General features: G+C 34.3%; 13 protein-coding genes and 1 long non-coding RNA gene across 26 annotated transcripts; 6 read left to right on the top strand and 8 right to left on the bottom strand.

Moving 5' to 3' along the window:
- Positions 1 to 40765: 40765 nt before the first annotated feature.
- Positions 40766 to 134712, top strand: LOC106664283 (protein sidekick). The gene is made up of 32 exons (XM_024229201.1): positions 40766 to 40786; positions 58982 to 59077; positions 116374 to 116550; positions 118916 to 119132; positions 122080 to 122253; positions 123149 to 123357; positions 123417 to 123573; positions 123641 to 123768; positions 124965 to 125084; positions 125145 to 125300; positions 125363 to 125489; positions 125547 to 125698; positions 125783 to 125920; positions 125979 to 126164; positions 126414 to 126592; positions 126652 to 126778; positions 126938 to 127249; positions 127311 to 127507; positions 127577 to 127786; positions 127871 to 128354; positions 128420 to 128722; positions 128780 to 128975; positions 129047 to 129262; positions 129369 to 129762; positions 129821 to 130060; positions 130122 to 130325; positions 131586 to 131727; positions 131793 to 132071; positions 133420 to 133577; positions 133641 to 133803; positions 133872 to 134137; positions 134338 to 134712. The coding sequence occupies exons 2-32, from the start codon at positions 59047 to 59049 to the stop codon at positions 134578 to 134580; spliced, it is 6285 nt and encodes a 2094-aa protein (XP_024084969.1). The 5' UTR covers positions 40766 to 40786; positions 58982 to 59046; the 3' UTR covers positions 134581 to 134712.
- Positions 134713 to 137560: 2848 nt separating this feature from the next.
- On the top strand, positions 137561 to 144938 carry LOC106664382 (myosin-8-like). 2 transcript variants are annotated; one of them, XM_014390060.2, is made up of 6 exons: positions 137561 to 138463; positions 138524 to 138853; positions 143223 to 143515; positions 143581 to 143730; positions 144208 to 144337; positions 144419 to 144938. In XM_014390060.2, exons 1-6 carry the CDS (start codon positions 138296 to 138298, stop codon positions 144623 to 144625), a joined length of 1278 nt encoding a protein of 425 aa, XP_014245546.1. In that variant the 5' UTR covers positions 137561 to 138295; the 3' UTR covers positions 144626 to 144938. The 2 variants fall into 2 exon arrangements, with proteins under 2 accessions (XP_014245546.1, XP_014245547.1); XM_014390061.2 differs by lacking the exons at positions 143223 to 143515; positions 143581 to 143730; positions 144208 to 144337; positions 144419 to 144938 and adding exons at positions 139992 to 140284; positions 142083 to 142232; positions 142290 to 142419; positions 142483 to 142934 and having other exon boundaries at positions 137814 to 138463.
- Positions 144939 to 145760: 822 nt separating this feature from the next.
- Positions 145761 to 163419, bottom strand: LOC106664354. Its single transcript, XM_014390023.2, has 3 exons — positions 163012 to 163419; positions 148857 to 149004; positions 145761 to 146618 (listed from the first exon to the last, which is right to left on the bottom strand). Exons 1-3 carry the CDS (start codon positions 163181 to 163183, stop codon positions 146180 to 146182), a joined length of 759 nt encoding a protein of 252 aa, XP_014245509.1. The 5' UTR covers positions 163184 to 163419; the 3' UTR covers positions 145761 to 146179.
- A 4551-nt stretch (positions 163420 to 167970) lies between these two features.
- LOC106664353 (aminoacyl tRNA synthase complex-interacting multifunctional protein 2) lies at positions 167971 to 177133 on the bottom strand. Its single transcript, XM_014390022.2, has 3 exons — positions 176414 to 177133; positions 168481 to 168706; positions 167971 to 168416 (listed from the first exon to the last, which is right to left on the bottom strand). Exons 1-3 carry the CDS (start codon positions 176705 to 176707, stop codon positions 168052 to 168054), a joined length of 885 nt encoding a protein of 294 aa, XP_014245508.1. The 5' UTR covers positions 176708 to 177133; the 3' UTR covers positions 167971 to 168051.
- Positions 177134 to 180244: 3111 nt separating this feature from the next.
- Positions 180245 to 198612, top strand: LOC106664254 (nucleosome-remodeling factor subunit NURF301). Of its 6 annotated transcripts, none has more exons than XM_014389813.2 (33): positions 180245 to 181600; positions 181661 to 181821; positions 183112 to 183233; positions 183304 to 183515; positions 183603 to 183685; positions 184144 to 184195; positions 184273 to 184362; positions 184430 to 184573; positions 184632 to 184814; positions 184898 to 185119; positions 185178 to 185326; positions 185397 to 185667; positions 185731 to 185912; positions 185976 to 186261; positions 186353 to 186824; positions 186884 to 187049; positions 187174 to 187518; positions 187588 to 187886; positions 188028 to 188434; positions 188507 to 188623; positions 188700 to 189076; positions 189147 to 189341; positions 189404 to 189637; positions 190776 to 190944; positions 191547 to 191749; positions 191822 to 191954; positions 192024 to 192279; positions 192347 to 192500; positions 194331 to 194584; positions 194674 to 194841; positions 194915 to 195110; positions 195188 to 195272; positions 197274 to 198612. In XM_014389813.2, exons 1-33 carry the CDS (start codon positions 180565 to 180567, stop codon positions 197474 to 197476), a joined length of 7626 nt encoding a protein of 2541 aa, XP_014245299.1. In that variant the 5' UTR covers positions 180245 to 180564; the 3' UTR covers positions 197477 to 198612. The 6 variants fall into 6 exon arrangements, with proteins under 6 accessions (XP_014245299.1, XP_014245298.1, XP_014245297.1 ...); XM_014389812.2 differs by having other exon boundaries at positions 192347 to 192512; XM_014389811.2 differs by having other exon boundaries at positions 183292 to 183515; positions 192347 to 192512.
- Positions 198613 to 202850: 4238 nt separating this feature from the next.
- LOC106664342 (4-aminobutyrate aminotransferase, mitochondrial) lies at positions 202851 to 210521 on the top strand. 2 transcript variants are annotated; one of them, XM_014390009.2, is made up of 11 exons: positions 202851 to 203250; positions 203321 to 203437; positions 203500 to 203612; positions 203674 to 203841; positions 208819 to 208899; positions 208967 to 209165; positions 209225 to 209397; positions 209467 to 209601; positions 209660 to 209817; positions 210051 to 210319; positions 210383 to 210521. In XM_014390009.2, exons 2-11 carry the CDS (start codon positions 203377 to 203379, stop codon positions 210502 to 210504), a joined length of 1479 nt encoding a protein of 492 aa, XP_014245495.1. In that variant the 5' UTR covers positions 202851 to 203250; positions 203321 to 203376; the 3' UTR covers positions 210505 to 210521. The 2 variants fall into 2 exon arrangements, with proteins under 2 accessions (XP_014245495.1, XP_014245494.1); XM_014390008.2 differs by having other exon boundaries at positions 202851 to 203437.
- LOC106664343 (ubiquitin-like-conjugating enzyme ATG10) lies at positions 204195 to 205495 on the bottom strand. The gene has a single exon (XM_014390010.2). It carries the CDS (start codon positions 205068 to 205070, stop codon positions 204591 to 204593), a length of 480 nt encoding a protein of 159 aa, XP_014245496.1. The 5' UTR covers positions 205071 to 205495; the 3' UTR covers positions 204195 to 204590.
- Positions 210522 to 212029: 1508 nt separating the features above from the next.
- Positions 212030 to 220474, bottom strand: LOC106664195 (mitochondrial Rho GTPase). Of its 3 annotated transcripts, XM_024229203.1 has the most exons (15): positions 220380 to 220474; positions 220207 to 220312; positions 218043 to 218556; positions 215019 to 215224; positions 214902 to 214952; positions 214742 to 214843; positions 214474 to 214684; positions 214286 to 214406; positions 213979 to 214171; positions 213760 to 213895; positions 213426 to 213556; positions 213156 to 213365; positions 212899 to 213095; positions 212775 to 212816; positions 212030 to 212380 (listed from the first exon to the last, which is right to left on the bottom strand). In XM_024229203.1, exons 3-15 carry the CDS (start codon positions 218236 to 218238, stop codon positions 212260 to 212262), a joined length of 1917 nt encoding a protein of 638 aa, XP_024084971.1. In that variant the 5' UTR covers positions 218239 to 218556; positions 220207 to 220312; positions 220380 to 220474; the 3' UTR covers positions 212030 to 212259. The 3 variants fall into 3 exon arrangements, with proteins under 3 accessions (XP_024084971.1, XP_024084972.1, XP_024084973.1); XM_024229204.1 differs by lacking the exons at positions 220207 to 220312; positions 220380 to 220474 and having other exon boundaries at positions 218043 to 218731; XM_024229205.1 differs by lacking the exons at positions 212775 to 212816; positions 220207 to 220312; positions 220380 to 220474 and having other exon boundaries at positions 212078 to 212380.
- LOC106664196 (FGGY carbohydrate kinase domain-containing protein) lies at positions 220260 to 223987 on the bottom strand. 2 transcript variants are annotated; one of them, XM_014389656.2, is made up of 10 exons: positions 223855 to 223987; positions 223481 to 223791; positions 222794 to 222905; positions 222500 to 222737; positions 222320 to 222447; positions 221798 to 221980; positions 221373 to 221728; positions 221231 to 221305; positions 220725 to 221002; positions 220260 to 220666 (listed from the first exon to the last, which is right to left on the bottom strand). In XM_014389656.2, the coding sequence occupies exons 2-10, from the start codon at positions 223661 to 223663 to the stop codon at positions 220585 to 220587; spliced, it is 1635 nt and encodes a 544-aa protein (XP_014245142.1). In that variant the 5' UTR covers positions 223664 to 223791; positions 223855 to 223987; the 3' UTR covers positions 220260 to 220584. The 2 variants fall into 2 exon arrangements, with proteins under 2 accessions (XP_014245142.1, XP_014245143.1); XM_014389657.2 differs by lacking the exon at positions 221231 to 221305.
- A 1560-nt stretch (positions 223988 to 225547) lies between these two features.
- On the bottom strand, positions 225548 to 236866 carry LOC106664194 (peroxisomal acyl-coenzyme A oxidase 3-like). The gene is made up of 15 exons (XM_014389654.2): positions 236784 to 236866; positions 230941 to 231085; positions 230726 to 230884; positions 230514 to 230669; positions 230287 to 230434; positions 230054 to 230225; positions 229867 to 229982; positions 229631 to 229794; positions 229437 to 229562; positions 229258 to 229378; positions 228968 to 229198; positions 228746 to 228900; positions 228538 to 228667; positions 227295 to 227449; positions 225548 to 225748 (listed from the first exon to the last, which is right to left on the bottom strand). The coding sequence occupies exons 2-15, from the start codon at positions 231073 to 231075 to the stop codon at positions 225647 to 225649; spliced, it is 2070 nt and encodes a 689-aa protein (XP_014245140.1). The 5' UTR covers positions 231076 to 231085; positions 236784 to 236866; the 3' UTR covers positions 225548 to 225646.
- LOC112127766 lies at positions 236132 to 243407 on the top strand. The gene is made up of 2 exons (XR_002910724.1): positions 236132 to 236837; positions 240852 to 243407. It is a non-coding gene; the product is annotated as an uncharacterized LOC112127766 (long non-coding RNA).
- Positions 241196 to 254748, bottom strand: LOC106664197 (ribosomal protein S6 kinase beta-1-like). 2 transcript variants are annotated; one of them, XM_014389659.2, is made up of 11 exons: positions 254304 to 254748; positions 253982 to 254022; positions 247423 to 247681; positions 247221 to 247354; positions 247087 to 247149; positions 246709 to 246837; positions 246563 to 246653; positions 246388 to 246504; positions 246188 to 246319; positions 246009 to 246116; positions 241196 to 244675 (listed from the first exon to the last, which is right to left on the bottom strand). In XM_014389659.2, the coding sequence occupies exons 1-11, from the start codon at positions 254385 to 254387 to the stop codon at positions 244448 to 244450; spliced, it is 1386 nt and encodes a 461-aa protein (XP_014245145.1). In that variant the 5' UTR covers positions 254388 to 254748; the 3' UTR covers positions 241196 to 244447. The 2 variants fall into 2 exon arrangements, with proteins under 2 accessions (XP_014245145.1, XP_014245146.1); XM_014389660.2 differs by lacking the exons at positions 253982 to 254022; positions 254304 to 254748 and adding an exon at positions 248141 to 248219.
- A 3625-nt stretch (positions 254749 to 258373) lies between these two features.
- On the top strand, positions 258374 to 263149 carry LOC106664198. Its single transcript, XM_014389661.2, has 4 exons — positions 258374 to 258654; positions 262092 to 262240; positions 262645 to 262688; positions 262753 to 263149. The coding sequence occupies exons 1-4, from the start codon at positions 258559 to 258561 to the stop codon at positions 263085 to 263087; spliced, it is 624 nt and encodes a 207-aa protein (XP_014245147.1). The 5' UTR covers positions 258374 to 258558; the 3' UTR covers positions 263088 to 263149.
- Positions 263150 to 264234: 1085 nt separating this feature from the next.
- Positions 264235 to 279052, bottom strand: LOC106664193 (MLX-interacting protein). 2 transcript variants are annotated; one of them, XM_024229202.1, is made up of 16 exons: positions 278372 to 279052; positions 274116 to 274222; positions 271354 to 271427; positions 271161 to 271286; positions 270452 to 270602; positions 270299 to 270391; positions 269892 to 270232; positions 269621 to 269828; positions 269408 to 269546; positions 269189 to 269324; positions 267288 to 267416; positions 267101 to 267217; positions 266918 to 267054; positions 266734 to 266857; positions 265357 to 265486; positions 264235 to 265021 (listed from the first exon to the last, which is right to left on the bottom strand). In XM_024229202.1, the coding sequence occupies exons 1-16, from the start codon at positions 278695 to 278697 to the stop codon at positions 264909 to 264911; spliced, it is 2451 nt and encodes an 816-aa protein (XP_024084970.1). In that variant the 5' UTR covers positions 278698 to 279052; the 3' UTR covers positions 264235 to 264908. The 2 variants fall into 2 exon arrangements, with proteins under 2 accessions (XP_024084970.1, XP_014245139.1); XM_014389653.2 differs by having other exon boundaries at positions 264238 to 265021; positions 266918 to 267045; positions 278372 to 279050.
- Between the last annotated feature and the right edge of the window lie 4263 nt (positions 279053 to 283315).

The raw sequence follows: 283315 nt of genomic DNA, 5'->3' as shown, positions 1-283315 counted from the left end.
ACAGTAGTTCCTTATCATCATGATATTCTTTTAATAATTCAATTATTTTAGTTTTTTCTTCTGAATTCATATGTTCAGTTCTAATTAAAGTAGGAATTTCTTCTCTTATTTCGTTTAGGACTGATTCACTCGACATTTCGGGACAATTGGTCATTACTATGTCGGGAACATCCGTGCAAATTTCTTGTGGTTCGTCGATATCCATCGGTTCGGGGCAAATGGCCATTACTTCATTGGATTCAATTTCACAAGTTATTTTATCATTAACAATGTTATACAAACCTTCTTTTATTACACATTTATCATTTAATTTGATATCCTCATTAATTAATCCACATTTTAAGTTATTCTTATTTTTATTCTTAACTGGTAACTCAATAAAATTAACTCCTTTTTCTAAGGTTATTACCTTTGAATTATTTTCAGGGGTGCTTTCTTCTAATTTCCGACCTGATTCAAAAAAATGGTCGAATTTTTCCGTGATTTTTTCTAGGGACGCTTCTAGACTAGACAATCGGTTTTCGAGGAAATTACTATTTTGTCTGTACTGGCCATAGTTTTCACAATGAGTGAGTTCGTAGGGGGATATGAAATCTTTCATCCGGGGTTTGCCTACTGACCTCATAAAGACGGTATTTTGAGAATTATTGTTAGGAGATATTCTATTACGATTGAATGGGTGATTGGGATCATTAGGATGAAAATTTGTTTGTTTGAAATTTGGTCTTTGTTGTTGATTGTAGGAGGTTTGCAATTTTTGAGAATAGTTGTAATTTGGAAAATTTTGTTGGTGATTGTGGTTGTAAAAACGATTTATGTTAGGATTGAAGAAGTGTGAGTGATCATTAAAATGATTCTGTTTTTTAAAAGGTGAGGTGTGTTTCTTAGGGTTTTGTGATACCTGCATGTTTGCTAATATAAAAGAACACTTGTTATAGATAATACTTCTTATTTCATCTAAAGTGTTAGGATTAAATATCATGATGTGGTTGCTAAGATTGGAGGGTAAGCATTTATAAACGTGATAAATTATTTCTTTATCTACGCGTGTTATTATCTGTTTTAAAGTTTCAGCTTTTAGACCGTCTAATTTGAGTCTAATATAAACTAAATTCCTCAACTCTTGCACTCTGTTTACAAAATCTATTGGTGACTCTCTAGGGTTTAACTTTGTTTGTAAAACTTCATCTTTTAATATTTCATATGATCTTGAATCAGCGAAACTCTCTTTTAAGTGTGTTAGTAATCCTAATAAATGTTCTATATTATTTGCAAGAAGTATATTTCTAGCTGGTCCTACTAGTCTACTCTTTACTTTAATAAGTAAAATGTTATGATTGTAATCCCTTTCAACTACATTCTCCGCACATAGTATGGCAAACGCGTTCTCTACTATGTCACAGAAAAAGGATAATTCAGACGGGTTACCGTCGAAGAACGGGATATGATCATAATCTTCTTTAGAAATGTTGTAATTTATTTTGGCCATTTTAGGAGTGTTGTTTGGAGGGATTATGAATTTAGGAGGTTTGAGTATTGATGAGTTACTTTCGCTAGCTGGTAGTTTATTCTGGCCTTCCAGGTTGATTTCTTGCAGGTGATGCAGTAGATGCTGTAGTTCGATCCGGGGTGTTGTAACCGCGAGTAAAGCACTGAATGCAAGCTAAATTCACTTTAAAGAAAACGGGACAAATGGTCACGATTTATGAATTTTAGCCCTTCGCGGTCCCTGTTCGGGCGCCAGTTATGTAATCCGTTATAATAAAAGTCAAAAAAAAAAAAACTTTATTTATAATAACGAATATAATTTTATACAACAAGTATACCGGCCAACAACTAGCATAACACTGCGTCTAGGATAAGACTAAGAGTAAGACTTAATAGAAGACTAACGGAAGACTGTTCGGCCCTAGCGCCTGAGCCCTATTTATATGGAAGTGAAGTTTGCTGACTCAGATGCTGTGGATTCTGGAAGACGGTACCATAACTTGCATACATTCTCTGTTACGAACGTAACAAAACTACATTAATGAGCATTGATCAGCTTTGTTTTACTCAACATTAAAAAAAATTATAATAAATTAGATTTGTTCAGTTTTAAAGCATAATAATTGCATCAAAATTATACTTCCGGCGTATTAAAATCCTGAGACAGAGGAATAAACCTGTATTAAAACATTAATATAATTTTCTTCTCCGTGGGAAAGCGAATAAAACGAACAAGCAACGCCTATAAAAATATATACGGCGCAGCTCTTGTGGAGGAAATACTTTTTTACGGCGGCATTTACGTTGCCTTAAGCTTATTCAGGGTCATAAAGCAGGGCCGAGCTTTTCAAAACTTTACAGCCTTGTCTACGGAGCGATTTGTTCCCCCGATACCTCGGCATTATAAAGAAATGCGTTCACCTCAGGAATTGATTTTTGACTAAAAAATAATAAGCTATTGAGCGAAAAAAATGAACAAACGTAAACATAATGAGTTTTCTTTGACTCTTGAGTCTTGACTAAATTCTTAAACAGTGTGTTTAGCTATTGATAAAATGTCGTTTCTGACTTTTCATGATCAAGGGTATATGCAGGGAGAGGCGCCTCCACCATTTTAAACCATGTGCTACTTATAAAAAGTTGTATTTAACTGCATTACGAATAGTGCTTTCAGGGGCGTCGGGCATCGCAACGATTTAGGCCTTGACACGGCGCTCATCACTGTAAGGTAAATGTCCCGAGTTCGAATCCAGCGGCCCTGCATTCGAACTCGACATATGTATTACAAATGGGCTTTTTCCAAATACACCGGCACCCTGAGGTTTTATATGAGATGAAATACCTAAACACGTCAACACGGCAAACGTCTTAACTTCAGGTTCATCATCCCGCATTTCTCGAGACTAAATCTCAGAATAGAGAAAACATATTTAACCATGTTACCAGGTTGATCCCACTTGGTAAAAAGGGGGGTGAGTCTTACGAAAAATTGCATGGTAACTACTTTTCATAGCTGCTGTGGTATAGGTGATGTACAAACATGTACAAAATAAAAAGTACTAATCATGTAATCTTTTATGACTAATTTTATTTATTATTTAATTGTTTTATTACTGGGAAGGTGGCAACTTTTGAAGGATTAGTCTCTTTTATTACTAGACATGTCTTTTTAATTGTACTTCCAATAACAAATAACTCGTTTTTCATGAGGTATTCTTCGTTGCAAGGGTGTATACTAAAATTCAGCTTTTTCGGTAAGGTTGCATGATTTAATCGAAGATGGAATGTTATCAATTTACAGACTGAAAATTTTCAGCGCATTTGGTTAAAAGGCCAAGGCTTGAGTTTTAATATGATGATAAGGGTCCGAAGAGAAAAAAAAATACATAAAAGGAACATCTTTCACGTCCCTTTTCGCAGTTAAACCCGCATATCATGTTTAGTTTATCTTGTGAAATGAAAGGAGTCACTCAAGGTGGTAAATGTCTTGTCAAGAATCGTACTTTCATCCGTGCAAAAGGTTCTTTGTGAGCGGGGACAGACAATAGGCAGTCCCGGGGGTTGAACCTTGGCGTTTTAGAACAACTCCACCCCCCTTTTCCGAAATTATTCATTCATTTAATTAGCGCTCCGTTGAAGACTAGAATTGGCTGTGAATCATTAGCACAATTCCACTCACTTTATACACCACAATGATGAATATTCGGCTTAAACTGAACTCGGAGATTTTATGACTTTTCCCATAGGTTTTGTTTCAAGATCTATTGTATGCACATGCATTCGTGTACTTCTGTCTTTAATTTTGGCCATCGTTTCTGTCTGTTTATATTCGTTTCATTCTTTGCCTGTCTTGTAACTTGGTTCTGTTATGCATCTAATGGCTAATGAAAATTTTTTAATTGATTTTTTTCGATGTAAATCGACCTGCTGAGTCGATCGGAAAAGGAATTAGGCTCGTAGGACACGAAGTTTTCAAGAAATAGCAAAAAACCTAAAAAATCGAACAAATGTTTATTGACTTTTTCGATGTAAATCGACCTGCTGAGTCGATTGGAATAGGAATTAGGCTCGTAGGACAAGTAGTTTTCGAGAAAAACACAAAAAAAATCTTTAAAAAAATTTATTGACTTTTTCGATGTATTTTAAATATTAAATGTGTATTTTAAATAATTTCAAACAAAGCACGAACTTTCCAGGATTGTTAACTAATTATAACCATTAGGTTTCGTGATCCAATTGACCAAACAAATTCTTTTCAATTTATTAATTTTTAAGTAAGGTATTGGTTGAGATAAAATCAAATCAAATAAAAAAAAAGTTTAACATGTACGCAACTAAAATCAACCATATCCTTAATTTATTAGAATTAATGTATCCAAATTTTGCAATGAAATGCTACCACATCTTCTCCGGAACGCAATTAAAAAAACGTAGCTTTAAAGCCAATTTATCCTCTAAACGATTTCTGGTTTTCGAAATAATCTGTCCAGCTTTGGAAAATAACCGTTCAGAGGGAACAGATGTGCCAATAAGGCGACAAATTGAACTCCTAACAGGTTCTGATAGGTCACCTTCATATCAGAAGAGAAACGGGTTCTCTATTCACAAAAGTGGAAATTAGGAAAAACTAAAAAAGTTTATAAAACATCCACAGCACACCATCAGTGGTCAAAAAACATCGATACAGTAACTTCGGTGTTGAAAACATCGACTATCGGTCGCCTACCATCGACGCTCATACGTACGTATGACAATCGACAGACCAGAAATCAAAACTGTGTTTATCAACCCGCTGACCTTTACAAGAAACAAACGTTTAACTTGGTTATTTTAGTAACTTCGCTGTAATCTTTCCACTGTGTTTGTTAAAAACTTCAAAAACGTTCAATACACCGTCAATTTCACTCGACCGGGTTGATAGGGGTCAACGGTTTAAATGAGCTAGCCATTTGCTCATCGTCGATCTCCGTTTGACTCCAACATGTCAAGCTACATGGATTTTTGTTTGTTACTTTTTGTATGTCCTATAGAACTCAATAATTTTTCAGAAAAGGTTTATAATGTATTTATAATAATAATATAATTATTGTAATTATAATAATCAATCCAACATAAAATGAGAAACAGTTGTTTCTACAAGCTGGCAGATTCTGAATATATGTGCTACTACCATTTATAATTGTGTAAAATGGTTTCGCATGTATTTTATGTACCAAGTTATACCAGAAAAAGTCAGCGATATTTCCCAACTTCTCCGCTTACATTACAACACAATTTCGTTATGCTAGCTTTAGTTGATGACAGTAGAATGATGGATGGCGAAGGTGCCTGCGGGATGGCTGCATCCGGCTGGGTGAAGTGAGTTTCGAGTGTCGCTTCCCGTCGAGACATCCGCATTGCCACACTTTCGTCCTATTTACTTTGAGTCAATTTAAATTGGGCTCGGACGATCTGTAAAATCGCCTTATCTGCTTTATTAGGGTTGTTCTTAGGGGCCAATTGTAGGGAGAAGTGGAACAAAAAACTTGGGTAACCAATGTTAAGATCAAGAACTGTGGTTGATTCTGTTAGTGTGTTGTTAACAAAAAAATTTAATATTATTAAACTTGATTATATAATAAATCAATTAGTTCTAGATTGTACATAATTTTTAATGGGGTTCGCAAAACAGAGGTCAACACATGGAATGCCGGTGTTTTTCAATTAGAAAACACCATTTGTAAATTGGAGTCAAACTCAGGGCCGCTGGATTCGAACCCGGAACCTTTACCTTATTGTGATTAGTCGCTATGTCAACGCCTTAGCCGTTGCGGTCACCGACCCCCCTTGTACTTATTATATCAGCCGGCCTACTGTCATTATTTGATTTTTGCATATTTATACATATACCTGTCTGCCATTTGATCATCTTTTTGTCTCGTTGTCTTGTAATTTTGTTTTATTTTTTACATTTATATCGGAAAACGTAAAAAACGTTTACAATGACAGTGTACAATCTTATGAGAGAGGCAAAATGATCATCAATCTGTTGTTATTAGCTTTTATTCAAGCAGGAAATTAAAAAAAAAAAGAAGTAAGTATAAGTATAAGTAAACAATAAGGGGACCCCACTTCTGATTTGTCACCGTTTGAGTTTTTCATTTTGTTCCGATATGAGAAAAGTTTAAATGAAATTGTCTTTATAGGAAGTAACCTGGAGCCGTCAGGGGCATTCCGTTTCTTTTCCGGCTGCAAATGAAATTAGTTTTATTCTAGAAATTTTTATCTGGAATTTTTCCACTGGTAGTACTTGTACGATTACTATGTTACAAATTTAGCCAATTATGGTTTTTTCTTTCTTTCTCAATCTTCCCTTTCGACAAACCTATTTTCAATTTTTCAACAGTACTTTGTTTATGATGTAATTATATATCTACAATATGTTAATATTTTTGTGTTTTTTCAGGTAAGCTGCTTTGAACAATTGAAATTAAATACTTTCCCGTTTACCAACGTTGTAAGTATATCCATTATATATTTCGTGGTCCGATGGACCAAATAACTTCTTTCGATTAATTGTTCTTTATGTAAGGTATTGGTTGAAATGAAAAAGTTAGCGGCATGAGCGGGATTCAAACCCACGCCCTTCGGCTACATACGCCGCTATTAGAAATAGCTCAAGTGGCAGAGCAGTGGCGTATTTAGCCGAAGGGCGTTGGTTCGAATCCCGCTCGTGACACTGACTTTTTAACTCAACCAAGGCCTTACTTAAAGATTAATTAATTGAAAAGAATTTATTTGGTCAATCGAACCAGGAAACCTAATAGAATTAATGAAATAATTTTTGGAGATCGTGAAACGCGGTCTTGCGTGATGTAGTTTTCGAAAAACATTTTCTTTATTGTACCACGTTTCGATCTTTATTTAGATTATCTTCAGCGCCTGGGATTTATAATCATTGTTTGCATTATACAAATGCAAGATGTAAAAATGAATTTATACAATGATTTACACAATACTGAAATTTTAGGTTTATTCAAAGTATTTGTACTCACTCAAAACGTAAGTTTTCTGTGAGAAAAACTCTGAACTTTTTCATTTCAACCAATATCTTTCATAAAAATTAATTATTTGAAACTTGTAAGTATAAATGATGAAATGATTTCGTTCTGTTAAAAAAATCTAATTATTTACTCTTCCACTGACGTTTCTTAATCATGAATTATGTTACTTTTCTCAACGATAGACTAATTTAACATCTGATATTGCTATTGTAACTCGTAGCGATTGTTTTTCAACAATTGGTTGCTACAAATCAAACGATGATTTTATCATCGATCAACGTCAACTCGGTGTCGTTTATCGTTTAAAACATTTGCGGTATTTGCTTCTATTCGACCATGTTTATTGAGTCATACATCGGCTTAGAATCATCCCGTGGAAAGACCAAAGAGAGTAAAATTTTCAACCCCTTTGTTAACCCCAGAAGTGCAAATCAATGATAGAATTTAACTGCATTACGAATAGCGCTTTCAGGGGCGTCGGTGGCCGCAACGGTTTAGGCGTTGACACGGCGCTCGTCACTGTAAGGTAAAGGTGCGGGGTTCAAATCCAGCGGCCCTGCATTCGAACTCGACATATGTACTTACAAATGGTTTTTTTTTCTAAAACACCGGCACCCTGAGGGTTTATACGACCTCTGCTGTTGCGAACCCTCGTAAAAAAAAATAAAATAAATAAATAGTGCTTCTCACAAGACAAACGGGGATTATTAACCATAGCTGAAAATTCTGTCCAATGACCTTAGAACTCATGATCGTGTACGTTTTTCATGTATAAAGTTTCAATAACTTGAATTGCTTGATACTAAATAAAATATTGAAAACTTTTATTAGCCCAAATTTTAAAATAGTTATCACTATGTTCGAAGGTTTTTTAAATTTCTATTTTATTAATGTTACTAAAACTCCCTTGCAACTTTTTCCGGGATATTTACGTTTAATTTGTAAACGTTCGTCTGCTCCACTTTGTGTGTTTCAAGATGTATTAAATTTATTTTTTGAACGGTTTAACTTATTAAAGGGAGAAATTAAGATAACAAAATACTTGTGCGTTCAAACCATTCCTCAAAAATAGAAAAACGTTGTAATTTTCTCAGGATTGCGTTATTAATAATGAAAATATCCTTGTACTGTTTATAAAACAACTTCATTTAATATTAAACAGTGTTTAAATAATCTCATGTAAGAAAACACGGTAGAAAGTACTTAATAAACTTTACAAAATATTGGAAAAGAAAGATTTTCAGACTTATAGAACCTATTTTCATACAAACAATTGAATGCACTTTTACCGTTTTTTTCTATGTAATATTCACACAGCTTGGCCCATAGGGTTGTGAACAATTGATATCTCTTGCATTGACACGTATGAAAGAAAGTATTTTTAAGTCAGGCCTCGGATTAATTAATTATTATTATCCGTAGTAATAAGTAATTATTATCTGTAGTAAATTTGGTAATCCATAGATAACATGAAACATGGTGGGAGATGGCCACCCACTGACACCGTCTCACTGCACCACACACACATCACTGGAGCAAATCTCTAGGCCATTGCCTCTTCAGCAACATTTCCAGAAAGGGTTAGTGTGGAAAGTTGTTAGACGAGGGGGTTTGGCTGTACAGAAAAGGTATTGGAATTTGTGATAACGTATTCACACCTTTACAAGGTCGAGAACGAACGGAATATGGGTTTCGGTGTGAATGGTTTTATCGGAGAAAAGAAGGCGAGAAGGGAGCATTAAGGACTAGGATTTTGGATAGGAGAACCTGGATATGGGATGAATTGGAATGTATGGTTGAGCCCCAATCTTCCACTCCATTTCCATAGGTCCTATAATGACGAATGAGAATTTTGCAAATGGTCAGTTTGTTGTTAGGCTTAGGTGAAATTGGTGGTCGAGTAGAATCAGTAGAGTGTGTAACGGTGGTTCATGTCTTATTTCAGCCGAGGTGGTAGATTCTACGTCAGTCTTTTTTTTGTTTTAATGTACGATCCCAGGTCTCGTACTATCTCATCAGTCGGAGGGCAAAGTGACTAGGGCATATTTGCTTTCGTTCGCTTTGATTCATTTGGCGAGGTGACTTGGTAGATAGGAGCTGGATTGGAGAGAAGAGAGGATATTCGAGCCGTGGGCAAACGTGAAGATGGCTGTGTTTGAAGAAGTAGGACTATCAGCAGTGTATATCGTAAAAAACGATCGGGCCAAGGATGCTTCCTGGGGGGCTCCATATTTTAAGGGAATATCAGTGGAGGAATCGGAATTTAGCTTTAAGCGGGGAACACACCCGATGCAACACTACCCGATGCTACCCGACGCCTTGTCAAGTTTCGGTAGGGTATGCACATCTATGCGACGTCAAGCGCACGCCACGTAGTCACACAGTGTATCACAATAATCACTATCACAATTTGTTGTTCCTAATGCATTATTTGGTTATTCAGATATCGTGAGATGCGGTCGGGTGTGATGTAGGTTTCAGAAAAACATTTTCTTTATCGTGCCAACGTTTCGATCTTTTATTGAGATCATCTTCAGGGCTCAAAGTGTTTGTCTTCTGTGTAATTGTGCCATCCTTGCGTGTGGTGTTGAGAGTGCAATAAAAGATCGAAACGTTGGCACGATAAAGAAAATGTTTTTCTGAAACCTACATCACACCCGACCTCATCTCACGATATCTGAATAACTATCGATTAACGGTCACTAATCTCTACACATTTCCAATGCATTATTTTGAGCAAAACTATGTAATAAATTGTTAGTAATAGAATGAATTTAACTAACAATTTATTACATGGATTTGCTCATAAAATTGAACAAAAATTTATTGCAAGATTTTGCTTATAAAATTTAACTAACAATTTATTTCATGGATTTGCTCATAAAATTGAACTATTTTCGTTGAGTAGCGTCAAAACTGGACACTCATATTTTTTGTAGTTTATTGGGAACTATTAATTACATATAATATTAAACGTATAACGTTGTACGTTATTTTAATTACAACATTCTTATTTTAATATAAACCAAAATTAAACGAGATCAAAAATTCATGAGGTTTTATAAAAATTATTTATTTATGGGGAGAAAATTATCAAAATACTGGAATAAATTTATTTAAAACAATTAACTTAAACAAAAAAAATTATTACATGGTTGTGCTCATAAAATTTAACTAACAATTTATTACATGGTTGTGCTCATAAAATTTAACTAACAATTTATTACATGGTTGTGCTCATAAAATTTAACTAACAATTTATTACATGGTTTTGCTCAAAGTAATGCATTAAGAACAAAACACTGGTTTGTGATACACGCTGTGTGACTACTTGACGTCGCATAGATGTGCAGACCCTACCAAAACTTGATAAGGCGTTGGGTAGCGTCGCAAAGCGTTGCATCGGTTAAGTGGGTTCCCCGCTTTATCTTTCCATTTTAGATGGTGGAATTCATTGTTCGATTTCGGTTTTACGGGCTGAAAAATGGCTAAGCCTTGTGTTTTTTATTTTTCCTTCACAAGCCCAATTGGATAGAGGGCCGACGGAAAGTGTAGTCAGTTGAGTGAAAAATATTTAATTTGTATCATGATGTGGATTGAAGGGAGCCGACAATGTTCACCCATTAGCTCCTCGGCCCGTTTCTCTTAGCGTCTTCAATTATTCATTTGTCTTAATCACTTCTCAATCGGTTTTTTCTCGTGCCAATAATCCATTCTCACTTGATTAGATCATTCGGTGGCTTAAAAGATCATCACCCAAGTCTAAAGTTATTAAGGCCCAAGTTTAAAGAAATTATTTGCAATAACGAACAAAAGTTCGTTCATGAACCTCTCATCCCAACATTTATAGTTTAAAAAAGTTTTAACACACATAAATGAAAAAAGAATTATGTACTTCTTTTCATTAAATTCATTCTTTAAACAAAGGACGAAGGAATTTAATGGGAGTTCATCAGTCCACTGGATCCTTCTTAGATTTTTTCTTTTTCATTTCCTGTGTTTGGTCCTTACGTGTCCTGCCGTCGGGATTGGTGGGGGTCGGTGAAGAATCCTTTGTCCGACCCACAGCATTTCTATTAAGGATTTCATTAGCATTAATACCTCAACCTTGGTTTAAAAATTTTTTTTTAAATTTCATACAACGATCGAACTTTGTAGTTTTTTTTATTTTGAGCCCAGTTATTTTCTTCTTGGCTGTTTCTTTCTTTACGTATGAACTATCAGAACTGGGCAGATTAGAAAAGCACCTGCTATGAAACAATGGACAGTTTTCACAATATTTTATTTAGGGAAAATATTTTAATGGGTACTAATGTTGTATTTGTACTATTTCTTTTTTTTTTCTTGAAATGTTTTCTGTGCCCTTTATTTTCATATTTTTTTCATATTTCTGGTGTTTCATTATGAAACATTAATTAAACATTAAAATAAAGGGACTTGATGAACTTGTGGTTGAAAATTTAGAAAAGTAGGCAAAAACAATCGGTGCCTGTTCTTCTTGATCTATGTTTCATAAATTCAGTTTAATAATGAATAAGACTATTTATTAAACTAACAGTATAATTACTTAATTATTTCAGTGATTTACTATGTTATGTTTGAAGTAAGAACATTTTCTTTTTTAGTGTTCTACTGATGTTGACATAGTCATTAACCACCCTTAAGAAATCCCCTTAAACCTTGAAGTACCCGAAGGAAAGCAGGGTAATCAATCAGACATCTTCAATTAACACACTTCTCCCGGTTTATCGAAGAAAAAGTAAATTAAAGCTTTTTCATTATAAAATAAACAAATTGATTTCTTTTAAGAATTAACTGAAATAAAAGAAATACGATCCAACCTTGCTAATAATTAATTATTTTTATTCAAATTACCGAATCGTTAACAACGTAATCTACTTGAATTAAGTAAAATATTATGAGATGAGATACGATCAGGACGGGCCGGGTTTACAATAGTATAGCCGAATTCCGATCATAAGATAACTTTGAAATCCGATGAAAAGAGGTGAATCGAACCATGGCAGAAAGAAACGGCGAAAAGGTGTACAAAAAATTATCCGACAGGACAAAATAGTACGACTACGGTGTATCTCTTATTCCTTCAATGTTCCATTCCGATTTCGAGCCGTACAAATGGATCGCTCAGGGGTACCACGGGACTAATGACCCTTTTATAAACGAGATCCTCACCCCCTTGGTTTTTATTTGTTTTTGTTTTGTTTTATTTGATTTATTTTGTTTTTACAAGCCCAAGTTTTTAACTCAAATTAGAGATATTACAAAAGTTAAGTTGCTTCTACTACAACAATAGTTTAGCTAAATCACTAAAACATTTTTCGTTAAATATTGGAAGTCCAGAGCAAGCTTAATACTTTTGTATACAATTGATTCTTAATGCTGCTTGTTGCTCAACCCTTACAAACCTTTATTAACGGCAGTGCCACAGTGTAATATATAACAACTATCGTGTATTAACGAAAACACACACACACAGAATTATATATCTTATTATTATTATAGATTATACATATATAAACATTAAACATTACAGAGTATATATTTGTATATTAAGACTCTGGACAAGAGTGAGAGTTTTGAGAGTACCGGCTTATTGAGTTTGATGAGATCGTTATTGTTGTGAAGGACAACTGATTGCTGATTGCTGATTAAGTGGGGAACACACCCGATGCAACGCTATGCGACGCTACCCGATGCATATCCAAAGTCCATTTTTCCATGTGATTCTATTACCCCCGTGCACATTTGCCTGCTGCTACACAACGCTACCCTACTCTACGCTCTGCTACGATCCCCACTGTCCACATTTTCGTCGCGTAGCATCGAGTACAGTCGAAGACAAAAGTACCGGACACTCATATTTTTATTCAAACTACATGTATTATTGTCGTTATATTAATTGCTACATATTTATTTTAATATAAACCAAATTAAAGGATATCCCAAATTCATTAGTTTTTATTTTAAACAATTAATTTTAATGGTTTGGTAGAAAATTGATCGAAACACCGAAATACCATTTTTTGATATTATGAATTTAACTAACAATTTATTACACGGTTTTGCTCATAAAATTTATCTATGAATTTATTTCATGGTTTTGCTCATAAAATTACACCATTTTCGTCGAGTAGCTTCAGAACAGGACACTCATAGATTTGTAGTTTATTTCAAACTAAGTATATGCAATTTTGTCGTTATATTAATTACAACATTTTTATTTTAATATAAACCAAATTAAATGAGATCGAAAATTCGTGAGTTTTTATAAAAATTATTTGATTGTGATGGTTAGGCAGAAAATTTATCAAAACACCGGAATAACTTTATTTAACACAATTAAATTGAACTAACAATTTATTACATGGTTTGGCTCAAAATAATGCATTAAGAACAAAAGAGGCGTTGCGATTGCGATACTGGTTTGTGATACACGCTGTGTGACTGTACGTGGCGTGTGCTTGACGTCGCGTAATTGTGCACACCCCACCAAAACGTGACAAGGCGTCGGGTAGCATCGAGTAGGGTCGCATAGCGTTGCATCGGTTAAGTGTGTTCCCCGCTTTAATTTTAAATTGCCTTCTTTATCCAGACAAAAACAGTGGTCAGCTGACCGGGAGTCAACAATTTGTTTGTTGACTTGATGTTCGTTTATTCCTGTTACACTGACTTGAAAATTTCGGCAGGTTTAGGAAACAAGATGTTCGAACTTATTGTAATATACGATGAAGATGGTTTAATGTTGATTCATGCTTCCAGTGGACGCGAGGCCCTAATCATTAGTTTTGCGGGTAAAAAGTTCATCTGAGTTAGCAGTTTAATAAAAAGTATATTTATTCAATCTTGGCAAGTGTTTTACGAGGAGAAATATTAATTGCGGATTACATAATTAAGTCGGTCTAACTGAATTTTGAATCGTTTACGTAAAAACAGCCGTCGCTTCCCAACTTTAAAGAGAGATTGCATCATGTATAGAGTAGGCAAGGAAATGATCACTCCGCCAGAGATCCCAATCTGACAGAAAGGGCCCTTTGTGCCTGGTGTCTGAAAGGAAAAGTTTTTTTTCTTTTTTGGGATGAAAATGATTGCAGTAATCCACATGTTGTAGACAAGTCGTCGCCTATTCCCGTCAAGCGACCGTGAAAATTCAAAAGGAATGAACACTTTCACGGCACGTTTTGCTACGGCCGTGTCATTCGAGAACCCTTCATCCCCGACGGAAATCCGCCCTCCTAAGAGGATCTATAAAAAATACGTGTAATTAATATTTCTGGCATAGCTGGTTGGGCCACTTGAAAAATAATGCATTGCATGAATTATTTACAAGAAGTAACTAAAATAAAAGTACAGGCTGCAGTCTGCACACAGTTTTAATTTTAATTGTTTAAAAAGCATGAATGAAGGAAAATACAAATAAAACACATTGTTCGGCCAGTTTTAAATTATTAATAAATTCTCCTTATAACAAATGGTAATTACGCAATTAATGTTACATTCTCACACTCACTCACCCAGTGTTTGTTAATTACAAAAACAATCCGTCCCGAGGAATATGGAGTACTATGGTGGCGAGAATGTGACCAGACCTAAGTTCATCGTGATATATATGTATTGTACGTTTTGTGTCTTTGCCGTAGCAGATGATGACGGCAGGTCCACCCAGTGGACCCACTGGGGCATAACGATGCAATGATAAGCGCCGTCACACTGAGCATGACCCTGGCACCATCCACGGTCACTATAGCGATACTATTGGGACCCAGAGGTAGAAATGATAGTTTCATCAACTTATTTTTCATGTAAACGCATAGAGATACAGCTACAGGTTGAACAAAATACGCGTGAAAGATCAGGAAAAGAAGTACAGACATGCAGGGGGTCGGTGATGACCTCAGCTGTTTTTGTCGGCCCATAAACTTCTCACATTATATATATATATATATNTATATATATATGGCGTCCCCTCGAAGAAATTTTACATTTAACCGGAGTCCAGGGCCAAACAGTGTCCGTATATGGACGCCGTTTCGCCGGGCTTTCAGCTCATCATCTTCAGAACAACACCAATTTTCGACGTCCAGATGCGCTTTGTGCCAATATGTGAATATTAATCGTTCACGCAAATTCAGGCTGAACTCCACCGTCGTTTTCGTATATTTTAAAGACTTTTAGTCTTACTCTTCCAGTGGTTTCGGCGTCCGATTTTACTATGGCGTATATTTTAATCGTTCACGTTTCAGTGGATTGAGCGTCCGATTTTACTACATTATTTTTTTACCTTTCGATTTGCACCTTTACAACATTTTTCAACACCTTTTGGAACCTGGTTTTGGTATTAGGCGCTTCAGAAATTTGCCCGAGTTTCATGATTTTTCTAATTATTGTTATGTTATTCTTCTCTCTATTGTGTTTGGTTTATATTGTAAATAACACAGTTTTTCAATCATTCATTCATTACATACTTTAGTTATTAGTAGTAGTTGATGTTATGTATTTTATATTATTTTGCTATTTATTTTTTTCCTTTTTGATTATAAAGAAATTTGTCTAATTCTAAAAATATTTTGTAAGGAATGCTGATGTTGGGCTTTACACCCCGAAATACCATTTTTAAATAAATAAATTACACGGAATTTCTGGTTTCTTCCAATCTTAATATTCTATCTAACCGTGGACTCAACTATGAATAAAAATCTTTCGTTTATTTAACACAATGTAATTAGCATTTTATTGGCATACTTGTCGTTCGGTCATGATTAGAAATGGATGCGTCTTGTCGAGTGCGCAGTAAGCTGACTAGTTTGATAAAATTGATGACAGCGTGTTAGTTACTGTGTTGGTTGGTGAGAGTAGATGATGAGCTCATGTGGGCTTACATGGTTGAACACCGTTAGTGGTCGCCTCTCGGTTTACGCCTACTCACGATGTTGACCATGCAGAAAATTATTAGTTAATACATTTCACGATTGACGGCATGGGTGCAATAGCTTAAAATACATTACTTTCCACTTGGAAAATTTGAAATTTATAGAAGGAAGTGTAGAAAAGCAACAATTTGACCTGCCATGAACTTGTCTATGTGAAAAATGTTGTCTACAATGATTCGTCGAACAAACATAATGTATCTAACTGGAGATTGCATTTGTATAGAAATTTAATTCAACATACTATATATCACCGACCTTTTATCGTATTTGTAAAGTTATTTATCTTTAATTAACGATCGTTATATAACGCTTTAGCCTTCCTTCAATAAAACTATGTTTCCTAGGCAACTTCCTTTACCAATCCATAAATTATCGTCGACCTCACAATATTTTCCAGCTAGTACAATTCAATTTTTTTATCCACGCTCTTAACAACCACTCATCTCCTATACCTTCCTGGTCATCATCGACATTCGAAACGATCCTTCCTAGCTCGAGCCTCAAATCTCTGGAATTTTCTTCCTTTGGCAATCCGTAAAGCCGCCTCCCTTACCTCTTTTAAATCCCTCCTGTACGAACATCTCATTTACTTCCAGAACCAACATACTCCACAATAGTATTATGTCCTTTTACTACATAAGAAAGCTTGTTTCCTTCCTTTTCTCAAATTTTAAGTGTACAGTTTGTATTATTTTCAGGGGGCTCTGGTCCCTCTGGTCCCTGACTAAGGGAGAATTCTCTAGATCACATACGCATTGTCTCATCAACAAATCCGTCTCTCTCTCTCTCTCTCTCTCTCTCTCTCTCTCTCTCTCTCTCTCTCTCTCTCTCTCTCTCTCTCTCTCTCACTCTCTCTCTCTCTCACGATCTCTCTCTCTCCCTCTCCCTCTCCCTCTCCCTCTCTCTCTTTCTCTCTAATTTTATTATCCCAGTCTGCCAACAATCCTCGCTGTTTGTTGGGGCACCTGTTCAATAAGCAAAACAACGTGTTTTTTTTTTGTGTTTTTTTGGCTCTGGAGGGTTTCTTCTCTAACCATATTCTGTTTTTTCCAAAGTGCTCTGATGAAAACTAATATCTGTAGACGTCCCTGATTATCTTGGTCTGCACAGTTCATATTTGATGTTGTGGAACGTAGCCAAATCGTTCTTTTTTGTGTTGTTTTTCCAAATTGTGAAAAGACAAAACAAAACATAACGACGTTAAAAAAAATTAACAAATCGAACTGTTATAACTAGCTTAAAATAATTCAATTTACAATCTTCACAGCTGTGCTCCCTCGATTTTTCTTTTTACTGATACTTTACATCCACCATAATGATGTTGATTTTTGTGTAACAATCCAAATATTTTCCATTTCTGTTTGATAAGCAAACCCCTCCATACCTAATATGTACTGTTTGGCATTACAAATACCGTCAAAATTGGCGGAGTATGTATTGATAAAACGAAAAAATATAGCATAACTTATGGTAGGTTTTATTGACCACGGAATTTTTAATTATTTGAGTGTAATTGAATTGGTCCGGCTTTGTAGAGGACTGTATGTTAAAATATTTCGAATGAAATTTAAAACAAAACACATACTCTCTGTTCCTTCGATTTCCTACGTTTACGAGGAATCCAGGGAAAAGATTGGAAAAACTGAAGGGAAAAGTTGGACGAAAAACCCTTACCTCCTGGTGGAGATTAACAACGATTTTCAGATGGTCCACTGTGACGAAACGAAGGATAAGTAATTTTCTCCTGAATAAGTGCTATTAAGATTCAGTAAGAATTGAACACAAATCGCGATGAGAATACGCGATCCGACCTGACACCGGCTCGACTCGCTCGGGGTAGTGGCAATGGTTGCGTAAATAGCCAAAACTCATAAAACAAACGTTCTGTTCAAAAGATTTAAGTTGAAATGGAAATACATTTTATATACATTTCAAAGCAGTCATTATATTAGATAGATAGATTAATACTGTATTTCAGCAATAGCTATTACAGGGGGTAGTCAAATGGCAAAATAAAGATATATACATCATTAAAGATATCTTCCAACTTAAATTGACATGACACTTACAAAAATAATTAATAATAATAATAAAAGGAGGCTTCGGTGGCCGCAAGGTTTAGTCGTTCACACGGCGCTCATCACTGTAAGGTAAAGGTCCAGGGTTCGAATCCAGCGGCCCTGCATTTGTAACCGACATACTTACAAATGGGCTTTTTTTTCAAAAACACCGGCACCCTGAGGGTTTTATGACCTCTGCTGTTGCGAACCCTCGTTAAAAAAAAAAAAAATTAAAAGAAACTAGTATCCATATATTTATTGTTGTTGTTGTTGGGTCGTGAACCTCATCATCATATTTTCTTTCGTTATTCTCTGCGATATGCCCAAAATTCAATTATATTAGAAAGACAGAAAGAGAATGCAAGAAATGAAGCTGGGGATTACATACAAAGGTACTTTTAAAAAAATATAAAAAAATAAAATGAAATAATAATAATAGCATGTAAGAACTAATAAAAAAAAATAAAAAAAAAAATTGAAATAATAATAGCATGTAAGAACTAATCAAAATACATCATCAAATAATGTCGCGTAACTTAAATTCAATAATTACATGACGCAACAATAAAACATTATTCATTGACAGTAAAAGCAATCAATTTAAGGGCTTCATAAATAAAATTAAACACATCAATTGCCTGGTTTTTTGCTTCAAATTTTAGCAAGAACTCAAGTTTGTCTAAGTTGTTATTATTTACACATGTATACAATATGTACTTCTTTAAATAAAAGGATCTTTGAGGTTGGTAAATTGGACAATTTAAAAATATATGTTCCAAGTTCTCCTCTTCAAACAATTAACACACAGAGCGCACTGGTTGTGTGTCAATTACACATTTGACCCATTTACAAACAATTTGATTTCCTTAGCACTAGCCAGCCTTAGTTGTATAAGTAATCTTTGCTTATTTATAGACAAATTTAGTTGTAAATAATTTTCCCATTTATACAAGGAGCTGATTTTTCAATAAACAGGGTTAAATTTTGAGTTTAGCACAAGGAGGCATATTCCCGCTTATTAAGGAGGCACATTCCCGCTTAATAAGGAGGCATATTCCAGATCTGGAATTCTCGAAAAGCCGAATAGGGGGAGCGTTCATTTATAACGTAAAAGTCGGTGGTCGTTCAAAAAACCGCACTCCACCGAAAGATTACCGCTGCTGGGTTGTCGTCTGGGGGTTGAAGGAAGAAACCCGCGATAGATTATCTCCGGGAATACGACCGATTCCCCAGAAATGAAGTTTTATGGGTGATTATCAGATAAAGCTGTGATTCAAAATCTACGGCAGACACATTTTCCATTCCTTACGGGCTCGGCAATTCGCAAATCAACCTCTAAACTTTATCATTATTCCATATATGTGTTTAGTAGTCATAATTCACCGAGTAATTATTTTAATTAATTGTACTTTTATGTAAGGTCTTGGTTGAGATGATAAAGCTAGTGTAATCAGCGGGATTCGAACCCACGACGTTCGGCTTAACATACCGCTGCTCTAACCACTTAGACAAGTTCTTGGGTTCGAATCCCGCTCTTGACACTAGCTTTTTCATCTCACCCAAGACCTCAGATAAAAAGTAAAATAGATATTATTACTGCCTTGGGAAATCAAAAATGAAATTTAAGGTTTAAACTAGAAACTTCCCTTGATGCACTATAACAAAAATTGTAATATTATAGTTCCTATAAATTTTAGAAAGATTATTTGCTCTTAAACCCTCAGATAAAGGAAAAACATAAACAGCGAGATGTTCAAGTGCAAATTTCACCGTGACAAATCACCTTTTACAAGACTTTAGCTAATTAGACTGACAATAAAATGCAAGCCACTTTTGAAATTTACGGTTGCATTTGGAAATTTAACAAAACCCGTAGAATACAAAGAAAAAACTACGACTGCAATCACAAACAAAACTGTTGCGCCATTTTTAAAATTGTCCATGTATATATCTAATCGTTTTGTTATTCCTATTTCCCTTATGTTGTTATAGTTTCTCAGTTGACAATAGGCAAAAATAACCAAAAAATAAGAGATAAAAAGTACTGCAAAGGCGATTGGGATTGAATATTCGAATGAAACTTACATGTGCCTATCCTATTTCGATTAGCTTGGATCGAAACTCGACTGTGCGTGTTTCGTGGATGGGGGACAAACTTAGTTATCCGACTTTTTGATGTAATGTTTGATATTATTTTACATGTCCATTTGTTCACGTCAAGCCGTAGAACGTTTTTCGAAATTTTAACTTACTACGAAGCATATTGTTTGATTTTTTCATATATTTTTTCTTCTATATGGTAAAACAAAAGGTATAGTGTGATGCAGACCCGTCCCACCCTCCAAATCGACCGTTTAAAAGATTAAAGTGGGGTCATCTTATTCCCCTTCTTCCACTTCATCTTTAACGACTTGGGCTTTTCTCAACAAACACGATCGATAGATGCCATAAAAATAACAAGAGATGAAACTCCATCCGGCTAAACGTTGAGCAGTTTAACTTTTTTAAATCAACTCTGCATCTATGGGATTAACTTGTTTCTTTTCCGTACATATTTTATGGCGGGGTACCGACTATGACTATGATCATATCAGACCAAATGCAGTGTGAGGGTCGATATACGCCGTCGGTTGTCTCACTTCACAATTCACACAAACAAACAAATACACTATAGAGCTAACAATAATTATAAATAATATTTACAATATTTACAAAAGGGGAAACACCCTCATTTCTCTTAAAAGTCGGTACATGGGACCTAACAACCCACTCTCGTGCCCAAGTATTGTTTTTATGTCGGATGCGATGTCTGTATAGCTGGGCGCACACTAGGTTATTTCCAACAAAAACTACTTTGTGTTGACCCGTTAACAAGCTACACTATTCTGAGGCAAATAACGTTGGACGCTATTTCAGATTGCGTCCGTTAATTCTGCGCATGTAAACTTCAGCCAATTTAGCGTTACCGTTGACGCTAACGTAATGCGACCTATTACATACGATATTTGCTTCTGCTGTAATGAGACTAATTCGAGGTGATAATGTAAAAAAATTACTACTTTTGCAAAGCTTTTTACCTATGAAAAAATTAGTTTTTGTACAAATTGGAGCGTAATCATGTCATTCCTACTGCAATTTGTAAAATCTTAAAACGAATGTGTTTTTAATTTATTTAGCGATGATAAGACTATGATAAGATATAAGTGGTACAATATATTAACTTTGCTTTATAATCTTTAAAATCGTTTTTCTTTTTTTTACTAACGTCTTATCGATCTGAAAATTTCAAGATAATCTGCATTGATCGAAACAGGGTCAATCTGATAAAACGTTTTCCGTGAATTTAGTGGGTGGATCTCTAAGTTTAACCATGTTTACCGTGTCACCAACGAAATATGAGTCCTTGCATTGTTAGTGAAGTAAACAACGTCATTTCTATTCAATAATGCAACCCTTTTACCCGATGGCTGCATTTAGTTAACCGAATCGGTAACAGCATTTGTTGAGATTGGAGCAGTTCGACCTCACGATGGAACTTTTATTAAATGGATTATACTTAAATCAACCATTAAAAGAGGTTCATTGGGATTTTCCTCCATAGCCGCCTAAATACAACCTATTGACTACTTTCCAGTTTGAAACCTTAGTATAATGATTAAACCAAATGCAATTCTCTTTTTTTCTTACATCTCTAATACTAGTTGGTACTTAACATTTTGCGGGTTTTGGCAATCGACGTTCGATGGAATTAGGCTAAATCCATGGGGATAATATTTTAAGGCAGCATCGGCCAACTCGATCGTTCATCTTGGTCCGCTCATTTTCGCTGTTCATTTAAGAACCTCACATAAAAAAGGAAGAATAGATTATTACAACAAATTAGGCCAATGATTAAGGTTAAATAGTTCGATTTTTTCGACTAATTTTAGTGGCCGTTATTTAATTATTTGGAGATCGTGAGATGCGGTCTGATGTGACGTAGGTTTTAGAAAAACATTATCTTTATTGAGATCATCTTCAGGCCTGGGATTTATAAAGATTGTTTACATTATACAATTACATGTAGGATGTGAAAAAGTGAATTTCTAGTGTATTATAAATTCATTTTTTTCACATTCATTTTCCTACATGTATTTGTATAATTTAAACAATCTTTATAAATCCCAGGCCTTGAAGATGATCTCAATAAAGATCGAAACGTTGACACGATAAAGAAAATGTTTTTCTAAAACCTACGTCATACCAGACGCATCTCACGATCTATAAATAATCACTAATTTTAGTGTCTCTCAATTAAAAGTAGTCATATAAAATGATGACATTGAAGTTAACGTACATGAGCATTGCGTCAACTTGGAAAATATAAATACTGTAAAATCTCATTTTGATTTTCGTTTTGTTAACGTTTTGCCTATTACGGAATGGGATGCTAAAAATCCGTTCAATTCGAATAAGTACCCCTTCAGGCCTATCACTTAGTAAGGCAGAGAAACGCTATCTCGACCCCAAAACACATCTTGGCTGGGTTTAGCATAACGTTGGCAATCTGATAAATGATTGGTGTTTCCTTTCGCGCCACCGTCTGCAAAAAAGAATCTTGGACAACGCTCATAACAAATCTTTCCGAAAGCGTATCCTTTGAGGATTAATTTTTCGGCCATAATTGCAATAAAATCTCTTTAGCGTTATTGTGAAAAATAGAAAATTCTAATTTCAGAAGAATTAATTCTTCAACCGAAATTTCAATTTTTTTGCAAGGGGTACTGCAGAAAGACTATAAATTGCATTTGTGTTCTATTTGTGCCATCTGATCTCCCATTTGTAGAATCCTCATTACTAGTCTTTTTTCTATATTTTATAAACTATTATGACTTTTATTAATTTTAAGTTATTGAATTGCAATTATAAACTATACACACATACATAACAGATTGGTGTAGACAATGGAAAATGATGATTTACATTCCAAAGCAAATCTCCTCCCACAATATACTACAGCAATATTCCTATCGCCAAATCTGACTACGATCGTCACCTTGGGTTCACACTTAACCTTTAATCAGCCATGATTGAACGACAAGACCTAAACAGACGCTACAGTCTAATGTACAAAGTACAAACTTATTGGATGACAGTCCAAGCTATCGACGACAACAAACTCTGTCTACAAAACGCTAATAAAATCGGGTTAGACCTACGGAATAGAACTGTGGGGAAACGCTAAACCTTCCAATATCCAACGTCTCCAATCTTTTCAGTCTAAAGTCCACAGATTATAAAATGATCCGTATTATCTCTCCATTACTACCCCCCACAACGACTTTAAAATTTCATTTATCCGAAAATTAATTCCTCAAAAATGTTCAAGTTCCACAATAAACTCTCCCATCACACATTTAAGCGGGGAGCACACTTACCGCTATGCGACGCTACCCGACGCCTTGTCACGTTTTGGTGGGGTGTGCACAATTACGCGACGTCAAGCACACGCCACGTACAGTCACACAGCGTGTTTCACAAACCAGTATCGCAATCGCAACGCCCCTTTTGTTCTTAATGCATTATTTTGAGCAAAACCATGTAATAAATTGTTAGTTAAATTTTATGAGCACAACCATGTAATAAATTGTTAGTTAAATTTTATGAGCACAACCATGTAATAAATTGTTAGTTAAATTTTATGAGCACAACCATGTAATAAATTGTTTGTTAAACTTAATTGTTTTAAATAAAGCTATTCCGATGTTTTGATAAATTATCTTCCTGACCATCATAATTAAATAATAAAAACTTATGAATTTTTGATCTCGTTTAATTTGGGCATAAAATTTATCTATGAATTTATTTCATGGTTTTGCTCATAAAATTACACCATTTTCGTCGAGTAGCTTCAGAACAGGACACTCATATGTTTTGTAGTTTATTGTTTGAAATAAACTACAAAAATATGAGTGTCCTGTTCTGATGCTACTCGACGAAAATGATATTCCGGTGTTTTGATCAATTTTCTGTCAAACTATTAAAATTATTATTATTATGTTTTTTTAATAAAAACTAATGAATTTTTGATCTCGGTAATTTGGTTTACATTAAAATATGAATGTTGTACATATACTTAGTTTGTAATAAATTACAAAAAATATGAGTGTCCTGTTCTGAAGCTACTCGACGAAAATGGTGTAATTTTATGAGCAAAACCATGAAATAAATTGTTAGTTAAATTTTATGAGTAAAACCGTGTAATAAATTATTAGTTAAATTCACTACATCAAAAAATGGTATTCCGGTGTTTTGATCAATTTTCTGTCAAACCATTAAAATTATTATTATTTTTTTTAAATAAAAACTAATGAATTTTTGATCTCGGTTAATTTGGTTTATATTAAAATAATTATGTTGTAATTAATAAAACGGCAATAATACATGTACTTTGAATAAAAGCATGAGTGTCCGGTTCTTTTGTCTCCGACTGTACTCGACGCTACCCGACGAAAATCTGGACAGTGGGGATCGCAGAGCGTAGAGTAGGGTAGCATTGCGTGGCATCGGGCAGTTGTGCACGGGGGTAATGCAATCTTATGGAAAATTGCACTTTGGATTTGCATCGGGTAGCGTCGCATAGCGTTACATCGGGTGTGTTCCCCGCTAATAGTCCCGCCCAAGCCTGGTTCAACCGAATCAATCCCTTCAATACCATAAGGTGACTCAAGAGGAAGTGGCCCCTGACCTCCTTTCTGAGGAATAGGCAGTGAAGTTTAATCAGTTAAGTGAAGTGGGGGAATAATATTGATTATTTGCTCCACTCAATGTAAATTTGTCAATAGTTGTAATTTATTTATGCATCTATAAACTATCTATTAATGTAAATGTAATAAATTATCTATGTATGTAAATTAGCTCTCTATCATCTTACATATTGTAATCAAAAATTGAAGATTATAAAGCAAAATTAGAAAATTACGTTTCATCTATTCTCATATTCCTGTTTCTTAAATGGATGTGACAATTTTTTTAAAAGAATAGTTGTAATAATTAAGTTTGTTTGATCAAGTGTTGTACTTTTAATTCGAAGAATAAAGCCCAAAGTATTGTTTAATTATTATGGCGTAAATAATAGTTTAATTGAAACTGCCATTGTATAAGCCAAATTTTATTAAACTTATTTATTCTTTATTAACTTATTAAATTTATTGTTATTGAAACATTCCTATGAGGTTGTAGGCAGTATGATGAATCCCCCCATTGATTTATATTAACCCTTTTAGATAACTTGTAAACGAAGTGATCTATTTGTCCCGGATGACAAAAAACGACCAGACTATCCGTCTTAATCGGGTTCGACGTGAGCATGGAATAAGCGCTATTTACGAGAGCCCTAAATGCGGACACTTATCGTTCATTCACGTCGTACGTCTCTTCTCTCGCCCTTGTGTTCGGATGACAGACAGTTGAATTATGGGGTTCTCCGGACCTGGAAGAGACCTGGACGGTGAATGATGATCCAGGCCGATTGGAAGCGGAAAGACCGTCCCGTGTCGATATGTCATTGACCAAAACCAGCTTCTGACATATCATCGATGGTTCATCTCGTTTATATCCACTTTTAAAAACTGTTGGGATTGCCTCGACCTTTTAATGTCAAAAATATGAATTTTGTAGGGGAAAATCGATTAAAAAAAAAAAAATGAAATCGCAAAGGATCGGATTGTCGAGTTCCTTCCCACGATTTTCGAACAATTTGACTATGAATTTGCATCAATAGTCCTCTAATTGGAAAGTTTTACTCTTGAATTTCGCAATATATCCAAGTGATTTGACAGTTCTAGTAATTTAAAAAATTAAACGCAGAAATTGTGTCTGATAAATATTGCAGTCTTCAGTAGTACCTGAAGCAAAACGTAAATGAGGCATATTGTTCAGACTTCACAGAATAAGAGAAAACCCATTTACACATACCATGTTACCATTTATTCATCTAACAGAGGGAACCTACAACCTACAAGTTCACATAGTCGGGTACTAATTACTGCTCTGGAAAGCCAACTCTGCATAATATTAAGAGGAGGACAATAGACACGAGAGTTGCGGAATAGATTTGCAACCGCCCTATTATCCATTTACCTAAATAGAATCGATCGTCTTAATCTAAATTAATTAATTAAGCAACAAGCCTGGAAAACAAATCATTTACTATCTAATTGTCAATAGAAATTTAATCTTTTTTAATAATCGATATTGCCCATTTCATAGGCACTGTAGGATTTCTTGGTATTATTGAACATTATTAAAAAATAATGTATAGTGATGACGTATTTTCTTTGGTGATTGATCAGCCTTCTCAGTTTAAATATTTTTCTTTCCAAAAGGTAGATTGGGGATGAGGCCAGGAAGACAGAAACAACATTTATTTTCTCGTCGAGCTTTCGTCAGAATATATCGCCTTCATCAGGACTTTGTATTAACAAATTAACATAAGTAAGTAACGAGCTGCCCGAGGGGATCGAAGTCCCGATAGCTCAAGTGGTACAGTAGCGGCGTATCAAGCCGAAGGTCGTGAGTTCGAATCCCGCTCGTGACACTGACTTTTTTATCTCAACTTAAAACCTTAATTAATTGAATGTTATTAATTGGTCAAGCGGACCACGAAAAATAGTGAATATTTATTACCTTTGTTTATCGAAGGTGGGTTCGACCGGCTCTCCGTTATCCACACATATACCTGTTCATATAGTATACTGATTTTTTCGAGTTAGTAATTAAGAAAAGTTTTAAAAATTGTATATTTGAAAATTTACAGACTCCTGAAGAAAGCGAAATATTCTGCCGAAAGCTCGACAAGAAAATAAATGTTGTTTCTGTCTTCCTGGCCTCTTACCCAATCTTCCTTTTGGAAAGGAAAATATTTATAGTGATGATGGTTCACTCAGAAGTTGGTCAAGGTGAGAAGAACAAACGTTTGTTCGGAATCTGAAAGACTTAAATATGTACCACACTGTCTCCTTTTTAAAATGAAATGTTACAAAATATTAATGACTGACGACCACTGTTTTAACCACTGCGTTAACTCACCTGAGGAAGGATTAAAATAAATCGGAATGTTGCGGATTGAAAGAAATTTTTTTTTTTGAGATGACCTATTATACCATCTTCGAGATGGAAAAATCATAAGTGATAGAAGTAATTTGGTCAACAGACCACTAAATATACTGGATTTTAAATAAAGTTGAAAACTATAAATGTGTAAGCTTTCGTTGATTTTGTGTAAACATCAATTTTAAAGAAAAGCCAAAACCTTTTTATGCATATAACAAGGAAACTTTCATTAGCACTAAATGTTTAATAAACTGATTTTCGGTTCATAAATATTTTTAAAAACCACGTTCAAGCCGAGTTAAAAACCTAAAAGAGGATTTCCGTGAACTGTTTACCGAATAGTTTCTTATCTTATATCGTACAGTATATCAATTTTTTGTTCAAAGCAGTCAATAACGATTCGTTCTTTTTATTCGATGTCCAAAAAGCAATTGTTACCCTGGAAATAGAGTAAAATGTCTCACAACCGGGATTTCTAAGTCGATGCGTTGAGAATTTCTTTAAGAAACTGATTTGTTGATGAATGAACAGATTTTTTAAAATCGAAATTGTTTCTAAATTGTTCGGTTAATTGGCTAAAGAATTGAACATTTTCAGACCAACCGTTGGACAAAATACCTGGACTAACCAACTATCTCTTTTCTTTATTATGTATATGCTAGCCGCTCTGTACCTCAGTGCCTCGTCAATTGTGAATAAAATGACCCAAAAATAGAAACAATATAAAAATGATATTCTGGTTAGCATTCACACTAATAAATTCTTTCACACATCAGATTTCGTTCCTACTCCTTCAGGGTATTCGATATTCTTCAGTGTAATTGAAAATGCCCCTCCATTTTCGCTAATAAATCATCACACTATACCATAGTGCATCTTTATTTTTTTTTTTTTTTTCACTTTAACAAAACAATTATATTAGCACTGGATGAGTTCTTCTAACATGTTTTTCATACACAATAAATACATCAATATTGTGTGTAAAATACATTACAGATGTAAAAAAAATTAATCTTATACTTTATGGTACTATGAAAGAAAAAACTAGTATTACAATAAACACATCTTCATTGAATATACATATTAAAAATCGAGGATAAGACCCATTTTAAAGAAAACTCACTTCTTTCGTCGATTTTTCCTTCATCAAAACTCTGAAATTATTATGAATAATTTGTAAGTTTTGCAAATACTAAAATCTTTTTAAAATATTCAAACTTACGGTTTAAAGCATAATTAAATTAAGAATTGAACTTACAGTGCTACAGATGGTTAGGTGATGTTTAACCGTGATAATAACCATAGGTAGGGGCATCGGTGGCCACTACGGTTTAGGCGTTGACACGGCGCTCATCTCTGTAAGGTAAAGGCCCCAGGTTCGAATCCAGCGGCCCTGAATTAAAACCCGACATATGTACTTACAAATGGGCTTTTTTCAAAAACTCCGGCGCCCTGAGGGTTAATATGACGTCTGCTGTTGCAAACCCTCATTAAAAAAATTAATTTATTTAAAAAAACTAATATATTTATTGTTGTTGTTTTGTCGTGAAACTCTTCGTCAGATTTTCTTTCTTTATTATCTGCGATATGCCCAAATTTTAAGTATATTACAAAGACAGAAAGAAAAGGCAAGAAATGAAGATGGGGATTAACAAAGCTACTTCACATTCTACAAAATGGCCATCATAAAAATATAAATTTTATTTCCGCCTTATTTTTATAGGGATCAATGAACTAAATAATCGTTAAGTGATGTCTCTATCGCCTAGGAACAAGGTTATCGTTTAGAAATGACACTTCTATCTTGAGTGATGTGAAAAAGAGTTTAAAAACACGAGTGATTTGTTACTATTTACGTGGTATATTTTCAACACTATTACATTTAAAAAAACGAGTAAAAGTGGAAAACAAAGGAAAATAACTTTCTTTGTATATCTCGGTGGTGATCTGGAGAAGGTTGTACGCTTTCAAGGAGTATAATTGTAAAACAAAAACCTTATCACTTCATGCTTATCTTGCCAGCGGGTTCCGTACGTGTATTCTTTAAAGTTGTTTTTCTCCCAATAAAACAATACTTCAATAGTATTTTTTTCGTACGCAGATTTAATTGGTAACAACAATATAATAAGAAATATATAGCAAACTATAAAAAGATAAAGAAAAACACAGAAGCATAAGTGACTGTTTATTGCCAACGCAAGATTTTTATAAGCCGAGAAAAAACTTCAAGGGAATAAAACGATCTGTCGGTTTGATATTTGCCAATTATCGCATTATAGAATTTGGTAACGATTGTTTTGGGACGATGTCACCATCCGGTCGTTACAGACATGTTTGCATCTGTCTCGATGCCGTTCAAGAACCGGTTGTCAATGGACTTTACAATCCCTCCAGCACTTCATTCATCTGTGGTAATAAACGCTGGAATTAATCAAGCTCGAATTTTCCGCATCGAGTCATCCTAAATCGATCAAAACACAAGTCAAAAGCATGAAATTAGCCCGTGCAAAAAAAGTGAGTTCGCGTTTGTTTTTGCCATTTTGTTTATTAATTATTCCCCCTTAATATTTAAATTTGAAGATAATTTGAAATATTTCGTTCGTGGTTGTCGAAATGTTTGTTAACTTGACTCTTAATACTTAATAGACTATAGTTAATTAATAAAATTTAAAATAAAAGTTACAACTCAGTGTTTCCTCTGCTCACGGTTCGACTAAAGCATGTAGCCTTATTTCATAACTTAGTCGTTGAAGACGTAGTGCAGGTCAATTAGCCAATAAAATCGAGGTGTACAAATTTTTTGCCGTTTTCTTCGTGCCTGGCCAGCTTGTTGTGCAGCATAAAAAAATATAAATGAAATGCTCAGGACTAAGGTCAAATGGACACAAGAGACATAAAAATGAGAAAATGCTACAATTTCAATTTGTGATTCTTGAAACCTAAATTTTATCCTGTGAGGCGGTAAAGAAATTGCGAAATTTTAATATAATTATTATGTATATGTATAATGTATTATAATATCTATGTAAAAGTGTAGGGATAAAAGCGGCGGCCGAAAGGCCTACTGCACCTCGACCTGAATTGATCTATTGTGCTCCTCTGTTATTTATTTCACTGGCCAGCTTCAGATTATAACCAGCCTCCACAGCTTTGCCAGCGGTTCCTTGGTGTAGGATCTTGCTTGTGGTTTTTCTTGTCCTAGTTGCAAGAACCTGCACCTACATAGATTTTCACAGTAACATAAAATGTGTTCTGCGGTCTCCTCCTCTTCCTAGCAGTATCTGCACAACGATTCTTCTGTCTGTACTCCTATCCGTTACATATGATTTCTTGAGTGGCAGTGCCCCGTCAGGAGTGGCGGGAACTTAGAGAATAGACTGTCTTCTACCTGTGACCTTCGCACTAAACTTGCGTATGACCACCCGGCCTCACGTGATACGGCGGATCGGACGGCAGCGTATAAGCGTAGAGGACGCTATGATTATGCTGAAAAGTCCCTCGAATGCGTGAGCAGTGGCGGAACGGGTAGTGAATCGGTTGCTCCTACTCGAGTATGCTTTGCACGTAGGTGTAGGATGAGCTCCATTGGCTTTTACCGTAGGCGGTACTCCTCTAGGAGGTGGTTAGCAATTCCACTTTAAACAAAACCGCGGCCGAAGCGGATCCGGTAGTTTCTACGCCAAAGAAGCCCCAATACTCTGGGAGATAGAGTGGCCTTCTCTATCTAGGGTGTGCGCGGGAGACCGGAATGATGTATTTCGGCTTAGGTAGCCCTTTGCGCGCGGCATACGGTCTGATGCTCAAAGCAGACCCGACCACTCGGAATGGGCAATCGGGGGTCGAGGTTGTCTTGGCCCTCCGGGGCTGAGCTGTCTCTACACCAACGCTGCGGCAGTAACACCATTCTGTCGTATGTGGAGGTGCGTCAGCTCTCATCTTGAGAATCAAAACGTCCGATAAGGCCGAATAGGCTAGGTGCGTTAATGATCCTCAGATTCCTTTTTAGGACGACCGAGTATACGGGAAAGACTGCCCCGTCAGGAGTCCAACCAGAATCCTGATTCGGTTGCGGTTGCCTTCCAGTAATTCTTTTGTAAGTTTTGCGGATGGTCCTTCTATGAATCTCTTCGCGTACCTCCTATCAGAGGTATTGTTTCACCAGGTTTTGGACTCATTAAGGATCCATTTTAAGGTGTATCCTCTTTTGTGGCAGGCTGTTAGGCCGCAGTAGGGTTCTGGGCTAAGAGAGCCCATGTTGGCTCCCTTTTTGGCCAACTTGACAACCTTTTCATTGCCTCTACGTCCCGAATGTCCAGGGACCCATGCCAGGATCAGGTCGTTAGTGTCGCTGACTTCCGTCAGGGCCTGCATGCAGTTCCAAACACTCTTTGCCTTCGCCCCGCAAGAGGTCTAGGGCCCTGAGTGTGGCCTGGCTGTCAGAGAAAATGGCTATCTTCCGGGAATGTATTCCTAGCCTTTTTATTTCTCTGACACATTGTTCAATTGCTAAATCTGGTTAACAGGTGATGGAAAAGAGAGGTGTTATCTATCAACCCCCATAAAACCATAATGATTCCATTCACAAGGAAGAGGACAACAGGAAGCTTAAAAACTCCGAGCCTAAACGGGACTCTGTTTCCATTTTCCAAGATTACATTAGATCAGCGGCTCACGTGGAACTCACATCTAACTAAAACTACCCAAAGAGCGAAAATTAGTAGAGTAGGGTAGAGTTGCATAGCATCGGGCAGATGTGCACGGGGGTAATACAATCTTATGGAAAAATGGACTTTGGATTTGCGTCGGGTAGCATCGGGGGCGTAGTATCGGGTGTGTTCCCGGCTTTAGTGTTAATGCTGTGACCGGGTGAAAACAAGTTTTATGATCACATTTGTAATATGTACAAATATATATAGGGTACAAATAAAATAATTTTAAAAAATAAATATTTCTACTCTTTATTCTAGGGATTGTAAATGCCATGTACAAACATTATTTGAAAATATAATAAGGAATATTAGACTAAGATTTTTAAAGTATATCGAAGCTACCATTTTGTAAATCTTGAAGTTCCATTTCGTGGTTTCATTAAATCCATTTTATGGAAGATCTCTCATCCGTTCCACCCGATTAGGGAGCCATCGGTCCGAACTAGTCCAAAGGGTATCATCTGTAAGACACTTCATTAACAACCTGGCTCCTAATTATCAAACGAAATTGTGCTTTAGGTCAAATTGATTGAAAATTCATTTCGTCTCTACTTGTTGTCGAAGACTAATTTCCGGTCCGACTAGTGCGTTTTGCCCTAAAATACATACATTACGTACAATGTCATCATATCAAGGGCCGTAAGAAGGGACCATCATTTCGAGATTTTTTGAACAAAAAGAAAAAACAGTTGGAACGGGATTTTATACGTATGCACTCCTTCACATCTTGTCATTACATAAACATCGTCAAAAGTTATTGCATTAAATTGTGAGATTTGTACGTCTGCGGGATATTGAGTGTATAATTTGATAGTTTCTGATCATTTTGGTTTGGCTATCTTCGCTAGGTTGAGAGATACCAATATTGAAGATACAGAAATGACGGAGCGCATCTGACTGACCAACTAGGCAAAGATGGAAAGAAATGATCGGAAACGGCCAAATTACAAATTTTTATGTTATTACGTTTCGATAATAATTTATAATCAGTTGATTTTTTATTGCCTTAAAATGCTAGCCTAATGCTGGGGAAAGGAAAAATCTCTGGAAATTATCGATTCATGACCTTATCTCCATTTCAATCTCGTCTTAATTGATTTGACATTGTTCCCTTTATCAACAGAAATCACCATTCACAAATATCTCCAGGTCCATCCTCATTCAAACAGGAATCCCAATTAATAAAATTAACAAAATCCCACCCACTACCTAAATAAATCAATGATTATGAGTTGGAAAATTGAAATTGAATAATTGTACAACCGCGGTCGGTATTGAAAGTTCATCGTATACATGTCGGTCTGCATAATGGAAAATGCAGGGTCTGTGTCTGCTGTTATCTAGAAACTTTTTTATAACTACACATTCTTCAAGATTATCGAAAGGTGCATTGTTTAAATTATTTCTATATAGAATAGGTGGACTCCTACAATCATGTATACATAGATGCATTTCGATTGTACATCAATTTTGTAAAATTTAAAGTTAATTGTTTAAAAGAAAGCAATCAATAGGTGGGGTTTTTGGAAAACAGTTGCGCTACTAGCGATGTTATGAATAAATATTTTAAAATGATTTAAAATAATTTAAAATACTTTTATACTTTAATTGTGATGGGTGGCTAGGTGATGAACCTTATATTTAATCCAATTAGTTAGTCTTTATGTTAATTATTGGTTGAAATGAAAAAGTCAGTGTCACGAGCGGGATTCGAACACACGACCTTCGGCTAAATACGCCGCTACTCTACCACTTGAGCTATCGTAACTTCGATCCACTCGGATTTGTTTGCAATTTTTGCCATTTTTCAGGTAATTGAAAGAAGTTATTTGGTCAATCGGACCACGAAATATAATGGACTTATATTAAATCGTCCGACCCCAAATCCTCGCCGATTTTGTCTTTCAGAGTATGTTGGCATTTAGTCACCTTCTGGGCCGGTCTCTCTCGAAATTCAGCCAAAACGTCGGTGGTAAAATTCTAAAGAAAACGGGTCTGCTGTCACTTGGAAACAGAGGAATTTATCTAGATATGTTATTTTTGTATAAATTAATAAATGGCATGATTGATAGTCTTAAACTGTTGAAATGTATAAACTTTAATGTTCCTAGACTCAATGTGAGAAATTGTAATACATTTTATACAAATATGGGCTATGACAAATTATGAAATGTATGAATCATAGCCCTTGGTAACAGTTTAATGACAGAAGGGAATTGTTTATAGTTAGTCGAAGATCGTGAGATGCGGTCTGGTGTGACGTCGGTTTTAGAAACACATTTTCTTTAACGTGCTACGTTCCGAGCTTTATTGAGATCATCTTCCGGGCTTAAACTGTTTGTTTTCCGTGTAGATGTGTCAATCTTGTCTGTCGCGTGAGCGGCACACCGAATAATTGACTAAACACCAAATATTGTTTATAGAAGCAACAATGTTACTTTGTTTTGTATATGTTATTTTCAATTCGTCTTAAATAATTTTTTTTTTTATTTTGCTCTTCAGGCATCCCTTTTCAGTTTTTTTTCGTTTACATACTCATTTATTTTGGTTAAATAAAAATCAATTAACTTGAGTGATTGTTTCGGTCGTCAGCCGTATCAGTTCATTCTTCTGTTGAAATAAATTGAACAAACAACCTTTTTCGGTTATTTTTAATATAATATGAGGTTTATAAACGTCCAGATATTTGAGATGAACTACGTTGGGAACTAAGTAAATGTTAATTTAATTTTACCCTTCAAAATTAGCCCGTGTCAGATATTCCCATTTATATTCCCAACGCCCCCCCCCCGTTCCCAGGAATTCATTTGCCCATTCATAGTAGCCTGGATTGTTTCAGCATCGGCAATATTTATTCTAGCATGTTTTCAGTGAACACGTTGGCCTGCTTGTGACGAAAATTTTGTTTTCTTGTATGAAATAAACGCTTTTTGTAAACCCTAATTTAATAAACATTGAATATTAACAAAGGTGGTGTTTTTCCGAAGTAAAACGCTTGCCCAATTGTCGAATTGGTTAATACAATTTGAAACAGTAATTCATGCCGATTCGCCTTTTTTTTTTGTCACTGTGATACTCGTTGGTCCGGATCACACTGAGCGTCCCGAGTCACCCGGCTGTCACCAATTTCCTCGCAATCAGTCAAAGTCTTTCCTCTCGATTTCCTTTCTTAATCTAGCCCAGATTTTTCACCTGGACGGTTTAATATTCGGGATACCTTTTCCGCGGTGTCTTTCACACCATTTTGACGACGTAATCGGCAAAAGTTCCCCTTTGTTGAAAAACAGAAACATTTAAGTTCAATAAATTATCCTGTAAAATGTAAAATTTCTTCCAATAATACTCTTTTTTGTAATTTTATTAGTATTTAATATATGAAAGTCCTGGTTTGTTTATAATGCTGAACTACACACTACCTCTTAAGAATAAGATTGCAATTAACACAAATTTTCATCCTAAAGCCGGGAACACTCTTACCCGATGCTACCCGCCGCAAATCCAAAGTCCATTTTTCCATAAGATTGTATTACCCCAGTGCACATCTGCCCGATGCTATGCTATGCTACCCTACTCTACGCTCTGCGATCCCCACTGTCCAGATTTTCGTCGGGTAGCATCGAGTACAGTCGGAGACAAAAGAACCGGACACTCATGCTTTTATTCAAAGTACATGTATTATTGCCGTTATATTAATTACCACACACTTATTTTAATATAAACCAAATTAACCGGGATCAAAAATTCATTAGTTTTTATTTAAAAATAATAATTTTAATGGTTCGGTAGAAAATAAATCAAACCACCGGAATACCATTTTTTGATATAATAAATTAAACTAACAATTTATTACACGGTTTTACTCATAAAATTTAACTAACAATTTATTTCATGGTTTTGCTCATAAAATTTAACTAAGAATGTATTTCTTGGTTTTGCTCATAAAATTTAACTAACAATTTATTTCATGGTTTTGCTCATAAAATTGCACCATTTTCGTCGAGTATCTTTAGAACAGGACACTCATATTTTTTTGTAGCTTATTACAAACTAAGTATATGTACAACATTCATATTTTAATGAAACCAAATTAAACGAGATTAAAAATGCATAAGTTTTTATAAAAATTATTTAATTATGATTGTTAGGAAGAAAAATTTTATCAAAACACCGGATAACTTTATTTAAAACAATTAGGTTTAACAAACGATTTATTACATGGTTGGGCTCATAAAATTTAACTAACAATTTATTACAAGGTTTTGCTAAAAATAAGGCATTAAGAACAAAAGAGGCGTTGCGATTGTGTTTTTTTTTTTTTTAACGTACACGATCATGAGTTCTAAGGTCATTGGACAGAATTTTCAGCTATGGTTAATAATCCCCGTTTGTCTTGTGAGAAAATGTACAAATGGGGTGAAAGCACTATTTATTTATTTATTTTTATTTATTTATTTATTTTTTTTAAAAGAGGGTTCGCAGCAGCAGAGTTCATATAAACCTTCAGGGTGCCGGTGTTTTTTAAAAAAAGCCCATTTGTAAGTATGTGGGGTTCGAATGCAGGGCCGCTGGATTCGAACCCGGGACCTTTACCTTACAGTGATGAGCGCCGTGTCAACGCCTAAACCGTAGCAGCCACCGATAGACGCTGCGTGACTGTACGTGGAGTGCGCTTGACGTCGCAAAGATTGTGCACATCCTACCAAAACGTGGCAAGGCGTCGGGTAGCGTAGCATGGCGTTGCATCGGGTAGTTGTGTTCCCGGCTTAAAGCTGAAAAAAAATCTCTTAATGCAAAAAATATTAAACTCGGTTGACAGATATTTGTGGAATGACATTCGGTTCAATGCAACACGAAAAGAAAGTTACTACGATATTTCTTGTGTTAGTTTTTCTTATCAACTGACAATGCGAGAAACATGTGTAATATATCTGTTTTGGGGCAATATCTTTGCTTATTTTGGTCTCAAGACTTTTAATGTCTTTTTCGAGGGGAAAATGGAAGTAAATCTCTTGGGGGCACAGCAGGGCGGTCAAATAGCTTACCCTTTTGATACAAACAGAGGGACAAGCCTGCCGTATTTTCAATTTGTCCTACTACGTTACAGTTTCCGAATTGGGTTTTGTTAAAAATGTCCGGTTTATTTTAATTTCCTTCGATCGTTCTAACGTGCATGTGCAGTTTTTATTGGAAAGACAAAGGGAGGAGGTTCGTTCAACACGTTTGAAAGGTGTAATCAGGCAGATTGCTGCCGGTGTCGGCCGCGGCCTCAGGTCACGCATCCTCGGCGGAATATTCTGAACGCCCTCGAGGAAACGGCGATGAACTCGTAAAGAATACGAAACGAACCTTGCCCGACAGTAAAACGTCTCCGCTGTGGTTAATAAACAAGTTTACTGTCCATGCAATCTCATCCGTCTAAGTAACTGAATCGGCCGAACGAGACTCCTGCAACGCACGGGTAGTTTGTAGAAAATCCGGGTCGACCTGTACTTAAATCGGCACTCGGTTTCGAACCCAACCAAATCTGGCTATTCCGAAAGGAAAGTTATACTTTATAACATATCAATGTTTCTATTGTTTACGTACCGAGTTGCAGTCAGAATCACAGGTGACATTTCTAAAGTGATAATGTCACATTAGCTACGATGCCTAGAGCTTATTTATAGTTTACGAATGCCAAAAACTCACCAGTTTACGTTGCATCTCACATTGGGACACATCAAATCACTTTATAATAATAATAATTTCTTTCAATTAATTAATCTTTATGTTAGGTGTTGGTTGAAATAAAACAGCTAGTATCACGAGCGGGATTCGAACCCACGACCTTCGGCCCAATACCCCGCTGCTCTAACCACTTGAGCTAAGCTGTGGTCATTGCCGACCCTCTGCGTGTTTTTATTTCCTTAACTGGTCTTTCACGCGTATTTGAGTGTCTCAATCTTTTACTGACTCTCTGCTTTTATTTATGTGAAAAGTAACAATATAGATGTTTCGACAATCTCCCAGAGTACTCGATACTCCTCGGGACGGCGTCGAACCCATTCTATTCTCGCTAATAAATTACTTTTATTCTCCAATGAATTTTATTCTCTAAATTACACTCGTTCCAATTAATTAAAATAAACACAACACAAACACACAAAATACATATTTGGTAAGGGTTTCCTGTTTTCCATTTTTACCTTTTCCTTCCTTTTACTGTATAGGATTTTATTCAATTTTCTTTCCAATAATCCATAGTCGTATATTTAAATAAAAGGTTACACAGCCCTAACCATCAGGTAAATTGAGCATTATGATGTGGATAATTCTGGTCCGCTTGTTTTTGTCTTCGGTGTCTGAAAGTAGTTTAATTTTAAAAAACGTTCGGTTTTACAAGTCTGTTTAACGCGTTCGACACGTGCCGCAGCGTTAAGCCGTAAATCCGCCTCCTCTCTACAATCCGACTTGGAATATTACGAAGTCCGAACAGTTTTCCCACATGTGTTAGTAATTTCTCTTTTACTCCAGGCATGACACGAACGGTGGTGCTAGGGGGAAGTTGTCACGAACCCCCGTTTGCTTTAACATGAAAACGTTAACCTGTTTGGTCAGCGACGTCCTGTTATAATTCCACGTTTATCTGGCCGGCCACATCGCCAAACACGTGGAATCGGCCTGGAATAATCAAGGAAAATATTTTCGTCTATATTTATCGTACGGGTATTTTTATCTGTAAGTAATAACACATCCTATAAATCGAAATTGTGGAAATGTTGTTTATAACTAGAAGACATATCACCTAGATAGAAAAAAACGTTGTACAAGAAGGGTTAACTATGAACCATCTTCAATGGAGGTTAATGATTGACTTGGAAATTGATAAAACATCAAACAAAAACATTGAGTAATAATAGGGTTACTCATAAAAAATAACCGTTTTTGTTCTTATTTAAAAATAATTTAATTTTGACACAATTGTTTTTAGTATTCAAAATATATACCATTGTGTTCTATGGTTTGCTACCATCTCGAGGCCAGGTGTTCATTTCTTCTCAGTTCCACTCTTTGTGTTTTGAACGAAAGAATTCTACACCAAGGAACCGCTGGCAAAGCTGTGGAGGCTGGTTAATAACCTGAAGCTGGCCAGTGAGCTTAAAAAACAGGGGACGAATAAATAAATTCTGGTCGAGGTGCAGTAGGCCTTGTGGCCGCCTCTTTTATCCCTATCCCTAACTTTCACGTATTTTTATTTTGTTTAATAAACATTTCATCAATAATGAAAGAAAGTCAAAACAAAATAATTAATTAGTAATAAAATTATTAATCAATTAAATTAGCGATTTTCTACGTCATGGTACTCTTGTAACAGACATATGTCAGTCTCCAGAGATAAATTCTAATTTCCTGGAAACTCGGTCTGAAATAGAAAGTCACGCATTTAGAATATCAAAACAGATTGAGCGCCCGCTGATCTGTTTGTTGAATTGCAAGTAATTTTTGAATTTGTTGATAAAGTACAAAGTATATTGTTAAAGGGTTATTTTTTCCATACTGTATCTACAAACTTTCCTTTATCGTATGTCGGGTTTCAACAATACCTTGGAAAACATTTAACCAATATAACTCTATGAACTAGATTATCGACCTGCTGGATACATGAAGTCTTTTCAGAGGATCTTCGGAAGAGGTCAAAACAGAGAAAACTTCCTTACGGTTTTCGCCGAGCTTTCGACAGTTTTATACTGTCATCTTCAGGGCCTGTTTTATTATCATATAAACAAACAATTAAAACATGAAAAAACAATAATTACAACAAAAATTGAATATCTTACTTTTATTCTCTATTAAGGTTTAAAGTAAGATATTCAATTTTTGTTGTAATTATTGTTTTTTCCTGTTTTAATTGTTTGTTTATATGATAATAAAACAGGCCCTGAAGATGACAGTATAAAACTGTCGAAAGCTCGGCGAAAACCGTAAGGAAGTTTTCTCTGTTTTGACCTCTTCCGAAGATCCTCTGAAAAGACTTCAATATAACTCTGTGAATTTAACATGTTGTAATTTTTTTTTAAATAGTTATTTATATACAGAACTGCACTGTGATATGATAGTATTACAAGTTGAAATTATAAATATATAAATATAGAAGATATCATTTATAAGCGTATTAAAAAATCTGACGATTTAGCTATCTCTTGGAAGATAAGAAGAGAGGAAGAGCTTATCGGATTCCAATAGCCATTGTTTTATTATAAGGTCGTTTTGTTATTGGCTGTAGTCCTTTATTTTTATTTTTGTAGTTCAATGGAAGAGAAAACTCCTGACTCAGTCCTGGCGAGACTTCCTTTCACCGAGAGAGCAATTATTTGAAAGAGCAGACCTCAAGAGGAATTCAGTTTCGTCTTTTGTTTAGAAGGCGAGTTTCTCAAGGCGGACATCCGGGGCTGGGAAATCACAGTTTTTCTGGAAAACGCAGAATTTGCCTTAGCAGATTTCTTATCCAAAACAGTAACTGGTACGGAATGTAAAATTAAATCGGACGGAATGACGGCATGGTAGACAATCAAACGCTTCGAACCAGTGTTAACACTGAAAATGGGGGGGCGTCGATGGCCGCAAAGGTTTAGGCGTTGACATGTCGCTCATCACTGTAAGGTAAAGATCCCGGGTTCGAATGCAGGGCCGCTGGATTTCATTTCTCCGCAAATGAAATTAGTTTTGTTCTAGAAATTTTTCTCAGGAATTTTTCTACTGGTTGTACTTGTACGATTACTATGTTACAAATTTAACCGATTTTTTTTTTCTGAATCTTCCCTTTCAACAAAAGTATTTTCAATTTTTCAACAGTACTTTGTTTATAATGTATATATCTATAATAGGTGAATTAATTTTTTGTTTTTTGTTTTCAGGTAAGCTGCTTTGAACACTGGAAACTAAATATTTTCCCGTTTACCAACGTGGTAAGTATAAATGATGGAAATGATTTCGTTCTGTTTAACAAATATCTTATGATTCATTCTTCCACTAACGTTTCTTAATCATGAATTGTTACTTTTTTCAAAGATAGACTAATTTAACATCTGATATTAACTCGTAGCGATTGTTTTTCAACAATTGGTTGCTACATATCAAACGATGATTTTGTCATCGCTCAACGTCAACTCGGTGTCGTTTATCGTTTAAAACATTTGCGGTAATTGTTTCTATTCTTATTCTACCATGTTTATTGAGTCATAAATCGGCTTAGAATCATCCTGTGGAAAGACGAAAGAGAGTAAAATTTTCCACCCCTTTGTTAACCCTCAGGAGAACAAATCAAGGCTAGAATTTAACTGCATTACGAATAGAGCTTTCAGGGGCGTCCGTGGCCGCAACGGTTTAGGCGTTGACACGGCGCTCATCACTGTAAGGTAAAAGTCGCGGGTTCGAATCCAGCAGCCCTGCATTCGAACTCGACATACTTGCAAATGGGCTTTTTTTTCAAAAACACCGACACCCTGAGAGTTTATATGACCTCTGCTGTTGCGAACCCTCGTAAAACAATATATAAAAAAACACTGAAAATGGCAAAATTCTAAAAGCAACGAAACTTATGCGGAACGAGAAGAGCCAAAATATGGACATTTTGGTCAAATTTTGCCCTTTTTAACCTAAGGAAATCCCACGTTACTTAAAATATTCAACCATTTTTCTCAAAGTTGTTTGCTCTTTATAAGAGAGATTAAGAGTTTAGGAGGAGGGTTCTGGTTTATTCAAAAATTACGTTTTTACTAACAGAAACGTAAATATACGTGTTATTTCTCACGTTTTTTTCCAAGTTACTACTTTCAATTAATTACTCTTTCTATGTAAGGTCTTGGTTGAGATAACAATGGCAAAAAAGAGGGAAAATTCGAACGGTTGTAGGTTGAGATGGAGAGTTGGTGCCCGAAAGGATCGAAGTCACGATAGCTCAAGTAGCGGCGTATTTAGCCGAAGGTCGTGGGGTTCGAATCCCGTTCGTAACACTGACTTTTTTATCTCAACCAAGACATTAGATAGAAAGAATAATTAATTGTAAATTTTCAGTGTTATTTTTTCATAAACTCTTTTCTCCAGAGCGTATCTCTAATGCGTTCGACTGTACATATGATACTGCTACAGACCCAAAAGTCTTTCGAAAAAGGTTCTTGTCGTTTTTTCATATTTAATCTTTGATGTATCTAGAGTTTAATAACATATCTGACCATTAAACAATATGTTGATGTTACTTTAGAAAAAGTTTTACTACTTAAGTTTCTAATCGATAGTTTCGAATTTTTTGAAGACCGACTCAGTCCCAACATTACCAAGGACTGTAAGATTATTACAGTGTAGATATATTTAAGATTGTTTTGCCCTAATGATGATCTTAAAATAAGTCGAAAACTTGTCAGTAATAATTGAATTTCTTTCTTCACCTAGGCCATACCAAGATCCAGATTATTCGTGAATTACCATTATATTTTCATTTTGTAGTAATTCTGTAAATTTCAAAGAAAACAAATTTAAAAAAAAATGTCGATTTTGCGAAATTTCCTGTTTTTATTAAAAACTATAAACATACATTCTCAGCCAAAGCTTTTTTTTATTGGTGCAACAGCCCGTCTCTGTTGCAGTTAGTTTGTTGTATTCGTGTCACCTTGACTCCGAAAGGAAATCGATCAGGATAGTCTACACTTAGCCCATTGTTCTCGGGTGTTCTGCCGGTGTTAAAAACCCCTTGAAAATTGTCTGTCGTCCGTTGATTTAATACAATCCGAGAATTAATTGTCCGATCCACTTGTCGACGATTCGCCAATAGAATCGGTTGGATAGGGTCATCACATCTAAAAATTGCTGGCAATATGTTTAAAACAAACGGCTATTAACAGGCTTATCGACAATCGTAGAAAATCCAAATTGAATCGTTTAATAGTTTCTCCTGATTATACCTGCAATAATGATAGCTTTCCTATTAGGACCAAAGACGTATAAATATATCACCTGGACAAAATTGATATAGTCGTATTAAATTTTAATTTATCTCTGTAACCATTGAAAAATTATAATCAATAATATTGAATGTTATTTAGTATTTAGAAAAAGTTGTACCCTCATCACTGTTTGATAAAGACACGTATTTGGAGAGAAAGGTAAAGAAGATGGGAGGCCAGGAAATGCATGCACAATCAACAACTTACATAACTATCTTTTAGTGAACATTTTCTTAAAGCATGGACAAAATAAAAAGGGAAAAAACTAATATAACTAACTGTAAAAACACATGTAAAAAAAATGAAAAACTTTTACTCGGCTTATTACATAACTTTATGCAATTTATGTTGTATCTTTTTACCTCTCACACACCGCTTCGCTCTCCCCTGTGGAAAGTTACTTACTCGATCATAATTGCTTTCAGTCTTAACCGCTCCTTAAAAAAACCGTACATATGAACATGTCCTAAACAAATCATCGTGAAACGATTACATTAAATAATAGATTTTTATTTAATAACCTAATTTTTTTAAATTGAACCTAATTTATTACAATTTTTTATAAATTAATTCTTTACAATATAATCAATGGGCGACTAAACTGTACTGACCTCATATCAATTATAACTATCAGTGCCCCAAAACATGATACCTTAACTCATCTATGTTTACTGTACACTTTAGTAAAAGAAATTTCATAGATTATTCTAGAAGAAATGGAATAATAAGATAAGAAAATAAGATATGTCCAAATATTGATTTTTTCAACTGACTTTAAATACATTTATACATAAATTGGAGGCAATAAGTCTATATATTATTTTGAAATAAATATAATTGTATTATATAAAATATATAAATATAGTTTATTGTTAATTATTAATCCATTTATGTTTAGTGGTCTAATTGACCAAATTACTTTTTTCAATTAATTATTCCCCGCCCCGAGGAATATCGAGTACTCTGGGGTGAGTGTGACGACTGAAATGTAAAAGTAACTTATTAGCGAGAGTGGAGTGGGTTCAACCCTGCCCCGACGAATATCGAGTACTCTGGGGGTGTGTATGACGTTAGGAAAGTAATTTATTAGCGTGAAAGGAAGGGGGTGCTTATAACCCCGCCCGAGAAATATCGACTACTCTGGGGGAGTGAATGTGACCAGACNCATACAAATGAGTAATCCTGTAAACGTAAACAGAATATTTTATATAGATTTTTTTTAATGAAAACTTAAAATCCTGCATTATTTTCCGGACAACCCAATATATATTTGAAATCAGAGAGTCAGTAACCAATCGAGACGCTCAAATGGCTACAGTTGCTACATGCGCGAAAGAAGAGAAAAAGAAGGAAAACACCCAGAGGGCCGGCGATGACTTCCCCATAAACTTCCCACTTTCTTATTATTCAATTAATTATTCTTTTTATGTAAGTTCTCGGTTTAGATGAAAAAGTTAGTCCCATGAGCGGGATTCGAACCCACCGGAGGTTGTGGGTTCGAATCCCGCTCGTGACACTAACTTTGTCATCTCAACCAAGACCTTACATAGAAAACATAATAATTATTATTAATATTTGTTGTTGTTTTGTTCTTGTTATTTTATCAACTTTGTTTATCTGCTATTTATGTATATATAAATAAACCGTACATTTACTATTTACTGGCACTCTCCATAGAAGGAACGAGCATTCCATGGAACCCGCCTGGCAGTGCCATCAAGTACTTGGGTGTGTACTTAGATAGGAAACTCACATGGAATTCTCAGATCAACAAGAAGCTATTGGAGGGGTACGCTCGATTGGGCATGGCTCTAATCCATGATAAACCGAAAGTCCAAACTATAGCCAGAAGTGGGACTGCTCTACAAGTCCCTAATAAGTCCTTTGGTGCTCTACGGTTGCGGGGTCTGGGGAGCGGTTTCCACTTCAAAACTAAAAAATTTCCAAACCCTGCAAAACAAAGTACTACGGATCGCTACGGATGCAGAGTTTGTCCGGAATGACCAGCTTCCCCGCGAGTTTCAACTGGAGAGCATCGAAGAACACATCAGGACGAGATTTAGGACGTTTCACACGAAGCTTCCCCAGGTGCAGAGAGCAGTCCACTTCAACCTAGGCAGCAGGGTGGCCTCCCGTCTAATACCAAAAACATTGCAAGACGTCTTGGAGTGATATGTGAAAATGTCTGTGATACGTGATATTTCCTGTGAAATGTGATATTTTCTGTGATATTTAAATTTATAATGTAAATAGTAGTATAAGTGTTTAAGCTGTTACAAAAGCTGCTAATGCAAATGGGCACCTGTGGAGCAATATCACTAACACATGCCATTATAAATTTCTTCGACCTATAATCTCTTCAATCTCAGAAGCACTAAGTAAAAAAAATGTAATTGTCGGCTGTAACTCGCCGAGATCAGTGTAAATTGTTAGCTCTTATGATTGATACATGATTGATATACGTGATCACAAGACGAAAACATTGAACAAAAACTTCGATTGTTTGACAATTGTCTATGATCCTCCAACCCTCCCTGAGGGGCGCGTGAATATGCAGACCAGAATGGTACGCAACTATCATACAGCAAGTTTATCATGCCGCAGACGACATCTCAGAAAAACTTTGATTTTGAAAAAGAAATAGACTAAAACTATCGATTATAGCAAAAATCTATTTTTATTAAGCATGGAATGAAAATATCAATACATTTTACAAAATACTGGAGATGGTATTTTCACTGTGTTGGGCAATTAAGTCAAGAAATGTATATATTGTCGTAGTAAGATTTAGTTTGCGAGAAGTGCTCAAAACAGCAGAAATTACACGTTTTGAATTTCCCTCCCGGTGCATATAAATAATTCGTTACCTTATGAAATTATGAAGGCGTTCTCTTGCCGCTAATGTGTCGGCCGTCGCATTTCTATAATTCCCGAGATTATTTATTTCTACAAAGTAGCTTGCCGAGTGACGTTAAATGTTAATAGATTGTCCGAAGCTCTTTGAAGCTGTAATTACGGAGAACTAAATTCTCCCCGGCGCAGGATAAGTATGAATAAAACAAGTTGAAATAAGCTTTTCTCCCGTTGAAAACAAACGCCTGGAATTACAGAAACCTCTCATTCTAGCTTAACATCGCAGAAAATCTTAATAGTCAACTTAATCGTTTTGTACGATTATCAGCCGACTATGGACGAAAATGCCTCTTTTTATTTCTATGAAATTCGTTTTTCTTAAAAAATCTGGTTAATATTGTAATAATTATAATTAATCCATTAATCTGGAGGTTTGTTTAATACATTCCTTGATCCTAAAGGCGATGGGTGCGTATTGTCAGCCCATTTCCATTATGCATATAAGCAATAACTGTCATAAAACGTTCGCATTGACATTAAATTTTATTGGGTCATAAGAATCCAGTGAGGAAAATCCACCTGTTTATTCACCCGTTGAATCCGGGCTTTAGATCAAACAATAAATTTATTTAGCGTGAAAGGAAGGTTAATTACTTTTTCGAGTAGTTGGAGAAACACTATCCTCTGAAAAAGTAATTAGAGAAGGAAAAAAGCAACGATTCATCTGCCTATAGCTTATGCTTACGAAAATTTATACCAAGACCTTTTCTTTTACTATTTCTCCTTGTTTCTTCCTATTCTTGTCCAATCCAATAATTATATTCCCATATGTATTGTCGAATCGCTGCCTTTTCGTAAGAAATAAGAACATCACAAATTCCTCAATGCCTCAGTACTAGAAGTTGAGCTTTTTTCGACGTTCGGCCCCTCTGTTTACAAATTGACAATTAAGAAAAATACAAAGCTAACAATATACAAGACTTTACTAAGACCAATTGGACCACTTTGGACATACAGAGTGGAACTGTGGGGTTCTGCCAAGCCTTCCAATATCCAGCGCATGCAGTCCTTCCAATCGAAAGTCCTTAGACAAATTGTCAAAGCACCTTATTATGCCACTAACCTCACTATCCACAGACGTCACATTCCTTTCGTCAACAACTAATCGACCACACCAACCTTTCGAACCATCCTATCCATACTGCTCGAGCCCTCTCCACTTAATCCCATCCTGACAACCCACCACGCACACACTGAGTACCAGCAATGGCTGGCTCCTCAAAGCATGTGTTCTACCGGTGCAGTGCTGGCATTAGTGCTAGTGTTGTGCTATGTGATTAATCATGTGTACATATTTGTAAGTATATTATCATGTACAGGTAACAAATAAATTTTATAAAAAAAGGATCAGCAGTGCCCCGGTTCAGTTAAATTAAATATGCCTGTGTTCAATATAAACTATATAAATGTACAAATAATTTTTTTTGTTAATTGTAAAATATTATGTTGTTAAAAAAGTATGACATACGATACTTTTCACTATAGTCTTTTCAAACAAGCTGTAATAACAAATACTAAAATAGCACGTATAATTTGAAACACAAACAGAAAATAATAAATACCAGAGCACCACCAAACAAAAACATCGATGTTGCTAAACCATCTAATAAAAACATTGAAAATAAAACACAGGGGCGTCGGTGGCCGCAAGGTTTAGGCGTTGACACGGCGCTCATCACTGTAAGGTAAAGGTCCGGGGTTCGAATCCAGCGGCCTTGCATTCAAACCCGATATACTTACAAATGGGCTTTTTTTCAAAAACACCGGCACCCCAAGGGTTGATATGATCTCTGCTTAGGGATGGTTAAGGTAAACACCGCTGATGGTAATAGTAAGAACACATGGAAGCTGAAAAAAAAAAAAAATAATACTGAAACAAAATCGGTCTAAAAATCGATGTATAGTATCGATGTGTATTTCTAGAGATGCATAAGATAATTTAATGCAGAAACCCGTCTTACAAAAGAACCAGTGGTAATTGGCTGATCGGGATAATCGAAGACGATCAAGCCACACTTTATCCAGTAACATTTAAAACTGCTGCACGAGCAGTTAAATCTGTCAGAGCTGGTATAATTTAAAAATCCTGTTCTCACCATTTAGTAATCAATATACTGTCAATTCAGCAATTGCTATGATATAAGGTTTGCGATAACTAACAGGGCAATAAGGGTGGTTTTTTGTTAACAAAGACAAAGTTTCAAAGTTTTTGTTCTGTTTTGTTGAATTCTTGTAGGCCGATTCGGGCCGCGTTTAAATACTATTAGCGTAATAGTCGGAGGATGAAACAAAGCCTGATTCGAAAAGTTAGAACGATGTTCGCGAAAGCTGGATGTAACAACTTCGCGGCGTAGAAACCAAAGAAACGGGGCTTAGCAATAACTTTATCAAAGGACCTAATCACATTTGCAACCCGCCCGGATTTATATTCGAACTTAATCGTTACAACCGTCTTGCAATTTCTTCTTCAATATCGCAAATGAAATCCTAAATCGAAACGACAATTATTTAATTTTCACCGGCGTGATAAATGTAAATTGCCAAAGATCTTTAGAAAAGACGTGGAACGCGACAATATCGCGTATAAAGAAAAACGATGCTAATAAAGGATCCAAACATCATGTGTAATCTATTATATTTCGTGGTCCGATTGGCCAAATAGCTTCTTTCAATTAATTCATTTTTTTCAATTATTTCAATTAATTGCAAAATGGCAAAAAGGAGGGAAAAATCGAAAGGTAGGATGGGTAGTTGGTGTCCGAGTGGATCGAAGTCATGATAGCTCAAGTGGTTAGAGCAGCGGCGTATTGAGCCGAAGGTCGTGGGTTCGAATCCCGCTCGTGACACTGACTTTATCATTTCAACCAATACCTTACATTAAAAAATCATATGTAAAGTTAAAACACCTAACATAAACATTATAAAGTACAAAAAACATATCAATGAATCCGTTGACAGAAAAATCGATCGACGTGCATGAAAAATTAATCTGTGTAAGTAATGTAGCAAATCGAACAATAATATCGGTAAAGCATCGATAGTAAAATCATATTAAAAAAAACGTCCGCCTAAAATGTCGATGTTGATAAAACATAACAAAAAGACATGTATCGACAAAAAAATTTCAAACCCAATACAAGGTGCCTGCAACCAGTGCAGCAAAAGCAGCGAGAATAAGCGAATATTATCCATTTAAAATTAATTTCACAACTTTCACTACACATAATATTAAAATTATTTACAATAATTTTCGGTTAGAAACAGAAGAATCTATCCAAAATTTCACGTAGTTGAATTCAGTGTATATTTATCGCATAGATGAAAGTAAATAGTTTTAGTACTATACCAAAAAAATTTAAATCTGAGCGTAAGTATTAATTAACACTTTTATTATTGTAATTAGTTTTTGAGTGAATGTATAAAAAGGAGCTGGAAAATCAGGTTCCATACCAAAAACAGCGAGAAGAAGCGGATTCCGAGCTGTCCAAGCGATTTGGCAAGAACAAATGCACTTCTAAGGATTAAGTGAATCCTGCAGTGAAATATTGGCCTTTGTTAGCCCTTAATGGAAATAAAGTGAGCGAACTGATGAAGTATTATGCACGGTTGCTTAATAAAGAGGGAAGGCAATTGCGAGTTAGGTCGTTAACGGTGATATCCTTCTTTATTTTAAATTATAGCCTAACCGGTCTGTTTAGCCTCATCTATCTACTTCTCAGCAGTTTTATAAGGAGGTATGCAAACATTTTAGGGTTTGAAATTGAAAAAGCGAAAAAAATGTTTATTTTTTTTCTAGTTTAATTGTGGTGTCAGATACGATTTGAATTGGAATATAATTAATAGAAACTTACTTTTTATACTTCTTTTCCAGAGTAGATAAAGCAGGTTTCGTTGTCACAATGTTAAAAAACAAATATTTAAAATAATAAAACGGTTTGTTATTAAAATTTTTATTCTTTCCCGAGCTTCCCAGCTCGTCGACCGAAAGTCTCTCGGGAATCTCTGACAGGATAAAAGGCGGTGCCTAGATGAACATGGCTGTTCACACGATTGTATTTAAAAAAGGGTTGTGGGAGCCTCATTAAGAGGGCACCCGGTGGAAAATTAACACCGGGCTTGCTTACACGGGCGATTTTACTTTACTGCACAATCCAACGTCTTACGTGCCGTGTACGAAACGAATTTGCATTTGGAAAAAAACCCTGGAGATAATTTTGTTTCGCACCCCCGTACCGGGTAGTTATCAGTGGGAGTTTCCACCCTTTTTTTGCAGGCTTTACCGTTAAGAATATGTTGCGGTATTCTCACCTTGTAGACATGATAAGAGAAGAAATATACTTATTACCACATCTGATAAATGTTAGGCTCATTATTATTTTCTAAAAGTCAAGATTGTCGATTTTGAATGACAACAAAAATGTACGAAATAGTAAATGCATGTGCATGTTATGTGCAAGGGGCATTGATGGCCGCAAAAGATTAGGCGTTGAAACGGCGCTCATCGCTGTAAGGTAAAGATCCCGGGTTCAAATCCAGCGGCCCTGCATTCGAAGCCGACATACTTACAAATGGGCTTTTTTTCAAAAACACCGCCACCCCGAGGGTTGATATAACCTCTAGTGTTGCGAACCCTCGTAAAGAAAAAAAAACTTTATTCGCAAGAATGTACATTACATATAAATTTATAACAAAAAATAATATTTTGGTACATCCCTGCCTGCTTTCAAAAAGCAAAGCTTGTACTAGACAGCAAGAGTTTTTGGAGATAATCAGAGAAATAAACAAAATTTATCTTTACAAAATGAAAAACAAACATATAAAAAATCATAATACAGAAAAAACTTCTAGCATGAAAAAACAACCAAATTAACTCTTGAGTTTAAAATATCTTAACTACAATTTAAAATTTTTGAAATTATAATTTTTTTGCCTTCTTTGTAGTTTTGGAAATTTTGAATAATAATCCTTTCTTTATTTAAAAAAAAGCGCCATATTTAATGAAAAGTTGTAATATTGCATAGTTTTTACATGGAAAAAATGTGAGTTAGCCAATGAATTATGTCTCGTGTTATATTCACTGATGTAAGTAGTTACAAGATTATTTTTACACAAACATGGTATAGATTCATTACTTTAAATTCACTGTATAATTTTTTCGTATTATATCTATACGGTTTTCGTAAAATAATTTTAAAAAGTGAGTTTATAGTTACATCCAGAGTCATGGTCTATCATTTATTAGTACTTCCCCAGGAAACAATACAATGGTTATATCAGTTGTGCAAGAGAAAAATACATTGCCCTTAAGAGATCAATTTTCATAAAGTTGCATAAAATTCTAAATTTATAAAAGAGCTTTCTCATACGGGAAACCAAAGAATCAATATGTAAATTAAATCTCAAATTCGAGTCCGATGTCACGCCAAGATATCTAACACTCTAAGAAAAAGGGATAGGCAAGCAAGGACATCATTATCATCACACGTATGAAAAGCAAATTTTAAATTATTAGTATTTATTTTCTTTTTCAATGAAAAGTGTTTAACCAAAAATTAATCATTTTCATATCATTATTTATATTTTTTGTAAAATTAATTAAATTATCACCTGAAAAAATGTTACAAGTATCATCTACATAAATAAATATTTTTCCAGAGAATTTAATTTTCAAAAAATTATTAATATATGAAAGAAACAAAATTGGGGCTAAAACTGTACCTTGTGGTACTCCCGATTCAACGCGGACAGGAGAGCTATTAACTGTTCCAACCTTTTTGACTAGAGTTCTGTCCGATAAATATGATTCAAGGAATTTAAGGTGAATATTAGAGATACCAGTACACTCAAGTTTTTTTTAGCATCACCTTATGATCAGCAGAGTCGAAAGCCTTTTTAATGTCCAGAAACAATCCAGAAACGAAATTATCTTTTTTAATTTCTTTTGAAATCAAATTAGTAACACCAAAAAAAGCTTGCTCATTGGATCTGCCAGGAAGAAAACCATATTGTTTTGGAGAAATTATTCTATTTTCAATAGAAAAGTCCAATAATTTATTTTTAATTGTTTTTTCTAGAATTTTGGATATGGATAAAGTTGATCAAATAGGCCTATTGTTATTAACCTCTAGCTTTTGAACCAGATTTAAATAATGGTATTACTAAGGATTTTTTAATAGCAGATGGATATTGACTGAATGAATACCAAAGGGGGAATTTTAAATTTAGAAATCTTTTTAAGAACAAGATTATTTAAAAAGTTATGATGAAAAGGATTATCTTTCAAGCTTTTAAAAAGGAGTTCAATTTTCGCACAGGTTACTGGTTTTAAAGTAAAAGGTGTTGTAGTAGTTTGTTCTCTCAAATTCAAAAATTAGATAGACTTAGATATAAGTGATAAATCAGTCATTAATCAGTGAAGCAACTCAAACCAGACATTTTTAACGGATTTTAAAGTGAAAGAGTTAAAATACAGGGAGAATGGACAGATGAAAATTAGAATAAAGTTTGCCTTTATATCGAGATCTCAAGACAGGATTGTCTGAAGTCATGAAACTTGATTCAAAATCGAAAGCGAACATTTTGTTCCAGATATTTTGGTTGGCCGAACATTTACTGTAATCGTCGGTATATTTGCAGTTCACATTGTGCCCCTTATCTAGAAGGTTTCCGTTTGAATCAACAACTCTTCTCGTGATATTAAATGATATTATTATAATTCGTGATGTACTATTTATAAGAAAGTTTAAGAAACTAAGAAAGGGTTCGATTCCCATCCTTGCTCATAGGATTTTCTCATTCCAAAATCACAATGTTCATAATGATGGATCTATAGCACAAGGGCGGATCCAGGTTTATCCTCGTGGGGGGTTAAAAATTTCGTTTTTTTTTTTTTTTTTTTTTTTTCACAGGGGACCTAAAAACGGGCAAATTGAGAGAAAACTCTACACATCTTTTTTTCGTCAGAACGCAATCTCCTCCTTCAAAGGGAAAAACTGGAAAAAAACTTAATCTAAATGTTTGAATAGTTTAATTTCAAAATGGCACGTAATTTTCATAAATTTCCAAAATATTTTTCCGTCATCGTCTGCACAGTAAATGTTTTTAGTCACCAACATTGACGAATATAAAAAATTTATCGCCAACTTAGACGTTATCACATCAAGAGATCGAATAAGAAGATTAGAGGCAGAAATCAGAAAAGCACCAGAAGGACATGTCTAATCACGAAAAAAATCATGATCTGCAATGTAATTTTTTAGCACAAAACATAAACGAACAAAAAAAACCCTCACAGCAATAAGGAGTGAGAGGTAGACTTTTTTCTTGTGCGGAATCAAAACAGCGGTGCTAAAAACTTGCTACTTTAAAAATTGTAGAATAATCTTTATATAAGACATTGGTTGAGATAAAAAAAGTCAGTGCCACGTGCGGGATTCGAACCCACGACCCTCGGCTAAATACGCCCCTGCTCTACACTTGAGCTATCGTGACTTCTATCCACTCGGCCACTAACTTCCCATCGCAACCCCACCTTACGAATTTTCCCTCCTTTTTGCCATTTTTCAAAGCTCAAGTGGTAGAGCAGCGGCGTATTTAACCGAGGGTCGTGGGTTCGAATCCCGCTCATGGCGCTGGCTTTTATATAATTTATGCCTTATATAAAGATTAATTAAATGAAAAATGTTATTCGGTCAATCGGACAACGAACTCTAATAAATTATAGAATAATTTTAAAACAATGGGTATATATTATTATCTAGATATTATATACAAAACGTGACATCATAAACATATTGCAATAGGATAAAAAATTAGTCAAATGTTTTTGTTTCTTATTAACAGCTGGCAATAAATTACATTAGATTCGAGGCCATTTTTTCCTAGACCCCTGAAAATAATGAAAATAAAATAATGGTTTACTAGTCAACTACCTAATTTGAAAATTTATTTAGCTATTTAATTAATTATTTTCTCGCGTTACTTCACTATTACTTTTTGGTAACAATGTCAGATTCACGGAAAAAGATGTGTGATGGCCACACCATATTTATTAATAATATACGCAATTTTAAGGACTTTTGCTTTTTACCGTGATTTCTCTGTTAATTTAAAAGAAACCTTGGCATATTTGGTAACAAAAAATTAAGAAACGCTTATGGTTTCGTTTTATTATAAAAAAAGTAATTAATTTGAGCGTTTAAACGAAATAAATTATGTTTAAAAGTACCGTATTTGAGAAAAAAATCCTGATTAAAAATGGGATTTAGTCAAATTATGTTAACTTTTAAAATACTGCGTAGATTTGAGCCAGCTTAAAAGTTACAGGAAAATCCAGCTTAAAAACGGTAGCAAAAATGCCAAAATCCAATAGTGAAGGGCGGAGCTAGAAGGGGGTGAAGTTAAACAAACCGAGCTGTTGTGCGCGAGAAAATTTTGCAAAAATTTTGAATGATTTTTTTTTATTTGAATCGCCTCTGAGGCCCCAGTCGTTTTGGCTGAAAAACAATCCCAGCCGTCCGTAGGATTCTTTACCACCCTGCCAAATTTCATTTGTATGCGATCAAAAATGCGACCGCTAGAGAGCACTAGATTTTTGAAAGAAATCTACCTAAAATTAAACAACATACAGGTTTCTTGATATCAAATCGATTGATCGAAGTATCGAACCGGGAGTCAAAAAAGCCAAAGCGTGACAAGTTAAGAGGAAATTGATTTAATTTAGGGAAGGTTTATCGGAAGTTTGATCAGATATGAAGGTTTATATAATCCTGAAATATAACCCCATTAGCAAATTAAGGCTAAACTAAAACATATTACATATAACATATAACGTCTTCACTTGGCTCAGGGGGGGGGGATTGTAACTACGAGGTTATATGAACCCTCGGGGTACCGATGTTTTTGAAAAAAAGCCCATTGTCGGGTTCGATTGCAGGGCCGCTGGATTCGAACCCGGGACCTTTACCTTACAGTGATGAGCGCCGTGTCAACGCGTAAACTGTTGCGGCCACCGATGCCCCTGCAATTCCTCTTTTGCACCCCGTTTGGATCCGCCACTGCTTTAGCGTTAATGAAAACTATAATAACTAAAGCAAAAGAGTATCTCAAATTATAAACAGGTCAAATTATTTAAGGCAGTCAATCATTTGGTGTTCAAAATAACTGATGTTAATGAAGCATGGGCAAACTACGTTTTCCTAAATGACTATCTAAACAAATAAACTACGACATCGACGGACAAAATAAACATCATAAACATTGACGTTGATGAATCATGTAACAAACATTTCGAAATATCCTGTAACTGCAGGTGTTTATGTTTGAACAAAATGACATTCAAAAAATATACATAAAGAATTTTCTTTTAAAGTATTTCTGTTTTGCTAAATCGAAATTCAATTTAAGTTTAATTAAAAAATAAAAAGGCAGAAGGACAATATCGGCGAGGTGCGTTACAATCTTCAAGAGGCCCCATTATTGTGAGTGCGCCGTTTATCTTTGACCCCCATGAATATTCCATTCTTTATAAGACACTGGCGAGGGTTGTTGTCACTTGTGCTCATCCAACGAACACCAAAGGCGGAATTTTCAGGAATAGAAAAGCAACATTTTTTTCATAACAACGGGTTTAAAAAAAAAAAAGCGGCTTTAACGCCAAACGAAAAATTTAAACGGTGAACAGCTCTTGAGAGAATTAAAGTTCACTGTAATTGATGTCTTCTGAAATAGCTTAAGAAGCTAAACACGTTGGGTTATGGGTCGTAGTCTAACTATTTTTAGGTGCGCTTTCTCGTTCCAAGATCGGTACTTATCAGGGGATGCTTCGCTTGTACGGACTCCCTTGTTCCATTAGTGACAAATCTCTTTAGCGCTCTTAATCTTTCTAAACGCCTGCAGCCTCTTTTCATTTTTACGCTTCTGCCCTCTTATCGTCTTAGAGTGCCTTTTAAACACCCCATTCCTGATCTGGAAACTTTCCATAAGCCGGAAGAAGACATAGTCCTACTCGATGTACTCAACCAATTAAAACAAACTGCCCCCTCTTTTTTTACGTTAATCTTTACCCTTCAATTTTTAGGGTTTGTGTTAATTTAGTAAAAACATGAAAGCGTTGCAGGATGTTTTTTGTCGCGACTTCTCTCGTGCAGGGTGCTGGCGAACCCTCCGTGACCTGACGAGAATTGCTGTAATTATTCTCGAATTATGGTGTGAATTCTTTTGAAGTTTCCGTCCAGCTGGCGAGAAGGGGCATCCGGTTAACAGACAAATTAGCGAGACCTACAAAGTTAACATTCCGCTCTTGTACTGGCCATATTCGTAACGTAACCTTCTGTATTTATTAAATATTAATCCATTTACGTTTTAGTGGTCAATTGACCAAGTCACTTCTTTCAATTAATTATTCTTTCTATGGAAGGTATTGGTTGAAATGTAAATGTTAGTGTCACGAGCGGGATTCGAACCCATGATCTTCGGCTAAATACGCCGCTGTTCTACCACTTGAGCTATCGTGACTTCGATCCCTCAGACACCAACTCTCCATCTCAACTTACTACTACTTACAACCTACAAACAATTCTGTATTTATTTGTACAACTTCTTTCGCTACTGTTAAGTCAGCCTTATGGCGTTTTCCTCATGAAAACGGTAATCCAAGCTAATGCAATTAAAAAGTTTTCGGTCATCTGCCGGCGTAATCCACCTTCAACTTAGGGTTTCTTTAGCATAGTCTAAAATACTACAGGTTATTGAACCGTATTTTATGAATTTAACATGAGCATAGAAAATTCTTCAAATTTTGCTCAATACTATTTCAGAATCGAACTGGTTACTATCTGGTATACTCAGGGGATATTTCGTTTTGCGTTATCTTTTGTATATTAAGTGTTAATATTTAGTCTGAAACGATGGTGGGATATTGAATTGCCCCAAAGGACCTCAATAAGAATAGTTATAAAATTATGTATTATGTGTAAATGGTAAGGGAGAAATACTACTTGGTATACATGTCTATCGGTTTGTGTTACCTTTTGTGTATACAGGGTGTTCGGCTACTCGTGTTACAATCTTTGCCAGTAGAATCAACATTCCAAAAGAAACCAAAAAGCCCTAATTAACTATGGTCCTAATCTCAACAGTTTCGGAGTTATTCACTTGTTCTTTTAAGTTTTTTAAGATTTCACGACCTTGCTTCAAATAAACAATGATAACTCCAAAATTAAAAGGTTATGGACAAATCCGTTGATACCATTGCAAACCACATTAAATTTCCAATAAGATGTGATCAATACAAAATTTGTAAACGTTGTGAAATAAGCATTTTAGTAGCGAGAACATTGAACATTTTCTTTTTCAAAATTGAAAATTTACTATTTGTATAATTTTTTTTTTAAATTAGTTTTTTCAAAGATGAACAAATTGATGAAGGAAAATAAAAAAGCATGGTTGAAGGATTGGTAAGGTGGAAAGATTAATGATAATAAAAAATAAAAAACTTAAGGACATTTTGAATGAATTTATTAAACTTAAAGTTAATTTTGTTGTTATTAAGTTTAATTTTGATTTGAAATGCTCTCCACCCTCAGCAATGTTATTTTCGACGGGCTGCCGTCACATTAAACCCGCAAAACCCGTACATAAGATGTATATCATCGTATTCTTCATTAGAAAAAATAGCCTCAGTGTGAAATTAGTGTCACATAGATAACTAAAAACGTTTTGAATCTTAAGATTCTTTTATTCCGGAAAATAATAATACAATAATTCTTTAATCAAAGTTGCAGTCGTGTTGGTAAATAAGTAAACACTTGTTACCTTAAAATATTTCGGTTTCGAACCCAAATTTAAATAAAGTTTAATAAATTCTTTCAACATTTTCTTAAGTTTTTTTTTTTAATTTTCCACCATACCAATCCTTCAACCATGGTTTTTTCCTTTCCTTCATCAATTTCTTCATCTTTGAAAAAGTAATTAAAAAAGGAATTGCACCACTAAAAAGGATAATAAATGGAGTACGTTTGTTGAAATTTCCTGGTCTCTAGGTTGGGAAATAGGAGTTACCATAGTAAGTTTTTCAATTTTGAAAAAAAAATTCAAAGTTCTCGCCACTAAAACGCTTATTTCACGAACGGTTATAAGTTTAGTATTGACCATATTTCATTGGAAATTTAACGTAGTTTTCAATGGTATCAACGGAAAACCTTTCAGTTTTGGAGTTATCATTGTTTATTTGAAGCAAGGTCGTGAAATCTTAAAAAATCATAAAAATTGGAACAACTCCGAAACTTCTGAGACTCGGACCATAGTTAATTAGGACTTTTTAATTCCATTTTGAATGTAGAATCTACTGGCGAAGTTTGTAACACGAGTAGCCGAACACCCTGTATAAGAGTGATTGTATTTATTAGAGTGAATGTGTAGTCAAGTGGATGAACCAGGATGAACCAAAGGTTAAAACTTAAACCTAAAAAGTTACACCTTTGACAGTTAGATTTCAATTTTCACGTATTCGAATGTTTGAAATTTAAATAAGATATTTCCATTCTGCATAAATTGCTTCAACTGGAGGTCTAGACAGACGAGATTCTCTTTGTGCCACTTTGTTAAATGTGATTTTCCTCCCAATAAATTCGACGGGATGGTGTTCGCATTGAGTTTCCGCAAGTCGGGAACAAAAAAAGGATCGAAGGAAAGGGGAATTGTCTGCGTATGGGGAGGATGCAACAGGTGGTAGAAAAGTGGAGAGACGAAAGGACGGGGGTCGGCCTCGCATTCTCCGCCCGACGACGGGGCCCCATGATTCCAGTAATCGGCAATAGCCCAAGGGGAAAAAATTATAAAATGGGATAAATCGTAAATACGGGGATAAGACCTTTTATTTCCTCGCCGATACTTCCAAAACAATTGCGTCTTCATAGGTTTGAAATCATTTATATCAGGCTACCCTTTGGGAAAACCAGACATATTTTGTTGTTTTAATAATCTCAACCTACAACCGTTCGAATTTGGCAGCGACTTATGAAGTGGCCATGGGGAGCTGTTAGTAAAGTGATACTTCTTTTACTTATTAAATATTAATCCATTTGTATTTTTTTAGTGGTCAATTGACCATTATTTAGCCGAAGGTCGTGGGTTCGAATCCCGCTCGTGACACTAACTTTTATCTCAACCAAGACCTTACATAAAACGAATAATGTATTGTCAACGTTCATTCAAAATTTAAGTAAAACTTACTCTTTTTTTTTTCAGAATCACTGCAACCGCCCAGGTTCATATCTCAGTCATCATCATCAGGAGGCTTTGTCAACAAAGGAATGTCAAAAATACTACAATGCCAGGCACTAGGTATGTTCATCTGATATTTCTTGTTTTCTGAGTTTTGCGTGAATGAGTTCGAAACTGTTGTTTTACTACATTTTTTGGCATTTTTTTTATATATTTGTGAACAGTTAAAACTGATGTTCATTTGAGATCAGTAATAACTAAACGTGATTTTTCTCGAAATGTCATCTTCTTAATGTTTTACACGTCGTTTAAAGTCTGCCCGAGCTGCAGATGTTTCAACTTGCTTCAAGCACGCATGCAGAACGGCAGAATTATTAAGTACTCGACAACCCAATTACAACTGCAATTTTGCTTCTGGCATATTGTATCAAAATTGCGTTTTGTAAAATGTAAGGAAAAAGACAAAGTGAACATGTAATGTGTAAAAATGTCTGAAGATCTATCCAGCTTATTATAAGTCACGATACATTTATACATTCGTAAAATAAACTTTGTCGATTGTTCATTTTGTTGCCTCTTATGTGCGTTTAAAGTCATTGAATGTTCCTAGGGCGATAAAGGGAATTTTGTCATTTTCAATGTTGCCAATTATAACGATTCATTACCTGCAATTATTATTAATTACTTCGGTTTTATATACAACTCGACGGCACCCCGGAATTCACAGGCTTTCTACCGTTCGGAAATTAAAAGAAAGTCATAATGGATATCCTTTGATTAATAAAATGACTGTGGGAATTGACTCATCTTTATAGATGTTTGCATTCTGTTGCGGAGTTTCTCTTCGAGTAGTTATACTTTCATAGGTGATTCCATATAATTTCAACAATCGGGCGAATTTGGCCGACGAGTTTTCATTACAGAAAATAAATTGGAATTTCTTAGCAGCCTTTGATCCAGACGATCCGACTGAGGAATGCTGCCGCCATCCCGATCTTTGCTGACGACGAGTTCGCGTCCGGTACTCAATCCTTTCAGAAATCGAGTATAAAAGATTCCTCTTCAATAATTTTATGCTCCCCGTCTCGACTTTCTTTTGAAACTTGAATATTACTTAATATAACAGCTTAAAACTCCCGTATAATAAAACGATCGGCTGAATAAAATGGCGTATTTGTCCATTTTACTTATTAAATTCATTAAAGTTCGTGGTCCGATTGACCGAATAACATTTTCAAATTAATTAATCTTTATAGAACGTATTGATTGAGATAAAAAGTGAAGTATATCCTCACCAAAGCTCTCCGTGGCCATTTCATTTGTCGCCGAGAATTGAATCCTGATTACACGACATTTGAAAAATGGCAAAAAGGAGGGAAAATTCGAAGGTAGGTTGAGATGGGAAGTTAGTGTTCCGATTGGATCGAAGTCATGATAGCTCGAGTGGTAGAGTAGCGGCGTTTTAGCCGAAGTCGTGGGTTCGAATCCCGCTCGTGACACTGGCTTTTTTATCTCAATCAATACGTTATATAAAGATTAATTAATTGAAAAACGTTATTCGGTCAATCGGAACAAACTCTAATGAATTTCATTTAAATGTGTTATCGAAGGAAATAAGTAATACCATGTTTTAGATTATTCAATTGTATTTTTTTTAATAAAAGCCCTGGTTTTGTGTTCTGTAAGTTATGTAAGAAGCAGACCAATCAGTAATATCCATTTTAATAAATTGACATTTCCCGCTTGAGAAAATCTCCTGGAAATTGGAATGTTCCTTAAAAATTAATCTGAATTTCTTTGGAATAACAAAAGATGGCCTGCACGAATTAAGAATTTTGATCAAATTCTATATTTCCTGTTTGTTATACCAATTATCGTAAGAACTATCCCAAAGATTTGTACAAAATCAACACGTGAACAGATAGCTAGTGGTTGGTTCATGGTAAACCGATACTTTTCTCTTCCATTTGCCTGGAGACCTCAGTTAGGCGGAACGCTTTGGCTGGGGAGAAGTTAAATAAAACCGACGGCCCTTTCCAATGTTCATTTGTAAACAATATCGTTACTTTTGTAGGCGGAAGGACGAACCTGAATACTGATGAGCCAGTGTAGTACCTAACAAAGATGGACAGCTTAAAAGTATAGAACAATTCTCCCTACCGCATTGAATACACGTCGGATATAAACGTGAAATATCAACGACATCAACTTTGAAAACTGTGCATTTTATTAATTTATAACCTAACTTTCACAAAATCTACGCGCACGATATGTTAATTTAGGAAGAGTCGGTTGAAAGTTTTAGACAATTTATGACGGATATATCGCTCTTTATATAATTATACACTTGGAAAATGCCTTGCTGTTATCCCATTACGCGTTAATCGTTAAGGGAAATATAAACAGTCATGGCCTAGATTATTTTACCAGGTTTTCTCAAGGAACCTGAGTCCTTTTTTTGTTATTCCTCTGAATATTCACGTACGTGAGAACGAAATTATCACTACACTTTCTTCTTGGCAATGGAGAAATCCAGAAGAATGTGACGATAAATGAAAACGTTTTCTACCATTAACAGCAACAAAGAGGCATAATATGTGGGAAGAGAAATATGTAAAAAAAGTACTTTTGCCGGGTGAGAATTGTAGCCGAATGGACATCAAATTGGATAGAGAGAGAGTTTTATACAGCTTTTTAGTCCACTAATTTTATCGATGACGCAAAGGAAAAACATTTATAATTAATTTTTATGCCAATAACCAATTTTCTAAAATAAAATCGAAATTGCAAAATTATAATTTGAAGTAGCATTTTTATTGAATAAGTGACTAAAGTGGGCAACACGTCAGACAAGAATGACACATCTACACGGAAAACAAACACCTTGAGCCCTGAAGATGATCTCAATAAAGGTCGAAACGTTGGCACGATAAAGCAAATGTTTTTTTAAACCTACGTCACACCAGGCCGCATCTCACGATCTCCGAATAATCTAAGTGACTAAGTTAAAAGTAAGGAACTACCTTCCTTCACCCGTTGAACGAACCTAGGACATAAACGTGAAATGTCGACATCTTCGAAAACTGTACACTTTAAGTTAAACTGTGTAAGTTAAAGTGACAATCAAGTTCCTTTCTGAGAATAAAATTTTACCAGTTTCTCCGAAGAAATCCGTGAAGATGAATCAGAATGACACGTAACCTAGATTTCTACATTCAACGGTATATCCTGTAAAAATTAAATCTATTGGGTTGTCCGGAAAATAATGCGGTTTATGGTTATAAAATAAAAACATAAAATAAATTATTTTCATTATGTTTTGAATTAAATTGATTACTGTCAACACACTTCTCCCTGTGATGGCAACTTTGCTGAATAGAATTTTGAGTCTTTTGATCACTCAAGAAGAATTTTTTGATCAATGAAATTTTTATGTCCAATATGTGTCTAAATGTCTAAAAAAAGGTAGTCGGTGGCGAGATGTCTGGAGAATAGGGAGGGCGAGGCAGAACCTCATAACCAGGATCCATCAGTTTTTCTGTTGTCATATGTGAGTCTGGAGCCGAGCATTGCCGTGTAACAGATCTGCCTTTTCCGATTGACCAAAGATGGCTTCCATAATGCCAATGTCTGGAGCATTGCCTCAATTTGAGAGCAATGCATTTCAGCATTGATTGGTGACAGGATACAAGAAGCTGTGGTAAATCAGCCCACATGAAGCCGATCAAAGAGTCATCATCACTTTTTTTTCATAATTTGGGGGGGGGCTTTGGAAAACTTTGTGCTTTTCCTTTGTCCAGCCACTGTCCAGAACGCCTCAGAAAAGTCGGTTTGTTAACCGAAAGATTATCTGCAAATTCTCGAACAGTTGTTCTTGCATGTTCTTCTACCTTCTTTGTTTTCAAGTCTAAAGTCTAACTCCCGAAATTTTTTAAACCATCCTTGAACGGTGTCTCACTCACACTGCCCCAGATTTCATTAATCTTTCTGGCCGTTTGGGCACCGCCCAGACCGAGTTAAATCTCGTAAAACTAAATTACGCGAAAATCACGTGGCCATTTTAGTAAAGACGAAGAATTATTCACAAGTAACGAAATGCTACTGAGTTAAAGAAATATTTGAGTTTGGAACAGGATTAAAAAGTATTTACATTCCAAAGGAATAATCCATCAAACAGTTTATTGGGATGGTTAGGGCGAATTCGACAGGGGTCAGAAAATTCCATGGGGAACATTTGATCAACCCCAGGATCTTTACTTTATTCAGTTAAGCAAAGTTGGATCATTCGAAACAAGTTTATTTGTTGATTTTGTGGGCTAAACTGCCAATTTTATGAGAAGTTTATCACACAGAAACCGTCGTCTCGCTCTAGATCACATATGCATTGTCTCATCAACAAATCCGTCTCTCTCTCTCTCTCTCTCTCTCTCTGTCTCTCTCTCTCTCTCTCTCTCTCTCTCTCTCTCTCTCTCTCTCCCTTCTTTCATCTCTATACATTTTTCTCTTTGTTCTTACATAAAGCTTCGAAGTTTCCCATAAGTCCAGCACCGATTGTTTCTCATTGCACCTTTAGCATTTCAATCGAACGTAGAAGAAGAATATCTGTTGATAGACGAAGACGGAATATTTTTCTAGCGGGTCATGAAAGAAAAGGAAGGGCTCGCGCAACAATGGGGCCGGGACGCTTGGAATTCTGAAGTGACGATGCTTAAAAGGAATAACAGGAACTGAACAAGCCTCAAGCGTTGAATGTTTGATTTTTCCTTATGCACTTTTTTTCTTTTTTCTTTTGTTTTTGATTGTTTCATCATATATAATTGGAGGAAGGGTTTCATGAAAAAAAGGTCTTGGTTGAGTCGAAAAAGCTAATGTCAGAGTGAGATTCCAACCCAGGTCCTTTTGCTAAATAGCTCACTTGAGCTATCGTGATCCTCTCGACACCAACTCCTCTTTTCAACCTACAACCTTTCGAATTTTCTCTCATTTTACAATATTTTCAAATATCGTGTAATCAGGATTCGATTCTCGACGACCTATGAAGTGGCTTTTAGCGAAGTAAGTACTTCTGTAATTAAGATATTAATTATTTTAGCCGTACTAATTATTTTAATTAATTACACTTTTTAACTAGGGTCTTGGTTGAGACGAATTGTTAAGACGTGGGTTCGAATAGGTTTTTTGTCACGAACAAGACCTTAGATAAGAAGTATAATTAATTAAAATAATTAATACGGTCAATTATGATTATTAAATACATATATAGATTATTTATTTATTTTATTGGATTTTCATTAATCGTTTTGTTCTATGAGGGTGTCTGTTATTCCCTTTCAATCAATTAATCTTTCAGTAAGGTATTGGTTGAAATAAAAAAGCTGTCTAAAAAAAGTGTCACGAGCTGTATTCGAACCTACGAACTTTAGCTAAATACGCCGCTGCTCTACCACCTGAGCTATCGTGACTTCGATCCACTCGGACACCAACTTCCCATCTCAACCTACCTTTCGAATTTCCCTCCTTTCTGCCATTTTTCAAATGCCGCGTAATCAGGATTCAATTCTCGGCGACAAATGAAATGGCCACGGAGAGCTTTGGTGAGGATATACTTCGTTTTACTTATTAAATCCATTGTATATCGTGGTCCGATTGACAAAATAACTTCTTTCAATTAATTAACCTTTATGTAAGGTATTGGTTGAAATAAAAAAGCTAGTGTCACGAGCGGGATTCGAACCTACGAACTTCGGCTAAATACGCCGCTGCTCTACCACGTGAGCTATCGTGACTTCGATCCACTCGGACACCAACTTCCCATCTCATGACAATGTCAACATGATATTTGAAATATGGCATAAAGAAGGGAAAATTCGAAAGGTAGGTTATTTGGTCAATCGGACCACGAAATATGATGGATTTATTATTATCTTTAACCGTGAATGCACACAAAAAATATGTTAAAATTAAAGTTTTTATATAGCTTTTTTGTATTGACTGGTATATTTACAGCATGATGTTAAAAGTAATTGTCATGAATACGTATTAAAATAATAATTGAAAATTCTAACCTTGAAATTTATTTTATTTTAATTTTTGAAATTTATTCGATCAAACATGTTGATCAATGTGGGCACAGAAATCCCCACTGCGATGTGGTTTTTTTTTTTTGCAAATACCACTTTCCAACCTCCAAGGTGTACGACCGACCATACTTAAAATTCTACTCGGTCTCGTTATCGGACGCGTTAGAATCCGCATAATTCTGTTCTCTCATACGGCATGGAAACGGCATTGGTCTTTGAAGATAAGACGTTTGCCCCGTGTTCATCGGAGCGCCTTTCAAGACAATGGGGAAGCGATCGAGCGAGAGGAGACGGATCCATGTGTAGGATAAGGACCAACCGCGCTCCACAATCCTCACTTGGCCATTTGCGAAAAGCAAAGACACAATATACAACGGCTTGTTTTACAAAGTTTCGCATGGCCATTAGTAAGTTTCAAAACTCTCGAGCCGCGCCACTCCTCAGCGCGAATTTTATCGCATCCTCGTGTCATGAGAGCCTACTTAGGAGTTTTAACAAGTCAAGTCTCTTTCTTCACATTTTACAACGGTCGTTAGAATGTAAACCGTGAAATATTTAATTATATCAAATATTGACGTTAATATGCTAAACAGTCGTTAAAATTTGTGTGAAAAAAACCAACGCTACAACCATATGATTTTCATTTCCAAAATAATTAATAATAATTAATTTTTATTTTTTTGCTTTATTGTTTGTATTGTAGGTTATTGAACTGCAGCATGGAATTTTATTTTTTTAACCTAACGTTTTCAACCTCATGAATGAGTCCTCATGTTTCACACATTGGTGAGAAGTCCACTGGATAGACAATTGTAAATTATACTGAAGAGGACTCATGTCAAGGTCGAAAATGTTATGTTACAAAATAAAATTCCAGGCTGCAGTGTACATTGAACAGCCTAAATGCAAATATATTCTTCATTTTGTTACCTCTCTCTAGAATCTTATAAAATATGGGCAACATAGTGAGTTTGATGAACAATTGATAAAATAATAATTTGACATTTTTGAAAAAAATTGTCTTAAGGGTTCATAAATCATCGAAAATAAATGTGCAAAATGGTTCAAATATACATTGAGATTAATTGGTAAAACTGAATGAAATTTAGTCACTCGAAATATAATTAATTATTAGCAAATGTTATTATTCCAATGAAACACTCCAAAATGATTTTACAGCTTTTATCACGACAATATTAGGATCGGCATAAATGTTTATCACAAAATTGGATAAAAATTTTAACCTTATGCATTTACTTAAAATTCTAAATCAAATAATAAAATAAAACATAAAATGTAATTAGAAAAAATGAAACACGTTCTTAGATGCTCTCGCCCAATGTTCAACTTAGTGTGAAAACTTAATCATCCTGGTCCGCCGTTTTTTGCTGTGTGTTTTCAGAATTAGGACTTGCATCCACCATTCTAATCTTAGAAGATAAAGAATTACGCCTGTTTTCGAAAGTAGTTCATTCTAAGACAATAAAACATAAATTTATAGATTTATTTTATATTTATATCATAAAAAAATTAGCTATATTGAATATTTCATTTGAAAACAGATAATTTTGATTAATTTAATCCTCATATTTAAAATTTTTTCGTTTCTTTTGAGTAATCCTCTTTTAGATTAAAAACAAATCTCAGTAGCCTTGCTGTTCTAGTCTTATTGTCAGTTAAAGTTAGGTTTGATGTTATGACGATCACCGCGTCCTTACAACAACTACAACTTAAAATAAACAAAAGGAAGAACGCGCGAGACAACGTACAGGCTTTCACCGATTTATTGTTTGGTAGTTACCGACTTCTGATCTGCCTATTCTTACTGATTTTTATTAATTTAATTAAATAATATGAACTAACAAAAATCAGTGAGGATAGGCAGACCAGGATCATCCTAACCTTCCCAGGATGGTAGATGACTATCAAACAATAGGTTTATCACCCTCAGGACACAGAAGGAAATCTCACAATCATCGTTTATTTCACGTTTTTGGAGTCTCAGAGCGAGCCATACGATTCCTATTTTCGTAATAAATTATTAACGATACACTGATATAAAGTAAACTCGGCTCTAAGAATAATAAACCATATCCACATCAAATTTTTGTTTTTCTTATCGGAAATCGAAGAATAACACAGATTGGAAAAATTTTCATCGTGTTATTCATTATTAGGACAATATATTTTAGTACCTTCTATATCAATAATCATGTTACGTTTAATATTTGTTGAACGTTCGTTCGTCGGCTTTTCCTCTCCTCTTTAGACATTGTATTATTGAATATTAAATTGAAATCAATTCCCAATAGTCTTCGGGTAATTTTGAGCCGAGATAGCTGTAAACGGAAACGTTTGGATTTAGGTCAATCCCCGGGAGTTTCTTAACGCGAGCGATCACTTCCAATAGAGGTCCATAAACCTTTAACAGACAGATAAAATGTCCTTAAACTTTTCACTACGAGTTTCAAAAGAAAGGAATACGTTGGCCCCTTGTTACAACAATTGACTCAACAGCTGGCACAATGGTGTGTGTCAGGCCACATCTATCCACGGTTAGATTCGTACAACAAAGAATTTATATCCACGAGTTCGTCGTTTCCGATGATTGATGCACTTTAGGCGTCGACGATCCAAAGATTAATTGTTAACATCTCTCTTCACACCATAACAATTTTTTTTTGTGTTTCTATTTATCAATTGTTCCCATTAAATCTGAAGAATTGAACATGTTTTATTGACGTTTACGTATACGTCTAGGAATAGTTTTTAACAATGTTTAAGCATTTTACGATATCGTCGCATCATTGATCAAAGCTGAGAATCAGTAACCAGATCAAGTCGCTGTAGTTTAAGACAAAATATTCGCTAAAGAGCAGAAAAAGGAAAACATGCAGATGGCCAGCGATGGCCTCAGCTTTTTGTCGGTGCATAAACTATGTTTGAAGTATGTTTTAATCCATTTACGTTTGATTGGTCAATTGACCAGGTTACTTCTTTCAATTAGCTATTCTTTCTATGTAAAGTCTTGGTTGAGATCAAAAAGTCAGTGTCACGAGCGTAATTCTAACCCACGCCGTTCTCAAGTGGCAGAGTAGCGGCGTATTTAGTCGAAGGTCGTGGGTTCGAATCTCGCTCGTAACGCTGACTTTTTATCACAACCAAGTCCTTACACAGAAGAATAATTAATTGAAAGAAGTAACTTGGTCAATTGACCACTAAAACGTAAATGGATTAATATTTAATATGTCAAAGAAATATCACTTCTCTAAACAACTCCCCGTGGCCACTTCATAAGTCGCTGAGAATCCAGCCCTGATTACACATTTGTCTGTAACCTTCAGTGTTTGGGTGATATCATACGTCATCATATATTATATACCATGAAATATCACCCGAACCCTGAGGATGGCGAAATGCCAAAACGCGTTTGAATTACCAAAAATCAGCGATTTTATCATCAGGCCAACGTATCTTCAGTCCTCCGACGTGGATTGGCAGGCAATGCTGTGGGTGACAATTCGGGGTTAAAGAGTAAGAGCCATCGGGTAATTTTGAATGCAAATGTTTTTTAATGCAATTTGGCAAGACGGATACAACTGGGATTTTGAAGTCGGTATGAATTGCATGGTTGAAAACATATAAGAGAGTTCGGAGGATTTTATGTTGAAGGGTTTGGAATCTGTCAAGATTGGAACGCTTAGCGGTTCTGTACAGTTCAAATCCGTAGTCCACCAGGCTGTTTAGCAGGCAGTAATCTTTTTATTATGTAAGTTTAGATCGTTTATCTAGTAGTATTTTAAGCAGTATGAATATTGTATTTAAATTTTTATGATGAAATCAAATGCCGTACTTACATTTTTTTTAAAGAAATGGCAGAACAAAAAATCCCACTTGTCGAAATACAGATTTCATTAAGATAATTTCATTAAGTTAATTTTGGCTTGGAATCGCTTTATGGTAACAGATTTAACATAATTAACTCATCTAGCTGGAAAATGTCACTAACTTTGTTATTTTAAATGAGAATTTCATATTTTTATTATCAATTTGATTCTACCGCTTATTTTATGCCACTTTTACTGAAAGGAAAATTTTGATAGGATCGACCCTTTCTGAGTTATGCCCGTCGGAAGACGCGTTAGGGGGGTATGCTTTTTGTAACAAGATGGCCTACCCCCTTTATTTCTTGGGGTTTGTATAAGACCAGTTTTGCTAAAGTTAATCGTTTCTGCATCAAATGGGTGGACAGTAGAAGTTGTACATACTGATACACTCTGTATAGGCACCTACACCCTTTATTTAACCTGGAAGCACAGGAAAATAAAACATATCCTAATGTAATAATATTAACTTTTATTAGCGTATTTATTTACTCATTTATTAACTTTTATTAACTGATTTATTGACTTAGTTATCAATTTATTTATTGTAAATATATATTTTTTGTAGTAAGTTGTTAAATAAGTTGTTGCTGTGGTTAATAATGAGGAATTTAATATTTATACCTATACTTTGTTATTGTTCATATGCCTAGTTTTGCTTTAAGCTCTTTATGATATTAATTAATTTGTCGTTTTTTTTTAATCGAAAACCTTTTTCTTTTTTTATCGATGTTTCAACCTTTATTCGGGTCATCTTCAGGGCCTGGGTGAATTACAAAACATACGTTGATTGGAAAAAAAACAAACAATGCAGATGTAAATTTTTTTTATTATTATTATTTGTAGCCTATACATACGTGTACATAATACAAATGTGATCACATTGTATATTGTTCACCGCTCGGTCACAGCACTAACACTGGTGCCAGCGCTGCACCCGGAGGACGCATGCCATGAGAAGCCAGCCAGTGCTGGCACTCATTTTAATGGATTAAGGGGCAAGGAGGTCTCGGGGCCACCGTCGTTTTAGGCGACGTGGTGGATTCTCGGGATGGGAATATGTTGAGAGGGCTCTAGCGATAGGGTTAGGATGGATCAATAGGATGGTATGAAATTTTTGGAATCGGGAATGGATCAGTTCGTTGACAAAAGGAACGTTGAGGTCTTTGTGGATAGTGAGGTTAGAGACGTAAAAAGGAGCTTTGACTATTTGTCTGAGGACTTTTGATTGGAAGGACTGGATACGCTGGATATTGAATGGTTTGGCGGAACCCCACAGTTCCACATCGTATGTTCAAAGTGGTCCCAGTAAAGTCTTGTATATGGTCAGTTTAGTGCTGATGGTCAACCCGGATTTTGGTCCAAGTAGTCTGCGTAATTGTCCAATTCTTCTGTCTTTTATTCTTGTGTGGGGATTCCACGTCAGTCTGCTGTCAAGGTATAGTCCTAGGTATTTGACTTGAGTGGAAGTCGGTATTTCTTCATTGTTGGTGTATAGTGGAGGGCAAGAATGTTTTTTCAAAGTGAACATACATTGGATGTACTTTTCTCCGTTTAATCTTGTCCTCCACTTTTTACACCTACCTTTGATGAGCTCAAGGTGTTCTTGGATATTAGAGGTAGCTTGGGTAGGATTCAAGTTAGAGGACAAAATTGCGGTATCGTCCGCGTAGGTGGTAATGATGGTATAGGGATGAGTAGGTAGGTCAGCAGTATAGATGGTATAAAAGATAGTACCAAGGATACTCCCTTGTGGGACACCGGTTTGTATTGGTCTGATTTCAGAGAACTCGTTACCGCACCTCACTCTGAAGCAGCGGTCTGTTAGGTAGGATTTCAGGATAAGGTAATAAGGAATGGGTAGGAAGCGTTTGAATTTATAAAGTATGCCCGAGTGCCACACCCTGTCAAAAGCTTGTGCTACGCAGATGTAAATATAAATTTGAACCAAGTATTTCAGACTCTTTCATTCATTCAGTATTCATACTTCATTCGAGTGTCAACATATATTTTGTAATTCACCCAGGCCCTGAAAATGGCCCGAATAAAGGTCGAAACGTCGGCAAAAAAATGAAAAACATGTGTTTCTAAACTACCTCATTCTTGACCGCTCCGCACGAATCCAACAAATTAGTAATTAATTTATTGATCGTTAATGAAGCACTTGACCTAAATTATCGCTAAAATTCTAAGTCAAATTAGTGATGTTCTCAAATGAAGTTGCATAATGAAATATTGCCCCGCCACTTCCCCTGCCTTTATACAACTTATGTATTTATATTACATTTATGTTTATTTTCTGTAAATAATAAACAAATACATTATAATATATTATATAATATTATATAATACAGTTACCTACGTTTCAATCTTGTATGAGGATTCCATGTAAGTCGTTTGTCAAGGTACTGTCCGAGGTACCGTACATGACATAGATTTTGAAAAAAAAAATGTTACTTTTGAATGTTTATATGGGTACATTGAACTAAAAAAACACTGAACAGTTGCACTAATTATTTTAAAGTTTATCTTAAAGCTTATTTTATTTATTCTGAGTTATATGTTTAAAAATACATATATGTGTGGTGTTTAGAGACCGTTACTTGATGATAATTTGTTGGTCGTGAGATGCGGTCTGGTGTGATGTAGGTTTTAGAAAAACATTTTCTTTATGCCAACGTTTCGATCTTTATTGAGCCTGTATATGATCTCAGTAAAGATCGAAACGTTGGCACGATAAAGAAAATATTTTTCTAAAACCTACGTCACACCAGACCGCATCTCACGACCTCCAAATAATCATTTAAAAATATAGTCTACTTTACCCAATTCTTAGATAATCAATAATCATCTGCAAGCTTTCTTCTCGCGGTTATCAGTATAATAATAATCTTAATAACAGACAGGGCAAAAATTCGCTATTTGCGTCTATTGATTAAATGAAATAGATTAAAATTACCTGATGCCAGGACCTGTTAGTCGATTTATCATTCGGTTCTACGCTTTAATTGGTTAATTGTGTTTGTGGTCAAGGGAAATGCCAGTCTACAAATCATTGGGCGTTATTCCATTCGAGAGCCCGTTGCCGAAGGGGTGTTGCAAGAAACTTTCAACAGCAGCGCATTCAATTTAGTGCCGTTTTAAAATTTTAGTCCATTTCAAAATAATAATAATAAAAGTGGAAGTTAATGGGCCGCCGGCCCTCTGCGTGTTTTCCTTCTTTTTCTCTTCTTTCGCGCGTATTTTCTCTTAAACTGCAGCCATTTGAGCGCCCCGATCTGGTTACTGACTTAGTTGACTACTGGGTTACTGACTCTGGTTATTTCAAATGTATACTACGTTGATATCCTAGCATGCTAGCCTCCCGTTTGTACCTCAGATTGTCAAATAGAGANATATATATATATATATACATCAAGCCTTCTATAATTGAAAAGGTGCTCGACCGTTATTCTATTCTTGCATAACGGGAAATTACGAGGTCGCTTTCTGGCCAGAAGTTCCCCGTGCGTTATTCTTGTATGACCTATGAGTAGTCTTGTCAGTTTGACCTTTTCCTTTTCGAACCGTTCTCCGTGGACCAGGGACCGACTTCTTTCTTAACCTGCCGCAGTTTAGCAGGGTTATTTCTATTTCTACGAGCCTAGAGGTTTTTCCATTCTCTTTTTACAGAATTTGTCGTGGAGCCTTCCAGCGGCTTCTTTGGCCGCCCTGTCTGCTTCTTCGTTCCCGGCTATCCCTATGTGGCCGGGAACCCATGCCAACACGACCTTCTTCCCAACTGCATCGATCCCTTTCAACTGTTCTTTCCATTTCAAAAAAAAATATATTAGTCACTCCCAATTTTCGGCCTATCACTCGCTTGGTGTTTTGTATGTACATTGAAATGTTGAACCGACAGGATTTTTAACTCGGAGATTTTTTTTTCATTTTTACCAACGTCATTTCCCCGTAGTTTATTATTTAGGTGGGGAAAAATGATTCGACGTCGGGTGAGGGCGGATTCGGAATATGGAAGGCGCGGTTTGTTGCCCGTCGAAGGGGAAAACTGAAAAGTGAGTTACGGACCTTTTCAATCCCCGGGGCCTGGAATGCTTAATGAAGGTTCGTTTTGCAACACGTTGCCTCCGACTATAAGACGTTACGTGCCGCGAATCGCTTCAATCCTCCAGTTTTTATATCCGATTCTTGGAATAGGATTTCTGCCCAGGATGATCACCGCGGTTTTCAGCTTTAATTTAAAAAAAAAAATCTATAATAACGATTGTTTGTTTGATATACAGCCTTTTCAAGAATTACTTGACTTAAATCGTATATATGAGAAATGTGGACCTGTGTTCGAGGGGGGTCATGTAAATTATGATTTCGTATAATGTATGTAGTTGTTTCTTTAACTCACACAATTTCGTTTGTCTCAACGTCAGATGAACCGCCAATTTTAACGAAATTTCTTGTTTATGCAACAATACTTGTAAATATTTTACATGAGGAAATGAATACACGATAACTGTCCATTAATTTCTATTCAGTACGTTTGTAACATAAAATAAAATAACGTACTTTTTTCAGCTCTCGTCTGTATTTGAAATATCACCCAACGATTTTTGTAAAATCCCTTTTTTCACGGTGTATATCATTTGTTTCTGCCCCCCCCCTCCGGTGTAAAACGGAAAAACTCAAGTTTTTGCCCGTGCATCTATGCTAATAACTCATAAAAACCGACCCGTCCATAAATTTAAATTGTTCAGGTAGAATCTGAGCGGTCGGGGGTAGACATTTTTTCGGTTGTCTTTCTCTTGACGAATCGTAGTCGTTGATAACGAATCGCTTGGGGAAAATCACTCATGCAAATCCGCCATGTTTATTGTTTTATGGTCTATTAAAGGAAATAGGGCCCAACTATACTAAGACTTTGTAAAACCTTGAATAAGGCAAACCATAAACCCGCACACTCTCACTAGTTTTCACAAATTACAATTAAATTTTATACATTTTTTTATGTTAAACATGCACTTCATTATGTCGTAAGGATATTTATTGGACTTTCACAGTTATCAGATAATTATTACCGTCCTATATATCAGGGATGACAGCCGTTTCGTGAGTTGACAGACTTCCTTACTCCGATATAATCAGATGGCGATAAAATTTCCCCTTTTCTACAAAGTATCCAACTTAAAAAGTTAAATTAAATATTTTAAGAGGTAAAACGTTCGACAACGTTTTCTGGACGACATTAAATGATATTTACCGATATATACCGTTCTCATATCAAAAGTTCAGCTAAATTTGCTATATTATTTTATTGAAAGAAAATATAAAACAACAACTTCAGAATTTAGTTCGAACTTTTTTATATAAATAAGCAAGCAGTAATGACAAGTTTTTAATCAATTCACGGTTCAATAGTTAACAATAAAAGAACATTATGTACAATCTTTCAATTAAATAATCTTTATGTAAGGTATTGGTTGAGATAAAAAAGTCAGCGTCACGAGCGGGATTCGAACCTACGACCATCGACTTAATACGCCGCTGCTCTACCACTTGAGCTGTCGTGACTTCGATCCACTCGGACACCAACTTTCCATCTCAACCCAACCTTTCGAATTTTTCCTCCTTTTTGCTATTTTTCATATAATTATCATTAATTGTTAAATAATGCAGTAGACTATGAATAATGCTGTTTGATTTTTACTACTTCGCCCAATCCGATCGATCATTAAAATCGCAATAAGAGAAAATAAAATTTATTTTTTAACTTGTTTTCAAAAGACAGGCACGAAGATTTTCAAAATGGATTTAAAGAGCAATAAAGTTGACTGGGCTGCAGATGGAACCACCTACTCTCTTAGTAAATTAATTCCTCTGGGCGAATAAATGTACATAAAACCTGGGGAGTGTTTGGAGAGGAAGGAACATTTAAAATACAAAGAAATTTTACCTCAAATCTACTTTTTCCCTCTGCTGTGTTAATTTGGCAAGAACAAATATACGGCTTCTAACCCTTTTTATAGTCTAAACTCTATATATAAACTTCCGTTTGAATAATTTGAATAACTTTCAAGAAACTAAGGGGTTTTACCGTTTTCGTTCAACAAAAACTTCACACCGGTCGAATCATTGAGAACGCTGATTGCCTAAATTTGGTTTTTGCCCCTTGCAATGTTGTCACACAAACAATACGCCATTTGCCTGATCAGCTATGGTTTGCTTTGGTAAGATGTGAACGAACGATTTTCTTCATAGTTTTCATAAGTGCTGAATTATCATCCGAGCCACCGTACAAATCTTTGCAATTTTGCGCGATTCACACTATTCTGCCTGGCCTACAAAATTTATTCTTTCGACAAACAGGGAGAAAAAAATGTATATTCCGTCGCAGGCATCGTGTAATAACGTGAAACGATAGACGAGCAATTTCCTCTTATTATTAGGTTATTACATTACCAATTCACTGGATATTGAAAAAGCTGGAACTGTCTCTGTAATAAATATCAGCAAAAACTATCAGTGATACAAGTTTGTTAGTTGCGCACTGTTACATTACAATTTTGATTTTAACAAAGTTATATAAATTATAAACGACTTATTTTTCTTGTGTATTGATGGAACAAGTATCAATGAAAATACTGATATATTCACATTCATTCATTCTTTTTTCTCTTTCTATCACAATCTCCCTCTCTCTCACTCTCTCCCTCTCTCTCACTCGCTCCCTCTCTCTCCCTCTCTCACACTCTCTCTCTTTTCCCCCTCTCTCTCGCTCTTTCCCCTCTCTCTCTTTCTCTCTCTCTCACTCTCTCTCCCTCTCTCTCACTCGCTCCCTCTCTCTCCCTCTCTCACACTCTCTCTCTTTTCCCCCTCTCTCTCGCTCTTTCCCCTCTCTCTCTTTCTCTCTCTCTCACTCACTCTCACTCACTCTCTTTCTTTCGTTTCACACTTCTCTCTGTCTCTCTCTCTCTCACTCTCTCTCACTCTCCCTTCCCTTCTCTCTCTTTCTCTTTCTCTCTGTCTCCCTCTTTCTCTCTCTCTTTCTTTCTCTTGCGTGTTCGAATACCGGCGTCTCTAATTTGAATTTAATAGTTTAAATTAATAATGGCAAGCTGGAGTATTAAAATAGCTAAATATTAGTTAGAAAAAAACGGCCCCGCTTATGTCAGGATTTACAGTGTAGAATTCGAGGTGAAGAAGGTCGGACTACAACTACGCCGAACACAGTAGTCCTTGCTGTTTGTGATTTTTTTGTATTTATGTTTTTATTAAGCATGTAATTCTTAAACTCCTGTATAACTTCTGCAATGTTGATACAGAGAAATTCCATGGTCTCTGTCCGAAGCATTCAGCCTTCTGGGAAATTCGCAACTCCAGCAGACCTCCCACGGATCCAATATTGTAATTGCCAATCAATTAATTATTGTTAAACATATCTAAAATTCCGTGGATGAAAACCCAATTCTGTATTACATATTTGTTATTCTAATAAACGATTTAACATTTCATACAATTTCATTTTCTTTAAAATTTATATGGAATAATTATTTTGAAAATGAATCACCCTTTTGTTTAAATTGCTTGTTTATTCATATTGCAAAATTTTATTTTGCTTTGCATTGGCTGCTATTTAGTTAACTATTGTCAATTAATCTGAACAGGTTATATAAATTATTTGAGTGAGGTTTATTTTAAATTTTTCAAACTTAACGATGTGTCTCTAGAAGACTGCAAAGCAAAGTTCATCGAAGATTCAGAAGAAAAACTAATTTTCTCTCAATTTTTTCCTCGACGCCTGATTAATCGACCCCTCCCCCGCCTGTAGGCAAGTAAAACCAACTCAGAATAATTATATCCATTGGCTCAGTTCAACAGTCCCATATTTGGGAACGACTTGAAAAACCACGAGACCGCCGTTCTACCCCCATATGAAATTAATGTTTCAAATTAAAAGGCCACTGTCGGCGAAGAAAGTTTCGACATTATTCATGGCGTCGCCTTGTACTCGCTCTTTCTTAGTAAAACCGCTGTTTTCCTTCTTATGGCGACTTCCTGTCTCCCGAGGGGTGAAAACTACACTAATTTCAACATATCGTTTCAACAGTTAAGTAACTAAGTAAATAAAATTTCAAATTTCTTTGGCATTTTTAAATAGCCCTTTTTCGACCGAACTCAAATTATTGTATGGACCTATGTTGTGTGTCTGGTAATTTATTGTTATTTGTAAGGCATTGTAGGAGGTTATTTACATTGTTTCAGAAGAAATATCGTGGTTTCATTGTGCTTTCCTGCTAACTAAAACATTTTCTGGGGTTTTCTTGATACGAAAATTTTCGCCTTGGAGTGAGAAGTATTCGACAAGGAATTGTGTTCCTTCTTTTACAGGAAACATTCATAATTAGTATTGTAGTACTAAACATTACCAAGCAGTATGAAAAAGTCTCAAAATACATTCAAACGAGATCAATTTAAAATCTCGAAGGGAAAATTATGACAAGAAATGAAAAAAAAAAATGCAAATTTACTTAGGACATAGGGGGGCGTTGGTGGTAGCAACGGTTTAGGCGTTAACTCGGCGTTCATCATTGTATGGTGAAGGTCTCGGGTTCAAATCCATACAGTTGCACAAATAAATACACTCAGACCTATTTACATTGCACTCATCCTGATTAGGCGGTGAAATACTTGATATCCTCCATCGACCTACACACAGTATTAATAATCCATTCCCTAATTAGAGGATAAAGTAGGTATAATTAGGAGAATAAATTAGGGTTGATGTTGTAATTTTATAAATATTTCACCATCGCCCCTCATCACTCACCTCTCACACTAACAAATATACGCACTCAAACAAAATATATTAATCAGAAAACACATACAACACACTATATACAATGAAAAACCCCATATCCTCCAAAAAGCGGAACAGAGGACCCAAAGAGGACTTTGCCCGAGTACCGTTCTTACATGCTCTCTGTGAGGAGCCAGGGCATGACATGTGTCCCACATAGTAGAACCTTTCTCTGGAAAAGAGGCATATCGGTTTTGGTCCAGGAGCAGGTGCCGCGGTTCTGGGGGGCCTCTACAGGTCGTTCTCTATTTTTATTATTAATAGTTTTCTTAATTAATTCAGTTTATTACTCTGTTAATTAAAAACCATTGTCACATGAAAGTAACGTTTATTAAATGATTTTTTTTATGAATGTATGTTTGCGACCTTTATGGTTTTCTTTAGCGTGACAAGATGTCTTTTAATAAGAAAAATGTGGAAATATCAAAGAGAGAATACAATTTTTAGAACGAATAGAAGTTCATTTTGATCATTGCAAAACTTCATTACTGGAGGTTCAACGATGTTCTAAATGCAAATGCCTTCGCCGACCGAAAACAGCAAACGTGCAAGAGTTGTTTTTTATATTCATAGTTTATTCTTCGAGACAATTTTAAGCCGATAGGGAGGAGATAGACGCTGAATAGCCGAGTTGTTCCTGACTTCACAATTCTCTTTGTCTCGTATAGGATTACCGGCAGTGCCGTCTTAAAAGAAAACCCCTGCCGAGAAAGAACACGATCATAACAATGTTTTGTTCCCAACGTCTACAGTTTCCCTACCTTCAACGAGGTTAACACACCTTTGTTTAACACTTAGGCTTACCTTTATAAAATCTCAATATTTTCTTTTTTCGCCGAGCGCCATTCCCCGCTTATCATCTCTCCTTCTTCTACTTTTCTTTTAAATCATTTCCATTCACGTACGGTTAACCCTCTTACTGATATGCAAATGGTGGAAAATGGAATCTCATGGTTATTATAATTAGTGCTTTAAAGCTTTGGAAATTGGACAAAATGCATTTTTAACCAGCACAGATGATAAATTTAAAAACATCGAATCTCACGTTGAAATTTTTGTCTTTCGAAATAGTAGACAAAACGGAATTTAATATTATTTTAATATTGTTTCAGAGTATAAAGAAACAATAATCAAATATTACCAATATACAGGGTGATTCACTACTCGTACGACAAAATTCCTCAGATGATTAATTAATCTTTTTATGTAAGGTTTTGGTTGAAATGAAAAAGTCAGTGTCACGAGCGGGATTTGATCCCACGACCTTCGGCTAAATACGCCGCTACCCTACCACATGAGCTATCGTGACTTCAATCCACTTGGACACCTACATACCATTTCAACCTACTTTCGAATTCTCCCTCCTTTTTGCCATTTTTCAAATATCGTGGAATCAGGATTCGATTCTCGGCGACATATGAAGTGGCCTCGGGAAGCTGTGAAGTTATACTTCGTTTTACTTATCAAATCCATTATATTTAGTGGTCTATTGATCAAATTACTTTTGTCAATTAATTTCTTTTTATGTAAGGTTTTGGTTTGTAAGGTCGTGGGTTCCAATCCCGCTCGTGACACTGACTTTTTCATTTCAACCAAAACCTTCTATAAAAAGATTAATTAATTGAAAAAAGTAATTTGGTCAATATACCACTAAATATAATGGATTAAATTCGTTAGAAGCTACCCCTCAAATACAACAAAAAAGTTCGTATAAAGCATGGTCCGATTCTTAGCCCTTTCGCAGATATGCAACATTTTATGTTTTTTCAACTATCTGCGGTTTTCATTAAAAATCTACTCGTAGCTCTTGAACTATTAATTTTTGGGGAAATTAAAAAAAAGAGAGATAAGAGTGTTCAATTTCTTTTAAGATGGCTCCCTTCAAGAACTTTAAATTTCATTTTTGGTTTTAAAAAAAACTAACAAAAAAAGTTTAAAAAGTACTAAAAAAAGTAAAATTCACTGTAACAATTGATTGTTCATTATGTTTATTACCTCTGTATTTATGTGTGTTGTTTTATTTTTTACGTTGAATTTTTCTTTTTTTGTGTGTTTTTTATTACGGTAAAGTTTGAATTTTACAAAATCCGTTTTTTTTACTGTGTTTAGTGTAAAAATTTTGGCCAATTTTTCTGCCTTGTTTGTTCGCTAAGTTTATCGTCGCCTTTTTATGTATTTCGTGTCTCATTTCTATTTCGTTTTGTTTGTTTTTATTAAGTTAAAATGGGGCAATAAAAATTTTACGCAGGGCAAAAAGTTTAATTACTAGAGTAACCCTACTCCTCGTTTTCAACACCGTCACAACGTTTTTCCAATTGGGCCTAATGCTTCTACGTTTGGTTCGATGCAATTAAAGAAAAGAATTTATCACTAGCAAGGTTATGTTAATAAATAAAGACATTATTAAATTTGCCAAGTTCTACCGTGAAATTTTCCAACGAGGCAAATTTACTTTTTTTTACAAATTGTACATTTAACAGTTTTTAAAATATTTTGGGTTTGTTTTTTGTCAAAAATTAAATTTCAATGGTTTTGTTGTTTTTTTAGATTTACCCAAACAAGAATAGTTCAAGAACTACGAGTATATTTATCTCTAAAACAGTAGATAGTTGGAAAAAATAAATAAAATGTGTGGTGTTTAGAGACCGTTAGCCAATGATTATTTGGAGATCGTGAGGTACGGTCGGTGTGACGTAGGTTTTAGAAAAACATTCATGCCAACGTTTCGATCTTTATTGAGATTATCTTCAGGGCTCAAAGAGTTTGTTTTCCGTGTAGATGTGACATTCTTGTGTGTCGTGTTGAGCCTGAAGATGATCTCAATAAAGATCGAAACATTGGCATGATAAAGAAAATGTTTTCTAAAATACGTCACACCAGACCGCATCTCACGCTCTCCAAATAATAAATTGAAATGTTGAGTATCTGAGAAAGGGTTGATAATGGAACTTTTTTAATAGAAATGATAAAGATTTTGATCTACCTCCCATTTTAAATATGTACATAAATAATATCAAACATCCACATAATTAATCTAATTATTTTAATTGTTATTATTTTTATAGTAATTTATAGTAATATTAAGTATTTATTATTCTAATATTTATTTGTGTTATAATTTCCGCGTTTCGCACGTTCAAATTGAGCGTCATTAAAAAAATCACCTGATAATTGGAACGTCGCGTTGGCGGGAGGTATCAGCGGTTCACTTTGGCAATTCATGTCGAGAGACGTGGTTGTAGAAGTCCTTCAACCTGATGATGAGCTAAAAGGCTCGAAATCCGGATCGTTGCAAAACAACTTACTGTGAGTAGGAACTATCCTTTTAAAAAGTATGGAACTTTTTTTGTTGCATTTGAGATGAAGCGCCTGAAGAACTTTGTCGTACGGGTAGTGTACATCGCAGGAGTACGTAAGAATGTCATATTAAAAAGAGAAGAGAAAAAAGTTTTCAATTTAAACTCTTAAAAGAGAAGAATTAATTGATTTCGAAACCTCAGTGATAAAAGTAAATTGGCCTGTTTTCTGCGGCTTAAAATAGAGCGAAGAAAAAGGTCAATTGGAAATGTCAAGCCTTTGATTGCTATAACGGACCTCCATGATAATTGGGAATATGGAAAAAGTGATCTGACGAGACGTGTATATTTAACAAAAAAAAAGGAATTATCCTTTTTTCCATTTTTTCCGTCATGGCTTAAATAATTATTCACCGGTAGACGTCCGTCGCGCTGTGACATCCGCGGAAAAAAGCGGTGATCTTGCAGCAAAACGGCCGAATCATTTGGAACAAAGCATTGATTTAAAGCGTTCCATGACAACGAACAATTCGGCCGTGTAACCCTCCGAAAACACATTTCGCCGATGACCTTTTTTATTATTTTGGTGAATACCTAAATAATTTCGGACGGCCGGTTCATTGTTGAGATTGATTTTGACTTTTCTACATTGTCTGCCGTTTCTCTGCTATTTGTCCCCAATATTGCAAAGGAAATGTTTTAAAACGACCAGCAAACAATTTATATGCGACAATCTGCCCGTCTAGATATTTAAGAAAACTAGTATTGCCCAATCATCGGTTCCACACTGTGATACACATTAATCTTTGGTTAAAAATTATCAGCTCATCCCTATACAATTGGATTTATACATACTACGTTTTTTATTACTTTTGCAAATTTTCATAATTAACCATTGATGTGCTAACCCGTTATCCAACTTTTGAAACAACGTGTGACCGTTAGTAAATGATTATTTTGAGATCATGGCATGCGGTCTTGGTGTTGTATGCATTTTATCAAAAAAGTTCTGTGATTTCGATGCTAGTTTCTTTTCTCTGTTGGTGATGTCCTTCAGAATCCTCTTTGCTTGGTGTCCATCTGTAGTTGAAATCCGTTCATGGAATCCCATCTTCTTCGTTCTTCTCGTGTAGAAATGTTTGGTGTTTATTGACCTTTGTCAATGATTATTCGGAGATCGTGAGATGGGGACTGGTGTAACGTAAGTTTTAGAAAAACATTTTCTTTATGGTGCCAACGTTTCGATCTTTATTGAGATCATCTTCAGTGCCTGGTGTTATCTGCATTTCAACAACAAAGTTCTGTGATTGATAGCCTCTGCAGGCTCTTCATTGTTGGCGATGTCCTTCAGAATCCTCTTTGCTTGGTTTCCATATGTAGTTGAAATCTGTTCATAGAATCCCATGTTCTTCGTTCTTCTCGTGTAGAAATGTGTGGTGTTTAATGACCTTTAGTTAATGATTATTTGGAAATCGTGAGATTAGGTCTGGTTTTTGAAACAATTATCGTTTCATGGCATAAAACAATGAAAACGCACTTGATAATCATAGAATAAAAATATAGAAATATTTTGGAAACGATAAGCCAAATTCTAGATTGTATAAACGTTCTAGATCAAGAAAATAATAGTAAAAACTTAGAATGATTGAAAACAACACACATTATTATATTTGACAAAAATAAATCTGCAAAAATATAAAGAAAAGATATGCAACCGATATCAGAATTTAAGTAGGATATGTAGATGCAGTAATTTAAAAAATGAATGGCCTCAATTTGAGAGAGTACCATCGAAACACGAATCCGGTCGTCTGTTGGCACTCAAAATGTAAAAAATTGAGTTGGTTTGTAATTAATTAAGCTAATTAATGTTTAAAAATCTATTTTATTATTGATGATTTATACAAATTTTAGAGATTTGTATTGAAGAGGAGGCGGAAAGCGCCTCGAAATGCATATACCTATAAAATAAAAAAACGGAATAAATTACGAAGTTTTTATAATCCAGATGAAAAATATCTAACAAAAAGGAAAGCAAGAAGTTACGACAAAATATTAAACGTTCGATCGAACTAAAATAAATTGACAAATGACGAATTTGCATTCATACATAAGAACAATTCATTAATTTCGAGGTCCGATTGACGAAATAACATCTTTCAATTAATTAATCTTTGTTTAAGGTATTGGTTGAGATAAAAAAAAAAAGAGTCGTGGTCCTGGGTTCGAATCCAGCTCGCGACATTGACTTTTTTATCTCAACCAATACCTTATACAACAACAATCTTAGAAATCATGTATTTCAAAATTGAAGTCCCCAGTACCGATTGAACTATGTAGTAATGTTGTCTACAAATCGCCTTGCAAGGACTGTGAAAGGGTATAAGGACAAACCAGTTACTCAAGGACAGATGTAGACAACATTAATATTATTGTAGGAACCAAGACAAACAGGGAACAGCTCTTTCCCAGCATTGTCACAAACTCAAATATAAATTTGATTTTGAGAATGTGGAAATTGTTGATAAGGAGCCAATGGAGGAGGTTAATTAAAGAAATGCTCTACATAAAAGCTGACAATAAAGCCTGTAATTTGAGAACAGATAACTCTAACTTGAGTATTATTGATAGTTCAATTAATTAAGGTTTTTAGTTTAGATAAAAAAGTCAGTGTCACGAGCGGGATTCGAACCCACGACCTTCGATTAGATATGCCGCTGCTCTACCATTTGAGCTATCTATATCACTCGGACACTAACTTCCCATCTAAACCCCACCTCTTTGAATTTTCCCTCCTTTTTGCCATTATGTTCAAAATAAAAAGGAATAGAGTGCATCGGCCTTATAGAAAATCTGTCTTTTTTTCAGATAGACTACAAAAACTGGATTTTCAAAACATTTATTGTACAGAGTTTGATAGTGATTGTACTAGATTTTCTTCATTTTTCTTTTTAGTTTGTCGTGTAAATTTGCTTAACTGAAAGTAGGATTATGAAGTTGTTTTTGAACAAAGCCCACTCGACGATAAATCATGTGCATATAAATGGGTTATTTGCCAGTTCCTAAGTGCAATATGTAATAATGAAAAGGAATTTTTGTCGAACAAATTGATTCAGATAAATTTCCTCCCCAGAATCGATGGATGACAACGAATACGTGCAAACGGCAAAACTAGGCAGTCTGAGATCATTTTAATCAAAACTCCTCCCAGGTCAATCGACCCGATTAAACAAATTTATTCATTCGTCCTTCTCAACATTTCTCAAGTAGATTCTGCTTTGCATTGCTTTAATTTAATACTGTTGTATTCAAATTCTTGGTAATAATTAACTAGTTCGTTATGTGAATGTCATACATATGCCGCGCCGCGCCGTATAGTAAACTGGGTCGTGTTAGATCAATCCTAGTTATAGCAATTGTTAAATTTAGTTTACTCTGCCGTTTTTGTTCGCAGCTAACTGTAATGTTAATCAGCATTCTGATTAAAACTGAACACGATCCGCCAGTTCTCGCTATAAAGTCAATACAAACAAAGTACGCCATTTTTATCCTTTCTATGTAAACATGTGGGCTTATATTTTGATATTTTACTTTCGTTCAAATGATCTCAATAAAGATCGCAACGTTGGCACGATAAAGAAAATATTTTCCTAAAACCTACATCACACCAGACCGCATCTCACGATCTCCGAATAATTTATTGACTAACGGTCACTAAACACCACATATTTCTTCTCATTGTTGGCGATGTCCTTCAGAATAATTTTTGTTTGATGTGCATATGTAGTTGAAATTTGTAGAAATTACACGAAGAACATGGGATTATACGAACAAATTTCAAGTTGCAAAGAAACTTGCATCGGCTAGCAATCAAAGAACTTTTTTGTTGAAAAGCAGACAACACGAGGCCCTGAAGATGATCTCAATACAGATCGAAACGTTGGCACGATAAAGAAAATGTTTTTCTAAAACCTACGTCACACCAGACCGCATCTCACGATCTCCGAATAATCATTCAACAAAAACTGTATTCCATTAACCCACAGGCTAAAGTTAAGTTTAAACCTTAAAATTAACTTAATTAATTATACTTTTTATCTAAGGTCTTGGTTGAGATGAAAAAGCTAGTGTCACGAGAGTAGGTTGAAATGCGGAGTTAGTTTCAGAAAGGATCGAAGGTCATGGTGAGAATACCGCTCGTAGCACTAGCTTTTTCATCTCACCCAAGTCCTTAGATAAAAAGTATAATTAATTAAACATAGTTAATTATCATTACTAAACAACGTTAAATCATAATCCAGTTTAAATTAATAGATCATAAACAGTATGATGAACTTTGGTTCGCCTATTAGAATTAAGTAAAGGATTTTAGCCCTACGTCATCTTCAGTTGAAACGCTCGGTGGGAAAAACGGTAGGCTCTTCTCGGCCATTAATCAAGATTAATAACAAAAGTAGACGGACCAGAAATGAAGTCTGATCAAAACTGTGTATTACAATCCATCACCTCGAAGGACAACCACCATAATAATAATAATTGGAATTGAAAAAAAAAGGAATGCTACAAAGTATAACAAACATGGTTAATTGCCGATTGCTAAGTCGGCATGGCACGCGACATAAAGACAGTCCTTAGGAACCACAGTCGTTGGTCTCCTGTTCCGATTATTAATGGAAACGGGGGTGTTTCAACATCAGAAAATATTGGAAATATCATATGTGCAGTTCTAGTGTGTACGTCGTATATTTGTTTGTTTGTGTACATAGTTGATCTTTTTTTGTGTATGTGAATGAGTAAGTGAGAGGGCCGATGGCGGAACATCGAGTACCCCATCGGCCTCAGAGTGCGTTGGAGACTGATATGACTTCATTGCCATATCTCTCCCGTTTAAAGTTTACAAAGTACAATAAGTATGGCTACTAACCGTCTATTGAGTTTAGTGCATAATAAAACTAATAAATATAGGTGGTATATTAGGAACAAAAGAAATCCAATGAGAAATTATATTATATATGGCGGGTTTTCGAATGGAAATTAAAATAAAATATGTAAAAGAATAGGAATTAAAAGAAAAATATTAAAATAGAAAGGTTAGTGTCGACTTTTATTGCACATCTGAAAGTCATTCCTATCTAACTCTCCAGGCGCGCCGAGTAAAGGATGTTAGCGCAGAAGGAAATTTTTTATTGGAAAGATATTCCAATATTCCAGTATATATTACTCGTAATTTTGAAAGTTGTGAGCAAACTCCAAGAAAGAGATATAAATCTTCCCGGGCATTACTGTTATAGAATGGTCAGATTTCATTGTATGGGTCATTTAGAACCCAGGGTATGAATTTCAAATATAACAATTCTCATCTTAATTTGAAAAGCCAACGAGAATCTCTAAGGTTAAGGTCCTGGGAAAGGCTGGGTTTATAGGACAATTAGTGCTGATCGAGAATTGCCTTATACAAGTAAAACCTCTCAGTATTTTTCGCCCTATTCACATCTTCTTCACGATTTTATTGGAAAGCTCTAAAAGATTAGAAAGAATCTCCTGAACATCGGAGTTTTGATTAGGACAGGATATTTTTGCGCTACAGATAGCTATTGACTGAACCAGGAGATATTCTTATTAATAATCCGTAGAGCAGTAATTGTGGGCAATCGATCATCTAGGAGGTTCAGTATTTTAGATATATATTCTAGGTGGCGGGAAAACATACGAAAATAAAGGAGACAAACAGGATTATAAGTGTAACATGTAATTTAGTGAAAAATTTGGTAAATTGAGAAGTTTCTTCACAAAATATTTTTGAAATTTTTCCAAAACGTCATATGACTGGAAGCCCCAGACTTGAGCGCCATAAGATAAAAATAACCCTCAAATATTTGTACCTGTTCACCACTTCGATTTTATTACCATGTGTGGTGATTAGTGACCGTTAATCGATAATTATTCAGAAATCGTGAGATGCTGTCTGGTGTGATGTAGGTTTCAGAAAAACATTTTCTTTGTCGTGCCAACGTTTCGATCTTTATTAAGATCATCTTCAGGGCCTGGGATTTACAAACATTGTTTACATTTAACAAATATATTTAGGATGTGGAAAAAAGTGAATTTATACAACGCAAAATATTTTTTTTTTTTTTTATATATTCAATCAAAGTATTTCTACTCACTCAAAATGTTTGTGAGTAGAAATACTTTGATTGAATATACAAAAAAATATATTTTGCATTGTACAAATTCACTTTTTTCCACATCCTAAATGTATTTGTTAAATGTAAACAACATTTGTAAATCCCAGGCCCTGATGATGATCTCAATAAAGATCAAACGTTGGCACGATAAAGAAAATGTTTTTCTAAAACCTACCATCAGACCGCATCTCACGATTTCTGAATAATTATTTATTACCATTATAAAACCTTTTTTCAGAGGCTGCTTGTTTTCCAGTTTTATTGAAACCAAAATATATATTTTTTTAAATTTACTGTTAGTACTGTTAATCAGTAAGTTCAAAGATCACAAAAGGACGTAAATTCTTATATTATTTTTCTAATTTGCCATACTCTCAGCAATAAGGCTATATAGTATAATAGTATTTTTATTTTCGTATTAGCAACAAGAATTCCTCCCGCTAGTAAACCTACGATATTATCCGCAAAAAGGGCGAATAACAGAGGACTAAGCACATACCCTTGTCTTACCCCTATGTTGAAGTATGTGGAAATTCCCTCTGAGGTCGGGACAGCTGATGCGCCCGAGGTATCCAAAGATTTAACTTACAAACTTAGACGAAATACCCATTTCTAAGAGCTTTAGGAATTACGATGAGTGTTCTATTAAGCTGCCTTTAAGAGTAACCTCTTCTGAACCCAGCTAAGCAAATCATTCTCTTTGGTATACTTTTCTAAAAGCTAGTGTAACATGGAAGCAAATATTTTGAAAATTGTATCTGTACAAGAGATGCCTCTGTAATGGGATTTATTGTTTACGCCACCATTTTTAAAGAAAGGAATAACAATTGATTTGCTAAACGAGGTTGGAAGTTGGTCTTTATCGAAAATATAGTTGAAGTCCAAAAGCCTCTCAGTAAGGGAGGCAAAAACTTCAAGGGTTATGCGATCAGGACCGGAGCTTTATTTAATTTGAGGTTGGCAATGACTTCATTGAGTTCCACGCAAGAGAAGGGGGCGTCTAAGAGACTAAATGCGTACTGGATGGGATTGGGTTGAGGGGAGTTAAGGAGAGCTTCGAAATGTGAAACCTATGCTTCTGGGGTTATACCAGAGCCACAGATAAACATTTTTTTAAGGAAGCTGTTAGCAAGTGACACAAATTGTTTGGCATCTGAGATATTCTTAAACCTATAACAAGTCGCTTCGAAGTAATTTTTCTTCAGTTCATTGCAGAGCCGGTTGTAGCTCGTGTTGGCGCCAAGATATGCATCGTAAACAATATTTGAATCAGTTTTGCTGAACAGATTTGGAAGTGCAAATACTTTTTTTTTACTGGCTTGCCAGCATTTGAAAATTAAACCATGGGCTTTTCTGTAGCATCTTAAAAGTTTAGATGAGTTCAGATTTCTCGCAGAACATGAAAGGATGTCAGTCAGATAATTGAGAATCTTTAGAAATTTTCCATTATTTTAAATATGTCTAAGTTTCATCTGTACGTAACTAAATCTGATTCTTTCCATAAAAGTTGAGGGAGAAGAGGGAGGGGTTTTACCTAATTACTGATGAACGAAGGGAAAGCGGAAGGCGGTCAGGGAATGGTTAACTACGAAGATAACCACCATAATTTACCAATTTTATCCGTTTTTACAAAACCAATATGAGTGGCAGTGGAATTTTTATTGTCTAATAAAAATACGATGGAATTCTGTACACGAGTCGGCTAGTTAGCTAAGGAGGCATCCATTAAAGTTCTCCCTCATATCAAAATTGATACGACACGGGCACAGCAGGGAAGTTCTACCGTTCATTATTCCCAACATTACAAAAGAAGCCGGGCTTTCAAGAAATAGAGTAAAAAAAAGCCTTCTTCTCAACAATTACACGAACCCGAACTGGCCATGGCATCTGCGGTTCATATTTTTACATGATCAACGGTAGAACATCGCCAAACGGCCGCAACGTGCGATGTAGAAGAGAGCCTTTTATCATAAACTACTACAATTCACATGAGGCCGAGCGAGAACAAATTCTGAAAGAAATGAATGGTAGCTAGTAAAGAAAAGACCACTAAACTTAAGCTCGCGGTTGGCAGAGGGTATCATGGAAGACGAGGTCGCTCTTTTCAAATACTTCAGCAACTGTGACATTAGTGTTTAAATCCATTATATTTCATGGTCCGATTGACCAAATAACTTATTTCAGTTAATTAATCTTGATGGAAGGTATTGGTTGAAATGAAAAAGCTAATGTGACGAGCGGGATTCGAACCCACGACCTTCGGCTAAATACGCCGCTGCTCTACCATTTGAGCTATCGTGAATTCGATCCAATCGGACACAAACCTCCCATCTCATTAATGTTTAAATGGTTTACCCGATTATTTATTTTTTTAATTATCTATTTATTGAAGCACTTAGACAGTTGATTACTTAGTTTGTTAGTTACTGGTACTCGAATGGATGTGGCTTAATATCCCTGATAAAGCAAATAAGACAAAATAATCAGTATTGCTCCTTTACCGAGTTTCCTCGATGTTTGGACACGACTGGAAGAAAATTATTATTTCTACACTTGAACAATTTCTATTAGAGGATTGAGGATAATCCGGGAAACGGGGTGGGGGGGGGGGTTCAGGGCGGATTCAACAGGCGGGCAATAAATTCGCATGACGAGGCGATTCGTTATGAGATAAAACGAGCGTCTCGTAATGGTTCATTATCGATAGCCGGATTTAGGCGATAGTAGGAGATGAGATTGGATTAATAAAGCCAGTCGGCGGTGGAGAAGCTTAAGGAGCTCATCCGGGAGAAACTTGCGGCCGTTAATCGCGATTTAACGGGCGTTCTGCGGCGCGGTGCGCGCGACTGGCGATAACCTGCTTAAAATTAAAACGTGAATTATTCAATTTACAAAGGCCGTCGGGCTCGGATTGCCAGGCTGTTGAATAATTCGCGGGTCGTCGGAAGCCGACGACGGTCGAAAAAGGGCCTCTATTTTAAAACACCCCTTCTATATTTCTGACTGTTTACGCTTCTGCAACTGCCACAATCTACAGACTGCCGCATAAATGATTCCAGCCGGGGCAGATTTCGGTCGGAACTGTGGTGGGAAAAAAGATTTCTCACAAACTTTACTGACTTGAGCGGCGGCTATGCATTGTCGACAAATTGTAACCAATAAACGTACAATGTCCTCTAAACAAGCTCAAAACAATCAAATAGAAATATAAAAAAGTGAATAAATTGTAAGACTATTTACACAAGCTTAGAAATGTAAATGGTGTAGTGAGTGTATTGTTCAATCCTTTTTAATAAGATAGTTCCTACTCACAGTTAGTTGGTTTCAGCGATCCGAATTTCAAGCTTATAATTAATCGTCATCATCATCATCATCATCATCATGTGTTATAATTTCCGCTTTTCGCACGTTGATTCTTACACTTGAACGTCGAGAGACGTAGTTGTGAACTCCTTCACCCTGATGATGAGCTATAAGCTTGAAATCCGGTCGTTGAAACCAGCTAACTGTGAATAGGAACTATCTTTTACAAAAAGACTACATAACCTTGGTCAACACCAGACGGTTTTCACAATGCTATTGCAACGTGTGCTTCCAACTGATGGCTTTTAATTTTACTAAATAAATGTTGTAATAAAAAAAAAATTTAACATTTTTGTTATTGGGTTGCCCGGAATAAGTTTACAAATTTCTTTCATTTACCCCTCTATGTAACAAAATTTTTACGTTTGATAGATTATTATTTTGTACGAATGTCAACACTTTTCTATCCTCTTCAAAACTAAACTTTTTTTACCTCAGTAGCATTTCGTTTCTTGAGAACAATTCTTTGTCTTTAGTAAGATGTCGACGCGTAATTTGGTTTTATGAATTAAACCCGGTCGGATCGGTGCCCGAACGGGCAGTAACATTAATGAAATCTTGGGCGATGGCAGTGTGAGCACGGTTTCAAAAATTTCAAGAGGGAAGCCTTTAGTCTTGAAGACAAAAAGATCATGGAAAAATTACTTCCCTAGATGATGATGTTCTGCGAGCTTTCGTCGAGAAAAATCCGAGAACATCTGTATGAGAGCATGCAGGGAATCTTTCAGTTAGCAAATCGGCGTCGCTGACAATCTTAAGGTAATTGGAAAGGTGAAAGAGCCTTTTCGGGTTGTGTTCCTAAGCATTAAACGATCGGTAAAAATTTCGTTATGATGTCTGGAAAGGATTGTTACTCGAGCTGATAAGCGGATTCTCTACGATAACAGCAGACGTCCTGGACTCGAGAAATGCTTCGAGCCACATTTTCCAAAGCCCCAACTCATCAAAAAAAGTTGATGGTGTCTCTTTGGTGGGCTTCATGTGGGTCGATACAGCTTCTTGAATCCTGGCAAAACAATCAATGCCGAAATGTATTGCCCTCAAATTGAAAAAATTGGCATTATTGAAGCCATCTTTGGTCAATCGGAAAAGGCCGATTCTGTTACAGGACAACGCTCGGCCCCATGTCTCGCATGTGACAACGTGGGTGATGGTGTGAAACTGTAAGAATTTGGTTATGAGATTCTGCCTCACCCTCTCTATTCTCCAGACCTTTTTTTCAGACACCTGGATAACGTTTTATAACCTAAAAGATTTATTGATCAAAAGTCGTTACAAAATGCGTTTACAAATATGTCAATAATAAAGACACAAAATTCTATTCAGAGGGTAGAGAGAAGCTGCCATCACGTTGGGAGAAGTATATTGAGAGTGATGGAGGATATTTAATTGATAAAAATTGATTTCTTTTGTTTTTTGGTTCATTTGCTAACTCCGCTCGTCCCATCGGATGAAATGCTTCTACTCCACTAAATAGAATGAATATAATTGAAATAGAATATAATTTGAGTTGAGAAATCAGCCTGGGTGAAGTGAGGTTTCATGAACTGTTGTCAGAAACTCATTTAAAAACCATATCTGGTCCATTTATTCTCTTAGTGGATGCAAAGCTCTGCCCACATTTCGAATCAAATTATAACATTAAGTTAGACTTTATCAGGAACGTTTATACTGGTATAATCCGACTAAATTAGTTAGAAGCTGCTAAATATAGCGGTTTTGCTTAGGCCGTTTTGTCGGAAACATAAGTATAAATGGTCCGCTCGTACACGCTGCAAACCGTGCCGAAAACACCTCTGGATGCATTTTGTTTGTATTTGATGTTAAAACCCTAAAATTTCACTGACTGATTTTGAGTCAAAGCTGGTCGGTCCGCTTATTTTGTTGACAGTGAACACAAAACGACCCTCTCTTTCAAAATCATCATTTAAGTGTTTGTATATGTTTATTTTTGTCTTTTATTTCCTTATTTTACAACTACATACAAAATGCAACAAGCAAAGATCATGTTATTCACAATGATATACATATACACATTATATGCACATTTATATGTCTGGCGTGACTGATTTGCTCTGGATCAAGGTTGGTCTTGAAGAAAAAAGCAAATTCAGTTGTTACTGCCAAGTTTCGACCTGCTTTAAGGTCATCATCATGGCAAAACAATCTTAACTATGTCTAAATTTTGACATGTTAAGTGTTTTACAGGGCATCTCAAATTTCCTTGAAGGCCGACTCACTACTACTAATACTATTACTACGGTCAAAAGCTTGGCAGTAAAAACCGAATTTGCTTTGTTCTTCAAGACCATACCTTGATCCAGAGTGTTCGTGAGTGAAAGAGTGGTCGATACTTCTAACGTTGAATACAGTGATTGATTTGAATTTCTACCATCCAGTGAATGCAGCCGTAATTGGCCATTATGGCGTGAAGTCAACAGCCGAAGTTACAAAATCAAATAGTACGATGCACCTGCGCTTCAGTCTTCTGTGAAGGTTGGAAAGAAGGGTTGAGTTGCACAGGTTGCAAATTAAAATTGGTTATGAGAGTTTGGAGTGAGATTTATTGTAGCCGGACTAGGCCAGATTTGGGACGTAAAGAACGGAGTGGATAGTATGGTTACATGGAATGGAGCATCAACTATTGTTCGAAGAATTGTAGATTGTAGGGATTGGATTTTGTTAAGATCGTAGGTCCAAAGTGAGGCGATTAGGTGTTCGCAGTGTTCAGCATTTATATCTAAGTTTACAGTTAATTCGTTTTAGTTGTGTGGGTATGTGCATTCCACGTAAGTATTTTTTCCAAGAAAAGTCCAAGATATCGTGTACTATTCGCTGGAAGAATTGGGGTACCGAATAAATAGACAGGTTGGAGGGTTTTTAGATTAAGAATGAAATGCATTGAGATTTTTGATTGTTTACCTTCATTCTCCACGGTTGAAGCCAGGATGCATATGGAATCGTGCATACGGAAGGTCGGACGAAGGAAGGTATAGCATGCGAGGATGCGAAAACTACACCTACAGAGTCCCTCGAATGCATACAGGGTTCCTTTTCCCTCGAGCTGGGGTAGTCGGGAGGGCGATCTTGTTTGGCGCCCGAACGATCATTCTCACCTCTTTTATCTACCCTGAGGGAACGTACCTCAATAATTGAGGATCACGGGAACAAAGAGTGGTACAATTCCTACAGTCCCCTCCCAACCCTTGGATGCAAGGGGGTTTCCAGGCACAAAATAATGGTGTAGTCCTGAGTGTGTGACGCACTCGCTAAAGCACAAGCTGTATCCGTGTTTCCATGCGCGCATGATCTCCGTAAGCACCCTTCGCGTGCATATGGAAGATCGGACAAAGTATACGTATAGCATACGAGGATGCACAGACTACGCCTACATAGTCCCTCGAATGAGTAAAGGTAGTTGTTGGTTTTTGAGTCAGCCGCGGACGGCGGGTGCCGGATCAGTGGCACAGAGAGGTTAGGGTACCAGATCCTGTCTGCAAAGAAGGGGCTGCATAACCAACTGAACAACGGTGTAGCGCAAGAGTGTTCCAAGTTCCAAGCCCACTAGCGCGCTACGTGGGAATAGAATCGTAGGTGGTCGTAGGTGAAACTGCTGGTGGGTATTAGAGAAGAGCAGTGCCTTCATAGGCTTCCCTTACCGAAGGCAGCGTTCCTCTAGGAGTTGGTTAAACATTCCACTATAAACAAAACGTGGCCGGAGTGGATCAGGTAGTTCTGACGCTCGTGGGGCTCCTTCACTCAGGAGTTGTCGTCTCTATCTAGTTAGTGTAGAACGGTTAATCAGCCGATGCATTTCAGCACCAAGTGAAAGGTTTTCCAATAGCTGCGCGGCACACGGTCGGTTATATAGATTGGACCCTTTCGACCGGGCAACCTGGAGAAGTCACAAAGTGTGTGTGATGCAGTGGCTTTTACACCAAACCTCACAGGAACACTGACCACTTGTGAGTGTCACTCCTATATTGAGAATCTAAACGTGTGATATGGCTATGTGCAGGTGCTCACGTTAAAGAACCTTATTGTCCTTCTGGTGGGGTTGCGACCCCCCCCCCCCCAATGGGAAACATAGGTCGAAGCCAGGATTCAAACATATGAAGATGGGGGAGGTTGCGGGTAGAAGAGAGGAGAAGATTACCGGGTCGTCGGCCTGTGTCGGAATGTAATGGAAGATGTGACTGTAAAGAGGAGGAAAGTAAAGGAGCAAGTGTGCTTCCCTGGGAAACGCTGGCTAAAATGGGAAAAATAGAAGTATATATACTATATGTTAAGAACTTTACGAAAAATCTATGTCTTTTTCTTTGTTAAAGCTATCGAAAAGATAGCACCGAAGAACTTTCAAAAATCGTCTATTTATTTAGTAACATCGCTTTCATATGTTTTTAAGAAGACTAAAATCTTCTTGCAATTTGAGTAAAACGGTTGTTCACTGACTGTCTATATCGCCCGGCCTTAATTCTCAAAAGTGAGACCAAAAATGGCCAATTGAGTATTGGTGTCGCCGTCACGTTCCCGCTCTGGATCCAACCCACTGCTATTAAATCTATAAACGGGGTGAGCCGAGGGTTTAAAAAGCACCGCCTGCCAATCCATGGTTGCGTTCTTTGCAAGTCCACTCCCGTACTGCTGTAGGTGAAAAACAACCCTATTCCATCGGATCGAAACAAATGTCATAAAAGTATAGAATCTAATGCAGAATTAATAAGAAACGTTCCGTAACACAGGGGACTTCCTGACAAACAACTTTTTCCTCTCAAACTACTTCCCTCTAGGGAAAATAGGCTCTTCTTTTTACCGCAATTATTTATATTGAAATGGCCACGGATGGCTGTGTTGTCTCATTTCCAATTAGTCAAATGGTTCGTTTTCCATTTTTGTCCGTATTTGTCGTGTTATTTCAAATCAAAGTCAAAAGTTTTACCTAAACTTGGCAAGCTTTAAAATTCAATATCTATTTTTTATGATCTCTTTTAAAAAATGTTAATGTTTCAATCTTAACGCTAAGTTCATAAATAAATGTTTAACTGCCTAAGAACGTTTTCAAGTTTTGCTATTAAACTAATGGAATTATGCATAGGAAAACTTCCCCTGTATTCTGTAAGATAACTTAAAAAAGTCAAAGCCTTTTTCAATAAATAAACGGTCTTTGCTTAATGGTTTAGACAAACCATTGTTGGTTAGACATTCCAAATTCTACTTAGAAATTATTGTTACATAGCATATTTATTAAATTCAATTAAAATTGGTTTATTTGCTATTGAGGATGTCAATTTAAATAAAAGGAGTCGAAACAAATATGTCTCTTTTATTCGTCCGTTAAAAGTAATTCAGCCGGAGGAATCGTAAGGTAAAAGGAGGTAAAAAGAAGCTGTACGTTTTCAATAATGGCTTATTGCACCCGGCATGATTCCTTTTGTCGTTTCCCTGCAGTCAAGTTGCCTCCCCCGAGAATGTTCCCATTCAAAGTCGTTTCAATGTTACATCAATCCGTGGACGCCTATTTCCAATAAGTATTTTAATTGATATCCAGGGTACTATAATACAGAAGTAATTCAAATCAAAATTGATTATTTGGTGATCGTGAGTTGCTCAAACACATTGAGCTCTGAAGATGATCTCAATAAAGATCGAAACGTTGGCACGATAAAGAAAATGTTTTTCTAAAACCTAAGTCACACCAGACCGCATCTCGCGATCTCCAAATAATCTTTGGTTAACGTTCACTGAACACCACATACTCAAACCAAAATCCGAGAGGTCTGCTCTTAGGAAATCATTTCACTGATTTATAATAACAATAAGTTATAATTTTTAAACTGCGGAGGAACTAAATGCTTAGGGACATAAGTTTCCATCGTTATAGCCTAATAGTCTGTTTTTAAAACGTTTTGTTTTTTGTTGAAAAAGATAATAAAGTAGGGTTTTCTACGATAAATATTTATTCCTTACTAGGTAAACACTAAGATGTTGACATGATCAATTCACATGTTTAACTTTGATAGAGTGTTCTTTTATATTTATTCTAATTTTATTTATCATTGTCGAGATTGTTGATTGACCTATAGCTTTTTTTCAAAACATTATTTTGTTTTTAATCTGTACCATTTTTATAGTGCCTGTCTGCCTCATTTTCGATTTTTAGGGTGGATCGATTTGGCAGTAATTCCATTAAAGATTTCACAATTGCTAATTGGATTGTTGTGCTATCCCCGTTTTGTGCCACAATGCCATTCTTTCACGGTTTGTTCTTCTTTTCTCACTTAAAAACAAAACAAACTGACTATTCTTTCCGAAGTCGGGCCGATTTTCGTTTAACCGAACGTCTTAGTGGATTCCGGCGTTTTAAAGGCTCCAGAAGCAATTTGATTTCACAATAGAAGATTTCCCACAATAGGAGTTGATTAAACCCAACTGACAGAGTTGCCAATACGGAGAGGCCTTATCGTTTTTGGATAGGGAGGGAGAAATCTCAAATGGAAATTGGTTCCATTACAAAAAAAGATGGTCAGATAGAACGGTCCAAATTACTCCTCCTGTAAAACAACTGTTTTCCACTTGACTAAAAGTATAAAATACTCTTTTTGCTGCTTTAATAACTCCGCAGTCTAACGCGTTTTAAGAACTTATTAAATCTGAGAAAAAAACGTGGTCCATGATCCGCTAATCAACCTGAACCGCGCTATTTTTACTTGTGTTTGTCATATTTTATCAAAAAATACATATAAGTAAAGACACACTCAAGTTAACATTTAAAAAATCGATGAAAAAATAAATTACATAAAAACAATGAATCGACTCTGGAAGATTATGGTCTCCAAGTGAAATAATGTCGATATACGTATGTATTCATTTACGTTTTAGTGGTCAATTGGCCAAGTTACATCTTTAAATTAATCATTTCTTTCCATGTAAGGTCTTGGTTGAGATAAAAAAGACAGTGTCATGAGCGGGATTCGAAAATGGCAAAATGGTGTCCGAGAGGATCGAACTCACGATAGTTCAAGTGGTAGAGTAGTCGTGGGTTCGAATCCCGCTCGTGACACTTAAAGAGATTAACATTTTTGTAAAGCAAAACCAAAACATTGTCACAAAGAACACATAACAAACGTGGATACTGAAAAAATATCAAATAGAAGCATGGAAAAGCATCTACATTAAACAAAACATTGATGAAAGTGACATCGAACAAAAACAACGTTTTCTAAAAAATTGTTATATAATGGGCATCAATGCTTGGCAAACGTCGATACCTAATACCATATATAATTATTGATTGTCTCCCCCCCCCAATGACGTGTTTTAAGGTATGTTTCCTATGAGCCAGGGTAAATGCCGATGATAATATTCGGGGTGTGTGATGTACTGCGACCTTTCGGAACTATTGTAACCCCTGTTTTGTACATATAGTATACCGGTGAGTCCTAGTTCATCAAGAAATTTGATTGGCTCGATTTCAGTGGTTGTATTTCTTCTACGGTTACATTGTATCCCGAAAAAACCGGCGCCTCAGTTAGTAGGCGTGTTGGCACCTCCTATGCTTCTTTCGGAACCTGTTTTGAAGTTTTTACTGTTTCCTTGATGCACTCTAACGTCTTTACTTCCAAAATTTGATCGAATGTTCTTGGAGTATTTATATCCAACGAATAAATTCCGCTCTTTCCTATAGTGATGATGTTCCATAAGGAATAAACTCGACTATAATATTTGAGTTACATTTACTGAAAATTCAATTTTCAGTTTACACACATATGCGGTCAATTGAAGACTAATTGCTTTTACCACGGAGGTTGTACTGATCATCAAATGTTATAATTGACAGTCTGCGCGATGGCCGGTACACCTCATTGATATTTTATCTTTATGTCTAAGATACTCATTGACTGTGTTGAATTTCAATGTCGTCAAAAGCTCAGGACCTATCAGGAATAGCCTTTTTCTTGCAAGGGCGTCCGCTCTGTCGTTGCCCTCTACTCCCACATGTCATGTGGCCCAGCAGAGGAAGACTTTATTTTGCATAATCTATTTAGTTTAGTTTTGCTAGTCAGCACCAAATTGTTAATTAAATTTTATGAGCACAACCATAAAAATATAGCCTTATAAAAACTAATGAATTTTTGATCTCGTTTAATTTGGTTTACATTAAAATAAGCATGTTGTAATTAATATAACGACAAAATTACATATACTTAGTTTGAAATAAACTAGAAAATATATGAGTGTCCGGTTCTTTTGTCTTCGACTGTACTGGATGCTACCCGACGAAAATCTGAACAGTGGGGATCGCATAGCGTATATCAGAGGAGCGTTGCATGGCATCGGGCAGATGGGCACGGGGGTAATTCAATCTTATGGAAAATTGGACTGGATCTGCGTCGGGTAGCATTGCATCGGGTAAGTGTGTTACCCGCTTAAATGTGGCGCCTTAGCCATTAGTTTGTTAGTAGGTGCGGTGCTCCTCTGCTTTTTTGCAGAATCTGCACTTGCCGTGATGGGTTATTCCAATCTTTTTCAGATGCCCCACTCAGTCTGCAGTGTCCTGTCTTGAATCCTGTCAGGATTCGTAGCTTTTTACAGCTTCCTTTGATCCATGATTTCTTTCCTTCCAAAATTTGCTAGAAAGTTGTTTATGTTCCATGAGTGAATTTTATTATTTATTTGTATAATTTATTTTCAATTTGTATGAGATACTCATTGATAATGTGAATTCCTATGCAACAGACTTAGGGTTTATGAGCAGTATATCAGCTCCTTTCCTTGCAAGAACGCTCTAATCCACATGTCCTGGACCCAGCAAAGGGTAACTTCATTTTGCAATTTAGTTTTCTAATTCAACACCAACTTTGAGCTAATGATGTTTAAACTTAATGCTTTAATGGCTGTTTGGCTATCCGACATGATAGCTATATTCTTGTTTTTGTACCCTTTGTTCCGATTGAACTGGGAACAACCTGAGTTAACTACGAGCGGTTAGCAAATTAAGAAACGAGGAGACATAGATTTTTTAATAAACTTATTATTACTAATAAATCGCCTTTTTGGGTCCTCGCTCGTTTATGCAGTACTACCAAGTAAAATAAATTTGTATATGTTATGTTCTGTAGTTTTGCAATTCAACACCACCTTTGAGCTAATGATGTTTAAACTGTTTAAGCTGCTTGGCTATCTGACATGATGGCTATAATCTTGTTTTTGAACCGTTTCTTCAAGTTAAACTGGATACATTGCATGGACTTCAACCTGGAAGATACTGGTGTATTATTCCAAAAATTCTTAGTATTTGGTTCTTCCCCTGCTCCCGTACCTTGCTGCGTAGATCCGTCAGTGTATAGCCAACGGTTCTCAACGTATAGGTTCTCATTCTTCTTTGATACTTAAATTTATTTGGAAATTTTGCTTGAACTCAAACATCCTGTTCATGTCGTCTCTTGGGGCTATGAGTATCGAATGTTCCTTCATTAGGCTGTTACTACCTTATGGCCCAGGTAAGGCTGATTTATGCCTATTATGTACCCAATTGTGTTAGTAGCATTGTTACATGTAAATTATACAAATTTTTTGTTCAAAAACTATTAAGCTGGGGAACATAAACTAACAATAATCCTTTTAGGCTAACCTGAGTGTAAAATCACTTCATTATGCCGATATAGCTTAAGAATGACATTAGCATATTCTATTCTTCCGAGTAATCTCATTAAAATACTTGTGGCTTTTGGAATGAAACAAAATATACAAGATGCGGATAAGTTATGCAAATGTCTCCTCACCCCGAGATGCCGCCGGACTTTTCGAGAGTGAAGTCTTTAGTTAAATTTTACCCCAATGACACGACGGCAATCGCTGACCCAAGGAATCTGTTGAGAATTTATTCATGAAGAGGCCTACATTAAGCAAACTCATGTAAAACTATGTACATATATAAAGTTTGAAAAATAACGTGACCGTTTATGGAAAAAATATACGCTAAGACCCATTCAAATTCATGTCTAATTTCTCCTCAAAAATACATTGTTGTTTTTCTTAAAATTATATAAACATTGAAAGGAAAAATGTTGGAGAAAACGAGGGTTGAAAAAAAAATTTTTTTAGTATGCTATATAAATTAGATAAGAAGAGGCGTAATATACCTTTTCAGATACCGGGACAGTTTATTATTGATTGCACTATCAAGGAGGTTAAAATCGCTGCAAATGATAAAAATATTTATTTTAAAAAATCTTTCTATTGTTAGTTTTATTGATAATTACGATCGCAAATAATTTGATTTTTACTGGTCTGATTAAATTCGCATTTTTATGGCTTGTAAAAACTGCTGACCAAGAAACATTAAATATGCTTAATTGCTTAATATTCAAAGCATACTCGACATATCATTGATACAGGAGAAGAAAAGGCAGATGATCACTAGAATAATTTGGTGTGTATTAGGGTTTAAGATGGTCATTTATGTTGACGGTTAAAAATTATCAAGGATGTTTATTAGGTTACAGATGATGAACTGATGAATAATATTATGTTAAGTGGTCTATTGACCAAATTACTTGTTCAATTAATTAATCTTTTTATGTAAGGTTTTGGTTGAGATAAAACACACTAGCCCGCAGGAGGAAGTGTTTTGGGATGTATAATGTGACCATAGAAGAGCTTCAACCACTGAAATCGGGCCTATTAATCAAGTTTCTTGATGAAATAGGACTCACCGATGTGCTTTTTTGCGTCACTTGTCATGAAGATTCTTAGGCTAAAGTGGTCTTTAGGTCACAGACTCAGTCAAGCTGACTGACCAACAGAGAAAAATGACTAACCTAAAACTAAAATGACTAAAATAAATGTTTTTATGAAACTGTTGATGAAAGTGGGACTCGCAGGTCGACACGGATAATGTTTTGAATTATATTATTAAGAGGACTTGTTTAATGCATTCGAAAAGTAACTCAATCTTGAATTACTGATATAGGCAGATTTGTTCTACTCACGTTGTATCACTGAAGAATCTATTTATTTATGCATTCCAAAATTGGGTTCGGTCATGTCAGGAATATATTAAGATTATTTATATATAACTGACTAAACTAATAAAACAAGAGGTACATAGAGATTAATGAGAACATGTGGTGAACACTCTTTCTGGCAAACGTTGGAACTTGGTATTCAACTGTGAAGTTTGTCGAAAGAGATTCTGACGGCTTTTTAAAATATTTGCTTCCAGTGAATCAACCGCCATGACAATACATCATCTCGAGTGGTCTTGTCCCCAGTTCACCGATGTGTAATCACCAAGACCCGGTCGTTCCGGCGGTGGCTGCTAATAACTGCGTGATAGACCGCGACGGGACGAAATATCAATCAAAGGCCGGGATTCTTCCTCTGAAAGCGAGAATCGGGGCAGAACCTGGAGGTTGAATTGATTACGGGGGGGATAATTTCCCGAACGTGATTTTCTATCAATTCACCCTCGGAAGGCACGTACGCTTAGAAATGAAAGGCGACTTTCATAAATAACCCTCCTTCTTACATTACTTCTTTCGGCTGTTCGACTTGTCGCCACATCTGACCCGAAAGGATTGTTTTTCGTCCTGGTCGATGAACTTGAACCGTCACTGAATATTAATGAAGAACAATTGCCCGTTAACGTCGTCCGAACTATGACCTCCAGTGCTAAATGACCCTTTCGTTAAGTTTTGTAATCAACGTACTATTGCATAACACTAAAACAGAAAGAAGGAAAACAGAGTTTAGTGTAACTTATTTGTACTATGTATTATTTTTCCTACAAAAAAATAAATTCAGAAGTTTCAGTGTCTGACTCACACTTTGAGATAGTGCTATCACCTCTCGTTTCGTTTGGTCATTTCCAATGTTAAAAATACAGATAAACACTAATAAAACACAAACCATTCATCACACATAAGAATTATCTTATCTTGAGAGATTTTATCACTTTACCGTATCCGACAAGCCAAATAAGTACGCAATCCGCTTAAATCTCAAATATTATATTGAAACAACGGTTTATTAATTAAAAGGTTATTCGGAATTGACATAACGCCCTGATGATCCGATAAATTTAACCTTCGCTGGTATAATAATGATGCGTGTATGGGCAATACTTTTTTCTCATTAACCCGAAAACCACAACAAAGTTTTTATTTTCTAGATATTTAATTGTGGCGCCTGTGATGCTAAAACTGAAAAATTTTTATAAGATGCTAGAATTCAAAAAGTAGGATAAACTTTTTGAAAGTTTGTATTTATTATTTTTCCTACAAAAAAATAAATTCAGAAGTTTCGGTGTGATTGTTTCGTTTGGTCATTTCCAACATTAATAAAATACAAACCTTTTACATTCATCTCATATACGAATTAATTAAAACTGAAAAATCTTTGTAAGATATTCAAAAAGTAGAATAAACTTGTTGAAAATTTTTAATATTTATTACGATTATTCAGAAATCGTGAGATGCGGTCTGGTGTGATGTAGGTTTCAGAAAAATATTTTCTTTATCGTGCCAGCGTTTCGATCTTTATTTAGATCATCTTCAGGGCCTGGGAATTACAAATATTGTTTAAATTTAACAAAAACATGTAGGATGTGGAAAAAAGTGAATTTATGCAATGCAAAAAAATATTTTTTATATTCAATCAAAGTATTTCTTTTCAGTGAGTAGAAATACTTGTAAATCCCAGACCCTGAAGATGATCTCATTAAAGATCGAAACGTTGGCACGATAAAGAAAATGTTTTTCTGAAACCTACATCACACCAGACCGCATCTCAGGATTTCTGAATAATCATCGACTAACGGTCACTAATCACCACACACTATGTATTATTTTTCCTACAAAATAATAAATTCAGAAGTTTCTGAGTCAGCTTTGAGATAGTGCTATCATCTCTTGTTTCGATTGGTCATTTCCAATGTAAAAAATACAGATCAACACTATATACATCGACCCTTAAATGTCTGAAGTAATTTAAACTGATATCATTCCTACATTGACAGGAAATGTGCCTGTCAAGGGGAATGCGGTGAAAACCAGATTGAACAAATTTATTATTATTAAGCAAAATACGCCTACATTCTCCAGGAAGCCAATGTAATTTACACCGGGCAACTTTTTTTAAATATATTTTCCAAGGTGTCTATTCTTGTTTTAACCGTGTTTGACACAATAGTTAATAAATATTTGCCTCGAAGCTTGTACAATCTGAACAACTATCACCTTATCCCCGGAGATAAATTTAACAAAAACTAAACTTAAATAAGAGTAATTGTTGTAAATGGTGATTTTTTGTTAAACAAAAGTGTGACGGCTAATTATCTATTTACCGACCCATGTGACTTGGGAACTTGTTTTCAAAAGTTAACTTCTAATTACTCAGAGTTTGCCAGTTAACGGTTCTTTCAGTACAAAACTGGAATTTATTGTACTGGGTGAATTTGTAACTGTTTAGGACAGGGAAAATTGGAGAGTTGATTTTCAGGACCACGATTTTCTTGGATAAAAATGGTAAATTAAAAGAATATGAAATAAAAATGGATGTGGTCGTTTAATTTGTAGGTTGGATTAATTAATTAACACACAAGTTATTTCTCGCCAAACCAATTAATTAGATATAGTAATTACAGTAATTAATTGGCATCATTGTTAAGATCTATACATGAGCACATATTTATTGAATTGATTTAATTGGTTATAGTATAATTTGCCTGGAGAAAATCGTGTCATCTGGAGGACTTCTATGTTTGGCTCAAATATTGTGTTTGCGTTAATTTATTATACTTAATGCGATTTGTTAACGTGAAAGGAAAGGGCTGTTTAACTCCGTGATTCTGGAGAGTAAAAGTTAGTTACTAGCGAGAATGGGTTCGACTCCGACCAAGGAATATCGAGTACTCTGGGGAGTAAATGTGACCAGACTTCTATGTTTGTGTAGATGTGTACATATATAAGGTTAGCATTTTAGAATATCGATTTGGTTTTCATATCAAAACAGAAACAGTAATAGATCGAGACGCTCAAATAGCTACAGGCTGAAAAATATATGTTAAACACCACAAAAAGAGAAAAAACACTCAAAGAGCCGGCGATAGCCTTAGCTGTTTGTCCACCTCTAAACCTTCCACATTGTTATTTAATGTTTATAATTTTCTTTTTTTTAATTTAATAAAACAACAAGACTCAAATGTTAAGTTGATCATTTTTGGAGATCGTGAGATGCGGTCTGGTGTGACGTAAGTTTTAGAAAAACATTTTCTTTAACGTGCCAACGTTTCAATCTTTATTGAGATCATCTTCAGGGCTCAAAGTGTTTGTTTTCTGGCACTCTCAACACGACCCACAAGAATGACACAATGACACATCTACACAGAAAACAAACACTTTGAGCCCTGAAGATGATCTCAACAAAGATCGAAACGTTGGCACGATAAAGAAAATGTTTTTCTAAAACCTACGTCCCACCAGATCGTATCTCACGATCTCCAAATAATCATTAACTAACTGTCACTTAACACAACACACAAGTTAAGTAAATCATTTCCAAAGTTGTCATAAGTACAGATTACCAGTACAGATTTAGTTGTGTGAAAAAACTTCGCAACGACAAAAACTTGTGTAGTTGCGGACTACATCATTATATCTTCGAACTAGCTGCAAATATCAGGTCTAAAAGACACAAACTATCCTTAGATCAAAGGCCATACAAGGTTCAAACACAATGATGTAGTAGATCGGCTTGCCAAAGATGCCACCACAAATGGCCATTCTCTGAAGACCTCTGTACCCAGAAAAAAAGATCAATATGCAATATTAAAAGTGCAGCTGCAGATAGAATATCTGTCAAATCATAAAGGCATGAGATACAAAAATATATTTCCATTGGTAGCAGTGGACCTTGGTCCGCCAAAGCAATTAATACAACCAAGGCCTTTGCAAAACAATAAGGCTAAGATCAAATCTGACTGTGCAAGGGATTAGCTCAACAGATTGAATGTAATCCGGTCACCAAACTGTGAGGCCTGCGGAACATCATCATCTACTACAAAAACAAAAGAACGCAGTGATATGTTCGATAGACTCGCAAATGTCAAAGAAACGACACTTCAACCACCCTTTGTATACAGAGATCTAATATATTGTACCGCAAATTATATGATTTAATTGGAAAGATCAACGTAAGATTGTAAATAATCCATTATATTTAGTGGTCCAGTGACCAAATTACTTTTTTCAATTAATTAATCTTTATGTAAGGTATTGGTTGAAATGAAAGACCGAGTGGATCGAAGTCAAGATAGCTCAAGTGGTAGAACAGCTGTGTATTTAGCCGAAGGTCGTGGGTTCGAATCCCTCTCATGGCACTAACTTTTTCATTTCAAACCAAAACCTTACATAAAAAGATTAATTAATTGAAAAATTTGTAAATAATGTTGTGTAAACTGTATGTTTTAATATTATAATAATTAGTTATTAGGAAATAGTTATACGTAATTATCATGAAGTAAAATATGATGGCTGTATAAATGTTTTGGAGTCAATAATAAAAAAACATACCTATTAAAAAAAGCTCAAATGTTAAGTTCATACATTGAGGTTCGTATATCCGAACTTTCACCTATTCACCCATTCGTAATTGTTAATTCAATGTTTCAACCCTTTCCTCCCTCCTCGTGTAGACGTTTTCAATGACCAGAATTGGTTCAAAATCGAACTAACTTTGTTACCATTTCATTTGAAAAGGCGTAGTTTTTCCGTTGTGAAGTCGGATCTCAGTCCAGTTTGAACGCTTACGTTGAACTTTTCCAATCGGGGAATGTTTCTAAATAATCTTCACCCTTTCTGGCTACTTTCCGTGATTGGGTTTCCGGTGGAAACTTGTAGATCGTGTTAAGGCTCGTGTCGGATAATGTTAATTTTATTAAGAGGGATCCGAAGTCGCTTTTTCAACCCCTTAAACCAAAATTATTCAGTGTAAATCAATTTATCATTTATATTTCTTGGGTTCCCTTTCAGGAACTAGACAACCATCAAACTCATTTTGTTTTCATCGATAGTTCCTGAAAAGAAACCCAAAAAATAAAAAAAGTCAACAACCGGAAATGAAGAGCAAAAAATTTATCGTTTTGTATCTGCGATCTCAGCTGTGACGCGATCCAATAGAAGACTTAACATGTGCGGTTTCCGATGAGGCTTCACTCGGACTTCGAAGACTTCCCTACTCGATTTCTTAATTATCGCTTACTCAGCCTTTCTCTGCCCTACAAGTTCGAAAGAAATTCAGTCCTTTTTACACTCTCGCTTCATTGATTTTTAACACAAACTTGTCTCAATAATATATTTTTATTTGGAACCATCCTCCAATAACTCCAATAAGCGTTCGCCCCTTTTGAGGATCAACCAACCAAATAATATGACTTATATTTCATTAATGTAATAATTGTTAATATATCTTTTTGTTCTTTATTTGACTATTAATAAAAAGAAAATCAATAAATTATATTTTTAAATAAACTACATTTTATATTAATACCAATATACATGTTGTATTAACTGCAACTAGGAACACTATATTTCGTACTTAGTAAATAACTTTTCTTATGCTTAAAACATGCTTTAAAAAATTTTTCAGCATCACGGTTTTAGTTCCAGAGGTTTTCATGTAAATGCCTTTAATTGGTTATTTTAATAGGTTTTAGATGGTCGTATTAACCAAAGCCGTGGGTTCAAGTCCTGCTCGAGATATTAATTTTTTATGTCAACCATCCTTTGCATAAAAAATAATAAATCAATTAAAATAAATTATTTGGTTTAATGTTTGTAATATCTATGATTTTGTTTGAGGAATATTGATGCAATATTGCGTTATTATTAATATTGATATGCTGCGATATGCTGCCTTTAATCAGTTCTGTAGGAATAGAAATGACTGTAAGTTTGCTATGCGATCAACCAGCCTTCAGTACGATGTTGATTAGGATTCGGGTTGTGGTCTCCAAACAAAGAATGTTATTATACCAACGCCCAAGCTTTCGACAAGTTTTATTGTCTTCTTCAGGTTTAAGTTGTGACTTCGTATCTATCCTATCTACATTATCAATGAGTATCTCATACAAATTGAAAATAAATTATACAAATAAATAATAAAATTCACTCATGGAACATAAACAACTTTCTAGCAAATTTTGGAAGGAAAGAAATCATGGATCAAAGGAAGCTGTAAAAAGCTACGAATCCTGACAGGATTCAAGACAGGACACTGCAGACTGAGTGGGGCATGTGAAAAAGATTGGAATAACCCATCACGGCAAGTGCAGATTCTGCAAAAAAGCAGAGGAGCACCGCACCTACTAACAAACTAATGGCTAAGGCGCCACATTTAAGCGGGTAACACACTTACCCGATGCAATGCTACGCGACGCTGTCCGATGCTACCCGACGCAGATCCAGTCCAATTTTCCATAAGATTGTATTACCCCCGTGCCCATCTACCCGATTCCATGCAACGCTCCTCTGATATACGCTATGCGATCCCCACTGTTCAGATTTTCGTCGGGTAGCATCCAGTACAGTCGAAGACAAAAGAACCGGACACTCATATATTTTCTAGTTTATTTCAAACTAAGTATATGTAATTTTGTCGTTATATTAATTACAACATGCTTATTTTAATGTAAACCAAATTAAACGAGATGAATTTTTGATATATATATTTTTATGGTTGTGCTCATAAAATTTAATTAACAATTTATTACAAGGTTTTGCTCAAAATGGTGCATTAAGAACAAAAGAGGCGTTGCGATTGCGATACTAATTTGTGATACACGCTGTGTGACGGAACGTGGCGTCGCATAGATGTGCACTCCCTACCAAAACGTGACAAGGCGTCGGGTAGCATCGGGTAAGTGTGTTCCCCGCTTTACCCGCAAGAGGAAGTGTTTTCGTATGAACAATGTAAACCGTAGAAAAAATACTACCAAACCGGGCCTACTAATCAAATTCCTAGATGAGGTAGAATTCGTCGTTCTGCTGTAAGTACAGAACGGGGGATACAATAGCTCTCAACAGGCGCAGTATATTACACATCCCGAACATTACAACTACACCTACATCTAAAGAGTTCCATCTAAGCAGATTGATCGATGATTGCTGTTAAGAGGTCCGATCTAAGATTATGTTATATTTCTAATATTGTTCTGAAATTAATGTTGGATTCGTTATGTTGAGCCAAATGTTCAATTTTATAAAAGCAAAATAAACAGATTGAAAGAGTTAAATAGTGTAGCACACGACTTGATAAAACACAACCTAAAATTATACTAAAGTTTTAACAAATTAGAAAGCCAATTCTTCAGTTCTGGTTAGGGAAAGGGAGCAGGTTCGGGAGTTATGAAATTTTGCCAAGCTCCGGGCCCGGATTAGTCTTACGTACGAAAACTCGTCCTCCTTAATTACTCTACAAAGGACTTTGATTGTAATGAATAAGTTATCTGGCGTTAGCAAGTTATAATGGGTACGTGTAATTCCGAGTTAGGGGATTCTCTGAAAACTTAATCGCCGGACAGGCTGTTGGATGTCGAGGTGACGGGGATCAGGAAATGACTCATTTTGATTTCAATCTTTCCCGAATCAATTAGGAACCCGAGAACGGCTCGATTAATTATTGCCGATATTGCCCGGACTTGCCGGGCCGAGTTTCGCCCCGGTGACAACTAACAGCGGATCAGGCCATTGTTCTTGATGTCAATTCGTGCATGAAAACAAACCGCTGACCCGTCTTTATAAGATTTGTCAAAATTTATTGTACTGCATCAACAACAGATAGTCAAACGTTGAAACTTTTTCTTCAGTCGATTGTAATGACCCATTCCAAAAATCAAACTATAAAAACACCAATGAAACTCTTTGAACTGCTGTCAGCATTATAAAACATTCACATAATGAATGTGAATTCCAATAAATCGCTACTCTGTGGAAACTGTGATGGGTATTTTCCATTATAGTTTGTCATATATCTAGCGAGATTAAGCAGGCCCGTCAAAACAAGGAAATTCGATTTGACTGATTTCACCAACATTCTCTGGCTTGCACTATTCAATATACATAATATCCATATATGCATTTAAGAGTCAAAATTGACCGTGTTAATAAAAAAGATGAATGGTGAAGTGAGTGTGATGTTCAATCTTTTTAAAAAGTTTCTACTCACATTAAGTTGTTTTTACGATCCGGAGCTCCTTGAATCTGATGATGAGCTGTAGGCTCGAAATCCGGATCGTTGTAAACAACTTAATGTAAGTAGGAACTATCTTTTTTAAAAAGATTGACCGTATTAATTATTTTAATTAATTACACTTTTAACCTAAAGTCTTAGTTGAGATGAAAAAGCAAGTGTCACGAGCGGGATTCGAACCCACGACCTTCGGGTCAATACGCTGCTCTAACCACTTTTGTAAATATGACAAAACGATAAATTCGAAAGGATGTAGGTTGAGATGAGAAGTTTATGTCAGGGTGGACCGAAGACACGATAGTTCAAGTGGTGAGAGCAGCGGCGTTTTGAGCCAAAGGTCGTGGATTCGAATCCCGCTCTTGACACTTGCTTTTCCATCTCAACCAAGACCTTCAATTAAAAGTATAATTAATTAAAATGCATAATATTATTGTCGTTATTCGCGAGCTTAAACCAGGAGTTGGCACACGTTAAAATAATAAAGAAGATCACACGTATGCTCAAACGCTCACATTGGGACGTTTTGTCAGATATCGTGTTAAAAGTGTGCAATGATCGTTTAGTTCGATCTCCCCGATCAACCTAGTCCGCCCTTTCTCGCTGGATTTACCGACCGGCATTTTGTCATCTTATTTTTGGGGTTGTACTTAGTTTGTTTGTCTTATTGATATGTACTGTAACTTCAGTTTTTGTTCTTGATCAATATCTATGTTTTATTCGATAATTTGCAGTAACAGCGTTTTTGTCCGAGTTTTTTTAAACCGATGATTTATTGAATTAAAATAATAATAACAATACTTGTTAATTTTGGTGTTTTTCTACGCTATTGATTTTGTCAGCATCATTATATCAATACTGAAGATGGATAAATGCCGGGAGGTAGATAGGCTGATCTAAGATGTTCGGAAATGCTCGATATACCTACTTATTTTTAACAGAATTTCAAAAAGGTGCAAGAAATTGTGTTTTAAAAGATCGAAGGTATAACATAATAAAAATAAAAGGAAGCAATCAATAAACGTTTTCTAGGCTGGAAGGAAAATCCTAAAAGCCTTAATAAAGCTAGTTTCTAAATCAAGCTGCTATAAAGACCTTTGCCTATTTATCAAGTCGGAACTAACGTAGAAGAATCTAAACCACATGAAAACAATAAAATCCATGTTATGCGGGTTATAAAGACACGAGTATTTAAAAGGAAACCAAGATGGCGATCGGTCCTACTTCTTAACTTTTCTTAGTCCACAAATTGGGAAAGGTTCCGATAATTGAATAACGGCGAGTTTTTACGGCTTGAATGTAAATGTAAAAGGCAAATACTTCCCAAAGTAAACGTGGTTTAAAAGTTCTGACAGGTTTTCGCGCAATTATCGTCTGAAAAACACGGGCAAAGCCAAGGAAGACACCGGTTGTTGAGCACATCCCGTACCTCGTGTCAAGATTTGGCCTGCAACTACAAACGACAGAGGTACTTGGGAAAAACTACTTATACCGTTGAATACAATGTAAAAAGAAACACATAAATGCATTCTGGTAGGAAGCAGGAATGCCAGGAGTCCTAACCGTAAAAATAAATTGTTACAATTTGTCAGCGGATTCTGACGGGCCCATGTCGTATGTGCACACATTTCTACCTGCCTTTTTATATTTTGAAATATTTTTCTTCATGATTGTGCCAATCTATTTAGGGCTAAATAAGGAATAAGTCTCTCTTTTTCTAAATAGTTGCAAGCCGGAAGTCGGCTTGTAACTGCCAGCGACTTGTAAAATATAGTACGACGCTTACAATTCTTTTCGTCACCCTACATAATAATTCTCGTAAAGAACGTAAAATAATTTCGTCTCCATAATTTAAAGTAAGGCGGAATTCGTTGCTTCCATTTGCCCAAATAACATAATAATGATGATTATAATGATTATTTGGAGGTCGTGAGATGCGGTCTGGTGTGTCGTAGGATTTAGAAAAACATTTTCTTTATCGTGCCAACGTTTCGATCTTTATTGAGATCATCTTCAGGGCCTGGGATTTAAAGCACTGTTTGAATTTTACAAATACATGTAGCATGTGAAAAAAATGATTTTATACAATGCTAGAAATTTTTAGATTAAAAAAATAGTATTTATACAGTGCTAGAAAATTTTAGATAAAAAAATGAATTTATACAATGCTAGAAAACCTAAGATTAAATTTAGATTAAAAACACCAGACCGCATTTCATGACCTCCAAATAATCATTACGTAACGGTCACTAAACACCACACAGATGTATATAATTTTGTCATTGTAAATTATCCTATTTTGTCAGACTTAATTAATTATCACGAACTTTAATAAAGTTTTAAGACCATACATACGAGGATAAAGGTTATGAGAATGCTTAATTAAGTGGAAATGTAGTGGTCACTGCATATCCTCTTAGTTGGAAATTTCATTGAATTTTATGTTCTATAATACAACTATGTAAATATATGTACAAAATATGTAAAAACTAAAAGAAATTTGTATCTTTTTTCTTATTAAAAAAACATTTAAAGTGTTGGGAAGTGTTTAATTTCTGATTTATTTTATTGCGCTACAACGCAATAAAGAAACTGCTAAACGCATGCATGTGGGTCTAAACACGCATAAAAAAATTGTTTGGCCCACATCCATAAAGCCGTCGTTGACGGTTTAGAAGGAAGAAGCTGGCCGTTTAATTGTAGGAAACATTAGTTTATGGTTCAAAGACTTCTTCAGTTTTTATTGAGGAAGAAAATTTGTCAAGAATACTCGTTCGGTCGCTAAAAGAAACCAAAAATTACTCGGTCGGATAATTTAATTGAGAGCTATGTCGCTTTTGGACAGGAAAGTCCACGTTTGCGTCGCCCACGCATCAATTAGCTAGCCGTTCTTTGAAAGCCTTATCCTTGGTACCTTCTAGACGTTTTAAAAATTATTCTGACATAATATGCACAATTTAGAACTGTGTCACCCTACAAATTACTAACACACACACACACATACACAACACACATATGACCTAACTTATTTAACTAGAGTTGATATGTCGATTTCCCCGATAATATTATTTTTATTCGTTGTTTAATCTTGATGCTTTAAAGCTTTGAAGTGAATGCTTACAAAAGGCAAAACGTTTTGTTCTATCGACGATCCAACAAAAATTAAACATGTTATTTTAAATAATTTGATTAAAGAGTCGTATCTTTGTATTTGTAATTCATTTAAAACAAATACTTGAAAAACTTACATATTTTTCTTATCTTGGTTTTCCCTTTTCTTTATTTATCTGTCTTGTGTTTTTACATTATTCTTTTTGTTTTTTTGCTTGGTTTGTTTTGTCTTACTTTCTATCTTCTTTTCCTTCTACCTTGAACCTTTCTGCTTTATTTATTGTATTTTTTTGCTTTCTCTGTTCTTTCTTTATGACTTTTCTTTATTTCTTTTTTTATTTTAACTTTCTTCGTTTCTTCCTCTCCGCCGCGTTTTTGTATTGTTTTTCCTTTCCTTCCGTAATAAGACCCAGAATAACCTATGGATCATTAATCTGGTGGAACAAAGCTCAACAAAAAGTAGCTACCCAAACATTAGGCAGCATAAAAAGACTAGCAAACCTATGTATCACAAAGGTTATTAGAACAACCCCTACAAATACATTAGAAACTGCTAAACCTACCGCCACTGGAAATATTTATACAAGGAGAGGTTAGGAAAAGCTCATTTAGGCTCCAGAAACAATCAAATTGAATAGGAACTAAACAATTCGGGCATACAACCATAATTAACAAAATCAGGCACTCATTCGTAGAAATGGGGACTGACTATGTGATCCGCAAACATACTTTACAACATCATATAAAGTCTCTACGGACTATAAAGAAAAGGAAGAACACAGGAGAGCATCAGATACAATGATATGGGTGGCTCCAAAACAAACGAAGGAACTGGATCGGGCGTTTTCTGTACAAGCCCAAAACATCATCAGGGAGCAATCAAACTCATTAGGGACATTTCAGTCTTTCGAACAGAATTACATGCATCAGTGCTTGTGCCCTGGAAAATCTTAAAAGAGGTTACACTGACAAAAAAAATCCTCATAAGATCTGACGGCCAAGCAGCCATTACAGAATTAGCATGTAAAAAAATCACATCAAAATTAGTCAGTGAATGCACTCAAAATCTCCAAAACCTGATGATATCTTTGGGTGCCAGAGCACAGAGGAATTTTGGGTAATGAGAAAGCAGACAGAGGAAGATCTGCAAGACCATGCATAGGCCCCGAACCTATACTTGGGATAACAAAACAAATATAGAATCCTCCAACGCAGAATGGATCTAAACAAAACAAAAGGAGAAGTGGATAAACTCTAGCGGCTCTAGACATAATAAACTTATGATGAAACAATCCTCACCAAGACCGGCAAAATCTCTGCTCCAAATAGAGAGGGCTAAACTCAGATAGGACTACTAAACCGGTCACTGGCATCTGAGAAAACATCTGCACAACTTGGGAATATACAACGATGATCCCATCTGCAGATTATGTAATAAGGAGGAGGAAACAGCCATCCATATCATCTTCGAATGCGAAGCAACAGCTCGATGGAGATTCAACCTAACATACGAAAAAAACTTAGGGAGTGAAATTGTAGCAGCGACAGTCAGGAGAAGGATTGAGTCTATTGCACTGAACTAAGGAACTAGGAAGATACAATAACCCAGAAGGCTGCAGTGCCTGGGGAGCACAAACCCCGCTTCCTAGCATCTTTATCACCATATCATACCATTCCCTTCCATCATTCTCTTTTTGTTTTTTATTCTTTCCGTCTTATCCCTTTCTCTCAGTATTCTCTCACTTCTTGTATTTAAGATGGAAGTGAAAGGATGAGATAATGAATGTGTACAGAGAAAATAGATCAACAAAAGTTTTAACAAACTGGTCCTCTTCCCTTTGCATCAGTTTTCTCATTTAATCTTATAGTATAAATATTATAATAAAAAGAAATTTTTAAAAAATCAATTTATAACATTTACCTATTTTTCGTAATATGCTCGTATTTCAATGAGTAAAATAAGAAGCTTTACCTAGTCCTTGTCATAATAAAAAAATAATCTTACAGCGCAATGTGATTGTCTGTTAGGAGATCTTTTTATTTTCTGTCTTCTATTATTGTTTCCCTCCTGTCTGACCGCATGTGGAAGAATTTCTAATCGACCGACCGAGGATGTAATGCCTCATGGAAATTTTCAGTACTTTCGTTTATAATGTTCGAATCTTGATATTAAGTCGAACCGATTTGGCTATAAGAGTTGTAATTTTATTTCCCAATTGAAAAATTAATGAGGTCGGAATAAGTAAATTTTCTTGTGGAAAGTCAAAGGCGATTCTCCACCCTCTCTCTTTTACGTACTCTTTTTTAAGTAAGGCAATTTAAAACTCCGTAAATAATGAATCCCGCCGCGTTAAATGCTGTTTCCCAGCGCAAATAAATTCATCCCTTTTTAAAGGGAAAACGGCCGAGAACAATAGATCTTTAATTGCTTTTTCTAATTGATTAATATATTCCTTTCAGTACATAAGGTAATTAAAACATCGAAGTCTCAACAAGAATAAATTCTCTCATTGGTTAAAGTTACTTTCATAAATTATAACAAATGATATATAAATTATGATAAATAAGTTCAATTTAACCTCATTTTATTGTATAATCAATTTCATTTGACATAGTTCTCATATTAAGCCTTTGACTTTAACAGTCCATAAATATTGCAAAGCTTATCCCAACGGAGTTCAATGGTACACTCAAACTGGCTGCGTAACGAGTGAATGGAAAAGTATGTAATTCTTGGTTTTCGATTTGTTATTTCGGCGTTTCGGCATTTACAGTAGTTGGTCAGGGTATATAAGTAGGGGGAGGCACATACTTCATTTTGGTATTTATGTTTACACTCCTGTACATCTTTCTCATTCCAGAGAGAGGAATTAGGGTGAATGGAGGGGACGCAGTGTCGTTGTGTCTTGCCTCGCCCTGCTTATTCCCTGACCTACAGAAAATGGCGAAATTGACGTAAAGCGTTTGACAAGCCAAAACAGATTTCCCGAAATAGTTCAAAAGCTAAAGTAGATTCATGACCGTAGATAGTTGAAAAAAACATAAAATGTTGAAAGGGTTGAGAATCGGACCATAGTTCATAAAAACCTTTGTGTTACGTTTGAGGTGTAAAAGTACCCGAACTTTGTCGTACGAGTAGTGAATCATTCCATTAGATCAAGTTTTTGCAAAACTTTTAAGGGAATTCGCAATAGCAGGTCATGTTACGGTATTTTTGAAAAAAGCCCTTTTGTAAGTAAGTTGGATTCGATTGCAGGGCTGTTGGTTCGAACCCGGGACATTAACTTACAATGCCGAGCGCCGTGTCAACGCCTAAACCGTTGCGGCCACCGAAAAATGTCAATAATGATTTATTGTAGTAAGGGTTAATGTAATTTAATAATTTCTAATTTTGTTTTCAGGATACCCACAACCGCAGTACAAATGGTTCAAAGACGGCGTGGAGCTGTCGGACTTCACGACGGAGCACTTTTACAAAATACTGAACACGCGTGAGGAAGACGGAGGGACTTACCAATGCTTGGCGAAAAACGACGTCGGCGCCATTCTGAGCGGAAAGTTAGAATTCACCGTGGCATGTAAGTGCTAACTACTTTCCGCGTATTTTCAATTTTCATAATTGAAATCAAAGGACAAAATTAAATTATATTTGGCCCATCTTTGGTTTTGTGCCCGATGGATTATAAGTAATCAATTTGCGAACAAGGCCCAAAAAGTTTGGTGAAATTTCTTTTAATACAATCCAGATTTGCTTAATTGGTCATTAAAACATGGATTTTTATTTATAAACACATTCACTCAAACGGAAACATTCAATAATTCAATTAATAATAATAACTCATTGATTCATAAATAATTAAATTATTTTGCAACATTACAAATGTATTGTTGTTTTAGTCGAATATATTTTCTTAATTTTCAATTAAAAACTATAGGGCGACAGCTGATGTATAGCATTATTAATCATCCCCTGTCCTTCTATTGTTGCTGTTTTTCTTTTAAAGACTAACGATTTACGGCATAAGAAGACTTAAATATACCTTTTTAAAAAATACATTAACCACAGTAATAATAATATCAGAAATAATCAAGTTTAGTAGTTAATTATGGAAATATTGTCGGAAATATGAACAATTTATGTACAGATAGAGATTTATAGTTAAATTGATTTTTCAAATTAAAATATTAGAACGACATTTGGTTTATTAATCAATTCTGATCCATTTTGGGTCGCTTGTTTTTATTGTACAAACGATATCGTCACACGAAGACCCCGTTATAATAAACCTTATGTAAGAATTTTAGGTTTAAGGTTAATAACAAAGAAGTCGGTAGAAAGTTAATAATGCATTGTAAAAACGTAAGTTGAAACTTAAAAATGGTACAACTTTTAAAAAATCAAACCACCGGAACGTTAGAAAGAAGCTTTACAGAAAAACCAGCAAAGTAGAGATTGACTATTAAAGATTTATTTACAAAATGCTAAAGCAAAGCCCCCCCTCCATTCACGCTAATAAATATATTTGGTTCAATAAATAACAAATATCACATACATGAAGGTACAAAAACGCCTCAAGGCCGTGCATAAGTCATTTTGGATGTATTTCTTTCTTTGTACTTTTTTTATGAGTGTATTTCAATTACGATATAAACATAAGAGGGAGATTTTATTTGTGTTTTATTTACCTCTAATCCTTTATAAAATGGACCGAATATTGTTTTAAGATAAAAAATGGAGGATTGTCTAAGAGTTAATTAAAAATATTAAGGGTGGTCACTTTTTGCCATATTAATGTCGATGGCCATCACCAGCTCTCTATTTCTTAGCTCTGTTCTTAGCTTTATTTCTATCATTTTCAGCCTAATAATTTCTTTTACTGTTTCTACAGCCAAGTTATCATATTTTATGATATAACGGTAACCAACTTTCTCTTTTCTAAATCCTACTGCTAGCCTACCTCAGGGCCTCGTCAACTGTAAATACACAAATACAGCAAGACAAATTAAAAACATTATAATCTGGTTGGCAATCATACAACCCCAGAGTACTCGGCATTCCTCGGAGTAATTGAGGGAATGTCCCTCCACTCACGCTAATAAACACATTTGGTCCAATAAATAACCAATATCGCATACATGAAGGTACAAAAATGCCTCAAGGCCGTGCTTAAGTCATTTTGGATGTATTTCTTTCTTTGTACTTTTTTGTGAGTGTATTTCAACTAAGATATATGCGTATTTGCAGACTTAGATCTTTGCAGTCTGTTATTATAATCTACCGTGATAAGCTCTCCACACAAACGGGCACCTACGTGATCTTACCCCCATTGGAAGGAGACCTTGTGTGATCTTGGTTGACCTACGCGCAAAAATCAATTAATTACTAATTACGATTAGTACAAAGTACAATTAATGTAATTACTAATCACAGGAATAATACGAGCAGATAGAATGATTATGTTCGGTATAATTATATTTATTTAATAAACTTTAAAAACATAGCCAATGAAATAAATGGCATAATAAAAAGTATATGTGTTATGGCTTAAAAAGAAAAGCAAAGTTTAGGATTAATTTTAAAAATGCATCACGTTGGAGATTTATAGATATTTTTTTCTTTTTATAGTCGTAAAAATCCGTGTGTACAATTCAATTTATTGATTTTAATATTTATAGGGTTAATTAAATGAAAATAAAAATTGGGTCTATTTTTACCATTTACACCGTTTGATAAATGTAAGAATATGTGGCTTTCTTCTTATTATTATTATGATTTATGGCCATTAGTAATTACCCGCGGTCCGTCTATTGTCGCTGTGATTTCGTTGTTAACCCTTTTTTACGCCTCAATGCTCTATCTTCCATTAAATTACAATTATGAATATGGAAATTAAGTAAACTAACATTAATGATCGAAACATTGTTTAATTCTTATTATCGCAGATATGGACGTGTTTCAAAACAACACTGAGAGGACTGTAAAGGTGCAGCAGGGAGCAGCAGCGATCCTCGACCTGCTGTCGATACCTAGTAACCCTCCACCTTTGGTCCAGTGGCAGACAGACGACGGTTCTAATCTGTACGACAGGGAATACGTCGTCTCCCCGACGAACCAGCTGATCATACTATCCGTTAATCCAACGCACCAGAAGGCTTACAGGTGAGTTCCAACCAATTCCTGTACAATTTACCGCCAATTGGCCTACTTTTGAGTTGGGCGCAGACATTTTACAGCGAAACAGAAAATATTGTTTATTACAAAATCTAGGGACAATGGTCTTTGTTGTTTAATTATAGACCGTCTGGGTTAAATAGCAGTAAATATAAATGATTCATCATTCAATTCATCCGCAAGGTACAAACAGAATAGTTAAATTTCCAATTGTGTTAATTATAAACCTTTATGAAAGGTTGAGATAAAAAAGTCAGTGTCACGAGCAGGATTCGAACCCACGAGCTTCGGTTAGATATGCCGCTACTCTACCACTTGAGTTATCGTGACTTCGATCCAATCGGACACCAACTTCCCACCTTAAACCACCTTTCGAAGTTTCCCTCCTTTTTGCCATTTTTCAAATGTGTCCGAGTGGATCGAAGTTACGATAGCTCAAGTGGTAGAGCAGCGGCGTATTTAGCCGAAGGTCGTGGGTTCGAATCCCGCTCGTGACGCTTGTTTATCTCAACCACTACCTTTCAAAAATATAATTAATTGAAAAGAAGTTATTTGGTCACTCAGACCACGAGCTCTAATGAAGTTAGTTATAAAAAAGACTTATTTAATATCAAGCAACATTTCCAAAGTTATGAGTACGATATGAACTTATGACTGACAACACCGTCAGTCAGGCTGTCGCTTCAACTCATTCAAGAATAAACTTTGAGAAACTTAACTAATGCTTGCAAGAAGTTTTCAGATGGTTTTTTAATTTATTTTGACGATTATATTTATTTCATTAATAACAACTTTATAAGTGGATTCATTTATATTATTAAATCCATTATATTTCGTGGCCCGATTGACCAAATAACTTCTTTCAATTAATTAATCTTTATGTAAGGAATTGGTTGAAATGAAAAAGCGGGATTCGAACCCACGACTTCGGTTCAATACGCCGCTGCTCTACCACTTGAGCTAGCAAATAAATCCCGCTCGTGTCACTAACGTTTTTATTTCAACCAATACCTTACATAAAGATTAATCTATTCGTGTTGTTTACATATTTATTCAACCTATTAAATGTTTTGTGTTTTTAATTAAATCGATACATTTTATTTTATCAGGGAGCATAAAACATGAAACATTACCAATTGAATCTAATACCATTTATTATATAAACAAAATAATTAAATAAACAATACGAATTTTTTGTTATACTAGACTAAAATTTAAACAAAAATTTACAACTTGCAAGTTTTGAAGTACTTCATTTACTTATACATATATTACATTGTCATTATCCCTGGAGTCAACTTAATAAATGCTGATGTAAACTATCAAACTAAGCATCAAGAACCCTCTTCTACTTCAGATCCACTCGGGACTCCGAACTAACAACATTTAATAGAACTCTTGTATTGAATGTTTAATAGTCAGTAAGTTTATATTAAATAAACATTTTTTAAAACTCGGTTTCGTCCATCGAAACCATAACAATATATATTTAAAAATAGTACTGTTTAATATCGTACAACATATTTTTTGGTCATTAAGAAGGCATTTGACCCCGTTGGCCATACAGTACTTATTCAAAATTAATCTAAAATTGGCACCAATGAATTGCTCTTAATATTTTAAAATCATATCTTTCTGACAAGGCTCAGAAAACTTGGTGTAGTACACTATTGCCAATTGAATACGGGGTGCCACAGGGTACAGTTGTATGTCCCATCTTTTTCCTTATTTACATTAAAGATTTCTTTCTGGAATAAGAAAAATCTTTAGTCACGCTACCTAAATTCAGCAAACATTTAAACAAAATTACTAACTTACTAACTAAATTGGCTTGATCAAAATTGTCGGCTTTTAAATTTAGAAAAAACTAACGTTATATATTTTTCATTAAAAAACATACCAGGTTTAAAAAACATAAAATTATTTTACATTCGAGTAGAAACATTTTAAAATTCTGCATACCTATTCCTTTTTTAACTTAAGTAAAATACTTTGGTCTATTACTGGATCAGTTTTACAGCTTAATTTTCAGAGAAAGATTTTTATAGAAGAATCAGAATTTTTTTACAAATTTCGAGTTCTTAAAAGCATTTTACCTTTATCTACTAATTTATTTTGCCTTAGTAAAATCCATATTATGTTAATTTATATTTTTATGTTTTTATTTTATTATTTATATGTTTTTATTTTATGTTTATATCAATATTATTATGAGATTACAATGTGGTGTGCACTAGTAAGAATATATTACGAGCCTAAAAGAAACTCAAAATTGTTTAACAAAAATAATTGTAAATAAACCACAAATATACAACACAAAGTTACTGCACGAGGAATTGAAAGTTTTAAGTTTAAAATAATTATTTTTAAAACGTCCATGTCGTCTTATGTTTAAATATACATTATTTCATAAATCCTTAAAATTATGTAACACAAGATTAAACTATTGCCATGATTTACCAAAAATAAATACCACTAAATACTATAATTTTTCTTATAGCAGGGTGCAAAAATATATTTATGAAAATAGAATTATCATCTTCAATTTCAGAACAAAAAATTTATATATTCATCTTGATTCAATAGATTGAGTTTCTCAGTCTTTTTTCTCAATTAATATTATTTTTTACTTACTTTATTATAATAAAAAAGACATTGTTAATTTTACAACTCCTGCAATTCGGCACAAATGTTTTTTTTATACTTACGGAAAGAATAACCAATTACATTTATAATTATGTGGTTTTTTTTTATTATTCGATTTCGAATACAAAAAAACTGTATTATCTTTCATATTTTCTATTAAGGCGAAACAAATATTCATTATTATTAAGCATCGGTAAACGGAAGCTACAAGAAATCCGTTGCCGAAACCTGTAGGACGTCCAAGTATTGTGGGCTTAGCCTATAATTTTATATGTATTTTTTACTTTAGGGCTAGGGCGACGAACACCCAGCTTGGAAAGGAGGAGAACAGTGCCTATATAAGACTGATTGTGGGTGGGCCGGAAGTCTCGGAAGTCGCCCCGGAGGTGATCGTCGGCCCGAATGATCTCCATATTGTCAAAGGACATCTTGAGACGAATCTCTATTGTATCGTCAATGCCAGGTAAATATGAGAAACGTTTTTAAATATATCACATTTATTACCATCCATACCGTTAAAAATATTTGGGATGGCATGAGGGTGGAACTTCTTTGAAAAGTTAGCCATTAATACTCACAATCAATTACTGTACATTATATTTCCTGGTCCGATTGAATATGAAATAACTTCTTTCAATTAATAGCGGGATTCAAAAAATGGCAAAAAGGAGGGAAAATTCAAAAGGTAGGTTGAGATGAAGAGTTGGTGTCCGAGTGGATCGAAGTCACAATAGCTCAACAGCGTATTCAGCCGAAGGTTGTGGGTTCAAATCCCGCACGTGACACTAACTTCTTCATTTCAACCAGCTAGTTTTGGATAGTGGCTATTAAAAAAATAATAAAAGAAAATAAAATTAAAAAAAGGACAACTGAGTTAGCAAAATATGGTTGTTAGGGTCAAACTGTTAAGCAACGCCACCCAATGCCAATCCAATGAAAATTTATACAAAAGATTGTGTTACCCCCATGCCCATTTGCCTGATGTGACGCAACGCCAATCAACTTTATACCAAGCTGAGCAACCAAGTTTTCCACTGTCCAGATTTTCATGGAGCAGCATCGAGCACACTGAAAGATAAAAGAACTGGAGCTTCTGAAGTTTTCATGAATATTTCTGTGACATACACTGTATGTCGCATGGCGTGTGCGTTTTGCCAAACCGATGAATACACCCCACCGGCATGTAACAAGGCATCTGGCATCAAATGTGTCCCACTCAAACTATTATTATTATATTTATATTATTATTATATTGTATATTATGTTAATTTATTTGCTTACTAAACTTGTCCATACTTTTTTATTTACTTTCTTATAAATTTTTATTTCATTCTCTTTATAATGAATTTTTTTTTAAGGCCATTATATGAATTAGAGACCGCATGGTACAAAGACGGAATACTTATTGAAAACACAGGGATAGCACATAGGTTCAATGATCCGTGGAATAGGACACTTTCTCTAGTCAGTGCTAACCTAACGCACACCGGTCAGTATACTTGCAAGGCATGGCTTAAGTCAGGAGGATATCCAGAAGTCACTGTGACAGCTATGGTCACAGTTATAGGTAAGGTTTGTAAATTTATTTAAAATATGCAAATTGTATCATCATTTTGTTTGTTTCAGAACCGCCTTCGTTTGTTATCGGGGCTTTGAGGTCAGAAACTCTAGGAGATTATGGCTCGATGGTGACATTACCTTGTGAAGTGATGGGCATCCCTCCTCCTAATATAACTTGGTATAGGAACGGTGTCAATTTAATGACACTTCGTCAAAAAGACCGGTAAATTTTAAAATTGTAAAAAAGATTTCAATTGATAGTTTTATTTAAATAAATAATTGTATTTCAGCTATGCATTCGAAGAAGATGGCTCATTGGTAATTAAAAAACTTAAAGCCGAAGATACAGGAATGCTTCAGTGTGTTGCTACAAATGAAGGCGGCTCTGATTCTATTGTCACATGGCTAAAAGTAAAAAGTGAGTTACATACCTTGAAATAAAATTATTAATTAAAAATGTTGTTTTTTTTGTTTTTGTTTTTTTGAACGAAATATTTTATGCTTTTTGTCATTCAATATTGTTTCACCTCACAGTTTTTTATACCATAATTTTAAACAAACAAAAATGTTGCAAAAGGATTAGAACTGTTATTTTACCATTTGTGCCAATGTAATATTTTGTGGCAGAGAGGAGGTTGCGAAGATGGGCTGAGAATGTTTTCCGCCTCCGTGGTGCTCACTTCCAAAGGCCACATAGTAAGAGCGAACAATGTCTGTTGTGTAAACTGCTTGCCACCCGAATAATTTTAGTAAATTTACTTTAATATTTATTTTTGAACACTTGAGTGATGCACTGCACGTTTTTGTGTGTGTTAGACAAGCAATATGCAGCTTTGTGAGCATATCTAACAAATAACATTTGATGGGTAAGCGTTTGTTTCCAAATACCCAGATCGTAATAGAAATACCTGTCAAGTAGCAAAAAATTAAAATGTGTACACTTATACACATTGGGGCAAACTGAAATTTGAATTCGTACATTTCTTAACCAACCTATGTGATAATTTTGCACACAATGCAAATTTATCTTTTACCATTACAATATTTTTTTTTTAATAGCAATTTTAACTTTATTTTATTTTATAACATACACATATTAAATTCCTGTCTAAAAACTTTTTTTTTATCAATGACAACACTTCGATGGGCAAGTCTTGAACAAAATATTTGTTGCTTTTTATCAATCAATATTGTTTCAACCTAAAATTTTGTAACTATTCTTAAAAAAAAGTTTGATGTGTTAAAACAAATTTCATAAAGTACTTTCTTTTTATATGCTCTAATCAAACTTTTATAAGTTAATTACTATAAAACTTAGTCCTAGGAAACTTAATAAGTGAATATTATTAAAAAATAGTAATGTTAAAGAAAGTATTGCTTGTAGATCTGTGTGACTAGATTTTTTTAAATCTTAGATTAGCTTATTTATATCTTTTGTTAGATTAGATTGTAATTGCCTGGTAGATTTTCAATGTGACAGTAGTTGTGAGTATTTTTTTTTTTTTTTTTAATATTAAATATGAAATTTTAGTCTTGTTTTCTCAGTGTAATCAACGACACAAGTTAGTTTAAAATTTTCTCAGTACCATATATTGACATATTGTCAAATTTCAGCTTCAGCACCTGTGATGGAGACACCACCCCAAAACACTACAGTGCTCGATGGAAAGGACATCACACTGCTGTGTCGTGTGGCCGGCTCTCCCGTCCCAAACACAACATGGATATATGGAAGTACGTTACTTTTCGCCCCTCATACTTGGCATTTTTAATATTTTTGAAAATTATTTTTAGACAACCAAGTAGTCGGTGTTACTGGTAGGATACAGATTCTAGAAAAAGGAGATCTTCTTATAGCTGCAGTGAAAGAATCTGAAGCAGGAAAGTACACTTGTGTTCGCTCGAATGAAGCAGGGAGAGTTGAAGCCTCTGGATACCTCAGTGTTTTAGGTAATGTTATTTTTAAATAAGCGACAATTCAAAATATGTTTACTTACAATAGTGTTTTATAGTCCGCACACAGATAATCCAGCCCCCTGTTGATACGAAAGTTCTTCTTGGAAATACAGCGACCCTTCAGTGCAAAGTATCCAGTGACCCTACGGTCCCTTACCAGATCGATTGGTTCCATAACAATTTGTAAGTACTTAAATCTATTTTTTTTTCAAAATACATCACTTACATACAATTTTTCAGACCTGTTGGAGTTGGAACCCAGAGGGTAAGAGTCGGAGGTGATGGTATGTTGACGATACAAGCTGTGAGGGCGGCTGATGTTGGGGACTACACATGCATGCTCAGTTCAGCCGGTGGAAATGAAACAAGAACTGCTCGTCTCAGTGTCATTGGTAAGTCCTCCATTTTAAAGGAACCTATAATATTTTAAATTAGTAGTTTGATTATGTAAATACACAAATATTACATTTTTCTAGAACTGCCTTATCCTGTAATGAATGTGAAAGCAACGAGATTTAACCAAAGAGTGGTAAATGTCACCTGGACACCAGCATTTGACGGAAATAGTCCAATAATCAAATATATTGTTCAGAGGAGAGAAGTATCAGATTATGGTAATTTCTTTTGGTTTATCATCTTTCTTATACGTAAATTACTCATTATATATTTTAGGTTTGATTGCTGATCCTTTGCTTAATTGGGTGACTGAGGATGCAAATGTCTCGGCAGACGCTCGTTGGGTTGTTTTGAGCAATTTAAAAGCCGCTGCTTCTTATCAATTTAGAATATCAGCAGTTAATAGTGTCGGTGAAGGATCGCCGTCAGACCCGAGTAATGTCGTTGCCCTGCCACAAGAGCGTAAGTTCTATTTTGCTATCACAACCACTTTCAAAAAAATAAAATAAAATCGTAGAAAGAAATAAAGAACATCATTTTGTTGCACCCAGGGATTAAACGTATGTACAAATTTGCACACTGAAAATTCCCGTTTTTTTATTTTATTTTAAAAAATCCGGGGAAAAATATGCATGGTGTTTTTATAAATACAATTAGATGAGTTTAAACTTCACTTGTTGAATAATAATATTGCATTATATCTGTTTTCAGCACCCTCTGGTCCGCCTCTCGGTTTTGCGGGTTCTGCAAGGTCTTCATCAGAAATAATAACTCAATGGCAGCCGCCGCTCGATGAACATAAAAATGGCCAAATTCTGGGATACATTATTCGTTACAGGCTGTTTGGATACAACCATAGCCCTTGGACCACTCACAACATAACCAATGAAGTATGTTGCCCCTCACTAAACATTATCAGACAAATTTTAAACATCCGGCATTGTTTCAGGCCCAGAGGAATTTCCTTATACAAGATCTCATCACATGGAAAGATTATATATTACAAATTGCTGCATACAACAACAAAGGAATTGGTGTTTTTAGCGATGGAATAAAAATAAAAACTAAAGAAGGAGGTAAGATAGTATAATTTATTTTTAAAATGTTATATTCAAGATAGGTAAAGATTGTTTACTGCTACTAATGTATGTTCAAGGTGTTAAATTTTTTGATTCTTTATTTCAAAGTCCAGGATGTATCTTCTTTTTTTTATTAATCGTAATAAATAATTATAGTTCCTGAGGCACCTCCTGGTAATGTAAGAGTATCAGCACTGAACTCAACTTCGGTCTTTGTCTCTTGGAAACCGCCAAATCCACAAAAAATAAACGGCATCAATCAAGGATACAAATTACAAGCGTACATAGGAGATAAGGTTGTCCATTCAGTCACAGTGCCCCCAAGTTTATTAGACCCATTGGAAGAACAGAAAACCATAATGACTGGACTTGATAAATATGTCGAGTACAACATTACCGTTTTGTGCTTTACCGATCCAGGGGATGGGGTTCAAAGTGAACCTATAACTGTCACAACACATGAAGACGGTAATTTATTGATTTATTCTGACGGTGTACTTTAAACTGACACTTAACGTTTTTATTACAGTGCCTGATGAAGTCAAGGGACTTCAGTTTGAAGATATATCTGACAGAGCTGTAAAAGTAGTTTGGAATCCACCTGTTAAATCCAATGGAATTCTTACTGGTTATGTTTTGACATACAGCATCAAAAACAAACCAAAAACTATGAAAACTGTTGAACTTCCTTCAAATACGACAAGTGTGCGGGTTGAACAACTCCAGGTAACCAAACTACAAACTAACAATGTTAATTTTTTGTACTAAATGAAATCTTATATTTATTTATTTTAGGCTACTACACATTATAAATTTTCCGTAAGTGCAAGGACAAATGTAGGCATAGGTCCTCCGAGAGAAGCTACAATCCAGTCAGGAGTTGAACCTGTTTTACCTTCCCCTCCGACAAAACTCGCTGTAACAAATATAGAACCTTTTTCGGTAGTTTTGCAATTTACGCCTGGTTTTGACGGAAACAGTTCAATAACAAAATGGATCATAGAGGTACTTTTCATCAATTTCATTCAATACTATCCTATTAGCTACAGGGTCTAAAAGTTTTTTTATTTTGTTTTTAATAATTTGTAGGCAAAAACAGCAAGAAATTCAAGTTGGTTTGCAATGAGGGAATTCTGTCAACCCGAAGGGAATACGGTGACAGTAGATGGCCTTACTCCATTCACGGTGTACATGCTTAGGATGATAGCGAGTAATGTAGTGGGTAACTCAGAGCCTTCTTTACCGACAAAAGAGTTCCAGACGATCCAGGCACCTCCAGCACATCCTCCCAGAAATGTCACTGTACGCGCAATGAGCGCAACAGAGTTGAGAGTGAGATGGATTCCATTGCAACAAGTCGAGTGGTTCGGCAATGCAAGAGGATACAACATAACATATTCTGAAATCGGGACAAACATTTTTAAAAGTATATCAATTGAAGATCACACTGCAAACTCACACATATTGAACAATCTCGAAGAATATACTCAATACCAAGTCACTATGAATGCTTTTAACGATGTAGGCACTTCGACCATGAGTCCTCCTGCCTTAGAAAGAACTAGAGAATCTGGTAGGTTATTAATTTTTCATATTTTTTCCACTGGATATAAAATGAATATATGTTTTTTTGTCTAGTTCCTTCATTTGGTCCAATGGATGTTGAAGCAAATACAACTTCATCCACAACGATTGTCGTAAAATGGGGAGATGTGCCTAGAGAACATAGAAATGGGCAAATTGAAGGTTTTAAAGTATTTTATGGAGGAGTGAGAAACCAGCCACCAAAGATCAAAGATATTCCAACAAATAAGACTTTCACTACTACATTAACTGAGCTGAGGAAATTCCAGGTCTATAGCATTCAAGTGTTGGCATATACGCGTTTAGGCGATGGTATATTAAGCACACCTCCTGTAAGGGTTCAAACCTTCGAAGATGGTATGTTTACAATTCTTAATATATATTTATACAGAACTAATGTGGTTGTTTTTGTAGTGCCTGGTGCTCCTTCAAATGTCTCATTTCCTGACGTATCACTTACAATGGCTAGGATCATTTGGGACGAACCGGATGAGCCTAATGGAGAAATCATTGCTTACCGTATCAATTACAGATTACAACATAATACATACGGTGTTCCATCAACATTTAATTTTTCTAGGGAGTTCCCTCCATCAGATCGGACATACAGGTTAGTATATTTTCATGGTAACTTAGACGGCTATTACAATGCAGATTACATACAAGTACGTTTGTTTACAGGGTAACTGAATTGGAACCAGAGCAATACTACATGTTCTCAGTCAGCGCGCAAACCAAACTCGGCTGGGGAAAGTCAGCCAGCGCTGTAGTTTACACCACAAATAACAGAGAGGCACCAGAACCACCTTCAAAACCACAATTATCAAGAAGTCAGTTACAAGCAACGCAAATCACATTTAGCTGGACTCCTGGACGTGATGGTTATGCTCCGCTAAGGTAATTAATCCATCTTAATTGAATTTTGTTGGGTTTTTTTAGACAGAATGTTTTCTGGCATAAGCTAATGAATTTTTTGTGATATTAATTACAATTGACACTTTAGGTACTACACAGTCGAAGTTTCTGAAGGTGTGGGTCCTTGGATGGGTCTCATGGAGCGACTCGATCCCCAGGTCACTTCATTTACCGCCACCAAGCTGAAGCCATTTACGCTCTACAGATTCAGAATTCAAGCCACAAATGACATTGGCCCGAGTGGTTGGAGTCCTGAAAGCGCCCAGGTCCGGACTTTACCCGCTGCACCAAGTAGGGCAGTTTCAGGTGTCAGAGTAGTTCCAATTACAACAAACAGCGTAGAAGTCAACTGGGCCCCCATACCCGCTGCTTTCTGGAGTGGGGATCAACAAACCGGTGGTTACAGGATCATGTTCCAGCCATTAACTGACTTTCCGACTTCACTTCAAGCCACTCCAAAACAAGAAGTCCAAGGAGTTGATGTAATTAATTTATATTAAACATTGTTAATGAAAAATGTTAAAACATGTCTTCTTTCAGTCAAGACAGGTGGTTTTAACCGACTTAATGAGAGATCACAATTATGAAATAGTAGTTGCTGCTTTCAACTCAGAAGGGGTAGGCCCATACAGCACCCCTGTTACAGTTTATGTTGGAGAAGCAGTCCCTACAGGTCAACCTCTTCGTGTGAATGCGACACCCATCTCTCCAACAGAAATCCGTGTCCGGTGGACTCCTCCACAAAGCAGCATGCAAAATGGAGATCTCCTAGGTTATAAAGTAAGGAATTGTACTGGCATGCTTTTTTAAATTGGTATGATTAATAATTTCTTTTTTTCAGATTTTTTATCTCATGGTCGAGTCACCTCAGGATTTAGGGCCTGATGAAAAAATAGAAGAGGAGACAGAAGTCGTCCCTGCGACATACAACTCTCACAGTTTAGTTTTTCTAGACAAATACACAAAGTACAAAATACAAATTTTGGCATTCAATCCAGCTGGCGATGGTCCAAGATCAACACCCATAACTGTCAGGACCCATCAGGTATAAAAAAAATTCCTTAAAAACCTATTATAATATGAACTAACGAAAATTCAAAGCACACGCACACGTACGCGTGCAGACACTCTCACACACACACACACGCGCGAGCGCACAGAGAGAGAGAGAGAGAGAGGAGAGAGTGCTGTGTCCGTAGAATTCAACGCCAGATGCTCCTTTGAATGATAAAAGGATTCCAAACGATTTCATTTGAGGTAGCATGCCTTATTGCAAGAATAATCCCAATAGATATCCAACTCAACAACATGGTGGAATATCATAACGCTAGGAATAAAAATCCCGCAATTAGACCAGAGTTTCCTAAATATGAGGAAAGACCACTGGAAACATAACTACATCCCCCCGTGAAACAAAGTGTTGCATGAAGACGAGATGCCCACAACAGTCAACATTTACACAGATGGCTGTCGTATCCAAGACCAAATTGGATGTGCCTTTGTGGTTGGACCAAAGGTCACATTGGAACACTGGGCAATGAGGAAGTTGGATGTGAAGACTAAATAAATAGAAAGAGACTTACAAATGGAACCAAAATTTAACCTCGTATCTTCCTCTTATAAACGTACCAAAACAGAGGGATGTGGACTGGCACAACACAGAAAATGGATCTTATACCAAAAAGTTCTCCTCAATCGTCAAATCCCATTTGGTGGTGGAATTGCCAATTAATTAAAAAGCTACCCAGGCTATAAGCAGACATGGCAAAAATGCGGCGTACTTGGCGAGGTCTCACATCCAAAAAAGCAATCATTGAAAATTTTTATCTGGGAACATATCATTCAGGATTGTACCATTTTCCAAACACAAAGGAGAAACATAAATGTAGTTTTTCTTCAGGGAGAAGCATGGCCAGCATCACTCGAAGTTTTAGTTAAACTTGAAGTAGTTTGAACTTAAACAATATAAACTTTAACTTAATTTGACACATTTCAATTCTGTTTACTTTGTTTCCTGTTTCTGAACAATTTCTAGGTTAGTTATTGTGCTGTCAGTTTATTGTGTAAAAATTATTACAGATTATTAGTTCTATAGGATGAAAATAATTTTGTTAATGATCTGTAATTACTTTATGGGAGCAAATCGAATAAATTCGGAATGTTGAGGAAAAAGCACACAAACACGCACACAAATAAACTATTATGTACTACTAAAAATGAAAATTGTTGTCACATTATTTTTTCACATTTTATGTTTATTACAACTGAATATTAAAATTAAACTGTGTGTTTTAAATTTTTTCAGGGTCTTCCTGGGCCTCCGAGAAATCTTGAATTTACTGAAATAACAATGACAAGTCTCATCGTTTCATGGGACCCTCCTAAGAAACGCAACGGTGAACTGATAGGTTATATAGTCACATATGAAACAGCAGAACAAAATGACCGTAAGTTATAAATTGAATTGAGGGAAGAACCGACCAAATGAAATAATTAAAATATATTATTTCAGGATTTAGCAAGCAAGTAAAGCAGAAGGTGTCCGAGCCAAAACTAGAAGTGCAGACGCTTGAAGAGGAAGTGTCCTACACGTTCACCGTACGCGCTGAAACAATTGATTACGGCCCTCCCATCAGAGCTAATGTGACGACCGGACCTCAAGAGGGATCTCCAAGCACACCCCGTGCATTTACTGTTGCCAAGACAGTCACAAATGTAGAAATGCACTGGTCAAACACTGCTTCTGGAAAAGGGCCTATTCTTGGATACTACATCCAAAGCAAAAGAAAAGGTAATATTTACCAACGTTGTATTACAATTATTTTTATTTTCTTTGTAATTTTTAAATGTTTCATTTTATTTCTTTTTTTCTTTTTTTATAACAAATTGATAATTTTTTAGGAGGTATAACTTGGAATTGGTGTAAGTTTTTCCTTTTTTTTTTTTTTTTTGCTGTTTGTAAATTGTCACAACTCAAATCATGTAATGTACTAACAATGTTCACAGTATGTTAATTTGAGCTAACAAATGGATTGGTTGTTAATATAATGTAATATATTGTTATTAAAAAGCTTTTTCATTAATTTGAACATTTTGTCAGTTGTTCATTGAATCATAAAGGTTTATAACTTTAAAAAATTAACATACTTATCGGATCGCCTAGAACAATCCTTTTATCAAAACGTCTAAATTTCTATATTAAATTTTCATTTTAGGCATTGTCTACAATAAAAAAAAATCATTAATAACAAAGCTATAAATGCTAGCGCTTTGTCATTGTTTTGATATTTCTTTCTTATATTGAAGATTACATATGATTCTTGACACATTTTCTTCTGTCGTTAAATTTCAACAACAAACATTAAATCATTTCATCTGACGAAATCATTTCAGAAACATTATCAGTTGTGAAACTAATTGCAAAATTATTAACTACGATCAACAGAGCATGGTGTTATCATTCAACTGTTGCTTCAAAATACAACATATATACAGTAAAACTAATTATACAAACTTTTATATGCACTTAGTTGTAAAACTAAGTATACAAACAAACGTTGACCTCCAGCACTGTGACAAAAAAAAAGTTAAAAGGAGTTTGGGAAATATTTTTAATTTAAAACTCAAAATTGGTTAGATCTGAGGACCGAATTCATTTCAACATGATTTTTATTATTTTAAGTAATTATTAAACAAATGTTTATTTCAATTTTTATAAGGGACTTGTATCATATTTTTTATTTGTTATTGTTGTAATATGAATTGTTTAATTACTGTTGTATATATTCGTGTGAGTAGAATTAACTTCAATATTTGTAGCTATGAGTAAATATAATTTGTTTTTAACACTTTGATACTCGATCACTTAGTATGTGTGTACTGCTTTTTTAAAGAAATGATATTTTGTATTTTGTAGTGTTAATAACGAGTGGAATTAGATATTTAGCTGTAAAATGGTGTTCATTTATAAACATAGACATGGGGGTCTTTGATTATAAACTGTTATCCTGATACTTTTTTTTAGAACTCTTATTGACCTCTAATTGTCACTGTTTCTGAACTTTGTTTAATGTGTATATAATATATTTTCGTCAATGACTTTTAATCAAACATTTTTTACCATAATTTAAATTTTACAGATGACACTAGGTGGACAACTGTGACAAGGACTGGAAATGGGCCACTGCAGGAATTTAGCGTCTCTTACCAAAATCTTTTACCATCAACATTTTACAATTTCCGTTTAATAGCTTACAACAAATTCGGCATCAGTTATCCAGCTTATTCTGATGACGCTGTAAGTACTTTATTTATTTACATATTTGATTTTTAAAATTTAAATCAATTGTTTTCCTCGTAGGTTTTAACTCCATCAAAGCTTTACCTCGAGTATGGCTACCTACAGATGAAGCCTTTTTACAGGCAGACGTGGTTTATGGTAGTTGTGGCAGCAAGCTCGATAATAATAATCATAATGGTCGTCGCCGTTCTCTGCGTAAAAAGCAAGAGTTATAAATACAAACGTAAGTGTTTCCTTGCATATCTTTAAATAGTACTATCTTAAAAGGTTGCTTTGTTCTGTTTTTTCCAGAAGAAGCACAGAAGACTCTTGAAGAATCCATGGCAATGGATATCAACGACAGACAAGAGCTAGCAATGGAAGTGTACCGGGGTAATAAGCGAAACGGCACCCTTGGCAGGTCCCAACCACCAATGCTTCCAAAACCCCCTCCTCGACCGTCTCCCGCTTCGGTTGCCTATCACAGTGATGATGAAAGTCTTAAAGCTTACGATGAAAACCCTGATGATAGCAGCCTGACGGAAAAACCATCTGAGATAAGTTCTACTGATTCACAGGTAAAATAATTTCATTTTTAACATTTTCCATTGCAAAATCTAATTATTTTTGGGCTGAATGAATTTTTATGTAATAATTTATATATTGTCCTGAGGGATAAAGTAGGAAATAATTAGAATTTTATTCAAATCAGTCGATATAAATTAACTAATTTTGTGTAATTTATTCCATTGTTTTAAAAGTTATATTTCAATTTCAGGGATCTGAAAGTGAAAATGAAAGTGTAAGGTCAGATCCTCATAGTTTCGTCAACCATTATGCGAACGTAAACGATTCGCTCAGGCAGTCCTGGAAGAGACAGAAACCCGTCAGGAATTACTCCAGCTACACAGACTCGGAGCCTGAGGGCAGTGCCGTTATGAGCTTAAATGGTGGACAAATCATCATGAACAACATGGCCAGGTCAAGAGCACCACTACCCGGCTTCTCGTCATTTGTATAATACCCACTCGGTAAGGTGGAAGAAGAAGAGCCAGAGAGTCAAGCTGACATCATCGACGACATCGGAAATGTCGGAACACGATTTTAAACATACGTGGCTCTTAATTTTTTCCACTTTACCATAAAATTGAAACAAAATCAAACCTGTGGACAGATATTTTCAAAATCAAGCAGTGAGAAATAGACTCATTACTATCAAAAAATAAAGGCAGCTAGAGTGCACATGGTTTATGAACTGACAATGTATTCCAATTTGCTGATTGGTGCAAAAATTATCAAAATAATCTTTCCACCTCCCAAAAAGAAATGGGCCAAATACTAATGTAATTTTGTTAATGTCAACATTTTTGTTGAATTAAATTAATATAAAATTATTTTTTAAGCAAGTACTGTGATAATGGTTTTATCTTGCTTTAAAGTTGACTGTTGTATTTATTATTTTAAGCGAATTAAAGACTTTGTTCAGACTTGTCTAAAGCTATCTCAAAAATAAAATAATTTAATAGATACATTGTTTAGAATATTTTATTAAAACACAAACTCTCATTTAGTTATAAATGTAAAGTTGTACTCAAAAATTCTGACTCTTTGAGTTACAATATTTAATCTACATTATAAAAAATAATAAAAAATATAAAACTACTTAAATGCCATGTTTATTTAATATTACTTTATTATTAGAAATGAATGTACAATCTTTAAATTGTAAATAAAATATTCATGTAGACGTTACTTGTACATATTACCATAATTAAAAATGTCTTGAATGTTTATAATTTTAAATATTAAAGTGTTATTTAGTTTAAAAATGTTTAGATATTAGATGAGACATTGTTCTCTACTTTTGGAATTTACTATTTGTAAATATAGTTTTTAAAAATCGAAACACAAATTCTGAAAAGAGTAGAGCCCTGTTACTGTCTTTCTTATTATATTTAAATTTTTTATTGTATAATAATGTTCACATTAAAGGATGGCTTATTATCCTGTTGTACTGATGAAACTTTGCAATTTATAATTTTCTGTACAAAAATAAATTAGAACAATTTTTTGATACATTATGCCTTGTTTATTTGACAAGTTTCCATTTATTACAAACAAAAACCAAAAGCAATGTACCTAAAATATCAGCAGTCAAGACTACAGAATTTTTATTTCAATTATATATGTATTATTTATGGGCGGACCATTAAGCAGTCGTTACCAGCCCTCTGAGCTTTAAAGAAAAATCTTTCTTTTTTTCTTTTATTTTGTGCATCTTTGTCACTTACACCATCATATTTTGTCTCTGGTTTTCTTAGCAAGTTAACCTCTAGAAGGTACCTCAGGTTGTCAAAAGACTATTACTTTATTACTCTAATATAAAAGACTGTAATAAAAAAAACAAGAAAAAACATAAACACATAACGATTTTCACACTTACCTGAGAGCCCTGCTTCCTGCTTAAACCCAAAGAGCCAGCAAACACACCATAGCCTCCCAGAGAGAAAGCCAGAGCGCACATCTTGCATCGTGGTACTGTATATTCCGACAACTCCGATATCCTGTCACATCCAAAAACAGGACTCCTGGTCACATTCACTCCCCTCCCATGATATTCCTCGGAGTGGGTTTAAATCCTCCATCCATAAGTAACTTTCACTCTCCATGTAACAACATTCTCACCTCAGAGTGCTCGATATTTCTCAGGGTGGGGGATAATCCCCTCTTTCACACTAATAATTTAAATTCACACCATAACACATAAACACCTATTACATACATAAAAATTCTTATAGCCCTGAGGTATTGAAAAAGTGATACATGCCCTCTGCCATAAGATAGAGAACATCAGGAACTCTTTAGTCACTGCTTTGTTGCTTTAGGCTTCTAGTTTCTACATTGTAAGAGATGCTCAATGCTTAATCTTTACATAATGTTAGTCTCTTTCCCACGAGCAGGTGCATCCGTAGAGGCTTTTCTCTTGAATTGTGAGGCTACACTGAGCGAATCCGTGCATTATAAATGTTTTTTGTATACAAGGCAATACTATTTTTTCATTGTTTTCTTTGTATTACGTTCAGTGCGAGGGATATAGCATCTGCATTGTACATGTTTGTTGTTGGGAGAAGGGACTTCTTTTACCTGCCCTCTTATTTCAATTAATTATAACAGAAATACATAAGATTCAGATCAACCACTGGAGATGGTTACAAACCTGGCCAACACACTCTTTTAACCTTTTTTATTGTCAGAATATTACATTGTCATGTTAGCACAGAGATTTGTACATTACAAATGCTTCAAACTGCCACAACTATATAGCAGGAGAGTTGACAATTTGAAAAAAATCAAATTTTCAGATATTTTAAGTATAACTTGTATAAAGGCATTTCTGCTAGGAACAGCACAAAGTTTTGGATTTTTGTTTGGATCAACGTTAACCATTTGCAGTTTGGTATTAAACTGATTTTCATTAAGATTGTAATTCTTCTATGAAATACACAGAGTGGGGTGCTATAATTTTTAAAGTTTTGTCATGTGCAGTTATGTTGTTACATAAATTGTAATTATTTTTAGTCATCTTAAATATTTCTTTCCTTGATTACCAAAATAATGAGAATTTATATACCAAAATCCATCGTATAATAAATCAACTTAAAGATAGAAATCTATTTTGGGTATTAAGATCATCATTCATTAAAATCAACCCACTAGTTATGCTGATGATGAAGCTAATCTGATGGATTCAAAATCACAAAGAATCTTACTGAAATATAAATTTCCTGGATCCTGGCCAATTAATTCTAATTAGTTTGAAGTGTCAGTTGTATGTAAACTGTAGCAAACTTATAGAAGAACTGACAAAATAACAAAAGTACAACTGAAAATGGCAATTTCATTCTTTTTCAAGGGAGAACCAGGTCTGACAGATTAATATTGAAAAATGTTAAATATCAGCATCAAATTGCAACACTATTTTTTCACTCTTTTTCAAGGGATAACCAGGTCATAGATTAACATTCAAAACCGTTAAATATCAGAATTAAACAATCAGCCTCAAACTACCAAACTTTACCTTTGCAGTCTGTGTACCTTTAGATAAAGTTGTAGATAATGGTAAAATAAAATCTATAGTAAAGCCAGCCTTAGGTTTTTTCTCTCTCTCTCACCGTTTTGCTTCTGTGTGAGAGAGTATTATAAATTTTCCATGATTTGAGTAATAATACAAACATGTGAGACAATGTGAAGCATATTGTGGCATAAAGTTGTTTTATATATATTGTTTTATTTATCAAATTTAGAATTTGCCTCAGTTTATGTGTCTAAAACAACTGAAATTTAGTAAATTGCAAAGTATTGCACATTTTTGGGGAAAATAATTTTACAGTTGTGATGTCTTCTTAGGAATTATGACTTCATTCATTTGTTGAGTTCATGTTAAGTTGTACTTATGTCAATTTTATTCAACTGCCAAACTTGAGTCTTGATTATTATTGTTCAAATGAACTTCAAAACAAGCCAAAGGCTTCAAATAAAAACAAACTGCAAAATTATATGGAACAGGAGTTGAAAAACAGACGCCATGTGTACAATGATAATGGTTTCCGTTAGCAACGTCTTATGTTATTGATTCAATACAAGTTCTTTTATGCATTTACAGAGGTTACTTTAGCTTCTTTATTAGTTTGTTGTAAATTCAGTTGATTTTGACTGTTAAACGTTTCAACGGGAGCATGAGCAAAGAAGAAGACCAACGAAGCAAAAAGTTGAAAGATGTCGGAACAGAAGTCCTGAGGCTTCTGAAGGGTGAACAGCAGGCGGTGGAGAAAGTGAGGGTCCAAGCTGAGGTGTACAAGGTCCAGAAGTTAGCCACACAATTTCTGGACAAACTGACCTTCACGGTAACGATCATGGTAATCCGACGGCAGATTAAAAAATAAAAATCTTCGATACTGTTTCAGATGTGCTTACCTCAACTGATCGGGTTGAGTTTCAAGATGATCGCAATGCACGTAACATACCAGGAATTGATGTTCATCAAGAACACGATGAGGAACATCAGCTTAAAGGGTTGTTCGATAATGGGCGGCGAAGATCACTACGGTGCAGGTCGGAAGAGCCACTTCGTCACGGCTTCATCCGCTAGCAGCATCGAGAAGTTTTACGCCAATTACCCGGTGCACAAGGAAAACATCACCAACAAGTCAATTGAAGATTTATGGATCTGTGCCGATATGCTTTACAACAAGCCAGAAGTGCAGAAGCTCTGCACCGAAAATATGCTTTCTCAGGTGAGAATATTTTGACGACTGTTTAAAATTGACACATGTTTAAAATAAGAAAGCATTGCCTATGAACCATTTTAGCTCTTGGTAAAAATATTCCAGTTAACATAAAAAAATACTCCTGTCAGCATGATAGCGTACGGTACATTCACCTACATCAGTTCGATTTCTGACTTTTCTACTCTTCCCATAGTTACTTGAAAGAACTAGTAATAATATGACAAATAATAGTAGTAATCTAAAATAGGCAGCTGACTGATATTGAAAAAGACAATGGGAGAAACTCTTCTTTCTTCAAACGGACCGAAGACTTTTAATTTTATCAAACAGTAGACAACTAGTACAATAGTAAAATTAGTATAAATCTGACCGCAATGTATGGTTTAGCAAAGGCATAGTTAACCCTATCGTTTACGATTCATTTAAAAAAATATCAATGATCGAAGATAATCCTGCTAAAATGATAAACATTTCTTGGTTATGTACAAAATTCGCGTACCAGTGGCAAAGCCAATCTGTAATAATATTTATTGGTCTGTTTGACCAAATTACTTATTTCAATTAATTAACATTTTTATGTAAGGTATTAGTTGAAATGAAAAAACCGAAGGTCGTGAGTTCGAATCCCGCTCGTGACACTAACTTTTTCATTTCAATCAAACCTTACATAAAAAGGTTAATTAATTGAAAGAAGTAATAATAATATTAAGCGAGACCAGTCGGACCTAGAATTGAGGTGAAATAATCACTGAAAACGCAGCAATAAAACTATTCTGTTTGATCATCTTTTCAAGGCCTATACATTTTTTTTAAATCTGAAAGTTGAATCTTATCTAGAACGATAACCACTAAATTTTTTCAAATCATACCTACCCTTTATGATTTCATACCTTCATGTTTATTTGGTCGTATAGACGTTTTTTGTGCCACAGCGAGTGCAACATCTATCTATAGTACATAGTAATGTAAAGCGACATTGATCAGACCCCGACATTGCACACATCTTCAAATTGGTTTAAGCACCCCAAAAAATTGGGGTCATGAGAGGAAAGTATGTTTATATGTTTGCGACTTTACAAGTTAACATCAATCGTAGTCTTAAGTTAACATGCTAAGTTGTTAAGCTAAACATTTCCCGCGGCAGTTGCCAGATAATGTCAAAGAGCTCATAAACTGCCTGGAAAACGTGTTCGAGGTAATATTGCTGATGATGTTCAAAAGTCCCAAAGAAGAAAACGATAGGGCTGAAACAATGGCAAGGAAATACCTGACGACGAGCCAACTCGGAAACGAAATATTTCAGCTCACGACAAAAATCAGGCCCCGAGTTTACAACAACGCCAACGAACTGCAAGCCGGCTGGAAGAGGATCGAAGGCCTCGAAATGGAAAAAAACGCTTTACAGTCATTTTGTAAAAAAGCGATGGAAAAATTACGGTATGGCTTCCAGCACTAGGATGCAGGGTACGACCGGGATGTTGGGTCACGGATTGTACCAATTTTTTTGGGTGATTTTAAACTCGAAAGTATAGAACACATATAGGCCATTTATTGTGTATAGGCTCTGGTTTCGCCGAAAACATTTTTTAAATGTGTGGTATTTTGACAGTTATTCAATGATTATTCGGAGATCGTGAGATGCGCTCTGGTGTGACGTAGGTTTTAAAAAAAACATTTTCTTTATCGTGCCAACGTTTCGATCTTTATTGAGATCATCTTCAGGACCTGGGATTTATAAACATTGTTTGAATTTTACAAATACCTGTAGTATTTGGAAAAAAATATTATGAATTTATACAATGCTAAAAAAATTTAGATTTAAAAAAAATTTGAATTTATACAATGCTAGAAAATTTTAGATTTTAAAAAAGAATGAATTTATGCCATGCTAGAAAATTTTAGATTAAAAAAATACTTTACGAATACTTTTACTTACTTTAAATACGAATACTTTGATTGAATCTAAAAAAATTTCTAGCATTGTATAAATTCATAATTTTTTCCACATCCTACATGTATTTGTAAAATTCAAACAATGTTTATAAATTCCAAGCCCTGAAGATGATCTTAATAAAGATCGAAACGTTGGCACGATAAAGAAAATATTTTTCTAAAACTACTCACACCAGACCGCATCTCAGGATCTCCGAATAAACATTTTTTAAAGTTGAAATTTTAAGTTTTTTTTATATTTTTATATAAACTTATAATTCGTCTTTCTCCTTGCTCACATCAACTATGTGAGCATATCATTTTACAGCATATTTATGTAGATTGCAATAAAAATATAGTAAAACTATCAAAGTTTATCAATAACCAAAACATTTCCACAAACCAAATATTTTTCAAGCAAACTAAGTCATAAATTTTTTTTCGTGAAACTTATAGGAAATTGCGTTTTAGCACCTCTAGAGAAGAGAATAAGTAGCTTTTAAACGACCTATGTACCATAAAAATATATAAAAGATTTGGATAGTAAAACACACAAAATAGCAAAATTATTTACTAAAAATTAACCTCGTTTTGTTTATGGAAATAATAGTCAATTTTAATGTTTGATACAGTTATAAAATGCACTTGACAATTCCTTTAAAAGGAATTATCAACCATGAAAATCGGTTTACTAGCTTTTGAGAAAAATTATGTTAGAGCTTTGCTCTAGGAATGCAGTAACGCAGAAATCATCGAAATAATCAATCAAAAAATTAATTTACACCGAATTCCGCGAAAATCTGTATCTTGGGGTTTTAAAACGCTAGAATCATGACGATGAGGTCAAATCTAAGTTTTGAACATATTCTGACCTACTTTGCTTACAGAATGTTTGTTAAAATGTTTTTTTTTAAAACAGAATTTTGTTGATTTATCTTTTTAAATCATGCCAAATTAGAATATTCTTTGTCATTTTTGTTTTTATGTTAACCAACAATGAAATTAATACACGAAAAATAATATTTTCTGTATCATAAATAACGATTTATGTTCATTTAATTGCGACAAACATAGTTGATTTGATCAAGTAGAACGGCGAAATAAAAATATTAAAAAACGTAAAGTTTAAACTTTCAAAACAAAAAAATGTACAAAACCAGAGCCTATTCACAAGACGGGCGGATACGTGCCCGATATTTTGGAATGTAGAATCACCAAAAAAAAGTTTAGTCCATTCCGTCACCCACCAACCTGGTCGTCCCCTTGTTAGACGTGGGCTAATCTGCTGTTAAAACCTTTTCAGATTAGAAGCCAATAACAAAATGGAATGGGACTGGAAAGTGAGCGAACGTAAACAGGAAAAAGCGAACGCGATAAAAGAAGATATAGAAAACCAGTACGCATCGGCTAAACAGGAACACATAAAAATTGAAAAAGAGCTCAGAGAGAAAGAGTAATTTCAAAACTTATAGATTTAAAAAGGATAGATCTAATGAAAAGTAACTTCCAGGCAGAGGATACAAAGGATTGTCACCGGAGTCGTTTCGAATTACGAAAAGGAATTGAAAAAACGCCAAAAAGTGGTGGACAAATTGTCGTCTGATTTCGAAGAACTCATGGCCAACAAGGAAAAATTAAAAGTCCGTTAAATTAAACCCTTTACCGATTCGAATTAGAAAGTTTTTAATATTGATAACTTTCAGGAAATCTTTGACAACCAAAGTACGCGATTTTACACTTTGATGAAAGAGAAATCGCGGTACGAAGCAAAAGTCCGACGGGAGAAGCTGTTGGAGCTAAAGAGAAACATCGCGGCGAGGAAAATACAAAGATATTTCAGGATGTATCGAACTTTCATGAATGCTCACTCAAAGAAGTCAAAGAAGTCTAAGAGGAGAGCGAAATAAAAGCCTAAAAGTTAGCATAAATAAATCTTAAGTCAGGCCGATATGTCTTCATCCATACTTTCAAATTAAAACAGTATAAAAAAATTAAAAATGTCCTTCATTTTGTCCATTAGAACAACATAAACACATTTACAATATCTACTTATAAGATTTCATTCATTGTCAATGGCTGTCTGCGATCACTTCAAAACAGTGCTTGAAGGATGCTGAAGTTAGGAAAACATTTCGATTCCTCAAAAAAGAAATGATACGTTTTTACTGTGATCATATATTTTACTAATTGACAGAAATATTCTAAGTAAAGGTTAACATTTTATTAAAGATTGGTCTGAGCTTAATGATTTTTAAGAAGTTTGATAGTTCTAATTCTTCTCCTCTCGGTCATTTAAGCTTCGGAAATTCGTCTGTCTTGTCCACTGGAAATGATGTGATGCCGAACTATACAACTGCTGACAGATTTTCAACTCGTAGAATCAAACTATACAATCTTCCTTTTGATACATGGACTGTAGGGTTAAAAGGGTGGGTTTTCTCAGCTCCCTCCACACGTCAGGAACTGCATTTGGAAGCTGGAAGTGCTTATAGCCGAGGTGCTCCTCAAAATGCTCCGGAACCCGAAGGCCGAGGACGAAGGTGAGGAGGGTTTGGCCGAGAAGTTCACGCGATGTGAAAATCTGCCCGAGGAAATATCCGAGGTGGTGTCAGAGATCCGCCCGACCGTTGAAAACAACGCGGTCGAGGTACAGCGAGGCTGGCAGCAGATTTCCGCCCTGGAAAAGCAGAAGGAAAAGCTGAAAGTCTTCTGCCGCAATTCGATGCTCAAACACGCGTAAGTGTAATATTTCACCACATTCTTACGTTCACTTCTTCTTTCTAATAAGATTAATATTTTAGTAAAGAAATGGAAACGAAGATGGCTGCTGATAGAAAAGCAAGCGAGAAGAAGCAGGAAGTTATTTTAAGTGCAGTTAATGAAATTAAAAACAAACACGAACGGACGAGGGATGAAAATCTGAAAAAAGAAAAAGACCTTAGGAATGAAAGGTAAACACCATATTTTAACGGACAAAACCCTTAAAGAAATAGTGAGAGAGAATGTGTATGTGTGTGTGTGTGAGAGAGAGTGAAAGAGAAATGTGGAAATCCTACTAGGGAGGAAGATAAGAAGGTATGAAATTCATAGAATGTAATTGAATGACAGCAAGAATGACTTGTGTGAGTGTGTGTGTGTGTGTGTGTGTGTGTGAGAGAGAAAGAGGAAGACTGACAGATACAAAGACAAACAGAACGACGGAGAAAGGGGCAGGCAGATAGACAGACAGAGGGAGAGAGTGAGAGACAGTCAGACAGGGAAAGAGGCAGGCAGATAGATAAACAAAGGCAGAGAGAAGGAGAGAGAGAGAGGGAGAGAGAGAGAGAGAGAGAGAGAGAGAGAGAGAGGGAGGGAGTGAGAGAGAGAGAGAGAGGGAGGGAGTGAGAGAGAATCTTGACATATGAATCGATAAAACAAAACTCTTTCAGAAATAAAATAGATGAAAAGCTTAAGGAAATCATAAACCAGTACAATAAAGATATGAAAAAAAAAGAAATCATCCTGGATAAACTAATGTGCAGTTACGAAAAAGAGACGGCAACGCTCAACGAGCTTACGGTGAGCTTTTATTTCGCTTGTTTTTCGAAAAGGCAAGCGCCGGACAACCTGAAGGCGAATATATTAAATATATTTTTTAAGGCGGTATTCGAGGAACAAAAGGCGAGGTACGATGAGCTGATGCAGGAAAAAGCCGACTATGAACGGTCGGTCTGGGACGCCAAATTGTACGAGGTGCAGAAGAAAATCGCCGCTAGGAAGATTCAGAGGTTCTACAGATCCTACTTGGCCATCATGTTGGCCCACGGCAAAAGGGGAAAAAGAGGAAGAGGGAAAAGGAGGAAATAACGGAACTGATCATTCCCTACTACTAAATCACTTATTACTCGATTTAGTTGATCAAAAAATGTTGTTTTGTAGCAATTTGTTCTGATCATGATATACATACATTGTTCGTTTTTATGAACAAACTATCATTATTTGAACAAAACCATTATGAGTGCAAGTTTTTAGCTTTTTATTTAAAAAATCCTGCAGTTTTCCCATAGTCATGACCGTCATAATAACAAACAAGAAGCTGTCCATCAACAGCTGAATTGATTGTTACGGTTACTTCACTACATTTTAAATATTTTAAAAATCCATTAGATGTCGTGGTCCGATTGACCGAAAACGTTTTTCAATTAATTAATCTTTATATAACGTATTGATTGAGATAAAAAAGCCAGTGTCGCGAGCAGGATTCGAACCCACGACCCTCGGCTAAATACGCCGCTGCTCTACCACATGAGCTATCGTGACTTCAACCTACCTTCGAATTTTCTCTCCTTTTTGCCATTTTTCAAATGTCGTGTAATCTATTCGATTACAACATTTAAAAAATGTTATCTGTCGCATACGTAAGCTGTAGATGAGAAAGTTGTGTCGTCTGTTAAGGCAGGTCTTTCTCGTCTTTATCATCCGTAGAAAACTTTTTTTCAGCAAGTAAGTTTTCCCTTAAAATCAATTAATCACAGGCAATTATTTATAAATCCCCCCAAAAAAATATAAACTGATCGTGTAAAAAAACTAATAAACTGACCTGAGAAATAAATATTTGTCATTAATTAATCTATATATGTTTAGAAGTCATAAGTGACCATGTTAATTATTTCAATTAATTATACTTTCCATCTCACACAAGACCTTAGATAAAAAGTATAATTAATTTGTCATTAGTTTCCAATTAATCTTTAAGTAAGGTATTGGTCGAGATAAAAAAGTCAGTGCCACGAGCGGGATTCGAACCCACGACCTTTGGCTTAGCCGTAACCCAAGGTCCTGGGTTCGAATCCCACTTGTGGCACTGACTTTTTTATCTCGACCAATACCTTACTTAAAGATTAAATAATTGAAAAGAATTTAATTAGTCAATCGGACGACGAAACCTAATCGATTTAATGTTATAAGTGTCAATTGGAGAAGGAGGTACAATAAACACTTGTGTACTTCAGTTATTGTTATTTCCGATCTAATACTCGTCTGACTTTATACATTATGCTAAATTTACAACGTTAAAACAATATACTAAATTTAAGGAACGTTTTCGATTACCTACATTCGTTTTATTTATTTCTAACAGCCAAAGTAGCGCTTTTCCAACACTAGTTAAACCATTTGCCTATAAAAGGACTACAAAGTGTCTACAAAAATACATATTAGCCTATTTTATTTCTAGAAATTCGACAACGTATTTCAGGAAGAACAAAAATGAATTTTTCCTTGAGGATCGGAGAAAACTCGAGTTTCAACATTTCTTAAAAATTAAAAAAAATCTCCCTAATTTTTATGTACAATTCCTTAATATTAAAACGTTATCACAATGATTATAACTTTTTTTTGTAAAAATTTAAAGTTTAATAGTCATGAACTGTTATTGCACTCTTGGTCTGAGGTTTCTTGAGATCCGTCTTGCGAGGCAGTCTCTTGGCTGTAGTAGGAATTGTCGTGGTATCCAATGCTGAAGGAGTCGGAGACTTCGTTGGACGCGAGGGCGGCCTGGAGCACTTCCATCAGCTGGAGTCTGGCCCGCAGGTTGACGTGGTCCGGCAGTCGTTCCATGATCGGCAGCAGCGACAGGAGGAACATCCTGTTTCCCATCCTGTCGCCTTGCAGCTCGTCCCGAGGGTAGCCCATGACGCCCAGGTTGAGTGTGTCTGCCAATGCTTGCCTCTCCTGGATTTCGTTGAACTCGAACCTAGGCGGTTTCCATTGGTTCTTCCTTGGGCTTTTCAGGTTCACCTCGCCGCTTACTGGGCTTAAATCTTCCTCTTGTTTAATAGATGTGTACGACGGTAAGTACCTGCAAAATAAGATTTTAAGAATTATAAAAAAATAGCTCTATTCTGTTCAGCTTCAAATCTATGGTATTCTAAAGTCTTTTGTCGTTTATTTAACCATTTAAAACACTTTTCAGAAAGAAATGCATAAATTGGGCATTGTTGGGTGAAGCAGTCGATATTAAAAAACTGCATACATAATTTTTTTTGTTTCCTTCGCTGGTTCCCCGTGTTGGCGGTGTGGCGCGGCTGACTTCTGGCGAGGCCCATACGGGGCCTCGGGTGCTGGTCAGTCTTGGGCTGGATTGAGGGGTGCCTCCCCGGACTCTGAGATCAAGGAATCTCCAGCGAGCTTGGAGGAGGGGTCGATGTCTAGTGACCATAAAATAAAGCCCTGCGCACAATATTAAGATTAAAAGCATCAGCTGGGAGAGATTCGTGGGGTTCCGTTCTTTCCAAGTCTGGGGCTGCCACTGCTCCGGGGTTTGCGGGGCTTCGCTCTGATGGGACCGGGCTGCACCGTTTACTAGTATAGACTCAAGGCTTAATGACCAATAAGGTCGCAGCCTTTATTTAATAAATAAAAAGTATTTATTTGTAGATTTTTGAAGAGATTGAATTCTGTTCGCCTGTGTTATGCTGATGATGAATACTAGGGTATGGGGGTTTTCGCTCCCCAGGCACTGCAGCTTTCTGGCTAATTGAACTTAACTAGTTCCCTAGTTCAGTGTAACCGACTCAACCCTTCTCTTAAGAAGTAATAGGTAATTGCAGTTGTTGCAATTTCATTCCCTGGGTTTTCTTTGTATCCCAGTTTATGTCTCCATTGAGCGGTTGTTTCGCATTCGAAGATGATATGACTGGCTGTTGGTGGCCCATGTTGTATAGATGTTTTCCTATCGTCACTCCTCTGAGTTTGGCTCTCTCTAAGCAGTAGTGGGTTTGCCAGTCTTCGTAAGTGTTGTTTTAGCACAAGTTTACTGTGTCTAGCACCCCTAGAGTTTATCTATTATTTCTACTGTGTGGTGTTTAGTGACCATTAGTTATTGATATGAGATCATCAACATTTTCTTTATCGTGCCAACGTTTCGATCTTTATTGAAATCATCTTCAGGCCCTGGGATTTATAAACATTGTTTAAATTATACAAATACATGCAGGATGTGAAAAAAATTAATGAATACAATGCTAGAAATTTTAGATTCAAAGTATTTGTATATCTCATTGGCACTCTCAACACGACAAACAATAATGACACATCTATACAGAAAACAAACACTTTGAGTGAATCTAAAATTTCTAGCACAGAGCATTATGAAGGACATCGCCAACAATGAAAAGAAACTTGCATCGGCTATCAATCAGGGAACTTTTTTGTTGAAATGCAGACAACACAAGGCCTTGAAGACGATCTCAATAAACATCGAAACGTTGCCACGATAAAGAAAAGGTTTTTCTAAAACCTACGTCACACCAGACCGCATCTCAAGATCTCCAAAAAATCGATTTCTACTTTTGTGTTTTTTGGATCATTCTGTGATGAAGGATTTGTTTGGTTTGTTTTTATTACCCCATACATCGTTTCGGATACGGTTTTGCAGATTTAACTCTAGCCAATGTGTCTGCTTTTTCGTTACTCAAAATTCCTTTGTGTGCTGGTAAGATATCATTCTCACCAGGTCGTTGTTTTTCCCCAGATTTTGGAGATCGTGAATGCATTCAATGGCTAGTTTTGATGTGTCTTTTTTACTTGCTAATATTTTAATTCTTAATTTTTTTGCAAGTGTAACTTCTTTAAAGATTTTCTAGGTCGTAAGCATTGATACCATGTAGCTTGAAATACACTGCTCATGTTTTGGGCTTGTACAAAAACGCCTGATCCGGTTGTTTCATTTGTTTTGGAGCCATCTGTATACTGTATCGTATCTAACGTTCTTCTTTGTAGTCTGTTGAGGACATTATAGTATGTTGCTTATCATTATTATTTAATTAATTTACGTTTTAGTGGTCAATTTACCAAGTTACATCTTATTAATTATTCTTAAGGTCTTGGTTGAGATAAAAAAGTCAGTGTCACGAGCGGGATTCGAACTCACGACCTCCGGCTAAATACGCCGCTGCTCTACCACTTCAGCTGTCGTGACTTCGATCCAATCGGACACTAATTCTCCATCTCAACCTACAACTGATCGAACCTTCCCTCTTTTTGCCATTTTCAATTATTATTTAATTAAAAGTCAAAATAATTTTTAAAAAATTACCTCCTGGCGTCAAGATTCCTCGTGAGAAACAAGAGCTGATCGAAGTAAACGTATTTTTTCTTTTTTGGAGCGTCCCCATTTACATTCTGCTTTAGTTGCCTCATAAAGTGGTCTCTTATAGATTTCCATTTAATCTGCAGTTCCTTTACTGAAAAAATAGGTATATTAGAAAATAGGTTTGGATTATAGACAGTAAGTTTGGTCTAGTTCTAGTTAAATATAGTTATATAAAATATTCAAAAAAAGGCTAATGCTGTTATTAACTTTGAACAATCCTGATTCAGGCGTAAGAGAATGATGCTTACATTTAAATCAGTAGATTGCGGGTTGTTCTGTTGAAGTAAAAAATATGGATACAATACTTTTTTTTAGGCATGTAAAGTCGTTATTTCTGATAAATCTCTGATCACACGCAACACACACACACACACACAAAAGCGGCAAGAGACCCAAAACTGGAACCAGAATTTAACCTCGTACCCTACTCTTACGTACGTACCAAAACAGAGGAATGTGGACTGGTACAACACAGAAAAATGATCTCAAACCAAAAAGTTCTTCTCTACCGTCAAATCCCGCTTGGCGGTGGAATTGCCAACTATAAAGTTACCAGGCTATAAGCGGACAAGGCGAAAATGCAGTCGAGGTTTCACATCCAAGAAAGCGATCACTGTAAATTTTTATCTGAGAAACAACGAACGTGGGAACACATTCAGGATTGTACCATGTTCGAAGCACGAAGGAGAAACATGATAAGAGCAGTTGTTCTTCAGGCAGAAGCATGGCTAGCATCAGTCGAAGTTTTAGTTAAAAAATATTTTAAAAACGTTTAGACATTAAGCAGCATAGACTTTAACTTAATTTGACCCGTTTACTTTGTTTCTTGTTTCTGAGCAACTTCTGGGTTGGTTATTGTGCTATCGGTTTATTGTGTAAAAATTATTATAGATTATTAGTTCTATAGGATGAAGATAATTTTGTTAAATTATCTGTACTTATTTTGTGGGAGCGGATGGAGTAATCTCCACAGCAGCAGGGATACGGTAGTTGGGGGGAAAACAGAGTAAGAGAGCGAGAGAAGAGAGAGCAGAATTCAAATATAATGTAGATAGATACCCCAGCACAGCAGACAAACGGGAAATCGTACAAATGCAAAGGTATAAACAAACAAATTAACAGAGCTGGCTCGTAATAAAAAAAATGTTTTATATACATAAAAAATAAAAAGACAAGCACACTGGAAATCCACTTTCTTCAAGTACAGATTCATAAACAGTCAATTAAAAGTAATAGTAGACTAAAAAATAAACAATACCGACCTTATTCCAAACTATTACAGTGCTGATTAGTAGTACAAAATGTTAAAAAGTTAACTCAAATAAATCCATTTTCTTCAAACACAGACACATAAAAGGGTCCTCAACCCAATAAACAGTGCTGATTTGTAATAAAAAAATGAATATAGAACTTTTTATTTTAAATTCTCCTTATCCCTGATTTTTAATACAAAATCGAAAATCAGATCCGCAAATAAATCCATTTTCTTCAAGGACTAACACATAAATGCTTGTTCAAACCAATAAACTAGTGCTGGTTTGTAATAAATAAAAAATTAAAACAGACCTTTTTATTTTAAATTGACCTTATCCTTGATTTTTTATTAAAAAATTGAAAAACAGACCCGCACACAAATCCACACAAGGGTCATTCAAATCAATGGACAGCACATTACACATGATTTAATATATAATAATTTATTGAAGTAATAAAGATTTGTTTAGCAATATTTAGATCGTAGTTCAAACAATGTGACGATCCTATAAATCTGTTTCTTGAACACACAAAAAGCAAGAGAAAGCATTTTTATGGAGTTATGGCCTGAATGACTTTTTTATTATGTATTTTATTATAAATATAGTTTCTGTTGGATTTAATAGGGACATAACTCATTAGACGTAAGGCCAATCCGGTCGGTTTGACGTTGAACCTCGTGTAAAAGCGAGGACTGTCGCGGTAGTTTTCGACTGTCAAAAGCCGAGAAGTGCGCCGAAGCTGTTCTCCCCTAGAAACTTTACAGGGGAGAATCGGTCATTTTATTTTCTTTCGAAAGAATGCCAACCTGTCACGGCCAAAGAGCCCGAGGTCAGAACGCGGTCCACGTTTTCCCCGTTGGGCTTAGGCCTCGGCCGGCGGTTCACGTCCGGCAGGACATCTGTAAGCATCGGCCTCAAGCAAGATAATTTTTCGCATCTCTCATACAATGGTGTTACTTATACAAGAAAAAGAGTTTTATGCATCGTTTATCTTTTACCTCTCAGTTAATCGTTTATCTCTTACTACGAAATTCAAATTTGTACGCTTTACTGTTCGAAGACCACTTGACGGGGTTATAAAAATCAAATTTCACTGTCGGGTTGTACTGATCTTACGAACTGTAATAAATGTTTCCTTATTGAAAAAGTTGATGAAAGTTCTTTAGAGTGCCAACGTTTCGATCTTTATTGTGATCATCTTCAGGGCCTGGGATTTATAAACATTGTTTGAATTTTATAAATACCTGTAGGATGTGGAAAAAATTGTGTATTTATATAATGATAGAAAATTTTAGATTTGAAAAAAATTGAATTTATACAATGCTATAAAATTTTAGAATAAAAAAATGAATTTATACAATGCTAGAAAATTTTAAATTCAATCAAAATATTCAAAGTATTTTTTTTCATCTTCAAAACCTACGTCACACCAGACCGCATCCCACGATCTCCAAATAATAAATAACTAAACACCACACTCGTTAATATAAATGCTCAATTATTTGGTTTGCACACACTGAGATAGTTTAAAAAAAAAAGTTATTGCATGGCCTACGGAAGATATACTTTTTACATTTTTACATATAAATACAGTACAGCCTTCCGCCTTAAAGTTTATTATACCCTTATCCAGACCCATATCCAGTATGGTGTAGTTTGTTGGGAAGTGCCCATACCATTGCTGGTATTTTTAACGGCTGATTAATCCCTTCTTGGTTCACTTGTTTTCGTTGTTGGGCCTGTTTCTGACGAGTTTCATCGGATCCTGATTAATTATTTTACGACACCCGAACAAAAAGGTTAAAAAGTTGAACATTTTGAATAAAAAATTTACAAAGTCGAAAATGAATTTTAAGAGAATTTAACGCTTTGATTGATAAGAGGGATGTCAGGTCAAGGTGTGGCTGTTAAAGATCAAGTATCGGCTTATTTATTGATTTTTCTTTGTTAGGATGTGTTCGAATTGTATTTGATCTAGTTCCACTTCGGCAGTGAATTATGTACATTATACATGGCGTCCCACGTTCGACGCGACACCCTTGCCAACCATTAACATAAGGAACTTTTTTCATGAGCTATTCATTTTTAAAATTGAATGGTTTTTTATTTTTAAAAAATAATAAAAAATTCAGCAGAGTGCATATTATTCAAAAGATTTTACAATTAAAAATTAACCTTTGCAACAATTGTTTACTTTGTGAGTTTCAGCCCAATTTTATAAATCTATAGTGAAACGAGAAAACTTCCTTTTCTAATGGAATCTGTAGTTTCTTCTGCTATAAAATATATTAAACAATCGCAAAACTATTTTACTATTATGTTTAACTGTTTTATTATTTACACAACGCCATAAATATACCAAGTTTTCCGATAAGTTTGTCAAGGGAATTCACATGTTTTGGCTTGTCATTCAACGAGGTTGGAAGCCTATAAATCGACCAAGCTGGACATCTAAAATTGTTTTTAAATTAATGACAAATAAAAATCACCCCTTTACCAATTTGGTAAAAAAAGCACTTAGCACATCGAGATGGAGGCAAATTCACTACGTAAAACCACTTGATGTCTAGTTTGGTACATTATTTGAAGAAATTGTCTTTGAGCCAAGTATACAAATCATTTTAACTTTCGATTTCTTGAACTTCTTTCACACGTCCAAAAATATGTGGTGGGATGGAAATTGCTCCAATAAAACGTATAAAACTTTGAAACGTTGGATAGTCGCGGTTGATCGCACGAAAAAATATCCTGTGCAAGATCATGAAAGTGGGTTGAGAAGTGCTAAAGTACGAGTACATCAAAAGGCAAACTCAGAAATCGTTGTCTTAATAAAAAAGAAAACGAAGAACGTTTTCACTTACCTGACACGGAATATTGAAAAGTTAATAAATGAAAAGTTTAAAAATGAGATTTGATCCCAAACCCCAATAAACCTTCCCACCTAACAAACTCATACAGACCTATTCCTTCTCATTTCTATCTAAAGTTTTAGAGAAAATTTTCATTGAACGTACTATCTATCTCCTCCGAAACTCCCAAAACCTTCAATTTGGCTTCTATTCACATCAGCACTATTCAACAGGGTCTTCGAGTGGTAGACGTTATCTTTTCCAGCCTTGAGTGAGGGGAGTATTGTCCTCGTGTATTTCTTTACACCCCGCAAGCCTTCGATCGAGTCTGGCACGTGGGGCTTCTCTCCAAGTTAAAGGCACATCTCCCCTCAACCTATTACCTGATCCTAAGATCCTACCTGTCCGATAGGTATTTTCAAGTCAGACAAAGTGCAGATCTTTCCTCTTTCTTCCTTTCGGGGCTGGAGTACCGCAAGGAAGCATATAGGACCTCTCCTATGTACTCCCTCTAAATTCTAACACTACGTGCTACATTCGCAGACAATACATTTATCCTTTCCACGCATCAAAACCCAGAAATAGCTGCCTCCAACATCCAAGCACATCTAATCGATATTCATCAATGGGCCAAAAGATGGAGAATAAAAATTAATCACAATAAATGCACCCACACAACCTTACACTCCGCATTAACAACACACCTATACCGACTGCTGACATAGGGAAATATCTAGGCATGTTTCTCGTTGAAAGAGTGACAGAGAACCCCCACTAAACTGAAAAGACAGAATTTAAAAAACGATATAAAATTCTTTTTGTTGAACAATAACAAACTGTTAATATACAAGATAATACTGTACATTAATAATGTGGATCTACGGAATAGAACTGTGGATCTGAACCAAACGCTCCAATTCCAAGAAAATTCTGTCACTAGAGTCAAAAACACCAATACTCTTTATTAAGTCTGGAACCTTACAATATACACCGGACCTCCTTTCCTTTTGTCAAAGATCTCAACCTTTCCCGTTATTCTTTTCCCGTATTCACTCTGAGCACTTAAAAGGACATGAGGATCTTTAAAGTCCGTACCTAGCCTTTCGGCCCTACCGGATGTTTTGTTTCTCAAGGGGGGAGATGACGCACCTCCGCTCACGATTGGATGGGGGTTTTGGATGCCACAAGTTTTGGTGTAGAAGCCCCGGCTTGACCGTGTGTCGCTCGGAAAGGATAATCCCAGGTGGCTGAAATGCATCAGCCTGGGCTCCCTAGATAAAGAAGGCCACTACGAGTCCGTTCCCATGTAGCAGGGTTTAGACTTGGAACATTTTCTGCTCCACCGTAATTCAGATGGTTATGCATCCTCCCCCATCTTTGCAAACAGGATCTGGCGCCCTAATCCTCGAGTGCCTCTGATAAAGCACCCGCCGTCTGCTGCCGACCTGGAGGCCGACACGAATCCAGCTTGTGCATTTAGAGAAGTTGTCATGCTCCCAAGGCTACACCATTATGTTGTGCCTGGATACCCCCTTGTATCCAAGGGTTGGGAGAGGTCTCGAGGAAGTATGCCGTAGGACCTGGATTGAAGGGAAGTGACCGAGAACACGAGGCTCACCTTTTCAGGTTGCAACCCCCGCCTCGGCCACACTGTACCATCCATTGTCACCGTCAAAGGGGTGGATAGAACACTCCTCTGGGTGGATAGAAAAATGAGGTGGGCGTTCAAGCGCCGAACGAATCGACCGCCTTCCCGACCAGTCATCTGGAAGACAAATCCGAGGCTGTGTGACCGCTCGGCACACACCTCAGATTAAAGCTTATACAAAATTCCATAACTCCATAAGTATACACACTAACCCACTTGTCCAACGAATATGCATGCTCCCTACAAAATACTGCCGGATCAACCCGCCGTTTAAATCGACAGTGGCCAATGGCCCTACTTAATAACAACTAGGTTAGGTCCAAATTCGGCGACATACCTTTTCCAGCCTTCACGCCATTATAATTTTTGATATTATATATGAATGTATATGTGTATGTGTATACACACGATTTTTTTCTATAACTGTTAATTTTGTTAAAAAACATAATATGTATAATTTGTTTGTTGCATCTCCAGATTCAGGTACAAATTGCGAACAAATAAAAAAATGAATTGAACCCAATAGAACTTGTTTACCAATTGTTTTGTTGTCATTAAGCTGGGTTCTGATTTGTTGTCTTATGTTGTGTTCAGGTAATATTATTTGTATTAGTTGCGTTCTGTCTTGTAATTTTGTGTAGTAAAATAAGTAATGTTGTGTTGTTTTGTTTCTGCTGTACACATTCGTTATGTGTTAGTCATAGTTCAATTGTGGTAAGGCAGATTACGTTATATTGAATTCTGTTGTTCCTTTGCTCTTTGGTTTTGTTGTGTTTTTGTATCTCCCATGTAGCATGTAAATGTCCTTTCTTTTACTTACTTTATTAATTATTTAAAGAATCATTTGGTATAATCGGATTGTATTGTTTACTTGGTCGATGTATTTGTGTTGTGTCATTTCGAACTTGAAACGTCTTGTGATATACATTAATCAAAGATAAAGTGAAGCAGTCTAAATACTGTATGGTAATTAAAAGATAACTAAATAAGTCAGAAATTTTTCATTAATATCTTGGCCTGACATCCGTCTAATTGTTATATCATTTTTTGTTTAATTTTTTCAGATAAGTCATTCTTTATAAACAAAAGCATAAATTATCTCATTATAACTGATATCAGCCTTTAATACTATAACATTGAATTACAAAATCAGAGATAAAACCAACTTGAAAGAAAAGAAAAACAGTCAGCTCCTTCGTAAAGCTTTCGAAGATTTCTCGTTCTTCTGAACTTTGAATGTCCTCTTCTTTCTTCTACTGAGAGCCAAAGTCAACGTAAAATAACTTTACTTTTTTATAAATCCTTAACGTGACATTCCTTCAAATAAAGAAAAACAAAAATCCCCTTTAAAATATAATAATATGTACATTAAAGCGACCAAATATTGTCAAACGTATATTTTTGTAATTGCAGATTAAAAAACTTAATTACAGATAATAGACGAATAAAACGTTTATCTATATCCGCGTCCAAATGAATGTAAAATAATGATAAACATGGATTTAACTCCTCCCCTCATAATCATATAACAATTATTGTTATTACAAATTATTTGTAGACATATATTGTACGGTAAATACGCACATATTTTTTGCATGCTATTCTATTGAATAAACATTCTTTAAAATCCATTAGGTTTCGTGGTCCGACTGACCAAATAAATTCAATTCATTAATCTTTAAGTAAGGTATTGGTTGAGATAAAAAAAAGTCAGTGCCACGAGCGGGATTCGAACCCACGACCTTCGGCTCAATAAGATAAACGTGGGTTCGAATCCCGCTCGCGACACTGACTTTTTTATCTCAACCAATACCTTACTTAAAGATTAATTAATTGAAAATTCTTTAAAATAATGATTTCTATTGTACCTTGAATATTGTTTTATACATATTTAACAATCGGTTATTAAAGAAAGTGGCCTTATTGAAAATCTTACATAATGTCGAAGATCTTACATGTTCGGAATATAGCCCTTAAGCAATTCGTGTTCACTATGTTCAAGTATAACGGCACGTTTATATTTTTGACGTATAGGACTTCTGATCCCTTGGACTTTCCGTTGAAAGGGCAGGTTGGCAAATTAGGGTGAGCAGGGGCGCAGGACCATGGTTACGGCCGATGGGGGAGGCCGGCAGATCTTGAAAAGCCGCGGAATTAGCCTTCCGTAAAAAATCGATTCAAACTGCGTACCATCTTTCTCGGTGAGTATTAATTCATCCGGATGGAAGACAAAAAATAAAATAAAGCTGTAAACCTTCAAGGATGAAGATTGTAATTAGAAAGATTTAATGAAATCAAATCCTAAAACAAATCTTGAAAGTTTTATGTTAGACCATTGTACCAAAGGTGGCAAACGAGTAATTCATCATAATAATCAGTAATTATTAACGAGTAATTCATAATCCTCTGTAACTTCTCAATTGTGAGTGTATATCATTAAATCCATCCTGTGAATGAATGAATTAAATCAGTATATAAAACAATCATCTGAATTTTCAATCGCTCCATAATAAAATCGTGTCCAAATCCGAAATATTCCAAGTCAATTCATTGCACTCCTATGAAGCACTTTCCCGTGGAAAAACGAATGTAAATTAAAAACCTTCTTTGATCGGTTATTCATCGATTTTGTTAAAATGTTTTACCGGCTGAGGAGAGCTTTCCTTATCTCATGTCAGATCGGCATACTTGATTGGCTTTTATTAAAAGCACTACATTCCTCCATTAAGCCAGATTTTTCGTTTATTCTTTCAAAAATACAACTTTCCTAAAGATTGCTTCAATTTAAATCAATTATATAACTATGAAATTATGAAAAATCAAGATAATGCGAATATTATAATGAATTATATCCAACCTTCTTTAACAAAATAAAATATGTATAGACAAACATAGTACCAGAGTAAGCGGTTCATAAAAATATCAAGTAATAACATTTTATTATGCATGTATAAATAAGGTAAAGAAAATGCACACCTTAAATATTTAAACATTGCATTAACCGTGGTATAACTTTTGTGTTCTGTACTGATTTTACTTTGATGTGACGTAACTGTTGATGGGAAACGTAAACCCTTTAAAGTTGGAAAAGTTGGGAAACGTTTTTCGTTAGCGTAACACCGAGTAAAATGAATTAAAAGCTCTTACGGACAATCAGAAAATTATATTTTGTGTGGGATTTTGGTTTACTTGAACAGGCTGGGAAACAAACGATTACGTTTTATGTGAAGTAGTTTGATCAAATATTATTTTCTTATTTGGGTTAATGAACATTTAGATTGATCAAATTTAATATAATAGAGGTTTGTATTGAATTTTTTTTAAGTTGTTTTAAACACTGACAACTTTTAAGTGAAAATAGGGGTTGTTTAACCTAGCCTCGAGGAATATCGAGTATTCTGAGATGAGCGTGTGACGTCTGGAGAGTAAAAGTAAGTTATTTAGTGAGGATAAAGTGGGTTCAACCTCGCCTCGAAGAATATCGAGTACTCTGTGGACTGAATGAGACCAGACTTTTATGTTTGTATTGAGTTAATTTACTGAAATTGATTAATGGTATCTATTGGTTTCTTTTAGTGTTATATTTCTATTTTAGTTAGTTGTATTGCTTTTAATATTTGAGTATTTTAGTGTGAGTTGTTTTGTTTGTATGATGCTGTCGTGCGTTGTTGAATTTCGGCATGTATAGAATTATAGTTTTGATCAGTTTGAGGGACTGTTAGATTTAACAAATTTAACTGTTTCTGCTGTGAATTGTGTGTTTTTGTGTGTCAGTGTTTTTTTTTTAATTTGTTATTATTTTATTATTATTATTATTATTTTACGAGGGTTCGCAACAGCAGAGGTTATATCAAAGCTCGGGGTGCTGGTGTTTTTGAAAAAAACCCATTTGTAAGTATGTCGGTTTCGAATGCAGGGCCGCTGGATTCGAACACGGGACCTTTACCTTACAATGATGAGCGCCGAGTCAACGCCTAAACTGTTGCGGCCACCGTCGCCCAACCTATTATTATTATGATTATTATTATTATTAGCCGAAGGTCGTGGGTTCGAATCCCGCTCGTGACACTAATTTTTCATCTCAACTAAAAACCTTAGATGAAAATAATAATTAATTGTAATTACTGTTATTATTAAGTGATTTGTATGTCTATGATATTTTTAATTAGGTCTGTTTGGTTTTTAACAATATGTGATGTTTAATTTCATGTGTGTGATTAATTTTGGGCTCTGCTTTGCAAGGGGCTGGTCTGTATTTGATAACTTGTCTTATGTATGTCTTACATTTTGGTTATGTAGTTTTGGTTGATGTGAGATCATCTTATGTTTGTTATGACAAATACTATCAGTTCGGTGTAGTAATAATTTGTATATATTTGTTGACTGGTCTTATGGGTATGTTTTGTTTATGTAGATTTGAGAATGCAGTTAGTTGTTGATGTTGTGGGCAGATACTAGTACAATAGTATGATTTTTTTGGTGTGTGTGTGTGTATATATATATAATGTATGTATAGAAAACGAACACATAAGAAATTAAACTATACCAAAAAAAAACATGTGACACGAAATTCCCACACACTGGGATACAGTAAAAAGGCACGATCTCTAACTGACCGAACTAAGAAAAAGAGAGAATATGCTTGGAAACAGAAATAGCAAGAAGCCTTCCAGAGCATAATTAGCTCCCTATTAGAAGAAAATGTTTTGGTTTTTCCAGTTTTTTCTTATTGATACCGGATTGGGATTGGTGCAGTGTTCCAACTAACTAACAAACTCAGCAGATTCGATAACGTGATATGGTAAAAGAGTCGATTTGCAAAGGAGCAATTGTCTGATCATGTTAAGGCTTAAGACGGTTTAAAATCGGAAGCTGGTCGAGTAAATGAGAGGTCTCGCGAATAAAAAACAAAGGGATGACCCCGGCTGCCATGAGTGTCAAAACTTACAAAACAACTTCTACGATGATGTTATATAAAAGTAGTGAAGCTGATAGTGCCTAGAGATGGTTCCAGTAGTGTTACGATGAAATCTATTCCACTCATTCAGGGAGGGAGCTGAAACCAGAGAGCCAGTAGAAGCAGATTACTTTTGGCGACGGGATATGGAAGCCACCATTGCGCTGACCATCCGCAAAACATCAAGCCCTCACTGGAAGAACCTCAAGTTCTCTGCAAACGATTTGAATCGTTAGATATCGTAGGGCCATCACCAAAAAGGCCGAAATCAAATATCTCATAACCTGTGAAAATCATTTCTCGCGATCTGCAGAGGCTATACCACCGAGGGACTGTAGCACAAGAGTTAGCGGAAAATTATAGTCAAGTACCGGAGTACATCCTGACCGATCAGAGCCGGATTTTACCTATTTTAATGAAAGATATTTAAAATATTATTTCGCCTAAATAAATTGCAAATGAGTGCATATCATCTGGAAAGAAATTGAAAAGTTTCACCATACTCGGGTAAATTTACTATCATACTTTGTTATACAGAGATGGTCGCGATTGAAGGAAATAGGTGAAATATTTGTAATAATGATAATCCCGCCTTCTGGTACAGTATCCACACTTATACAGAAGAGAATTTGTGATCAGAAAATCAGGGTTGGAGGAAAATCAGTGGATACAAAAACTAAGGCGACTGACTTTTAACATTGAAAGAATCGTTTATATCGTTGCAGGTACTAGTTCTAATAAAGAGGAGCTCAATTTTTGTCTGGATCTGGGGGTAAAACATCAGCCGGTGATACCTAACGATTTTCGGTAAAGTTCTATAAGCCTTGGACTGTTTGTTAAGGAATAATAAATAATACGAACATCACCAACGAGGTCGCAATCGGCAGATAGTTCACACGATTCGTCCAAAAACATAAGTAGTATGGATACCGGCTTTCGCGGAAATCGGTGTAAATTAATTTTTTGACCGATAATTTCGACCACCTTCTGCGTGACTGACATTCCTAGTGCAATGTCTCTAACATCATTTTTCTCGAAAACTGGGAGACCAATTTTCATAGTTGATAATTCGTTTTAAAGAAATTATGGAGTGCATTTTATAACTGTATCAAACATTAAACTCGGACTGTTATTGCCATAAAAAAAGAGGTTAATTTCTGACAAATAATTTTGCTATGTTGTGTATTTTCTGATAGAAATATTTTATATATTTTAATGGTATGTACGTCGTTAAAAAAGCTAGGTTCCTTTTTTTTCAAATGGTCTTTTGACGTTAAAATCCTTTTAGCCATTTTTGAATTATACCGTTTCAATCTGAGCAAGTACATAGGCGAAATAAAAATAATAAAAAAATCGGAAAATTTCAACTTATCAAAAATTTTGGGCGTAACCACCAATTCACAAGAAGGTAGCCTACACGTGTCTATGTTTTGGGATGTAGAATTAGTAAAAAAAGTTTGGTCCAAATCCGTGACCCACCAACATGGTCGTCCCCTAGAGTTACATCATTGATCTACTATCATGCCAGTCCCGGGTCTTTGTAATTCTTAAGATTGAAATATCAACAATGTTCATTGAAAAAAAATCTTTGAAATCGACTTATAGAGTTAAAATAGTGATGTGTAACCCGAAAACATCTCTACGTGAGTTTTGAAAGACCAAAGCGGTAAATTTTTATTACAAAATTTCAAACCATATTAAAGACAACACTGAGATCGCGTACTGGTTTCACGCTTCGGCGAGAAAAAACCTGTTTTAAAGAAATAAATTCAATATCAAAATAAGCATACGGTCAACGTCGTAAACTCTTATTTGCTCTGGGAAAATAAACAAAGAAAATTAGTAATGATAGTATGTCTAGTAATAACAAACACTGAAAATGGCGAAATGCCGAATCGCGTTTTAATTAACGAAAATCAACGAGGATAGGCAGTCGAAGATGTAGATAACTCTCAAACAACAGGTTTATCACCTCGCAGACCATAGGAGCAAATCTCACAAATTAGTAATGACTAATTACAAATTATCAGATTTCAAGAGACGACCTTAGCAACTGGAAGAACTGTGCGTCGTGTTTGAAAGTGAGTGAGAGTTTAATATAATATTACAAGTATAATAAGTTAATAATTCAAATACAAATAATTAATAAATATCAATTTATTTAAATTCAATAATAAAGTAGCAAGTAAGGTTGTAAACTGTCTAAAATTTCAATAATTAATATTATTTCGTAGTAATTGTAATAAATATTGTTTCTTATTTATTTATGCGTTAAAAAAATTCCTATAAGGAGACGTGGTTTAAAAAGAGAAAAACCTAAGTCATTAAAAATTACAATGAAATAAAGTTTTAGGTGGTTTTCACAGACAGGAAAACAGTTTATAGCTAATTCTACTTGCTAAGCATGGTTATTTTATGAGTAGAGTAGTTTTCATCCAACGAATTGAAATATTCAATCTTAAGTATTTCTATTAATTTTATTTGTCGCAATATTTTCAAATTTCATTAATATGTCATCAGTATGTGTGTGTGTGTGTGTGTGTGTGTGTGTGTGTGTGTGTGTGTGTGTGTGTGTGTGTGTGTGTGTGTGCGAGCACGTTTTTGTTATTTGTATTGAATTGTAATATAATTAAGTGTTTAAAAACATCGTTTCCTTTGTTTATATTTAATATTAGATGTTGTTTTTGTGGTAATATTCTTCAGTTTTATTAAACTAGATTAAAATAATACAATTAAATGTTTCCCATGTGCGGGGGTTCTGTCGCGTTCGTTTGTGTTAAAATGTGTTAAGTATAAAAAATTATACTTTCATAAATATATATTAATTGTGTTTTTTCGTTGTAATATTCTCCATGTTTCATTAAATATATTTAAATAATATATCCTCTTAAGTAGGTTCAAGACAAGACTGAAAATAATTAACATACTTGATATATTATGTTAGTTTTTTATAATATTGTAAACAAATATTTGTACGAAAGTTGCAAATTTTGCCTGAAGAAGGCATACTAATTGCCGAAAGTTGTAAACTTATATTTACTATATAAAACAATAATTATCTATAAATACTCACGTCTGATAAAAATGATGTTTATTCATTTAAATAATGAAAAAGTGTATAACTGTCGAAAAGAATCATGTGGTAGTGTACGGCGTCATAAAAGCAGGAACGGGATGGCATGTATGCGGTTTGTATGTATGTGCATTGTGCGGAGTACCGGCGAGACAAATAAGTCGTTAACATTTGATGTATGACATTTGCATTCTAAAATCAACAAGTGGATCTGCATACGCCGGCGTCATACGCACATGCGGTCATGTGTGAATAATTATCGGTTTACGTGTTAATCTGACGTCGCCGTATGTGTAATTAATTAATTTTTATTACCTAATGTGTTTTTTTCGTGGAAAGATTTGTCATCCCAGCCTGAGTACATCTCCCGTCCGATCTCGTCCCAGGCCCTAAGCTTGCATTCCCGGTTCCCGTACTCCCTGGACTTGAAATCGTAGATCGCCGGGCGCAGCTCGACCTCCGCGATGAACTTCTCCGTGTCGAACATGTCGCCGGGGGGCGGCGAAGGCGGGGAAACGCGAGAGAACCGCCGGGCCGTCGTGTTGAGAGGGGGCCGTGAAGTTGTGTGGGCGTCAAGTCGAGGAGAACTGAAAACGTCGCGTTCCTCCTCCGGGTCAGTGACGTTACTAAAACTGGTTTCTATCGACCGGCGGCGTAGAACACGCCGAACGCGCTACCGCAACGCCCTCACGGCTCAACTCCCCACTCGGCCTCGGCCGTGCCTCCGTCCTTTCGGCTGTCCTCCGATATTCGCGATCCGCCCTCCGCCTCCGCTCCCTGCCCCACGAGGGAAGCCCTTTCCTCGGCCCCCGACCCTTCCCTCCCTCGTCTCTAATTCCCCAATTCCCTCCACCTCAACACACCCTTAATCGTATAATTAGTAATAATAAGAACGTGTTACATTTTCATCTTACAAATATATATATATTTTGTGTATCTTTCAACATTTCTTTGTCAGCAGAGGGTTAGCCAATTAGCCATTTACAAATGAATATAATTTAAAATAACAAAATAAAATATCATACATCAGAATACAAACAAAAAAGTGTAAAATTAAAATTAATTTTTGTTGATTTATAACAATAATTCAAATTTGCAGCTTAAATTTGTACCCAAAGAAAAAAACTGATTACGGCGTATATTGTTGCTTATTTCAAACTGTATGTATTTTATATGTAAATCAAATTAAACGAGATCAGAAAAACATGAGATTTAATAAAAAATAATGTTGGTTTGAAAGAAAAACCAAAGGACCGAAAAATCATTTAACGGAAGATTAAATGTAAATTAACAATTTATCCTAACACAAGGATTTTCCTGTGTTTTGGTGAATTTTCTTTCAAATCATCTTAATTAAATATTTTTTTATTAAAATCCATGAATTTCTGTTATCGTTTAATCTGGTTTAAAATTGTGTAATTAATATAACGTTATAAATGCCTATAATTTGAAATAAAAGTCGTAAAAAAATTGTCCGAGTATATATCCAAAGAAAAAAAAAAACAGCCACAAATTACGAAATATAAAATAAATAAAACTATACAATATCGTTGACCTTTTGACCTTATTTTTAATTGAACTCTTAAAGAGAAAATATTCAGTTCTTCAAACTACATATTATATAATTTCTGAGGCATATTTTTGGAGGTAGACTGCGATGCGCGAAGGTATCGAAAGATGTATTATTTAAAAACCTGTCTTCATAAATAAGACTAATAAATGATGTAATAAAAATGATCCAGTATGGAGCATATAAAGGAAAAAGAAGATCCTAAAACAATGTAGTTTACCCCAATTAAAGTTATTGACTTAATGTACTTTATATTATTTACATTTAACATAATTTTTTTAATCTAAATGCAGATGCGCCGTGTTTCTATATTCATACATTTATATTATATAAATTTCAGTAACTTAAATTGTATTTAGATTTTTAACAATACATGAAAAACGCGTTAATGTAAACTGTAGATTCGCTATTTTTCGTTTTTTATTAACATATCTCTACATAGCCAGACGGATGAGACAAGACTGAACCATCATCTCGAGGGGTGAAAACCAAACAGAGTGAGGTGTTCAACGAGAAAATTAAAACACTTCAAGAAAAAATATCAGTTTCAGAACTACAATAAAACAACTGTAAGAGCTTAAACCCAAGGCTGACAAGCTAGAGGACCTTTGGCACGACATGCAAGAGGATATTTTCACTGGTGTCTTCAGTAAAAGATGTTCAAATTGGAATCGCTTAATAGTGTTGAGGATACAATCAATAGAAAAACAACTGGAACATATATTGTGAGGAGTGTTCCTGTTGTTTGTGATGATGTTGTTGCCGAGTGATGAATTTAAAATTTGGTCGTTTACCTAACCTCGTTGGGTTGATCTGTAAGACGCGTTTCGCCATTTCACCATCTTCAGCGTCGCTGAGTATTAGTAAAATTGAAAACTATAATTTTTTAATACATCTTTCACCTTTATTTCCTAAAAATGGAAACAAATAATCGAAATAATCACATGAACTGTATACAGACAGACACACTGAAGATGGCGAAATGCCGAAACGCGTCTATCAGAAGAACCCACGATAGTAGTCAGACCAAAAGGATCAGTAATGACCAAATTTCAGTTTTATCCTTTTTGAAAATGGGTTCTTTCCTAATTTCGATGGTATAACAACTTTTTTATTTTAATCCAATTTATTAATATTTTTCGAACGTAATTTTGCTAATTGATAATTCGTTATGTTCAATTTTTTGACAAGCTTCGAATTTATTTGTTCCCTACTAACTCTATCAAAAATTGAAGATCTTTTGCGTTCGGTGATGTAAATAATTATATAAATTGTTTAAGTTTCAAATAACGTAATATTACGGGCCGATCCCTTTAATAAAAATTAAACAATAGAATAAATAAAGTCATAAAATGTATTTTATTTATTTAATTTTTTTTTTTTAATTTAAGTATTTAAAATTTCAAACTCTGCCAAAATCATACTGATTTTTTGTCCTGATGATATTGCATCGACTCTGCCGCCCGCAGGAAATCAATAAACGAAGTAAGATTTGCGTCATTTTGATCACGGTTATTTCGTAACTTTGATATACTTTTCTCCTTTTCATACTCGGTCTTATTTTTTCTTGTCTTGTACTAAAACTGAAAAGAGTCTGCGAACGTTTTAGTAGTTCGGGTGGTCTAGTATGTTGATAGAAACTGTTACTTATTCAATTATTTACAATTAGGTGTTGGAAACATCATCCAACGAATTCAGATCGTACCATGATCAAAACACTTTAAGTAATTAATGAAAAATATAAAATACAACCTTGTGGTAGTATTGATCGCGGCAATAATATAACAGGAAATAATAGAATTCTTTTATTATTTTTCATAAATTAACTGAACACTAGAAAATATAGTTCATCTTTGGTAATTTTACATATGCAAAATCAATTGAATATATATTTTTATGGACATATATGGTATATATGGAAAAATAACTTAAAATAGTACAATAATTAACGAATTAATGTTATAAAAATAAAAGTGAACAGGAACATACATCACTCATTAAAAAATATATATTTATATGTAAATATAAACACCATAAGAATAACAATCCAATGGGCCAGTTCATCTGAGAGGCTCTTGCTCAATCATGAGAACGACCAAATGATGCCCCTTTGAGAATCTGAACCGAAAGGTGTTCATGATAACTGGATTAAAGATAGGCCATACCCGTCTGACATTAAAAATAATGGGTCAAAATCCGAGGTGTGTCCCGTTTGTAAAAAGTTGCCAATGCCTTGGCCCCTTATATGGAATGAATATGCATGACCACTGACATAAAGATGGTACTCGGGCGGGGGGGTCAATTATTGAGTCCCCTGTTCAACTTCTTAAGGGAACCAGGTGACACATTTAGAATTGAACATACTGTGTGGTGTACGTGTAAATGTATTTATTTTTAAATTTATCTGTGTTTGTGTGTATGAATTATGTGTATGTGTTTAATTTAATGAATAATTAAAATGTATGTGTGTGTGATTTATAAGAGAGCCGATGGTAGAATATCCAATGGCAATTACAGTATGAAGGGAGATGAAATGAGTTCACTGTTGGCAGCCCCTAGCTAAGTGTGAAAAAAAAAAATGAACCATGGGTTGCTGCGCTGCCACTTTCCCAAATAACATATTAATAAATAAGTATAATTCATATATTAATTGTATTGTCCAATAAATTTATTGTATTAAAATAATTGAATTGTCTTAATTTTTTGGAGAGGCAGGGGAGTTAGTTCGGAAAAATAAAAAATGCTTGCATGAATAACATTGTCACAAAAAAATAAGATGTACATTTGAATGGCTTGATTAAAAACAATCTACATTATAATTACTATTGGAAAGTTCATTTTTAAATGAGCAAACAATTTATAAAATTTTCTTTAGCGTTTTCCAGTATTTCTTTTAATATTTTCACTGCTGCTTCAATAACATTTTTTTGTATAATTTCAATTCGGTTCATTACCGCATAAAAGAAGAATTTGGAAGCCGGATATTGCAAAACCTTTCTTATTATCCAAAACTGAAAAGAAAAGAAAAATTTACTTTTTTGTGCATTCGTATCTCTGTGGGTACGTTCACATAATTCAATTTGGGACATTAAAAATGCACATTGTGACCCTTTTATTTCAGGACTTCAACCAAAAGCTTAACAATTACTACCTAGCTTGAGTAGAGACAAAGTGAACAGGCATTTCATAAATGCACTCGACAATAAAACAACAGACAATCGTATTTTGTTTTTTATTTCAAACTATAATTATTTTTAATGATATATTAATTACAGCATATTTATTTTATTTGTAATTAATTATACTTTTTATCTAGTCTTGGTTGGGATGGAAAAGCTAGTGTAACAAGAAGGATGTCATTAGCTTTTTCATCTCAACCAAGATCTTAGATAAAAAGTATAATTAATTAAATTAATCAATGAGGTCAGTTATGACTACTAAATGCATATATGGATGAATTTTAATCAAAAATATTTAATTACAAAAAATAATTTAGTGATCGATTAAAATGTTACACATATCTTGGAAATATTAGACTATTACTGATATTGCTGATACAAACCATAAAGAACAAGAATGTTGATGTCACACCTGAAACAAGAATTATTTTTATCGTTACACACGCAAACATAATAAATGTGGGCTGATATGCTAGACAAAAAGAGATTCGTTAGGGAATAATATAAGAGATTATTTAAACAAAATTGCTTATGTTTTTTTGTTTATTTTTCAAATTGAAAAAAGAAGGTAGAAAAAAAGTACAAAATGTGGGTACTTTTCTATATTTAGCGTGAGTTGACAAATTCATCACATTTTTTAAACCATTCATTAAGCTTTGGTTTTAAATTTGGTAGCTTCATTTTTTTCATTGTTGACCATGCTGCGATGTCAACGACAGTAACTGTATCCCCCATTAACCACTCCGATTTGTCCAGACGTTCTGACAATTGTGCGAAATACATATCATTCCCTTTGTCTGAACCACTGTAACTTAAAGCGTGGCAAGCGTCGAGGCATCCGTCCTGGACAGCCTGGTTGAGAACGTCCAATTCAGGTGAGACGAATTTGTTTAAAAACCTGAGAAAGTTCACCTCTCCAAGAACCGGTACGCTTTTGATCGGCGAGACGACTAACTCACAGTTTGAGCTGACTGAAATTAAAATTAAAATTAAAATTAGTCAGCTTTGCAAGGTCAATTTATTCAATCAAAATACCGTTTTTCCAGACGAAAGTTATATTGAGAGGACTCTCCTTGGAATTTTCACCCGTCAACTTGTCTTGGAACGATTTGGCGTTCTCGGGAAGAGTCCTCACAGAAGAGTGAACGTGCCATGTGTAGTTCACACAGGCAAACCAGTCCCAAAGTTTCGTCAGTCCAAGGAGCGAGTAGGGCGGGTAGAGAGGATTTACATTGAGTACTATATCATGGATAAAACCAAGCTGTTAACAAACATAAACACAGCCATTTAATAAATATTTAAACTTTTTATATATAATTAATAGAACCAAAAGAAATTCTGTGCATGCGAGAATATATCAGATGTCATCAGATATGTGAAAAGGATTAAATGTAATTCACAGGACAGTTGAGGAGGGAAAAAAAAGAACAACCTCAGACTAAAAACAAAACATGACAGCAGTTTTAAATACGCATGTAAAAACTGCTTTTCAACACTTATTTTACTTCTTAAGTAGTAGGGTAATCCAAAAAATTACATTTCAATGTTTAAAATTAATTTCATTGATTATACTTTTATACGAAAAAGCAAGTGTCACAAGCGAAATTCAAAACCACAACCTTCAACACAATACGCCACTGTTCTCACCACTTGAGCTATCAGAACCTTATGAAGAAGAAGACATTGAGTAGAAGTCACAATAGCTGATGTGGTTAGAGTAGTGGTGTATGGAGTTGAAAGTCATGGGTTAAAAACCTACTCATGGCACTTGCTTTTTCAACTCGACCAATTTAAAGTATAATTAATTAAAATAATTAATACAGTCAATTAAGACTACTAAATACATATATAGATTAGTTTAAAATTAAATTAAGGGGCATCGGTGGCCACAATGGTTTAAGCATTGACACAACTCATCACTTGGGTTTGAATCCAGCGGCCCTGCATTTGAACCTGATATACTTACAATGGGCTTTTTTTTCACAAACACGACACCCTGAGGATTGATATGACCTCTGATGTTGCAAGCATCCCCGTTAAAAAATTTAATTAAAATTTTCAATCATTATATTTCAAAGTAGCGCATTGTGTTGACATCAAGAACCAAGTTTTTATGTTTTCTAACTACTTTTCCTTTAACGTCATTTTTACTGTATATTTCAAACTAAAGACAAAGAAACGAACTGTTCACTACTCATATATGTATATGTGTTGTAGGTGCACTCTTCTGGAACAGAATCAATGTGTTTTTGGAACTACTTCCCATTTCCAAAAACAGAGGTGGGTTCATCTGGAACTTTCCTCAATCCCCTTATCAATTATCCTAACTTCTTTAAAGTGGCAATTTTAACCTAACTGCAAAAAATTAAGTCCATTTGACAGTTGAAAAAGCCTCACTGATCACTACAGATGATGTGGTGGTCTGTTTTAAAGTGTAATTAATACTAAAAAGCTCAAAACTATAGCCTTTTATAGCATTTGAAGGAGAATACTCATGAAATAGTAAGTATATGTGTTCTGCAAAATAAATCCAATATTAGTATTTATGTTTAATATGAACATATATTAGTACAGTAGAGGCAATAAGTTCTTCTAAATTTAGTTAGAAGTTAAATTTTATTATAAATAAAAAGTGTATTGAGATAACAGTCTAGTTGTCATTGATGTGACCTTCTGCTACCGAATGAATAACTGAGTCAGCATTTCTAATCAGAAAATCTTAGATGGCAGGGCTCGTGGCAAGACAAAAACTGTTCGGCATAATGAACAAGAGACCATTTTCTTAAAAAGAAAAGCTTCCTTTTTGGAAATAAAAAATGTCAATTTTTTAACAGGAATGACAAATTTGGCAATGTTACTGTCTTAGAAAACAATATTCTGTGCAACCTCAAAGAAAATTTTGCATGCATTGCTTAACATGGTTTCTATAGAATGGTTTATAAGCTAAATAATTAAAAAACAAAAATTATCTTTAAAGTAAACGATGATCTGGAATGCAATCAAATAGTTCAGAAATTGATGAAAGACACATAAAAGAAATAAGGACTATAAAATAAAATACAGACAAGAGGAATGTAAAAAAAATATGCTAAATGCACATGAGAAAGTGGGAAAACATTCACACAGTAAGTTTTCCTTGCACACACCTAAAAACCTAAAATTTCAAGTGGTTTAAAACAAACACATTCATATGAAAAAATTGAAGATTAAAGAAGTTACGAGGTTTCCAATATAAAATTAACAAAAAAATAAATATATAAATCAAAACTGTTACATGTATGTTTTTAATTGATTTATTATTTTTATGCAAAGTGTGGTTGGGATGAAAAATTATACTTCAGACACAATTTACATAGAATTAATCAATTAAAAATAATTACTTTGTTTAAGAAGACCAATTAAAATGTTAACAAATTAATATAATTATTAAAGGGCCCGTATTCCACCAATAGCTCCCTGTGGGTAATTTGTATGTCCCCAAGAATGCTTATTATTTCACGATATTCAAATATTGGCTAGAGAGGATGAATTTAAAAAGTTGTAGGTTGAGACAAAGAGTCTCAAGGGTCATAGTCGCAATAGACTTTGATTCAGATGTCGTACGTTCGAATCCCACTCGTGACATTAATTTTTCATATCAACCACACATTGCATAAAAATAATAAATCAATTAAAAAGTTATATACATTAAAAAACTGACATGACCGATTTATGTAATGATACAAAAGGATGGCCAATGGTGTTGTAATACAATGTGAATGTTATCCAAAAATAAAGAAATCATGAATTTTGAATTATTGAATACAAGTTAAGATAAATAATGTCTGGAATGTACAAGACGATCTGATCTGAAGTAAGCCATGACAGATGACAGCAATTCCAGTCTGATGATTGTGTGATGATTAGTGACAATTCCACCACATATACAATTAACAAACATGACACTACTGGTATGACACTACTCTTTAAAACTTGAAATTGACCCGAATAAAAGTTGAAACATCACCAATGAAATGAAAGAAATGTTTTTGTAACATACATCTAACCTTACCACTCCTCGCTATTTCAACCTCTAATGATTATTTCACCCTCAAACAGTAACTCGGAGTCGACCTAGCAGTTTATTTTACCTGTTCCCTTTCATTGTCGGTGGTAAAGTTGGCCAGGAACCTTATCTGCCAGTCAACCGACATTTAGTAAGTAACTGTTTTTGTCGAATAAGTGAATTTGAGTTTGTAATTCCAGTTTTCTTTTATGGTATTTTTATTCTGGACTGCTTCTGACCTGAGCATATCAATGTTCCTAATATTATTAAGGACTTTGGTCACAATTTTGATCCGAAAACTTCTTAGCAACAACTGGTTCGCACTCCTGAGGAAGTTCTAGCTGAGTTTTATAGTCAGGACAAAGAGGACCCTGACCAGTGTCAGAAATGGAAGATGGAAGTCTCATGAAGAGGATATTAAAGATGTTTTTGATTGTGAGGAGGAGGATGAATGCTCCAAGTCTGATGGAGAAGGAACAGATGATAGAAATTTTTAATTAGGGAATGATGAGGAATCTGTCTGAACTGATAAGCCTTTACTCTGAATATTTTCACAAACATCTTCTTCAAATGTGTAGTGATTAGTGACTGTTAGTCGATGATTATTCGGAAGATGATCTCAATAAAGATCGAAACATTGGCATGATAAAGAAAATATTTTTCTGAAACCTACATCTCACGATTTCCAAATAATCTCTTCTTCAAACGTGATTACTCACATGTCTGAACCTAAAGATAATGCACCAGGGGGAGGGACGAAAAAACATTATTTTCATTTTTTGTGACTAATGAAATGATAGGAAACATTGTTTGCCATATTAATAAAGAAATAGAGAACTCAATGCTCAAGTACAGTGAACCACTCTATTCATTACCTATGTCATTGGCAGTCCCAGATGGTTGATAAGAAAAATTAAGTCACAAGCAGGACTTTTTTTTCTTAACTTTTTTTTCTCCAGGAATTTTTCTTCTTAACCATGTTTGCACAAAAATTGGAAATAATAATTAATAACAAAAAGATAAGTAATTATAATAGCCCCTGATGGAACTACAAAATCTATCTAAAAAGAATAAAAGGTTTTTACTCGTGTAAGATATTATCAATAAATGTTACTATACAAATAAAATGATTATTGTAAACTTATGTCTACCAAAAATCTCATCAAATGAGGTTAGTCAGATCTGACTTGACAATACCGTGTATTTTGGTGCAAACCACTGTAAAATTTGAGGGTTAAATGTACAAACTCCATGATACTTGATTTGTAATGCGGGGTATTTTAATACTAGACTTTTATTGCTATACTTAAAATAAACATTTGTCAGGAAAAAAAAGGTTGGTCAATTTTTGTACTAACATTTGGTCATATTTTTAAGTTTGTTATTTTGAATTATCAAATATTAATTACTATTCCAAATCTCTAAAAATGCCTGGACTATAAAAGGTTAATTTTAATCGGATGTAAATTACACAATGTAATGCAAGATGACAACCGGTAAGTAACATAAGTAAAATAAGTAACAAAAACTCCTTGGGTCTGATTAATCAATTTTCAAATTATTGTCAATGATTCAATATGCTCATAAGTTGTTTTGTAGTTCCAATTGTATGTAGATCATAAGTGAAATGCTTGTACACATGATAAATCGTGTACGCATCCACAGATTAAATAATTATTCAAATCCATATATGTACTTACTAGTCATAATTTTATGTATTAATTATTTAAATTAGTTATACTTTTTATCTAAAATCTTGGTTGAGATGAAAAAGCTGGTGTTATGAGTGGGATTCGAACCCACGGCCTTCGGCTCAATACACTGCTGTTCTAACCACTTTGAAAACATGGCAAAAAGAGGGAAAAATTCGAAAGGCTGTAGGTTGAGATGAGGTAGTCGGGATGGATCAAAGTCACGAAACCTCAAGTGGTGAAAACAGGGGTGTATTAAACTGAAGGTCATTAGTTAAAATTCCGTTCGTGAAACTTACTTTTTCATCTCTATCAAGACGGATTAAAAGTATAATTAATTAAAATGCATAATATTATTGGTGTTATTCAAGAGCTTAAACCAGTAATTGGCCATGTTAAAATTATAAAGAAGATTAAAATCACATGTATGCCCAAACACTCACATGGGATGTTTTTTCAGATATGGTGTTAAAAGTCTGCAATGATCGTGCAGTTCGATCAGCCTGATCCGCCCTGCTCTTTCTTGCTAGTTTCACCTATCATTTGGGCATTCTGTCATCTTGTTTTTGGGGTTTGTACATTATTTGTTTGTCATATTGATGTGTACATTAATTTAAGTTAAGAATATCTGTTTTATTCAATACTTTGCAGCAACAATATTTTTGTTTCAAGAGTTTTTGTAAACCAATGATTTATTTAAGCTTTATGCTTGTTAATTTTGTGTTTTTCTGCGCTATTGCTTTTATCAGCATACTAGATATGGCTTATCTAGGATGATCGGAAATGATCGATGAACCTATTTTTTTAACAGAATTGCTGAAAGGTGCAACAAATTGTGTTTTAAAGGATTGAAAGTGTAGCATAAGTTAAATAAAAATAAAAGGAAGCAAAAAATAAACATTGTTTTCTAAGCTGGAAGGAAAATCCTAAAAGCCTTAATAAAGCTATTGGGTTGTCCGGAAAATAATGCAGGATTTTAAGTTTTCATTAAAAAAAATCTATATAAAATATTCTGTTTACGTTTACAGGATTACTCATTTGTTCCAAATGATATTGTTTGTTTACCTCTGTAGCATTCCGCTACTTGGAAATAATTCAGTCATCCTTATAATGTCAAAGCGAGAATTTCGTACGATTTTCTTTTACGAGTTTAAACTCGGCCGAAGCGGAGCCCAAACGGCTAGAAACATTAACCAAGTCTGGGGCGAGGGTTGTGTTAATGAGTGCACTGTGCAAAGGTGGTTTAAAAAATTTCGGGAGGGAGATTTCAGCCTTGAAGATGAAGAAGGTCGTGGAAGGCCTTCCTCTCTTAATGATGATGTTCTGCGATCAGTGGTGGAAGAAAACCCCAAAACAACTGTTCGAGAACTTGCAGAGCAACTCAAAGTCAGTAAAACGACCGTCGCTGACCACCTCAAGGCGATTGGAAAAGTGAAAAAACTCGAATATTGGGTTCCACACTCATTAAACGATCGCCAAAAAAATCAGCGCTTTGATGTTTGTGCATCACTTCTTTGTCGAAACAAAAATGACCCATTTCTGGCCAGAATTGTTACATGTGACGAAAAGTGGATTCTGGACAGTGGCTCGACAAAGGAGAAGCTCCAATACATTTTCCAAAGCCCCCAACTCATCAAAAAAAGGTAATGGTTACGGTATGGTGGGCTTCATTTGGTTTAATACACTACAGCTTCTTAAATCCTGGCGAAACCATCAATGCTGAATCATACTGTAACCAAATTAATACCATGCATCAGAAATTGGCAGTAATGAAGCCCTCTTTGGTCAATCGGAAAGGGCCCATTTTGTTGCATGACAACGCTCGACCACATGTGTCACGTGTAACGTCACAAAAATTATTGGAGCTTGGCTATGAAACTTTGCCTCACCCACCCTACTCTCCGGACCTCTCGCCTACTGACTACCATTTTTTTAGACACCTGGACCACTACTTACAACACATAATATTCAAAAATCAAACGGAACTGGAAAATGCATTTATTGACTTTATCAATTCTAAAAATTCTGAATTCTACTCAGACGGAATTAATAAGTTACCAACACGTTGGGAGAAATGTATTGAGAGTATGGGAAATTATTTTGATTAAAGAACATTGCTTTAAAGTAACTAGTTTCTTTTTTTTTGTTTAATACCAAAATCCTGCATTATTTTCCGGACAACCCAATAGTTTCTAAATCAAGCTGCTATAAAGACCTTTGCCTATTTATCAAGTCGGAACTAACGTAGAAGAATCTAAACTACATGAAAACAATAAAATCCGTGTTATGTGGGTTATAAAGATACGAGTATTTAAAAGGAAACGAAGAAGGCAATCAGTCCTACTTCTTAACTTTCCTTTGTCTACAAATTGAGAAATAATTATATAATAAATAATTGAATAACGGCGGGTTTTTATGGCTTGAATGTAAATGTAAAAGGCAAGTAATTTTGCAATTCATGTCGAGACGTGGTTGTAGAACTCCTTCAACCTGATGATGAGCTAAAAGCTCGAAATCCGGATCGTTGCAAAACAACTTACAGTGAGTAGGAACTATCTTTTTAAAAAGGATTGAACACTGCACTCACTCCACCATTCATCATTCCTATTAAAGGCAAATACTTCCCAAACTACACTTGATTTAAAAGTTCTCACAGGTTTCCGCTCAATTAGCATCTGAAAAACACGAGCAAAGCCAAGGAAGACACCGGTTTTGTAGCGGAAGGATTGTTGATCAGATCCCGTACCTCGTGTCAAGATTAGCCTACAACTACAAACGACAAAGGTTCTTGGGAAAAACTACTTCTACAGTTGAATACGATGTAAAAAACAAATGTTACAATAGTTTTTGTAATTGTAAATTGTTTCTATCCACATCAATATATCAACACTGAAGATGGATATACCTACTTTTTTTAACAGAATTTCAAAAAGGTGCAAGAAAGTGTGTGTCAAAGGATCGAAGATGTAACATAAGTTTAATACTAAAATAAAATGAAGCAATCAATAAACCTTGTTTTCTAAGCTGGAAGGAAAATCCTAAAAGGCTTAGTAAAGCATTTGAAGCTTACGGGCTGGGCTGCATATACAGATGTTGGTTATTGCATCTGCATTTTAAATCTGCACTGGATCAATTTTGGGTGTTTTGAGTTATGGGCTTAAAGTTTTGTTTGAAATGTTGGGGTTTTTTCGGTTTTTTTTGGGGGGTTTTTTTGTGTGTATTTAGAACTCACTTTTGAGAAATCCGGGTTTGAAAGGGTCATTTTACTAGGCGAGCCGTTGGCTATTTTTGGCGTCCTGGTGAGCGCTTTAATCGCCTCTAGGAGTTTTTTGAGGTCGTCGATCCTTTTGAGGAGCAGCTGCTGGCGCTGTTGGATCGTTTCGAGTGTCTCTTCGGCTCGTCCGCCTCCGTCTCCGTGGACGTCCCTCATTCTGTACATGCCGCCACTCCTTCCGTCGAAAGCGACCCCGTCCAAATCGAAGAGCGGCTTCATTCTGTACATCGTGAGAGGCCCGTTCTTGCTCATCTCCTCTGAAATTAAACGGGCTTCGTACTAACGAATTGACACCCGGGCCAAGCCGACGCGACAGTTCCTCCGTCCTCGTCGAATAAGAAGAACAGAGAACCTCGCACGTGTTTCCAGAAATCGTAACCTCTTTCAGTTGAATTTCTCTTTATCAGTCCCATTTCACACTCACCGTCTCTAACTCGTCAGTCACCGAAATCGGCACATAACTGTTTTCTTTGAAAAACGAACTTTAAAACCTTAAAACTAGAATTTTGTTTAAATTTCAGTTTGGAGAGTTTTGTTTTGTATAGGCAAGCGCCCTCTTCTCAGGCCCCTTCCCGGGAGTTTCGGATTATAAAACGCACGAGCGGACTGAATCTTATTGACTTTATCACCAACCGGATCATTACTGATAAATCATCGTTTAATCTATTTTCACGGAATGTGTTTTGCCCCACGCGGCGGCACTCTAGATAAGAACGAAACGCATTCTAAATAGATGAACCATTTTAAACTCAATTTTCAATTTCCATCGACGAAAAATATTTTTTACAAAAATCTTTGTACACTCTATGTTCATTAATTAAACATTTCTTCAAATATTAATTCCCATTGATAATGTGGGGCCAAGAACTGAACCCTGTGAGCCCCCTGGCTGTTGCATAACTCTGTATTACCCACACACTTACAAATGACAGATCAGATGTCTACTAATGACAAATTATAGTATACTATAAGTATTGCAGTATTAATTTTCTTTGTACGGTTTCTTGGTATGGAGCAAAATCAGATGTGAATTTAGAATAGCTCAACATCATCTCTAATTTGTATGTCACATTTTACCTGCAAACTTTAAACATACAGAGGGTAATTTTTCATTATTATTACTGGCAACTTTATAAAATGCATTTAAATTATTTGTAAGTTGTTAAAAGCCCTGATCCAAAAATCACAACTATGAATATTTTCTGTGGGTTATTTTATTGGTGCATACATTGTTCTTATCCATAATTAACTTTATATATTTAAACCACCCAGTATTCAACATAACACCTAGCTATTAGCATAACTTTGGTCAGGCTTTGACGGAATTTTTGTAATATAATCAACCACAGCTTAATTTCAAATGTGCAGGTTTACAGTCCCAGGTGTGTCTCTATGTATAAAAAGGACGATGGGTTCTGTGATGATAATCTAAAGATATTTTCTGAAAAAATCTGAAAATTTTTGATTTCTTTGTGTTTGTTGCAACTCATACTTTGAGCTGCATAACACACCATCAATTGAATGGCCAAACTAAACAAATTCAGATTAGCAATGACAGATAGCATTGTTTTCAAACTAGTGGCCACATGGCATTTATGCTCCATTTTGCATAGATAGTTTTATCTTCAAAATGCTTTGTTAGAATACACCTAGATGTGAGAGTAGGTTTTATACTCATTTACCACTTCTTCTACAGAGCGACCTGTATAAAACCACTATTCATTTTTTACCACCTCCTACCCATTTTTAAAGGTTATGATTTTTAATGTGGCTACATTTACTTTTAAGTTACAAGCTTTAACATATTTATTATTTAAATTAATTATACATTTTATCTAAAGTCTTAGTTGAGATGAAAAAGTTAGTGTCACAAGCAGTATTTGAACACCAGTTTTTCATCTCAACTAAGACCTTAAGTATAATTAATTTTAATTTTATTTGATATAAGAAACTCGTTTCTGTTGTATGACCTATTTTTATTTTGGTTTTATTTATTTTATTTTTTACAAAGTAGATTCTTTTAAGTTTGCTCTTAAGACACATATTGTTAACATTTTTTAACTTCCTATTATTATTTATTTGCTTGAAAGCAAAGGTTTGTTTTATTTATTTTATTTTTATGGTGCAGCATGACATCTTGTGACACATTTTTTATTATTAAAACAATATAGAAGCTTCTCTTTGTGCTCCTATTTTGTGATTTTATTTCCCAAACAAATTTCTTTGGCTTTGGGGCAAGACCACTGGCCATCCACAACTGGACATTTTTATGTTTATAACTTCTTGGGATAATGATTCCTCAGAAAGTCCCATTGTAAGTAGGAACAATTATACTTTTCATTCTCCAATCAAAAAAGTTCGGAGATAAGCCAACTCCATCAACATAGGTTTTTTCATTGATAAAAGTACAAAAATAAAAGACTTTAAATTCCACTTCGAAGTTGTATCTAGTCATATATGTTTATATATTTATTTACTTATCACCTATATTTTAATTATATTTTGTGTTTACCTTGTTTTTCTGTATTATTAGGCTTCCAAGATTGTATTTGTAATAAAATAAAAAATATTGGTCTCTCAAAAATGAAATACCTTTTTTATATAATAATGGTTGTATTTGATTCTAAGCTGAATAAAAAATAAAAAGGTGAATGTGAAGGAGAACAAACTGTCTGGTAACTCGAATTTCCTATAATTTTCCTCTAATAGTTCAGCAATGTCTGATTATAAGGTTTTGGTCAATGTACAAATATTTCAGAGTAAATCGATGGAAATGTCTACATTTTGGAGTGACGAAGAGATTACATAAAAATTATTCAGTTGTGTTGATATAGAAAACTTTGACTACGACAGGTATTAAATTAAAACAGCATTTTTATCGAGTAACGGTATGAAACGAATGATTTATTTGTGACTAAATTCTAAGCTTAAAAAATTAATTTGAGTATGAGGGAAGAAAAAGGGCGAAGCATCCGGTCAGGTGACTTAAGAAACAACGTAAGGTTCAATTCTTTCTTATTGAAATTTATAGGCAATGTCCGTTTAAATGGTACAAAGTAAAATAGGCCGGAAATTTTGGAAGAAAAGACGGCCGAGGGAAGTCGACAAGTGGAAAAGTCCCTTTTGTCAAATTTCTCGGGTCGAGAGTTGTTTAAAAGATGCGCGAAAGTGGCGCCAACGGCGAAATCGTAGAAATATATTTTTTATACACGAATTTCCATCCTTGGAGATGGGTGAGGAGGTGAGGATTTCGGCGGACGAAGAGATGGCGAACGTTTTATTAAAACGGGGACTCGGTTCTCGAATGGAAAAGACAAAGCGAAATGGGCGACTATCTAAATGGCACTACAGCTTTAATTAAAAAAACGGAGAAAGGCGTTAGTAAAAAGTAAAATAATATGTGGTCCTTTGTAAAAGTGGAATTTTCCCCTCGGGTCGATCCTCGTTGATACGGGTTAAAATGATAAAAATCCTCGACCGGATCAATGGTGCCAAGTAATGGTCAATACAAAGAATAATGAATTCAGTTTGCTAACTTGTTATTGGTCGACGCCATGTTTAGTTGAGTTTATAACGTATTTCTGAGGGATATTATAATAATAATTTGTGTCCGAGTCTCGTGGACGGGATCGGGAGTGTAAATCGGTGTCGAGGTGGAAAAATACTCCAACGGATTGTCCAGGAGGCGAGGTATTTGATGTGAAATCGGTTTTTGTGCTATTGATGAAGGGAAGAAAATCGTGGCCAATCAGGAGCGTCGTTACATCCGAGGTTGTTTCTCCTTCTTACCGTCCCTGGGATCGGCGAACCTCTGTGGTATCCGTGCTCGGCCTTTCGTCGAATATGTGAAGGGTGGTTTTGTGTTCCCGTGTAAAAGGGGCGAAATTCTTTAGTCTCTTCTCTCGTCCGTGTCGTCCGATGTCGGGTTAGGACTGGTCGGCGAGGTCTAAAAGCGTCTGCGGGTCACGTGACCCTAAGTGAAAAATGGCGCAAAGACGGACTGCAAACATGGATCCGTCTTGATAAAGTTATGTCATTTTGTTTTTGTTTACTATCACCGTTTTGTAGTAAACACGTGAGTTTTTTTTATTGTTACAACTAGTCGGGATATGTCGGCGAGGGGCGGAAAGAGGAGGGGGCGTCCCCCGAAGTCCGTCGTCATGGAAAGGCCTAAGAAATTCCAGTATCATTTGATGAAAAAGCCGAAATACCTCCTTGGGCCGAATAACGACGGCAAGGGGTCGGAGACGCCCAATTCGCAGACTTCGACGCCGACCGCGTCGAGGGCGTCGTCGCCTTTCGGCAGCGAAGGGAGCCGGAGGAGCTTCAGGCCAAGAGGGAGGCCGAGGTCCGTTAGAGGGACGAACAGAGGGAGGCCGTCCTATAGGCGCGGCTACAACACGGACGTCGTCGACTACAAGGACTCCGAGTACCACTACGGCTCCGATTTCGGCGAAGACTCGAGCGGGAAGAGCGACCACGAAGACGACGTCCTCTCAAAGAGCAACAGCGAGTCGGAGACGGCCAAAGACGACCTGAGCGACAGCGACTTCTCCCTGTCGAGCTACAGCACCGCCAGTGGGGCCACGCGTAAGTCATACAGCTACGTCCGCAACCCCAGCCCGATTCCCCTCTGGCTGCAGGACGTCGAGCTTCCACCATTGGAGCTTCCCAAGTCCTCCGATGACCTTCTCATCCCGAGAGAGCTGATCATGCAGGCCCTCTCTGTCTACGAGGTCATCAGACACTTCCGAAACCTAGTGAGGCTGTCACCATTCCGCTTCGAAGACTTCTGCGCCGTCATGATGTGCGAGGAGCAGACGTACATGCTCGCTGAGATACACATGATGCTGTTGAAGGCCGTCCTGAGAGAAGAGGATTCACAACAGACCCACTTCGGACCTTTGGATCAGAAAGACAGCGTCAACATATCTTTGTTTTTTGTCGATTCCATAACCTGGCCCGAAGTGTTGAGGAGCTATGTCGAAAGCGACAAGAGCTTCGACCAAGGTCAAGGCCTCCTTGACATCCTCACCAATGTCGATTATCCCTTTACCGACGTTGAAAATCGTCTTAAAGTGTTGCAGTTCCTCACAGATCAATTCCTTATAACAAACCCGGTCAGGGAGGATCTAATCCACGAAGGTAAAACGGCGTCTTGCGCTTTTCGGAAAGGCGTTTCTAAGACTTGTCTGTTTTTTAAAGGGAATTTCACATACGACGACCACTGTAGGATATGCCATCGGGTAGGCGATTTGCTCTGTTGTGAGACGTGCCCTGCCGTTTTCCACCTCGAGTGCGTCGACCCTCCTCTCCAAGACATTCCGACTGAAGACTGGCAGTGTGGCATCTGCAGAGCTCACAGGGTATGTGCAATTTACACTCAGCTGACACTCAGTAAATGCTCTTTTCACCAGCTGCCATTTTACAACACTTGCTTTTCTTCCGATTGCAAACATTATGCAATTTCATACAGGTTTTTTACCTATTAGAAAATAATAAATTTATAAAATGCCAAAACTATCAACTGTATTTATTGTTTCTTAAAGTTAAAATATATATACATATAAATGATAGTTAGCTATGCTCAATTTTTGACATAGTGTACAACTCATTCATAAAATACCTTGTTCTAATTAATTTATTTATTTTTAATTTTCTTGAACAAACAGTAAAAATTTTTATTGTTGTGAATGTAATGTTGTATTGCTATTTTAAGTCAATGTAAAAAAGTCTTATTTGGCTGCTTAAAAAAATTATCCAAAAGCTATCTTAACTCGTTAAATGTGGACACTGCTATATCAAAACCATTATTACTATTATTACTGCATATTCTACATTTATCTGAATTATTCGATATTATTTTGCTTACAATCTATTTAAATTTTTAGTAGATTGAATGTTAATTTAACGTTCAAACTAACTACTAAACAAAGTGACATATTGCAGAATTTATTTTTTTTTAAGAAACCTGATTGCAAATCAAGAAGCTTGTAAGGTTGGGCAAACAATCAAATAATTCCGCGATTATTAGTAAATTAAGAAATTCGACCAATTTTGAATTATTTAAAAAAATGGTATTGAAGTTTCGCAAGTTTAATAGAAGTGAAATGTAAATATACTTTCTTTAAACTAATTCGTAATTGACAGTTAAATTTTTCATCATTACTGTAATCTGAGTGTTATTACTTGTATTAAGTATGTACTATGACTGTAATTAAAAAGTTTGTAAAGGCTTCGATAATGATGTAGTATAAGCAGGCATCATAGTGATTTTATGAGAGAAAGGTTTGTTCATTAGAATAGATAGTCCGTTAATTTTTGCTTCATAACATACTGCAAATTTATAAAATCACAATCGGCATTGAGGGATGGTCTATGGTTACCAGTTCGTGACTAACATTCAACTATTTGTTTTCATATCATGTAAAACATGATCAATTTCCCTAGCTTTAAGTATAATCATTCATTAATTTATGATGAACATCATGCCATGTGATATGTTTTGAATTTTAACAACTTTTTGACAGCCATTTTGAAACAACTGCATGAAATATTTTATAAAATGCAGAATGAAGAGGTGATGATTTATCATCAAACGTCTTTATCAACGAACATTTTCACATTCTAATAAACATATTTGTATGTCGATTAAGGTAACCGGAGTGAACGATTGTATTCCCGATGTTGAAAAGTCTGGACAGTTATGCCGACAGGAGCATTTGGGGTTCGATAGGCATGGACGCAAATATTGGTTCCTCAATCGAAGGATTTTTGTGTAAATTCCAAACTTTCATTACATTGTATCGATTCAGTTGTCTCTATTTAACGAGTAGTTATTATTGCAGCGAGAGTGAAGACTCTTCTGAGTGCTGGTACTATTCGAGCCCACAGCAATTTGAACTACTTTTGGAAACTTTGGACAGCGCAAATTATGAAGCAGCCCTCTGCCAGGAGATGCTGGACTTCAAGGAAGAAATTATCAGGCAGATGAACATAACGGAAAAAATTACAAATCAGGCCAAAGGCAATAGAAAATCCTACCTCGAAGTGGAATCACGTAATGAATTTTTTCATTATTTATATTTCCTTCATGACTGAACTATTATATATACGTTTGTTTAATTTTTTAAAATTAATTTCGCAGAGGCAATAGAGAAGAAAAGAAAAGAGAAAGAAGAGAGGGAAAAATACGGCCTAACACAGGATATGGACATGAGTACACAGATGGTAAACAACTTTTTTATGTATTTATAAAATTAGAAATATATAGAAATACTCTTAAAGCTGTTTTGAACATTATGACATCTTCTGTTAGTTTCACTTGACTGTCTCATTGTAATTAACAGTTAATTCTATTATATTTTTCATGACTTAACAACTGAAACTATTTCTCGTGCTATTATTCTATTTCTTTATCACTATTTTCTTTGTTTTTTTACCATTCACCTTCTTCATTTTATAAACAACTATTTGTAGATGTTAATATATGAGTGAACTTTTTGAATTTTGATTTGTATATAACTTTACAGTCCTAACATACAATGATTTGTTATATTAAATTAAAGAATTAAACTAATTAAAAATAAATAAGTAAATGCTTGTTAAGAAAATAAATCGTTAAAGTAATATAAAATATTAGGTATTAGTGTTTCAAAAGTACCATCTTTAATGATTATTTCCTTCAGAATTCTACTGAAGTTACTTCTGAAGAAATTGTCGAAACATCAGACACAAATGGTAATTAAAACAATAAATAATAATATAATAATAATTATTTGAGAAATGTGTTTATTAATAGATGCTTTTTTAAACAGCACATTCACCGAGATCAGGCTCCCCTTCAGAAGGAGTCGGAAAATCAGTGGAAGAAACCGAAGACGATGAAAACGATGCTGCAAAAGCTGGTAAATGTCATGGTGTAAAGCCTGAATGGAAATTTTCTTTATATTAAAAATAATAATTTGTACACAGGAAAGAAAGCGACAATTGTCACCCGGTCAAAAACAGGAGCGATACCACCGAAAACATATACGGCGGATTTAGGGAAAAAAGACAAACTTGATACCAGCGACAACAGCCGGTTAACAAGACTTAAAGCTCACCAAATTGCGACAGGTATTTTAATTTTATTTATACTTTAAAAAATTATAGTAATTTTACTTTTTTTAATTAGGAACACATTTATTCAAACTTGGCATGGAAAATGGCTTTAAGGGTTATAACAATCAATTCAGTACAAATGTTGCTGCTCTCAATAAACCACAGAGAAATGAAGAAAGGGATAAAATGAGGTATCTTTCTCATAAATTCAGCCTTACACAAGCCTCCTCTTTCAAATGGGCAGGGCCTGTTCATGGTAATATACATACAAAATTTAAAACATAAACAAATCAGCAACTATGGATGATAATTCAGTACTTCCCTTATTATTATTTTCAGGCACAAAGAATCAGTTACTTTCTACGGTTCGGCAGACACTTCTCCAGCTTGAAAACGCCATGCCAGCATCTCTAATGCATGTAAACTGGAACCAAGTGAGAAAACCATGGGTCTCAGCTGTGGCTTCTTGCACGACCCCTAAGGATTTCGCTAGGGCGATTATTGTACTGCAAGCTTGCATGAAATCATCGGTTTATGCTCCAGTCTGGCATGAACAACTCGGTAATATTAGATTTGATCTGATCTGTCTTAAAACATTATTTAAATCGGCATTTTACAGGCCATATCCGGTTGCAAAGGATAACTGCAGCTGAGAGGGAGGAGAGGAAAAGAAACGAGAAAAAAGAGAAAAAGGACAGAGAAGAAGAAGAAGAAAGGAACAAACTGACATTTAATTTTGTAAAATATACACTTGGCCTAAAACATCAGGTAAATAAATACGAATTCCAAAATGTAATTGATACTATTGATAACACATTGTTTTGTGTTTTTGTTTTAGGTTTGGAAACAGAAAGGGGAAGAATACAGGGTGCATGGTCGTTGGGGTTGGCAGTGGCTCTCTAATGTTAGGAATTATAAGTTTCTCGACTGTCGGACAGTTGGACTGAGAGCAGGCCCACAAAAATACATGGTGCAAGTACGAGATGATCAGGGGCTTAAGATCCTTGCAATAGAACCTTCGATATACAAGTACCTTATGGAGAGGAAAGACAATAAAGATATTGCACCTCCAGATAATATAAACCAATCTTTAGAAGCAGCAAACATAAGTATGTTTCATATGTCACATTTAAATATCATTTATTGTTAATATGTATTTCTTTTTATTATAGATTTAAATAATTTAAAAGTTTATCCACCTATATCAAAATTTGAGGAGATAAATATAACGAAAGCTTTAACAACACCTGGTAGGCTCCACTATCCGAAGGTTGCTAAGAAATCTAAATTAGATGAGTTTCTTCAAAGGAGAACACACCTTAAAATATTAGAAGAAAGACAATTGGCCCAAATTGTAAGTTCAAAAATATTTTTACATTTTTTTTACAGTTTTAAAATGGTTAATGTTGGAATTAAGGTTCCGCCTAAGACACCCGGAGGACCTGTGCTTGACAAGGATGTCAGGAGTGTGCTGACTGCGATAGGCAGGAGAGTTGCAGTCATCAAAAACCAATACGCTGCTTTAAACAAACAGTGCAAATTGTATAGGTGCTATAGTATAGATTGTGATAGCCAGAACAGCCAAGGCTGTTACTCTCCAGTATGTCTTCAAAGGACTTCACTCAGAAAAGAACTGCTTATGCTTCTTCGCAAAGCTAACACTGCAAGGAGTAATAGTGCAAATTCTGAAGCTATATCACCAGGTAAATTAACCCTCTTGGTTCCCCTCCCCCCCCCCAAAAAAAAAAAAATATATATATTATTTTAATTGTTGATATGTTGAAATTGTTATAGTCGAGTCTAAATCTGAAGTAAAAAAGGAAATCAATTCTGTCTCAGAGTCTAAATTGAGTACGGGTACAGAGACATTGAGGGCTGTACTCGAGGGAAGGGTCGATATTGACAAAAAGCCCAAGTTGGAACTCCCCGCACCTGTCAAAATCGAAAAAGACATCAAAAATGAAAATATCGAAGTCGATGTGACAAACCCGGATCCGGTCGGTGAGGTGGTTAAATCTGAAGGGCACAACAACTTTGTAGTCAAGCCTGAAATTAAACTGGAAGAAGATGAACAAAATATGGAGGTGTGCAATGAGATTGAAATCGGCACATCAGAAGTCGAGGATGTAAAAGAGGAAAAGCCTACTGTCACAGTGACAGTGACAACTACAACTACTACACAACACACTACCACAGTAGTTCGAGGACAGGTCAAAATGACAGAGTCGTCACAGACCATCACTTCAACAACTACTACGACAGCAAGGTAACCAATTATATTAAATATTTAAAATAAAAACATCATTATAAATATTAATATTTTAGTGAGGGAGGAATAGAAGTTAAGAAAGAAGAAAGCGATATTGTAAACACAATTATAAAAAGTGAACAAGGGACAACTACAACAAGTGTTTCAGCAGCTCTTTCAACTACGACTGCGGTTAAAGATGAATCAAATCGAATTTACTCTGCAACATCTACTAAAGGAAAAGTAAGTTATTTGTTGCACATAATAATGTTGTAGAAATGGTAAATGATGGAATGAGTGCGGTGTTCAATCCTTTTTTAAAAAGGATTTAATAATGTTTTTGTTAACTTTTTCTGATTGATTACAGGTGTACCTGAAAAAAGTTGTGACAGCCGATAAACGGAAAAAAAGGACCCAAGTGAAATACCCAAAATGTTCTACATTTCACACAAAAAGCAACAAGAAAAGTTTACTCATACTCCCTCAGCACGAACTTTCAAAATTGGCGCGACTGAGTGGTAAATTCCCAGTTCAAGGGTTTAACCATATGGCAAAATACACGCAGACCAATTTGGCGACTTGGCCATACCCCTGTTCAAGGCCTACATTTAAAACCTGTTGGCTGTATCGTACCGTGAATGTCAAGACTTTGGCTGCAGCTGGTCTGCAGTTAAAAACAATGTGGGCATGTTTACGCTGGGACGATATGGCAGTAAGATAATTCATTATTTTTGTTTTATAATAAAACATTTGTGTTTACGTCCGACTTCCTCTCCAACAGGTGAAACCACCGACTAGTGATGGAAAACACCAGATTACAACAGAAACCGAAATAATGACCACGGAGATATTGAAACATCGTAATCTTGGCGCTTTCTTGGAAAGAACAGAGTACCTTATGAGAAAAGTTGTCATACCATTAGAAGTGCCAAAAACAATTAGGGAAGTCCAGTCAATCAGAACCGGTTTGAGGAAAAGGAAAAGAGAAGAAACACCCCAAAATACAGAGCCTCAAGTGACAGAAGAATGGGTTGATGAATCTCGACTAGAACTTTGGGAAATTAAACAGTATGGCGAAAGGTAAATATTTTCAAAGTGAACTTACATACAGATAGATTTGTTATGGTGACCAAAAATGCCTGTTGCATGGGTACATCAAATAGGATTATTGTGCTCAAACTTAAATTACATTTGTTTTAAACATGAATCCTTCCCATTAAGGTTGGAGAGGGCAGCTGTTCAGCAGTCTATGGCAAGGACGAGGAGTTCCACCGGAAACCTCCCGAAAGATAAGGAAAAGCCTAATGTTGAAGAGATGAAGGAAAAGTTAGAGGCACAGCTCAAGTTACAAAGGGCTGCCCATCAGCAAAGGAAAGGTGCAGCTGCGGCTGCAGCCAATAATGCTAGTGCCTCAGTGACACCTGATTCAACCAAGACACCCACTAATCAACATGTGATCAAATTTGTCCCATCTAGTAGTGGAGACACCTATAAAGTTGTTACTAAGGTTGCCATCCCTCCAACTCCAACCACTGCCACTAAAAGTCCCCTAACCTCTCTTTTAACCAATACAACATCCACACCAGCCAATAAGACATTTGGAACAAGAAGGATTATCATGACAAAAAGTAAGCTCTGATCAAGATAAATGACTTCAGTTTGGTTTTGTTATTCTATTTATTTGTATGTAATAATTGTAGGTGTTGATGGTACTACACGGGTTGTAACTGGCCCTTCAAGTATATTGCCTAAAGCTAGCACTGTTCAAATGGCAACTCCTGGCCAACCATCACTTGTAAAATTACAAGGAACTCCCGGTAAGTTTCACTTGTATATTTTTAAAAATATTTGTGTTAATGCTCTAATGTAATTTTAATGAATTTTCAATTTTAGGAACACCACAACAACAAAGGGTTCAAATTACAAAAGGCCCCGATGGAAAGTACCAAGTCAAAGGACTGATGCCGGGCCAACAATTAGTTCAACTCTCTGACGGCAAGTTGCATGTGTTGAATACAGCAACCACCCCAAATACGATTACATCGATTGCAACAACACAGTCTGTTAACACGCCTGTAAAGTCCGGGCCTCAACAAGTGACAGTTGTCAAAACACCACTCAAAGCAGGCACGCCTGCTAAACAAGTTGTGATAAAGCAAGTTCCTTCTTCTTTGGTGCAGAAAGTTGGCAATGCGAATGTCGTCGTGACCGGAGGTCAAGTATTAACACCTGGACAAATTGTCGTCCCAGCTAGTGGAAATGCCACTCAGGTAATATCACCTCATTGTAAATTTATCTTTTTTATTCTTACGTGATTGTTATTTTTCTTCTGAACAATAGTTTGTGGTCAACAATGCCAACCTTGCCCAGCAACTGGCTTCTGGCAAGGCGACTTTAGCAACCCTCAATGGTCAACAGGTGTTGATAAGAACGACTGGCACCTCAGGAAACATAGTGCTCAAGTCGCCTACACCAGGACAAACACTTGTCGCAAAATTGCAGACACCACAGTCTGTCCCTACAAAATCTGTTGTTGTAAGTATACAGTAAATCATACAAAAATGCATAGAACAAATACAACTAAAATAATCTTGTAGACAACATCCGGGCCTGCAACGGCAAAGACTGCTGATGACACAGGTTTAGCTTCTGAAGCAAGTAAGGGAACAGTAGCAACCACAGGAACGGTTGCAACTACAACATCTACAACAGCACCGACCCAGACATCAGTCATAACGCCATCAGCGGAAGTCAAACAATCAGTACCTGAACTAACAGTACCTGCAACCACCACTACCACTGTCCAGGTCAAAAAATCTCCAGATGAACAGGTGCATTATCACATAAATTTTTTTAAACAATTTTTTAAAAGTATACTGTGTTAATATAAGCTTATTATGGTTACTTTTCCTCCATTATCAATTTATAATTAGAAATCCAAGAGTATAGTTCTAAGTTCCTACTTTGGCCGTTGATAATCCACTTGGTCTCTGAGTATCTGGGACTTGTTGAAATTTTTCCATGGCCGTTTCTTCTCTCCAAAAATAAAATAATGGGACACCACACTGGATTTTCTTTTCTTTTCGGCAAACAGTGACCCTCAGGTGAAATAAAAAACAAACAAAAAACAAGAAAAATAAAATAGCAATGGCTAGGGAGACATTAAGATCATTAAGACTTTTCCCCTCTGTTTGTTTTATATTAGAAGTAGTTTTACTATTATGTTTAACCTTTTTTGATGGTGTGCTAGCATGTAGCAAATAATGTTATAACCTCGCTTTAATTCTTATATCTTTTTTTTCTTTTATTCTTTTTCTCTTAACAACAACCTCCGGCAGACGGATAGTGATCCATGCCTGTACTATGCTTTGCTAACAATCATTGTTATATTCGTAGAAATAAAAAGCATATATAAATAAAAAAAATAATAAAATAGCAATGTATTACAGAAAAATGTAAAACAAAAAATTAAACAAATTCTCTTTTGCAATAATAAAAGAGAGAGGAGAGAGAGTGAGAGAGAAAGAAATAATCAGAAAACAAAATCCTATAAAAGGAAATGAAAGTCTGAACCTTGTCCCCATCCTTTTCCTTCTCGTTCCAGGGCTTTTCTTCCCTCGCACACACGGATTCGCCCTGCCAACAATAAGAAAATAAGTCCAAAATAATTTTAAATAATAATAAAAGTTTTTCTTTGTCTCATCCATACCGACCCATTCAATCTCAAACCTCGCCTGTCCTAGCTGAGTCCCACTGTCCTGACTGGGCCTCCGTCGGCTCCCAAAGTCCTCTTGTTTTCTTGAAGGCACTTTTGTATCTAGCTAAATCTTGCCATCTCGTTGCAAGAAAAATTGTTTATGCTTATTTTCTACTAACAAGGCATTGTCTTCTATTCCTAGATATTTGTCAAAATACACATTATTTTTTTCCTTCATATGATTATTATAAACTGTTTTAATTTTAATGCAGGAGAATCCAGCAGGACATCCTCCTGGCACCGTCATCAAGTGCATAACAGCACAGGTGATACAAACTGCTCATGGGCCGAGGATTGTTTTACAAGGTCTGACAGGGTCCAATTTCTCTCAACAGCAGCTTGCAATAATTCAACAGCAAGTTAAACAGCAGTTGCTTAAAGGTTAGATTTATTTATTATTAGCTGTACTTGTCTGATAAAATGAAACAATAAAAAAAATTATTAGTCATGTAAGATCTAGTTTAAAAGTATGTATTGTACAACAAAAAAACTTCCCTTAGTTACCATTAAACTTTTTTATCTCTTTTATAGAATTGTGTAAAACCTGCTAAAGAATATCTCAAAATAGTTACAACAAATGTTTTATGTATGGTAAAATAACAGAAAGAGAAAGAAAAAAATCTTAAAAATTAATATGAATTTTACATCACCTTTTTACTGCTTACAGAAATCTTTTGAATACTTTCCTTCCAAACTATAAAACTATAAATTAATTTAATTTTTAATTAAAACTAAGTCTGTAATTAGAACAGTTTAAATGTTCCCCATTGCAGAATTACTGTAAATAAATAAAAAAATCCAAATGTTCAATTATACATATATATATATATATATATATAGATATATATATATATGTATAATTGAACATTTGGATTTTTTATTTATTTACAGTAATTCTGCAATGGTAATTCATTGTTTTGGTATTAAATAAATATTAAAAATTAAAAATAATGCATATTTTATATAATATATTTTCATATCAGCTCAAGCAGAGGCAGGAAATCAGGGTGTTCTCGGTCCAACGAAAATATACATTGCAGTTCAGCCTTCTCAGACACCACCAGTTCCTGAAAAGGAAGCACCTGTTGCTATTAAAGAGGAAACACCTGAAGTGCCTAAGTCGCCTGTGAAAAAAACAGTCGTAAAGCAAGAGCCTGTATCACTGCAGATACCTCCAGTAACACCCGTGAGTAATAAATTTTTTAACCTGTTTATTAAATTATAATGTATAAAACTTGGTTTCTGGTGAATGCCATAGACAAAATCAGTTGTAAATGGACAACCAACAGTAACGGAACAACCAGTGGCACAAGTTGCTAATGCCGTGCCGGCCACAAAACCGTCACCCCCCGGAAGTAAATTTGTCCTCACACCAGATTACATCCAACAAAGTATGTTTATATAATAATCAATTACCATTTTTAAGACTGTCTTATCATTCTTGTTTTCCTTTTTCTTAGCGATTAAAAATGCTCTGAAGCAGGAAAACCTTAATCCAGAAGTAGAAGAGAAACTGATAAAACTTCAGAGGTACCAAGAAAGACAAATGAAAGATGACGGGGCTCCAAGTGCTGTAGGACAAACGAGTGTTGCAACTGCGCCTGTCATTCAACCAACTCCTACTGTAAACCAATCGAAGAAACGACCTGCTTCACAGGATTTAGAATTAGAATCTCCAAAGAAAAAAGTAATCAAAATGGAATCAAAAGAGGGAAAGTAAGGAATTTTAAATGCAGTACCCCTCTCCTGATAAACATAGATCTACATTTTTGTGTTTGGCTAGGGGAGCTGTGAATAATAAGAGCAAGAGCAAGTCTCAAGAAGACAAAAAAAAGCAGCAACTTCACTGTAAGCTACTTTTACTCCTTTACCGACATAAAGAGTCATTGAAGAAAGATATCCTAAAGAAAAGGGCTCTTCTTGAAAAAGAACTCCAGGTTACTATACAGGTTTGCATTATTTCGCAGCTGCAGAAGCTGTTAAGCATGCCTAAAGAAAGCACATCATGATAGAGCAGTTCACTAACCATCGCTTATTTATTTATTGCTTATGTGCTTTTTTTAGTCGCATCAAAAGTATTGAACAGTCACCTGTTTTGTAAAAATATATATTTAAAATCTTAATTAAAATATATGTGACTTTTCAATAATATTTTAAAAATAATTTAACAGTGTTTAGTGCCCATGTTTTACTTAATTATAGTTATCCTAATTAATATTTAATATCATGGTATTTCATTATTTTGTAATTATTAAAGATTTGGAAATGAGATCTTGGTGGGAATAATATTAACAATACTAACAAATGATTATTCTAAAGTATTTTCTGTGGATGGGACAATCTAAAGCATGAACAAAATCTGGGATTGAGTTTATTATTCAGATTGATGTCTTTTAATTTCTATCTTTGTTCTGTTTTTGTGGAGGTAGTTTTATTTTCTCTTCTCACGAAACTGACATGTAAAAGAAGAATTATTCTTTTGAAATTTTTAAATACATTTTAAGGGCAATAGTGTAAATATATTGCTTTTTTATATTTTTTGTAAACTGTATATACTTCTGGATGTATGAAATCAAAATTACAACGAAATGACTTTTGTCTTAAGATGAATTTTAAATGCTGAAAGTAGTGTTTTCTCAAAATGACTCAGTTATGTTTATAACTTACAAAAAACTTCTTTTGTATTATAAATATATAGTGGAATGTTTCTAAATGAAACATTAAATCGTTAAACTTTTTTTAAATTAATCCATTAAAGACTAAATTATCACTATGTGCTGTGGCATAAAAATTCTTCATTTTCAAATAAAAGAAAACATTTACAACAAACAACTGCATTCTTGATAGATGGGACAGTTAATAACAGTAAACATGGTTTTATTTGTTTTTTGTTTTTCTAAATTATTGTTAGCCATTACATTGTGTAGGTCTTTGCAACCGATTTTAGATCTCAAAATAGTAAAGGATTTAGTTTAGTTTAATTTTGAATAGTGCAAAAACAAAACATTGTATCATTGAACAATAAAACTTACAACTTTTCATTATTTTATTTTATTTCTTTAGAAAATTCCTGAATTAAAAAAGCTCATATTAAAAAAAAAATGCTTGTAACAAAATAATAATCAAACCTTGTGTCATGTTTTTATGGTACAAATATTTTGTTTTTGATGCATATTATTAAAATATTGAATTAGCAAGTCTTGATTGATTTCTTGTTTCATCATCAGATTCAACTACTAAATTGGCAATCTAAAACTAACAAAATTAGATGTAGACACTAAACTATCAACAATTATTTTTTTAAATAAAAGTTAACATTACAGCTTTAAACTCTGCATATTTGTACTTTTCAACTCTGGTGATTGGAATTAAAAAAATAATAAAAAGCTAGGCACTCAACAGTTGACATTTAAATTTCTTTAAAAATATTTTATTACAATTGATATTGACCTTTTTTAAAAAGTCAGTAAAATTTTAGAAGTTTTTTATTTACATAATTAATGAGTAATTCTTAAATATAAAGCTGCAGGTACAGTTGGTTATGCATGCCTTTAAGTACAAGTAAAACAACTGCATTTATTAATATTTCCTTTGCTATTATATTTGTTTGTTATCTTGTTTAAAAATTATTGTTTAAAGATTTCATTGTGTTTTTTAAACATTTTATCTTTAATTTTTATAGCCTTATTGTTTAATACAAAACCAGTATTTAAAAGTGGCATACTTAGAAAGATTCAATTAATTTTATTATTAATAATTAATTTTAGAGTGAAGTAGCGCAAGAAATTGCTACAAGAACAAAGGCCGAAAGGACTAAACAGGAAGAAGTGAGGATAACAGGAAGTAGCAAACGGAAATCTGGAGCACTTCCTGCGCCAGTTCTCCCTGGCAAAAACAAAGCTAGAAAAACTCCCAGTTCTGCACCACCACCTCAGGTCAATCCTACCCCTCCTGTGCTCAACCACAGGTCAAAGAAAGAAAAACTGCTTTGTATATGTCGGACACCTTATGATGAAACAAAGTAATTAGCTTTAAAACAAAACAAAACAAAAAAAAATATATATAGAGAGAGAGAGAGAGAGATTTTACAAATTTACTTACTTTCTGCAGATTTTACGTCGGTTGTGATCTTTGTAATAACTGGTTTCACGGTGATTGTGTTGGCATCACCGAGGAGATGAGCAAGAGTCTTACAGAGTTTGTGTGCAACGAATGCAAACACGCCCGAGAGACTCAAGAGCTCTATTGCATTTGCAAACAGCCATATGATGAGTCCCAGTAATTAATATATTACCATGAAATTCATTTATATTTTGTCCAATGTGTTATATATTGTAACCGTATATTACAGTTTTTACATATGTTGTGACCGATGCCAAGATTGGTTCCATGGAAGGTGTGTCGGAATTTTACAATCTGAGGCAGAAAATATAGATGAATACATCTGCCCAAATTGTCAAAGAAATTCTAACATAAACTTTGCAAATATGAAAAACTTAGCAACAAAAGATTTTGAACAATTGAAAAAGCTTATTAAACAAATACAGGTAATTAATTTTCTGTGTTATTATTGAGAAAAACCCTGTTTTTAAATATTTCATTTTGTTTTGTTTTTCTTGCATAGTCACATAAAAGCGCCTGGCCCTTTATGGAACCTGTGGATCCAACAGAAGCGCCGGATTACTACAAAGTCATCAAAGAACCAATGGGTATGTAAATAAATTAATTTGGTGCTGGTGTGCTTCTATCTTGGTTGCATTGCTTTTAATAACATTCAGATCACCATTCTTTAAAATGGAAATAGATAATATACTTGTGCTTAACAGACACTCCATTTTTCTTCTTTTCTTTTTTCTTTCTACCCCCTTGCACAAATTGCTATAGCCATTATTAAAATTCCAGGTCAGAAGATAATAAAGAAGGAATTGATGGGTAAGTTAGGATAATACTGAAGGGGCTAAAATACGAGATACAGAAATTATGGTTCATTTAAATAACTTGTATGGTGCATTTTTTATTTATATATATGTATAAAAGCATGCTCATTTTAAATCTACATTTTAATCGCATGATAATTTTGTACTTATTTTTGATCCTCAATAGCCACAAGCCAAATACCAGTTTACCAAAACCAGCATTCAAAAATCAAATTTGGGAGTAAAAGGAAATGTTTTTGTTGTGTTTCTTGAATACCTGGTCCAAGCATTTTCAACAGTATTTGTACTTTTTACTTGCATGGGCTCTGGGGGACACTAAAGCAAGGAACACACCCAACGCAATGCTACATGACCCAACGTCTTGACTCGTTCTGGTAGGGTGTGTACATCTGTTCGATGTCAAGCGCACCCTACGGACAGTCACACAGCGTGTATCACAAATAGGTATCACAATTGCAACGCCTCTTTTGCTGTTATTATGAGCAAATCCATGTAATAAATATACGATAAATTTTCTGCCAAACCACTATAAATAATTTTTATAAAAACATGAATTTTTGATCTTGGTTAATTTGGTTTACATTAAAAAGGCATGTTGTAATTAATATAACGATAAAAATTCATAGTTTGAAATAAGGTACAAAAAATATGGGTGCCCAGTTTTTGTCCTCGATGAAAATCTGCACATTGGGGAACTTGGTTGCATCACGTAATGTAGAATAGGGTAGCGTTTTCTGCAAATCTTATGGAAAATTGGATATTGGGTTTGCGTCAGGTGGCTTTGGGTCATGTTGCTTTGCGTTGCGTTGGGCAATTGGTACTCACATCAGTTTAAATTGACCTTATACAGTATCACGCACTTAACTCATTTTCTTTACACTGTCCTAAAATTTTTTACTCACATTGTAAAATAAGTTTCTTTTTTATTTAATTATGGGCCTTTGATCCCTTGGCAAAAAAGTTGTTAAAATAATATTAAACAAGCTTTAATAGTGTCAAATAATTAAAATTAAGCTTTCAAGTGGACACCTACAAACTTTAGACTTTATAATATCAGCCAGGGTACCATAGAGATTTGAGTTATTGTTCCCGTGCAAAACAGCACCTTGTAAGAATATCCAAATTGTTCTTAGGAAGGAAGAACGAACTTAAAATCTCTCATGTGAAAAAATATGGTTTTACTTTTTTGCAAATTAATGTAGTTGTTAAATTTTTTAGGAAGAATAAATAAAAAGTGATGAAATTAACAAATTAATGATTTTATTAAGTAAAATGATGTAGTTTGGTTGTTGCCGATCATGCTAGGCCTTCACTATTTTGGTTTGTCAGATGTTTAGGCATTTTGCCGCAAGAAACCACCTACTCCGTCCATTTGTGAATGCAGAAGAGGTTTTCTTTGCAAATATGACAGGGGTTGATGTCTTGTCTCGTCCTGCTCATATCATTCCGAAGTTGGAGTTGGCAAAATATGGAAAAACAACAGATCAAACAAGCAAATGGTAGGCAGATCAGGATGATCGGAAACGACCAAACTACGCAAGCCTCAACAAGAAATCTTAAAAATAATAAAATAAATTAGTTAAAACAGTTGTCTACAAAGTCACTTGTTAAAGTTACAATAAAATTTATGGGAATCTGTTTCAGTTGAAACTAATCAAAATACTTTTGGCACAATTTAAGTATTACCTATTCCTAGACTTAAACAAAAGAGTATTTAATATTTAATGATCAATAATGTTTGAACATTTTATAAATTTTTTTTTTCTTTTACAGATTTGCAGACGATAGAGATGAGGATAAACCAGAAGCAATATAAAAAGCTCACTGAGTTTATTGGCGACATGACAAAGATATTTGACAACTGTCGGTACTACAACCCTAAGGAGTCGCCCTTTTTCAAGTGTGCAGAAGCCCTGGAATTGTTTTTTGTATCAAAAGTGAAAGGGTTGAGGGATAAACTCGTTGACGGGAAATAGTGAGGCAGTCATACGACTGCTGTGTGCAGTGCATATCGGATATTCGATTACTGATGGGTTTTTCTTTTTTTTCTTTTTTTTTTTTGTATTTTTAAATTCCCACCTTGAAATGTTGAACCAAAGTGTGACGACTCCATGGGACAAATTTATATCTCTATTAAGATTTTGTATAATAGTATCATAAAGCAAAATGACATACATTTCATTATCAAATATTGAAAGCAATACACAATTTGTATTGTTTGATATATATTTTTTTGTTTTTTTGTATTTTCTTTTAATCCCTAGCAAAAAGTTTAAAATGAGAAAAATGAAAATGACAAAAACTTTTTATCCGTAATGTAAATATGTTTGCTATGGGTAAATACTTGTATAATAACTGTTTAGAATAGAACAAGAAAATATTAGAAGGACATTCATTTATTAAATTAAGAGTTTTGTTATGAATACATTGTAATATATTTTTCCTGTGTAATTTTATATACTCAATATTTTTAATTTTTTTTTTTTTTCGTTTTCTAGGTCATTAATTTGTTGTAACTGTCGAAAATGTCTTTTTCTTAAGTTAAAATTGTACAGAATCCTTCGTCTTCTGTAAATAAGAGCAACACGAAACAAACAAAAAATCTAAAAGAAAAAACTAATGATAATTTACAATCTTTAGTATGCGATACGTCAAGCAGTTTTATACGTAAATTTTCATTATACTGTATAATAAATTAAATGATGGAAATAGACATTTTTTTGTACTAAAGTGTGAGTACACAACTGTAAATTATTATAAATACTATTTAACTCGAATTAAATTATTTTTCAAGTTTAGTTTGAAAGGAGATGCAAAAAAAAACAGAAATTTAGGTCTCAGTCTAGATAGTATATTATCGAAAAATGGAATAAATTATTTTTACCAGTCTTATTAATTTTGTTTATTAAATTAATTATTTATATGCAGCGTATTTCTTCAGTGACAATCCCCATCATGTCAAACTATCCTTTGGAAAAAAAATATTGTGCGAAGAATATATATTTTTTGGATAATCTCGTAAATAAATTCTCTTTACTGATTGAAGAAAAAATCACATTTAGATGTACTGTTCCTTTGACTTTTCATTGTAAATATAGCTTTATTATTTTAAGACTGTTTTTCTTGAAAACCTTTTATAAAACTTACCATTTACAACCCTGTAAGTAAACAAGGTAAAGTAAATTCAATTTTAACAATTTTTGTAAAATTATTTCTTTAAAATAAATTACACAATTGGTAAAAAAAGGTTTGGACCAAAATCTTCAAGATATCTTCAATGGGTTGTCTTCATTTTCTCGTCATGAATTATAATATTTAGAATTAGTTAACTCTAACACAACTTTCAAGCACATTTTTATCAACAGTTTTTATTGAGTAATACAAAAATCATGGAAAATTAAAATGAAAATCCAAAACTTACAAGTACAAAATAAGAAAATAAAAACAAAAAATAATAAACTAGAATGACTGCAAATATTAATTTACAGTCCTTTGAGTTTCTTATTTATTTTTGTTTTTCCAATTGAAAACGTAAAATTATAAACAATGGATGAAGTGAGGTTTTCTTTTTACCAATTGTTTCAATATCGTGACAAGACTACAACTGCTTTATTTTTAGAAATCAATGTTTTATCACATTGGCATTCAAACTTGTGTCCTGTTACTGCATTTTTCTTTCTGATCACAAATTTGGGAGGATTTTTTTTTCTTCAGTAGTTTGGCCGACAAATCTGGCAACTTTAAAAATGTACTGACACATATGTGCGGTTTGGAGGTGGAAGCCTGGTTGAAGATCTAACTTGAGAATACCTACCATTCCTGTCTCTAACAAGGTGTTAAGGGATAATACGAGGAAAAATAAAAATGCTGCCGTCTATGCGAGATAGAGAGAGGTTTTTGTTAAGATAAAGTTGTTTGTGTTTCCATTTTTTCCATACAAATAAACTGACCTGTCAAATAACTTTATTATATAAAACATATTTTAAAAAACTCATGTTTGCAGTTTAAATTAAATTAAATTAATAACATATATTCTATATAATGAACAATTCTTTAAATAAACATTATAAAAGATTGATTTATAATTTTTATATAAAGTAATTTGTTGAAGTTGTGAGGAGTGTCAAGAATGAGGTACTTTAGAAAAACACCTTTTTCATTTTGAAACCTTTCGACCTTTATTCGAGTCATCTTCAGACCTGGATAAATTACAAAACGTGTTGATTGGAAAAAATACAATTTAAGATGTAAATATAAATTTTGAAACCAAGTATTTCATACTCACATGAAGTGTGGTGAAAAATTGTGTCATGAGTGGGTCTTGAACCCATGACCTCCGTGAAATGGATTCTAGTCACGCTTTTCGCACTTATTTTTCACCTCAACCACACTCCATATAAAAATTATAAATGAATTTAAATAATTACTTTGGTTAACTAGAACCAACTAAGACATATAAATTAAAATAATAAAAACTGTTTTTATTTTTGCAAATCCTCTTTTGTGCTATTTTTGTTTATGGTTGTTTTCTTTTAATTATCATATTTTAACCTAATACTTCTTCTTTTATGGGCTGATATTTCTTTCAATGGAAGTATGAATGTGTGGAATTAACAAGTTACAACTTTATTTGGGATTTTATTATATTGAGTATAATAATAAAATATACAGAATTATACAATTTACTAAACTATACTTTTCATAATGTTAAATATATAAACTACATAAAAAATTCAGTTACAATTGCTAGGGCAACTACCTTACGAAATGCTTCTCCAGATCTCAAAGAGAAACTCAGGACTGATGAGGTAAGGTGGACGGGTCTTTTAGTTTCACACATCCATACTTGTATTAGTATCACAATTAACGAACATTACATAAAAACAATACAAATAGCAATTTGCCAATTGATTGACCAGTACAATTGTTATTATTTTTCTCGTTCATTATTGTAAAAAAAAGAATAAAACAGGCCTAGTGACAAATGTGTTGTGATGGTAATGTATAATTCAAACGCCGCACCATCCAACTTCGCGTCAAAAAACGCTCCGATCGAGCCTTGACCTGCCACCACAAAACATTCGCTTAACAGATGAATTAAAACAGTTAAAAAAGGCCCGCAGTTCTTGTCGTTATTCTGAAAATTGAAAGTTTTGCAGTAAAGCGAAGACGGTGAGATTTCTTCATTTGAATGTTTTAACAACAAGCCATTCAAACAATGTGCTACCGTAGCAAGCTGGGCTCAGCAGTCCACATATCTAGATCAATAGCACATCAAAAGGATATTGCTGATTTTTCATTCTATACAGCCTTAGTTATATTGAGCCCACTTCCGCCTCGGTGAAGTGAGCATGAAAAAGGGTGGTACAATTTTGCTAACTGGTTACTCGGGTTGAATTCTCCTGCCACTACCCAGTTCTCCCCTCGTTGGCGGTTTTTCGATCGAAAGCCGAAAAAGAAAGCTCGAGCGGTAGGTTCAAACGTATTTAAGAAGGTGTCATAAATGACGGAAAGCTTTGGGTCAATGACGCCGCTCAGTCTTGCTTTGTAATCCGAGGCAATAAAAAATATGAGATCGGGTGTTTATTACTAAGCGAAATTTTGCCTCACGTAATAGGACAAAAAACGACCTCAGGGAAAGGTACGCTGAATAATAGTCTATTTCTTACAAATTCCACTACATGAATTTCATTACAATAGGCAGACCAAAATGATCGGTAAGGACTGCATTACATACACGTATAGATTCAACGGTATAGGTTCATTACGCCGTAGATCACACGAAATACACCAAAAAACTGCCCAACCCTCACGAACAATCCAATAACGAGATTCGTAAAGAAAGAAAGTATGTTGTTACATCTTTATAAAAAGATAATAAAAGATAGAAAATATGAATTTATACGATGCTAGAAATTTTAGATTCAATCAAAGTATTTGTACTCGCTCAGTGTTTGTTTTCTGTGTAGATGTGATGTAGATGTGTTGTCACAACACACAAGAATGACACATCTACACAGAAAACAAACACTTTGAGTGAGTACAAATACTTTGATCGAATCTAAAATTTCTAGCATTGTACGAATTCTTTTTTTTTCACATCCTACATGTATTTGTAAAAGTTAAACAATATCTATTGTATCATCCCAGGCCCTGAAGATGATATCAATAAAGAAAGAAATGTTGCCACGTTAAAGAAAATGTTTTTCTAAAACCTATGTCACACCAGACCGCATCGCACGATCTCCAAATAATCATTAACTAATGGTCAATAAACACCACACTTATTTATATTGTATAAATCAAAATATTAATATGTAAAAATTATAAGTATAAATTAAATTAAATAATTATACATCGTTATTTAGAGATTAAACACTTATTATTTTGGTATATTAATTTCATTGTTAGTTAACATAAAAACAAAAATGTTCAACGATTCAGAATATTCTAATTTGGTGTAATTAAAAAAGAGAGGTCAACAAAATACTAGTTTTTGCATATTTTAACAAACATTATTTAAGCAAAATGGGTCGGAAAGGTCAAAAATTGGTTTTGACTAGAAGGCCGATTTTCATGGTTGATAATTCGTTTTAAAGAAATTATCGTGTATTTTGTAAAAAAAAGTCTTAACTAAGTCAAAAATGTCCAAAACAAGGCAAAAATGTAACTAAGGCAACAAAAGCTAAACTAAGGCAAAAAACGATAAAATAATGAAACAAAAAAGTCTAAACTGAGGCAAAAATATAACTAAGAAGGCAAAATCGTTCAGACTAAAGCAAAAAACTCTAAACTAATGAAACAAAAAAGAGTCTAAATTTAGACAAAAATGTTACTAAGGCAAACACGTCTAGACTAAGGCGAAAAAGCCTAAACTATGGCAAAAAATGTTTAAACTAAGGCAAAAAAGCCTAAACTATAGCAAAAAAAAGTCTAAACTAAGGCAAAAACAGCCTAAAGCAAGTAAAAAAAGTTTAAACCAAGGCAAAAATAGCCTAAAGTAAGTAAAAAAAGTTTAAACTAAGGCAAAAAGCCTAAACTATGGCAAAAAAATGTGTAAACTAAGACAAAAACAGACAAAAGTAAGTAAAAAAAGTTTAAACTAAGGCAAAAAGCCTAAACTATGGAAAAAAGGTCAAAACTAAGGCAAAATTTCTAAACTAAAAATATTTAATCTACATCTTCTTGCAAAAATAAAATCAAGAAATTAGTTTAAAACAAAATAATCGCCCCTTTTGAACTGATTTTCGTTTACAGGATCTCTATTCTGTACACATCTCTATGTAAACATGTTTGTGTTTAGAATAAGTGTTTTGTTTTTTTTATAGGCCAGGCACCGGTTTTTTAAATTACCATCCTCCTTTCGTACCTGACGAGACGACCAAGCCGACCCGGTTTCTAAGCTATCAGTTTCACTTTTCTATGAAGTATACATAATACATTTTATTATACTAAGAATCTGCAACTCGGCCAAGTGGAAGTACGGGGTTCGAATTATACTAAGAGTGTAGAACAGCGAGGTCACCCCTTTATCTCAATAATACATTCGGAAAAAGCGAACGTGTGCGACTGACTGGTGGACGCAGTAGAAGCGGAATTTTAAAAAAACTACACGCAATTGCTCAAGGGCAATTTCATGAATCAAAACCAGTTATCGCCGTCTCCGTGTTCAAAAGATTTCTAAAACATTAAGTGCAGAGAACGAATCAGTGCCCCGGTTATCGATCCCATCCCAGTCCTCTTCCGTACGGTAAGAGGCGTGGCTTTTATAATATGCCCACAAGGGCATTTCCATTTAAAAAGTTAAATTGACTCCGTAGCAGAGGACTCACTTCTGGAAATACGCAGAACGTTTGGAAATAAGCAATTCGAGAAGATGGTTTTGCAGAAAGCTCTGTCCAGCACGACTCTTTTGACATCCCAGCTAAGAAAGCAATGTAAGCGACATTCCTTTTAACAATCAAAACGGAATTTTCTGTATATTCAATTAAAATTGTAGGCAGATTTTTAAGCCAACTTGTACCAGGGGAGCCGAGCTCGCCCTCGGTCAATACCAAAACGATTCCGGGTCCCAAATCGCAGAAATTGATGGCAGACATGAACAGCATACAGGTGAGAGACAGAATCCGTTTTAGATCTTTGAATTTGTGACAAAACTCGGACATTTACCCAGCAAGCCGGCTCGGTCCAACTGTTCGGAGACTACGAAAAAAGCCTCGGAAATTATCTGGTCGACGTCGACGGAAACGTACTTTTGGACTCGTACACTCAAATTTCTTCAATGCCCGTCGGATACAACCACCCGGACATACTTAAAATCCTCGCAGAACCCGACAGCATCGTAAGTACGACATCCATCATTGAACATGTCTAACTATATATAATGTCTGCCCTCCAAAACATGATCAAATTTTTTTTTTTTATAGGTGTGTAACAAATACAATTTAAGGATAGGATTACGATATTATATTATTATTTTATATATATAATTTTCGTTTTAGGGGAAGCAAATGGTTCTTATGACCTTGTGTGTGACATTTTGTAGTTCGTTAGTTTGGAAAATAATTTTCAATAATTGTTTAAAATCCATTATATTTCGTCGTCCGATTGACCAAATAATTTAATTGTTTAAATTAATTTTTTTAAACAAAATAATGTCTTTTTTGCTGAACTAAGAGAAAAAAGTAAAAAATATTAAGGGTTAAACACTTTTTCAATGTCCTTTATTTGAATAACTTGGCACAACGGTTGACTTTTTTTTTATCAAATAACAAACATCTGTTTATTGTATTAATATTTTATGTATATTAATTATTGCTTAGTTAATAATTAAGCATTAAGGTATAGTTATGTGTGGAAGTGTAAAGTAAATGTTTACAGTGGGTCACTGGTTCGATTCGGTCCCAATTTACAGATCTCGCGAAACTGAACAGGCCGGAATAGGAGGATAATCAGGGACGACCAATCTGTTGGTGAATCTTAAAAAACTGGACGGGAATCCATTAAGTTTTGATCAGGCGTTCACTTCTCTCAACTCTTTCATTTTTTACTTAAAAAATATTTAAGCAAAATTTTAATTTTGAAATAGGTTTATAGAAAGGGAAACGCGTATTCGTTTGAAAGTTTCAATTTGACAAGGGGTGCGACGGCCGAAAGCCATCTTAAGAGGCCGTTCTTCGCCGGTTCGTCCCCAAGAAGTCGGTCCGATCTGCAAGGGTGGAAATGATAGAAGGGCGTACTGAGAAAGGGATGCTGCTTCTGACTGACGACCTGGAGTGGATTTTCTCCCAGGGAATCGGCCGCGTGCTCCAAGGACGCGAGGATCCGCTCGTAGCCGAGGTAGCCGCCCTGTGCGTCGTTGGCGTTGAAATAGATGACCGGCGACGAGAAGCTCGGGCTGAATAAAACGTTGTAGAGCCAATTAATCGGCTCGCCCTCGATTAAAAGAAGTTGACGTTTTTCCAAGTACCAACGGCCTTCGCCTGCATTCTTCAGCGCCCATCCGTCGCGGATTTTGTCCGAAATTTCTGCTATTTTTTTCGCCTGATCTAAAAAGTCCTGCCGTTCCATCTCTGACTGCGAACTTCATTTCAATTTGCACGAAAACAAAGACGCGACGGTGTCACGGTGACGGCCGTTGGAAGGTTATTTTACTGTTACTTGCAGAATTCAGGTTCACCTGAAGTATTTTACATATCCACCAGAAATTCCCTTCGCTTGAATTTTCATTTTAGGACTTTATTACCGACCTCAGTTTTCATGAATCACTAAAAATGCATTGATTATGTCATGATTGATTGGATTTGTAACATACAAAAATTTATAAACCTCTTTGGAAATAGGAAATGTTTATAGGACCGATGCTTAAACTAGTAAAGCATGATCTGAAAAAAAATAATTTACGGACAGTTTTGACCAGAATAAACTGTTAAACATGGTATTACGCGACTGTCAATAGTCTTTTGTACAGTAAGAATATCACACTACCAAAATTAAATTATTATTATTATTTACAGTCAAAGCCTATTAAAATTATACAATAACAAATATACTTAGGAGATAGAGATTCATAACAAATTATAAATAGTTGGTTAAAGAAATAACTGAATTAGAATTACAATTCAATAACAAATAATTTGAAGTATGAATTATTAAATAAAACATAGCTGTTTTATAAAAATGCTGTTATGCAGTTAACATAATTGATAGAATGCAAACAAAAATTAACTGAAAAAGATAATTATTAGTAATATCCAAGCTAACTAGCATGGGATAGGGATAAAACAGGTGGCCACAAGCCTTTGTGCACCTCGATCTGGGTAGATCTATTGTGCTCCTCTCTATTTTTATAACTCCCTGGACGGCTTCAGGTTGTTCGGTGTTTCCTCCCCTAGTTCCAAGAATCTGAACCTACAAAAACGTGTTCAGCAATCTCTTCCTCTTTTGGCAGTATCTGTGCTCCTATTATGTGCCTTCTTAGGTGGCAGCGCCTGTAGGGGTCCAACCAGAAACCTGGTTTGCTTGCCTTCCAATAATTCCTTTGTAAGTTTTGCCCTTCTATGATCCTCTTTGCATGACTCGTGCCTGGGGTATTATTCCACCAAACTTTGGATTCATTAAGGATCCATTTTAGGATGGTTCTCTTTGGTGGCAAGGTGCTTGACCACAGTAGGGTTTTGGACCAACAGAGTCCGCTCCCTCAACATGTCAACCTTTTCATTGCCTCTGTGCCCTAAATGCCCAGGGACCAGTGCCAGGGTCAGTTCATTGGTGTTGCTGACTTCCGCCAGGGCCTCCATGCAGTTTCAAATACACTTTGCCTTCACCTCGCATGAGGCCAGAGTCTTTAGTGCTGCTTGACTGTCAGATGATGTAATTCCTAGCCTTTTCATTTCCCTGGTGCAATGTTAACCTTATGTTAAGCCTAGTAATATAGTAATAAGGGAAGAACACTGGCTCACTGGGGACTCAAATTTACACGTGTGTTGCGAGCTCCCAAAATAGAGCCAGGAAGAAAGAAAAATAAGCTGTATACTACAGCTGCAGTGAACTCCAGTTCCTGATATTTAAAAAAGAAAAAAAAAAAGAAATATTCATATCCATTTATGTATGTCTTGTTATAGTTCTGTAAACTCTCATGCTCTATTTTTTTAATATTTACAATATATTTTTTTGTAAATACTAAAAAAATAGAGCATGTGTTTACAGAACTATAACAAGATATACATAAACGGATATGAAAAATAAATAGTAGATAAACTGATCTAAACATTTATATCTTGAGACGTCTTGCATGCAATGTTTTAATGAAACAAGCTGTGATTTTTACTATGTTTAAATTGTGATGTTGATAATGTAATTAGAATTTTGTCCTTCAAAAGATAAAACATCTCTTGATGCAACTAGGAAATCCTTAAACATGTTGTTTTCAGTTTATCTTATCTTTTCTTTTTCAACCATTATATACACTTGATTTTATTGTTTGGTATTTATTTATATCACATTTACTGTTTACTTTTTTACTCCAACAATGACACATTGAATTAAAATTAAAGGATACAATCAAGTTCCTAGGGATAACGCTAGATAGGAAACTTGATTGGAAAGGCCACATTAAAAACATACATAGGAAAGGCACTATATCCATGGTGCAGTGTAGGAGAATCGTTGGTAGAACATGGGGTATTAAACCATGGGTGGCCAAATGGATATACACCGCGATCATACTACCAAGATTTCTATTTGCAGCCCTAGTTTGGTGGAATGGGCTAGAAAACAAAGGGGCTATTAACAAGCTAAGGTCATTCCAAAGACTAGGTTGTATGATGATGACGGGAGCTTTTCCCACTACACCAACCCTAGCTTTGGAAGTGATAACAAACACCACACCTCTACACATTGAGGTCAAGGTTAAAGCACTAACCAGCTGCTATAGATTAATTAGTGAAGGCAGCTGGAACCATAAGGGAAATAATATAGGACACTCGAAAATTTTACATTTATTGAGTAAGGTCAACAACCAACTACTGGGTGTAAGCGATAAAAAGGTGAAAACACCTTTAGGGAAAAAATACTTTCAGGTAGTCACTCCCTGTGACTATAACTATAGGTCTGATGATGACCATCGTAGTCTAGATTGCTACACCGATGGCTCACTCATTAAGGATAAGGGAAGTGGTGCTGGAATACACATACCTAAATTAGGGATCAGCATCTCCTATCCTCTTGGTAATAACACCTCGGTCTTTCAGGCAGAGGTCTGGGCCATTAATGTCTGCTGTAGAACACTGATGGATAACAAGATTAAGGGAAAAGATATTAAAATTTTTTCCGACAGTCAGGCCAGTCTAAAATCATTACAAAAAGAACTATCAACATCTAGACTGGTAGAGGAAACCGTTGAACTCATTAATAGGACTATCACCAGGTATGAGAATAGGGTAACCCTCGTATGGATACCTGCTCATAAGGGGCACTATGGCAATGAGGAGGCGGACAGCCTGGCCAAGGAAGGTTCAAATACTGAGTTCGTCGGACCACAACCGGTATTACCCCACTCTTTAAGCACAGCAAAAGAGAGTATAGGTAGCTGGGGCATGAAACAATTCCTAAAGGAATGGAATATGTCCCCAGGATGCAGACAATCGAAGGAGTTTCTGAAGGAAATCAAACCTAAAGAATCGAAATGGCTATTCTCTAACTCTAGGAGGGGAATAAGGAGGCTGATAGGTATCCTAACGGGCCATTGCCCCTTGAGAAGACACCTCTTCATAATGGGTACTCTACCAGACCCCTTCTGCCGCTTCTGCGAAACAAAAGAAGAAACGGCCCGACACTACCTCGCAGAATGCGATAGGTATGCTAGGGAAAGATTTAATACTTTCGAAGGAGAGGACATAACCAAAACACTCCCCAGGATAAAATGGTCCACAATCCTGGGGTTTGTGAATAGGTCCAATAGGTTTATACAGGACTCGTGAGCCGACCAGGTCCCGGACCTTCTAGGGATGGGGTACGGGCCTACTCAGGCTTTTAACCCCTCGGGTCCTGGTCGCCCGCCCTGTGTAATATATAATACTCCAACAATGGGTATATGCTATTACACTGAAGAAGTGTTGACTTAAAAGTTAACTTAATCAGATTTAATAATAAATTTGCTTTTAAAAATGGAAACTATGTTTTTATCTCAATAATTAATACGTACCTACAAAATGTATACTTTTTCCACTAATTTCTTAGTTTATATTAGATTTTTTTCCAAAATCTTAAATAAAACAACAGTATAAATAAAACATTATAACAGATTTTGAATTTTTAGCGTACTTTAGCAAACAGGCCGGCACTTGGTGTCTTTCCAGGTGGAGACTGGCCGGATAAACTCAAGTCTGTTCTTTTAAATGTAAGTATTATAAATAAATAAAAATTCTGAAATATTTTTTAATCTTTATTATTATTATTTTTTAAAGGTGGCTCCACCAGGTTTGAATAAAGTGATGACAATGATGTGTGGATCATGCTCAAATGAAAATGCTTTCAAAGTGATTTTCATTTGGTACATGCGAAAGATTAGGGGCTTTGACAAAAAAATCTCCGATCTGGATATGGAATCGTGCATGATCAACTTGCCTCCAGGCTCACCAAACCTCAGCATATTATCTTTTAAAGGTGGTCAAAATAATAATAATGATAATCGTAATTTAATTTTATACTGATCAATTTTTCAGGCGCGTTTCACGGAAGGACTTTAGGATGTTTGACAACGACTCATAGTAAACCTATTCATAAATTGGACATTCCTGCTTTTGACTGGCCTATTGCTCATTTTCCCCAGTACAAATATCCTCTTTCTGAACATGTTAAAGAAAATGCAGCTGAAGATAATAAGTGTTTAGCAGAGGTAATGTGTAATAGATTTTACATTTAGAAATTACAATTTTCAATTAAAAGTATAAAATTTTCTTAACAGGTCGAGGAATTGATAGAAAAGTATGCAAAGAAAAACCCGGTTGCAGGTGTAATTGCTGAGCCGATTCAGTCTGAAGGTGGTGACAATGAAGGTTCCCCGGAGTTCTTCCAGGGGCTTCAGAAAATATGCAAAAATGTGAAAAAAACACGGTTTGCCGATTTTATAAAAATTTAAACATCTCAAACATTTTCAGCGTGGGATTGCATTCTTGATTGATGAGGTACAAACTGGAGGAGGGCCGACCGGAAAAATGTGGTGCCACGAGCACTTCAATTTGCCTTCTCCACCAGATATTGTCACATTCAGCAAAAAAATGCAACTTGGAGGATTTTACCACACAAATGAAATGATGTAAAATAATTGGAATATCTTTAAATCCTTGCTTTGTATATCTTTTTGTATTTGCTGTGTGAAAGAGAGAAAGAGAGAAAGGGAAATTGACGGTTTTATTTAATCACTCAATTAGGTCTCTTACACTTAATATTTTAAAAAAAGTTATTTTATGTACATAATAATTATATAATTTGCAAATCATCATTGAAAATCCATTTCATAGATTTCTAATTTTGTAAACTTTCAATCAGGGTAGATAAGCCCTACAGGATTTTCAACACTTGGATGGGAGACCCTGGGAAACTTGTAATCCTCGAAGGTGTGTTGAATGTGATAAAAAAGCACAAATTGCTCGACAACGTTCAAGAAACAGGAGATGTTTTGAAAAGTGGGCTTCACAATTTGGAGAAAAAATATCCCGACTTGATCAACTCTGTCAGAGGACGTGGCACTTTCTTGGCTTTCAATGCGAAGAACACAAACCTTAGAGACAGCATTGTCACCAATTTGAAAATGCAAGGTATATTTTTGAATTGAATTATTAATTACAAAAGCAAATTTTGAATACACGTTTGGTTTTTAGGTGTGCAGTCAGGAGGTTGCGGAGAGATGTCAGTCAGATTGAGGCCAGCTTTGATTTTCCAACCACACCATGCTGAGATATTTTTAGACAAACTTAACAACGTCCTTTCACAGTTAAAATAAAGAGGCACAAACGTAAATTCTTTGTTTAGGACTCATTATTTTACTTCTAGTCTCGCTAATTTTAAGTTGTATCTGTCTTGAAACTTCCATATTAAGAAAATGTCTTCCAAATAAGCAATTAAGATTAATATTTTTTTGTGTAAAGTGTATTATTGCTATTTTAACGTTTCATGCGTTTAAATAGAAGAGAAGAGCTTGTAATACTATTTGTCTTCCAAATAAATATGTTGTGAAAATGTATGCAAATAGTCCTATTTTTATGTTTCTTGAATTAAAATAAAATCTTGAAACTTATGGTTATGGTCTTCCAAAAAAAAAAAAAAAGAAAAAAAGAAGATATTTTTTGTGGAAATGTAATATATAGCACTATTTTGATGTATTTTCTGTTTAAATAAAACTACGAATGTATTATGAAACTACTTGTAGTATTTAACATAATACCTTCCTTTTTTAAAACTGTACTAATCACAGTTAGAGGAAAAGCAAAACAGTTTAATTATTCATTATTACTTCCCTTAATAACTTATCATAAATTACATGAAAGAGATTTTTTAACACAAATTAACATATTTGCTGTGGAGCTAATGGTCTTACCGCCGACTTCTTGTCAAGGTCACTAGGTCCAGTCATGCGGATTTTTGTGCCTTACAAGAGCCAGTCAGGTTTTTTTTCGCATTAATTATTATTAAAATTTTGCCAATTGTTAATAGCTTTTTACCATGTTATTAAAAATGTTATACAATTTTTTAATACTATTAAAATCTCTGCTCATCTTAAAGATTAGTATTTAATCTTGCATTAGTATCTGATGCAAATCAATCAAACAATCCTGTTGAGCAGATGAGAGTTAAGATGATAGTCTTGTCTTGTCAAAGGCTCTGAGAATAAGGACAAGTAAGAAGATTAAGGTTGAGCTGAGATGCCAATCAGACCGAGAACTAATCGAGATGTGATGACAGTCATATCAAGAATTGTTCAGATGTGAGTTGAGCTCGAGGACAGTAGGGGTTGAGTCAAGGATTTTTGTGTGAGCAGGATAATAGCTGGTTTGATCAGCAAGACCGTAGAAAGTCTAGTTCATGCTGTTTTCCACTTTATTGCCTACAATTTTCTTTTCTCTGAGTCATTTGTATTTTGAGATGTTTGTAAACTCCATAAAAAAAATAAAGTGTCATATTTGTTATTTTAAGTGAGTCAATGATAAAAATAGGACAGTGTAGTTTAGGAAGAACAACGTATTAAAAAAACAAAACAAAACTAATATTTATTTTTTGAACAGTCTTCGTTATATGCATAAAGTATGTAGAATATGTACTGATTCAAACTAACTGAAAGAATCTAGCCAAAAACTTTATAACATAGTATGCTATATACAGTCAATCACACCATTGCCTTAGACTCTAAAATGCGCTTCAGTTAGCGGACATAGGGTCAGATAAAATTCTTAAAATACACATCTTAAATTACAATGACTTGATAAAATCTTGAATATATTACAAGGAAAGCCAGAGACTACTTGAAGTTATACTCTTTCTCATTAGCAATTTATTATCATATTAAATATGAAGATTACTTATCTTTTGAAGTATTTTATTACCAAAAATTAAGGACTTTATTTTTTGTTGTTAGCTAGACCGACTGAATCATTTGAATAAAGGAGGGATAAATGTTTCTTTGACATTATAACCATATCGCATTGACCAGATCACAGGAAACATTTAAAAACAAAATATTGGTTTTGATCTCAGATTTTTTTCACCTTTCGTTTTTCATTAACCTAGAGACAACAAGCCCGATTGTCGCTACAATCGCTATTCCTATGCCGGCCTTCATCAGGATGGAATCTCCACTTAAAATACTCAATTCTGTCAAATGGCTGAAACAAAACAAAACCAAAATCAAATTTAAAGCTTAAAAATAACATTAAAACTTTCATTGATGGGAACAAGAATACTTTGTATGCTTGAAACCATTATTATTATTTTTTAAATTATAATATATAAATAGAATACAAAAGGCATAACAGAATTAATAATGAGCCATAAATTGGCATAATTAAGGGTATATCCTTGTTTAAACAATTTATGCTGCCTAGAAAATTAAATAAATAATAAAAGAAAAAAAAGCCTTTTATATATACATTGGCTACAATTTTGAACTTTATTAGGATTAATGTATTTATTAAGATAGTTAGCAACGAACAATAGATCTAAAAAGAATCAGAGGAAGTGAGAAGAAAGAGAAGCAAAATTTTAGACTTTTAGACAAACCTGGCATGGCGGTAGAAAAGGATCCAAGCAGCATGAAACCGACTAATTTTTTGGTTAAAAAGTTGTTTAATTATAAATTGTAAATTAGTATGTATTAAACTATGTATGTTAAAAGAATGCTTACGGGAACACTGCCATCGTGGCTAGCTTTTGGAACACTTCCTTCCCGTTTTCACTCAAGGCTGAGTACTTATGAGGCGGCGCTAATCTATGAGCATCGCAAAATGCAGATGGTTGAACTAGATAATCTTGTTTCACCTCTTGCAAATCACTTTTACTGCAGACAACGAGAACGGGAATTTTCCCATCCTCAAAGTATTTCTAAAAGATATATTGAACATTCAACCATTTGGAAAAATTTTGTATTAAACATTTATTTACGAGATATATCCTTGCGACGTATTCAAAGGATTTAGGGTTGGTGGCATCGTATACAAGGCAGGCGACATCGCATTGAACATCTGTCGGGCCCAAAGGGTCTGAAACGTTCCTCACTTCGATATCTTTCATTATAAGGTACTTTTCTTGGCCATATACATGAACTACGTTGATGGTGCGTTGAGGTACACCTTCAACATCTTCAGATATCCTCTGTAAATGAAAAAATGATTTTTAATATATGTTTAATAATACAAAACAATTATTACACACCTCGATGGAATGATCTAATAATCTTCTGCTTAATGTCGACTTTCCGACCCCTTTCATTCCAATAACATGACACACATATACATTCCTTGTCGACTGTTTTTTCAAAAGATCCAGTTTTTTCTCTCTTGTTACTGAAAAAATGATTTAGAAATAAATTATTACTTTCATTTTGTTGTGCCGATAAAGTTCCAAAATCGACCATAATCATCCCATTCTCATATTTACTAACTACTTAACAAGGAAAAATGTTAAATAAATGTATAAACAACAAGAAAAGGAACTAGGTTCATCACAGACAGTCCAAGTATCAAATTTGATCTTTAAAACAATTTACCTTGAATAGCTGACAACTGATTCTCACATTCATTGATTGGAAAACCAAAATATGCCAGGTATTCAAAAGTAGTTTTCACATCGGTAACCGTTGTTAACATCCAGAAACAGAGGAATCCTTGAAGTGTAATCCAACCCTACATTTTAAAAAGACAAAGTAAGACTTACTGTTATTACTTTGTACTTTTCAAACAGATCAAAAGATTTGTACAAAACAAACCTTATCGTTGCATGGGACAATGTTGGAAATGTCTGCGCCCCAAGCAGGAGATGGGCACGTTGCAAACAGCTGTGACAACTCGACATCGCTCAGAGCACCATCTCGATCTTTATCGAACCTCCAGAATAACTTTGTAAAAAATTGAGCACCTTTGTAGTTCAGTTCGGTTGAACTACCGTGTGGGACTTTTAACCTATCAGAATGCAAATGTTATTTATTATTATTATTTATATAAACTCCACAGTATATATTATAAGAGAATAAGAAAAAAATTGAATATAAAACAGAATCTACAGTCAAAACATACGGAGGAAATAAAAAATCTTTGCTCAAGTGTAATTGGTTGTTATATCCAAATTTTCTTAATACTGTCCAAGTAGTATGGCTTCTTCCTCGTTGCATGAAAAGGCAGTGCAAATAAAGAAAACCTAAAAATTATTAATTTACAATTATATTTTTCCTGATTATTTGACGATGTAAAGTTTGAAAAAGTACCTATTAATGTGATACAGTTGTTTGGCGAAACCCCTCCATTTATACAACGTTTCAAGACATCTTTGACATCTTCCATCGCCTCAGGCCTCAAAGGCATGTCAAAACATCGCTTTTGAAAAGCATTCAACTCATAGTCATTCAAAAGACCATCATTATCAAGATCGCATACCATAAATATTCTTGTGAGAGCTTTTTTACAATTTTCCGTAAGCTAAAAAAAAAATTGATGAGTGATGACTTGTTCAAAAAGTAACAAACATTGTCATACATCTTGTTTTTCAGTCACATAGATTGGTCCTGTAGGATGAAGAACTGCCTTTTGAGCATAATAGAACATTTCGCTTATATTTTTTAACGTTTTAGCAGAACACTAAAAGATAACATATATTAACAAATACGGTACACCGAAACCACACAAATAAATTTACCTCTACAAAGCTTTCTATTTCTGAATATTCCTCCATAAGATCTTGTGCCGCCTAAATAAATAATTTATTACAATAGCAAATAATGGATTATTATAAATAAATAGAAACTGTCTATACTGAGACTGTGGTGTCCTCGATGAGATCGACTTTGTTTCCGACAAGAATAATCGGACATTTATTGTAAGGAATGACAAAAAAGAGTAATGGTAACCAATATGTTGTAATCCTCAGCAGCGTCTGATCATCGTTCACAGCATAAACTAAACATATCACGTCTGCTCTTTTCACCTCATCGAAGAGTTGATCCTCAGACTGTTCATGTGCTGTAAACAAAATTACATTATTTCATCTAAAAAGTCTAGAAAGTAATAATTACTTATTTTCTACTACTGACTCTCTCACACCATACAATGACAGGTATTCAACACACATTTCCTTTCAAAATGCAAAACAAAGAACGCAGAAACTTTTTTTTATTTTATTTTTTAATTAAGTTATATTTCAACTACAAAGTTATATGAACCCCCAGACATGGTTTTTTTTTTTAAATGTCGGGTTCAAATGCCGCTGGATGTAAAAGCATATCTACAAATTTATTTAAATTAATGACATCTTGTATGAAAATGTTATTATTGATATCATTGCTAAAAGTATTGCAAGTGTAAAAGGCCACAATCTAAATTCTGAAGGGAAAAAAAACCTATAAATTATTAACTAATTATAATTAATTTAGGTTTTTAGTTGAGATAAAAAAGTCAATGGCACGAGCGGGATGAAAAATGGAAAAAAGGAGGGAAAATTCAAAAGGTGCGGTTGAGATGGGAAGTTGGTGTCCTAGTGGATCGAGGTCACGATAGCTAAAGTGGTAGAGCAGCGGCGTATCTAGCCGAAGATCGTGGGTTCGAATCCCACTCATGCCATTGACTTTTTTTATCTCAACTAAAAACCTTAATTAATTATAATATATTAATTGGTCAAGCGGACCACGAAATTAGTGAATTTCAACTAATGTTGGAATCAATTAATCTGCTTCTAGAAAACCTTTACTATTGGTATTACTATTTACCTTGGCATTTGTACCTATTTTTCGGTGATGGTATAACAACATGAAATTTTTTATGAAAAAAGGAAAAAAAACCACACTGTATTTAAACTTACATCTACTTCTATCAAAGTGTTCGGCTCTGTTCACACTGTTGTCCAAAGCATGGGATATATTTGAATTAATGAAATTAGTTTGTCATTATCAAAAATGTCATTTCTATCCATTTTTTAAATGTAACAGAGGCATAAGAAATGTAAATGACGATTCGGTCAGAGCGATCTGCTCGATACAGCATTAACTGTGTGAATGACACCATACTGCACAATCTCATCAGGTGCCTTCATACTGAAAGAGAATGAATCGACAAAACATCTCAATTGATTAAAAAATGCTATTTCATTCGGGTCGCCTTCCAGTCTGTCCCTACATACCTCAGTCCCCTAGATACCTGGTCTCTCATTCCAATGGAAAAAAGGAGGGAAAATTCAAAAGGTGCAGTTGAGATGGGAAGTTGGTGTCCGAGTGATATAGATAGCTTGGATCAATGGAGATGCTTAAGGGAAAAGGTACACCCCATGCTGTATGGCTTCTCAGGTATGATTCTATGGTGGGTGATTGATGTTCTGGTTTCCATGGACGCCCACACCAACTTCACAGAGGACTTGCAAGACATAATTGAAGAACATGTAGCGCATTAACTTATATGAACATTTGTTCCCACATCAATGAGAGATTCTTGCTAATGCAGTATAATGACAAGCCCCACAGAGCATATATTGCAGATGAGTAGCTTAATGAGGCTGGAATTGAGCGCTTGGTGTGACCAGCTCGAAGGATTTGAACCCAATCAAACACATTTGGGTTCAAATTAAGCGACAAGTACGGTGGCGAAACAACACACTGTAAGAGTTAGAAACGGCAGTTCTTATTATTGGAAAATAATTCATCAGGATTTTATCCAAAATCTTTTCCAAGGAATGCAAAGGCGGTTCGTGGCAGGTGGAAATACTCTGTATTAGGCATTAAACATTTTCTTTTTAAATTTCTAATTTTTCAACCAAACCTATTTTTATGCAAGTATGAATAAACATAAATACCTTAAAATTTAAGGGTGGTGCATTAATTTTGTCCATCATTGTAATATATAATAATAGTATGATGTATGTACTAAACTGCTATTAAGCTAATGTCAGCGGTATCAGTCAAAGAACTAACGATTATTATTATTTATCTTGAGCTATATTGCATGATATGGTTGATCATAGATCAACAGATCAATAGCATAGTGAAGCATCGTATTTAAGTTGTTCGAGCCCTTCAATCATCATTGACTGTCAATACAGTTGAGTCGAGTTGTCTTTTGTGACACGAGTCTTCTTTTGAACATAGATGAATCTAAAGTTTGGAAGCGTACGAAAAGCCCTCTTAATTATGTATTAAACATTTTCTTTTTGAATGTTTTATTTTTTTTTGGTATGCAAAATAAGAATAAACATAAATACCTTAAAATTTAAGGATGGTGCATTAATTTTGTCCATCAGTGTAATATATAATAATAGTATGATGTATGTACTAAACTGCTATTAAGCTAATGTCAGCGGTATCAGTCAAAGAACTAACAATTATTATTATTATTTATCTCGAGCTATATTGCATGATATGTTTCATCATAGATCAACAGCATAGTGAAGTATTGTATTTAAGTTGTTCGAACCCTTCAATCAATCATTGATTGTCAATTGTGACAAGTCTTCTTTTGAACGTAGATGGATCAAAAGTTTGGAAGAGGACGAAAAACCGGTGGCCGCTTCTGAAGCGTCTCAGCATGAGGTAACTCATTAATAGCATATCTTTTATTAGCACATGAGTAGCCGCATAAAAGAGCAGCTTCTACCGAGATGAAAGCTTTTCATCTTAAATAATTGAAGTGACTATTTAGAGATCGTGAGAAATGTTTAGAAAAACATTTTCTTTATCTTGCGTTTCGATCTTTAGTGAGATCATCTTCAGGGCTTAAACTCAAAGTGTGTGTTTACTGTGTAGATTGTCACAGTTGTATGTCGCGTTGAGTGAAATAAATGAAAGGTTCTACTTACAGGAATAATCGACGATATGCGTCGGCACCATCTCCGGAGTGACGTCCGGCGGGATGGTGATTTCCTCCGCCTTGGCCGGCACGTCCTCGGGGAACTCTTCGCTGACGAGGGAGAGGATGAGCGAGGTCTTACCGACCCCCGAATCCCCGAGGAGGAGGATCCTCACGTTTTTCACCAGCCCGGATTTGACGACCATCTCTGCGCGTTTCTGCGGATCGGACGACGTCGAAGACAGCTCGGTTTTCAACTGGCGCCGTACATGCCGTTGGCCACTCGATTAAACCAGCCCTTTCGAGGCAGCCTCCCGTGGAAAATGAGTCTTTCGAGCCTGGTCGACCGTTAAAGGGAACATCGGACGACGAACATTCCTCCGGCCTCTTTTCCGAGTGGAGAACGGCCGAGAGCGTAACGCCGTAACCGCAGCTGATTTAAAATTTCTCCTCCTCCTCCCTAGTGGTGGTGGTGTACTGCTGCGGATGGACGCGCACTCTCTTACCTCTCACACGCCGCCCGGCTAAAATTAAATCCGATGTACTTAGACGCAACCCCCGTCACCACCAAGGATTCTTTATTAAAACACAACAAGTACAACAGCTATTTGCGATTGTTTAAGTATAATTGCCCTCTGGAAAAGTTTCACTACAAATTTGGAAATTTAATTTTTTAAAATCTCGTTTGCAACATATGTGCTTCCCACGAGTTCACATTGTTCAAGAACCATTTTGTAGTGATTTGTGCTTTAAACACTTTTCATCAAATAATCTCTAAACTCCAAAATCCCTTTACCCAGTACCACTCGTAATAAGAAAGAGAAAACTAACTTAATAAAACTAAAAACTTTAATTATTTATGAAAAATATAATCAATTTTAAATAAATAATACATACATAAAATCTAAACATTTAAGTACTAAAATCAATGTAAATCATTAAACAGTATATTCAATGAAATCATTTAGAATTTTTGCATAATTTATTTACCAAATATGAACACACAACAAACAAGAGGTCCATTCTCACTCAAACAAAAAACAAACATACTCACCTACGAACAAAAAACTTTTCTAGAAAAGAAAAAAAAACTTTTCTACCTCTTAGATACAGCAAAGAAATAGTCAATTGTTTAAGCCCCAGAGCAAACAGTCATAACGAAGAAGCGCATAGATTTTTTATTTATTTATTTACAAGAGTTTGCAACTGTAGAGGTCATATCAACCTTTGGGGTGTTGGTATTTTTGAAAAAAAGCCCATTTGTAAGTATGTTGGGTTCGAATGTAAGGCCACTGGATATAAAGGTCCCAGGTTCGAATCCAGTGGCCTTGTATTCAAACCCGGTACCTTTACCTTACAGTGATGAGCGCTGTCAATGCCTAAACCGTTGAGGCCACCGACGCCTCCGAGCCAATAAAAGATGCCAACCCTGGCTCTTCATCAGCATTAGAACCGAAACCATTCTGTAAAATTTCAAACTGCATTAAAAAAAGGGAAATTGCTTGAAAGTATAGGTCAACTTAATACAAGTAGGTCAACAATACACCATGATATTGTCGGGGTCTCACCTAGACTTGCCATAGACCGGCAACAATGTTGGGTAAAACTTAGGATCATTGCACATCAGTTAGCTGGACATTACTGTATCAAGAGGCATTTTAATATATTGAAAGTGTAGAAGATAGCATGTGTACATTTTATGAAGAAGGGAAACTGCAGTACATATACATTAATGTGAAAACCTAATTAGTAAAGCAATTCATGAGCAAAGAAAAGCTCATTCCAGCAAATATGAATTAGTATTCTCTAGGATGCATAAAAAGCCTGAAGTTAGAGTGAGACACAATCTGTACAGGAACATAATAGTTCTTTTTAATGCACACGATGTACAACTCTTTTAGCCACCTCACTTATATTATCTTATATTATCTCATTTTCACTCATAAACACACAAATATGTCACTCATTCAAAAATACAAATAAATACATAACAATAAACACTTCACGCACACAAAACAATATTTGTGCACATGCATAAATGATCACATAAAATACATGCTAGTTTTCACTAGTTCATAATGTACATAAAATACATGCTAGTTCTCACAAAACTACATGCACACAAAGGGCCTTACCTTGTATTAACTCAAGTCAATAAAAAAAGTGAAACTTACATTTTTCTTCAATACCTTTCTGCTTATCGGTGCATTTGAAAATGGGGAAATGATGAATTGTATAAACCAGATTTTATTGCTCCAAAATATGTATTTAACAAAGACACTGAATGAGCAGAACTTGTCACTTAATGTTTGCAAATTAATTTTTTTATTCAAAGGAAACGCTTTACCTTGGTGAAGTTTACCTGTACAAGTGGCTCAGTACTTTTTATAATAATAGTTCATGAGACGTTAAACATCTTAATTTCAATTAATTTAGAGTGAAAAGTATTAACAAAATTTTTACTGCATAACAAATTTTGTAAAATGAGATTCATAGAAAAATCCATCTGGTAACAATAATTATGAAAAATATTATTTTAAAAAATAAATAAATTATTCCTCTTGCATAATGTTCTGGTATAGGAGTTGGTGATCGAGCATCTTTTTAAAAACTTTGTACTTCTTGTTGTGATATCTGAAAAACCCACATATGTAAAACGTAATGGAAAAAGGAAAACATTCAATCAAAATACCTAGAAACTTCTAAACAGGGTTCAACAGTAATAGCTTTTCCTCCCATGCTCTTAGCAGCCTCTTCAACGTCATTGAAGACACCAGAGGCCGTGGCTCCGAGAATTGCTGCACCGATCAAAACCGACTCTGCCTCTTCGGGTATCAGTACTGATTTGCTGACAATGTTTGCCTGACTTTTAAGGAAGAGCTCATTCTTGCTGAGCCCACCACATGCGAGAATTGAATCAAAGATGTATCCTTTTTCTTGCATTACTTCCATTATATGTCTTGTTCCATACTACAAATGATAATATTTAGAAAAATGAAAAAGAATCAAAATAAACGTTTAATAACTTTTATGTTAAGTTCGTTGGAAATGTTTAGTAAACTTTCTTACTAACAAAATTCTGACTTGCAATGTTCTTTAATTAGCATTAGTTCCCAAGATTAGATCTGTCATTTAAGCATAAATAATGATGTATTTGTTATTATAATAGTTAGTAAATACTGTTGCAATATATTTTACCCCAACAGCTTGTACAGTTGCAAGATACAGTAAAACTAAGTTTTCTTCATCATTGCCTAAATCAATACCAGAAATCTATCCAAAACAAATTCAATATAAAATTCTTGAATTTCACAAATATACATATATTGCAAATAATTACCATCCCTTTTAGTGTTGGATCTGCTATTGGAGACCTATTTCCATGAAAATCAGGCCAAATGTGAATATTTTCAGTTAAGGAGTCAAAACTTTTATTTGACTTTGCTGCCAATTCTTTAACCAGAGCGTTCAGATGATCTATGATTCTTGTCCCGGATTGTAATTTTTCTTTCATTTTTGCAGTAGCAGGATGAGAATCTATGATGTGGTCTATTAGTTTCCCAGTGGCGCTTTGGCCAGCTTCATTCAACCAAAGCCCAGGGATCATTGCACTGTAATAAGGACCCCATACACCTTGCACAAATAATCTTGTCTTGTTCACAGCCATGTGGCAAGTGGATGTCCCACATATAAGAGCTGAAATTAAGCAGCAGTAAGCATTATTAAATAAAGCACTGCTCGCTGCTTTATTATACAATTAATTACATAGGCGGGTTGTTAAGTCAATAGGGTTATTGTCAACTTTGCATCCAATAAGACCAAGTCCACCAGCATGAGCATCGATGATGGATGTTCCGACTGCAATTCCAGGAATTAGATTGAGCTCTTCTGCTATATTTTTACTCAAGCCATCTTCACAAGGTTCACCAGGTGTTTTTATTACCTGGCCTAAAAATCATGGTACAATCAGCAAAACATTGTGTATCATTGTGCTGAGGGAGGCATGCAGGGTGATGAAACTTTAACTGATTGTCTGTGGCCATCCTGGCCTGCTTATTCTTGCTGGTTTTGTTTGTCAAAGTTTCAACTTTTAGGAATTGTTCTGAAGAAAAGGCAGACTAGGAGCATTGGCAAACTAGGATGATCATAATTTTGATGGGGGGGGGAGAAAGAAAACTTTTTAGCAAAACAAGCAAATAACTGAAATTTTTTGTATGCTGGAAAATTCAATCAGTAAATAAGGAAGATATAATTACAAAGTTTTTTAAAGATGACTAAATAGGTCACCTATTCTATAGAAATCATTATCGCATAGATCAGAAAGACCAATTTCATCAAAAAATTCCTTGTTCCATCTGCCTTTTTCTGTCGGTGTGGCTTCATACATCCATTTACAAACGACTGAACAAAGTGACCTGGAAATTGAATAGTGTTTCTAACAAATTTAACTTTAATAGAACTTCAGACCTCGATTGGGAGCCAGTTGCCTTCCATGTAAGAAAATCTGGTAGGTCCAAAAACAAATCGGCTTCCTCCCAGCACTTCTTACAATTTTTCTTGAGCCATAGAAGTTTAGGAATTTCCATTTCCAACGAGACCTTGCCTCCGACACTCTCCAAAACGCGATGCTTGGTTAAATTAATAAAATCTGCTTCCTTCTTGGCTCTGTGGTCCATCCACATGATGACATTTTGATCTTTCTCACCTGGAATTTATTATAAATATATTCACATTGTTAAAGTGAGTTTCACAGTCAATTACCTTTTGGGCTAATTGAAACTGGGTCACCATTCTTGTCAACTACTGCCAAAGAGCAGGTAGCATCAAAGCCAATTCCTTTTATGCATTTTGGATCAATGTCTTTTGTTATTTCCTACAATAAAAAATTGAATATATATTATGAGATGCATAAATAACTGTTCAATTTTTTTCTCTTTATTTTGAAATGTTTTATTTAAACTGTTTCATTTAAATTTAAGCTAAATAAACATTTTTTGTAAGCATTTTATAAAGAATACAAATGAATTAATGCAATTTTGAATTATGCATATAATGCATTTTGTTATCTAATATTCAAAATAAGCACTTAAGTATTTACATTATCTAAAAATTGTGCTGCTATAAAAACAGATTGTTGTTTTTTATCACACGATATTCCGTAGTTTAGCCATTTCGTCCTGTCCGTATTTCACCATTTTAATGCTTAGTCAGTGAATTCGTTGATCAGAAACAATCAAACCACAAATTCATTATTCCTCCTCAATACAAATTCTCACAATTTATCCCCTAATTATTACAGAATGTATAAATGCCGTTCAACTTTTCCAAGAGCCATGAGGATTACAAGGACTTGCTCTATTATTTATCATATTACTTATTACTACATAATAAATACTTACAATAATAATAATAAAATCAAAATGCTAGCTCTGGATAATTAATCCAAACCTTGATTGTGTGACAACAAGCCTTCCATATATCTTGTGAAGATTGTTGGAAGTAGTTCGGCGTCGGAGTCCAAATCTGTATAGGTCGGCATGCTTGTTTTAAGATTTTACCATTCAAGTTAACAAGAGCTGCTCGAGTACTGCCAGTGCCGACATCGACCCCAATAAAAAGTGGTTCTTCCATCCTTAAGTCTTTGTTTTTTTAAGGGGCAAATTGAGTTTACGTATAATTTGATGCTGGATTTTTTTTTTATGATAACAAAATGAGATTATGAAATGAGTTCAAGGTTCAATCATACTGACAAAAACTTGCTAAAATAAAATAAAAAAATTAAAATTCAAGAGTAAAAATTTCTCTTATAAGCACATCACAACCTAATAAAGATTGAGGCAAAAAGTAGGACTGTTCACTGCAAGATTTATACTGGGCTACAGGAAATGGAACACAATCTCCCCTCCAGTTTGTTAGGCAATACACTAATCAACGTCATACATCAGGTTAACAAACCTTCAAAACAAATTTTGATAGATGTGTATGGTAACTGGAAAAATAAAAACTAAAGAGACAAACAAAATTTTAATTAAATTTTTTTTTAAATATATAAAACTTCATAATTTGACAAAAGGAAAACACCAAAATAGACATCTTTGGGTAACAGAAAGGTATATGTAAACACCTATTTACAAATACGTTTAAAATAAATTTAAGGCACATTGATATTCTTTCTACAATAAGACAATTTTAGCCACAAATATTTTCTCTTTAAAATAAATATTTATTGAAAAACAAATCACATATAATATATATATTTTACAATTCAACTGTTTTTTTTTGTTCAATTTTTTTCTTTTTTACCCAATAGTGGATAAGCAAAACAGTGTGCTGAGTAGAATGAAAAACTGACAATAGCAACCAATTGTAAAGCAAGTTTAAGAATGTAATTATTCAAGACATACAATTTATTTATTTTTCTTATTAGACTAAAACAATTTTTTTTTTTTTTTTTTTTGTTCGATTCTAGACTAGGAAATGACTACTCATCAAGAACTAAAATATCCAATTCTAAACACATAATTTAAAATATTATTTAGTTTAAAAATAACAGTAGCAAATGATGGAAGTATTGGAAGAACATTAAAACTAAATCAAGCAAAAATCATATTCTGCAAATAAATATTAGTTCAGCTTACTAACATTAACAAAATGTAATGTATGTGCAATGCAGTTTTATTATTTTAACAGTGTTTTTCTCTGTATCATAAGTTTTTTTTGTTTTGTTTTGTTAATAGATATACATGTATATGTACAAATCAAATATATAAATTAATACCAAACAATAAATAGAATTAATTAATATACATAGCAATTTATTTTTTTGATAATACATAAGTAAATAATAGATAGCAGATTGTAATTCAAGCGTATATAGATAATTAAAGATTCTTAAACTCAGGAAGGGCGGTTTTACAATGAATGTGTAATTTGCACAACTCTTAAGCCCTATCGATACATAAATTTAAAAAATTAAAATTAAACTGAAACTCAGAATAGTTCACAATCATTAGCAATACTTAAAAAACACCATTTATCAGGTGACTGTATTTTCATACTGAATAAAAATTTAATTGATTAACAATTAATAATACTTTTCAAGAAATACCATGAAATTCCACCAGATTTGGTAAATAAATGCATGCTTATTAAGTTTATAAGGTTTATAATTGTTACTATTCTACATACAAGAATATTTTTGATAGTTACTAATACAAAAAAAAAAAAAAAAACAATTTGTTAACATTTGATAAGGTACTGAAGGAATCACAGAAGTGAATAAATCACAATATCTTATGATATATCTAATGACTGATTTAACCTCCACTTGTGAAATATAATTATCATCTAGTACAAAATATATATACGGTTTGTATCAGTTATCATTTTGGAATACTTTCAACGTAAAAAATGAATCAGCTCTTTCCCAAACAGTGAATTGACATTGAAAAAAGGTCCTAACTTAAATATCTCTGTTAAAATAATAAAAATAAATATATTTGAAACTGTCTCTTACCTTTTTTTAAAAGTATTTTCAATTTTTCTGTTGTTAATTAGTACTAGGCTTAAAGTACATATTTATAATCATGTAGTTTTCTTTTAACAATATTAATTCTAAAGTTTTGAAGTAATTTGGCTTTTATTAGGTTGACTTTTGTAATTAACAAAGTTGGCTGAACTCTCCTGGGTAAAAGCTGACATCAACTTTTCATATATCTAAAAATAAATTTGATTACAAGAGTAATATTTATTATATAATATAAGGATGGTTAAAAAAAAAAAAAATAAATAAATAAATAAATAAATATATATACAGGGTGAATTGCTACTCGTGCTACAAACTTCTCCAGTAGATTCTTCACCCTAAAATGAACAAAAAAGTTCATATTGTCCATGGTCNAATGGTTGAGAATCGGACCATGGACAATATGAACTTTTTTGTTCATTTTAGGGTGAAGAATCTACTGGAGAAGTTTGTAGCACGAGTAGCAATTCACCCTGTATATATATATATTAATTCTTATTCTTTGTAAATAACTAGTATGTAAGTATTTGGTAACTTAAGTGGTAAATATAAAAATAATTAATGGATAGTATGTAAAAGGAATTTCTTGCTTTTGTAAAATGATTTTTTTTACTTGCTCCCTTGTTATTTTTTCATTTTTATCACTTTTTATTTCAATGTGACCTAGCACCCTTTGTCTAAATGATTTTCCAAAGTGATCAGTGCTGAGAATATACTGACTGACAGCCAATTACCAAACAGAACAAATAGAGAAAATCTGAAGAAACTTCACACTGCAAGGAAGTAAACAATACGTGGACATTTAGAAGAACATTACGTTTGAATTAACATGAGTCGACTGTAATCGTCATTATTTTAACCACAAATTCAGATTTTATATATTTTAATCATGTACTTTAAAAACATATATATATATATATAAAAATATAAAATTTTATGATTGTGATTAATTATTTGTAATTATCACAAATAAATTTTAAATTTCACTTTTTATTCATTATTCCTACCTCGCTGTAATATTCTTAAAATTTATTAAGTATTAGTAAGTAGAAATATACAATTAGCCACTTTTTCATAACACACGGGCTGATGTACATAAATACTGAGTGGATAAACAATAGATATTGCTAGTTGGCCTATCTTGACCTACTACACTGATGTCATTACAGAATGATGAGCCCAAAAATCTAAAAAATGTAATTTTTTGTGAAAAATCTTAATTAAGAGTTATTTGTAAACCTAAATAGGTTTCAAAACTGTAACAAATTTTTTTCCGTATTTCAGGAGTGTCTTACAAATCCATCCCGTAACGAGTGTGTTAACAAATGTATTAAAATCCTAATTTATTGTAATAACAATCTTATAAATTATTATATACGCCATGATTCTATCAACAGTTATTTATATCCATAAATGGTTTATTTATTCCATAACTGGTTTTACTTATAAATAAAAACAAAAACACTTCTAAACTAAAATTTCCTGGGTAAATGGGTTCATCATTAACTGGCGCTCCTATCACTGATATATTATAACGCCAAATAAAGTAACTTGAATATTGATTTATCATGCAGGAAAAGTTGCTGCATTTTGATGATCTTGCATAATGTTGAGTTCAGTAACTCGATCACATTGCATCGGCAAATATTTTCGTTATGCTTTAAATAAAAAAAGATAGCAAAAATGCTTGGAACTTTCCTTTTAACAATTACTTAATTTGAAGCATAAATACATTACCTTTCCATCTGATCCTCCAAGGACAGAATTAAGGACAATATCTGGAGGAGCAATTGCATCAGCCAAAGTAACAGCTTCAGATTTTAACTCCTGACAAAGATTGAGAATACCATCGGTGATCCAATCTGTCAGCTTCGGATCATTTGAAAATCCACCTGTGAATAATTATGAGACATTTTTCAAAAAAAAAAAAAATCAATTGACTTTTTAGATATGATAAGCACCATCCTTTATAAATACACTGATGGACAAATTTAACCCACAACTCAATTTATTTAGTTTAAATTTAAATCCAGTGTTTCTACATTAGTTACAGATTAGGAGCTATTGTAGTCAAAATAAACAGTAAATAATGCCTTGTTTACTTCTTTTGTTTTCTTTTTTACTGATTAATCCCATTTACACAAAAAGTAGCATTATACCCTTACATTCTGCTACGCCTGATTGCTTTCATCTTTTTCTTTCATAGATTTCATTTGATACTATTTTTATTCTTAAACATTTTTCAATGGCTTGTCAGGAGAGTATGACAGTGACAAGGTCATAACATTATAAGAGTTATACAGCCAGCGTGAAGTTGCCAGGAGACTGAGTGTAAAAAATCACTCTACAATATGAAGGGTTCTTCGGCCCTTCAGAGAAACAAGGATTCTCACTAGAAGGCCAGGACAGGGTCAACCAAGGTCTACAGACGTGGCAGACATAAATTCATCCATTATCAGGCTTTATAAAACCACATCATAACTGGAAATGAGATAAGAATTCCGATAAGTCGGAAATGTTTAAATTCCCTCCAGGATTGTAAGAAGAAGGGTCAATGAAAATAATCTCAGGGTCCAGCACATGGGGTCTTATCACAGTTCAGAAAATGGCCAGGCTTCCATTCGCATGGGACATGTGAATTTGACATTGGAAGATTGGGGACGAGTTCTCTTTACAGATTAGGTTAGAGCTGACCTCAACTCTAAATATGGGCGTAATTTTCATATGGAGACTCTCAGGAGAAAGGTATTTACAAGACATAATCAAAGAACATGTAGTGGTCATTTGCCCCCTCACCTCATGCATTGTGACTATCTGAATGAGGTTGGATTTTTTTTTAAACATTTCTTTTAAATTTACAATCAAACCTATTTTTGGCATGCAAAATATGAATAAATCTGAATTCATTAAAATTTAATAGTGGTGTGTTAATTTTGTCCATCAGTATATTTAAGTTTTAATAAGTTAAATGAAGACAGACCTTGATATAACACTGGAATATGGCTGTAGAGTGCCCAAAGGCCGTAAAGGACGCCGAGTTTATTCAAAACAGGCTGAAGTTGAGGTGCACAAGAGTCAACTTTGGTTTTGAAATGGATGATTACATTAAACTGTAAGAATCATATAAAGTTAATAATAAATTGAGAAAAATGGATTTAAAAAAAAAAAATTAAAAAAATGGTTTATACTTCTCCAAAGGCAAGAGAAAGCGTCCTTGCTTTAAAAACCTGAGATAAATTTCTGACTTCAAATCGGTCTGTTGTGAATTTTTTAAGTGCTGATATTTTCTCGTGTGTTGTCTTGGTCAACCAACAAATCAACCATTCGTAAGTCTCTATAATAACTATCAACAAAAACAATAATCAAGTGCATGTCTAAAGAAAATATACTCAGTTTACATCAATATTCACATTTTATGGTCATGAAATCTTGTTCTTTATAATCTGCTAGTGTTTTACGCAAGACAGAATCAATATTTTTCAAAAAGGAAATATTTGACAAAGGGAAGATGGAAAAGTCTGCTTCTGAGTCAGTGAATATTCTCAACATCCAATTGCTTGTTTGCTGCAGAAGGACAGTGTTGTCTCCTTCAAATGTCACTCTAGGATCATGGTTGTTTCTTAAATCGCCCAAACCAGAGGCTTAAAAGGAAAATATAGATTTAAATTTATTCATTTGAACACACCAATCAAAAAGGTACCTTTGTGGTAACCATGTCCTCCACAAGCTTCTCGACATTCCTGAATCGCTGTTTGACTAGTCCAAGTGATCAGAGCTTTGGAACAACAGACAATCGCATGGAGACCACTAGCCATTTGTGACTAAAAACAAAATTTAATTTTTTTTTCAATGTTAACTTTTGAAATTTATTTCACTTACCGCTTGTTTAACATCCATAACCCCCTCTCGGGATTTAGCGACAAAATTAATATAAACATCGCTAAATTCTTGAGTGAACCATTTAATCGCAATGCTTGCTGCCAAATAAGGAAATAACCTCCATTGCTAAAATGGAATTTTAATTTTTACAATACTGTATTTAAAAATAAAATGGATGGGAAAATTGTGCATACGTGTGTTTGGTATTCAATAATGGGTAACTCGATTCCACTAGAATCGCTGAACTGAACTCTTTGAGCAGCATATCTAATCGCAATGACTATGGCTTTCACAAGGGTATTGCTCGACTCATGAATTATGCCTATTCTTCCGGCTGATAAACTTTCTAATGCTGCACCTGCACAACAAAATCCCATTGAAAATAAAAATAAAAATAATAATAATAATAAAAATATCAAGAGACGTTTACCTAAAAGTCGTTGAGGATCAGTGTAAGCAGTTTCATAATCTCCATCATCATTGATATCTCCTATCCGATTTAACAGATTCTCACGAGGAATTCTATAATTATGGAACATTATATATCTGAAACATAAGAGGAAATTTATTATCTCTGTCTACTTCAAATTAAGCCAAAATTTAAAGTCAGGACAAACCCATTATCAATTCCATTGAGGCCAGCTTTTTCCCCAATGTCACCTACAGTTATATTTTTATAAGGTTTCCTTGTGTCTGGATCTCTAACGGGAACTACAAAACCATGCAGGCCGTGACAAACGCCATTGGATATTAACTGAGCAAACAGTAGTGCATGAGTACATTGCAAGCCTGAAATTGTTAAATTAAATAAATTAAAGGCATATGTTTTGACTGCACAATGAAGATATACCTAAATTTCCAATCCAGCATTTAGCAGCACCAATACCAGGTGTGTTTAGGACAAACTCTTTTGTATTTTTATCATAAGTGGCAGTAGTTTTCAACCTTTTTGTATCACTCCCATGTTCGACTTCGGTGATGCATAAGCAACTCAAAATCTTAAAGAAAAAAAAAAAAAAAGCTCAAATTCAAATATTGCAACAGAAAAATATTACAAATACAAAACATTTACATTACCTTTCCTCTCCAAACATCTTTGTAGAACTTAATATGTCTCTCTGTACCAAGACTGACAAGTGTATTGGAAAATAAAGATATCCCCAAGGCAAATTTTATGGACAAGTTGCAATTCATCATTTCAGTCGCTTCATTGACCAACATCAAAAATTTTGTCTGAAGAAGTAAACTACATTATACAAAAAAAAATTGAATAAATATCGAGTACAAACCCTTTCAGCATATTCCATGTTATCGACATTGTCAAACAATCCTGAAAAGAGGAGTTTGTCTAACTGTTGTGCAGTAACCTTTTTTGCTTCATGTATTGATACAGGTTCCGTCATAGGATGGAAAATTGGATCAGACAATAAGTACAACCAGACTCGATTCTGAAAATAAACATTATTGTAATTGTCCATCTTTATGTTTTGAATAAAAGACATACCTTTATTAAAAGTCTTTGATGATTTTCGATTGCATATTTCATATCTTCCAAATTAAAAGACGCCTTCCGTCTGTAATAATTTAAGTGGCCAGGTTGTTCATCCTGAACGGAAGTATCCATTGTGGCCAATTTCATTGGTGACAGACTAAAAAAAATGAAATAAAAAATTAAGTAAGAAACTGATGTGTTTCAATTGGGGGCTTTAACAATTTAATCAGTCAGACAAAAGACACCTGACTTAAAAGACATTTCCCCCAATCTTAATGATGCGTTTTTAGCCAATGAGTAATAACGGTAAAAATATTTGTCTAGTCAGAATAAAAGGGCATTGTTTAAACAAGGTGCATTCAATCTTATCAGTTTTCATATCATTTTATAATAGTTAAATATAAAATAGTTTTAAGAAGTGAAAGTTGTGTAAATCTACAATTTTATTTTTAAATTTATGATTAATTAAAAAATCAAGAGATTCACTGAAATTCTTATGCTAAATCACATACTTACACACATATGTACGCATGCACACATGAAACAAAATATATCTGCTATATATGCAAATACATATACATGGATATGTAGATTTTTTAAGCCACATTTAGAAAGTGCAGTTTATTTTTATGTGATATTTTCGCATCTTTTGTCCCGTAGTCATGTAACAATCTTTGTTTTTAAATTGTATTATTGCTCTTAATTGATAAATTAGTAGTATTATTAATAAAATATTATATTATTATTATTAAAAGCCCTTGAAAAGTTGGTAGACAACAAATTATGAATGACAGTGTTGATAGACAAATCACTCTATTCACTGTCAACATGCATACAAAGCAGAACGATCAACCAAAACCTTTCTATACCAGTTAACCAATGACCTGAGGGAAATACTAGAAGCAAAGGAAATAGCAAATCTGCATATTCTTCAAAATTGAAGGATCCTTTGATAATGTATATCATGCATTTATGAAAGTCTCCCTAGAAAAAAACACGTAGAAACACATCTGGATGGATTGGAGAAATGTTAAAAACCAGAATAGATGAGACAAACATAGAGAAAGGCAACAAGTTTGCACAACAAAAAGATGTCTACTAGGAGGGATACTATCACTTCTCCTATGAGCCTAACGGTTGATGAAATGCTTGAATCTCTGGGCCGCAGAGGGATAAGTTACAGGGCTATGCTGTTAGGGATGGTCAATTAGGTCATTGACTGTCGCTGGTACTATTTCACTTCCTTTTTTTTTCTGTTTTTTCCTCCTCATTGCGTAATTTGCAAATGGGATCATTGTTGAATATGTCCATTCATTCTCTCATGTACATGTTTTCTCAGATGCCAGTGACTGATTAATAGTCCTATCAATCCTCAGAATCTGGTCTTCTCCAATTGCAGTAGTGTGTTTGCGAGTCTTGGTGAGGGTTTTTTTTTTAGCCTAAGTTTACAGTGTCTAGCACCCCTAAAGTTTATCCACTTCTCTCATCTTTTTTTTTTAATCCATTTTTTTTTTTTGGCGTTATGAACTATGCATATTAGCCATGTGACAATTGGTTTATGTGTGTTCAAATTTGGGGGGGTTATTGTGAAAAAAGGGCCAGAGGCGACGGTGGGAATCGAACCCACGACCACGGCGTGAGAGTCTCTCATGCTAACCACTCGGCTACCGCGGTCCCGCTTAAATCCATTCTGTGATGGAGGATTCTATATTTATTTTTGTTATCCAAAGCATAGGTTCAGGGCCTCTATATGGTCTTGCAGATCATCCTCTGGCCAGTGCGTATGCTTTTTCGTTATCCTAAATTCCTTTGTGTCCTAGCACCCATCAGGTTGTTGTTTCCCCAGGTTTTGGAATTTTGGATGCATTCACTGACTAGTTTGATATAATTTTTTCGTGATAATGGTTCTAACATCATACTAACCTCCCATTGAGAAGAGAAGTTGATTCTACAAGTTGCCTGATGTGAAATCAGCCATGAGAGTCTTCACAGAGCAGTCAACTAGTTGAGTCAACTACCAGCAACTTAGTTAAATCAATCAAACCACTTTGCCTGAATGAGATCTTATACATCCCATTCACTCCAGAACTGTGACGGAATTCTCAATATGTCTTTTATGGAATTGGAATAATGATAGTAGCAAATGATCTACATCAATTATTTTGAAATAGAGAAAAGCTTATTTTGCATAATTTAAGGAAAATAATATAGCTTAAAACTAGGGGCTTAACAAGTTAAACTATAATAAAATAATATTAGAAACAGCGAGGTCTGTGGGGTGATGAACCAACTTTATAGTCTCCTAGTGTTTAACTAATCTAACCAGGTTTGTGTGCCAGGCATGTTTATTATTGCATGCCATGAGAACGTGAATTAAAATGTTCAAACAACAGATTCTTAAATTGAAGTGAGTGAAGACTAGTATACTTATTCTCGCTGGTATTATTTGATAAAACATGATCCAACTAAAGGTTCTTGTAGTGATGTTTGAAACTGCTGCTCAATCACCCCTCTTTCTGCCGATTCTCCCTGAATTTGATCTTTCAGACACATTTCAGCATTTCACCATGGGAACACATGAAATAAGTTCAATTTACAGATTCTTAAATCACCAGTGTCTAATAAAAGATCTCTTAGTAGTTTTCAGCTTATCTTCTGTTCTGAAAATAACTGCTTGAGGGTTCAGTGCCCTAGGATCTGTGTCCCCTTGCTTAATGGGCACAGCTTATTCATACTATTGTGTATACTAGATTAGGCATTCTTGTTTGATTTGATTTAACAATTAATAGCCATCATTCATTTTTGCTGTACTTTTTGTTTGATCCAGTTTATCCATTATTGTACCAAAACGCATCTTTTATGAACAATTGGTCAATCAAATTGTGAATAATAGAATTGTGATAAAACCTTGTCGGCCAAATATTCTTGGAGTGTACAATGAAGAATATTGAATAGTGTCAAATTAAAATGAAATATTTTAATAATTCTAGTTTTAAATATATTATTACAAAAACAGCTATCTCTTGATTAGACGTACATCAAATTAGTAAGAATTTAATCTAATGCGTACATATTGCTTATTTCAAACTATAAATAAAAGACAATAACTAGTAAAAAACTGGGTGATCACCGATGAGGCTATGAATGCAAAAACAAAATTGTTTTCGGATATCAAAGAAAGTCGAAAGCACGACATCTGAAAACAATTTTTTAACTTCATGGCCTCATTCCTGATTTACTATTTATCATCATGGCAAGTACATTGATGTTAAAATTAATGCACTACCCATAAATTGTAATGTATTTAGGTTTATTCATATTTTGCATACGAAAAATAGGTTTGATTGTAATACAGAAAAAAATTGAGTAAAGAACAAAATGAATAAATAAAATAAAAATAAAATACAAAAACAAATAAAAATGTAAAAACCTTTTTGTCCCCTTTAATATTGAGAATTTCCACCTCTAGCAATCATTGGAAAAGATTTCTGATAAAATACTGAGGAATTCTTTCCCATTCATCAAGAACATTTTTTAGTTCTTCTTTGTTTTTTTAAAGTAAGTTTTTGAAGTTTCCAACTCTTCAAGTGTTTTGGATCTGGGTTTCGTCATCATAGTAGTCGATTAAGTTGGTCCCAAATGTATTCGATTGGGTTCAAATATGGGTTTTGAGCTGGTCACAAGTACTCAATGGCAAATTATACTATATGTTCTCGATTGTCTTGTTGAAGTGTGAGATCTTCCTTGTTCACCAATTCAGTGTGGGCGTCCAAGGAATACCAACCAAAAACATCAAGAAACACTGGAATGCCACCTAAGGAACCATACAGCATGGGTGTACCTTTCTCCTGAGCGTACCCCCATCTGAAAATTTAAGGCCAACTCTCACCTCGTCTGTAAAGAGGACTCGTCTTCAATCTTCTAAATGTCCAATTCACATGTACCTGCATGAATTGAAGCTTAGCCATTCTGAGCTGCGGTAAAAAGAGGTCCTAGAGCCGGGTGCCCGACCCTGAGGTTATAGGTAGAAAATAGGTTTCAGCAAGTCATCCACAATACGTAATTCATGGGGCCTGGCATTAGCAAGAATCTCTCACTGTCTTCTTGCAAGAACCTCTAAGAAGTTAAGATCTTCCTCACACAGCAACCAATTCAGTGCGGGTGTTTAAGAATAAGAATAATAATTATTTTTTCGTAAGGTTGGTTGAGATGAAAAAGTTAGTGTCACAAGCGGGATTTAAATCCATGACCTTCGGCTCAATACACTGCTGCTCTAACCAATTACCAAATGGATCAAAGTCACAATAGCTCAAGTGGTTAGTTGAACCAAAGGTCGTGGGTTCGAATCCCGCTCGTGCCAAATTTTTTGTCTCAACCAAAACCTTAGATAAAAAAAATAATTTAAATAAGTCTTAAATTGGTCAATTAGACCACTGAACATAAATAGATTAATATTTAATAAGGAAAGAAGTTTCACTTCACTAACAGCTCCTCATGGCCACTATTAAGTCGCTGAGAATCGAATCCAGATTACACGACATTTGAAAATGGCAAAAAGAGGGAAAATTCGAAAGGTTGTAGGTTGAGATGGAGAGTTGGTGTCCGAGAGGATCGAAGGTATAATAGCTCAAGTGGTAGAGCAGCGATGTAAGGTTGTGGGTTCAAATGCCACTCGTGACAATAAATTTTTCATCTCAACCAAAACTTTAGATAAAAAGAATAATTAAATGAAATAAGTAATTTGGTAAATTAGACCACTAATGGATTAATATTTAATAAGAATAATATTCAATTAAATCAACGAAGGAAAAAAATTACTGAATAGAAATTATGAATGGTGGAGTGAATATGTTGTTCAATGTTTTTAAAAAGAAAGATTACTGAAAGCTATCTTTAGGCCTAGCAGAATGGAAGTGCATCTACTTTTTGAGCAAATTAGATTAATCAGTGCAAAAGTAAATGAAGTAAACAAAATATTATTTATGGTTTATTTTGACTTCAATAGCTCCTAATTACCTGTAAGTAATGTAGAAGTGGATTTAATGTTAAAATAAATAAATTGAGTAGTGCGTTAAATTTGTCCGTTAAATTTTTTGATCGTGTCCATCCTGATTTTGTGGAACTCCATAATAAGATGATAGGTAGGAAATAAATTGACTTTTCCACAATAGGATTTCTAGTATAAAAAAGACAATTTATTTCCTACCCATCATGTATTAACATAAGAGTCTTGAATCTTGGCACTGAAATTTGAAAAGCCGCTAATCTTAAGCGCTATTTACGATGTGAATCATCCTTGATTACATATTTTCATCCAATTGAACAGTGAATGCGAGAGGGAACGTTTGTTTACATTTCTCACTGCACCTTCACTTTGGATGAATCATCGATTGAAGGAACGATTCTTTCATCAAAAGTTAGCAGGGGGGTCAACTTCTTTCATCGTTCACTTTCTAACTCTGAATTGAAGACGAATGGCAGTTTACATTTGCCACTTTAGATCTTCAAAAGGGACAAATGTAAACGAGCCTTACGTCCATATCAAACGACTGGAAGAACGGGCTAAGCCGGTGAGATAATAGGAGGAGAAAGCATGTGGAGTTCGGACTGTCCGAAACACCACAGACAAAAAAAAATAATCTGTATTGATTTCCCGTTTCCAATTCGTGGACGTGATAAGCACGACTGTAAACAAACAATAATGTTTTTCGATCAAAAACATAATAAAATGAAATATTGAAAAGGTTACCGCCTACGGGTAGGTTGCAGAAGATTTTTTTCGATTTTCAAATAAAAATATGTTTTCTGCTGGAGAGTTGAACAAAAATCAAATCAAGTGTTAAAAAAATACTCACATCCTTGACTGGTGTGGAAGAGCAAAGGCGCGGGGAAGCCGGTATTCCGCCGAGGTAAACACAAAACCCGTCCTTTCCCCTGTTAGGTGCCGATGACTTCAAAATGAAATCTTACTTTTTAAAATTAGAAATTCTAAAATCGGAATTTGGAGTTTATTTTGCGATATCGGACTTTTTCCGGTTTTAAAACCGGAACTGTGACATTTTAGGAGGGAAACGGCCTGGGTGTCGTCTCCTGTTCCACAGCGGCCGGCTGACTACGGTGTACGCCCCTCGCGGTCTGCCGCTTGGTAAAAAAGCTTCGCTTGGGAAACGAGGCACAATCGATACACAAAAAACACTTCTGAGGAAGTCCAAACAGACCTTTCCAAATTCAATCCTTGGAATTTTAGAGGTTTCGGATTAGAAATGTACCACTCCTCCACAACGGCCCAACCCTCAAAAGTAATCATTTTGGGAACGGAAATGGGGGAAAGGGACCTCCCTCAACGATAAACGAACACTGATTCATATCATGAACATTTGTCACATTTTTGGACAATTATACCATACAATTTCACTTTTAACGTTTCATCCCACTAGAAGAAATTAAAAAAAAAAGAAAAAATATATTCTTATCTTACAGGACCGAACCCTTCAAAAACCAACCCCTCATGTGGAATTTATTACTTAAAAAAGGAAAATTCAACAAATGAAATATTTTTCTTTAAAAAAAAACCTTAAATGTTTCTCAAATATGGCCGAAGTTTCAGTTCCTTAAAATCTATAAAAGGAAAATGCTTTACTAGTTTTTTGAATTATGGATATTGGAATGTCATTTTTTATTTTATTTTTATTTTATATACAGCCAAAGCTTATTAAAAAAATATAATAAAATATACATACGCATAATATACATATATACAAAAGAAAGAAAGAAAAAATAGATGGCCATGTGACACAGACACATACTTGCTACTGTTAAAAAAAAAACCTGAATTCGAACCTCGGACCTTTACCTTACAGTGATGAGCACCGTGTCAGCACCTGCGGCCCTCCGATGCCCCCAATAGTCATTTTTATCTTTTAATTTAAATAAATAAGTTGAAATGTACTAGGATACAGAAATAGATTTTTATTTTAGTATAATTTTGGTTTTATACCTAGTTATGTAATGAAATATTAATTAATTAATTAAATTATTTATTTATAAGGGTATATATTCCCAGTTACAAGTTCGATAAGACTTTAAACTATACATGAGTAATATTGACTAATTGAAACATAAATAATAATATACACATAACAATAATTAAAAATATGGACAAATTAAACATAACAAACACAAATAAAATATTGTACATATTGTGTCATAATACACCTGTGTAAAAATATAAAGGAAGTGAGAAAGAATGATAAAAATTTAATTAAACAACATAAATACATAAACAAATATAAAGTAAGAGAAGGAATGATAAAAATTTAATGAAAACAATAAAAATATATAAACAAATAAAACAATTGCCATGATCAATATTTTTTTTAATACATTAGAGTTCGTGGTCTGATTGACCAATAATTTTTTTTTTTCAATAAATTAATCTGTTTGTAAGGTATTGGTTGGGATAAAAAAAGTCAGTGTCATGAGCAGGATTCGAACCCACGACCTTCGGCTAAATATTGACTTCGATCCACTCGAACACCAACTGCCCATCTCAACTCACCTTTCGAATTTTCCCTCCTTTTTGTGATCATGAGTTCGAATCCTGCTCGTGAAACTGACTTTTTTATTTCAACCAATACCTTACATAAAGATTTTTTTAAATGTTTAAATTGACTTAAGGAAAGGTAAAAAGTGTCACAATGTAAAGGAAGTTTATTACTCATTTCCTTGAGTCAAGGTATTGGACTAAATTTTAAATAATTTGTGTTACAATTAGATTTTGAAAATAATATTTTTTGCCTGGCTTACACTGTGGAATGGAAATTTAGCAAGTTAATTAATTGTGGACAGTCGATTATAATTTGTAAGAAAATATCAGGCCATTGTTTTGTCATCTCACATTAAGTGGTTGCAATTCTACAGATTTCATAATAAATTTGTACGAAGTATCCAGGTATGTTCTAATAATTTTAAACTGAAGAGTGCAAATAAATCATCGCTGTACATTTTCTATTGGATTTCTTAATATTTTCTGATGTGGACCAAACAACTGAACAGTATTCTAAAATGGGTCAGACCATAGCCTTAAACATTATAGACATTTTTTCTGGATCCTTAATTTTTTTGTAGTACTATGTAAGAAACATAAAATTTGATTTGCCTTATTAATTATTAAGGTATAATGCAAGTTAAATGTGAGGTTGCTAGAGTAGGTGATTCCAAAATCTTTAATGGTATCTGTCTGCCCAATTGGATGCCTTGTATGGCGTAATTGCAAAAGACAAGACTATAACTAACAGCCTCATTTATATTTAGTTCCATGTCTTTGTGTGAACACCACTCAACAAGATTATTTACAGATTTTTGCAGAAACTCAGCAACATGAATGGAAGTTATATCAGTATAGACATTCAAGTCATCAGCAAAGAGGGGAAATTAACTAAGTAAAAACAAGGAGTAATATCATTAATAAACACTTTGAAAGGGAATGGGCCAAGTAATGACCCCTGAGGTACATCAGATGAGACTACTACTTACTTTTTTTTTAAGAAGTTACTAAATTTTGTCGGGGACCGCGGTAGCCGAGTGGTTCGAGAGACTCTCACGCCGCGGTCGTGGGTTCGATTCCCACCGTCGCCTCTGGCCCTTTTTTCACAATATCCCCCCCAAATTTGAACACACAAATATGAATTGTCACATGGCTAATATGCATAGTTCATAAAGCCAAAAAAAAAAAAAAAAAAAAAAATTATTTTCCACCTCGTAAAGTACCTGATAGTCCTCTCTGCTGCCCTGCTCAATCGGTTTACTATTGCACTCACCCTCCATGATGTGTAGAGCGCAATGTCATCAGCGAACAGGGCCAGTTCAATGCCAGGGGTTTTGGGCACATGATTAATGTAAATGAGGAACAGAGTAGGTCCCAGAACAGAGCCTTGTGGTACTCCAGCAGCCACATTACCAACCCGTGATTGTATGCCTTGAATTGTTATTGGGTTGTCCGGAAAATAATGCAGGATTTTGGTATTAAACAAAAAAAAAGAAACTAGTTACTTTAAAGCAATGTTCTTTAATCAAAATAATTNAATGAGTAATCCTGTAAACGTAAACAGAATATTTTATATAGATTTTTTTTAATGAAAACTTAAAATCCTGCATTATTTTCCGGACAACCCAATATTACAAACTTTCATCGGTTGATAAGTCTTGATAAGTCAAATCATCTTGATATACCATATCAAATGCTTTGTTGATGTCAAGGAACAAGGCACCTATGTTTTTTAAGGTTGAAGTTCCAAGATATGTGGTCAAACACTGACTGATTAAGATTTATTGAACAACAATAAAAGCAAATTTACAGCTCTTTAATAGTAAAGGTGGAATGTTTTCAAGTCCTCTAGTTTCAGGTTTCTAGTCTAGTTTTTACAGATGTCCCAAAACTTCTTCACCAGTGTGTGTAGAGAAGATAGGATTATGGATATTAAAGATATTGTATTGTCTCCAGGTATTCTTATAGAATTTAGAATAGACTCTACTAAAGTAATCGGCAAATACATCCACTATTTGCCTTTTATCATTATTCAGAAAATCATTAACATTCAAAGAGTCTACTGTATGATTAGCATTATTAACAGTGTTTACTTAATTCCAAAAGTCCCTTACATTAGCTAAATTTCTAATAGAAGATTGAACATGGTTAATATAATCTTAAAAGCAGAGTTTTGATCATTTTTTTACATTCAGCTCGCAGTGCTGAAAACTCAGTGTAGCGAGTGAGATGTGTCCTCTTGTATTCACGATGAGCTGCAACTTTTCTTCTAGTAAAGTAGATGAGATCTTTCGTGTACCATCTCGGAAACATTGAAGGATATATTTTCTTGCTTGGAGTATATTTATAAATAAGAGTTTGAATTATTTCATTACAGGTACCATATGCAGGGTCTACATCAGATAAGTTTATGAAAGGTACCAATCAACAGCAATTATTTGTTGACAAATGTTCTCAAAATCACATGGTAAAATCGTAGACAGTTCGACTATCAGTCTTATGAGTTACTTCAAAGTCAAATATTGAAATCAACTTTTTATATTTTAATGAATTTATTATCTAATATGTAAATGGTACTGTGTTCACGATGATCAGAAAAAATTGTGATGATTTTATCATCTATGTGCCAAAGTGTGCAATTTCATTTTAATAAATTAGACGTTTTCAGATATTAACAGCTGTACTCATATGGGTATCGTAGATTAAAAAAAAACTTTCAAGTTCAAAAAGGCATTAAAACAACCAATTTATTTAGATACAAGACTTTGATTGTAATTAATTATAAATGTGTATACCGTTTGCATCAGTTGATTAATTAAATGCGATTATCGCTGTTGAATATAGTATGATCGCAACGATATTATATACATATGAACAAAAACAATAAAATTAGATTGCATGGATCAGTGTGGCATTTTAACCATCAGTTTTGGCAAAATGATGATAAATCTTTTTAGCTTTGATTCTTGTAAATTACTAATTATAAAATTAAAAGAAAACCATTTAATGTCTTGAGATTGACAAAGAATGATTAAAATTGAGTATCATTCTTTCTTGAAAATTAGGAAATATTTTCATTAAAAAAAATCTTTTAATAAAATATAGTACTAACAAAATCTAGCCTGAAACAACACGAAAATCTCAATCTAAAGAAATTTGTAAAATTCCTGACAATCTGTGTAAATATAGTTGTTTGGTATCAGACTTCGATGATGAATAATAAAAAACTGGGACATCCAGGATGAGGCCTTGTTTTCGGCCTCCCTCAGTATTCTATTTTACCCTAACCATTACATATATAAAACTTTATAACTGTTTAACAAACTTTTTTGAAAACCTATTTTAAAAACTTTTGATTAACTCAATTAATTAGTCATTCTTTTTATCTAAGGTCTTGATCGAGATGAAAAAGGTTTGGGTCACAAGCAGTTTTCGAACTCACTACCATCAGCTACTTGAAAACCTATTTTAAAAATTTTAGATTAACCTGGAAATGTGGTTGTCAGGCCCCCAGAGGTAACCTATCACAACAATGATGCCAATGGTTCACAAAATGTCCTGTAATGACTTTCTTTGGCTTTATCGAAATTGATCACAGCATATGACACAACTAACAATATAACTAATAGTTGAATGCTCCCAATTCTTCTGACAAAATATCAGAGTTAATCAAGTTTTAAAATAGGTTTTCAAGTAAGTTTGTTAAACAGTTATAAAGTTTTATATATGTAATATTTAATCTTTTGATTAAATCGAGTCCTGAGAAAGGTCTCAAAGATGGCCGAAAGCTCGACATCCATAAACAATTTTTTTATTTACCTTTATGTCCTCATCCTTGATTTCCCAGTTTTTTAAAATCTATGTAAAATTAAACTACAAAATTGTAATCACAAAATTAATTATTTTTTGTTTTATATATATATTATTTACAATGTACATCAAATATAAGTGCATAATCTCTCTTTTTTGTTCGTAATTAATTATTCCATATTAATTAACCCATATTTATTAACAAATGTATTGAAATGTTATGTATAATAATTATGCAATTGAAAAACAATTCGAAAGAGTACCATTTTGAAACACCAAGCTTACAAAATAACAAAATAAAATATAAGTTTTATTCTCAAAAAGCATAGAGCACATCATGCATGACAAGCTTAATAAGAAAAGAAAATTGTTAAGAAAAACAAAGGTACTGCATAATTCCCAATTGATCAATCACTTGAGGCCACACATAATTAAAAATTACGACTAGGCAACAAAATTAATGTTTAATTTATAATAACCTATATCGTAATCCTTGTTTACTTATCCTTATAAAATGGTATATTCACAAAGATAATTTATTTAAAAAATATTTTATAGGTAATATCCATTGAAATCTTTTTATTACACTTGTTTTTTCTTCGATAGTTTTTTTATTAATATAAAAATCCAAACCTTTTACTAATAATAAATGACAGATAACAGTATCAATAATGGAATATAAAGAATTTTTCAAGCTGACCTTATTCAAACTAGAAGCGAGTTTATCTCACAATATGTTACATCTGGCAGTATTTTTCAATTTGGCTATTCTTAAAAAAAGCTATTTACCATAATATGACAAACAAAATTGGAATTGAAAATTTATCAGTGAAGTTTGATTTCATTTTAAAACTTTTAAATCGTTAAAAATAGATATTATGAAAATCATGCATGATATTGTTTAGTAATTTTACATGGTTGTGTAACATAAATTGCAAAAATTAATTGAATTTAAATTTTATATAATTTAAAAATATTATTTATTTATATAACAATTTTATGAAAACGATTTAAACCTTAGAAATCAAACTCCTCCGGAAACATCTCCATAACTACTAGTCATTACATAAGTTGGAAGGTTCAATTAAATAAGTTTAATGATCTGTATGAAAAAAAAAAAAAACTAGAACAGGGAAGGGGGTTGTTTTCATTATAATTATTATTAGTGTCAGAAGTCATATTGTCGTTTTAACGTATTGTCATTAACATTATTCAATAGGAAAAACTTATGTAATGACTGAACAAAAACTCTACTTCCAAGTGAAACAATTTCCAAATTTAAAACCCCCTAAAATTAAGATAACAGTAAAAGTTATCTTTCAAACGAGGAGGGGGAACAAAAACACTATACATTTTACCTGATATAAAATCTTTGTGTATATATATATATTTAATTTTTTTATTTTAACCCCTTAATACAAATCTATATAATGAAGGCCACCACTCTTGATAAAAGAATTGTTGAACTGTTTATATGAATTATCATATATCCTAGAACTTTTAAAGTCGAGATGCATCTTTTAAAAATACACATGACTATATTATCATAAACCAAGGCAGATGCAGAGAAAATGAACTAGTTAATTGATAACTTATGTTTAACATGTATAAAAACTTTACAGAAGAGCATCACAAATTTGTATGTGTTCAAAGATCAGAAAAAAAAAAAACATTTCTTACTAACAATGACTTATGTTTTTTCCTTTTTGGAAGACATGTGAATCACTGTTTCATTTAAATGTAGCAAAAATTGTGCATTGGTTTTGTGACTGTACAAATAGTTACCATAGACTTATCTTAAAAAGCTAGACACCCCTTAAAAATAAAAAATAAAAGAAGTAAAAGAAAAGTAAATTTAAAAAACTATTCTAAATTCCGGTAACAATGATCCTATTCCGAACACTTTATGGTAAATTTGTGGTGCCCATGGACAAATTGTTTAAATAATGCTAAACTACTACTTAAACTCGGAGGACATCTATAAAACTTGTATTTCAAGTTTTTATAGATTTCTTGGTGTTATCAGGCTGTTTTTCATCAAATATAACTGAATTCATTTTATAAAGGATTCGTTGAAGAATTTTTTTTTAAACAGGTCAACCACGGGCGGCCAAATAACAGATCTGCATCTGCCATATGTAAATTATTCAACTTTTAACAAGGCTAATGAATTTCTAGGTGATTTGGTGTATGGGACACAACCTCCATCATGTCGTCATGAATTGGTGGTGGTTGCCTCGAGGCAAATGGGTTTCTCATCGGTGCTATGGGGATTTGGTGGATCAAATGATGGTGTTGTTGATGTGAAGCCTTTCTTGGTGACCTTGCCTTAACAATTCGTGGAGGCCGGTTCATTTCCTCAAGAACGGAAGGTGCAACATATGTAAAACCCTGTTTAAAATTAGAAGTGCTGATTACTAGAACTAATTTAAAATATCAAGTTGTATAAATAAATTTAAAAAAAAAGATCATTAATTTCAGATTCAGGCATAATAACATACACTGTTGTATTACACATATTTTATAGCAAATTGGCTGTTTACAAGGTTATAAAAGTAATGACAATAATCTACATAAAGCGGCTTAGTTTTAAAACTGAAATTATACCAGTAGTGTAAATAGAGCCATTTTTGCTGTAAATCTGTAAAGTAGTGTAAATGAATGTTAATCCTGAATCGGGCACATAGCGGTGTACTGCAAGTCCTTTTTTATTGTATTTTTAGGTTGAATTTTTGTTCAAATTGTACCAAAACGGTTAATATTTGTTCTCCACGTTTTTAAATAGCTGTTAGTTAATTAGCAAGTGCCTTTTTTTTTTTAAAATTAATTCATGTAGAAAATATCAACACTGGTTATACTTTTCAGTAAAGATGACACATTATAAATAAGCCACTGTCTTGCCCTTAAAACTTGAGCAAAAAATACTGTCGACTCCAAAGAATTTTTTTTTTAATTTAGTTTATAATAGGCCCACCGCCAAATCAAATATTATAAAATCTCTATCAGGTCCCACCAGAGTTACGCAGTATTTAGGTACCGAGTTGGATTTATTTCCCATTTTTTTCACTAAAAAGATGACTGATGATGTAGTGCTTTAAATTAACAACTACATTGATGTCAATAAAGCAAAAGTGTGTGAATAAAGAGATTCAAAACCTACAAAGAAAAATGAAATAAAGGCTGTTTTTTGTGCACTGCTTTCCTGGAAATAAAAAAGGAAACAAAACAAACATGAATGAAATGTGGAAAACTCCTCCTCAGAAAAAGGGAAAAGATTCCTAAAAAAAAAATTTGATAATTATTTTTAGTTATAAAAGATTTTTATTTCCGATGATATAACATGTTTTGATGACAAATCAATAGGAATTGAGAAATTTGTCATTTATTTAAATATGTAATTACTTAACAAATCCTAATTACTGTTTCTGCTCATATTTTTTTAGAATGTTAGTTATTTATTTTTTCTTAACACACCATTTTTATGTCATATTTTAAATGCTAATGCATTTTGGGCCATGTCCCTGGTCCCTCTTCAGAGCTCACTGTTTAGCTAAATGGAACTTATTTTTACCACCAAATTAAGTTAAAATTATTAAATAAAATTTAACTTATATTTTGCATTCTAATTGTTCCTATGATGGTGTCATAAAGCGGAACCGAGTACCACACGCACCCACCTCTGAAATTTTTATATATTATATGTAGGTGATTAAAAAAAAGTTACCTGAAAGACAAGATTCGCACTCTCGCTTAGCGTGGAATCTTCAGGTGAATCGATTGGTGTTTGTTTTGTGAACTTTGTATCAAATTGTGAAACATCGTCCTCACCAGTCTGTAAATGTTCATTTCGCTTTGTAAAAAACAGCTTTTAAAAAATTGTCAATTTAAAATAATTAAATATACCAAAGACGGTTTGAAAGGTGGGTCGAGTTTTCTACTGAGGACATCGGTCCAATTTATCTGTTTGAAGAATGAATGGATTTTTATCAGATAGGCATCTGACGGATCTGCACCAAACCTGAGCATAACTTGCCTCTGTGAAAAAACAACAATACAGTCATTACTATTATTTTTTTTAAACAGTAAAAATCTTATGATAATACCTTCAGTAGCTTTCTGATGAGATCTTTTGCATCAGGCGACAGATAAGGTGGGAGTACAAGTTTCCCACGTAAGATCTTTTCTATAGTTCTCTTCCTATTCTCAGCTGTGAATGGAGGCTGTTAAGAAATTGGTCATTAATTTTTTGCCATATTCAAACAAAAATAAATGACATACAGCGCCAGTGAGCATGTCGTACATTAAGGCTCCAAGGGACCACCAGTCGACTGCCTTACCATGACCACTTCTCATTAAAATTTCTGGAGCCCTGAATGGAAAACATCATGAAAACTATGCATATTTATTTATTTAGAAAAACTCACATATATTCGATAGTTCCGCAAAAAGTATGTGTCATTATTCCTTCCCGAATGTGCTCTTTACATAACCCAAAATCAGTCAACTTGACATGACCTTGAGCATCTAACAATATGTTCTCTGGCTTTAAGTCCCTAAAAATATGCAATATTTTATATAAATATCCAAACTAGAACTGAGAAAAGTCGAACTGAATGTCTTTTTTTATAATTAATTAAATCAGAAAAAATATTTGGAAGAATTTTGTTTACTTCATAACTCCCATTAGCTACTGTTTATGGTCACTAATGAATCACCAATTATATCAGATTTCTATTTGGATTAAGTTAACTTTAATGTAAACTGAACGAAGATATGATTTTCTCTTTTAAAATCTTGAATACCTGTAAATAATTCCTTGTCGGTGCAGATGCTCCAGAGCTAATATAATTTCTGATAGATAAAAACTAAAAAAAATATGAATTACAAAAAAATATGTATTGTTAAAATATGTTTGACCTATCATTAAAAAACTTACCAAGCAGTGTCTTCTAAAAATATCCCTTCCCTTTCCAAATGCATGAAAAGTTCTCCACCACTGAGATACTCAAGAATGAGATAGAGCTTTCCACCAGTTTGAAAAGCGTATATTAAATCAACAATGAATGGGTGCTAAAAGAAAAATTAAACCTCTAAATTATTAAAATGCACAAAAAAACAACAACAAACAGTTAAAATACCTTAACGGCCTCGAGGATGTTCCTCTCAGCTTTAGTATGTGCCGTGTCCTTCTGGTTTCTCACGATGGAAGCCTTTTTGAGGACTTTCATGGCAAAGATCATCCCGGCATCTTGCCCGGTGATTTTCCTCACCTGGAACACCTTCCCATATCCACCCTTACCGAGAACTTTCCTCAACTCAAAATCCTGAGGTCCCGTTTTCTCCTGGCCAGGGTTTACTGTCTGCTCTGATAACTGGACAGTCTCAACATCATCAGAGCTGCAATAATATTAATATAAAAAATATATTATTATAATATATAATTATTATTAAGATGACAGTAAACTTTGTGCTTTTAACTATTAAGCTTAACTAAGCAAGCAGATTATTATTCAGAAATTGTGAGATGTGGTCTGGTGTGATGTAGGTTTCAGAAAAACATTTTCTTTATCATGCCAATGTTTCGATCTTTATTGAGATCATCTTCAGGGCTCAAAGTGAGAGACTCTCAACACGACACGCAAGGATGGCACAATTACACAGAAGACAAACACTTGACCAGACCGCATCTCACAATTTCTGAATAATTATCGATTAACCGTCACTAATCACCACACATAAATACGCAGATATTTTTTTAAGGAAAAAATATCATTCCAATGATCTTAGTCTCCCTAGTTGCCATGCAGATGACAACAAAATGAAATATTCATGCCCATAACAAGATTATATGTTTACAGTATAAAGTAGGTCATATCCAGGATCTGGCAAACAATGGTTAGTGCGAATGTTTACAAACTCGGGTCAGAATGAAAACAATTTTTATTTAGCTGATATAAAATCTATTGCCTTCAACTATTAAATCTTATCTCTGCTTCCAGCTGGTACCAATTATCCATAATAGAGGAGAACAAATCACAAAATTGAAGAATTGTTCAACAGCTATCCAAAATAAATATTGTTGATTAACATTTACTCAAAGAAAACATCAAAGGAATTTAAATAATTATAATTGTGAAACCTTTTGGCGACTCTAAGATATTTTTAATTAAAAAAAAAAAAAAAAAAAAAAATATTACGTTCATAATCATATGATGTAATATTATTATTGTAGAATTGCATAATTCACACTGATGTGTACTATGTTAAGAAATTCCTGTCTTACAGGAGAATTAAGCATAAAAATCCATAGCCAGTATTTGAATCACTTAGCAATATGTACTAGCTAAATTCAAATATTGAAAGAAAATTACAAAGTAAGAGTGAAAATAATTTTAAAAAGATTTGTTTTAATATTAAAAGCTGCATTTATGATTCTGTGCCTGGTGTTCAATTTAAAAATTAAACCACAAGGTTACATCATAAGATAACAAATTATGCATACACTCTGAATGAGCGATTTAAAAATGTGAAAAATTTGTACTCAGGCATTTTTAATATCAAATAATAATTCTGTTATCTATAAAATAAATCAGATAAATCTCATAAGAAATTCCAATGCCATGTTTATCTTGATAATTTTCTAAACAAAATCATGAATGGCTTTTACAATACTATCTTTGCAGAAAATGTTATCTTATTTAGCAACAATACACTTGCTTTAAAGTATTGCAAACAAGGAAAGGCTGAGTAAAGAAACTACTCTCACTTCGTATTCGGTCAGAGATTTATTCTGCAAATGAAAATGATCAATTTGCATATTTCAATGTCACCAGAATTACACAAATTAAAATGGTTTCATTCAATTTACATTTTACATTTAATGACCCATTACAACAACAAAGTAATGAAAGCTGCATATATACTTGCTTTATAAGTAATAAATTGTGGAAGCAAAAAAATAAAACGAATCTGAATTCTTTGTAAATTATAAATATATGTGTTGAATCAATACTTAAAAACTGTTGTAAAACTTGGACAATTCTGTATTATCCAGTGCAATAAACATACAGCATTAGCCCAGCAATAATACAGCAGCAAACAATCATGTAACACATTATAATTCTTTATATTTTATAATGCATTATAAAAAAAAAAAAAATACAAAATACAGTATAAATAATTTATTTATACATCATTTGTACGTACAATGTAATAGTTGTCTGTTCAGTTATACATCTTCAATATGTGTATATTCATCGGACACAGACTTAAATTAAATTTTTTCTCACTATTTGTAATGAAATAGTAAATAATGGTTCTAATCACAGATTTGGTGTTTACAGTGATAGGGATTTTTGAGCATTAAAAACCTTCATCATTAGATTGAAGGAGATACAAACACTTCTATCGATTTGAATGTAAGAGTGATCCTGCCGATTCACCGCCAACCCAACATTTCAATGAAAAGCTGTTTTTTGACTTTTACACACCCCACCTTCATTATTTCTATTCACTTAAATCAATGTTAATTTGTACCTGACCACGCAAAAAGTCGTTTTATCAAATTGTTATGTACAATAACTTTTCAATCAGTTTTTGCTTGCTTAACAAAAGATATGTTTTTTAATTTTCAGTACAAAACTTGAAAAATAAGAAAATCTTGTTTTTATTTTTATATTTTTATAAACACGTTAAAACAAAATACAATGATGAAACAAGGAACTACAATTAAATTATAAATAGATTTGGCATTAACCTGCCGAAGAAAATCAATCCTTTCTAATCCTGTCGTTTGTAAATAAATTAATCGTTAAGAAAGGAATTATCTTTTATGGCTGTCCATTAAGAAACTATTACCATGATTATATTTAAAAGTAATGCCATTCTAATGTAATTTTTTTTTTTAAATAATGGTTTTGAATGTTGCAAAATTTTTTTCTTCTTAAATTTAAACTACAGTGTAAATTGTAATGTGCTGCTCATCACATCTTGAGTAAATTACTATTTAACACTGATGTACTGCAAACAAGGAAAACAATTCCTGGACACAGGAGGGTTTAATGTACCCAAGGGGTCAGAACTACACCAATGGGCACATTAAACATAAAAAAGTTTAAATCGATTTCATCTGATGCACACTAGACTGACCTCCCTATATTAAAAAAATTTTGTGTATTCTAACAATCCCCTATTTGGATTTTAATTATATTCAATGCCATCCACCATCGTTAGAAAACAAAAATCATGGTATGTATATTAAAAAATAATTTGTATTTTATCATTGAAGATATATTTATTTAGAAATCGTGAGATGCGGTCTAGCGTAATGTAGGTTTCAGAAAAACATTTTCTTTATCGTGCCAACGTTTCAATCTTTATTGAGATCATCTTCAGGGCTCAAAGTGTTTGTCTTCTGTGTAATTGTGCCATTCTTGTGTGTCGTGTCGAGAGTGCCAGAGGGCTTCTAAATAAATATCGATTAACGGTCGCTAATCACCACACATTGAAGATATATTTTATCAGTCTTGTAATTTTTCTTTATATCTCTTAATAAACTTTTTTATATTTCACACGGTAATTGATAATTATTTGTACAATACAACAAACTATCTGTGAATTTTTTTCAGCTTGTCTGTACCAAAGATAATTAATTTATGTTGCATATGCTTTTCATCCAATTTTTTACAGTATTCTACTATTTAAAATAATGAATAAGTACATGTTAAAATCAGGCCAAACCAGTTTCCTTTTAATATTGATTAAAAAACTTCTTGAGTTTATATCAAATAGCATGTACCAGCTGACAAATAAATACATTATATTTAATCAATTAAATGCTATATAAAACAAAGCAACTCCATCAAAGAAAAAAGAAGATTTTTCAAAAGAACTTCACAAGATATTTGACAATGTTTTTAAATGCATTTCACGATGAATTGCTGTAAAATAAGCAGTAGTGAACATACAAGAAATTCCTCAATTTATGGAAAAATCTCACATGTATCAAAAATCCATGTAACCCACCGAAAGATGTGTACTGGACAAGTTTAGATCAACAACAAGTATTGTTTTCATAATAAAAACATAATTAATTTTCCTTTGCTCATCTCCCATCTTTTCGATTTACCAAAGCATGTTGAATGTGTTTTTGGCCTTTAGCCATCTTCATCTGTCGGTCTGGCAATAATACATATTATTACTAATATTCAACTTAAAAAAAAAATTATATTTACACCAAGAAAAACGTAAAATAAAACAAGATAAACAACAATAAACATATCTTTTGCTTAAATTCCATGATACTGGCTNTTCTGCGGCTAGCCACTGCCTCTCCTAGATATTATAGATTGACAGACCTACATGAGCGAACTAACATGAAATGGGTAGAGGAGGAAATTTACGATGCGGTTTGCAAATTCTTTAAGCGTATGAGTGTCTCCTCAAATCCTATTTGCAGATCCATAGGTGCATATCCAACAAATGAAAACTGGAAATATAAGAGGATCAAACACAATGTACCTGTCTTATATACTTTACATAGTTATCAAATTTATAGTAATAAGACTATTTATAAACCTATTTATGTATTTAATAATTTATTTATTTATTCACTTCTCATCTACACGTTGTATATGCATTTATTTAATTTATATATAGATTTCATCCCTTTGCTTGTGGTTTTTTTGTTAACATAATTTTTTTTCCCCACAAACTAACATGGAATTACTTGTACTGATTTGTATTTATAAAAAAAAAAAGACCTGTAAATAGTAGGAAGTCATAGAGAAATGTCACTTTCCCTACATTCAAAAATTAATGTATATATTATTGTGCACATGTACAAATAAAAATTTATTCTATTCTATTCAGAAAAACATTTTCTTTATCGTGCCAACGTTTCGATCTTTATTGAGATCATCTTCAGGGTCTGGGATTTACAAACCCCTATTATTTTATTACTATTATTATATGTGGAGATTAGTGTCTGTTAATCGATAATTATTCAGATAACGTGAAATATCATGATATCTGAATAACTATTATTATAATTTATCATTTATAGCCATCCTGGTTTTTTAAAAGTTTTTACTAATTTGTTTAATTACAACTATACAAATATATAATTAAACTAGGGTAAATTACAGTTTCCCCTGACCTTATCATTGAAGGATATTTGATGTAACTATAAACTTAATTTTATTACTAACTTATTTTTTTGCTGTTTTTTAAAAATATTCTTTTTAGTGTAGGTTCTTGAACTGTGTACAGCCATGTCTTTGAGAGAATTCTATTTTATCAACAAAACTTTTGTTGACACTTTTATATATTTTATACACCTGTTTAATGTTGTTACTTTTTATCAGGTGGACATCCTAACATGTCTTATGTAAACATCATCTTTAAATAAACAGAACCGTCAGTTTTGGCAATTCTTAACTACCAGTAATACAAGCAATAACACTAGTGTGAATGTGTAGTGTGAGAGGGGTCATGGTATATCGACTCATTGAGTTCACACCCACTCTAATTGAGTGAACGGTATGTACTTTTGAAGAAAATATAAGAATGAATGAGAGTCTAACTTCTAATCTAAAACTGCATGTATTGGGAGCTAAATAACTGTTGGCAACTTCTGGCACCTAACTTCATACCTGGACTACCAACACCCGAAGAAGGTGATTCTCACGGCTTGCACAAGAAGTTGTAAGCTAAACATAAAATAGTTTCCTTCCACTGATTCGACCAACACCTGCTGGATATTTTGATATAACTGTAATTATAATCTTAAAGAAATAAACAAAAATGTCAGGTTTAAATGTTTAGTTTTATTCACCTAAATAATTAATTTCCAGTATTAAACTAATTGACTCCACAATAGATGAAAAATTCGTTTTCTAATTTAATTTATTTTCATCATCTTCAGTTTCTTTTAAAAAATTCTTATAAAAGAAATAATTCATAAATTATAAATACACAATAAATACAATTTTGTGTAGATATTTTAACATACACAGTTGTAAATGATGTAGAGTTGATAGTAGGTATTGGTCTGCGAGTTGGTAACTCATGCTGAACCGGCATCGGGTCTGTCCAGCAACTCTTCATTTGTGTGGTTCAGTGGTTCCTCATTGAAGATGGCACAATGCCAAAATGTGTTTAAGTAGTTCAACAAACCCAAAAGTGAAGACAGACCCAATGACACTTCAACATAATGACGTACCCAAAAAACAACTCAGGTTTGACAATTTTCAACTTATCCAATGCAATATAAAGCAGCACCATACAGTTTCTTAGATTTGCACTTTTTTCTGTAATGAAGTGATATTTATTATTAAAATTTCAAGGTAATTTGCTAAACTATTATTTTATAAAAAGCAACTTTTGGTTTTTTTATTGTGTATTTAGGTTTTTTTTTAAATCGGTCTGTTAGTCGAAGGGAGACGGCCAGAATTATCCGCGATGCGGATAGACGAACCGTCTCGGCGATCGGCCCGTTTTAACAGGTACTTTCTCTTTTTGTTTCCCACCGAGAAAGCTTGCGATTCCGCTGGCGATTCCTTATCCGCTCGGGGGGGCCGTTCTTCCGCGTGAATCATCCGCCGAAATAACAACAGTGACGAATTAACGGACGAGTCACGCGGATTTTCCGCACGACGTTTTAAAAAAGGAAAACAAAATTATTGAAAAATTACTCACTCGATAATCGCATTCACGTTCGGATCCTGGTCATAGTCGCCCTGGAAAAAAAACAGCAATCAAAGGTCTGCCTATTTGTTTGTTTCTGAGTTGAATTTTTATCGGCATGAATAAGAACTCGATCCCGACAGTCTTTGAAATCACTACAATATGTTTCAAGAAGTGTATACTTTTTTTATAAGATCTGTCTTTGTTATCGCGACTGATTATCACATCAAAATCATAAGACGTTTCGAAAAGTTTTTTTGTTTAAACTCCATCTTCGTGATTTTCACATAATCCTGCAAAGAAACGGTGAAAAACGGTCAATATGTAAAAATACCTCTTCGACTTCTATTGTGTCATCATCGGAGTCTTCCTTCTTCACGTCTGCATCGTGCAATTCAATATCGAAAACCCCTGCCATTTTATTTTCCGTCTTCGGCGAGGAACAACAAAGTTGAAATCACATTTAAAAAAAAGGTTCCGGTTCTCTCGTGGCAGACGCGGTTCCTCGGATGTCGGAAAAAGGCGAGAAGCGATATAATCCACGATCCTCGGGCGTTCGCAGCTTTCTAAAAAATACTCTTTCGCAGTTGACAACAACAACGAACGAATTCTATGGAAAGACTGGAATGAAGTATGAACTGCGATCGGGTAACCTGACTCTTGATCGGGGTCCGCGATTCGAGCGCCCTGCGCGGTAGCCGTCTTCAAAGTTCGAACCCCGTCTCTCAGCCGCCAGCGGCTCAACCTCATTCCGAGCGTTCAAAATCAAAATCAAAAGCAAAATGCAAACATTCCATTTGAAAACAACAAACTTTTCTGAGAAATCCGCATCCGCACAACGGTATTCCTTTCTATTTGCGTTTCCTCTTACTTTTCAGTTTGTAAATCATTCGCATTCGAAAAACTGATAATGGAATTTCATGTCAGTTGTGACAAAAATATTTTAAAAACTTTGCAATTTAAAAGAATTCTAAAAAGAAGAATTCAACTATCAATTTGAAACATATTACCTATTAAATAATTAATGTTAGATATTAGAGCCTAGATTTGTATGCAATTGCATATTATTAATGCTAACACTTGATCATGAATCAGATATTTCTCCGAATAGATCAATTATTTTTCCGTTGTACAATGTTTCAAATTTTGATGAATATTGCATATATTTGCATATTTAAAGAATATTGCGTATATTTGCATATTTAAAAAAGATTGCATATATTATCAAAATTAAGGAATATTGCATGTATTTGCATATTTAAAGAATATTGCATATATATGCATATTCAAAGGATATTGCATAGTGAATATGACAAGAATATGACTATTTGAAGAATATTGCATATATTTGCATATTTGATTAATATTGCATATATTTGCAGTGTAATATTACATATATTTGCATATTTGATTAATATTGTATATATTTGATTAATATTGCATATATTTGCATATTTGATAATATTGTATATATTTGCATATTTGATTAATATTACATATATTTGCATATTTGATAATATTGTATATATTTGCATATTTGATTAATATTGCACATATTTGATTAATATTGTATATGTTTGCATATTTGATTAATTGTATATATTTGCATATTTGATTAATTGTATATATATTTGCATATTTGATTAAGTGTATATATTTGCATATTTGATTAATATTGCATATTTAAGGAATATTGCATATATTTGCATATTTGAAGAATATTGCAATTTTGAAATATTTATGATTTCTTAGAAATTCCCAAATCAAGCAACCAAAGAATTTCCAACTTTCATGAGATTTCAGCATCTATTGTAACATAATGTTGTAATCTGTTGTAATCATGCATGATTTTTGGTTTATTTTTATAACTTCAGAAATAAAACTAAATAATAATATTTAAAAAAATATTTCTAATAGAATAGATGGATAAAAGTCAAAACAAAAAAAGATGCTTGTTGTTATATACACAAATTAAGCCAGCTGAAAGACAACATTCTTTGTCTTTTCTCTTATATTTTGTATTATATATTTTTATTACAACAAACTGGTAGGCTGGATCGCAGAGCAATTTTCATGTATCAGTAGCTGGCAATAGGTGACTCTTGGAAGTCTTAATTTGTTTAACAAGGGTCATCCTCACCTAATTAAGGACAGGCCGTGTGAGGTTGACACACAGACACTTACTTTTTGACCAAAAACCACGTATGTGTTCAGCTTGTAGAGAAAAGTTGCTCTGCATCCCACCCAATTGAAGGGTGGCATTCCTTGGCTCCACATAGAGAGAATGTAGGAATGCTGTTTGACATGAGAATTGTGTATGAGCACGGCAGTGAGTGAGTCCCCTGTTCTGATTCTTGAAGGGAATGAGACTTTCTTATTGCCTACAGTTCTTTGCAGATATTTTGTCTCTTGTTTCTTTGTGCATATTAAAACTGAATGTATTTATTAGCATGAATGTGTAGTGTGAGAGGGCTGATGGCGAATATTGAGTACTCTATCGACCTTCAATTTGGTTAGTTATATAATGGGTGTAAAGGGTGATGAAGGAATATCTAATACTTCACTACGTTAGCTGAATGAATGGTATGTAAATAAGTAAAAATGTATAAGCAAGATTATAATTTTTATATTGTTATACATAATTAAGATTCTAAATACTCTCATGTGACTAACTTATTGTAATACTTGACCGTAATCTTGTGAAATATAAATGGTTATAAAACTAAAAACATACACATTATTATATCAATAGTAACTCACATCTAGGTATACTCTATTAAAGCATTTTGAAGATAAAACTATCTATGCAAAATGGGACATAAATTTCATATGGTCACTACTTTGAAAACAATGATATCTTAATCACCGCTTATTTGAATTGGTTTAGGTTGGTTATTCAATCATTGTGTGTTATGGTCTCAAATTTGGGGTACCTCAAAGAAACTGACGTCTTCAAATTTTTTTCTAAAAAAATCTTTAGACTACCATCATCCTCCTTTTTATAATTAGAGACAAGTCTGGGTCTTTACATATGCATAAGTTTAAATTAAACTGTGATTGTATTACAAAATCCTACCAACCTGGTTGGTGGTCCCCTTGTTAGTTTTATTTTTATTTTTTGTATGTATATATATCCATGTTTTCATGTTAATTCCCGGTCACCACGTCCAACAAACGGTTTTACAATCAATTCAGAGTATTAAGAACTTTTTATGCATTATTATGTTGTATTTTCTTTTTGTAATTAAATTCTTTCTTCATTATTCATAAAATATTTTGAGCTAATTAAGTAATGAGGTGATAAAAATAAATATCAGGACTGTCAGAAAATATCCTCAAAAAATCCTCAACTCATGGAAACGAGTAAAAAATTGCAAAAATGGCACAATTACACAGAAGACAAAAACTTTGAGTGAGTAGAAATACTTTGATTGAATATAAAAAAATATATTTTGCATTGTATAAATTCACTTTTTTTCCACATCCTAAATGTATTTGTTAAATGTAAACAATGTTTGTAAATCCCAGGCCCTGAAGATGATCTCAAAAAGATCGAAACGGCACGATAAAGAAAATGTTTTTCTGAAACCTACATCACATCAGACCGCATCTCACAATTTCTAAATAATTATTCATTCAATTTCATTATTAAAAATTAAACTCTCATAGAACTTATAACTGGGTATATTTACTCGTATTAATAAATAAATTATGCTATTCTTATAATTTCAAATTAAAATTTTTGGTGTTGAAGGTGGTATGGAAATACATTGACTTGCTCCAAACAAAGACCAATTCAAGAAATTGTATTGTAAATAAACCAAAAAATAAATCATTATACAAAATCATTCATTATGTAGAAAAATTTTATTTTATGTAGAGATTAGTGACCGTTAATCGATATCTGAATAAAATTTTTATTATTATTAAATTATTACTTACGTATACCTCTTACAGAACTTGTAACTGGGTATATTTACTCATATAAATAAATAAATATATGCTAGGTATTCTTATAATTTTAAATGAGTAGTATTCAGTGACCGTTAATTAATGATTATTTAGAGATTGAGAGATGTGAACTGGTCGGTAAAAAAAAATTAATTTAAATTTTTTGGTGAAACTGATGTGGAAATACTTTGACATGCTCCAAACAAAGTCCACTTCATGAAATTATATTGTAAATAAACCGTAAAATAAATTACATTACAAAATACAATACAAAATCATTCATTATAGAAAAATTTTGAATGCCCATAAAAATTAGTTAGTTGTAGTCATAATTGATTAGTTCAAGGTAACTTTCCTAGATAAAAGCATAAACTTTATTATTTGAAAATTAGGTTTAATTTGTGTTTTATATGTATAATAAAGCAATTTTCAAATGGGGGCGAAATCTTGGAGGGAACAATTTCTGGGGTGGGGGAATTATTGTGACCGTTGAAGTATGGATTCTGGAAGGGGCCAGGCTGTTCTAGAACATCACAGATCGCATCGCAGTAGTAAGGAAGGGACCATTCCGCAATCCAGATCTTGTTAATTTTTTGTACAGTAATTTCCAAATCAAAATTCAAGCGAAATTGTCCAAAATGTCGTTGGCGAACGCTGAAGATCCAGATACAAGACGGAAGGCCATGTACAAGCAAAGATCAGAGTCTCCAAGATTCAGGGATTTGCTCAGGGAGGTAATATTGATAAGTGTCAACCGTTCACATGTCTTGCCTGTAAAATTTAAACATTGTTTATTCAATTTAAAATACTTAGATGGAAATTCGAAAAAATACTATTAAAACCAAAAGATCTGATAGTATATTTTGTCTTAAAGCCAAGAAATTATAGCCTGAAAGGACATTTTATCAAGTCTGAATGCTCCAAGTTATAATAGGAATCTATTTTTAATTTCTTACTATTTTTTCTATTTAAACGACCAATTTTATTTTGTTTAAAAAATGCAGCATAAAAACTATGCTGAATCCAAATGAAAAAAAAAGTTATTGGGTATAAACAATAATACCAGGAAACCAGAAAAGTTCAAGTTAAAAATTGTCACAATTAAAATTAGTTTAGAAATATTATATTCAGGGAAATATGCAGAGAAAGGTTGCTCGATGTGTCCCACCTAACTGAAGGGTGCAATCCCTTGGCTTCATATGAGCGCACAATAATGCCACCCGATTTGTGAATTGTGCTTGATCACAGCAGCGAGTATTCCGATTCTTGGAGGATTGTATATAGTAATGATAGTTGTCCATACTTAGCTTGTGTTGAAAGTGAATGTATTTGTTAGCATGAATGTGTGATATGAGAGAGTTGATGGTGGAATATCGAGTACTTTATGGGCCTTCAGTTAGGTTAGTTGTATAACGAGTACTCCACCTCTATGATTGAATGAATGGTATGTAAATAGGAGTGAATGCATTTAAGAATGAACGTGAGTACAAATGGGTTTGAAACTGCATGCATTGGGTGCTGAATTGACCTAGCAGTTGATAGCACCTGGAGCTCGACCTTGGTGGATGGATGGCTAAGTCTGAGGTCTGCCCCCGGATTGCAAACACCCGGGTTGGATGATTGTTGAGTCTGCTGGCAATTTACTTAAAATAGCAAAAGCTGGAATTGTCGGACTACGAGAAGTGAATAGGCTCAAGTTGGCATGTTTGTATGTATGTACATGTGCAGATTTGAGCCAATATAAATACAAATTCAGAGAAATAGTCTCCATTGGCATCTACAACCTTTTCCCATCAATTAACTAGCCCAGTTATAACCTTCTCATAAAAGTTTGAATCCCGGGACTTTAAAAATAAATTAAACTCGTTTTCCAGCTGTTGGCGATTAACGAGCTATAGATTGCACATATGATTGTCCATTGCGAAGAAAAGGTGAAAGTCAGATGGGGCCAGGTCTGGATAGTACCAAGGGTGTAGGACTTCCCAACCAAGCTTCATTATCACTTTCTTTGTCATCTGGCTGGAGATCTCATGTTGTCCTCAGCTATTCTGTTCATGAGATCATTGACTTGTTTAGATTTTTACAGTGATGTTCTGGCCACTTGGCAGAAGTTCGTAGTGTACAATGTCTGCCATACTCCACCAAACACAAAGCATTACCTTTTGTTGGTTAACATGTGGTTTTTATGTCAATGGGAGATGGAATCTTTCAGTGACAGTCAATGATATGATCAATCCATTTTTCATCGCATTTGACAATACGGACAAAAAATGTATATTTGTTTGGAGAAAGCAATGAAATATTTAGATGCAAAAGCTTGTTATCATCGGTCAATTTATGAGGAGCCTGCTGAGCTCAGCTTCTACGTTTTCTTAAGTTGATGTAAGCTAGAGTGAATGGTTTCATTTCTTACGTTGAACACTTTGCAAGTTCCTGTTGGACTTGAATCAAGTTCGATAGCTTCCCTCGATTTATGATCATTCAAGACAGAAGGTCTACATGGTTCATCTTCAATCCCCTTGTTCCCAGAAGCAAACTTTTTGAATCACTTTTAGGCACTGCGCTCACTTATTTTTTCATCACTGAATGCATTACAAATTTTACAAACTGTTCAGCCACTGTATCTTAAACTGATGTGAGATTAAAATTCCTACAATAAGCATGCACAAATTATTGGTTTTGAGAAAGAAAATATTTTATAATTTACAATGAACAATACAAGACATTTTGTCTTTATGATGCATTATTCTCTTGGTACTATGTGATGTTAACATCTAATCCTCATACCTAACAACAAATCAAAAACCGCATGAACTTTTCTGGTTACCTGGTAGTTAAAAATTATAGTTTTGTAAAAAGATGAAGGGCAAAAGGTTCTTATTTGTACAATTAAAGGAAGGACGTCAAGTAATGGTATTTGATAAGGATTATACGTTTTAAATATTCACAAAGTAATTATCTTTTAGGTTGATCAGGTGTTGTCTGTTTATTTGTGCTGGTTTTGCCATAGCAAATGCGTTTTATTAATCTTCAGACCCCAGTGGTGTCGAAGATGTCAAAATGCTAAAATGCACATGAGAAGCAGAATTGCTTACAGTACGCAAAACTGGTCAAAAAATAATATGGTCAAACTTAGCCTAATTTTTGACTAATCTTTGCAGTTAAAGTTATTAAACTGTTTTTAGATTTAAAAAAAAAAAAGACAAATGTTATCTGCACTGAATGCATAGGAAGGATGTTATCCTCTGAAGATTGCAAAACTAGCTTGATAATGTTTGAGATTTGATAATGTTGAGATTCTCAACGGGGTCTGTGTAATCTGTATCTTGATTGTCAAATAAATTTGTTTTGACATTTTCATCTTCTTTGGTGGGTTTGTGTAAACCCAAAAATTGCAAAATGCTGAAAAGCAGTGAGAAACGGATAATTAGAAAGAACCACACTATAGGTTACCCTGCAGATCTCAACAAAAAATCTGATGATAGATAAACTGCTGACTGGTTGACTGTAAATTAAAAAGAATGTAGACAAGACTTTTTTTTTTTTTTTTTTAAAGCCCATTTGTAAGTATGTCGGTTTCGAATGCAGGGCCACTGGATTCGAACCTGGGACCTTTACCTTACAGTGATGAGCATTCTGTCAATGCCTAAACCGTTGTGGCCACCGACATCCCCGAGACAAGACTTAACTGTTTAGAAAGTAGTTTTACAGAAAATGTTCCCATATCATGCCCAACTGGTGAAAACTGTTAATTAATACATGAAATAAAATTGGTCAATTTAAATTTGTCATCAACACAAACTAAAGTATAAATAATTATTAAAATATATTATATGATTTATTATATAATAATGCATATACATATACATATTATATAATAATCAATAAATATTTTAATTGATTTATTACGTTTTATGCAAAGTATGGTTAAGTTGAAAAATTAGTGTCATGAGCGGGACTTGAACCCAAGACTCCATATCCAGTACCTGGCTTTTACCACTTGAGTTATCTTGTCTTCTGCCCTCACATAGGGTACTGATCCGGTGGTCGTGTGTTCGTGATAATAATTTTTCAACACAACCATACTTTACATAAAAATGACTAAATCACTTAAAATAATTACATTGGCTAATAAGACCATATAGTAATAAACGTGGTTTCTGTTTTTTAGAGGTGTCACAGACGAATCAAAGCAAGTCGAGTTGCTCTTCTAGAACAATTTCGGAACATAAATAACACAGTTGAAGTCCACAGTGCGTTAAGTAGCATTATTCACCAAGAGGCCAGCGTCCTTAGGGAAGAAATATATGTTGAGGAAATGTAAGCATTTAAAGTCAATTTGATATCAATTTGCCACATAAATTTGTTAAAATTGATTAAAAAAAACTATATTATCATAACTTGATAATATTGTTTTCTTATTTTTCTTCAATAGGTGTTAATAAAAATTTATACATTTTATCTTATTGCCCAATCTATTCCATTGACGGAGAAAACCAAAAACACACTTTTATAAAAAGTCTTTATTTATTTACATGAATCAAGTTTGGGATGCTACTCACTCCCTCTTTTGACTTAAAGATACCCAAGGCAGTACTCGGAATTGATTTATGTAAATAAATTAAAAAAGACTTTTTATGAAAATGTGTTTTTGGTTGTCTCCGTCTATGGAATAGAGTGGGTATTAAGATAAAATGTTAAAATTTGGTATCTTTTACATTTAGGGAAACCGAAGAAGATAAATCAATAACTACACCCCAAAATGAAGGTTTGTGTCATTAAATTGTGTTGTAACAAAAAAAAATTTTTGTCATGTAAAATTGTTATTTCAGTCTATCTGCAAGAAATTTTAAGAGAATATGAAAATGTATTGGAGGAGGAAGAAACAATGTTCAGCAAAGACTGGGATGAACAAGTGATATGCCCCTTATGTGAAAAGTGCGTATTGAAGCAGAGGGCTGATGGATCCGTCGTATGCGTAAAATGCTCATCTCACTATCCAAGAGTGCCTACATTGCATCACTTGCGCAATTTGCTCAATTCGAGCCTTGAAGCTCACGAGCGCAATTGTAAAGACTTGTCACAGTTTGCCTTGATCAACGACCGATATACAAACGGGCTGTTTCTAATCTGCCAGACGTGTCAGTTCTTCTTTCAAACTCTTTAAGGACGCCCGTTATGCCATTTGTAAATAATATTTATGTGATATTAAACCCTATTTATAGTGTTGTTTTTGTGGACTGAATTTTTTTTTTTAAATACAGTTGACACATTTTCCAATTTGTTACCCAAAGAAAAGTTATAATTTCAATAAAGACTTATTTGTAAAAAGTTTTCTTTGTATTTTTTTTTAATACCATTCACAAATTATGCTATATTTAACACATACGGCACTGATTTGTAGACTCTCCCCAAATAAGGAATTTTTTACAGTTTTGAAATCTATTTAGGTTTGTAAATGACCCTTCATTAAAATTTTGCTAAAAAAAAGCTTTTTTCAAATGTGGGCATGTTGTCCTGGAACAACATTCGTATATGGGGAAAGTCAGGATAGGCAAAGTAGCAAAAAATACTGTTTATCTACTCAATAGTTTTTCCAACCTGTACATTATTAAAAACTTGATTAATTGTATATTTCTACTTACTAACCCTTAATGAATTAAAAAAAATGTTATGGGGTGGTAGTATTTAAGTGAATAAAACATGAAATTTACATTGTACATATTTACTTGGAATTTATTACTTAAATATATATATATATATATATATATATGTGTGTGTGTGTGTTTTTAAACCATATTGTAAAAATAAATAAAATTGAATGTGGTAAAAATCTTCAATTATTTAAAAATTCAATAATTATTTCCATATTTTCTACTTATTAACAGTTATACAGAAAAATACATATAACAGTGCAGATTGACTGAATTGAGGAAAAAGGATGAGATTGGAAGAAAAATAAATACACAAAAATAATCTGAGAAAATAAACCATGTATATTAATACAACTTCATCAAAAGTGGCGTCCGTTCTCTTATATGCAACTCATCGTCCTTTGTTCACATTTTGGCACTACTGTCTTCAGAGTCACCATCATCGATAAACCCGTCAAATCGGAAAAAAAAAAAAAAAAAAAAAATAGGCCTGATAAACCAATCCGATTTGCGATTATATACTATCGTAGACATTAAATACTACTTTATAGTAAAATGACTCGGACATATCCGGCTCAATATTTAATTGCACCAATGAATTAAGAAATAATAAAATGACAAACGGGCCAAAAGAAAACTCTTTGATAAATAAAATCTGTATAATTATTTAAAATTATAACCAACTGTATATACTACTAATTAAGAAAACTTGTTAACAACATATTCAAACAACAGAATTTTATACATTGACCAGCAATAACAAGAGATCACAATATATTATTTTTGTTTTAAAAGACAATCTTTTAAAATCTATCTATAATTAATATATATTCTTAAGGAACAGCTCTTCCATTTTTTTAAATGAAAATATAATTCAAACAAAAGATTTAAGCAATTTATACATTTTTCAAATAAACACATTATGCATACAGACATGCAGTTCGGTAATCATGTTAATTCATTTCTGCCATTACACAGCATTTACGCAAAAAATTGGAACATCTATTCTTTAATAATAATTATTGTATGGCACTTTTTTAAATCCATGATTTGCACTTGTATTCAGTCCCGGTGTTTCTTAAAAGCTTGTTAGTAAAAATATGTAAAAATATTAGGCATTTAAACCTTAAGAGCTAAATATGTTTTTTTTGTTTGAGCAAAAATTGTCGTTTTGTGGAACTTGGAAGCTTTACATATTGTGAAATCACATTATAATTATATACAATTAAAAAATATACTTTACTCTGCTAATTCAAAGTAAATGTTTTCTTCTTTTCTCTCTCTAGTTACACATTTATAAAAATAGATTTTTCTTTATGTCAAAACACTTCGTTTTAACTTTTTTTAACTGCCCTATCTACGGCCAGGATTGCTTCGTTTGGCAGCCTTGCAGGATCTTTGAGAACTTCAGTTGTTGTACTTAAATGGCGAAAAGCGTTTAGTACAACTGAAACAGGGTAAAAAAATAAAACATCATAAAAATGTAAAAAGAAATTTTTTGTGTGAAGAATTGCTGGAATGATACATTTTCTTTTGATCATTATAAACCTTATAAAAACATAAATAATTTGTATATTCAAAACGCCATTTTATATTCAATTCAATTCTAAAATTAACCATCAGGAAGTGGGGTTTTTTGTCCCCTGAAATGCAGCTTTTTGGTTTATTGTACTTTTCCTGGTACCAAATCCCCCCCCCCCCCTATAATAAACCTTACTCGAAAAATCCATTATTCTAAGATTCACGATATATGATTATAAAAAAGCAATAAATATAACAAACCAGGTCTTAGATTGACGAGGGAACAATGCTGATTTATCCATTGTAAGGTCGTCCGATACAGATCATCAAGGCTTGAAGTTGCTACGTTATTGTTGAACGATTCGAGCAATGGTTCACAAATCAAACTCAGCTGAAATATTTTTAAGGACAATATCTCATCAAAATCTATAAAATCAAATGGCTTAGACATGGTAAATACTCCCGTGAAAAGTTAATGTACATTTACTCAACCAGTGTTATTTAATCTAGCCTTCTTGTTTTAAAATAATTTTATAGGTATTTTGAAAACATTATCAGATTATCTAAGGTCTTGATTGAGAAAAAAAGTTAGTGTCACAAGCGGGATTTGAGCCCATGACATTTGGCTAGTACGATGAGTTGAGTTTGAGTGGATTGAAGTCACGATAGCTCAAGTGGTTAGAGTAGTGGTGGATATCTGAAGGTCGTGGGTTCGAATCCTTTTCATGACACTAGCTTTTTTGCCTCAACCAAAACTTTAGATAAAAAATATAATTAATTAAAATGATTATTACAGTCAATTATGTCTTAAATACGTATATGGATTATCACAGATTTAAATTATTTATGTTAAATATAAATATAGAGAGAAATTAAACTTCAATTACTAAATGCATTATCATAAAACAAAACCTATTGTACATAATATTATCTTGGTTTTTCAGTATTTTGCAAACATAAACAAAATGATGAATTTTAAAAATATAGAAAATTAAGAAAGGGGAACCTGTAGAATTGTAGTGTTAAAAACTGATGGGTTTACAATTTATTTAATGTTTCATGAAAGAAGTAGTAATAATAATTTTAATGTCCATCATTGCAGCATAAATACGGTGGAGTTGATGCAATTTGGCACACGTGGAGCGATGTGGACTGAGGAAGGCTGAGCCTTCCTCATATTATCATCACCATCACCCATCCAGCAAGTGTGTTTAGGGTTGATGGTGGAATATTTATAAAAGTACCTCATCGACCCTAATTTAGAGTGATTATTAGTATTGTACGTAGGTCGATGGAGGGATATCAAGTACTCCACCAATTAATCAGAAAGAGTGCAATGAACAATGGTGTGAATGTATTTATGTGTATGAATGTATTATAGAAGTTAGTTACTTTTAGGCTAGATTATATTTTGCTTGTGTTGTGGACCAAAATGACCTAGATATGACCCTGTCGGAACCTAACCCTGTTGAGGGAAGCAACGATCTCCTGGGCATCTGGCTTAAGGGGGGGGGGATAATAGTGACCCAGCCACATAACAGGGTGAGTGAACTCATTGATGTATAAACCCTAGGGTCAGCTCATCAGGGAGTGACAACCCTTCAGGGTGAAAGTCGATTAATTATAATGCAAGGATACAATCCAGAATTTCCAGTTTTCATGAGTCCTCGACCTTACATATTTTCTGTACATATCCCTCATTTTGTTGCTTCTATGTTTTGAAATTGGAGCACCTGTTGCAGGAAGCATTGATTGGCAATTGCTAAAACAAAAATTAAAAAGCAATACAATTTTTTTAAACAATTGATTCTTCTTTATATACCATATTTCAGCATTCAATGTTTCAATCTGCTGTTTTAAACTTTCCATTTCTTTTTCCAGTTCGTTTCTTTCCATCTGTAATTGCCTGATATACTCAGCACCTTTCTGTAGCATAACAGCTTTGCTCATCTGTAAGGACTAATAATTTTTAAAAGCTCTTCAGACTCGACAAAGGGTGGGTTACCTTTGTGTTTGGATTCTGGTTGAGATGAGGAATCAAGGAGTGAAGCGTGTCAAAACCATTTTTTATATTACAACGACGTTTCTGTTCGGCATTGATATGGCATACTCTCCGGTGTTCCTATAAAATCGAGTATTCAATGCCTAAACTCCAGTAAAATAAATTTGTGTCTTTCTTAATCAATACATACTCGATAAGCAGGAGCAGGCTTGTTGCTAGTTGATGGGGAAGTAGGACTTCCCACACTTATTGGTGAAAGACTAAGAGCTTCTCCTGTGTTCGGAGATTCAGGGCATACACTAGTTGAACTTCCGCATATCTTTATTATATAATAAAAAATCATACAGATAATCGTTTATTTATAATGAATACGGGTGAGTAAAACCAAGTGTTCTATATTTTTGTAAATATGCATTGAATTCATTTCCAACTGTCTTTCAATACTTACATAAAGGCTATTGATATTATTCATGAAAAAAAGCTGATGCAAGCTTGCAAGGGAGAAGTTTAACCCATTCTCTACTACACACAGATATATTTGGACGGTAGCAACTTTAGTATCTGCCTAAGCCCAAATATAATCAAGCGTAGTGTTCTTTTATCACCACACTACTTCCGATTATATTTGTTTTCTGAATCGTCATTGTTTGAATGTAATTTAATATGATTATTTGGAGATCGTGAGATGCGGTCCGGTGTGACATAGGTTTTAGAAAAACATCTTCTTTATCGTGCAACGTTTCCATCTTTATTGAGATCATCTTCAGGGCTCAAAGTGTTCGTTGTGTTGAGAGTGCCCATAATAATTAATTTAATATGCAATTTTTAAGTTTTCTTCTTGCGTGAGCACAAGGTTTGATTTCTTTGTTTTGTGATACATATCCCAATCGAATTTTCCGAAAAATGTTTGTCATTTCAAAACAAGGAAATTGGCGCAAATTGGAGAATCTGGCATGGTACATTTTTTGTTAAACTATTTTTTATAAAATAGCTGGCTCCCATCATGCTGTCAAATCGGAAAATATTGTAGATCACTATACAATGTATATACTTTGTACAGATAGTAAAAAAAAATATTAATCATAGTAATAATTATTAAATGCAAAATTAATAATTATGACAAATCAATGTTATTTAATTAGTGATCTGCTTAATAATAATTGTTTGTTTTTTTGTCAATTTTTATGCAAAGACAATTGTGAAGAAAAATTAGTGTCACAAGCGGGAATCAATGTGTTGTTATTTAATGACTTATTATTTTTGATACTTTAAACATTTCATTCAAACAATAAAAATTAAAATAAATCAATTTAGTTTAACATTTCGTAAGAACACAAATAAAAAATAAAAATGTAGCAATATGTTAAAATGTTTCAGTGTATTAGGATACAAAACCTGCAAGACTACTTAGGTTTAAGGTAATTATTCTTTGTATGTAAGGTCTTGGTTAAAATGAAAAAGTTAGTGTCACAAGCTGGATTCAAACACACGACCTTCAGATGTTCAACGTAATGTTCAACAATCACTCGACAAGTAAAGAAAGGGAGAAGAATTGAACAGCACAGATGTTTAAGAGAAACTATGTATGCTGGTTCTACTAACAAGCCCTTTCTGACAACCAAGTGTGAATGAAAAGTTAAGAAATGTGAAAAGAGCATGTAGAGAGGTGCAGGCTCATTTCACAAAAAGTCACTATCATGGAAATGCATCAGTTGTTCTATCTTTTAAAATTATTCTCATCAAAAGAATTGTTAACTGTAACATTGAATAGAACAAAGTTTACTCGTCTACTGGTATAAAACAACACATTCTAATTTGTTTTTAATCTTGAAGGAGTTGAAGTCAATGCCTGCACGTTTTCTGAAATAGATGGAATCTAGTTTCTACTAAATCACTCATTTTATATTCCAAAGTATTGAATCTTCATACTACTACCTCTCTGAGCAATACTTAAAGAGAAAAAGGTTTAAAACATTGGAAGAAAACAGCAGTGGACAAGTTAAAAAAATCAAAATCCATTAAAATGATAACTGTAACTTGCAAAACAGTAATTTTTCTCTCTCACGCTTATGTAATAATATAATAACGTACAACATTATGCATTGGTGTTTGGATGGACTTTATTAGCATTGGACTGGCCACAACAGTTTGTACTGTCTGTAAGGTGGGTGAAGTACTGCTTCCCATATTTTGATTTATCTTATAACTCCTTTGTTTACTGTATTCACTGCAATAGAACAATAGTTTAGTGTAAACACAATTTCTGTTAACATTACTATGTAAATATTTACAAATTTCCTCTATACATACTTCTCAGTTTTGAAAGGGAGAGTAATAATATTTCCGATAGACTGTTGTGATGCATAAGAAATTTCTTCCTTCGGTGGTAAACTCTTAGTCGGTGAATTTGTCTGTTCATTTCCCACGAAACCATAATTTGCAGGAGTGGCTAGAAATTCATTATTTTTAATTATATGCATACAGATACATATATAAAAAATTGTTTTATTTATTACAACTCACAATTGGTAAGAAGCTGAGCTAGAAATGCGTTGTTGTTCTGTTGTGTTTCTTGAAGTGAGATATTTTGTGTTGGTATTGCAGGACCGGGAGCAAGGGGAGTTAAAACAATACCAGAATTGGAAGGTATTAATGCTAAAGCTGCAGAGTTGTTCAATGTTGTTGCCAATTTCTTGGCTTGGTCAGGCTTTCCACTCCATTTAGATTTAGCCTATAAAACATTCAATATTCAATCCCATAAAGCGACAAGTTTTTCAAACATTGGACAACTTACTTTTGGTTGTAAGTAAATATCTTCTTTTCTCGTAACGATTAAATCTGTCAAAGGTGGTGATGATTGTGTAGGCTGTTGAGTATAAGTGTGTGGTTCAAGATTTTGTGAAGGGAGAGCTTGTTGCGGGATGCTTTGCTGGACAGTGGGGTCATTGTAATCTGGAAGGCCGTACCAAAGGCTCTGTGTAGGATAAGGAGGTGGATAAGGAGGGATTGATGTGGTTGGGTAATCAGGTGGAGGTGCTGGTTGCTGACTTAAAATTTGCTTTTCTTCCGAGAACTGAGTTATCTGAAGGGTCTGGGTTTCTTCAGGTACACTAACAAGTTTTGAGCAAAAAAGTTCTGTAATCAACAAAACCAAAATAAATTTGGTTACATGCTTAAAGTATAACTATGAAAGCAAGATACCATGTAATGGCTCTATGTCCATGAATTCTTCTAAGTTTGGCTGTAATTGGACAAGACTCGGTTGAATGAAATCTGCTAAATTTGCTCCTCTGGCTAAAATATCACAAGTATTAGAAATAAAATGGATTTTGTTGCATTTTAGAGAAACATTACCAATTTCTCTTGTATCAGGAAATGCAAAAGGCTGATTGGCTGTTATTGTAGAAAACAACGTGTCACTCATTAGCCCCATGTAGTCTTCATCAACCATCATTAGACTTTCGTTGGAATTTAAAGACCAATCGTGTCCTTCTAATTCAGCCAGCTGTACAATAACATAACAATAGTCAAGTATAACATAAATTTTCCATACCAATAAAAACATGTACAGTAAAACTTCCATTATCCGGGCCCCAGGTTTACATATGACACACTAAACCCTTCTCTATGTATGGATGTCGTTTGAGAATGATGCACCTCTTCCGGAAAAACCTCGCTTTTGAAGTTTGTTGTAGGGTGTTTGGGGTATTTTTGGTATAGAATTGGTGTCACAGGCCGTTAGTCTACATTTTGTTTTTCAATTTGGCCTTTTGGAAATTTGTCATGATTTTTTGAAAACAATTATATACATGTAAAAATATATATGAAATATAATAAAAGTAATAACACATGTATTTTTGATTCACAATTTAATTAATGCATTAAAAAATAAATATCATTATTTGGGGTTTTCATTTTCTATGGACTCCCTCACCATCATTATCCCAGAATAATTGTGGTTTTACTGTACATGTCTTTTTCCTCATTATATTTTTTTGTAGCTTTTTACTATCTATCATGGAATATCAAATATAAAATGAAGAATATTTGAAAAAATGCTCACGGTATCATGTCCGTAATTGGGAGGGCGACCTAATATTTGGTTTCGACTGTACATACGCCATTTTTTGTATTCTGCAGTGACAGCGTTTAACTTTCTTTTCCAATATTTTCCCTCTAAAACTATAGCCTGAAAGAACAGTTGCATACAAATATATTTACTGTATGCAGATAATAAATATTGTTCTGAATTGTACCTCTGGTTTGTTGTGAGTATCGACGTCCAATGGCGAAGCAAATTGACAAACCAATGTATTTTGCTTTTTTATAACTGTAAGGGAAATCGCTTGGTTAAATAATCAGATTTTTATTCCAACATTTATATTATTTATATGACTAGGTTTGTAAAGGAGGGACCAGATCATCAAACCACTGAAACTGGAAACATTAACAGACAAAACAACATTATTTGACACAAAAGAAGTTGTCCGAACATTACTATGAAATGCTGAATCTCTAATGAACTTTCTTTTCCCATTTGTCGTATTCCTAAATATATATTTGAGTTGAAATTCATCTGTTTAATGGATAAATCATAAAATGCTAAAATTCTTCCAGCTTAGCTAATGAACAGAAACATATTAACTGTTATTTTTGAAGCATGTTTTTTAGGTAATAATTTCAAATTTTCAGTAAAATTCATTTTCTCAGTGTTTTTACACATTAAAATACACTTTTTATCTTTTTAAAACCAACATTATAAAAAGGTACACAGATTTCTAATTGTAAGATTTTCTCCTGTGGACTGCAGGGTGATAAATCTACTGTTTGATAGTTCATGTTGGTCTGCCCATTCTCGCTTATTTTTATTATTTCAGACGCGTGACAGAAGATGGCAAAATGCTGTGTTTGAACTATCGGGTTGTCCGGAAAATAATGCAGGATTTTAAGTTTTCATTAAAAAAAATCTATATAAAATATTCTGTTTACGTTTACAGGATTACTCATTTGTATGAATGTCAACACTTATTAATCCTCTTCCAAATGATATTGTTTGTTTACCTCTGTAGCATTCCGCTACTTGGAAATAATTCAGTCATCCTTATAATGTCAAAGCGAGAATTTCGTACGATTTTCTTTTACGAGTTTAAACTCGGCCGAAGCGGAGCCCAAACGGCTAGAAACATTAACCAAGTCTGGGGCGAGGGTTGTGTTAATGAGTGCACTGTGCAAAGGTGGTTTAAAAAATTTCGGGAGGGAGATTTCAGCCTTGAAGATGAAGAAGGTCGTGGAAGGCCTTCCTCTCTTAATGATGATGTTCTGCGATCAGTGGTGGAAGAAAACCCCAAAACAACTGTTCGAGAACTTGCAGAGCAACTCAAAGTCAGTAAAACGACCGTCGCTGACCACCTCAAGGCGATTGGAAAAGTGAAAAAACTCGAAAATTGGGTTCCACACTCATTAAACGATCGCCAAAAAATCAGCGCTTTGATGTTTGTGCATCACTTCTTTGTCGAAACAAAAATGACCCATTTCTGGCCAGAATTGTTACATGTGACGAAAAGTGGATTCTCTACGATAACACTAGACGTTCTGGACAGTGGCTCGACAAAGGAGAAGCTCCAAAGCCCCCAACTCATCAAAAAAAGGTAATGGTTACGGTATGGTGGGCTTCATTTGGTTTAATACACTACAGCTTCTTAAATCCTGGCGAAACCATCAATGCTGAATCATACTGTAACCAAATTAATACCATGCATCAGAAATTGGCAGTAATGAAGCCCTCTTTGGTCAATCGGAAAGGGCCCATTTTGTTGCATGACAACGCTCGACCACATGTGTCACGTGTAACGTCACAAAAATTATTGGAGCTTGGCTAAGAAAATTTGCCTCACCCACCCTACTCTCCGGACCTCTCGCCTACTGACTACCATTTTTTTAGACACCTGGACCACTACTTACAACACATAATATTCAAAAATCAAACGGAACTGGAAAATGCATTTATTGACTTTATCAATTCTAAAAATTCTGAATTCTACTCAGACGGAATTAATAAGTTACCAACACGTTGGGAGAAATGTATTGAGAGTATGGGAAATTATTTTGATTAAAGAACATTGCTTTAAAGTAACTAGTTTCTTTTTTTTTGTTTAATACCAAAATCCTGCATTATTTTCCGGACAACCCAATAACAAAAATCAACAAGAATGGGAAGACTGATGATAGGTAACTATTTTTTTGCAATGGCCTCATGAACTTTGCATATTAGTCAAGGAGCATTATTTTTGAGGGGGAGGGTTGTGTGAAAAAAAAGGCCAGGGGGAACGGTGAGAATCAAACCCACGACTGCAGTTATGGAGCTGAGAGTCTATCACGTTGACCACTCGGCTACCACAGCCCCTTCCCCCTTAGTTAACTTTCGTGCAATCATTTTTTAATTGATGCTAAAAAAAACGATGAAACTATTAAGTCCTACATCAAAACTAAGAACTATTTGTGTTGTGTCATGGTACACCAACCACAAATGCTTCAGTAACATGTAATACACCATTACAATTTTAAAGCACCAAGCAACCAAAAACAAAAAAAAACCTACAATAATTCAGTTTTTGTATGTAAAACGTTTTTGCCACGTTTGGTGATATTTTTTTTAGATAATATATTATCTTGACAAACTTCACATAGATAAGAGAACTAGAGATTAATAACTAAATTCAGTGGGTAAAAAGCATTAAATGCTCTCTATTTAGTTGATATAAATTATTTAAACTAATGAGTTAATAATTGCGTACTAACAGAATTGGCAAATAAATATATTAATGACATAAATTAAAAAAAAATCAAATATGTACTTCATATTAGATAAACAATTGTTCATTGTATATGCAATAGCATTAATCTTTTCCTTTTGTTTATTTTTATACATTAGAGAGAGAAAGAGAGGAGAGAGAGAGAGAGAGAGAGAGAGAGAGAGAGAGAGAGCATGAGATAAGAGTGGATTCAACCGTATACATACACTGCATGTGCCAGCACCTCCAAATTACGTTGTTCAGCCTTATTTTGTCCTTCCATCTTAAACGAATTCCTTTGAATCGGTTCCATTTTGGTGACGTTAACTTTTGCCTGAAAGAAGTTTTAGTGTTATTTCAAGTTTAATAACAACCAACAAAATACCTTGATGAGCAGTGAAGACATAATACTACAAGTAAAAATACAAATTGTACAAAAGTAGAACTTTTTTCATAGTACTTTACATTATGACATATTGGAAATTTTTTCCTATTTTAGCTGTCTTTCAGAAGATTAACTCAAATTATTGTTTGTTTGTACTCTTTGCTGCAACTTGATACATTACATAAGCAAATTGGCAGTTTTGTGACATTTAGGTTTAGAAAATATTTCAAAGGTACTCCAGAAATACTGAGTCACATGAAATGAAAGATCATAACCAAGGAAGGCTAATGTATCAAGGGAAAAGGGATACCCTCTTTATATTGTACATCTGTGAATGCTTGTAGTACGGGGTGAGAAGGCAGAAGCATAACATACAATAATAATAATGTTTAGTATTTGAAGAACTCCAGTATTTTTTCTGTTTATTAAAAGGAATGGATTTCAGGCTAATTCCAATAACCCTTCTTCAACTGAGGATGTTTCGGCTTACACTCAAGTATCAGTTGAACACTTCATCAGGCGACGAGGGGTTATTAGAATTAACCCGAAATGCATTCATTTTAATAAAGAGAGAGAGATAAAAAAGCTGAGTTCTTCAATAATGTAATCAATGTTTATGGATTTTAGTATTAAATAGTGTAAAAGTAAATCTTTGTCAATGGGGCAGTTTTCTAACTTATGGAAATCTTCATTTGTACTGCCATCTTTTAAAAGTGGCAATAGAGAAGAGGTAACTAATTATAGGCCAATATGTAAAATCTTGCTTACCCCAAAAATATTTGAAAAGATCTGTGATCACTCCTGCGTTTACACATATTATCACAGAACATAAACATCGATGAATCTATTAACATTTCAGCATGACATTCTAGATGCATTTAAAAACCAAAGACAAGGCGTCAATCAATCATTCATAGTTATTTGCAAAATTGGGAAGAATTTGTATTTTTGCTAATTTACCTAATTGGTTAATTGATTACTTATTGGGTAGAACACAATTAATATATAATATGTTAATTCTAAATTCCCTATCCAAACCCATTGTTGTAACATCTAGGTTACCAGCAGACATTTTTGTTTTAATGTATTTATAAGTGATATAATTTCTTATTTTGTTCATTGTAAATGTAAATTATTTGGAGATGATTTTCAAATTGTACCAATGTAATTGAGTGGCCTCCCAAACAACTGTAACATTATTTAGCCTGAGCTAAACAATTTACGAACACTCTGGATCAAGGTATGGTCTTGAAGAAGAAGAAAGCAAATTTAGTTGCTAATTCCAAACTTTCAACCCATTTTAAGGTCATCATCAGGGCAAAACAACTTTAAATATGGCTACAGATTGTCATATCTGTGAGCAACATGTTATGGTCTTTGGCAATGTTGGGGCTGAATTGGTCTTCAAGCAAATTTGAGATCGCCTGTAAAAAAATTTAAATATGTCAATGGTATGGTAAATATGGTCGAAAACTTGGCATTATCCACTACATTTGCCTTCAAGACCATGCCTTGATGCAGTGTTCGTAAGTGAAGAAAGTGGTCAATACTTCTAACACTGAAAACTAAACAATTTAGTCCATTAGTGTGAGCAAAAGCATTGGTGTGTATATAATTATTGAAAAATGCTATGTCATCCGCTTTAGTATAACTAAGAACAATATAATCCATCCATATAATGTAAATAATGTTACTCTAAATCCAGTGGCTAATATGCAAGATAATAAGGCCAATAAATAAAAAAAAAAAAAAAAAATCCAGTTGACTCAATCAAATCTATGTTTAAATTTTGTGAACATTACGTCAATAGCAAACAAAGCTTTAAAAACAGTTGATTTTGTAAAGTGCAACATACTTACTCCACATACTTCTCATATTAAAATACTTTATTTCTCTCTGGTTTGGTCAATGTTGGAATTCAATTCTTTTGTATGGGCACCTTGTTATCAATTATATATTGGTAACATTGAGGAAATCAAATCAAACTGTTCAGACTGGAGACTCTGCATTCACCCAAGTAAATGAGAAAGTAAGATTTTTACACCATGAAGAACCCCAAACACTCCTGAACTAAATATTGAAGGAAAAAAACATCCCTCGGAATCCCGAAGGCAGAACAGTCAAGTACCTGGGAGTTTACTTGGACCAAAAGCTGACCTGGAGTATTCATATAAACAAAAAGGTAAATGAAGGATACACTAAGGCCAGCAGTGACTCTCCTAATTTATATATTATATAAATCAGGCAATTAGTACTCCATGGGGTGCAAAGTATGGGTCTACCGCTACCTCCAAAATAAGGCCTCTAGGTACTGCAAAATAAGATGCTGAGAATTGCTGTCAACACTGAGTGGTGTGTGCGTAACTCTCAATCACACTGGGGGCTGAATATAAAAGAGGGAAATCACTGAGGAAAGATTCCTCAAGTTCCACTCCAAATTCCCTTTGGTGAAAAGAGTATCACATTTTCATCAGGGCGAAAAACTTGCAACACGTCTCAAATCACATACTTTGCAGAGTTGCATTGGTTGAGGTGATCACAATGATAGTGTAAGTGGTTTGTATAATGATAAAAACCTCATTTATTGTAAATAGTTTTACAATTCATTCTTTATTTATTTATCCATGTATTTAAAAGCATTGTGATAATAATCTAAGAAGCACTGCGATATGGAAGCACATAAAGCTATATATTCATGTCAGATTAAATCAGCCATTTGAGCCAATTAAAAATGTGAAATGTGTTTATATGAAATGCACTATTGGAAACTATGTTGTAGTTGGGCTAGTGAATAAAAAAAAAAAAAAAAATACATTGTTTAGGAGTCCAGGTGGAGTTTCTCAAACACCATAGAACTATCTATGATATACTGTTTTTGCACAAATTGTTAGATATATATAATTGTCTAGACTGTACAGACCTATTAATTGGAAATAATAATTAATCAAGATATATTTCATAAAAAGTTGATGACACAAAAAACTAGTTTATAATGTTATTGTATTTTTGTACTTTGTTCAAAAGTGTATTTTCTTTACAATGGCTATTGATGCTGTAAATAAAATTATTAATCCATTCCAAAGGTCCATTACCTTGTAGACATCCAAAATTCACTATATAACATTTCAACTTGAAATAATCTGATGATATAAATTCTAGGACAAGTAATTAAAAGAATTAAAATGTTGAACTAGTAATTAAAGCTAGGTTTTTTATAGACGTACTGCATTATTTTCATCAAATCAGGGTTGAATCAATAAAACTAAAATCCTTAGTTACTTCTATTTAAAAAAATTAAATTTAAATCTTAGGAAAATTGTGATTGTTTTTCTCTATTTGTTTCTGCTAACATGATACTTTGGAAACATAAGTTCATCGTGATATTTTTAATTATAGTTTTTTCTTTTCTCGAGCCTATTTTTATTTTTATTATTTATCCATTAGCATAACTACTGTCCTTCCCATACTTTTTTATGGATATTGTTTTTTTTTTCCATTATTTTATGAACGTTTTTCTTGACTCAGCTACATGCACACTTGATCTGTCTTATCTAATCACTTGTAGCAAAATTGCGATGAAGACCATCAAGGTAATGAAGTTTGTCCGCAATAATCCTGGCCAATTTATTTCACATGTTTTTAGTATTTCATCGCGAGAATGAGCTGACCGGATTGAACAGTTACGTTATAGTGACATTGCAGGGGGATGAACCTGTAGCTCGATCGCATCTTACTCCAGTCTGCTCATTAAGCTACAACAACTTATTGCGTCATTTAATATTTACAAAACTCAGAAACTAGTCATAGAAAACTTGTTTAAAAGAGTTTATATAAGTATGATTTTTTGTTTATCTTCCTGTCAAACATGATTTGCACGAAGCCATATTATTTGTCACAAACCCACCATGAGAAAGTGATAGCATTGAGGAATCAACCACGACTGATCTATCACCCAGTTCCACAAAAACTACTTGTCATTGTGTTCTGATAACATATGAAAAACAAAACAATATAATTGTATAAGTGTAATGAGCAATACATAAATTGTTACTGTCTCCATCGGTTATTTGAATTAGATTTGTCTTTAGATTGTCTTACCTGTAAGCCAAAGACATGCATTGAAACAGTTTTGTGAGGGAAGTTTCGATGAGAAGCTGGTTGAAGGGAAGTTTAACAGAGTTTATAGGCACTGAGACGACGGTCCTGTCTTTGGACGGGCAGTTGGCCGTTACGGACTTCACCTCGACGACCTCCTTCTCGACTTCTGGGACGGGCACGGCGAGTTCGTCCTCGTCGTCCTGGGCCTCCGCTTCGAAGTCCGAGACCATAAAGTGGCCGGAATGGATCGCTTCTCGCCCCTTGGTCTGGAACTTCGGAATTGCCCATTTCTGCTTTTGATCCAACTTCTGGGCCATGATTGTCATAGTAGACGTCCGGCGGGTCAGCTGACTTCGCTCATTCGCCTCCCCTCAAAAGGACGTCAACGGTTCAAAAGAGCCTGTCACGGACGCGTCCATCACTTCAAAAACCCTCCGGATTTGAGAGAAACGACGTCGACCAGATCCATGAATCAGATCGTGTATCGGTAAACCACTAACCAATTATGTATTTTATCATCTTTCCAGAATTAAATGTCCATTGGAAGGTCGATTTTGGATATCAAGTCGATTTTACACTTCGATTTCTAATCAGACGCAGAAAGAAATCACACAATTCGCCATTATAAGATAACGTTCAAACTTTACATCATAAGCACTAAAATTAAAAAAATCGAAATTTAAAACATCGATGGCACAAATTTACTAACAAACTTCTTAAATTAATCAATTTTCTGTATAATAAATTATAAATGAAGAATTAAAGGTGACGAACAAAAAAAATTATGGCGAATATAGTCAAAGTGGCCGTTAAAATAATAATTATACAAACGACAAAACTAATCAACAAAAAGCTTTGTAAGTGTCAAATTACACCACAGAAACAACAAAGCAGAATAAAGATGAATAATTTTAACTTTTTAATTTGATTTAAAAATTATTATTTACAAAAAAATCTCAGATGATATTCGCCTAGGCGTTGATGATAATATAGATATTAATGATGAATATTGTTTGTTAAAATAACATTTATATAAATGACAAACCTAATAAACCAAAAGCTTTGTAAGTGTCAAATTACACCACAGAAATAACAAAGCAGAATAAAGATGAATAATTTAAACTTTTTAATTTGATTTAAGAAGTATTATTTTTATAAACTCAGATGATTTTCACCTAGGCATTGATGATAACATAGATAATAATGATGAATAATGGCTGTTGAAATAACAGTTATACAAATGACAAACTAATCAACAAAAAGCTATTTAACAATCGAAGTACACCACAGAAATAACAAAGTCTCACGATTTCCGAATAATCAGAAATAAGAAAGTTGAATAAAGATAAATAATTCGAACTTTTTAATTTATTTTAAAAATTATTATTTTAAAAAAATCTCAGTTGATATTCCCTAGGTATAATAATATAGATAGATATAGATATAATGTATTATTGTTCTGCTTGATTCTTCCAATGCATTCGGCTCATAATTTGCTTATTTGGAAACTGATGCATCTTTTTGGTTTTTCTTCTACTGCTACTAATCTCATCTCCTATCTGACAGAACTCAGAGATGTAAAGCTTCAAATTCTTTCTCCTCTTCACTCTCAATTTAACTTGGTGTACTCTTAGGCTCTATCCTTGGACCTTTACTCTTTCCCATGTTTCTAAATGATATTCCATCAGTTCTTAATTTCTCCCAATTTCATCTTCATGTTGATGACACTCAGGTTTAAATTTAATTCTCATACAAGCACCTTGTTTTAAGCTATCTCTCGGCTTGACCTGATCTTCATTCTCTCAACCAATTTAAAAAATTAATTAATACAGATTGCCTCTCCCTTCCTTATAATTTTTGTCCTAAAGTTAAAAATCTCGGAGTTAAAAATAACTCCGAGTTTTATGGCATGACCAAGCTCTATTTTACAAATATATTCTCAAGCCTTCATTTCTCTTAGGCGCCTTACCTTTTCATTCCTCAGAAAACTAGACATCTCCTTATTAAATCCCTAATAATCCCTTTATTACCTTACTGCAGTGCTATTTTTTCACTTTCCTTAGACTCTCACTCTGCCCATTGCCTTCAAATTGCTTAACATGTCAGCATTAGATACTGTTGTGATCTTAAACCAAGAGATCATATTTCTTCCTATATTAACATTTTCAGCAACTTAACATTCTAAGCACTTATAAACTTTTAGTTTTAATATACATATTTAAAATTAAATCAAATGTCCTCAATATCTATCAGATTTTCATCACATTCTTTAATCAAAGGCACCAATTATATCCCAAGCCCTCAACTTCCTCTGAAACTTTAGCCTTATCCAGAATTGCAGTGTCGAGACTTTAGAATTTGCTTCCCCGAGAAGTATGCTCTACTTCTTTGCTGACTTGTTTCACGTCCATGGCATCGGAGTTAAAAACAGTATGCATCATCTACTTTTCTTCCCTAGTGTTTTTCTTTTTTCCCGTTTCCTATTATATTTTTTCTCTTTCTGTTTTTCTCTTGTAATGTGGTTTTATCATTTAATTATAAATAATTAATATTTTATAGAATAATTATATATTTTATTATTATTATTTTACTATGTTTATAAATCTAAATTTATTTCCAGTATACAATATATGTGCATGTAAGAGGGCTTAAAGCCCTATTTGTACCTTTAAATAAAATAAAATAAGAGTAAATTTAATTTGAAAATTAACATACAATAAAAATTGTTATTATTGTTGAATTTTTATTGGTCTGTTTGAAGATTTTATTTGAAAAATACCAAATATGTAATGAAATATATTGAAAGGGCACTCTCAACACGACACACAAGAATGACACATCAACACAGAAAACAAACACTTTGAGCCCTGAAGATGATCTCAATAAAGATTGAAATGTTGCCATGGTTTAGAAAATGTTTTTCTAAAACCTATGTCACACCAGACCGCATCTTGTAGAAAAAGTTCAAAAATGTTTTACCAAAACCTTAAAAAAAATTAAAGCTATACAGCTACATAGACTGACTTAAATTACCAACTTTAAGATCATAGAGAAAGGGAAGATTCATTGAAATATATAAAATTCTTCCAAATAAATACAACCCTTCGCCTCAACTTTTCTCACTACACATTTTCTCAAAAACTCATGATCATAGCATGAAACTTCAAAAACAGCAATCCCAAAAATTAGTTGGATTAACATTCTTCTTAAACTGCATTGTAGAAAATCAGAATAATCTACCTTCAAATGTTGTCAACCCAAGAACACGAATTCAAATCAAATCTTCAGTCATTTTTATTAAAAAAATTCTCTAACTTTAAAAAAATAATTCATTTCGTATATTTTAATTATAATTTTATTGGGAAACTGCATTACAATACCCAAGACATCATATTATTTTAATTGTAAATTGTTATTTATCTACAAGGATTTTATTGGTAATTATATTACATAATTGTACTGTTTGTTTCACAATACATATACTGAGTTTTTATCGGAATTTCTGCTATTTACTTATATAATAATAAAATAAATAATAAATAATAGCAAAAATCTCAACCCAATTTAAAATAAATTGTACTTATTTTTGAAATTTTTATCTAATACAAGAGATTTGATTGTTTTTTAAATATACCGTTAAATCTAAAGGACCTTTAAACGAGTTACATAAGAAATCACTTCCAGGTGGGACCAGTTTCAAGGCAAAACCTGTTTTCCCATATTCTATAATGATCACTATTTCACTCATTGATACTTGTTTTATTTTCTACAAAATAAAATTATATAAAATATTTGTGTATGTGATTGTTTGAATATAGTCAATTGTGCTTTTTCAAATTGAATATTGAATGAAAATTTATAATTAATTTTTTCAAACAATTAAAAAAATTAAATTTGTTTTAATATTTATTTCTTTAAATCAATTCCAATTATTCGTGTCAACGCATATTTTATTTTAGCACCAACTATTCCAACACCCAACCAAGAAATTTCAAAATAATATTGTGTATATGTTAACTATATTTTAACTATAGACAAATGTCAAATGACAAACTGTAGACAATTCCATCTGTTATTCCCAAAAATCAAATTCTAAACTTTAAAATGTCTTATACTTCTTATGATTGAATTGCATAATTGAACTGCTGGGGCATGAAACAATTCCTTAAAGAATGGTATATGTCCCCCGGACACAGGCAATCGAAGAAGTTTCTGAAGGAAATCAAACCAAAAGAAACGAAATGGTTATTCTCTAACTCTAGGAGGGGAATTAGGAGGCTGATAGGTATCCTAACGGGCCATTGCCCCTTGAGAAGACACCTCTTCCTAATGGGTATTCTTCCAGACCCCTTTTGCCGCTTCTGTGAAACAAAGGAAGAAACTCGACACTACCTTGCAGAATGCGATAGGTATGCCAGGGAAAGATTTGAAACTTTCGAAGGAGAGGACATAACCAAAACACTCCCCAAGATAAAATGGTCCAAAATCTTGGGGTTTGTGAATAGGTCCAAAAGGTTTATGCAGGACTCGTGAGCCGACCAGGTCTCGGACCTTTTAGGGATGGGGTACGGGCCTACCTAGGCTTTTAACCCCTCGGGTCCTGGTCACCCGCCCTGCGTAATATATATATATGATTGAATTAGTTTTTCCAGAACACCAAACCTAACATCCCCCCCCAAATTTGGAACCATACAAATCTTTGCTGTGCTAACAGTATTACTTAGTTTTGAATAAAAATCTATTTTCTAAAAATCCTGTTTAGCTTTACATACTTTATACAACATTACCAAAAGCTAATTTAGAGGTAAGAGATACCCAACGAGACATACTCATTGACAATTTTATGCTTGCATTCCAGAAAAACCACACCTCATTCATCACCAACCCCATTTCATATTCCTGAACAGTATGATTTTTGATTTTTTTTATGGGCATCTTCAAGTA

This window comes from Cimex lectularius, unplaced genomic scaffold, assembly GCF_000648675.2.
Source record: "Cimex lectularius strain Harlan isolate CLEC.00 unplaced genomic scaffold, Clec_2.1 scaffold373, whole genome shotgun sequence".
Lineage (NCBI taxonomy): Eukaryota > Metazoa > Arthropoda > Insecta > Hemiptera > Cimicidae > Cimex > Cimex lectularius.
Note: the sequence above shows the minus strand (reverse complement) of the source record. Positions and strands in the feature narration are given on the sequence as shown.

Coding starts and splice junctions, on each gene's coding strand:
- LOC106664283 (XM_024229201.1), top strand. CDS start 59,047: ATGTCAAAAATACTACAATGCCAGGCACTAG. Junction 123,574..123,640: donor ACACTTCGTCAAAAAGACCG/GTAAATTTTAAA, acceptor ATTGTATTTCAG/CTATGCATTCGAAGAAGATG. Junction 125,699..125,782: donor TGCTCGTCTCAGTGTCATTG/GTAAGTCCTCCA, acceptor ACATTTTTCTAG/AACTGCCTTATCCTGTAATG.
- LOC106664382 (XM_014390060.2), top strand. CDS start 138,296: ATGAGCAAAGAAGAAGACCAACGAAGCAAAAAGTTGAAAGATGTCGGA. Junction 143,516..143,580: donor AATTCGATGCTCAAACACGC/GTAAGTGTAATA, acceptor TTAATATTTTAG/TAAAGAAATGGAAACGAAGA. Junction 144,338..144,418: donor CAACGCTCAACGAGCTTACG/GTGAGCTTTTAT, acceptor ATATTTTTTAAG/GCGGTATTCGAGGAACAAAA.
- LOC106664354 (XM_014390023.2), bottom strand. CDS start 163,183: ATGTTCGACACGGAGAAGTTCATCGCGGAGGTCGAGCTGCGCCCGGCG. Junction 149,005..163,011: donor CCACGAAAAAAACACATTAG/GTAATAAAAATT, acceptor CTATTTTTTCAG/TAAAGGAACTGCAGATTAAA. Junction 146,619..148,856: donor AGGAATCTTGACGCCAGGAG/GTAATTTTTTAA, acceptor CTTATTTTGCAG/GTACTTACCGTCGTACACAT.
- LOC106664353 (XM_014390022.2), bottom strand. CDS start 176,707: ATGAGCAAGAACGGGCCTCTCACGATGTACAGAATGAAGCCGCTCTTC. Junction 168,707..176,413: donor CAAACCCGGATTTCTCAAAA/GTGAGTTCTAAA, acceptor GTTTGTTAACAG/CTTGGTTTTATCCATGATAT. Junction 168,417..168,480: donor AACTTTCGTCTGGAAAAACG/GTATTTTGATTG, acceptor TTTTAATTTCAG/TCAGCTCAAACTGTGAGTTA.
- LOC106664254 (XM_014389808.2), top strand. CDS start 180,565: ATGTCGGCGAGGGGCGGAAAGAGGAGGGGGCGTCCCCCGAAGTCCGTC. Junction 184,363..184,429: donor AAACGATGCTGCAAAAGCTG/GTAAATGTCATG, acceptor ATTTGTACACAG/GAAAGAAAGCGACAATTGTC. Junction 191,955..192,023: donor ACCAGATTACATCCAACAAA/GTATGTTTATAT, acceptor CCTTTTTCTTAG/CGATTAAAAATGCTCTGAAG.
- LOC106664342 (XM_014390009.2), top strand. CDS start 203,377: ATGGTTTTGCAGAAAGCTCTGTCCAGCACGACTCTTTTGACATCCCAG. Junction 209,166..209,224: donor CAGCATATTATCTTTTAAAG/GTGGTCAAAATA, acceptor TCAATTTTTCAG/GCGCGTTTCACGGAAGGACT. Junction 209,818..210,050: donor TACCACACAAATGAAATGAT/GTAAAATAATTG, acceptor ACTTTCAATCAG/GGTAGATAAGCCCTACAGGA.
- LOC106664343 (XM_014390010.2), bottom strand. CDS start 205,070: ATGGAACGGCAGGACTTTTTAGATCAGGCGAAAAAAATAGCAGAAATT.
- LOC106664195 (XM_024229203.1), bottom strand. CDS start 218,238: ATGGTCGTCAAATCCGGGCTGGTGAAAAACGTGAGGATCCTCCTCCTC. Junction 213,896..213,978: donor TTGTCCCATGCAACGATAAG/GTTTGTTTTGTA, acceptor TTTAAAATGTAG/GGTTGGATTACACTTCAAGG. Junction 213,366..213,425: donor TATTAGATCATTCCATCGAG/GTGTGTAATAAT, acceptor TTTCATTTACAG/AGGATATCTGAAGATGTTGA.
- LOC106664196 (XM_014389656.2), bottom strand. CDS start 223,663: ATGGAAGAACCACTTTTTATTGGGGTCGATGTCGGCACTGGCAGTACT. Junction 222,738..222,793: donor AGTTTCAATTAGCCCAAAAG/GTAATTGACTGT, acceptor AATAAATTCCAG/GTGAGAAAGATCAAAATGTC. Junction 221,306..221,372: donor ATCCAACACTAAAAGGGATG/GTAATTATTTGC, acceptor TGTTTTGGATAG/ATTTCTGGTATTGATTTAGG.
- LOC106664194 (XM_014389654.2), bottom strand. CDS start 231,075: ATGAAATTGGCCACAATGGATACTTCCGTTCAGGATGAACAACCTGGC. Junction 227,450..228,537: donor TATTCCAGTGTTATATCAAG/GTCTGTCTTCAT, acceptor AATTATTCACAG/GTGGATTTTCAAATGATCCG. Junction 225,749..227,294: donor TTGGAGGATCAGATGGAAAG/GTAATGTATTTA, acceptor ATTTATTTTTAG/ATATATGAAAAGTTGATGTC.
- LOC106664197 (XM_014389659.2), bottom strand. CDS start 254,387: ATGGCAGGGGTTTTCGATATTGAATTGCACGATGCAGACGTGAAGAAG. Junction 246,505..246,562: donor ACGACATGCTCACTGGCGCT/GTATGTCATTTA, acceptor ATTTCTTAACAG/CCTCCATTCACAGCTGAGAA. Junction 246,320..246,387: donor TCATCAGAAAGCTACTGAAG/GTATTATCATAA, acceptor GTTTTTTCACAG/AGGCAAGTTATGCTCAGGTT.
- LOC106664198 (XM_014389661.2), top strand. CDS start 258,559: ATGTCGTTGGCGAACGCTGAAGATCCAGATACAAGACGGAAGGCCATG. Junction 262,241..262,644: donor GAAATATATGTTGAGGAAAT/GTAAGCATTTAA, acceptor TTTTACATTTAG/GGAAACCGAAGAAGATAAAT. Junction 262,689..262,752: donor AACTACACCCCAAAATGAAG/GTTTGTGTCATT, acceptor TTGTTATTTCAG/TCTATCTGCAAGAAATTTTA.
- LOC106664193 (XM_024229202.1), bottom strand. CDS start 278,697: ATGACAATCATGGCCCAGAAGTTGGATCAAAAGCAGAAATGGGCAATT. Junction 266,858..266,917: donor ACATTGAATGCTGAAATATG/GTATATAAAGAA, acceptor TTTTTGTTTTAG/CAATTGCCAATCAATGCTTC. Junction 265,022..265,356: donor CCTCGTCAATCTAAGACCTG/GTTTGTTATATT, acceptor ACCCTGTTTCAG/TTGTACTAAACGCTTTTCGC.